This window comes from Phoenix dactylifera, unplaced genomic scaffold (assembly GCF_009389715.1).
Source record: "Phoenix dactylifera cultivar Barhee BC4 unplaced genomic scaffold, palm_55x_up_171113_PBpolish2nd_filt_p 000026F, whole genome shotgun sequence".
NCBI classification, from domain to species: domain Eukaryota; kingdom Viridiplantae; phylum Streptophyta; class Magnoliopsida; order Arecales; family Arecaceae; genus Phoenix; species Phoenix dactylifera.
In genome coordinates, this window is record NW_024067667.1 from 1,550,570 (window position 1) to 1,838,927 (window position 288,358).

Genomic DNA, 288,358 nt, shown 5'->3' on the forward strand with positions numbered 1-288,358 from the left:
AAAACACCGTACGGGATGCTGTCGAAGCAAAATAGGAACTCTAGATGTCCCGAGCTATTAAGGTCCCTTCAACTGGTATGATAAGACTGAGCTTCGTTGTCTGCACGCAGGCACTCTCCACCACAAGTCTCGGCGACATACTGCGTTTGTCAAACGTTTGAGCGTTCCTAGCCATCCAAATCTGGTAGGACATGCAGGTCACTCGAGCCGCCTCCTGACGAAGCAATGGGAACTCCGAGCATCGACCCAAGGTCTGTAAGAATAGGTCCCTCCTGCCCCAAATCTCCCATGGGATCCCAGCAAGTCGCCAAGTCGCCCTACCCCATATGCACTGAAATAAGACATGGTCCACAGTTTCGTCCACACTACAATCCCCACACACCGAGGAAATCCGCAGTCCTCGTCCACTCAGTGCCGCTCGCGTCGGAAGATGGTCCCAGACCACCTTCCAGAGAAACAAAGCTACCCTCAGGTGGAGTCCCAAGCGTCAGATCCAGGCGCAGTCTTGCCCAAGCTTGTACTGCCGCCAAAGGATGCGGGAAAGGTCGCCCACCCTGACATTGGACCTGGTAGAAGTGCTCCAAAGCCGCACATCAGGGCCTACACACCATAGTAACAGGAGGGATCAGACCCTCTCCGCCAGCTGCCCCCCAAAAAGCTGATCAAGCCTAGTCTCGCCCCATGCAGCCCCTCCGGGGATAAGAAGATCGCAGACATGCAGTCCCTTTGCAGCCTCGACACTAACTATAGTCGACCAGTGCCGCAAGGGGAGGGCATCTACCCATGCGTCCTCAGCCACATCATTACTGCGCTCATCACCTATTAGTCATCTAGTGTGTACCAGCGCGGTAGGTAGGTACCTCGCAATCTCTTGCCAAAAAAAGGAATATATCCGCCCTCCTCGGGCCAATGCCTCAGAGCCCACCCTTCCATAGCGGGCTGCCATGGTCCGGCTCCAGATCCCCTGCGGCTCTAAAAGAAACCGGATTGCATGCTGGGCAATGAGCACCTTCCGTCTCTCCAGGAGAGAGACTGAATGGGAGGCAAATGCTCTCTCCCATGCCACCAAATGCACCCCCCGACCATCTCTATGGGAGCCCCATAAGAAGCCTTGAAGTAGCCGTTCAATCTTCAGTAGCACTGTCATTATTAGCTACTTTTTAAAAACATTGAATATGCACCGCCTAGGATTCTCTATATTATATAATATTATTTTTCAATAATTACAAATAAGCTCTTATTAACATTACTTCAACTATGAATTTTTAAGCAAGACCCCTTTCTTGTCACATCAAGCCAATGGCTTATATCTTAAAAAAATAACAAAACAGATAATGCCTGCATATTATTTGGAACTCTCCATATTGCAAATTATCACCAATGCTACTTTTAGTACTAAAAATTAATTTCTCATATATAGTCAATATTTTTTGTTGTTGCTGGAAAATTATACAATTTTCAAAAATATCAATATATCCAACAATTGACCCCCACCCCCTAGAACTACCATTTTTATTATAATAAAAATAATTGCTATTATCCATATATTTCATCCTTAATTTTTTTCTATCCATGATGATAAACACAATGAAGAATAATAGTTGTCATAATATGAAAATTATCAAGGCGAGTCCATCAAACACTTGAGGAAATGCTTTTAAGCCAAAATTTAGAACCTTCTCCAAATGAAGGAGGCTACAACCAAGAGGCCACAAGCCAGTTTGCAATGATGGTTATTATTAGCTATCTTTTTTTGTAAACCTTGAATATGCAACCACCATGATTCAGCTATGTTATAATATAATTTTTGAATAATTATAAAAAAAGATCTTATTGGCCTTACATCAACTATGCATTTTCAAGCAAGATCCCTTCTTTTTCGCATCAAAGCAATGGCTTATATCTTATACAATGGAATAAAAAAGAGAATGATTACAAGTTGTTATTTGCAACTCTATTGCAAATTGTCACAAATATTGCTTTTTGTACTAAAAAATAATTTCTCAGATGTAGTCAAGATTTTTTTTCTTGTTGTTGTTGCTAGATAATCCATCAAGTTTCAACAATGTCAATATCCCTAAAGAATTGACCCCCTTTAGAACCCTCATTTTTTATTATACCAAAAATAATGTTATTATACGTGCTACTTATCCTTCACTTTAATTTTTCTGCCTCTGATTATTGTCACAAAGTCAAATATAATAGTTGACCTAATATAAAAAATATTAAGGTCAATCCATCAAAAATTAAGAAGAGAATGTTTGATACCGAAAATGAGATTGTGATCTTTTTTATCTTTTTTATTTTGGAAAGAAGTGTATTAAAGATTGAGGGAGTAAAGAAGGCGGGTGAGGGTGGGGAGGGGGGCCAATTTGGATTACATAGTAATTAAATGGCTGATAGACGATGGCTCAGGTGGGCTAAATACATAGAGAGATATGGAAATAAAAGAACTTTTTAATTTTGAAATTTCAAAGAGGGAAGTTACGACATTATTTATGTAGTTCTAAAAGATTAAGAATAAATAAGTTTATGAAAAGCACAATAGGTATTTAGAATAGAGTAGATGATTCTCCTTTTTCTTATTTGTTGGGTTAAAAGGAGCCAAATTTCTCTCCCTCCTCCCATATTCTCTTTCTCTCCTAGTTATACCATAGATGGTAAGAAGAAAAAAAAAAATCTAGGATAGCATAAAACAACGATAGTAAAATTGCTTTTTACTCTTAATTTGTTATTCAGTAGCATTAGTTAGTGAGAGCTAAATGGAGAGAAAACAACCCAAAATTTCCTTCCTCTAAAACAAAATAGAGATTTTCTAAATTATTATAAGATGCAACATAAATTTTTTACTTATGTTACTGTTTTCAAGAAATAAATTCTGGATTATATATGTTTACGCCATATTTTACATAATGATGGCATCCAAAAGGCATACACATATTCAACCATATGGACGAGCCATACCAAAATAATGATGGAGGGGTCTTGAGCCAAGCACCCTCAAATTGATAGGCTAAGATGGTAATCCAAAGGCCGAAGCCTTGGCACCCTATTTGACTCTTTTTGGAGAGCAAATCGAGTAAGCTTAGGAGTGCTTCATAGGACCTTTATAATGCCCCACAGACTGAATAAGGAGAACATCGTCAGGTACATGTTGGATAACCATTAAAGATAGACTGAATAAGGACTAGCTACGCCGAATTTAAGGCCAAGCAGATACAATAATATGTGTGGTTTCTCTATCAGCCTTGCAAAGGAATCGTGATATGGTACGAGATTTGATGGTTGTCAGAACATAAAGAGCGGAGGGTGGTTAGCATTAGGTACTATAATTATTGAAAAAGTGGAAGACCGAATGTGGATAGGTGTCAACACTTGAGATGGAAGGTTATCGGATGGGATGTAACTCGAAGAAAAAATCATTTTACTAATCAAGCACATGTAACTATCTTTATTTTTTCCTTGCATTTATCTTTAATTTATTTATCTTAGTTATCCTAGTTTATTTTTCAATCTTATAGTAGAATCATAGCCTTGGCTACAATCTATCTTTTTTTTCGAGCATGCAATATTATGGTAGCAAAAGTGTTTGACAGCCAAGGCCCATGCTACCAACTTTCATCTTCTCTTCTTTCTTATTATTGACATTGGTGATATGCCCGTGCACTTGCATGAACCTGTCAGGGATACATATGTTATTCTTCCCTCCCAATAAAGAATTCAATGGCCAACAAAGTGTTACTTTGGATATATTCTTTTGGTTTTTTGGTATATATATCCTTGTAACCTGGCTTATTGCATGTTTACCCTTTATCCCTCAAATAATTTTGTTTTTGCAACCCCCTCCCTTTACATTTTTTGCTAATGACACTAATGAATAACTATTTTAAGCATTAAATAAGTTGATTACATTTTGCATTAATACCCCTAGAATATATACAAAAAAACTCTTTTGTAGCATAAACTAAATATTAATTTTCTGCTAGGTGAGTTAATGTAATAATAATACTTTTATTTTATATTTAAAATATTTATTCATAATATCATCGATCAAAAACCTAATGAGAGGGTTATTGTTGTAAAAATAAGATAATTTGAGAGGTATATATACAAATAGTGATCTTTGGAAGGTGCATATGCATTAAGCCCTATTTGCAGGGATATATATGCAAAAGGATCTATTTTTAACTTACCAGAAATTAGCACTTCAGACCAAACAAAGATGGTAAAAAGAATGCCATTTGTATTTTCTAGTTTCTTTTTTATTTGTTAATTTGATGAATAAATAAAAGGCTTTATGTAATATTGGCACTATGAATAGGGCAGCCTTTCTCGAATACACCTAGAGATTTCCAACATTACCAAAAATAAGGCATACCTACTAAGACATATTATGAATGGGCCAATTAGTACTTATAATCAGCTGGTGCTTAAAAGATTAATTATATGAAGATTCATTGGAAGAAATAAATAAAGAGGAGAAAAGTTACCCTTCCTTTTTAAGGAGGTAAAAAAGGTGGGAATTTCTCTCTTTACGGACTGAATGATGTCATGTTCTAAGTAATCATTAGAAAATTATAAATGAATACACTTATAGAAAATATTTTATTAAAATGATAGTGGATATTCTTGCAAAAGCTTTGGAAGTTTTGATAGAGAAAGAAACTATTAAAGAAATCAATTAGCTAGGGGAAGAGGTGTTTCTATGAAGATTACTTCCGTTGCTAATATTTAAAAATATTTACTACAAAATAATAATATTTTTATTTCATATTTAAAATATTTATTCATAATATCATCGATCAAAAACCTAAGGGGAGGGTTAGTGTTGTAAAAATAAGATAATTTGAGAGGTATATGTACAAATAGTGATCTTTGGAAGGTACACATGCAATAAGCCCTATTTGTAGGAAAATATATGCAAAAAGATCTATTTTTAACTTATTAGAAATTGGCGCTTGGGACCAAACAAAGATGGTAAAAAGAATGCCAAGTGTATTTTCTATTTTTTCATTTGTTAATTTGAGAAATAAATAAAAGGCTTTACGTAATATTGGCACTATGAAGAAGGTGGCCTTTCTCGAATACCCCTACAACTCTCCAACATTACCAAAAATAGGGCATACCTACTAAGACATATTATGAATGGGCCAGTTGGTACCTATAGTCAGCTGGTACTTAAAAGATTAATTATATGAAGGTTGATTGGGACAAATAAATAAAGAGGAGAGAAGATACCCTTCTTTTTTAAGGAGGTAAAAAATGTGGGAATTTCTCACTTTGCCAACTCAATAATGTCATTTTCTAAGTAATCACTAAAAAATGAATACGCTTATGGAAAAGATTTTATTAAAATAATATTGGATATTCTTGCGAAAGATTTGGAAGTTTTGATAGAGAAAAAAGCTATGAAAGAAATCAAAGGGAAGAGGTGTTTGTATGAACATTTCTTCCATTGCTAACATTTAAAAGCACAGAAATTTGTCACTTGAGTAGTCCTTAATTGGATATTGAAATTTTTGTTTGCTAGCTATGCTATATCACATGTCATTGCTATCTTATCACCCAAATTAGCTGGCATATTTGTACTAGTTCTATTATGTAGCATGCGAGAATTAATATATGTGCTCGTCAGGGAAAATATCCAACTTGATGTTACACTTTGGCTATATTTAGGTATGAAAATTGGGCACAATCTGTCCCACATTTAACCTTTTTTCTAATTTTCCGAGGAAAAGATAGGTTGAATGCATCCCCATTTTGTTGGGTACCAAAAAAGAAAAAAAATATAAAGTACAATTCTAACGCATTACCGTTTCATTGAGATCATGAGTACAATACTAACAAGAAAACTAAAATATAGAGCTAAATAAAGTATAAATATTTGGATATATCAATGTTGGTCATGCAATTGGCATGCGGAATTGCTTCCTACCTTTCCTTTCCTGCAATGGATCAGCATAGCATCATGTCCAGAGCATGATTCTGTGGACCAAAATCATGTTCAGATGCTTGCGATGGAAAACCTGTGGGTGCTTGAATCCACCATTCACCCATGCTTCAAGATCATCACTTGCCACATCCTTAGAATTACACCCACATCCCAAATGGAGAGAGAGAGAGCGTATTTAGATGGTGGGCACGTACGTCAGACGCATGCATGCATGCAATAGCCATCCATCCAACATGGGAAACATCAAACACCGTGACATTGTAGCAAATGTCGCACCGCAGGTATGGGGGGTTTGTCCGGCATAAAATGCAAAAGGAAAAACAAAAGTTTCCATTTCTTCGGGGCCAACTGGTGGGACCAGAGGCAGGTGATCGCGATAACGGACAAAACGCCAGGCCAAAAAAAACCCCTTGAAAGGATCGCGCTGGAGCCTGGAAGTGGAAGAGACGGTTCCGCGCTTGCTGCCGCTCTCTCAGTCCCTCCACAGCCGGATCAACATTTCCTGGAAAAAAAATAAAAAAAATTGACGCCTACGAGAGCCCCCGCCTCACAAAAAAAAAAAAAAAAAAATCCAATCGCACTTCACAAGGGAAAAAAGCCAAAAAAAAGGGTAACAATTGCTAAACGAAGCCGAGGAGATTGCCTCCCCGAGGTATTTTTCCTTCTCTCTCTTTCTTTTTTTGTTTTAATCTCATTCGTTTGTTATTTCTGTACCATTGTGTTGTTGTAGAGCTTTGATTTCTGTTCATGGGGTTCTTTTTTGTCATGGTTCTTCCTGGAACCCATCTTTCTCTCTAGTTTTTATTGCTTTTTGGTTTTAAATGAGTTTGTTGAAATATGGAAATCTGGCTTCAAGAGAGTGAGAATTCATCGTTGTTCAAAAGATTTCGAACTGAATGTTCAAAGTAGTTCTTTTCTCCTTATTTTGGATATCTTGATATTTGAAATGTGGGTTGTGTGCAAGAAGCAAAAGGCATATGCAAGAAGGGTGACAACATCAGGGACTAGTTTGGAAATGTTTGGAGATGTAGAGGAGGAATACCTCCTTGGGAATTTAGTTGGACTGGGAAAAGGATGGCATGAGATCAGAAAGAGAGCTTTGGTTGTTTTTCTATCTTTGTGGTTAGGGAAAATGGATTTCTTAACGGCAATGATTGGCAGCCAAAATTTGTTTTTGACATGTAAGTTTGTGCTCGTTATGTGAGAAACTATCTCAAGCAAAATAATTTTATGCAGGGATAATATTGGTGATACGTACCTCTATCCATAATTGTTCAAGTATTTGATTAGAGTATCCACAAGATACTTGAAGAAGGAGTTTTCTAACCTATGCCTCCGTAAAAGCCATAAAACCGATAGATATCACATGCTTAAAAATAGGCTAGGTTAGGGACCCTTATCAGATAACCAAAACCTCGTCAATTTTCTTCCATAAAAAAAACTACCTTAGGCATAACTACATATAGTGGATAGTTACCTAGCACTAATGTACGTCGAACCGGTACCTGAATCCGTATCGGTCAGCGCCCGGTACCGATTCGGTACTCGGTACCGATACAGTACCATACCGAATCAGTAGGGCGTGCCGGTTCACGGACCGACACACCCAATTTTTTATGGAGTTCTCAAAAAAATTTAATTGGTAATCACTGTTTTCAAACTTTTTCAATAAATTTAAGTCTAATTTGATGTTTTTTTGATATTTTTTTGATTTTTTATATATTTTTTGATGTTTCTATGGTCTCGGTTTAACCTAAATAATGTATCTTATTGATTTAAAATGATAAAAATCATAAAATAAATAATATAAAATATTCTCAAATCAAGTAATGACGTGAAAATTAAAAAATAATACAATCAATTATATGCATTTAAAATCTAACATACATACCGATATCTAAAATCAGATCGAGTGGCAATGCCTCTCATAGATATCCGAAACATCAGCATAGTCAAAAGGCACATTAACCCACCCCACTAATCAAGCGGCGTTACAATCTTGTACGTTCATCCCATAAGGAACGTGCGCCGGATTATAAGCACTCTCAGATTTCTTGTTAAAGCTTTAGCTCTGAAAGATATCCTCTGGTTGATAATACGATTGTGGAGGGGCCCATTCGAATATGCTGGCTGCAAAATCCGACCCATAAGATACTCTGAAAATTATCCAAATTTTTTATTTATTTTTTAAAAATATTTTTTAAATCCAAAAATATATTTTTAATTTTTAAAAAATATATAATCTAAATATTAAAAATTTTTATGTCAGCGTGTACATCGTCCATAGATCTACAACATGCAAAAAAACAAGCCCAAATCAAAAATTTTGGTACGATCTCTCTTTATTTTACGATTTTTGAGTTATTTTTTCAAGCCTCCGCCCAAAAAAAGAGAGAAAAAGAGATAGGAGAGAGAAAGCACACCTTATTTAGCTTTGAATTTTTATTTTCATAGCCTGAATCGGTGTTGTTTATGGATTTTTTGGAAAGAGGAAGTGGCGAAACTACTTTTAAATTGCTTTCGAAAGGCCTTCTCGAGCCTTCCCAATGCCACCTGATGTCTATAAAAGGCATCAAGTGGTAGTGGCAATAATACCATACCCAACTCGGTTCTAAACTGGGTTGAATCGATGCGAACTGGCCGGTTTGCACTGAGTCGGCACCGAACAGACCGGTTCAGGCCGATTCCGATCAGTAAAGGATTGGTTTCGGCCGGTCAAATAGCGATTCTAGCTGAAATTGAATAGGATTGCCGAACCGACTCGGTTTTGCACCGGGTCGGCTTGGTACTGCCTGAACCGGGCGGTTCGGCCCGGTTCGGTAGACCCTGCCTACCACCCAAAGTTATCCAACAACTAAACCATGTGGGCCACATAGAAACGTGTTCAACACATTATACTTTACGATCAAACAACTAAGACTGACAGATTCTATTGAATAATTGAATGATGTGAGAGAGAGTGGTAATGGGTTGTGGGGTGATGTAGCATTTTCAAATTTCTTAGAATTAGGTGAGAATGTTCTTCTTGTTCTTTAAACTTCTGTTCAAACTTCAAAGTAAACTATCTTGTTGCTAGATGCAATTGTTCTACATGGTCTACTCCTTATGATAGCAACAAGATTTGAGAATATAACAACCCAATAGTCTATTTATCAAGTGCCCCCTAAAAGGAATTGAAGCATGGGCAATTATTAAGGTAGCGGAAAATGAGAAATCAGGATGATGACAATCATGGAGACCGAAGATGATGAATAGTTGAGTGGACAAGGCCATGATTGGAAAACCCAGCTAGAAAAATGATGCATATCCAATCGAAAAGTTAGATCTACAGGTTGCTTGACCTTTGATCAGGTTTTGAGGTGAAACCTCTATCCAGACCTTTTTAATTGTAGGACTCCCTTAAAGTTAAATTGCTTGTACTTGTCCACATTTGGGTGGACTGCTCCCTAATTTGTGTCAATATCCTGTTATATCCATTTAATTATCTTCTAAAGGTAAGGTTCGGTGCTTGTCCACATTTGACTGTTTTTATATGCTGTACCGTACCAGTGCCTGTCGGCACTGGTTCGGTACAGGTTGAACTGATTGGTTCCGGCCAGTTTAGCATACCTTGGTTTGACCAATCTTATTGTTCAATATTTGCTGTCTTAGTGCTTATCGTGCAAGGTTTTTAATCTAGAATCTCAGCCATCACAGTGAGTATCAATATGGATTGAGATCTCAGTTTATTTTGGCCAGTATATTAAGCCCATAAGCATGGAAAAAGACCTAGAATTCTGGAATCTTGACTGATATTATTGGATTCGAGATATTAAAATCTTAACCAATATAACAAGCTCAAAATTAACAAGTATTTTAAGTCATTAATTTGAATTTTCTAATAAAAAAAGTTAAGTTAAAATTGTAATGGAATGATTAGCCAAAATATTAATCTATATTTGAATATTTTATATCCAATATACAGGATTTATCATTTGTATTGGCCAAGAAAAATAAGGGCTCCGATATTAGTTATGCCATATGGGTGAATGGTGAGTGCCCAAACTAATACTGATACAAACTAATATCAGGATTTATCCTTTTTTAGCATTTATTTATGCTCCAACCACATTGTCATACCTCGAGACTCCAACTTATTCAAATTCCAAGCCCTAAGGTGTGACCATTTTAGTCAGTCAATCCTGGTGCCCAAGGTAAATTCAAGATTAGGATGCCCATAAACAAAATAACTAAATAGAGCCAAACTAAAATATATAAAACACAACCATACAAAACTTAGAAGATAATCTGTCATGCCTCGACCCAAAGACTTGCCAACAGACATGGTAACCCACCTCATAGGCATAGGGCTTGGCCCTTGAGCATGCAAGCAACAACCTATCAAATAACAAATGCAAACCAAGATAACAATAATTCAATAACACGGGCAGGATAAAATTTTCCAAAACTAACTAGGTTTCCAAAAATTGAATTGGCCACAAGCCAAACCCAAAAATGACAATTAGCAATATCATGACTAAAAATTAAAACAATTTATAAACAAACCAACAAAACAACTTAAATTCTCTAAGTTCCAACGAGTTCTAGAAAATCACAATATCGAAGAGATTTCCAATATTGAAACCATGGTGCTTAGGCAAATGAAGAAGAGTAGGACAAAAGGGGGTCGGCGGGGCTGGGGTTGCACACACAAGAAAAGAACAACTAGGGGTGCGCGGGGCGGGGCTGGGGGGAGGTCGCATGAAAAGGAAAAGAGAGGGCTTGGGAGGGTCCAGTTAGGTCTAAGCCCAAGCCAAGTTACGCTAGACGCCTATGGGTGGCCTGAGCTGTTATCTAATCTATTATCTGCATCATTTTACATTTTTTGAGATACAAAACAACATAATGTGAAACGTTTATATCACCCTTGTTGCCTCAACAATCACTAGAGACTAAAAGAAACTCCAGGACTTAGCTAAAGCCGAGTTAGGTTGGGCGCCTATGGGCCGTAGGTGGCCCAAAGTGTTACATAATCTGTTATGCACATTATTATATCTTTTCTAAGGTATAAAATAACATAATGTGAAACTTTTATATTATTCTGTCTCTTATTGCCTCGGTAATATCTAGACACAAAAAGTAACTCCAAAACCTTTTTCTAGAAGTTCCACTATGTTTGTGGTTAATCACTCATATGTTTTATAATTGGAGTGAGCTACACAAGTTAGTATGGAACTTTCTAACTTTGAGAAAAGAATTTTAAGTTTATACTTCAAATAAATGACATTTCAACATAAACTATAAATTCCTGTCACATATGAGATAAGATATTGCAACATCATTGAGAAACTTGCTTCTCGAGGCCTTACATATCCTTGTTTCTAATTTATATGGGGTCCCACATATCTTTCAGATGAGGTCCAAATATATCACTTGGCAAGAGTTCCACAAATATCTCCATGGCATGGTATTTCTTTTTGAAATTAACCATAAACTCACAATAAATGCCATTTAAAAGGACCTAGTTGGAACAAACACTCCGCTTCACTGTTGAAGCGTTGAAGACTCAAATAGGGAAATAATTTTAACTCAAAACACAGATACAGATCAAATATCAGCTTAAATCTCATATTGTTTCAAAGTTTCCAAATTGAAATTGAAAGATAACCTAAAACTAACATAGTTAAGAAGAATAAGTCCAGATCTTTTAAATGTTATATACAACATCAAAAAAAAAAATCCAGTGTTAGAGTTTGGTATTTCAAAAGAAAACCCTAAATTCTTAATCTGACTAAGGTTTTAGAATTTCAAAATGATACCTAGACTTGGAAATTGAAATAATATAATCGAGAATGAAGTTCATTTTTTTAATATGGGAATTTGATTTCCATATGCGATAGGCCTACTATTTCCTTCTTTTCTTCACCAGCTTACTATCAATATCCTTCACTTAAAGGCATTAAAGGTTGGTTAGCCCAGTTGGTTCTTGTAACAGGTCAGTCATGATGGTTGGTTTAGCATTCTGACCTACTAGACAGGCAATTTTTGACTAGGTCATATGAACAAGCCTTCTTTGCATATTTGTTTCCATTTATGAGATATTACTTATAAATATGGTCCTACACCCCGTTTGAAGATTATTGAAACCATGGTATGCTGTACCGGTCGGTACCGGGCGTACCGTACCCGTACCGATGGATACCGGTATCGACATGCTAATGTCGGTACGCCTGGCGTACTGCATACCATACCGTACCGACACTCGGTACGTCTATACTAGCGCGACACCGGTACGGGGTTCGGTACCGGTACGGCGAACCTTGATTGAAACCATGGTCTGCTATACCGGTCCGTACCGGTCCGGCCTGGAACCGGTACCGGATCAGCGTGGAATCCGGTACCGGTAGTTTATTGTTAGAGAACCGGTATGGGACCGGTTCGGCCCGGTTCGGACCAGTGCGGAATCGGTTCGGACCGGTACGGGACCGATTCATACCGGTCCGGGCCGCCACTGGTACGCCAACCTGTACCGGTACGCCGACCGGTACCAGTATGGCGGACCTTGATTGAAACACTAAAAAAATTCATCGAAACAAAAGATGAATTTTTTGGGTCAAGAACAAAAATCCAACTATTAGGGCTGGGTCGCATCACTGACTTTCAAATGCTAAGGTTTTTCTTGGATCTCAAAAACTCAAGTTTAACAATATTCAAACATTAATGGAATCTAATGTTTCCTGTAGGAAAAGCTTTTTATCTTAGTTTTCAAAATGTTTTCATTCAGACTAGTGCCAATCATCAAGCTATGACTTAACAGGAAGAGATTTATTTTAAGATTTTACACACGTATATATTTTAAATAGATGTTGGTTTTGATGCACATGGGGATTTTACACCACCGCACATGGGATTGCAGGTGCACATATCCTCTTTTACTTCCTGTGGTGCTAGTGGGAAGTCTTATAGCAACCTTTCTGCACAAAATGCTTGTCATAGCATTATGGCAGCTCCATTTTTAGCAGATTCTTTTACTTTAATTGTAGCCTCCATGTATGCTGATAAAACTTTAAATGTTTGGGATTTTAAATGGATAGCACCTTCCAGTCACAGGCTTCCCTAAATGAGAATGAAATCTAATGATTTTAATGACATAGATGCATCCAACTCTAATTTTCTGAGGATTATATGCATACACATACTTTCATTTTGTTGACAGTTGTCTTTTTGATGGATTGACTTTGAAAATAGATATCCCCTTTAAAGTAAAAAAGCTAAAAAACTTGTATCTTCTTACTTTTATTACTTTACAATGTTTACATTTTTAAAGTGTACCTAAATCAAGTTATATGACCTTTCAATATAGTTCTTACATAGTTGTAGTTAAGGATCTCCATCTTGGTACCAGACCTCATATCGGTACCATCTTATTACAGTGTTGGTATGTGGTACGGTACGAGATGGCGAGGCATACCGAGTGTATGTACGGTACCAAACAGTACGATGAACTTTAGTTGTAGTGGACAATTGGTGTCATTAACTCTTTACTGTTTCCTTCAACAAATGCTTATAATGTTTTTTTTCATTTCCTGCAGTTCTCTGTGCTGTATTCTTTGGATCCACACTTCACTAGCCAGTAAAATTGTGGAAGAGTTTTTAAGAAGATATGGCATCACTACAAGATATTGCTCTGTCGGCATTTATAAATATTCTATCTGCATTTGCATTTTTTGTGGCATTTGCTATATTACGGCTTCAGCCATTCAATGATAGAGTATATTTTCCTAAATGGCATCTCAAAGGGATAAGAAGCAGCCCAAGACTTTCAGGAAACTCTGTAACCAAGTTTATTAACTTGGATTGGAGAACATATTTAAGGTTTTTGAGTTGGATGCCAGCTGCACTGAGAATGCCAGAACCTGAATTAATTGATCATGCTGGACTTGATTCTGCTGCATATATCAGGATTTATCTTCTTGGGTGAGTCCAATGGTGCCATTGATCTTATTATTTATTTATTTATTTTTAAAAATAATTTTATTTCTCTATTTTGAAGTAGAATGCTAAAATGAACCTAACTAAAATGATAAACATATGCATCTTTTTTCGCAATTTTTTTGACTTTACCAACTCTACATGCACCCCACATTCACCTTTGGGGCTTGTATTTACTTCTCAATCTGATTTTGAGGAATTTTAGGGATCTTTCTACTGTTCATCTGTTTAACATCTCTATTGCTTTTCATGGAAGATCTACTTGAACTGCATCCGGAGAACCGCTGTCAGTTAGGTTCGAGGCAATTCAATCACTCTACTATTATACTATATGAACTAGATTTTTAGAGATATGCGTACAATCAATTAATTAGTATGCCTTTTGCTATCTTTATAGCAACTAGATCTCTCCTACTTTACATCTATATTACTTTGTATATTGACTCCTTTAGTGTTTATTCATGTTTCTTGATTAGATGGATTAACCTATCATACATTGTGCTTTTGCAGGTTAAAGATATTTGTGCCTTTAACCATTCTTGCTTTTGGTGTCCTGATTCCTGTTAATTGGACTGGTGATACTTTGGAGCATTTAGATGTAGAATTTAGTGACATTGACAAGTTCTCAATATCGAATATTGCAAAAGAATCAAAAAGGTATAACCTTTTGATTTATTTAAAATTTTATCAAGGCAGTGTTTGCTAGTCAAACCTAAGGAATAAGGGAGGATTTTGTGAAGATGGAGACGCTAAAGCATATACTTTTTCATTCATATATCGATTTCTATCAGTTACCAAAAATGGAAATTCATACATAGCAGTATAGCACCATATGACAATTTCTTGTGATGCCACAATATTTATGACTTTATGATGTAGAAATAACTTGCTTTTGATTTGATGGATAGAGACACTAAAACATATACTTGTTCAATTTCATATATCAATTTCTATCAGTTACCAAAAATTGGAATTAATACATAGCTGATAGCACCATATGACAATTTCTTGTGATGCCACATTTTTGTCTTTACGATATACTAATAGCATCCTTCTGATTTGATTACTTGTAGTTGCTCTATTCTTGTGGCCCTTAATATGGTCGTTTGCACCTGCATATATGTTTTGCTTGTTGCTCATCAGGAATATGTGGTTCTATTCATTAATGGTGTAACAAAAATGTTGGATCTATGATGATATGCATTATTTACAATTGTTAAAAGTTAAAATATGTAGTTTTATAAATATATTTTAGTAGAAATGTATGGAAGTTTCTGATCAAAGCTAATCAAAATGAAACTCTGCTGCATGAGTATGTCTTGGATCTTGGATACAGAGTTAGGTATATATATGAGATATGACACTTTTACTAGAACTAGAATTGGATGGATTAAGTCTAGCATGCAAATGAATTTTAAAAAGTGAAAATTTTTGTGAGAGCGATTATGCTGCTAAATGTTATATCTTATATGACTGATAACCTTCAATATGTAGAGGGTGCTGGCTCAAAAGATCATTGAGAGGAATGTTAAAATGCTGATATTTATGTATGGTAAATTGAGAAAGTATGATTTAGAATGAATTTACATGAAGAAGCTGACATGTTGGGCATGTGTGAACATGGTATTGGTAGAAGTGATACGGTTATTTGTTTCCAAGATGATCGAGGAGTGGGCTTATTTTACTTTACAAACTCAACGGAATATATGACAAACAACATGGAAATGTTCTGTTGATTGAATATAGAGCTCTCGATAAGAAAGAGTTGATGAATTGATAAAGCAGTCTCTGTGGTTATTTTGGCTTATTGATCACCTAATTTGAGGGCTTGTTTGGCATAATTATTTTTTTTGTGTTTTTGTTTAAGAGTAGTGACACATGAAGAATGATGTTTAAGATAGAAAACTTCTACTATCCCTTGCCTTTATTTTGACTATTTTTTGAAAACAATAAGTCTTTGCTTCAAAAAGCTATAAAGTTTATGCAAACAATTTGAAAGAACAAAAAGGTTGCATCGCCCATGTTGTTCAGTTTAGTTCATTTTTTCTTTTCAGGTTTTTGAAAACAAAAACATGATACAAGATACAAGAGCAACACTAAATGGGCCCAAGTTATTGATGGTTGTAAGTTTTTGATGTCTTTAGTCCAACAAATTTATGAATATTACCCTTGTCATGTTAATTTATTAATAGAGAAAGTCCACTATTGATTTCCCTCTCTTGTTTCACCAATGTTGTCAAGATTAGGACCAAGTCATGAATCGTGAATGGGGTCAGATTGAATGGGCTCATGGATCAAATAAAAGATTATAAGTGTTTTTTTAATTCCTTGTTAAAAAATAAAATGTAAGAAGTGAAAAGTTGGACTCATGAGATAGTTGTGAAAAACTAAAAAAACTTACATAAATGCAAGAAGTTTAGTTTCCATCACTGCATAGGGCACAAAGATTTGGACTACATACTATATATTAAATCCTTGGAAAACATAAAGATCCTAAAATCAATGTAGAGACAACCAAACCAAAGATCCACACTACTGATTATGCTTAAATTTGCAAATATACCTAAAAGCAAAAATAATTGTATGTTTTGGAGATCTCTATCCCTTGCATCATATGGATGCAAAAATGGATAGCTCCTATTGTGCTAGTGTGTCAAAATATATATTAGGACATTTAAATTGAGTATTCACTAATTGATGGTGATCTACATATGTTAAAATATATATAGATTGAAAATTGATAGATGTTGATATCTACATCATAGCAAAATATGGTCTCATATTATTGGAACCATGGTCTGCCGTACCGGCCGGTACATACCGGTACCGGACTCTACTGGTACGGTACAGTTACATATTTCGGTACCGAACCGTACCGGCCGGTACCGATGCGTACCGGCCTGTACCGACCGGTACCGATGCGTACCGACGCGTACCTATCCGGTACCAACGCGTACCGATCCGGTACCGATGCGTACCGACGCGTACCGATCCGGTACCAACGCGTACCGATCCGGTATCGACGCGTACTGGACCGAACCGATCCGTCCGTACCGACTCCAAATTTTTTTTGGCTTTTAGCTCCATCGGTATAGTACCGGTTCGGCTCGGTTTGGTTCGGTACCGTACCGGTACCGATGCCCACCGGTACGTCGGAATCGCGTACCTTGATTGGAACCTTTCATTTTTGCACTTGTTTGATGCTTCCAAAAAAGGCAATATTGTCTTGAACTACCATATTGAACCGTACGGAGGGTGGATCAGCATGGTTCCGCCCCTTGGTTTGAGAAATCCGGAGAGGGAGGGGGAGAGGGAGAAAGAGAGGAAGGAGACGAGAGAGAGAGGGAGGGAGGGAGGGAGGGAGAGGGAGGAGAGAGGAAGGGTAGGAGCAAGGTTTGTCGTCTCGGTATTGGACCTCGTACCGGTGCCACACTAGCACAGTGTTGGTAGACTTGGTACAGTATGATACAGATTTTTTTGGCGTACCGAGTGTCGGCACGCCATTCGTACAGAGTATCGGTATGATACGGTATGCCCTTGTCATTCCTAGAAAGGACTGGAAGCCCTTATCAGACGTGAAAATTTGGAATGGCTTTCCTATTCCTAGGAACTATTAGGAATGATTGATTTTGATTCCTCTATGTGGATAAACATAGATAATCTCAAAAGAATAAAGTATATTTGGTAGCATATAATATAATATGTTAAAATATTATTAACATTACTAATATTAATAATATCATTGTTCATAACAAAGATATTTCTATTGTTTGTCATAATCTAATATAATATTAATACCAGTGTCCGCCGAGCCAACCGAACCGGCGTACTAGTGAGCTCCGGTATTAGTTCGGTACGTGCTGAACTGGCCGGTACCGCTCAGTACGGGCCGGTTCAGCAAACCATGATTAATACCAACAGTATCGTGATAATGGCTACCAAAATAATATAATGAAATATATTATATATAAAATTATATGATTTATAACAATTTGATCTATATAATTAGAATGATGTAATCTACATTAATAATATTATTAACATTAGTGCTAATACAATAATATATTACAATACTAATATTTGCTTATATAAGAACCTAGCATGTATATTACCCTCTTTTTTCAGATCCAAGGTGTTGTCTTACTTATCAAGAAAAGGAACCAAGAGCAAACCAACAGATAGTTTTCTTGGGCACTGGCTGTGCTCCACAAACCTAATGCCTTGGCAAGATAATAATTCATTGTAAAAATCAAAAAGTCAAATGAAGCATAGAATATAGACTTTCTTCATGGTTTTTCAAATATGTGAATAATATGGTCAAGTTGGATCTTATGATTGAAGGGAATGGAGAATCTATATTATGAACCTAGAACTTATGGTACTAATTAATCTGGATGCAAGGACAAGATCAAGATTGTTTATGGTCATTTTGATTTGAACTATAAAATCTAGATCGTGGATTTTAAGATCTTCATAGTAGTGTATTTTAGAGATATTTTCAAAGTGCATTTTACTTTGTGCAAAAGGGAAGGAAGCCTCACCCAATATTATAGTTAATATAATAATCGTTATGGACAATAATCACATTTTATTTTTTTGATATTATAATCCATATATATTATTATTATAATATATCATTTATAATATATATTAGTATAATAATTAATTGATAGTTAATATGTTAACATTATATTATTGAGGGTCGAGGTCTAATGCTAGCCTAATGGGGTGGAAGATAGGAAGTTACTCCTAACAAGGTTGCGAGCGAAGGATGCTAAAATGCTCACAACCAGTTTGGCTGCAAGTGCTTTCCTAGCTAAAGCCCCAAAAGTTGACATTAGTTGCTTGCACCTAGAGTGACTTGCAGGAAGCCAAACAACTACAAGTCTTTCACAGCAATTGACTTGCAGGCTGCCCAATTGGAGGAAACCAAACAACCCCTTATCCAAATCTAGGAATAGGAATTAGTCACTACCCGATGATTCTTGGAAAAGGGGGAATAGGTATTCCATTTTTGATCTTTGTTTTGGATAATAAAACATGGCCTAAGAGTTTACGAGGGCTAGAGGAACCACGTCTTCATATAAGCAAGAATGCCAGGAAGATTAAATAGACATAGGACATGAGGTGGATAGTTGTAATGATAATTGCAATTAGTTATATGATAAACAACTGATTTTAATGTCCAAGAGGATGAAAATGCATTACAGATAGCAAGCCTAAGTAAAATCTGTATCAAGGTTTGCCGAACCGGTACTGGAGGGCTTACCGCCGGTGATCGGTTCGGCATTGTATGAGTCTGTACGGTGCCGTTGTTGGGAATTGTGTCCTAAATCCAATCAATTGTTGATTGTAAATGTATTTGAATCAATTATAAATAACATGGTATTTATTCATCACCAGAACATCTTCACAAACTCCGATGTGATGAAGTCTTTAGGACTGCTTTGTGTAATGAAATATGATTTTGTCACACAGGTCCTTAAATGTTCATGACCGTATGATATACTATTAATAGGACGATAGTATTATCGGGCATAGGTCATTGTGTATCATATTTGTTGGTTGTTTTCCAAACCAAAGAGTATAGAGATACTAGTATGGTATACAGGTGAATGGTAGTGTACGTTCACTGAACGTGACCAATTGACGGACTCTCTCTTGTCAAGAGTTGTTCCGAGTGGATATGGGTATATGTATCCTTTAGACCTGAGATTGCAACCGGTGGCTTGCAAGCAACTCACGGTACTTTGGTGTTGGACTACCTGAATTTATAATCCAGCGACGGAAGGTTTCTGGGTCCAGTCAAGTACTTGTGGTAGTCAGTTGCAGATCAAGATGGGATTGACCTTCCTTAGAAATAAGTGTGAATGCCTTGTGTTTTCAATTAAGTAGTACCCTGGCCAGAAAAAGTCAAATCACTATCACTTGACTTATTGAATTGAAACATATTTCCGGATGGATCGTTTTAGGGTAGACAGACTCTGAACCCACCCTAGGCATTTTCTAGTCAAGAGGATGAATTATGCGGTAACCATAGTCCATAGGTTCTAGAATGTTGCTCTGCATCTATTTCAGCTTATCTGGACGTCGGGTCCCATTGCTAGATGGTTACATCGATTGGTACAGAAAGTGTTCCTATGCTACCAGCTTAAGTTCGAACCTGTGAGGTCACACGCTTTGAGGCCTTTTCTGGATTGATCATTTCTGGCTGAGAATCATGAAAGGGTAAAATGATCAATGTGATTAACCGTTATACCCTGAGCAAATTGTTGCTCATATTGGAGAGACCAATTGGTGATTGGATCACCAATTAGACTCAATTAGATTGAGTGGAGGAAGTTAGGTCAAACCACAATTGACATTGAATGTGATTCGATGTTCAATTTCCTTGGGTTCGAGTCAAATCAGATTTGACTAGCTAAAAGGTTGATTAGAACCCTTTTTCTTTATATAGGGTTGGGACCATCTTCTTTTCCCCTTTTGCCCTTTTGCGTAGGTCCCACCTTATATCCTTGTGGGCCCCACATCTTGCTTGAGTGGGACCCACACCTCGTGATGCGTGTGAGGACTGCATACTGGATGCATCCTAGCCAGGGGCGGCTCAATACATTCCGGGGCCTAAGGCGAATCCAATGAACGAGGCCTTTTTTTAATAATTATTTTTTTTAATAAATATAAAATACTTAAAAAATATATGAAAATAGATAGCTATCAAGTACACTATTTCAACAAAGATACATGAATCTAACGAAGATAGACAAGAAGCCTTTTTAATTTAATATAATTCTTGAATGGAAGCACATAAAAGTAATTACTCTAAATGAAGGGCCATGAAACTGATTAAATAACTGAGATAATGCTTGGCAATACTGTTTACCATGTCAAGCAAGAGCCGAATAGGAAAAGGTCATCCCATGGCACTTCATGGTCAAGGTAAAGAAAAGAATTTATCCATAAAAGGAACCTCTCTATAAGAGAAAGTAGGGCCATTATGGGAAATTCACTCCATTTTAATTAATAAAAGTCCCGTCCCACCATCTCCCCTTCAAGTGAGTACCCAAGCAGCAACTGCAACATCATAGCACAGCAGCCATTCAACCCCCTCCCTCCTTTTCTCTCTCTACCACCCAAGAGGGGAGAAGAAACCGAGAGGAGAAAACTAAAAGAATCTCCACCCTCCAAGAAGTCCATCTCCAATCCCCCTATCTTTCTTCCGGATGGCCCAGCTGGATCAGGAGTAATGTGAGGGAAGGAAAACCAAGACCAAAACCAAAAAAGAGAAGGGATGAAAGATAAGAGTGGCTTCAGGCGTCTATCAAGCTAACCAAATCCCTCCTCTCTCTCTCTCTCTCTCTCTCTCTCCCCACCCAAAACAAAACTACCGTCCCCAACATCCCAAATTGCCCCTCTGCAGGCTAGGAAACTCTCCCCCTCCCTTCCATCAAGGGGAAAGACTCGTAGCCAACTCCTGATCCCGTTTTATAGGGGGCCTTTGCTTCCTTTTGGTCAACCTCCCGGGGCCTTTCATTGGCCCGGGGCCTTAGGCGACCGCCTCGGTCGCCTAGGGCTCGGGCCGGCCCTGATCCTAGCCCTGTGGTAGAGTTCAAATTAGATTTGTACTCTTTATAGGACACCTCACACCTTGGATTGGCTTTGAGCTTATCCATCCAGCCTGCGGGGCCCGCGTCCTGGACATGTGGCACAGTGCATGTGTGCCACCTCCACCCTACAGGACACCTCACACCTTGAATTGGCTTATCCATCCAGCTTGCAGGGCCCGCGTCCTGGACATGTGGCACAGTGCATGTGTGCCACCTCCACCCTATAGGACACCTCACACCTTGGATTGGCTTATCCATCCAGCCTGCGGGGCCCGTGTCCTGGACATGTGGCACAGTGCATGTGTGCCACCTCCACCCTCCAGGGCACCTCACCCCCTAGATTGAGATTTTTTCTCATAGCCATCCAATCACACTTCATGAGAGCTTTATAGGCCATCATGAGCACCAGGACACGTGGCATCATGCATGTTTGACATGTGGCAAGTGAGCCCCTTTGTTAGACTTCCTCTCCCTCTATAAATAGGGGAGATGGCTTCCATCTTTGTAGAGAAAAAAAAGATCTGGCTTAGAGTATTTGGTGTTTTGACACCGGTTGGGAAAGAGTGAAGTGAGCTTTGAGAGTTCATGTTGTAAGAAAAAGAAAGGAAAAAGAAAAGATTGAAGGAAAGGGTAGCTAGTCCTCTTCCTCCTAGTTCTCTCCCTCTCTCTCGGCCACCTGCTGCATCCCTGCGAGCTAGCACTCCCCGGGATGCCGGTTGATCCAGAGGCCTCGCGTGGATTACTTGTAGAGGCCGGACGCTTGTGCAGTTGCGGAGCAGCAAGCTAGAACCAACCTGCTGAAAGGTTAGTGTTCTGTTTTCAGTTTTTGGAGTTGAGATTTGATCTCAATTCAAGAACACATACGATGTGATCCATGCATGAATATTTCTATCACATATCCTGCGGATTCATCTGGGAATTTCGTAGGATTGGATCAGATCCAAAGTTTGCAATAGGTTGTTTTGAACAGCCCTATTTTATTCCGCTGAAAATTGTTTTCAAATTGCATACTTTCACCTTAATCGGTGAATCCTCGGCGCATACGATGCTCGAATTTCCTTCAGCCGTTGCAGGGTGTACGATCAAAGGGAGTGCTAGAAAGGGAGGGGGAGAGGGAGAAGGAGAGAGAGGAGGGAGGGGGAGGAAGAGGGAGGAAAGGGGGGAGGGAGGGAGAGGAAGAGGGAGGAAGGGAGGGAGTAAGGGAGGGAGAGGGAGGGAGAGGGAGGGGGGGAGAGAGACCGAGAGATAGCTTTTCGAGCTTGGAAACCCTAATTGAAATAGGGATCCATTGCTTTGTTTTGAAACAAGGGATCTCTTTTTATTTTTACCAATTTCGAAGTGAAGTTGGTAGATAGTTTGCTGACTTCACTTTGAAATCAGCAAAAATAAAAAGGGATTCCATGTTTCGAAATGAAACAGAGGATCCTTGACTCCCGGTTTTGATTAGTGCTTCCGAGCTCAGAGGGCTCTCTCTCGGCCTCTCTCTCTCTCCCTCCTTCTTCCTCCCTCCCTTCCTTCCTCCCCTGCTCCCTCCCTTCCTCTCTCTCCTTCTCCCTCACCCTTTGTTTCGAACCAAGGTAATGAACCATGCTGGTAACTGATTGATCCGGTTCAGTATGTCCTGTACCCCAGCTGGTTCGAGATGGGTCGGCAGACGATGATATGTATCATTGGAGTTAGTGAAGAGTTGAGAAATTTACTACATCTGCTTGCCTTAGAAAGTGTGATAGGTTGAATAATGTGGGGTTTGAAAAGGATCTTGAGAGCTGGGGGTGGTCATTGTAAGGTACAACTACAACAGCGGATGACCTTTGGTTGAGGTTCTGCTTCAGTCACTTTGAGCTGGCTTCTTTTAGGTTATCTTAGCGTTTGTGTTAGATTCATTATTAAGGACTAAAAGAATTGTGATAAATGTAGGAGACCGATCTCAATGAAGTTACTAGCCTTTAATTGGCTTGAATTCATGGCATAGGAGCATCAAGAATTGATAGATCACTGGTTGTCCTTACAACTTCATTTCTAATAGCTATCTGTCTTGATCATATCTTCTTTTATTTCTTAAAAGTTGTCCAACTAGATGAACATGAGGCTGTAAACATTGGGACTACCAGCTGATATTATTTCATCAAATTTACTACCTGCGGACTATAAACTGCATGCAGAGCCTGTAGATTTGTAGAAAATTTCAGTTAGCTGTTTGATATTTATCATCTGAAGATGCTACACTGGGTTCATCAAGTAAAATTGAATCCTTGAACCAATATGATATTTCATGTTAGATGATAAATCACAAAAGAAATAAAAAAATTCAATATGATGCAACTGAGGGGATCAGTTGAACAATCAAATGGCTATATAAGTCATGTCCTTTGAGATGTATGAATCATGAACACCTGCACAAGCTCGTTATATGCTGATAAGCTGAATACTAGTGGAGCGCAAGACACACTAGCATTGCATGAGCAGCAGAAAATGACAAAGCAATTTAGAGGAAAAAAGAGCTTAGGTGGATGCAAAAAAGGTTCTAAAACACAAAAGAAATGATTAATAATGAATTTACAGTCTAAGGGGATTGAGATCTTAATTCAATGGGGATATCAAGCCATGGGAACAGAAGAGGTATTTAAAAAGGAAAAACAAAGATCCATTTACAGGAATCCATAATTCATAACAGAAGAGTACCAAAAATCAAACAAAACACAACTAGATGAAATAGTGCAATGGTTTGAAAGCACTTGAAAAATGAAAGATATGAATAACAACAGTTGCCAAAGTAATTGAAACAGATAAAGTTTCTTGTGGATGATCATCAAAATTCAAGAAAAATTGAATGAAGTTCTATGGAACAACCTCATGAATATTGAAAAATATATCCAAGGTTTATGATGGAAAGGGACCAAATCAAGTATTGGAAAGAAATAAAGTAACTTGGATGAAATGCAATATATTTAGTGCTGAATCTCCATGAAAGACAATGGGTGTACGTTGAAGTGGGAGATTTCAAACCACTCTTTGGACTGGTCTAGGTCTTCATAGCCCACAGTGTGTGTCAAAAAGGTTAATATATGTCAAAATTTATTTACTAGGTGGAAATTCAAAAGCTTGATTTGTTGATTCTAGTGTTAATCGGATTATGTGACATAAGATCTAGAATCCATCCGAAAGATAAAGCTTTGGTCTATTGTGGATTTCTGGTAAGGGAGTTTCAAGTGTCAGATGAAGTGAGACAACAGATGACTTCAGCGCCATGTAGCATTACTTTTTCTTTTTCACTTTTTTGCTGAAAGTAGGCTAATATATCACTCTAGTATATAGTCATCCAATGGAATCAGAAAAAGCAGAGGTCATAGAGTGGGTAGGAAAATCTTCTGTCCATGTAGTCTTGGGTGTTCCAGTGAAGCAAATGTTAGTAAGATAATCTGAGGCCTGATTGGCTTGGCAAAGGAATGTCATACCCAAAAGGAGGAAAAGCTTTTGGAGATGGCCTATATATCCAGCAAGCAAGGTGGAAATCCTCCAAGCTGGCTGGTATTGGTTGATTCAAGATATTTGTTAAATACCTTTTAAGATATCATGTGCTTAAAGAATCTCAATGATACGATTCAGACATGTCCAGACTGCTTGCATCTTGGTAGGAGGACATAGCACTGTCTCATTGTAACTAATCAACTAGGGTCTTGTGAGTTTTGATGCATGTAACCATTAATAGCCGAGTGTTCTGGAAGTAGGCTATAAGGTGTATCTATATCTTTTGTTCTTTGTGTTGCAACCAAGGAATGTTGAATCGATCCGTACCAGCTGGTTTAGCTCGTACCGAATCAGTACCGGCGCCGACCGGTCCGGTTCGGTCACAACACAAAGAACCTGCACTGAGTCCGATCCGGCCAGGACTCGGTACGAACCTGCACTGAGTCCGGATCAATATGTGGCATTAAATGCCACGACTGTGGCATTGCTACGGCACGCTATGTCCTTTTTGGCCATAGCGCGCCGCGGGCGCCGCACGCTGTTTTTGGCTAGTTCAGACCAGTCTGAATTGATATCGGCGCCGACCGGTACGCCGATTGGTACCAGTTCAGCGATCCTTGGTTGCAGCCATTGATCATCATGTAAATTTCATTTTTGTTGTGGACGTCTCAAGAGACACTATCTTGATACACACATGCACATGTACATACATGCAAGCACATATGCATAAATACATGCATGCTTGCATATAGACATGCATGCATCCAGACATGCATGGTCGGCAGAACAAGAGAGAGAAAAACTAGAGAAGATGGAGAAGGAAAGAGAGAACAAGAGAAAGGGAGGGAGGGAGGGAGAGAAAGGGAGAGTGAAGTAGGCTCGGTAGATGTGTGGACAATCGGAGGAGAGGAGGGCTTTTGAGCCCCCTTACTCTCCCCCTCCCAGCATTTCTCTCTCTTCCCCTCCCTCCCAACATTTCTCTCTCCCCCCTCCTCCCTCTTTTTTCCTCTCTTTCCTTCTCTCTCTCCTTCATTGCCTATTTTTGTTTTGCTTGCTGGAACTATCCCAGTTTGCTGCCAGTATGGCTCAGCATGCTCATGCATGCAAGCATGCGTACATCCATGATGCATGCATGCATACATGAATATAAATTTTTAAAAACTTGGAGAATGGGATGGTACCACCGGTATAATATCGCTTCGATAGGATTTCGGCACTAGGATAGAGACTGGGTTGCTAAAACATTGCTAAAATGGGGCATTCCTCATCTTGGCTGAATCAGGTTGATACCATCCGATACCGAACCCGATATTACCAGTTCGAAGTTGTCCCAACCAGAACACCCTTGATTTTTTTTAAAAAAATTGAAAATGAGGTATAATGGGGCAGTCGGGTACTTTGATGCCTTTAGGCATCTCGTGAGGGACTCCCAAGGCCCCTTTTGATCCATAAGAGAGAGAAAGAGATGAAGAAGTGGAGAAGGAAAAGGGGTTTTTGATCTCACCAAGGAGGGGGTGCTAGTAGATTTGCAAGAGAGGGCACTCCATTTAGGTAGCCCTTGGATCTCTTATGTTTGGCCCAAAGTTGGAAAAATCAAATTGGAGAAATCTATATAGATTTTTGTATTTGAATTTTGGATATGTTGTAGGGTGGACAACACCATGGTGATTTTTATTTTTTCTTTGACAAATATTTTAATTTTTATGAATTTTTTATTTATATTAATACTTTAATAAAAATAAATATATGAAAATTTAATTTGAAAAAAATATAGCATGGTTGCATTTATAGTATGCACATGCTACAATTTTTATGGTACTTGGTACATTAGAAACCGAGTTGATGGAAAAGATTAGACAGGATAAAAGAAGATGAGGAATAGTATCGGGAGACTCGAGAGTTGTTACGTAGATTGGAGGGAGTTATCATAATAACAGATCTGCTAGCACATAGATAGCTATACTAGATAGTGGATCTAATCGTATGCTAGAGGTGGATCTCCTAATGCATCGGATAGCTGAAGGGGACATAATGCTCCATCTATGTACAATCCATTTGGTTTCTTCCACTGGTCATATCCTGTGAGATTTGACTTTGTATATTTATCCATCCTATGAATATGAGTATAGCCAGTGATCAAAGTATAGTGTTGCTTCCTACTACCTTGAACTGGGATGTCCAGGCTTCAACAAGTACCAGAGATATACACATCCATGGCATCTAGAACCATGGCCAGGTCATTATACGACATTTTATGACCAACAGGGATTGGGACAATATCCAGGCTGTGGTGATAGGTATCATGCATAAAATACGGGACCGGAACAAAGCCCTGTACCATGTGTCATACGGGTCGGCCTGGTAATATACTAGTCCAAACCAAAATTTGTACCAAGCTTGGCACCAGTTTTTAAAACCTTGCAAAATATATTCATGTATGTGTGCATGTATGCATATGTACATGTATATATGTATGTACTCATGTATATAGATGTCTGTATGGGGTTGCACGCTTGTGTGTTAATGCAATATTTATACATGTTTTCCTGAAATATCATCTTCCAGCATGTTGTCTATTTGATGTTTAAACTTTGAAATATCCCATCCAAGTAACAGAATAGAGCTTTCTGCATATATGAACTCTCAGCAGTTGACTATTTCCTCATATGGATGAACTGAGTTTTATTTTTCAAATATATAACTTGTGACTTACCTCTTGCTCTCAGCACATTTAATCATGAATTTTATTTTATTTGGATGTTTTATTTACCTATCATTCTTATATCTTATTGTTTAAGGATTCTCTTATATAAGTTTTTCCCCTGTCATGACTTCTTAAATATCATTACTAATTTATTTTGGAATGACCTCACCTTGATAATGTTGTGCACAAGTTCTTTATATTCATAGCATAATTTCTTTGCACATACAAATTTGAATCCTATGTTATTTATATTTTTCTAACATTTTTCTTTGCTCTTCAGGCTTTGGACACATCTGGTAATGGCATACGTCTTTACATTTTGGATTTACTATGCATTATACAAAGAATATAAGATCATAACAACAATGAGGTTGCATTTTCTTGCATCTGAAAATCGTCGAGCAGATCAATTTACGGTGAGTTCTCTAGTTTAATCATCTCTCATTCCTCAATCAAGATGCTAAATTCTTATTCTTTATTCATGTCAAGTAAATGTATCTGTGAGGGTGCTTGTATGCAGGGAACCACTATGTGTTGTGTCAATTTAGAAGCTTGCCATATCTATAGAGTTTTAAGCTTTCTGCTTCCCCTGTAATCATTCACTTTCTGCTCACTTTCTTCTTGTTTTCTTGTCATGAAATAATGATGAATTATCTTGATATCTATTATCGTGTGTTGATGAAATATAAGCTTATACACTGCGTTCTTTGTTGATGGAGATTGGATGGATATGTTTGTATGCAGGAGAGGTGTCAGCTTTTAGCGTACCCTATAACCTAAGCCACCCTGCAGAAGCTCAAACATGGGCATGTAGCCAACTTAGCTGAGGATGTGCTGTAGGTCCTGAACATGGGTAAAGCTGAACTTGCCATGCTAACCAAAAAAACTGTCACCTGGGTGCAACCTAAACAATTTAATAGAACATAGTTTAAAAGAGGTGGAATGATATATGCATCTAGATATTTACAAGACAAGCTAGCAATGACTCAAGTCCCAGTGGGATGTCCCGCAGGACACTAGGATGGGGTACCATCCCGAGTGTCGGGACACGACCATCCCACCATTGTCCTAGCATTCTAATTGGCACATCTTGGGACATCCCCTGTCCCAAGTGTTGGGACAGGGCGGGATAATAGCACATCCCATTCCATGAGAAAACTGGGACAGCAAAGGACACATCCTATATGTGGTTGACATTTACAGCAAATACTCTCCTAAAAATGAGCTTGGACTTTGTTATAAGGCCCAACTAGTTCACATATTTCATTTTCCTTTTTCTAAATTAGAGAAAAATTAATTTATTGACGATGCCATTTGCAAGAGGTAAAACTTCCAAATTCTAATATCTTCGGGGGAATAGTTAAGTGCTATTCATGATGTTTTCTATATTAATTTATGCGGCATTATTTATATTCCATGGTTAGTGAAAGTTGACTTTACGAAGTGTGTGGTAGAAGGAAAATAGCACTAGGAAGAGCACATCTGAGACGATGCTTGAAGACAATGACATTCAGGTGGCATGTAGTACAATCAGCGCATATGTAGTACAATCAGTGCATCTATAGCTCTTTTCTTTACGATTGAAGCCCCAAAACAACACTCATATCAATGCAAGCAAGAACTCCATATGCAAAATGGAAGGATGAGCTGCAAAGCACTTGCAAATTAAGACTAGCAACTAGAGATGTGAACCTGGTATAGACTACAATTTTTGTGAACAGCGTCAGACCAGCAACAGCATCTTAACCCAAAGCCAAAATTGATTGTGTCAGAGGTATTTGGGAGAGTGAGCTAAGGTTTGGAATTTAGTCAAAATGAATTGCTTTTAGCCAAGATTGTTAGGCCTACTTGATTTTCGGCTTTTCTCCTAAACTGAGTTTTGGCTAGGTTTTGGTAGTTTTAGTTATTTTTAGTTGAAACTAATAGATTTCAAGCAAAAGCTTATATTTTCATTTTTCATCCTTTTCTTTCATGAGTTAATTTTAGTCTTAAGAGTTTAGCCCCTAATTAACAATGAATTTCTAACTGACCTCAACATTACTAATGCAAGGTCCACCTACACCCTACTTCAACATAGTCATGACCCAAGTTGGAACTCACTCAAATCTCGAGTATAACTGTGAGAATCGGCCCAATTGGGCCCATCCTGGATTGAAGTCGGCAATGCCCACTGACTTCAATCGAAAAAATTCAAAAAAAAAAAAAATTGGGATCGAAATAGAGGAGGATGCGTTAGGATAAGGCCACCCCAGCCGTGGCTATTAAGAATTTGTCGGGCCGATGCAAACGGCCGATGTCTATTGGGGGCCATTGCAACCGGCGAACGACCGGCCCTATTCGAGCTTATCTCTCCCAAAAATTCACTATAAATACCCTGAGTCCGCTCTGTTCGATTCACCAAAAGCTTTCCTCCCTTTTTCTTTTTCTCCGGTGGCCACCGCACCACCTCAGCCGAGTGCCGCTACCAAACTCCCTTCTTCCTCTCTAGTGCTCCGACTGCCATGTTTTCCCTGCTTTCTCCTATTCCGAGCATCGTCGCCACAGATCCCATAGGACCCTACTGTCTTCGGCCGAGATCCACCATCTCCGCTGTGCAGGTGAGCTTTCCTTCCCTCCTCCTATATTCTTCCTTATGTTGAGTCATTTCCCTTGTTCTTGGGTCAAACCGAGACTTACTTCTCGGTCTTGGCACCTCCACCGGCTGCTACCGCAGTGCCGCTGGCTCCCTCGTGATCCACCGCCGGATCCCCAACACCCACCACCGGATCCTCGACACCCACCGCCGGACCTTCTCTCCTCTTCCCTCTCTCCTTTTCTCTCCTCTTCCCTCTCTTCCTTCCCGTTTCCTTCTTCCTCTTCTTATTTCTTCTTTTCTTCATCCCATCTTATTCTTATTTATTTATCTTAAAATAAATATATAAATAAATGATTTACTTTTCTAGCTATTATTTTTTCTTTGGCCTATGAATTAGATATGAGGATGACCTGTACCATTGATAACCAAGACCAGACCCCTAATTGAACCTAGACTGAGATTCTCTCTTCTCTCTCCTCTCTCTTTCTCTCTAAGCCAAACCTAGGCGGCATACTGACCAAGGTTCATCGAACCAGTATCGAAACCATACCATCGGTATGGTTCGGTACCGGTTCGAACCAATCCATGTCATTGCCACAGCCCCACAGGGGGGCCTCGGATTCGGTGCGAATTGACTAGTTCGCACCGAATCTGAGTCGAATTGGACGGTCCAGTTTCGGCCTCGGTTTCGGCCACATCCAATTAGGTTCCGGCCCCTAGGAGGCCGGAACCGTTTTTCATTGGAGAAATCGGGTCGGCTCGGTTCGGGCTGAACTGGCCTGTTCGGCTCAGTTTAGCAATTCTTGATACCGAACCAGTACCCTAGCCTAGGGGCCGAAACCGTTTTTCATTGGAGAAATCGGGTCGGCTTGGTTCGGGCTGAACCGGCATGTTCGGCTCAGTTTAGCAATTTTTGATACCGAACCAGTACCCTAGCCTTATCAGATACTCCTAAAATTTGGTTACTATTAATCTTTATTGAGCCACTTAAATTATAGCTCATCTTGATCATTTTAGTTCACCTTGTTCAGATCGATCTGGGCAGTTGGGCATCGCCACCTGACCAATCTGATTTGGGCATGAGGCCGTATTTTCAATAGTTTTTTAATTTTTGACTTTGCTTGGATTTTGAAATAATGATTAAATTAATGGTATTTTAATGATATTAAACTAGGTGAACCTGACCCGCCTACTGAAGTGGGATTTTGAAGCGAGAAGTGATAAGTGACCTAATGCTTCAAAGTGTGTTTTCCGATCTTTGGTAAAGTGATAATTAGTTTATTAAATTTGATCATGATATTTATTTTATACCCGATTAAATGGGTAAGGCATGTTATTATTATGATAATAATTGTTTTAAAATATATTATGTAATTTGAAAAATATGATTGTGTAAATTATAAAATTTATTTTATATATTTGTATTTTCAGCACAGCTATGATCTGGCACTGCCAATGGAGATGATTCATTGCCTTGTCGACTTGTAATATAAAAAATTAGTTTCGACATTGAGCCATCGGTGATTAGAATAGTGGTATCCATGGTATGTCTTACCAGCCCGAATCAAATAATATAAGGCGTACTGTACCGTACAGGTTCGGTATCGGTATCCGGTATGGGTGGCATACTGACACTCAGTATGTCACAAAAACTCCGTACAATACCGTATGGATACTATGCTAGTGTGGCATTGGTATGGGGTCTGATACCGAGACGATGAACCTTGGTGGTATCTGTTATCTAGCACTTTATGCATCTTTTATCTGCTATCTGACCCATGCCACTAGGTTACATGGCCATAGCCTGATGTTGGATCTCTAGTATTAGTTTATGAAAGTAATAATAATAAATTTTAAAAAGATGTATGTATTACAAAATTTGATTTATTTTTAGTCAGTATTGTGCTATTTATTTGGCATGCTTAGACCCCACTTTATTGTGTCATGTTGCTTACTGGGCTGGTATAGCTCATTATTTTATCTTTTTCTATTTTTCAGATTCTGACCAATGATTGCTTGGAACTTGGGGGGGTGCGCTAGATCTTCTGAAGATATTCGTAATTATTGGACCTCTGGTTTAGACTAGTTTAGTTGAACATTTTATTTGAAATGAATTATAATGATTAGTTAGCATAATTTGATTTATGGATAATGGATTATGAGAATTATTTATTTAGATCTTGATTTAAATTGATTAAGAGTTGAAGAATTACTATTATTGCTTTGAGATTATATGATTTGTAGCCTTACATGTTTGTATGGTCCACCATTTAGGTATGCAGCGTTTGTTGCCTCTTGGTTCGGGGCATGATAGATTAAGTGGTATCAGAGCTCAGCTTTAAGATCATTAGGGATTGTGATAGGTCACGACCGAAATAGTCATATCAAAGCTTAGCTTTTAGGATCCTTAGGGTTAATCGAAAAGTTTGAGAATTGGGTAGAAATTAGGTAATGAAACAAATATCTCTGTTTGCTTTTGTTATTGATAAATTTGTGTTATTTTATCTAAATCTTATTTGTGATGCTTATTTTATTTTCAATAAAATCATAATGCCAGCTGACTGTGCTTGTAGCCAAGGTGTGGATAAGATGGTTGGAAGTCCTCACGGTGGAGCAATTTGTATTTCAGATTATAATTAATTGAAATGTTGACAAAAATTAAGTGCAGAGATATTGGCTATGAAATATTATTGTGCATTGTAATTATTTGCTTATTTGTTATTTAAGTGAGTTTGGAAGCTTAATTTGATATGGGGTATTGTGATATTACTTCTAGCTTGAAGTTAATTATTTTGGTGGCAAGTTAGGGTTTATTCAAAAAAAGTTGTTTCAGGTTTGGGCTAGGAAAGATTTTATTATATTCATTGAAATATTCTTCGAGGTTGAAACTTGTATGTGGATCATGCATGAATCTGTTATGTGGAAGGAAAATGTATTTGGGGATGAGATTCAAGAGCTTTTCCTTAGTTTTTCCTGGAATTTAAAATTTTAGATATTTTCAGTTTACAATACAGATTGGTATTTTGATTGAAAGTCAACTAGTAAATTCTAAGAATGTTGGTGGTTTAAATCAGAGTGTGCAACATAAGTATGGTGGTTTGAATTATTTTTGGGCTGGTTAGAAATAGTATCTCTTTGATTTGGAAAAGTTTTGATGGTTTTCCTTGTTATGGAGAATTTTCTTGTCAAAAAAAAAGGATAGTGTTTCTGATTCTTGACTGAATTGGTTGTCATTATTCATTTTCATTAGTAGTTTCTCCTATCTGTTGTGTAAAGAAAATTTCTAGCATCTCGAGTCTAGGATTAGTGGAATGTTAATCTTGGATTTGAAATGTTTCAGCATGGATCTTTTTTCTCTTAGATTTGTAGCTGATGCTTTCAAAAGAATTCGAGATTAGTTATCAATCTTGCAGAATATTTTATGCTCAAATATTCTACTATGGATAAAATGCAGTAGCCTATGGTCTTGTGATAGATCAATTAAATTAACATCAGTTGATATTTTGACAAGAATCTTGGTACTCTTAACTTGAATTAAACTATTGAACTTTTTCGTTGCAATAAGACTTAATGATGAAATCACTTCGATAAGTAAGATGCTCGAGTATAGGACTATGTAATTATAAAATTTGAAAGCCTAGGTATGTTAAATTTCGAGGATGAAATTTTTTTAAGGAGGGGGAGAATGTGAGAATCGGATTAATTAGGCCCATCCCAGATTGAAGTCGGCAGTGCCCTCTGACTTCAATCGGAAAAATTCAAAAAAAAATTGGGATTGAAACAAAGGAGGATGCGTTCCTCCTTTGCCCGATCCTTGGCTTGTTGGGATAAGGCCACCCTAGCCATGGCCGCTGAGGATTCGTCGGACCAGTGTGAACGACCAGTGGCCGTTGGTGGCCGCTGCAACCGGCGAATGACCGACCCGATTCGAGCTTATCGTCTTTTCCAAAAATCCTCTATAAATACCCCGAGTCCCATTTGTTCAATTCACCAGAAGCTCTTCTCCCTTTTCCTCCTCCGATAGCCACCGCACCACATCAATCGAGCGCTGCCACCGAACTCCCTTTCTCCTCTCTCTAGTGTCCCGACTACCGTATTTTCCCTGCTTTTCCTTGTTTCGAGCGGCGCCACCACATATCCCACTTGACCTAACTGTCTTCGGCTGAGATCCACCATCTCTGTTGTGCACAGTGAGCTTCCCTTCCCTCCTCTATTCTTCCTTATGTTGAGCCATTTCCCTTGTTTTTGCGCCAAACCGGGACTTCTCAGTCTTGCCACCTCCACCGGCCGCTACTGCAGCCGCTGCTGGCTCCCTCGTGACCCATTGTCGAACTTTCTCTCCTCTTCCCTCTCTCCTTTTCTCTCCTCTTCTCTCTTTTCCTTCCCGTTTCCTTCTTCCTTTTCTTATTTCTTCTTTTCCTCTCATCATATTCTTATTTATTTATTTCAAAATAAATTATTAAATAAATGATTTACTTTTCTAGCTATTATTTCCTCTTTGGCCTGTGGATTAGATGCGAGGATGACTCGTGCCATTGACAACCAAGACCAGACTCCTGATTGAACCGAGACTGAGATTCTTTCTCTTCTCTCTCCTCTCTTTCTCTCTTTAACCAATCCCAGGGATCTTAGTTCAAAGCCATGACTCCCTTTTGCTCGGATCTAAGTTGACCTAGGGTAGAGGCCCTGCACCGCCTTGATATCCAGGCTGCATACCGATCCAGTACCCCAGCCATGTTAGGTACCCCTAGAATTTAAAGCAACGATTGCTAAATTGACTCGAACCAGATGGTTCGAAGTTCGAACTGTATCGAGCCGAATTGACACCAAGTTGGATGGTTCTGCAACTCGGGTCGGTTAGGTTATAAAACCCCTCCCCCCTCTTGGTTCGAAACATCGAACATCCAAGAGCTTTCGAGGGTTCTCTCGCTTGCACTCTCTCCACCGGATGTTCATTTGCTCGGAAAGCCTCTTCCTGTTCTCTCTCTCTCAGTCCCTCTCTCTATCTCTCTTTGGTAGATGCTTGTGCTTTCTCCCCTCCCTCTTTAATGCAGCGATGCCATTTGCTGGCCTCAAGGTAAGCCTCTCTCCCCCCACTCTCTCTGTCGAACGCTCACTCATTTGCTCTCCCCCCTCTCTTTGACATTGCGACACGTCACCCACTATTGAGGTAAGCCTCCCCCTCTCTCTCCCTCTTTCTCCCACTCTCTTCCTCCCTCTCCCTCCCTATAGTTTGGTAGGCTTGGCTCAATACAATACGTACTGATCTGGTCCCTGGCTAGTATGAGCCCTAGTACTGATTCGGCAAACCTTGCTTTAAAGAGCTATATAGTTTAGAGATTTTACAAAACATAAGGGCTGGAGAATGATTATAAGATTCAAATATAATAAAACTTCAATCTAGGACAAATGGGGAAGTTGCTTATATTGAATCTAGAAAATCCTTATCCAAAATTCCTTTCTTGTTTGTCTTCCTTGTCTTCTCTTGCTACTTCTCCCCTTAGACTCATGAACCTTTTGCCATTTCCCCCATGCTTCCTTTTGTTGCTTCTATTTATAGTTAAGGGAGGGTGGGTCATACATGTGGGGCCTACTAAGTTGGTTGAATGGGTTGGCCCCTTAAGTTGTTAAGTAGGTTGGCTATTAGTCTTTGTTGATTCAATTCTCAAGGCAACATGCTTTCTGTTATAAAGACAAATAGACAAACTTATTTACATAAATGTCCTCTTATTCCTTTATATTTTTATTTTCCATTTTTTTAAGATATTACATGTAAATCAGGAAGTACCTCCAATTTGAATTCAAGAGAAATACTAAAAATTCAACTTCCTTAAGAATAATAAGCTGATTTAACAAGTTTAGTTCAAATTTCAAATTATGGATCTTGTGTCAAAATTTCAACTTTTAATATCAACGAATTTCTCAAATAGTAAAATCTCATAATTTTATAATATCAAAATGTTACTAAAATCCAAAAATCTGGTTAGAAAAATCCTAAAAATTAATCAACATAGCTTGCCACATAAAATGATGCATAACAACACCTAGCTGCTTCCATAGGCTGGGCCATTTTTCAAACTTTGCAAACATACACTTCTATTTTTTTTCTTTTTCTTTTTTTTGTGCATCGATTGGGCACTATATAAAGAATATAAGTGTCAGTTGAAAACAAGTAGTTTTAAGTAACTATTTTATGAATATGATCTATAGAAATGTTCAAACAAGGTTTGCCATCTCGATACGGGACCCTATACCGGTACTATCTTATTATAGTGTCACTATGTGGTATGGTATGAGATGGTGAGATGAATCGAATGTTGGTATGGTTTGAGACTATGTATTGGTTCGGTACCGATATGGTACGCCCCGGTATGGTATGGTTTCGACCTGTATGGCAAACCTTGGTTCAAACAAAGATTCAACAAAACCATATTAAACAAAATATTGAGGCTAAAATATTCTGATCAAAGATTTTAGGTAATATAAAAAAAATCGAACACTTAAGACGAAGGTGTTATTGATTCATACAAATCACATTCTCTTATAAGAAAATCCATATTTTATTCCTTTTACTTCAAGGCTATATAAATCCTCCCTAGTCCTTACTAAGGTAGATGAGGGTATATAGAATCTTCACAAGTAAACCAGATGAGACCACAAAAATCCTTGAGGTCCACATATACAACTTGGCCAAGGATTCACACAATCCTGATCAAGCATTTGAATTAGACCACATACACCACTTAACTAGGGGTCATATGAAATCCTCATTGATAATTCACGTAAGACCACATATACCATTTTGGTAGAGGCCCACACAAGGTATGTTGTCTCAATACTTGGCTCCGTACTGGTGCCACCCTATTACTGTGTCGGTATGCCTAGTACGGGGCTGGTTCGGCCTACCGAGTGTTGGTACACTCCCCATACCATGTACTAGAATCGAATTGGTATGATACAGTATGCCCCGTACTGCCCGATTTGATATGGTATGACATACCATGGGCCCACATAATGTCTTTTGGGTATAATATTAATTATAGTTTCAAAGAAGATTTGAAAAATGTAATACAAAATATTTATTACAAAGCTCCTAATGTAAGCAATAGATCTATAAGGGATTCGCAGATAAACAAATTCTCAAGTAGATATGCACACATATATAAACATCACTAGGAAGATTCATTTGATTTTAGCATTTCTACACTAACAAAATCATAGTTGAAGTTAACCAAGTATCAATTTCTAAATAACAACAAGGTAGGATGTTCAAAATAAGTTATAAATTTTAAAATGCATAAGTATACTAAATCCAAAAACATTTATGAAAGCCTAAGTTTTTGAGAACTAACTCATTTTTTAGGTTTTCAAATTCATAGTTGATTTGGAAATATTCAAAACACAAATTTCATCAAATTTGTTGGCTAAAGTAAATATGAGTTCTAGAGTTTCAAAGGAGCTCTTAGAGTTTGCCAAGTTCAGGGTTTTAAAGGTATCTCTAGGCTTAAAAATTGAACACAAAATTCAGAAAGAATAAAACCTATTCAAATTTCAAGAGGTGTAGCTGGATTGGCATGTGGGATACACTAGAATTAGAAATTTGTGTCTAGATTGGAAAATCCTCCTAAACTTCAAAAGAACTTCAAAACTTTCAAAACAACACTTAAATTCAAATAAATAAGGAAAAATCATAGCTTAAACCTAATAGGACTCTTAAGCTCCTTGCCCACGTTCTTCTTTTCCTTCTTCCTCTTCTTCCCGTTCTTTTTCTTTCCTTTTCCCATGGTTGATCATCCTTGCTCCTTTTTATAAGCAAAGTAGGATGGCCAAGCAGGTAAGGCCCGCTAGGTGAATTCGCCTACTTAGGCTGGTTGCCTAAGTAGGATGATTCCTTAGGTAAAGTAAGTAGGTCAGTTGGGGTAAGTGGTCAAATAGTTTCATGGCTCAATATGTAGCCTAGCAACAGGGGCCTCAGAGAAAATGCTTATTTATATGAATATCATTCAAGTAAATATCATTCCATGTCAACAAAAATACTTGAAAAAAAATAGGAATAAAAAGTTGATTTTTCAGTTTTCAAGTTCCATTTTTTGGCATCAGGTGAAAATTTCAACTTTAAAATGCTATCTTTTAAATCTTAAAAAATCTACAGATTTTTTTATATCTAGATATTGCTAAATCCTACAAGTTTGGTTGCTTATAAATTAGTTTCCGAGGCATACCATCTATTTCACTTCTATTCAATGCTTATTGATTGATAGAAGCAAGAGTTTAAATCCTCGTCATGGTTTCCATACCGGCCCGACTCGGGCAGTATAGAGCTTACCGTACCGTACCGGTTCGGTACCAATACTCAGTATGGGTGGCTTACTGACACTTGGTATGTTGAAAAAATCTCATACCGTATCGTACCGGCAGTGCTAATATGGCACCAGTATGGTATCCGGTACCGAGACGGCGACCTTGATCCTCGTTACTGGGGCTGATCCCTATTCGAAGTTGGGTCAATACAATACTAGGATGCAAAGGAAGGAGTAGAATAATCATTAACAATAAGAAATTAAGAATGAAGAGAAAAATGTAAAATAAATTAAAAATTGGCATAGCGGAATGACATGCTGTTCAAAGTGTTGGGTTGCAACGGTCTTGGTCTGAAGAGATCCTACGTCTTGGATAATCCTAGGATCTGGTCTCTCTCCAGTCTGGTATGTACCACTAGGGCTGAAATCAAGATTCGTGGTACCGAGCGTACCGACATATCGGTCGGCTCCGGTAACGGTATGGTACCGGTGCCGAACCGATACCGTACCGATAGGCCACATTCGGCCTGGTTTCGACCCCATCGTTGTTTTTTTTTTGGAGTTTTTTCACTTTTGGATATTTTTTGATGTTTTTATGTTTAGGTTTAAGGTTAAAACTAGATGATGCAACTTATTACTTCCAAATGATTCAAATAATGAGATGAAGAACATAAAATATCTTCAAATTAAGATACAATCAATTACATATATTTAAAGCACTCTCGGATATCTAAAATCGGATCGAGTGGCGATGCTTCTCGTCAATATCTGGATCATCAGCATAATATGGAGGCAGATCAACCCATTCCTCTAACCAAGCGGCATTGTAGTCTTGTATGCTTAATCCTCAAGGAATGCGCATCGGATCATAAGAACTCTCAGATCTCTCGCTGAAGCTCTGGCTCTGAGAGCTGTCTTGATAAGGAGCCCATCCGAATATGCCGGCACCAAAATCCGACCCGTAAGACCCTCCGAGCTGCGCAGGGCAGTAGCCACCGGAAGATGACTCCGATGCACCATATCCATAGGCTTTCAAAGTGCCACAGCGCTGGCACTCAATTTTAGAGGGGTACCGGTGCGAACCGGCTCGGTTCGTACCGGTTCGAGCTCATACCGGTGCGAACCGCTCGGTTCTCACCGGTCCGAACATGTACCGGTGCGCACCGAGCCGGTCCGCACCGAGCCGGTCCGCACCGGTACGAGGCATAAACCGGCCGGTTGGGTCGGAACCGTTTTCTACCCTTGTACCGGACCTGTGCCAGTTGGCACCGGTCCGGTATGGGCTGAACTGACCGGTACAGATCGGTTCAGCAGACCATGGCTGAAATAGACTGGGTCCTTTGTCCTTAGAAGGTCTATATTTCAATCTTATACACATCCATACATATTTGTCTAAGTATATTATGGCTATTACAAACAAAGTGTTCTTTATATATTGAAGTTTTACATATTAGATGTATCTTTGAAACTTTCTTTTGCCAAGATGTTTGCTTGAATATTTGTTTTTATGTTTATCTGATCAGTAAATTTTAGTTATCTTTACTCTTTAGTATGCTCTACCTAAGGTACCAAATTACTATCTTTGCATCTTCAATAATGTTTTTTGTTTTCACTCCACCTTTACATGTTTCCCCTTTTTCCTATGATATTAGGTTCTTGTAAGAAATGTTCCACCAGATCCTGATGAATCTGTTAGCGAGCATGTTGAGCATTTCTTTTCTGTGAATCATCAGGATCATTATCTAACACATCAGGTTTGGATCTGTAAGATTTGAATGCTGCCACTGGGTCTATTATTATATATTGCAATTAATAAAGATGCTTTCTATTTTATTAAGAAAATGTAGTCTACATATTACATCAAATGAAGCTAATTTTCTATCATTTTTCCATGGTTGGAGATATGTATATATGTTTATCTCATTTTCAGTCAACTTGTATGAAATGGTTCAATAATGCATTATGTTTCTCTATAAAAATATCGATATTAATACTTAAACAATAGGAAATTTAGTACTTGTGTCTCCATGCCATTTATTTCAATTTTTTCAAGAATTTTCTTTCTAGTTTTTGAAATTCAAAAGTATGTAATCTGGAATATACTTGTATGTGAGGAAACTTTATTTGACTCTCATATTTATTGGTAATTTGAAGGTGAATTTTATAAATTATGAATAAAACCTACATTTTTGTGTTTTGGGATGTTAGAAAATGAAGTTTACAAGCAAATAAGATGAATATGATAGAAATGAGAATGTTGAGATTATTTATGGTAAAAAGTTAAGATGGTGAGTGTGAGGAAAAATTATTAGTAGAGAAGTGCAGAGTTGCATAAAATTGAAGATAAAGTGAGGAGGAATCAATCGTTTTGGTTAGGGCATGCGTGTTTAAGAATTAAGGAGGATCTAGATGGAAAGGTGCTCAAAATAGGTCTAAGCTCACATTAATGGAAGCCATGAGAAAGCACTTGGAAAAGCTTCAACAACACTGGAGGTATCCCCTAGCAATATTTTTGGTAAAAAAGTACCCACTGAGCCCAGCCCACGAAAAGTAGCGGAGAGTTCTATTGTGAATTCTATTGATTTTGTTGTAAAAGTTCTCTTATTTGTTATTTCTTTCTTCTAAACAAAAACATAGATGATTTTGTGAATTTTGTCCATGCATGTTAATTATGCAAATATCAAGAACAAATATTGATATTTGTAATCAAACTAAAAGCAAAATGTTGACCAATAAAATTTAAATTTCCCAAGTTTCGAGGTTACACATGAAAGAGTATGAAAGTATAATGGATCTATGCTGGATGATAAGTATTTAATAATTTGAATAGCACATTTAATAAGATCAGGGCAAATGGGATTCTGCAACTCTAGAGGACTTAGGCATCTTATGTTGGTTAGTGGCATTGGAGTTGAATATCTAGGTGGACATATATATTCATAGCCTCAAGGTGAAAGAAATAAATACTATATGGAGGATGCAGAATGTTAGTAGGAAGATGCATGAAATTTTCCTCAGACCGATTGATATGAAGCAAGGTTTGGGGTGCCATGTGTACTGTCCTGTACAGTTAGTAAACCGGCAAGGGGGCTCAATATACCTCAATTTTAGCGAATTGTCTCCAAACTGCACAAATTTCACCAGATTAGGGCAGGCTGCGCCTGCACCTAGGGTTAATTGCTATGTGCACTTTAAATTTCTTTTCTTTATCAACATTTCAAGTCAAATTCAGTTTGATAGTGGGAACTTTCATCCATCAATATTTGTTCCTTTGAAGCACATATTATCTCAAAATCAATGATAATCTGTGGTCTGTCCTAATTCCTAAAATTATATATATATATATATATATATATATATATATATATATATATTATATTGTCAACACACAGATATAGTTCAATATTTTTTTATGATGAGTTAGAAGAATTATGTATTACATAATCAAACATGTCAAATAGAAATGAGAAAGTATCAATATTCATAAAACAGGACAATTCAAGCATTTAAATCAATGAACTTTCTATATTTTTGTAAAAACTCGGCATTAAAACAATGGAAGCAAAAAAAAAAGAAGAGAGTGCCCAAAATAAGCTATTCCAATTTCCAAGAGTGTATCAGCTAGCCCAAGCCATGTTGATCGGTACAATGTTGGTAACTTGGTATAATATGCATTATAATATGTACTGTATTGACCAGGGATCAGTACAACCCTATGAAGGTTGTCATAGTTGGCGATCTAGGTGCCTGGGCAACCCCAGCTCCTAGGCTCCTGGTGCTTTCTAGCTGCCACAAGCATCGGATAGGGCTGTTATTCAAGAACCTATGTTGGTGCTAGGTAGGTGCCTGGCTGCTTTTTTTGTAAAGTAGGCACCTATTTATGATATTATTTATCACTTTAAGTTCCAGCTATGTTTCTTCACATATACTATAAAATTTATGTACTGCCTAATAGTTTGGTTTATATTTAATGAGTTTCAAGTGTACTTGTTAATGTATTTTGAAGATCATTTCACTTTTAGATCATGGTCATCCATATTGCTTACTCTCAAAGATAATGATTGTTGTTATATAATATTATGCATATCTTAAGTAGTTAATGACCTACAATTTATGAATGTGATGTTTTTTCATGTGTTTCCTATGATCCAACTATATGGATCTGCGATAACTTGATTATGCAAAGCTATAATATGAACTTTATTAGTTTTTGGAGATTTTTTTTGTAACTCTAGGTGCCCACCTGGCTGCTTAGGGTTTCCACTCAAGGAGCCACCACCTAGGACTACTTGGTGTTTTGACAACCTTGGACCCTAAACTCAAAATTTGAAACCTTTCTTAAGAAAAAAGGGGACTCTTCATGTTCATGTGAACCAGATAGCATCACCATAGGTGCAAATGCATCATCATTATTAACACCACAATATATAGTGAAACAATGAGTAAGTAAATAAGCTTTTTTATGAACAATCTTAGATTACAATGAAATGTTTTAGGGTCAAGACACCATTCAAGAAAAAATATCAACTTGTTTCATTAAGAGTTATGAGGAACATCAAATGACCTCTTTAATTAGTAAATTTGCTACTCAAATGGCTGCATTTGTATGTTGCTTTTCTTCTAGGGGCCCACATTGTGCATGTGGCTATCTTTTAGGAAAGGAAGATCTACCCACTCTGTTGGATTAGTAAGATAGGAGGAATAAGAAGCAATAAAGAATAACTCACGACTCAAAAAGAGATGGAGAAGAACCCAAAATTAAATTCAACTCAAGATGCACTTTACTTTGGACATGGATCCCTATATAGAGATATAGAAGCCCCATTCTACCCTTGAATGTATCTATATCATGGTTTCAAAAGCCCCCATAATAGGATGATATGACTGGTATTGTACCATTCCAGTACGAAATTAGCACCAATACAGGTGCCAGGATGCTGAAATAGCTGTACTAATATGTACCAACCACAAGGTTCGCCATCTAGGTATCGGATCCTATACTAGTGTCACGCTAGCACAATGTCGGTACGGTACGATACGAAATTTTTTTGGCATACCGAGTGTTGGTACACCGCCCGTACCGAGTACCGGTACCGAATCGGTATGGTATGGTACACTCTGTGTCGTCCGATTCGGGCCAGTACGGCATACCATGACCAACCATACTAGTTTTTATCGATCCGTACAAGTGTGTATCAAAGGTACCTTGTCAACTATATCAATCAATATTGATAAATTTTCAATTTATTGGAGGCTGTCAATTTCTGTGCTTAACATCTATATTGGTACCGTAGTGGTACCATACTGTTCCATTGAAACCTTCCTCTACATTCACTTCTAGCTAAATAGAAAGGAGATGTTTTTCAAATATAGAAATAAATTGTAGAAAAATATCTAAGATGTGTAAAGCAAAGGTAGAAATAATCTCTTCATGACAGCATCTCTATTCATTCTCGTATGCTTCTCACAAGGAATATTTTATTTTATCTTTTCATGATTTAATTCTGAAATCATGGTTATTAGCATCTCTAGTTCATTCTTATATGCCTATCACGAACAATATTTTATTTTCTCTAGTTAGATTGATTAATACCAGCTTTATTTCGTCTATTCTACAAGATTTATTTCTTTTGACATGCACCAAATGAAGCATGCATTTACTAGGTCCATGGCATGTGCATCACCAAGAATGTTCGAATTATTGCTGCATTAGGATTCTCTTCAAGTCTTCAACTTAGGTGTCATTTGGCATCACTTTTATTTTCTCTATTTGCAAAAATAGAAAAATAAAACTTCCATTTCTATATTTTAAATTTTTTAAAAATATACTTATTTAATTACATAAATATGGCAATGGTGGTGGAGGTGATGGCAGTTGCAATTGAGGCAGTAGAGGCATTGGTGATGTTGGTGGTATGGACGGTGATGTGGTAGCCAAGGTGGTGATGATAATGGTGGTGGTGGTAGCAGCAGGACCACCAGCAATATGGCAAAGGCTGCAATGATGGTGCTGGTGGTGTAGTGGAGGCGATGGCGAAAATAATGGTGGCAGGGTGTCAGCTATGTGGGGAAAATAGATGATGGTGATGGTGGTAGGGCGGCGGCAGAAACAATAGTGGTGGAGATGCTGGCAATATGGCGAAGTCGATGATGGTAGTGGAGGCGGTAATGGCGGCAGAAGTGGTGATGGTGACAGAGGCGATGATTGTGGTAATGGCGGAGGCAAAAATGGTGGTGGTGGTGGTGGTAAAAAATTATACGTTTTTTGTTATTGAAAATTTTGATAGTGAGGATTTCTTACGTTCATTTTATAGAAATAATAAAAATATTTTTTGAAAAATATAAAAAAACAACAAGGGCACCGAACATGCTTTTTGCCTTGATTTCTATAATTTTATTTTTAAAAATAGAATAAGAAATAAAAATGATGTCGAATATGCCCTTAGATTGATGTTAAAGGATTCTTGATCATTCCAGTTTGAATATATAATGCTTGTTTGGCCTTTGCATAACCAGAAAATCTTAGTTGTAGATCTATAATATTATCCTTGATCACTATGGGAGCTTTGATATGCCAAGAGACGGTTATCAGTGACTATGTTAATTTCTGATTCTATGCAGACTTTTGCTACTTAACTATATGCTTGTTTAATTGTTTGTCTTATATTATTTACAGAATGCAAATTCTGATGTTCATTCGTATGTTGTTCGATATAAATCGTATTTGTTGTCTTGTTTTGATTGGCAGGTTGTATATAATGCAAATAATCTTGCAAAATTGGTTGATCGAAGGAAAAGTTTGCAAAATTGGCTGGTCTACTATGAGAACAAGAAGACTAGAAATCCCGAAAAGAGGCCAATAACAAAGGTAATTGTACATTATGAGTTCATTTACCCATTAACTCTTTCAGTTTCAGTTTTTATGTTTTACATTTTTATCTTAAGAATATTAAATAACTTCCGTATTTGATGGAAATATTAACTTGTATGACCCCATAAATAGACAGGATTTTTAGGTCTATGGGGAAAAACTGTGGATGCTATAGACTATTACACTGCTGAGATTGAGAAGCTATCGAAAGAGGTACGAATTAATTATCCTTTAAATTATTAAATTGTGTAGTTTTGTTAACTTTCTATGCTATTTCCATTAAACTATTAAACCACTAACCTTTTTGAAGATACACAGAGAAACTACATCAAGGGCCTAAACAACCCTTTTATGGTTGGTATGCAGTATGCACCAAATGAAAAGTTTTCGAGGAACACACCAAATTAAAATGAACTAAATTAACCGATACATACTATATGCAAACTATCTTAGTTCTCTCTTTTATGATATTTCTTTTACATAGGCAGGTCGGTATTCTTAGTAAAATTGCAACTTTGTAAGAGGGATGACAGCTTGGTTGTAACATGGTCATTTTTCCATTCACAGATTTGCAGAATTTCAGATCTCATCAGTTGTATTGTTGTTGAATAAGTGCATCAAACCTGTGAAGCATTGTTATACATTCAATTGTTTACAGTTATTCTAATGTTGGTGCAGGAAGCTACAGAAAGAGAAAGATTAGTCAGTGATCCTAAAGCTATAATGCCAACAGCATTTGTCTCCTTCCGAACTCGATGGGGGGCAGCTGTTTGTGCTCAAACTCAGCAATCAAGTAATCCAACATTGTGGTTAACTGAGTGGGCTCCTGAGCCACGTGATGTTTATTGGTCCAATCTTGCAATCCCATTTGTTGAGCAGACAATGCGAAGGTTGATGATGGCTGTTGCATTTTTCCTCCTTACATTTTTCTTTATGATTCCAATTGCATTTGTGCAGTCCCTAGCAAACATTGAGGGCATTGAGAAAGTTGCGCCTTTCCTAAAACCTATAATAGAAAAGTGAGTATCTATTAGTTTGGCTTTTAAAATTTCTCAAAAATCTTGGTTCGCTTGTGATACATCCTTTCAGATAGTCAAAATTCATTGTAACCATAGTTCAACTGATATATAACAGGACCACATGAAAATTTTCAGAGTACATACTCTTACAGTCTTACTATTATACCAAGTTGATTCCATCGAAAAATACATATTATATGTATGGGAGTCTGGGAAATTTTTTTGGATAGAATATGCTTTCTGAAGTTTGAGAAGCAATTGCTAGAGTGAATATGATCTCAATGTCTCGTAGAAATAATTTTAAACTGTTAACATAGGACTCACACCTGACAAATGTCACCGCAAAAAGTTGCTCTGAAATAAGACTATGTGCAAAATCTCTTAACACTAATAGCCTGGTGCCTGCTTTCTAAATTCTCTGCTTTGATCTGTAATTTTATTGGTACATATATCATATTTCATTCTATAGCACATGTTCAAGTATTCAATTACCAATTATCAAGACCAACACTCATACAAGGAGATATTGTAGCCAGTCTGCAATGCTTAGCTAACCAACTAAGGGTTAAACAGCTTGCTTTATGTACTAATAGACATCCTTTTTTAATTATTCATGATGAAACATTATGCTTTTTCATCCAGATCTCAGTTGTATATGATTTTGCAGGGAAGTTGCAAGTTCATTTATAAAGGGCTTTCTATCAGGAATTGTATTAAAGATCTTCCTGATCTTTCTCCCAACGATACTTATGACTATGTCTAAGATAGAAGGTTATGGATCAGTATCGGCATTGGAGAGGAGATCAGCTGCAAAGTACTATCTTTTTATACTGGTTAATGTGTTTCTTGCGAATGTAATTGCTGGAGCAGCATTTGAACAGCTCGACACATTCGTGAATAAGGAAACACCTAACAAGTATGTTTGTTTCTTTATTTCTTTTCTAACATTGTACATCCTAAATATCTAATTCAGTACCTAAATGAATTATTAAATTAGAATATTGGGCTCAGATGTTGACAAAATAATTTCTGGATAAGTTAGAAACTTAGAATATTTACTCAAGAATGTTTTGACCTTTGTGTCTCGTGTAATGCCAATTCTTGTTATAAGGGAAAGATAAGGAGACAATCAACAATATCCCCACTCTTTTATTGAATAATCATAATAGATATACATTTTGTATTAATATTGATTTTAGCATGCTGGAAGCTATTTTACAGATTAATAACTTTTTTATGTGCATATATATTTGATTGGACTGAAATTTAAGATGATATTATAGGGAATTGAAATAGGAGGTGTTGTGCTAGAACAGTAGGCTTAGAGTTGAAAATTGCAACTTTATGAGAAGAAACAGTTTGGTTGCAGTTAATACTAAGCCATCATCTAGATTAACTATTCAGGTTGTCATATTGCTAAGTCCAGATACACCCATATCCAAATCCAGCCAATAAAGAATTAAATCACAAATACAAAATCAGAGCCTAACCTGATAAATTTATTATGCATATAAGCTGGAACCATGCTTCATTATCTCTTAATAATCAGATTGGGATGTATGTTCAAGTGTTTTGTTTATAACTACTGCAAACCCCTGAAATTCTTCTAGACTTGGTGACAGTCTAAACAAAGAGTGAAGATGAAAAAGGATTAATAAAACTATAAAAGGAACTATACTTGTTTTTAAGAAACATAATTTTCAGGTGATTTCTACAGTAGAAAAAATTAATGATATGTGACAACATGATTCTATTAATGCTTTATGGTTCAAATTTTAGTTGCCAGAGTTAGGAGTAGGCGCATGAGCGGGTGGTGTTGCAGGTGTAGGGAAGCACATACTTTAGAAACACTTTTAGTAAGGAAGCTCTTAGAAAGCAAGTGTTGGTTTGAGATTCTAGTAAGGTTCTGAAGTGGATGCATCATCCGAGGTACAAGATTCCAGCTACTAAGGTCCAAATATTGGTCAATAAAGAGGAGCTTTGTAAATATGATTAATACGACCAAGGTTAGTAATCTTGCACCATACTACCCAATATAGGGTGTACCAGATCGTATCAGTAGTGTACGAAGTGAGGTCCGCCGTACCGGTACCGGTCGGCGTATCGGTGGTGGCCCGGACCGGTACGAACCGGTCCCGTACCAGTCCGAATCAGTTCTCCAACAATAAACTACCGGTACCGGATTCCATGCTGATCCGATACCGGTCCCAGGCCGGACCGGTACGGCAGACCATGGTACCAAGATTTGGTGTGCTCCCTCCTAATATCATGTTAATATTGAGGTATCGTACCAACACTTGGTACAAGGCAGTGTCCGCCGAACTAGGCCGAACTACCCTCTTCGGCACATACGAAGCTGACCCGGCACGAGGCCGGGTTGGTTCGCTTGTGGGGTTCGAAACCGAACCTGAATCAGTCAGGATGGATTGCGAACTGGCCGGTTCCACGTGGAACCGGTGGATCAGTCCGAACTAGTTTTCCATCTTTTTCTCACTTTTTATATGATTGGAGAACTGTTGGGAAGGCTTGGCCTTCGTTCAATTCTTCTTCAACCACCCTGCCCCCCCCTCCGACAGCCAAAAATGTGATGATTAAAAGAGGATCCAACCCAAAATAAGGTATGCTTCTCCTTTTCTACCTCATTTCTTCCTTTTTTTCAAAGCCGAAAAATACCTCAAAAATTGCAAAATGAGGAAAGATCATGCCAAAATTTTTGATTTTGGCATGATTCTATGATATGTTATAGATCTATGGATGATCTACACAATCCCACAAAAAAATTTAATTTTTGGATTATATATAATTTTTAAAATTAAAAAATATATTTTTAGATTAAAAATAAAAAAATAAAATAAAATTCAAAAAAAGACTGTAAAATCAGAAGATTATTTAGGGGCATGCAAAATACTCCCCAGTTAAATTTAGTATTCATTTATTTAATATTTGATGCTATCATGTGCATAGTGGCCTAAACCTAAATTTGAAAAAAAATTAGAGAAATAAGTAGCCTTTGATGCATGCCCACAGGTCTAGAAAAATATATATAGCATGCATGGTAAGTTCTATATAAATCTGAGCTAAAATTAATTTTTTAAAATATTTATGTTTTAAAAAATATATATAATTAAAAAATATAAAAAATTAGTAGTGCGTATTACATATTTCATAAAAATTTTCTGAAGTAAAAAAATATTTTTCTGAATTTGTGATATTTAAACATATTTTTAAATTTAAAAATTATTAAAAATATATAAATAAATCAAAAACATAAAAATTTAGTAATATATATTAGATAAATCAGATGTATTTCTGAGTAAAAATATTTTTTTTATCGTAATAAAATTTTTTATTTTTAAATAATTGATAAATTGACATACTTAGTAAACCTGCAGGAATGAAATCATCAAGAAAAAAAATCCAGAGGATGACATTGATTGTAAATGCTTTCAGATTGACACCATTGGAAGAGCAACTGGTGCAACATAGAGTTCAAGAGAGGGGGCTAACCAGGTTGAAGTAGAACCTAGCTGGTGGTTATTCCGACGTATTTATGTGTCGGAAATGCCCATAGGTGATTCAGTAGCTGATGAAATACATTTTGTTATTTTAAAGTGATACAAAATATAAAATAATTAGTAAGATATTGCATACTACAAAAAACAACATGAAATATTCTAAAATCAATTAGTAAGATACAAAATATAAAATGATATAATCAATTATATATGTATAAAGTACAACATACATACCGATATCTAAAATCTCATCGAGTGGTGATGTCTCTTGTAGATATTCAGATCATTAGCATAATCAGGAGGCTCATCAACCTAATCGTCTAACCAAGCAGCTCTGTAGTTCTGTATGCTCATCCCATAAGGAACGCACTCTGGGTTATAACTACTCTTGGATTTCTCGTTAAAGCTCTAGCTCTGAGAGTATCCTCTGACTGATAATACAGCTGTGGAGGGCCCATCCACATATGTCGACAGCAAAATCCGACTCATAAGATGCTCCAAACTGCGTAGGATAGTAGCCACCGGAAGACGATACCTCAAACACATTCATATTCATATCCATATGGGTCATAGACTATCTGTGGCTATGAGTAATAGAATCCAGTATACAATTCGGAACCTAATATATCTATAGATCCTACTCCACGTGCAAGGTTATCTGTAGCTGCATCGTGTCCTCTTGAATAATCTCAAGGAGCCTGCCTCCTATGTGCAATTGTATCCTCGTGGGCTCTACCAAATCGTGCACTGTGGTCACTATCTTATGTAGCATACGTAAATTTAGACTCACCGGTGAATCGAAGATCACCTTGTAATTTATCTCATAAACGGTGGTCCATGTCCTCCACTCTCTTCCTGGCCAGCAGATCTATGACCACCAGTGCTATCATCGTTGCTGTTTCTGGTCTCTAAATTTAAGTGAACTGACTCCACACACTCTATCGGGGCTGCATCTGCCTTTTCTTTTTCTTTTTTATTGTGCTAAGCAGCTGTCTGCTTACCCTTCGTGCCTCTCTCTACCTAGCTAAGCTGGAAGGATGAATGTCGCCCTCCTGACTGAGTCGACCGGGTAGCATAGTGGCTTTGTTTAAGCAACTCTGGATCATATCTCTAGGAGTATGCCTCGAACAAGGAGTCATGTGATGATCGGCTCCTTAGTGACCCCTATGGTTGTGGCTGGTCAGCTGAAAAGATGCGTGAAATGTTGTGATCTGCCCATTGCCCTACATCGACTCTCAGCTTGCTGACTATGAAATTGGTTGGTCATTGAGGCGATCCTAGCTCATCAGGCTCTGGATCCTCTTGCTGATCGATAAGACATCCGATCATAGGATCATCCTCATCGTTAATGAGCTGTGTATTATAGCTCCACTTCCTCCTGAATGCACTTCAACCTCAACCTTAGATTGTAGTAAGGTCGTTGAGGCGCTTTTGTGTCAGATGGTTCCTCTGCTTGCTGTGGATGAAGGCGAAGGTGGACTAGTTGCACTCATAGCCACTCGAGAAAACTGTCTGGAAGAGAATTCAGATAGATAGCCGCTTAAGATTTTTCGTGGACAAATCAAAATGAATCCACCATTCAGTTGTAAAAATATTAAAGAAAATTACATATAAGATAGTATCATACTAGTAACCATCTAACTTTAGGTAATAGTTATCGTTGATATGTAATATACCTGGATTCGTACTTTTCTTACTTACAATAGCTATCGAGACTCCAAAGTTATCAGTGCCCTCTCTAAATATTTTCTTATGTAAAAAAGAACCGTATTGTAATATATTAATCGTTGAAGACACGAGTTAAGTTATGCATTTTACTTAAGTTAATTTACCTCTTCTAAACATAGGGTCGTGACTTCTAGATCAGGTTCCATCTTGTAAATCATATAATATAGAGCGGCTAGAAGTTTGTCATCTATATCGATTTCAGGTATGGTATACTAGAACCTCGGGTTCAGGTAGTAAGCTGCATATAGAGTTTGTAATTATTTTAGTAAAATTGTACTAGTACAAGAGCAATCTAATTTTCAATATTCTTGCTTTCTTACTAGATGCAAGTTTCTACCCATTTAGTAATCTCACCATCGCTCAATGATATTGATGTACTCTTAGGCATGCGTTGGATCTGCCTTCCTGATCTGATTCTTTGCCCTCTCAATCATATGATACAAGAAGCTCATCTGAGGGTACCTCTTGCTGTCCACAACCTGAAGCACGTTTACAATGGCTTGATAGCCTTCACTATTTTCTCGGCCCGCCGCCAGAATGTCTGCCTCGTCATCAAGTCCTCGACAGTGCTTCCTTCAGTGCCGACCCTGGCAAATCTGCTTTTCTGCCACTCAGGATTGACAAACATCTGACGTTGGGCGGCTTTTCTCTCAAGAAGGTTATAAAGTGCAATGTAGTTGGTAGTAAACCGGGTCACGCCTAGTCTTAAGATATCTCTTCTTACATACCTCCTCAATAGTGATAGGACCCATGTATGGTTATAAATAATCTGGTGATGGTTTGAGCTGTCTCCATTGTCTGTTATACGCTACGAATCTTTGCAATGTCCATCAACATGAAGTCGATACAATGTGTAGCACATGGGGTTCAAAAAAAATATATGGCTTCTGCTCTATCAAGATCTTTCTAGTGGCTTTATATTGTGGCCCATTATCAGTGATGACCTGCACAACATTCTTTTCTCCTACTTGATTAATCAGCTCCTCCATCAATGTGAGGATATACATGGCATCGTGCACCTGATTAGAAGCATCAACCGACTTATGGAAGAAAGTCTTCGTATCACAATATGTCAAAAAATTAATGATGCTCTACTCGGTAGGATCGGTCTAACCATCACATATCACTGTCAGTCCATATGTGGGCCACTTACAGAGTATAAGGCAATCCACTTGTTGTCAAGAAGCTCACCGTAGATGTCCTTCGGTCATGAAAGATCTACACCGAGACCAGCAACCTGTATGGAGAAAATGATAGATCTATAGTATGTATTGTCTGCCACATTCACTGGGATGGGGCTGAAGTAAAACCAAGATTTAATAGCTCACCATATATCTTTCTTCTTATCCTTCTTTAGCATTGTGTCAAGCCTCTGTTGCTTCAAATCCTTGCGGGGAAAGACATGTAGATATAAATCATAGATGGTCGCTTATGGTGGAATCTCTTTAGAGGACTTCTTTATGCTAGCAAAAGCCTCAACATAGATACAATACGGCTTGCCTCTACTGACGACCTCCCTAACTGAGAAAGTCCTTCTAAACTCTGGATCTTCCCTACCAGTCGCAGAACCAAAATTCGACTCGTAGTGTGAGAGTCCAAATCGAGCCCTATGTCTGGCCACCTCATCCTGTTGCCACCGATCATCCAGGCTTGCTTGAATGACAATTTGGGACAATTTGGATCTATGCCTTCTCGTTATCTGGAGCGGATGCCGCCTCTGACTCTCTGAAGTGATAGGATGGCTCTGCCGCTCGGCAGTCCACCACCTTCTTCTTTGCTGTCCTCTTTTTTGTTGCTCTAAAATCAGCAAAGTGCTTCTTCATCAGCTGTCGGAACTTCTGTGGGCATTTTTGGTAGATAGATACGTCGGGATAATCACTAGCTAAGTGCTACTTCAACCTAGTTAGCCCTCTTTTCTTGAACTCTATGTTGCACCAGTTGTACTTTCAGTAGTGCCGACCCGAGAGCAATTGCCCATGATCCTAACCAATATCATGCTATGGGTCTTTTTTTTTTTATGGTTCCATTCTTGCAGGTTTATCAAATATACCGATTTATCAATTATCTAAAAATAGTAAAATTTTATTATGATTAAAAAAATATTTTTTAATAATTTTAAAATTTAAAAATATGTTTAAATGCCATAAATTTTGAAAAATATATTTTTTACTTGAGAAATATATAATATGTACTACTAATTTGTTATAATTTTTGGTATTAATTTTATATTTTTAATCATTTTTTAAATTAAAAAATAATTTTTAAATATCAATATTTCAAAAAATTAATTTGAGCTCAGATATATGTAGAATTCTATATGAACGCTGCATATATTTTTCTAGACCTGTAGTCATACATCAAAGGCTATTTATTTCTTAATTTTTTTAAAATTTAAGCCTAGGTCACTATGCGCATGATTACATTAAAATTTAAATAAATGAATATCAAATTTAGCTGAAGAGTAGCTTGAAAGCCCCTAAATACACCTCTAATTTTTTTATTTTTTTATTTAATTTTATTTTTTAATCCAAAAATATATTTTTAATTTTAAAATTATATATAATTCGAACATTAAAAATTTTTGTAGGATTGTGTAGATCATCCATAGATCTACAACATAATGAAATTATGCCAAATGAAAATTTTGGCATGATTTTCCTTCATTTTGCAAATTTTGAGGCATTTTTCATCGTCGAAAAAAAGAGAGGAGGAAATGAGTTAGAGGCAAGGAAGCATAACTTATTTTAGGTTGGATTATTCTTGATCGTCTTAAATCTTCGCTTTTTTTTTTGGAGGGGTGAAGAAGTATGCTGGGAGGAGCTGAGAAGTTTCTCAAGCCTTTCCAACGATGGAATTTTAAAACGAAAAGGAGAGAGGGGGAGAACCAATTCGAAACCGATCCAAACTGGTGCGAACCGGCCAATTCGCACCGGTTCCATGAGGAATTGGTCGATTTGGACCGATTCTGTGCAGTTCAGGACTGATTCTGATCGGTTTGGAACCGGTTTGGTTCTGAACTGCACAGGTGAATCGACCTGGTCCTGTCGGGTCGGCTCGGTATGGCCGGAACAGGACAGTTCGGCCCAGTTCGAAAGTTCTTGATTTAGGTTATATTGGGATCATAGAAACATTAAAAAATATCAAAGTATATTTAAAATCATTGAAAAAGTTAAAAAAATTGATTATCAATAAATCAAACCTAAAGTGCATTGAAAAAAAATTGGCTTGTTGGTTCCAAACCGGCACGCCTCGACATCCCGTGTGTTGGTACGGTACCAGTTACCGTACCAAACCGTCCGCCGACTGGTACAGATCCCGATACTAGTTCGGCGGACCTTGGTACAAGGTGTATTGATTGTGCAACAGTACAAGATCTGATACTGAGATTACCTTGAATAAGATGGTTGTTTCTTAAAGCTAAAACTTGCAGAGTTAGAAATATCTAATCTAAGAAAGTTTAAAAATTGCACCAATAATTAGTCAAATTATGAATATTTATCTGATACTACTACCGTTTGCAATAACTGAATAAAGACTGAAGTAGGGCTCTAGTAGAGATTGTCTCTTAGAGTTGCGAGGAAGCATTAGAAAGAAAGAACTTTCTAAATAAAAACTTCAAGGAACAATTAATAAAGAATTAGATATGATGTGGGGTCGGAACCCCGACACCAGCCCGCACACCGGACGAGCAGGGAAAGCATCCGCGTCCTCCCCGAGGTATTGTCCGCTCTGGGATTGCCGCTTCGGGTCTGCGGGAGGTCGCCCAGGGCCGTGGCCCAATGACAGTCCCGAGCCCTGCCGGCGCGGGGGTCCGCGGAGGTACTACCCCTACCCTCACGGTTTTGTCCTACAAAAGGGCCCTCGGTGAGAAGAGGTGTTTGCACCCCCCATTTAAGGCACAGACCTTTCCGCTGATTATCCGATGTGGGACTAAACTGGGAACCCCATCCCACAACAAGATACAACAACATATTAGTATGTTGTTTTGTCAGGTGATCATGACTATGGGCATAGACTTTGTTTTATTATCATCAAAATGCCGAAAGGAGAAGAAATCAAATAACAAAAAGAGTTTGTACCAAGGTATGCCATACCGTACCGAACCAGACGGTATGAGGCGTATCATACCATACCGGTTCAGTACCGATATGCGATACGGGAGATATACCGACACTCGGTACGCCGAATGGTCCTTTGTACCATCATACCGACATAATAATAGGGTGGCACTGGTATGGGGCCTGATATTGAGATGGCGTACCTTGATTTCCACTAAAGTTTTGTACAATGGAGTTAAATACAAAAGCTTGATACTTTCACCCAGCCCTGACTAGAGAAAGTTCATTAGTAGATGGATACTCGTGAGATGTAAGTTTGGTTATAGTGAACTCTTATGCATTCCACACCACATTATAAGTAACTTCATGGTGTTTATTCAGATTAGCACTTTCCTTTTTAACTTGCCTCCCATATAAGTTCAAATCTTAATAAATTTGTTCTTGGATAAAAAATATCTTTCCAAGTCATTCTTGGACAAATCTTCACAGAAAAGTATTTGAATTCTCCACTCAAAACTAAAAGCCTAATACAGAGAGAGATAGGTTATGACTGGTGGCATTAGGGATTAGGGAGACAGAAACAGGAGACCAATTTTTCAAAATATGTTTGTCTACGGTTAGTTTAGGAAGAAAATGGGTTTTTGGATAATACTTCCTCGCTAGGAGTAAGGAGTTTATCTTGTTTGCAGGATTTGGAAATAATTTTCCAACCAAAATTTTCCAGTTCAGCATCTACTTAAAACTACCAAAGTTTACATAAATATTTTTTTGTCATCAGATAAACACCCTTATCAGCACATTATGCTTTTTATTTTCTTTGAAATTAGAAAAAAAGGAACTGCTTATGTACTACATATTAAAGCATTCTGTGCCTCATGAAGTTCTGATATCAGATTTTCGACTCTTATGCAGATATCCAGTTATTGTTGGGACGGCTATTCCAGCGAAAGCAACATTTTTCATTACTTATATAATGCTTGATGGCTGGGCTGGTGTTGCTTCAGAGATTGTTAGATTGAAACCGCTAATCATTTACCATTTGAAGAATGCATTTTTGGTTAAAACTGAGCAAGACCGGGAGCAGGCTATGGATCCTGGGAGCTTAGATTTTGCCTCCTCAGAACCTAGAATACAACTGTACTTTTTGCTTGGCCTTGTTTATTCTGTTGTCACACCGATTTTTCTTCCTTTCATAGTTGTCTTCTTCAGTTTGTCCTATGTTGTTTTTCGTCACCAGGTACGTTGCTTATTATGGATTTAACAAGTTTTTCTTACTCTGTCACCTTTCTTGAGCTTTTCAAAGATCACTTCTAGTTGATGCTTGTTGAAATTTGATTTCTTTTTGATGAAGAGATCTATGTAATATTGTAATGTGTTTTACCTTTATTAGCTATATTGCATTGATTTTGTGACATATATTGATTATTCTAAAGTGAAGAATTAGAAATCCAGGAAATTGCATTGCATCCCATGATACATGGATTTTCATGTAACTTAACAATTAACAAGTTTTCAAAGAGAGAGAAAGAGTTGGAGTACATACTTCATTAGGTAATGTTCACCTCAAAGTACTTAGAAATGTGATTTCTTACAAAAGGATTCCACATGTAAAACCGGGGCCCAGATCAGAGACAATATGCTAAATTAACCTGAAAGGCCAGAATTGGTCAAGTATCAGATATTAGACAAAATGGAAAGGAACATAAAGTTCAATCAAAGTTGTAAACAACAGAACCTGTGTCATATCTTGGCATCAGAAAATTTAAACTCTGAATAATTAAAAGAATATGAATCTAATTCACTCCCACGTAACTCAAAATGATATTTTATTGTTTAATAAAACATAGTAGTAAAGAAAAAACAGAACACTTTAAGTATGAGCTAACTTTTCTATTCATGCCCAAAATCGATTATTGAAAAGTTTCCACATGTATGAATGAGATGAATGTCCAAGAATACCAAACATGCCATTTTATGAACACTATTGAAATTTCAACATTTCCAGTAGGTGATATTTTCTCCATCTTGTAGCTAATTGCCATATCATCCTCCATTCAAGGCCATAAATATTAGATAGCTTTTGTTTGCAAGGAAGTTAACAATTCAACAGCCACCTAGTCAAGCAGAGTTGCAGGCTTTTCTCACCAGAAGTAGAAATAGAACAAGAATTATGTTTTTTAAAATATGACCATATAAATTCCATTCATTACTTGCTTTGAACCCAAGGATTCAAATCACGTGAGATGGGACTGTCCCGGGTTTTCCATAGAATAGGGTGTGCCGGGTCCCAACACTTGGGACAGGGGATTTCCTGTCCCATCTTGACACTTGGGATGGTGTAACACCCCGCTGTCCCATGGGGACTCAAAAGTCCTTGCTTTGAACCAAATCCATCAATTGAAAACTTCTCCATCTTCCTGCTAATTGCCACTCCATCTTGCAATGAAGGCCTCGATATGGGATGCTTTATATTCTCTGGGAAGCCAAATGATTGCATGCTCACTGAGCTAAGATGCATCCAAAGCTTTTCTGTCCACAAGCATGAATGAAAATTAGTTGCCTTCTATGTAAGATTTTAAAAATCAGACGCAGAACCCCCCCTCATGCTCACTGGCTTGCATGGTATTTAATGCAGCATATGCATTACTGAAACATGGTACCGACCAGTAATGAGACAAAAGGGTATGATGTTAAAGCCCCGAGGGGCCGGTTTGGGGTGGTTCAGGTCAGTTTGCCCATGATTCAGCCCCAAGGGGGTTCTGGGTACTGCTAAAATGGCTAGTAAAGTATGCACTATGTGGTACGACCAGTAGATTAATCATTTTAATGTTTATATGTTATAAATTGAGGATGTTATGAACTTTATGTATAGCAATCTTCCATCTACTACATAGTTTTATGTGGCAGTGAGTGCTGCCAGATTGGAAGGTGGGAAACTTTTTGCCTTGGTAAAAAAGGTGGGAAAGCTTAGGTGTAGTCAACACATCACTAAGCTGTTTAAATACTGAATCATAGAACACTGGTCCTGTAAAGAAAAGGAGTTAAAATCAATACTGCAAATTTTCTTTGTGGTTAGAAGGAAGAGATGCATTCTAATTGAAAACTGATTATTGTCTACTTTGATTCCAAAGGCATCTTTGCTCTGATTCTGAAAATTCTTTTCAATAATTATGAATTGTAGATATAGTTGTTGAATAACTCGTAAACTCTTTTAGCTTTTATATGGTTCTTTGGGATGCTTCTTTTGCTTCATTACAGTGCTTGACATTTGATTACAACTTACAAGAACATGGCTTATACTGATGATGATTATACTGGGTCTTACTTTTGTGTTCTTTCTCTTTTCCATTCTTGTTTGTTCACTTCTCATGTTTCTTGCTGCAAGATCATAAATGTATACGACCAAGAATATGAGAGCGGAGCAGCATTTTGGCCAGATGTACATAGACGGTTGATTATTGCAATGATAATATCACAGCTTACACTTATGGGCTTGATGTCTACAAAAGACCCTAAGCATGCTACACCAGTACTCATTGCTCTTCCTATATTGACCATATGGTTTCATAAATATTGCAAGAGTCGATTTGAGCCTGCTTTTGTGAAATTCCCACTACAGGTATATCCGAAGTCCATAATTTACAATAACTTTTTTGAAAAATCAAACATCCATTGTAGGAGGGAGATTTTATTAAAGCAAGAAAGAGGATGTCCCTGGGGATTGGTTTGGGGGGGGGGGGGGGGGTGTTATGCTTCTTGCCCATCAGAAAAATGAATGCAATAGTCCTAAAGTGTCCCGAATCAAGCATAATTGCAAGAGCCACTTATTAAAAGTGAAGCTCCAATACAAAATCATCTGAAATTATAAACACCTGATTTATCCAAGAAAACTACGATTTATCCAAGAAAACTACTATATCCTGTGGGGAAGATCTCTATCTTTAGAAGTTCCATTAGTTTGCCTATGAAAAGTTTGACATGTTATTTTTGTCAGAAATTATATTTGACATTCAATTGAGGAATAAAAGAACTTCATTCAGCTTCCCTTCATTTTACAATCTAATACTCCACAGAAAATCTTGCAGATGAATGATCATAAGATCTATGAGCCAAATTTGTTACATTACCAAAACATTAGTTTAATGACCTTCAAACATGGATATAACTAAAATTGTATCTATAGCAGATTGCTTTTTATTTAATCCATCATGTTTATGCTGGAGCTAGAATACGACCCAATAAGTGGTTTTTGAATTTATACGGTGAACTCATTTTGCAGGAAGCAGTGGTGAAGGACACGCTAGAGCGAGCTAAAGATCCAAACCTAAATTTGAGAAGTTACCTCCAAGATGCATATGTTCACCCAGTCTTTCATAGCAAAGATATCGAACGGCTAGTAGCCATTGATGAGGAAGAAAACAACCCACTTGTGCCCACCAAACGGAATTCTAATAGGAGTACGCCTGGAGGAAGCAAATATGGTTCTGAGGCTGGGTCCGAGATCGAATAGTAAGAATCAACTTGTCACACCTTATCTTGTAGTCATATTCTCTTCTAAGACCTGTCAGTTATGCTGACTCTATTAAATGATTCTGTAAAAGAACCAAAGCCCTTATGCAAGTACAACTAGAGAATGTAAACAAAATCCTGATATCAGCACCAAAATTGATTCTGGAATTGCTTGTCCTCAGTAATGCCTTTGAGCTAAAATCCTGTGAGATTCGGTTATGCTTATCTCAGTTTATGCAACTCTACTGCAACGGTCTTACAAATCATATTTTCAAGCTAATTCCTGCACTCTCGATTTATTAATATGCTTGTTGAGTTATGCATGGCTTGACCTAACCTGTTTTATTTGGTAATGATAACCAAAATAAATGGTTTGCTCTGTTGTATAATGGGAATTGAACGCATGTCGAAGCTTATCCGTAAAGAATGTTATAACTTGCCCCTTAAATAGGCTCAACAGTGCATTGTATGTTGCGAGACCTAACCAAAACAATAGTCAACACCAGATTTTGTTGATCTGTCATGTTCATGTAACAATCTTTGATAGGATTCTGACTCTATATAATCCTATCTCATCCTTCACTATATAACAATGGGGAGGGTTCTTTTCGTTCCCATTTGAAAAGGATATGGTCACCATTTTGAGAGAATTTAGTGCAAGGAAAGAGCTCCAATGAAATCTTTTGGCATGATTATCTTTCATTTTTTTTCATGAGTTTGATGTGAAACATCATCTGGTATAATCTGCACATATATGTGCGCGCGCGTGTATGTATATGAATATGTGTAATGTATATGAATATGTATGTATATTTATATATTATATATATTTATATGTCTATATATTTATGCGTATATATGTGTGTGCGTGGGACGAGCTAATATACGGTGCCCATACAACAACCTATAAAAGGTCGGTCCTAATCAGACTACCGAGGGCCCAGCATCGAAGATCCAAATCATTTGATGTGTTTTATTATCTCCAAACTGCTTATTATCCAAAAAATTAAATGATTTAGAATTCCCTAGTCTATCAATCACTAATGCATCCAATGGTCAAGAATGGATAAATTTAATAATATGAATAATATATATTTTTGATTTCTAGTACAAGATGCATGAATGAATGATTTCCAAATTATATGATTTTTTGACAATAAGTAGTTTAGAGATAGTAGATCATATCCAATAACTTAAATAATTAATACTAAGCTTCTAGGCATCCATTCAAAGCGAACCTTATTAGGTTGTGAGGGCACCAACATCTTGTTTAAATATAGAGAAGTCATATGACCACTAGATGCATAGGCTAAGAATCTCCAAATCAAATATTTTTTTGATATATAGTAGAGCTAATATATAGATGTCCACACAATTGCTCTAATAAGGTTGATTCTCACTGCATGATTAAGGGGTTGACTGTAACATCCAGCCCATCTAAAAAGGAATTGAGTCTGGCCCACTTGACCGGCTCAGATATAAGAGTTGGAGAAGAAGACAGAGAAAAAAAGGGGTTAGAGTCCTATTCGACTTGGAGTAAGAGATAAACTCCTCCTTCATCCAAATTTTCTATAGGAGCTAGGAAACCTAGCCCCCATCGACTATGTAAAAACCCCCACACCCTCTTCTCCTCACCGCTGATTAGTTTTGTCGATCATCATTGCTAGACCATCGTCTATTTCTTTCTTCTTCTCCTCTTAACTTCCAGCGGCCTTGGCTCATGGTGCTCACTAGAGATTTTAGTTGAGCGCTCGCCGGAGTTTTAAATTCTGAGAGGGATTCTGAAAATTAGTTGGATCTATGGTTTATTTCACTCGCAAGGTGGAAAATGTAATCCTTTTTCTAGATTTATCGGCAAATTATAAGATTATTATATTAATAAATTTGAATCGTACCAATTATGATGTATAAATTTGATGAATAATATTTTATTATTGAATATATTTTATTTTAAAATACGATGATGATGCATGGTCAGAAATATTGAACTTGTTTAATTAATTTCGATATCGCATGATTTTTTATATTTTTGTTGAATTGAGATATGAACTGCATGATTATTTTAAACTCTCAGCCTAACCATGTTAAGAATTCCGCCAATGGAGGCCAATACGTTGGCACTTGATTAGTCCTAAAAATTTGTCGCAAGAAGATGCATGATATACCGCAAGTAAATACACAGTCTTGAAGAACTTTGTTGCAAGATGATGCACGACACACTGCAAAAAGTTACGAGGTATAATCACCCTGCCATAAAAAAATTATAGTCATAGCTCATGGTTGACGAGATGAACTTGATGATTTGAAATAATTTGGTTTTGTGAACGAAATTTGATTTTGAGAAAGATTGAATTTGATATGCATAATATTTTGATAATGCTGCATATTGAGATTTTGTTTTGAACTAATGAATTCCATATGTATATTTATTATAAATAATTATTTAATTTATTGTCTGATTAGTTTGGTTAAAGTGTTCATTACTTACTAGTTTGTCTAGTTTATTATTCCATATCTTATTATTTTTACTGATTTTGAGACCTAAGATTGATGGGGTTATAATTGAGAGAGTGACTAGAGGTTGAATTTGATATATTTAATGTAGATCAGAATTTAACTTGAGTTTGATTTAAGATCTTTTTAATATTGTTGGTTTTGTGAGATATTAAAATTTTATGTTAGTTATTAAAATGAAAGTTTGAACATTAGTTATTTAAGTTTATTTCGTCGTTTCCTTTATGATATCGTGATGAGATGTCTTCCATGCTTGTAGAGAGAGTTTCTTATGAATAAGCGGCAGTTGCCGCAACCTCTGGCTCGCACACTCGGGTCGGAGGCATGACAATTAATATAGTATCAGAGTGGACTCGGCTTATGACCTATATGAATTGGAGGACACTGCAGCACATATATATTAAAGCTGATCACGAGCTGATGGTGGTGTTTGTGGTTAAATTTGAATGGATTTTGATTCTTAGTCTGGCGAATATGCTAGAGCTTTAATTCGGGAGGGGGGTTATGTGAGGATCTGTGCAGGCGTATGTTTTGTCCCACATCGATTATTTGTTGGATAGATTTGGGTACTTATACAGAGCTAAGAAACCAAAATAATAAATACCTTATGGCTAGTCTTTTTAGATGAAGTCTTAGGTTATGAAGCTGACACTAATGACCTAAGCATTAGTTGCGTACTATTTCTCAAGTGTATGATATCAATAAATCCTATGATTTGAAGATCTCTACCCTATACATTGTCTATGCATCTAGTGGTCAAAAATAGATAGTTTAAATAACATAAAATAATACATATTTTTTAATTATCGGATGCATAAGCTAAGCTAATTTGATAATTTAAGTAACATGTTTTTTTTGGCCATGACCCTATCCACCCATATAGATGCTCAAAAATGAAGTGAAATCAAAGATCTACTAGCTCGTAAGCAAGTAGACAGATTAAGCTAAAATAAGTAAAAGAACGAAAGAACAAGCCGATCTATCATCGAGGAGCAAGAATTTTTTGTTGATCAAACATATATTAAAATGTTAGCTTCAAGATTATCAAGCATGCTTCCCCATGGAGGAGATCCCTCGGAGAAGTTCCAAACTTGAACTCTTCATTACTTTAGGCTTTTTTGAATCTCAAATGAGTCTACTCTTTGGGTTGGGCGATCTAGGTCTAAGAGAAAATAGGAAGGAGAAGAGAGGAAGAGCGGGAGGAGCTAAAACTAACAGATTTTAAGCTATAGTTCCAAAAGTTGTGCGTGCAAAGTAGAGGCTCAATCCTCTCCTCCAAAGTCTACTAATAGAGGAGGAGGGAGGAATCAATCATAAAGTTTGATTTTTTAAAAAAAAAATAAAAAAACAAAGTTGAGATGATGCCAAGTAGCACCCATGAATCGATGAAAGGAGAGAGCCAAGGATCATGGAGCTGGTTCAGTGGTTTCGATGCTTTCTTGATGCAGGCCGAAAATCCTCAACCCCATGGTTATTCGATACTAGATTCTATTATAACAACTTCTAGATTGAAGTTATCAAAACCGAGAGGAAGTCATCAACTTCTAGCTTGAGGGCCAAGTCTGCCACCCTACCTCCTTAAAGCTTGATGTAGAAAATAAATGAGGTGGCACTCGGCACACAAGTGTTCAATGAATTTAATATTTGCATATACTCAATAATCAGTCAAGTTGCAGTCCAACACACAGACTTGACACTATGGATCAGGATATTATCTCATTGCGACGGAGATTGCAGGGCTCCAGCCCATGAAGCCGAGTTGTTCGCCTATATTATTCTGTAGGGCAATGAAATATAAGTTGAAGAACTTCTTTGCACGCAGTATCCAAAAAATTATTCTGTGGACACATGTACATTGCGAAGATTTTCAGGGATGAATGTTTCCTTGCCAGTTTGTTTGTTGTCGGCCCACGGCGACAAGAAACAGTAGTTCTATAGTAACAAAGTGGAATCAGATTCAAACTCTTAAGATTCATTTCGTAATAATGTTCAGCTTTTAGCTCCTAAAACTCACAGATAACATAACCATCACATCAACCCACGGGGCAGCAGCACAACACTCCCCGTATCCAATCCAAAATTCCAAATTCTAAACCGAGAGAACAGGGGCATCCCCTGTTCCTCCCAAGTCTTGACAAAAAAACGAACTAAAGGCCAACAATCACGGATTCGGCATACTGGACAAAGCTCAGGCTAGAATACAGTACAAAATAGTACGGTAAACATGGCAGGGAGCGTACAGGATACTCCTTTTATTTTGAAATCGGAAGGAGAGAAGCAGGGGATGGATCAAGTGAAACAGTGGACCAACCAAAAAAAAAAAAAAAAACACAACAGGCTACCTACTGTGCCTCTTCCCAAACAAACAACCAAACGCATCAACACCTAAACCTACCTCCCTCTCTCTCTCTCTCTCTCTCTCTCTCTCTCTCTCTCTCACACACACACACACACACGCACACATCTCTGTCTCTGTTTCAACATGCAACATGACCGTCGTCGTCGTCGTCGTCGTCATGATCTTCTTCTTCGTCGTCGTCGTCGTCGTCATGATCTTCGTCGTCGTCGTCGTCAGTGGAGGATAAATGGGCAAGCCAGCAGAAGCCATGGAGGTGGCCGTTGACGCAGACGAAGTACTCGAGGTCGCCCTCGTGGGAGCCGAGGCGGCGGGAAGCGCTGCGAGGGACGAGCCCGGCGGCGGTCATGCTCCAGACACGGGCGCCGCAGTAGGGGCAGCGCACCCGGGACTCCAGCTCCACCTGCCGGCCGATGAGACAGGCCCGGGTCCTCGAGCGCATGAACCCCCGGAAGACCCCGCGGTAAGCGCCGAGGTCGGCCTCGTCCGACGGGGAAGTGGCGGCGTGCTCGCAGGGGTCAGAGACGTAGAGGAGGTCGCCCCAGCAGCGGCGGGAAAGAAAGGAGCGGCCGGAGGTCTTGGAGAAGCGGGAGACGGGGGCGAAGTGGCCGGGGGTCGGGAGGCGGCTCTCCGGGAAGGGGAAGAAGCGGGTGGAGGCGGCGCAGCCGCAGCAGAAGAAGAGGAGCTTCGCGAGGGCGTGCCACCCGCCGCCGATACGGGTGGCGCCGCCGCCGGCAGTGAGGGCGGAGACCATGCGTGGGGCGCGGGAGATGCAGAGCTCTCGCCAGAGGACGCGGTTGGCGACGGCGCGGAGGCGGCGGGAGACGCAGGCGGCGATGCACACGAGGTGGGGGTCCCAGTTAAGAGACCGGAAAACCAGCATTAGCACCCGCTCGTCCTGGAGCCCCGTGTTCTCGTCGCCTCCGCCGCCTCGGGCGCCGCCTCCAGGGATCGCCACCCCTGCCGCATTGCCGCCGCCGCCGCCGCCGCTGCAGCTGGGGTCGTTGCACGTGGATTCGGGGTTTCGGATGTTGTCGATCATGGCCGGGAGTTGTGGATCGGGGTGGGTCTGCGGGCGGTTTGGTCAGGATATTTAAAGCGCTTGGCTCCGTGTCCGGCGCTCCGCGGACTCCGGTTTCTTTCTTGGATTTGATTCGTTTTGAAAAACTAAGGGGTCGGATCAGCGCGGTTCCCGGTCACCCAGTCACAAATGCTTCCTGCCCCTAAACCGGATCCAAGACCTTTCAATCCGCTTGGACTTTTATAGCTGGGACATACTCATACTTTTGAAATAAAACAGAAAAACAATAAATAAATAAATAAATAACGGGTACTAAATGATGAGAAATGGCATGGAAATCTAGAAAAGAATGTATGAATTATCTAGAAATGCTTTTCCATATAACACCCTTGTGTGTAATTTATTTTGGAGAGAACCCAGGAAACTCGGGTCCCATAGAATAGATATCTCTGCGTATAAGTTGGGAAATCTAAGCAACTCTCTACTGGTTATCTTGATAATATGGAGTCTATATGAATTGTGAAATGCCGTTTCCCAGCTATTTCTTTTGGGGATGCAAACTTTTGAACCGGTCCCGGTTGACCAAAGAAGACTAAAACCGAACCCGGTTGGAAGGAGGGGGAGGAAAAGGACAAAGCGAACGCGGAAGAGGGGGGGGGGGGAGAGGAGCTTTTGTCCAGATGCCAGAGAAACGGGACACGTGTCAGAGGCCCAGTCGGCAACAAGGTCCTCGGCTCAGATCTATCCAGCAGCTACCATGTGTCTGATTCCCCTCGATGAATGACGCGTGTCTCGATCACATTTCCTTGCTTTCTCCGGTGTTCCATCACCGGGACCAACCACGTCACGTCCTCCCCCAGATGCTCCACTCCCGACACGTGTAATCCAGAACCGGGATTCCAACGTCTCTTTCCCGGCCCCGAAATATCTACAGTCATACGTGTTCCCTTCTGGTTGGTGGTGTACACGTGCCATTCAATCGGAGCCTCAGGAGTCTGACGAGGTTAGTGTGATCAATCCTGCAACGTGGGTGCATCGCGGGCGTACACGTATGAGTGGAGGCTCCCCCCCCAACGTCTCCATAATTTAATGGATGATTTTTTGTTTTTTTAAGGCTTTAAAGTGATCCGTTTTTGCTTTTAAAAAATAAGGATTTTTACTGTTTGTGACGCGCTTTTAAGGATTTTATAGTTCTATGGGCACTGCGTGGTTCCCGCTTTTAAGGATTTCATTAAGGCAGGTTTATTTTTCTCATTGGATGGTATCGCTTATTCTTTCTCCCTTCTTGTTGTTGTCGTCGTCGTTATTATTTTTTTTTAAGACAGAAATATCAAACATAACGTATATGACTATAACTAAAAAAATCAAAAAACAATACATTCCGGAGAGCACTAGGCAACTTTGCCTCTCTCACCCATATATGGCCTCTCATGTTGTTCATCCACCTTGTTCAGCTCTTCGAATGGTTAATTGAGCCTTCTTTTTGGAGTTGGTCACATGCATGCAACCATGGATTGATATCACATGCATTAGTCGTAGTTTTGATGTGCAACACATGCCAAATGAAAGTTGATAGATAGGTTTGTCTTGAATGGTGGAGAGCACATTCGCATTGAAGGCAAAACTTGAAAAGCATGCATCCTTTTTGTCCTCTCGTTTGTTCTATATTAAGGTCTTCCTCTCCTCCACAGCATTCCACCACCAAGAGCTTTCCCTCTTTCTCTCTCTTTCTTCCCCTTTGTTCCTTCTACTTCGTCGATTTCTAGCACAGTGCTCATCGAAAACCAGAGCCGGAGACGTCGTCAGAACTTGAGGTGAGCCTCGATTCTTCTTCCTCTTTCTTTTTCTTTTTCTCTAAACTCTTTTCTCTTTTTTTTGGGCCACCTGCATCGCGGCCTCTTGATGCCAGAATCCTGGTCGACTCCTCTGGCCCCCATCGACCCGTCCCATAGGAGCCATGGCTACTGATGAGCGGCCAATGGCCAAAAAATAGGGAAAAGCTCTAGTTCTCCTATTTTTCAGGCTTTTTTCCTTCGATTCTCGCAGGCTGGTCCCCATCGCCAACTGTCTACCACCGACCATTAGTTGTCCCTTGTCGCAAGTCATATGACTGATGGCCACCAAGCTATGGCCTTCTCTCTCCTTCCTCTCCTTCTTCCTCCTCCTCCTCCTCCTCTTCTTCTTTCTCTTTTTTTCTTCTTCTTTTTCTCTTTTTTATTTTTCTTTATTTATTTCTCCCTCTTCTCTATCTTTCTCTCTTTAAGCAGGCCTAGGGATCCTGGTTTAAGATCCTATCTCCCCTTGCTCGGATCCAAGTCATCCCCAATGTGAAGGCCCTGAACCGTCCTGATACATGGACGGTAGGCCAACCCATTATCTCGATCCTTATCGGGTTTCTCAAAAATTCGGTCACTGTTGATCTTCATTGAGTCACTTAAATCATATCCGATCTTGACTAATTAAGTTCACTTTGTTCGGACCATCTCGAGCAGTCGGACACTACTGCCTGGCCGGCCTTATCCTTTCTTCACCCTAATTTGGGTATGAACCTATATACCCTAGCTACAGTGCCCCAAATTGGATCGCTTTGCCCAATTTTAACTCGTTCTTAGTTCTCTTGGGTTTGGAGGTTGTTGACGTTGGATTTTAATGAGTTTGAATAGGTGAAATAGAACTATCTAACTAAAGTAGGATTTTGAAGCAAGAAGAGATAAGTAACCTAATGCTTTAAAGTGTAATTTCTAATGGTCTTTAAAAAATTATAAGTAGTTTATTAAAATGTGATTATAAACTCTATTATATATTTGATTAAATAGATCAAGCATATTAGTATTACTGTTCTAATTATTCTAGAATATGCATTTTAATACTCTTATAATTTGGAAATTATGACTTGATAATTTATGAAATTTATTATATATATATATATTCTCAGCACAACTATGATCTGTCCTGCCAATAAGAATTGTTTATTGGCCCTGACGACCTGTAATCTGAGAAACTAGTTTAGCCTTGTATATGTGGTATGTGTTATCGGTGATTAGAATAGTAGTATATATTATCTAACACTTGGTGCACTTTATATCTGCTATCTGACCGATGCTACCAAGTTACATAGCCATAGTCTGATGTTGGGTCTAGTATTAGTTAATAAAAATAATAAATTTTAAAACAAAAATATATATTATTCAATATTTGATTTATTTTCGGTTAGTATTATGCTATTTGATTATTTATTTGTTTGACCTGCTTAGACCCCACTTGATGTGTTATGTTGCTTACTAGGCTGGTGTAGCTCATTATTCTTTTTTTCTATTTTTCAGATCCTGAATCATGATTGTTTGAGACTTGGAAAATTGCGCTAGTTCTTCTAAAGATATTCGTGATTATTTGGATTTTTAGTTTAGTTTAGATAGACTCGTTCAATTTAGTGTGAACGTTTTATTTGATCTGAATAATAATAATTAGTAAGCATATTTTGTTTTATATTACTTTAGGACAATAGATTATAAAAATAATTTATTTAGATTTTGATTAAATTAATTTTTGAAAATCGAAAAATTATTATTATTATTTTGGGATTATTATGATTTGATCTATAACCATACATGCTTGTATGGTCCGCTCTGCAGTTATGCAGTGCCTGCTATGCTTTAAGTTCGGGGCGTGACATAGTATCGCTCTGAATTTTATTTATTTTAAGAATATGTACAGAGACGATGGATTAATTGTCAGCTCAAATGATCTAGCAAAGTACCGTCCTTATTTGTAGATAAGACTAATGAGAGATGGTGAAGAAGATTGAATTATGGGGGAAAAGTGGCGTTCGACTGAACAGTTGCCAGCCTAGAGAGGCTAAACTCTTTCGAGGTTAGTTTTCTTTAACCAACAGGCCAGGTCCTAAGCAGGCCAAGTTGAACTCCCAAGTGCGTTCGGTACACCCAACGAGTTTAGGTACCTTGTGATGCTACAGCAAACATCACGGATCTCCTTCATTGCTGCGCCATGAAAAGACGATGTCCAGTCTAATAGGAAGGAAGCTTCCTTAAAAGTAATGCGGTTTTGGTGTGAAAGCTTCGAGTTGAAACACTGGTTTCTTTCTTTCCATCCACAGGCACTAGCTCACTGTAGAGAACAAGCAGTCCCACGCTATCTTCTTCCCTTTTTTTTTATTTTTGCTCTCCAAGCATACTAGCGCTCTCTTTGTGGAAGTAGATCATCAGGTGATTTTTCAAGAATTTTTTGCCATGCTGTGGTCGTGTAGGTACAGTTTATAGCAGCAGGTGATCGGTCGTTTTTTCCTCGTTCCTACATAAAAGACATGCCATAGATGCATTCCATTTTAAGTTCTCTGAGGTCAATATCTTGTTGCAAAAGCACAGCCAGTTGAAGCATTGTATTTTTTCCGGGATTGGAAGCTTCCAGTCGATGCCAGCGAACTCAGATGTAATGCCGCCACGACATAAGAATCTATAGCAGTTTTTAACAGTAAAGGAATTTGAGGAACTCCACTTTCATTTCACTTTGTCCTCTTCATGTGTTAGCAAAAACCTGTTCAGAATATTATGCAGCTGCATCCGTTCTCCTTTGGCTTGAGTTAAAAGTGATTGAGGTTGCTGAAAACCAATCTACTGACCCGTGAATGAGGTCGGCCACCGAAGTATCTTGGTTCTAAGAGATGAGGAATGAGATAGAGAATACCATCTTCAAAGGCTTGTCATGCATCCAAGAGTCGTGCCATTTTTTTTTTCTTATTTTCTCTTCCAAGAATCTCCAGTCAAATCTTCTAGGCTTTGTTGAAATGAAGAGGGAAACCTAGGTATTTGATGGGCGGTGAGAAGGTAGAGCAGCCAAGAATTTCGGCACAAAGCTGACTTCTTTTATCATCTATGTTCAGACAAATGAGTGAATTTTTATCAAAGCTTACCTTTAATCCAGATGCTTTCTCAAAAGAATAAATAGCAAACTTCAAACTCTTGATGAACTCCTTCGAGGCTTTGCAAAAAAACAAAGTGTCATCTGGATATTGGAGGCAGATGATACTTCTAGAGATCTGTGAGGAGCCCATTGATGAGCAGAGATAGTTCGGTGGAATGAAGCGACTTCTGCATCGAAGAATACCAAGTAGTGCTAAAACCTCCTGCTTTTACGAGGCTTAGGAGGAAATCCCAGTTGAGGTGGTCGAACGTCCACCTTGGTGGTTTGATTTCTTGCAGTGAGTGACAAGCTCAGCAGCTGTGTGATGAAGCAGTCTCCTATTTGTCTTCCTTTAATGTATGTCGAGTGAGAATGGGAGATCAAGATGTTGATGAAGTTAGCAAGCCTGGTGCATAGGATTTTGGAGAGAAATTTCAAAACACCATGAACCAGACTTACAGACCTGTAGTCGCTTACTGTTGTACAATCTTGCTTTTTAGAGATCAAAGTCAGATAGGTGTAGTTTAGTCGGTAAGGTCAGCAAATCCATTGTGAAGCTCTTCAGATAATTTGATAATATCTTCCTTAATTAAAGCTCAATATCATTGGTAAAGGATACTGGGAAACCATCAGGTCTCCGTGCCTTATCTCTGCCCAAACTGAAAGCTGCTCTTTTGATTACCTCCTCTAAGAAAGGCTTATAAGCTCAAACAGGTTCAATTAATCTCCTTCATAGAGAGCTGACCAATCTAGATCTAACTCTAGCTGAGGGGTGATCCTGAATGTTAAAATCATCACTTGTCCCAGTGAGCCCAACATGTGAAATTTTTAATAATAGAATTAAAGAGTGCAGAAACAGAGTTTGAAGTCAGGACCTCTGCTCTGATACCATATTAAAATCACCACTAGTCTCAAAAGCTTAAGCCAATAGAATAAGATAGATTTATTTATATATTTTATATTTTCTTACATTGAATAGATCTAAATAGAATCTAAATAGAAACGAACAAAAAGTCTCTTTCATCGAAAGTTCTACCTTGATAGCGAACACTGCTAATATTTTCTTTTCTTGCATGGGCATAAGCATGGAAGAATTCAGTATTACGGTCTCCATATTTCAGCCATGGAATTCTCGACCTTTGCCTCCACATCACTTCCTTTTCTTTCTGTTCCTTCCGTGGGAGTGAGGTGTTGGATTCTTCTTGTTCGTCCAGACCAGTGATATAAGAAAACATGCGTCCATTAAAGTGAGATATTTGTGGAATTCATATCTCCTTCGAAAGATGAATTGTTACCATCAATCAATTGGTCAAGCTAGATTGGGCCTCTGGCAAACTAGATATGTGTGTCATTCACTTATGGGTCAAGTTCTTTTGGTTTTATGTAAAGGTCATTTTAGGTGTGGGGTAAAGCCTAAGCTAGTATACATGTCTAGTTCTTAAGCTTTTGAAACATGAGTTCAAATTTGAGGTTTGTATTTAGTCCACGGTTGAGCATAAGGAAGCAGTTACATCAAATCATCTATAACAATCCACGACCTATCTCAAAAAAGATAGCAAAAAAATATTATTTTTTTAAGCCCCAACTCTCATCAGATTAATAATTTAAATTTAGCCATAAATATCACGATGGGCCTATGAGCCAAGTTCATTTTGATATCATTTATATCAAGTTAGAACTTAAAAAAAAAAAACTAACCGAAAAATATTAATTGAATTTTTTGATTTTTTATAAATACTCAAAATTTACCAAATAAATAATATAGAATAAAATTTGATTCATTCACGAGAATGTCGTAAATACCTCATTCTAAAAATAGAAAGTTCGTAATAATTGAAGCTCCTATGCATTCTCGCATTATCAAAGTATAAAAGTGTACAGTTTGAGGGCCCCACCATGAGGGGGTACGTGTCAGCTGATAATGGGCTGCCATGTGTAACGTGTTGCAAGCCATGTGGTCCATCCCGTCAGCTTTCAAGAGTTCAAATAATTAGTGGAGAAAAAAATTATTATAAAAGAAGAAATGGCAAAGCAGGGGCACCGACCATGCTTCTTTTATTTATTCCCTTATTGCACATGCAGTGCTCCCGAGGACCACAGTTTCAGAAAAAAATATCACCCTTGAATTGATGTCAGAAAAGAGTGCATCAAAACTTTATTGGACCAGAGCTTTAATGATCTACATTTTTGACAAATAACTCTCACCAACTTCCTCATTTGGAAGGCAATGGCATCACCAAATGAGGGGAATCACAATGCAATGATCCTTCTTTTTAATATAGAAAGCAGTGCAAAATTAGTGATACCATGAGTTTTGTCATCCTGCTCCTTGTAAAACATTTGAATGCATTGTTATCTTAAGACCAATGATGGTGAATTGTTATGGATAATTTGTGCCAACATATCAGAGGAATGCTTGATCTTCACTAGTCCCTCTAAATAAAGAATAAATGGAAAAGGAGAAGATCATCTCCATAGGTTTCCATATGGATGTCCACAATTTGCATTAAATCACCTCTAGATCTTGTGCTACATAATTTGATTTTTATTGATTTGGTTAGGACTCAATTAGGTTCGGTTTGCACCCACAAACTTGATGCTCGATCTAGACCTGTAGTTGCTAAAAAGTCTATATGCAAATACCTGTGTTAGAGGCCGAGATTATATTGCATGTCTAAGGTGTTTTTGTGATTACTGAAGCCTATGGATTCAAAGTTAGAATTTTTATTTTTTAAAAAAAAAATTAATTTGAGTGAGACCACTGAAACTGCAAAATATATCTACAGCAACATTGTTTTTCTGGAAAAAAACAGACTGTTCATGATGGTAAAGTTCTTCACACTGTAGTAGAAGATACTGCTTTTTTCGATGCATTGCTCCCATCCAAGCAAAGCACAGTATGGCATAAATTCACATCCAAACAGCGTAAAAGTTAGAAGTGTTGCATAAAAATTTCCGACATGATATGGCCAAGAATTTCATGATGGGGTCCCCATGCATATCATTTTGTGAAACTTTCATGTTTGGAAAGAAACATCATAAGCCAGTGGTCCCTGACTGTCAGAGCGCAATATATCTTGCCATGTAGGGGAAGAGCTTTGGGAAAGGTGTATTGGTTATTGGATCTGAGCATAGTGTTGCTCTTACAATTATGGATCGATTAATTGAGTTCACTTTGAAATTCTATCCTAAAAATCATAATTTGCAAGATAAAATTTCAAAAAAAGATTCCTTTATACACAAGAGCTGTTGAATCATTTGGAAAGGAGATAGCCATTAGATGTAGGTCATGTTAATTGTTGGCGATATGCCTTTGGATCATTTGATATAAATAGTCTATTAAGAATAATACATGTTTTAATCTTTGAATGATATATATAAGAAGGTATAACTTATTGCGTAAATAATATATGATGCTCGATTGGTGATGTTCTATAGCTTTGTTTTCTAACTGTTTTTTCATTTTTTATGAAGTTGATGTAAAGTATTAAGTTTTAGTAATGGCTAAGAAAACTGGTGATACGTTTTAATGGTTCACTTCAGATTCATAATATCTGCACGAGCACCCGTTATCATCTATTCACTATAAAACTCCTTGGTCGCTGCTTGCCCACCATCCGCTTTATAGTACATAGGCAAAAAACCATATATTTTTTTTGCACTGAAATATTTTTCGAATAAATAAAGGTTACGAAGATGAGAATAAATTTGGTTGAAAATCAAACCCCTTTGTTTTCGTAAAAATTGTTCTACTTAGAGTTAGGTTTTATGAATAGTTTTCTTTAATAAAACTTACAAATAACCAAGCCACCAATTAAATGCGGACAATCTCATAGGACAGGTTTCTTAAAGGAATCCACAACCTAGGATTAGAGAAATGTATGTGACCCGTATTAACTTGTGCAATCTAATTTTAAAACTGATATAGTGTATGAATTGAAATGTATAATCATCTTAGCCTCTCCCATACTAAAGGAATTCTTGATCTCTAGTTGCTAAGCAGAGAGGTAGGATGAGTAGTAGGACAAGTCCCATTCACCTTAAGTCTACGGGTAGCCATTATGGAATGCATGGAGTGATATCTTCGGTGGCGAGGGGGTAACTTATGGGCTGAGAAATAAGTTAAAATGGTTATAAATTATAGAGGTGTTTGTAGATTGGCAAGCTTTTTCTAAAGTAAATATGAGGTAGTAAATAGGCATCTCTTAAGTCGAAACAAGAAGCCAATTGAAGCAAAGGATCGCTGAGGAGTAGAGGCATTGTTGGGGGTTGTGGATGTAAGCATATCGCAAATGTGCCTGACTTTTAGTTAAAGCAATGAATTTTCATTAAGGATCTGTCAGTTTATGATTTAACGAGCCAAAAGACTATAAGAACAATGATCTTTTCTTCCCAATACATAGATGGAAATGGCCAAAAACAGGCACCAAGGTGCATCCAATGGCCTTTGCACATAATTTGTTGCTGAGATATGCCCAAACCTTTGTTGCACATAAGAACATAGTCTTGGATGGGCCTTGCAGAGACCAGCATATTGATGAAGCTATGAAGATACGTGAAGACACGCAGTCTTTGAAGTCAACCCAAACATTCTCTCCTTCGGTTTACCAATCAATGGATTGCTCAAAGCTTGTCAGATTGAAGCAGCCTAAAATCTCTAGTGCCATGCCTCACAAAGTTCTGAAGCCAAATCTTGTTATTTATACCATGATGGTGAAGGGCCTGGTGAAACAAGGATTGATTGATGAGGCCAATGATTTTCTCTTGCATACGGACAAAACTGGTTGTTGAGCAGATTCTATCATCTTCAATGCCATTGTTCATAGTTTATAGTGACAGATGAGATTAAAAAAAAAGGCAATAAGTATTATAAGAATGGAGGAGAAAAGATTCAGCTTCAAGGCGACAACAGCTTGTCTATATTTCCTTTGTTCCCAAAGAATGGGCAGCATCAAGAATTTATCTGAAATTGCTTCCTAATTTTTCTCAGCATTGTGCAAAGTGAAAATCAATACATCAACAATTACATACATCGAACCGACATTTCAGTAAGTTATCTAGTTTCTGTACAAGGTCTTGTTCTGTCGCATGTAGCAACAAACTAACCTCTAAAGGAAATCAGCCTCCCAAAAATCTGACCGGGCTCTTCATGAAGTAGAACAAGGGTTCTGGGAAGTGGGAAATCAGGTTTAGATTGGTGGGGATCAAAAGCCACCACAAGCTTCCACCTTACATTTGCCTTGAAGACATCATCATGGTCACCATCAAGAACAGGAAGCCTGACCTCGAAAGGGTGTCGGCACCTGCGGTGAGGCAGCAGTGGGCTCAAAGACAATGCCACACTTTAATTTCAAGCTTAAGATGAAATGCACAAGTTATCTAGGGAAAACTAATTGGAAGGGATCATGCTGATATTGACCCATGCGGTGCAACTTATAATCGAATCCGGCGTCACCACGTAAAGTTAAATGATGATCCAAATATATTGCAGTCAAGTTAGACTGGAATGTTTGGCATACAAAGGCATCAGACATTATAGCAAGGAAAAAGACAATTCCTTGGGCTTATTTCTTGTCTACCCTTAGAAATAGATTTCACCTTGTTAGCTTGGATTTTCTTTCAGAGGGTTTGGAAGAGGATAGAAAGACCTAAGGTAACAAGGATATAAGTTTTGAGAAAGGACTGGAAAGAGCTAGTAAGGATATGAGAAATATCCCTTCAAATATGTAAGGGATGATCAAGAATTCAAAACATCTGCACAGGATAGTCAGGCTAATAATTCAGATTCAGCTGGGAAGGCTGTTCAAATTGCTATTTTTCTCTTTGTACTTGTGATACCTTGGATCTTAGTCCCTGGTAGGATACTGGGGATTGGGGAATGACATCAATATCCGATACATCTCAAACATATCCAAGGATCATGTCCCATATGTCATCAAATATATACAGGACATCCAATTTGAAAGGTCTATGCTTCCAGTGTTGCTATACTTGGAAACTTAACAATTAAATATATTTTAGCTACAACTCAACCTGCACTAAAGCCATAGACCAAGTAGTAACAGCCAATCCAACCTTCTGTAACAACCCAAACTTCATTGTACTGTGTCTTCTGTAACTATGTGGCTATCATTTACTTAAGGATATGAAGTGCTGGGTGGTGCTTACCTCCCTTTTTATCTAAAGAAAAGCACCAACCTCACCCGAAAAAGAAAAAGAAAACACATCTTCTGCTGCTCATTCGCTCCCTGCCACCCCTCAAATACCATCAGTTGAATCTCCGTGCAACCAGACAAAATAAAAGTTGCTGGAGTTGCTGCAACTTCAATTACTGAGCAATTTTGGTCCCAGCCAACCTGATGCCCTGGACTGAATGCAAAGATAGTATTTAGAATAGCTGGACTTTGCACATTATTAACATAGATTTAACAAAAAAATGAAAAAAAAACCCACAGGGTCAAACAAAATATTTAAGGCATACTTCTTATGAGTGATAAGCAAACTCTAGTATCAAACATCACAAGCAAAATCAGAAACTATTAAAGCAGGAAACAAGGCAGATTTATCAAACTAGCCACTTTCATTAACGAGGTAACGTGAAAATAAGTTGAAGGAATTTGCCTTGAAGCGAAAAAAATTAGTGTTTTTGTTTCTCAGGTAGTAAGCAACAATTTTATAAACTATATGAGAAATATTAACAAAACCACAAAACTTTCTTTGCCAATACAAGATGGTCCTTTTGTAAATTAAAAAAAAAAAGAGGATTTTTTAGTGAAGAACAATATGTAAAAATCTTTCAGGTAATGACAATGTCTAAAGCCACACGATTCAATTGCTTTCCTCATATCTGTAAAATAGGTGAGACTAACATTGAACAGCTTTAAACCTGCATCTAGCAATTATGGGCTTTACAATGTTCAAAGAATGAGAATTGCTTGCCAAGAACTGCTCAGGCAAAAAAAAAATTCTGATGAGCAAATGTTCTTGAGGCTCATGCCCAATATCATCATCAAAAGTTGGCCTTACAGCGAATTAATTTCACAAAGAATTTGATTATATGATCTACCACTTCAGAAACACTAGTCCAAAAAAGAGCATCAGAACGATTCAGCACACATCACAGAGAACTATACAATTGATGGAAGAAGATGGCTAAATTACTCGAGTAATAAAATTTTCACCATGGAATATGTAATCAATTCAAGGAAATGTCTACATCAGGTATAAAAGTACTAATGTTAGCTTATTTCGTCGACATGAGACAGCGTGTGCAATTTCATGGACGATATGACTCTAGAAATATGCCACAGAGTAACCATTCAGACAAGAAAAATGATTATATAGCTGGTAGTTTTCCCAATCTTAAGCAAGACAACATTTTCTATGAAGCAAAACTTGAAATCTAAATTCTGCATCTAGAAAGAATTTGCTTCAAAAGAAAGGCAAATGATAGGACATTCAAGCTTCTTACCAAAGAACTGGCACTCAAGCTGAGTGAAGTTATACACTCTGAATTTAGGCCTCAAATATGCAGTATGGCACATCCGCCATTCCAACAACCAGGAAAAGCAAACCCAATGCACAATGATGTTGAGGCTCATGCCTGATGCCATCGTCAATGGCCAAAATTTATAACATAAGCAGCAGCAGAACATTTATCTTCAACTGCTAAAATCAACATGAAAAAACAACTTCAAACCAAGCACAACAGTGCAGTATTTGAGTCAAAAACAAAATACAGAGTTCCACATTTCAATAAAGAATTCAATAATTGTCATTAATTACTATAAAACAGCTCAGACAGATACCTTAAATTGAGTACAATCATGAGCTGATATATATGATATATCACTCCTGAGTAAAGATACCTGAAGAAAAAACTCAAATGTACTTTCAGTATTAAATAATGTCATTTTATATAAAAATAGTAGAGATTATGGGAAAAAAAATCAGAGACTAAAACTATATTTTTCATACACTTCCTCAATCTAAATTAAAATCTTATGACTGGCAATCCCAAAATGTTATGATCCATATCAAAATGGCGATAAAAACCTCAATTCATTCCTGGATTTGGATGCCTTATGATCACAAGATCTAGATCAAAGGATGGATTAGGATCATAGGGTCTAGATCGATAACATGGGCTACACAGTCCCTTGGATCACAAGAACCATCATCGATCATGCTATATACATATTAAATCATGTAGCAATACATGTTTATAATTTACTTGACTACATCTTATAGATTAATTATCACTAAATAAGCCTCGACTGCTAAAATAAGTATGCATGTGGTTGAAGTTCATGGAATTAAAAATCTATATTTGGAGGTAAATTTTCCTATTTTTACATTCACAAGCTAAGACCACATCGTCATATTTTCTAATCACTACCTAAAAGGACAATTGAATTGATAGGTAGTATACAAAAATCTTGAATAACCAGGAAAAATATTTATTTCGTTAGAAATGCTATATAAGCTTATGATGGTATAAACAAGACTTTTTATATGTGCAGCCTTTTGTTCCCCATTCATTTACTTTATAATCATATTTCAATTTCCAAATTATTTTATATTTAAAAAAATTGAGAGAAACAGAAGAAAATCTCATTACTTGCTCCACAATTCATGATGCAATCCAATCTAACCCAGCTATGAATAACTATTCAATCCTGATCACAGCAACATTGTGACTATAATAAGGTCATTGAGATTTCAGACCAAATCCAAACAGATATATTTGAAGATGGGGTTCCAAAACAAGGAGAAAAGCCATTGAATGGGATGTACTACCTTCGAAAAAAGCTACCTACAAACCAGAAGTAATTATGTTGGAGATACATTGCATTCGCATCAACCATTGAAAATGGATAATGTTTTTATTTGTTTTATAATTTATAGGTTAGGAACATCAAAAAATAGTTGAAATTTAGTTGGCGTATATCTAAAGATGTCTTGATCAATGTCAGTAGTTCGAGTTCCTAATTTCTGTGGCCTATGATGCATTTTAGGACACTAGTTCTATTTGTATCGTTCATCTTGAGATAACTTCTTGTGTAGGTAAGGAATCTCTAAAACATATAATTTTTGATTTTGAACAGTTAAAAGCAGTACATGGTAGATTACATTCAATAGCTTGGATCTTCATGCTGGAATCTCCATCTCCTAAATTCACCTGCTCGGTTGACTTACAATGTTCTACCTCCAACAATTATGACAATACCTTCTTCTTTTCTTTTTCTTCCCCAGAGTCCTTATGGAAATGTGTATTTTGAAAATATTTTTGGAAAAACATAAGATTCCAATTTATATGCTTAATTGGTATCTCCACTCAAAAAGCCAACCACAAATTAACATTGTGGCATGTCCATCTTTGCCAATAACAGAAACAAAAATAAATCTGATTTTAGCACTGATGGACTATTTCTTATCATTAACAGTAAGCATTATCAAGAACCCAGTAATATCAACGAAGGGTCACATTTAAGCTCAACCACAGAGTCAGCAATAGAAATCACAACTTCAGACAAATTAGGAAAGGCATAATTCTATAAAAGATAACAAAAGTTTCAGAACATTTCAAAGTGACCCTTAAATTGACATTTCTAGTAAATGGTAAGCTTTTTTTACCTTTTCTATTCTTTTCTTTTTATTTTTATTTTTTTGGGCTAGGATTAGCCAATAAACATTCACTTTGATTAACAGTTTGTCGAGAGATTGCATAAGTCCTCTGTAGCTAACTCTTGAAGTGTCAGGAAGATACCGAGGATCTATATAATGGATATTAAGTTGACATATATGACTGGTGAACTAACATAAGTAGATAGTTTGGCACACATGATTCTTGAATAGAAAAGAAGATAAATTTCCCTAGGTGATATCAATGAGACAATGTGTATATCCATAACCAAAACAACTAATAAGCCTTTTTAATGAAAAGTAATGTGTAAATCCAGACATTTCCAATAGTTCTCCAAAATATCTTCAAACATTGTCTCATTAATCGGGGGTTTTAAAAAATAGACCGTAAGAAAAGGGGGAAAGATAATGTTTACTACATCAAATAAGCTATTTAACAACATGCAAATTATTCTCCCTTTTTTCTCATTTTTCTTGAGGAGTTCAGAAAACAATAATCAGTACAAAGAATTTAATCAACCTAAAGCATCTCAAATATACAGATTAAGAGGTGAACACCTGAATTAGCATTATGGCACAATCATCCCTCCCAACAACAATCTGTAAACCTAGTGCACAAAAGTTGCTGCAGCTCATGCCTACGGCTATCATCAAAGGCAAGCATCACAGCCAACAGAAGTACACCAAAGGAACTTTTCTTAAATGTCAATTTTTTGATCAAACAAAATACCACTCAAGAAGAAACAGGATCTTAGCTTCTCCACTATCTGCAGAGATACTCAAAAACAATGTAATAAATTCACTATGTTATCCTGCATCCAGGATTTTCACATTTTGTTGCCTGCACCATTTCAGACATAAACTTGAACCCGCATTATATTCTACAAGAAATTTCTTATTTATTAACAGTTTAATACTTGCACCTCCTTGAAATCAATGATATAACCTGAAGAGTAGTTTTATTACTGGTCACATGAAATGTTCCTTCCAAAAAGGTTTGCTACTTATTCCAAGCAGCTTTCTCATCCACCACACAGATTTTCTAATTCTATGTAGCTCCACCATATGTGCAAAAAGATAATTTACTTAGCGGAAACAAATGGCCTTACACTTCCAATGCCTATCTAGTTGTTTGATTCAACAACTCAGCCAAGTCCTTGGGATCCATGTTTCCACAAAAAGGAGGATGGTTTTCCTTCTGTTTCTTCTTCCCTAAAACCATGAGTCAAACCTTTCTATTTCTTGCCTAGTGAGTGAAATAAAAGAAAAGTAGAACTTCAGAAATAGAATCAAACAATATGCATCCATCCATATACTCTTTCTTCTAGTAGGTCTGATTGCCAACATTTGTGGATTTGCACCTATTTTCAGAATGCCGAAATATTGATAAACTTGATCAAGGCAAAACACTAAAAATGGAAATTCAAAATTCAACTTGTTACAGAGGATTTTCAAAATACAATGGCACTTTTCCTTTTCATTTAAGGATGTAACGTTCCTAGATCAGGTCAAATAGCAGAATGGCATTGCCCTAGACTATCAAATTAAGCCAACTGTCATGGGATTTTGAAAATAGCAACTTCTTATCTTGGCCTGCAAGAATGTTATTTAGAGTCATTGTCTAATCCTTCAAGGCACGTAGGTTGTTTAAATGACCCCTCCAAAGTAAACAAATACATAAAATTCATTGAATCAAATGCAAGAAAATACTAAGATTTACCCCTAGAGGAAACATCATTTTTTACAAATATATTGTAACTTTATAATCCCCATTATCATCAAGCCCACTTTTCAGAGCCCTTAATGCTTAAAGTGGAGTTTTTTAAATTCAAGAATACTCTCTGATCAAGAGTTTCAAATTTCTTCATGTCGTTGCAAAGTATCCCATGATATTAAAACATGTTATCTTGTTTGTTGTTGTTAGATGCAGGAATCTGAAAAAAAAAGCAGGAGATATAACTCATATGCCGTATTTTGCAATATGACTATAAACAGGTTTGATAGGGTTGTAGTTAAAACCTAAGATAATTTTACAATGAACAAAGTATTCTGAACAATGATTAGCCTTATAATGTCATTGCTGCCATTTTTAGGCCTAGCAATGGCTGTTTTCCTTCCCATAAGGTTTAACTCTAACTGGAACACCTTTAGAGTTGTGAACAAGACTAGTGAACTCTTTGTTGAATATATAGAATTTCAATGACAGACTATTAGATAATGTTGGAATTCCGCTTACATGAATATGAGAATATGAAGAATACAGGGCATAGGCACCCAGTTTTATGTGTGGCACTTCATCTCTAAGGAATACTTGTTGTGACCCCTCACTGAAAATCCCCCCTTCCCCAACATGCACAACTTAATGTAGCAGTGACCTAAAACATTCAGATATAAGATTAGCCACCGCTTTTTCTACTTCGTGTATTCTTTGCAATGTTCAGGTATCAACTGCGCCAATGCCAGACACCAGTCATCATCCCTTAGTAAACTCCCAACATAAGAATAACCAACAAAAACTAATTTATTCTCTTCTTCCTCTTATCACTTTCCAATTTTATCATAACTAGTTTATTTTCAGTTCGCACTGAATGATGTCTCCAACCAAGTAGCTAGGTTGTAATACATATTCTCTCACTAAGAAATATTGGATGCAGTGTTACCAATATACTTGCTATCTTATGATTAATGGAAATTCAATAACAAAATCAGCCTCTTTGTCCTCTCAAGATCCTTATTTTGACATAACTAGTTTTCAACTCAAACTGAATCAAGTTGCCAACACAAACTGCCATGTTGTAAGACACATTCTCACCCAAAGAAATATGGGAATTTGGAATTCATTTTCGCTCAATGGAGACCCAAAATGCAAGAATAGGTTCCCATTCAATTAGAAAGGAAATATAACCCTGCTTGGTTGAAGAAGTGTGCTTTTTGAAGATGGTGTAACTAAATCAAAGTAATCACATGCAATAAGAATCTACAAAAAGAAAAATGATTAGAAGAAGGGTGGTAAGGTTTGCAATTTCATATATTTCATAAGGCAGGCTGAGTTATGACTCCCTTAGATAAACAACTTTGAACAGTAAGATGCAATAAGGCAGCCTCGTGCTGTCAGGCTACAAGAAGAAAACAAAATTAGCTGAAGAGGCATGTTCTTTTTCTTGTTTATTTTATAATTCATCTTATTTTGGGAGTGGAGGGAATGCAACCAAGACCTTCCCCATGCCAAGCAATTTCCTATGCTGGACTGGGTTGTGTGAATAAGAATGCTGGACTGTGTGTAACTTTTATTGAGCTAGATGAGAAGGGATCTCAAACAAGTGCAACTTCAGAGGTAGATTTTTATCTTTTCAATATGTTAGACAAAGTAAGCATTAGGAAAACCATGACTACTAAAATTTATAAACGGGATAAGGAGGGTATGAGTGCACTCTTTGCCCACTGTTTATCATTTGATAAATGTACATACACTAACTTCTAAAATTGTTTTGAATAGAGACTGTTTCAGTTTAAGGTTAGGCATCAGGTGCTTTGACACACAGTTTTCCTTACCCGGATAAGGACAATCGACTACTAATGTTATACTTATGAGGAGGCAGACCTCAGAGAACATGGATTTGAGCTTTTTGCCAAAGAGACATCGATTGATTATTCAAATCTCTTTGAAGTTGTAATCTGAAGGGCGGCACTATAAGTTCAAAAGAGAGCTGGAATATAGACTCATCTGCAATGGAAGGTCAGCCGAAATGAAAGGGGAAGAAAACCCTCTCTCTCTCTCTCTCTCTCTCTCTCTCTCTGTGTGTGTGTGCGCGCGCGCGCGCGCTTTTATACGTAGTTGGAGGGGAAAACTTGCAATGACACATTAACAAGCACATGAAATCCACTACCATAACCATGCACTTAAAATCATGGGTTAAGGTACCTAAGTATGCCGTGTTACAACCATTTTAGTAAGGTACAGGTACGTCATAAGGGTACATGCCAATCCATATTGGCCATGCTGGTCTGGCAAACACCAGCATAGATCATCAATATGGGCCGGCATGGACACATAGTGTTAACACTTGCATACCTATATGAGCCACATGGAAAAGCACTCACGAGAAAATATTCAGCTTGCAGAATAAGCAATTAAATTGCAGTAACTACAAGGCTTTTTTTGCATGTACCAATGGAAAAAATAAGGGTACCACTTGTTTCCAAACCTGGTTGAGTCTATGGCTGCTAACTTGTAAGAAATACATAGACTGCAGCTAGATGAATGATTAAAGTGAACAAAAGGTAAACCAAGACTGCAACTGCCTCATCGAGTATACATAATCTGGCATAACAGAGAAACGTTCAATCCTTTGCCTTTTTCCCCATTGGATTCTCCAAAGAATACATCCAAATGAAACATTGTTCGGCCCGCTGCATTCTGTAGCCAAAACAGACGATCCCATTAACTTTCGATCATACTTCCATAGCAAAGCTCGGATCTTGTCGATGCCAATGAAGATAATTGCCATTTTCAGCTCCTCTTGAAATTTCTCATTGAAACATCTAACAACTTCCCAAAAAACTCTAAGCTTTGGGCCTTCTGAATTCAAACCAAATCTCGTAGTGGTTAAACAGCAAGCTATCATGCGTGTGCTTCCCAACATACTCCAACCCCAACTTTGTCAGCCTTCTTGTACACTCATCGCCACCGAGCCGCGAGCAGAACTTGATGTTGTGGGACACAAAGATCCGACCTTTCTGAGGTTTTAAACTCTCCACCAGTCTCTCCAGCCCTACCCAGACGAGAGCATCGGGCATGTGCAGGAACACAGCACTGGCATAGATGAGATCATAGGAAATGCCATCGCCAAAGCGGCTGAACTCCATGTCGTCCCCCCGAAGAATGAGGGGCCGCTTGTAGAGGAGGCCCTGGGAGGGGAGCTCGTAGCGGAGAGCGGCCATGAGGGAGAGCTCGTCGCGCTCGAGGCAGTGAAAGCGAGAGGGGTCGAGGTAGCGGATGAAATGGAGACCGACGCGGAGAGTGCCGCAGCCGATCTCGAGGACGAGGTCGGAGGGCGCGAGGGCGACGGCATTGGCGAGGAACTCGAAGACGTCGCGGCCGCCGGCCCACGGCTCGCCGTAGTTGCTGTGGTGCTCCTCCACTAGGAGCTCACCGTTCAGGGGAGGGCGGTATGGTTGCCGGCGTCGTCTCCCTCGTAGTGGGAGATGCCTTTGAATCTATAACCAAATAACGAGAAAAACATAGTTTTTTTTTGAAGGTTTTGCACCAAAGAGAGGGAGCGGAGAGACGGGATTACCGACGGAGGTCTTCGAGCTGTTCGGTGCGGGCACGAGGGTTGATTCCCTTGCGGAGGGAGTGCCAGACTTCGGGGGACAGGGGCTCTTGGATGGAGTTGAAGCCGAGCTGGGATTTGAGCCAGGCGACGTCCTCCGGGCTCGGGGAGATCTGGTCTCGGAATCTGGGGTCGGTGATGGAGGAGGTAGTACCGCAGCGGGCGGTGGTAGAGGTGGTGGGGATGGCGGGGCAAGAGGAGGAGAAGGAGGGGGAGAAGGAAGGAAGGAGGAGGAAGAGAAGGAGGACGGTGGTGCACGTGGCGAAGAGGAGGAGAACGGGGACGGTGACGACCTTGGAGGGGGGAGAAGCCATGGGAAGGTTAGAGATCTGAGGGCGAGGACGGCCGAGGCGCAGGTGGTGGTCGTCGTGTGGCGCTGAGGTGTTCGAGGGCGGGCCTGAGAGAGGCGGGCCCGCTACTGGGGGCGCAGCAATGAGCGCGCCTCGAGGCTGCACGAGACGGGCAACGCCTACGCCGACAAAAATGGGCTTTGATGAAGCGTACTGGTAGCGTATCCATAATCCATAATCCGAGGCAGTCTAAGCTAATTACGGGATCTAGAACGCCGAAGTTAGGTCTCAACAAAGCAAGCTCGAATCTCGTAATTAGCTCAAATAATTTTTATCTATTTTGGAGGGCAGATGATCTGAACTATTTTAGAAGGCAAATGACTATGCGAGCAGTATACATTTACTAATATAAGTAAAATAATATATATATATATATATATATATATATATATATATTGTGTATAAGGCAAAGGATTAGATTCCATCTTGGTAACCATCAATATTCAGGAGTTCATGAGTAGATTTTTGACTTTATTTTTAGTTTGTTTTTTTTGAATATGGAATAAGATCGCATGCTTGATAACAAACAGAAACTTCCTCTCGAACCTTTTAGTCCTTTATCGTATCATGATTATATTTCCATATTAGGAAATACAAAAATAGTCAGATCTCTTATTTAAGGAAGAGTTTTGGTGGATGGTCAAAATTTTATTAGGGGGAAGGCATTCTGCATGGAGTGCACAAATTTGCAGAAGAATAATTTAAAACTCAAACCTCTTACATTCAATATAGCCTAGGTATGGAGGTATGGACCCATAAATTTCTCTTTGAGCCTTGATTTCATAAGAGTGATATATGTGGTTCCTACATCTTTTGTTGCCCCAACAATTCTTACACCCTTTAGGGGCTACAAGAATTTTGAGTGACCTTGGAACTCTTCAAAACTAATTATGCAAAAGGCACAAAGTGACACTTGATGCACAAGTGTGCAATGTGCCAAAAATTTATAGATAAAGATCAAATAACATATAAGTCATGGTCTCAACCACTACCATTATGCCTAACATTGAGCAAGCTTTTTAACAAGTCTTTAATCATATCAATTGAAGTGCAGATGAAGAAAATATGGTCAAAAAAATGAACCTATTTTCTGAACTGATGGTAGAGCAATTAAACTAACCATGCGAATTTGTGTTGCTATAGATTTTGTCCAAATTTGACCAAAATTGTCTCGGTTATAACTACACTATAATAATTAGCATCGGAAAGTATATCTTTGATAGGATTTTTGTTTTTTTTAAAATGCCAAAAACACCAAGAAAACATAGTCTAGGTGTTTTAGAAGTTGTTTTACTAGGTCCTCCGAAACATTGAGCACTAAGAGTACCCATCCTTCTTTATTATTGCAAAGAATTCTAGAGCCTGTAAATACTCCTTAACTACTTAGTCTTGATCATCAAATATTGAATTCTAAAGCCTGTAAATACCCCTTAAATACCCATACATCTTATAATTTATTAATAATATATTTTATTACAGTTTTTATATTGTGTAATAATATTACATCTTATATTTATATTACCTAAAATAATTGTTCCGGATTTAATTTATAATATAAAATGTATTATAACAGGCCAAGGACACTTGTGCCATTTCGGGTAAAAGAGTACTCCATTCCCTTTTGCAATGAATGCATGGAAGACCGAACAAAGTGCCTTTCAGCCTCTTACCGCCCAGGATTACTTTCCTCATTCGCATTTTTCCTGTTCTCATACTAAATGCAGTCAAAGAAGTTGGAGGGGTGGAGTCACAATAACAGGATGGTAATGAATTAGTCCAAAGATAAGTTGCAATCAATGGCCACAGGTATACTCGTGACTAGGTTTTTCATCACAAGCGACTTTGTAACAAAATAATCGAAAGTTAAAAACTGAAGAAACTTGCTGGGAGCAAGTTAGTTGCAACAGGACTTGCAGCATGCTTAATTACAAGCAAATAGAAAGCCCTACGGTTAAATCATTATGGAATTGGCCCTTAATTATACAATGGAAGCACAAGGTTCCCCCTTGCTACGTGTGTCCCATCACACTTTAAAAAAACATAAATAAAGCTATCTTTCTTAAAATCCTGATACTACATAAAAAAATATAAAAATATTTCCTAATTTTGTACAATTTCATTTAAAAATATGCCCAAACATACCTATGTTCTTAGAAGTGATATTTTTTATTAAAAAAAAAAAAACATTTTCATTCCATCATAACAATGAGAACATCTAAACCCGCTGCAAGCTTGAGTCTTAGGGCCTGGTCTCACCATTAGATATGAAACAACTTATTACATGTTCCATCATCAAAATCTATGTAAATTATGAGCTTGAACTCTCCATGAATCCTTTTAGTGCAAACCTTACTATTAATTTTTTTTTATGGAAAATAAAAAAATGCTTAAATCAAACATTAACTCTTGATGCTATACCAAAGAATGGAAGTAAAAGTGAATTCGATAATATCCATCCGAATCTGTTTTCGTATTCAAACCTATTAAAATATGGATAGAAATTTGAGCATCCGACTAATATATATATCTATATTCGTCAAAAAAATATTGATATGGATATAAATAGACAACTATCCGATCCATATCAAAATATCCTATTCTATTATAATCCTATTTAATTTTATATAATACTCATAATTTTTTTAAAAATAAATACCTATATTAATATTTTATTAACTTAATTTACTATTCATTTAGTAATATTTTTGATTCTATAATCATAAAATTTAATTATCCAATATATACATACAGATAGTATCCAATTTGTATCCATATTCATTTAAAATAAATATAAATATAAATTTTTTCATTCGACTAACATCCATATCCATCAAAAAATAAATATAAATATAGATATACTAATATTTGATCGAGTTTAGCCCTACCACAAAACAAAACAGTATCACAAAAAATTAATTTTATAACTTTTAACAGATGACACACTACAGTGACAAGAAGCACCAAGTTATTCTGCTCTTTCCTTTGCACCGGCTTTTGCCCGTGCACTTTTTACCAATTAACTTGCATGCGCAGAAATTAGTTTTCTGTAGTACCACGTACATACCTATTGTGTGCGTCAGCACCCAGAAGCGGTTCAAATTATTGACATCCGGAGTAGCCAACTTCAAACAAGATCATTTAAAAACCAAAAAGTAGAATTTCAAAATTTCATAAAAAAAATTGCATGTAAGCGAAATATGTTTTTTCAAGGAAGATATGTAAATGAAATAAGGTATACTATAAAATGCTATAGTAACAAAGGAGGAAAAATCAGCTTTCGTTAGAAAGTATTATTATCATATGCTGAGATGTCACAGTTTGACTCCATCATCAATGATAGAAACTTCTGCACAAGAATTCGGATAGTTTCCACCAGTAATGGTTTAAGAAGGTTGAAAGCACCTGAATTATACAGGCTGCAACCAAGAACAACATCAGGTACAAGATAGCCACATATTTCATTACCAAACTGAAGGAAAGATTTTGTAATCAAAGGACATGAAACCATAAATAAAACAGGCTGCAGTATACCCTTGGAAGAAGTGAAGCAACACAGCGCACTCAACAGATTCATAGAGCAGGCAAAGCCATCTAAAAGCTTGAACCAGAAATTTATATCAAATTAGATTTTTTATATCAGCGCCCTTACAGTTAAGAGGGGCAATGTAAAAATAACAAATTTTAGGTGAAAATAAAGGGGCCTATGAATGGACTAAATAATTTGATCTTTTCCAAAAGAAATAGCACTAGGACTAGCACTGTTCTACCTATAAATAGACGATTAATACCTCACAGCCTAAAGCTATGATACACAGCTCTTCCCACAATGACTGTCTTCCCGCTCTGCTTTTGCAGAATAACGCCAAAATACATATGTACAATGAAGCAGGTTGCAGTTCTTATATTCAAACAGGATTCTCTCCTCGCAGAACCTCGGAATCGCATGGAGAGGCTTGTCATAGAAAGTTCCTCTCATTACAAAAAAAGAGAGATTTCCTCGACTGTCTGAGCAAGCTGCCATTGAACCCAGATCAATGTACTTCACCTACATAAATGTGATGTCAAAGATGCACATGGAACTGCATTGACAAAAGAAAGCTGAAAGACTTAATATTATGCTGTACCATTAACCGTTGACAAGATGCTTATCTTGGTCTCCAGTAACCAGTTGCTGCAAAAGCAGAAAAGAGAATTTATTTAAGCAAAATTCATCAAAACCATGTTAACTGAACCAATCTGATTGACAAATGTATTTAAACCATGATATGCAGCAATCGTATAGATCTTACAATATCTTAGTATGAATTATAAAACAAATATGGCCAAATCAAACAATACAAAGGTTATATTTTTACTTCTTGCACCTCCAGTAACTCGAGAAACTGGACTCTCTATTGGTCTTGACGCAGGTACAGGGTAACTGGACATCCTGGGACGAGGAGGCCACCCAGGGCATGGGATTGGTGGGGGTTCTGACGGCGGACCATAGTGGGACAGAGAGGCAGGAGACGCCTCCACCTTGCCAGAAACTGAGGGACCTACATAGAAAGACAATAATTTCGGATCAGTGATGACATTTACTACAGACCTCCTCCCTAGTTAAAAGACTTGTCCACGTTTCCGGATGAACATAAAGCATCCTACCTGAATGAAAAGCAGGAGAAAACCTGCCCCTCTCAACAATCTCTTGTTGGACCGGTCCCCTTGCACTTGCACCTCTACCACCATAGAAGTTTCCTCCATGGATATCTGCACACTGGAATCTCTCGGTAATTGCAGAACAATTCCCCCAAGGTGGAGCTCTTTGTTGTGTTTCAGCCTTTACGTAGGAGAACTGATTTGAAACTGTAGGAGAGGGTGGCTGTAAGCGATAAGCCTTATTGGTCATAGGTGCACTGACCATAGGCTGAAAGTCATTCCCAGAATGGACAGGTGGATGAGAAACAGGGCGCATGCCATAAGAACTGGAATTTAGAGATGAGATTGCTGGTGGCATCTGTTTTGGAGGACCTCCATATCCAGGAGTATAATACTGAACCAACTCTGAGGGCATCAAGTTGGTATTCAGATTACTTGGTTGCTGACCAATAGGCTGTGGTTGTTGATTTTGCATATTCTACATAAAATCAAAAAAAAAAAACCTTAACTTAGAAACAATGGAACTTCATCACCATCTAATTTTCTTTAGAAAGTTGAGGTTACTCACATGGGTAATGCTAGAAAGATGCAGGTCAGCAGTATCAGCAGCAGCATGAGATCCTGATTGACGTTGTGAAACAGCAGAGAATGCTGCAGAACAAGGGGGAGGCAAAGGCGGAGGAGATGATGGCAAAGGGGGTGGAGATGGTGGCCTGTCCTCAGGTAGTGGTGGAGCAAAGGGCAATGAATGATGCTGATCAGGTTGATTATGGTTATTGCATATGGTATCGGCAACTGAATCACGACAGGAGGAGCTCGCTTCAACTTCACAAGGAGGAGCTACATCCTCCATCTCAAGCTCACCATCAACATCTTCCAAGATATGCCGGTGCTTTTCAGTTGAAATCTGAGCGATTCCCTTTCCATGATCAGCTGCAGCATGCCTTTCTGGAGTAACAGCCTCAAAACTTTTTTCATCGGAAGCGCTTGCTTCCTCATCTTCAAGCACGGTAGTACGAAGTAAACATGGAAGTTGGAAACTGGTATTGCTGAAGCCAAAAAAAGAAGTGAGCAGAATGCTTGCAGCAAGAGAATAAACTATACTGGTATTGAAGTCCTCAACAAATTCAAGGATTGTAAGAACTTTTTCCAACTTATATAGTCCCCTGAACTTTATTTTGCCAAAAAGACAAAACTAACAAATATACACCCAAGTATCCAACTATTAAATACACCATGGACACCTCCATGATATATGCCAAACCTCAGGTTGCGTTGGAAATTTCAATATTTGTGTTTGAATCATGTAAATGGATGATGTTCTAATCCACATCTTTTCTCAGCTTCCTTTCAAACCCAAACGGAATTGCAAAGTCTTGCCTCTCAGAAAACAACCTGATCACGATAGTAGTAATAGTAGTGCGGCACAAAGAGTGAACTCGCGTTTAACGTTTGGTTGAATAATAGATCATGCATAAAAGCCAACAAATCTTTCGAGGTGATGAAAGGAGCAAAAACATGAGATCAAATTTGTGTTAGTGAAGTTCTAAGCATATAGATTTGAGACCTAAATGGAAGCCTATCGTATCAGCGACCGGCGCAAAACCTCCAATCTAACAGTGGGGTGCAAAGCCCCCCGGTGGAGCAGCAATTAGCCATGCTCATGCATTTGTAGCAAGTTCGAGCTGTACGATAAGGCTGGACAAGAGAAGTGAGAAAGGCGGCAAGTAAAACAAGGTCTGGTAGACCAAAGCCCAAAGAGAGGGACCTAATACTGGAACAAAACACTGTCACTGTTATCAGGTCAATCAGTGAATGGAGCCAAACCGTGAAATTTTCAGTTTTACTACAACTTCTACTCTTCTCACAGTGCTTTGTTGTTTTCTGTTTTAGGAAAATGAGGACTTAATAGTTTCATCATCCTACTGTTTTTTTCTCTCGTGTTATGCTCTATTTCCATATTTTTTATATTGTACTAACATACTAGTGTTATTACTATCATCACATAGCAAGTTGTAACATATTAATGTTACTACTATGATCATTTGGTAGTAAGTGGCAACATACATGTGTTACTACTATAATAATAGTAGCAACATCATGTATAATTGTGATGATTTTTACATGTTGTTAGTATTCCCTTTACCATTATTTTTCCCTTTTACCATTGTAACATATCTTTGGATGATGTGATATTGATAATTTATTGAAAACGAAAGTTTTAATCAATAATTGAAATGTATAAAGGTACAAATTATCTTGTAAGGTTTGTACAAATTCTGTCGCTCGGGTCTTCGCCTAGTCGCCTAGGTTATTTGACAACGGACATAGCTGGACTCAAAATTACAGTCCCTATGTTTTCCTTTGTTAAATGGCCTACACAAGATTCCAGTAAAAGCAAGTTGAATGCCCAACTCCTTTCCCATCAATTTGTGTTCCTACTTTTCTAGCAAGTTTCAAATGAGATCCTAGGTTTCTCTATGAGACCAATTGGAGCAGCTGACTCTTATGTAGTTCATTAGCACGTCCGCACCATTATGGATCCTAGTACCACATCTACAAAGACCAAATTATTGCAGTTGTATAGTTTTCTATATTTTTAATGAATACACAATAAATAAAAAAAACTGCAATTTCATACTTAAATTAACAGTAGTCACAAAAACATTCATAATGAAATCAGCAGAAAACCAATTATAGATAATAGCAGAAAAGTATACCGGATAAAAGGGCATTACTAAAACAATAGCTCCATCAACACAAATCAATATCATCCAATGTGAAAGCCTTAGTGTCTTGTTACTACAACTCCAGTTTAACAAATGCATCGTATGTTCCTTCAACAAGTTCTAGTAAAGTAGTACACAAAGGGCAGCACAAAAAGGTAACTCCACAGTCTTTAGAAGATTCCATGTGGAATTCTGGGTTTCTCTCTTATATGTTCTTCAACAATGAAGAATACAAAAGAATTCTACAAGTATCAATACCAACAACTATTGCATACATGCCAAACATATTCAGGTAGCATATGTCAGGTTGTGTATGGAGTGTATCAAAAAGGGATGGATGTAGCTAGGAATCCATATTTTATTATATTCTCTACTTTCTCCTAATAATTGCAGTTACTTTGACATGCACACATAATTAAATACTAAAAGAAAAAATTAGTCAGTGTGAGTAAGAGAGAGAGAGAGAGAGAGACACCTTCCATACTCATCAACAAGCATTCCCTCCATCTCCCTTACAGGATCATTGAGAGCCCTCTCTGTTCTTAATGGACGTCGAGAAAAAGTACTTGTAAACGATGCTTCATTTACAGAATCAAGTTCTCGTATGTGCTGGCGTATAATGGATTCCGGAAGGGTTTTCCTCTCAAGCCACAATCTCAAAACCTTTATACAAAACACAATCAGTAAGCACTAGATTATAGACAACATGCTCCCCCCACCCCCAGGGCGTGCACAGGCCAAAAAACAAAAAAACAAAAAAAAGGAAAGAAATGCTGAAGTGCTTGCCTTGAGGCACTGCCTGCGGTTTTCACATGCTGCATTTCCAGGAGGTGCCGCCACCGACAACAAACGTGGAAGCACTGATTGGACAAGAGAGGGGTACACATCTCCAGCTCCACCTAGAGAGGTTCAGTAATATTTCTTAAATGATTACATTCACTGAAAGTCACCATGGAAAAATAGCTCACAAGTTACAAAAACTGCAATACATATACCTTTCTGACTTCGAGAGCACTGAGTAATTGAATCTACAAGGAAGAACAGATCTACCCTTCTGTACAAGCTCGATTCTCTCTCCAGGTTCTGAAGAAGAATATCAACTACCTAAAGTGAACAAATAACACAGCGGCAGAAAACAAATGAAGTTAATATTGACTGAAAACATTGCATTGCAGTCAATTATTAAAATAACAGGCAGCTATATATGCACCCAATGGGGTATGTTCCTCTTTTGACAAATTTAACAACAATTTTCACAGACCCTACAAAAAGGTGAAATCTTTTTAGAAACAGAAACATACTTCAATAACAATGCTGGGTATCACCAAGACATCATGCTACAAAAAGAAAGTATCCGACATGTCTAAAGCTAGACATACATGTTGACATACCCATGTAGGGAGAGTGGGGAAAGCTTATAACATCACTTCCGATATTACTGAAAATCAAAAGAGAAGATCATAAGCCTTATTATGAGCTTATCATGACTAGTTGTTGGTGTCTCAACCACTACCACAAAACACAAGAAAAGAAACACTTTTGCTGGATCCAATGCACAAATAAGTTCTCAGAGGCCTATATGGGTGAAAAGAAACACGAGGAGAAAGGATGAAGATGTTACAGCCCACAAATCAGAGGATACAGATCATAGAAGATGAGAAAGGTTAGTCATTCACCTTAAAAATGAAGTCAATTCACAGACCAGCAAAAAAGAGAAAGTATATACTAGAAATTACAGAGAAACCCTTTGAAGCAAGGCTGGCCAAACTGACTCGAACCAGGCAGTTCAGGCCGTACCAAACCAAGCCGGTTAAGAACCGAAACTATTCGCCCAGTTAAATCAGTTCAGCACGTTTAACTCCCAGGCATCCCCGACCCCCCCCCCCCCCTCACCCATTAATTGGAGCTTCGAAGCTCCGTAACTCATGTCGCTTGCCCGTCCCGCTTGCAGATCGTTTCTTGCTAGCCCGACCGATCATCCTCCTCTGTTTGCTACCTGCCTCGTTCACCCCTACCCTTTCAAAGCCCTAATCTCCTCTGTCGCCATCCCTTGCCAGCCAGTAAGTCGCCATTTCCCTCCCTCTCCTGCCCCCCCCCCCCAAAACGATGAGGAGGTTTGTTCGAGCCCTCTCTCTCTCTCTCTCTCTTAGACTCTCCTTCCCTTCTACTCCTCTCCCTCCCTCCTACTCCCTCTCCGGATCTCCCTATTTTGGTACACTTTGGAAGGGCACAATGCGGACCCATACCGTGCCAAATTGGTCACCGGCCGGTACACGCCAATATTGGTTCAACAAACCTTGTTTTCATTAATTTGCTGCTAATTTGGTAATTATTTTTGGAAAATTGGACCCATTGCATCTGGAAGGATTTAAAAGTAAGAAAAACAGGGGAAAGATAAGCATCTACAACAACTTAAGATTAAAAAAAAAGAGAGAAAAACTAAAATATTGAATAAACTAGTATTCTAGTAAAAGACAAATGCATTTGCCACAAACAAATTCAGGAGAGCAACATTAAAAAAAAAAATAGCCAATGACTAGGTATAAATGTGAAGACTCAAGCAAGTCATGTTTAGATTTACTATCTGCAAATAAACCAAACCTTCAGATTTGGACTAAACTGGATTGCAAACATTCAGAACAGGACTTGCATGGAATTTCGCAAAATTGAGTAAGACATAAACAACAGCAGGACAATCACCTCACATGAGTAATGAGTTGTTGGATTCTTAAAAGTGAATTGGATAACTTGTTCAAACAGTATAAGAAAAGGGAAAGATGCAATATGGAATCTGTGGAACAAAGTATTTTACTTAACCAAGCAACTTGATGCTTATGAGTTATTTTCCCTAGGAAAAAAAAGTTGAGAACTTTTCTTTTCGAAATTTCAACCTAAAAACTCTCTATAAGCAAGCAGGGGTGCAGTTTTGTACGTGCAGTGCAAGAACATATATACCTATAATACATACATAAATGCATATACTATAACCGCACATCTATCTATGCATGTACTATGTTTACAGATATATAGTCTATGCATGTATCTACATGCACATATGGATATGCACGCATGCACACGAACAGACAAACATATGCACATGAATTTTCACATGCTGATGCACACTGTCATTCATACATGAGACCTTATTGATTCATATTTTTACGAGGACAGTTGATATTTCATACTTTCTGCCTTATGAAATCAGTCACTATTGCTTATAGTAATTCAAACAATTTTCCATGTTTGGCAAATTTTACATGAAATGGAACAGTGACAGCTGACTATATATACTAAGGTGTGAATCATGTCATCTTACAAACAGAACTCGTACCTTCACATCATTTATGCATTAGCTTGTCAGGAAAACAAAAGTTGTCGAATGGATTTTCTTCAACTTGTATTATTTTTAAACTTATATGATTTACTTCATATATTTTAATATTAACTTTATGAATTTTACTAAAAATTTACCATAAAATCATGTATAGTTTTTTAAACAAGCATTTTAAAATTTGAGCAGTTATAATTTCTCATTTCAGTCTGTTTCATAAAACATCATTATATTATACAGAAATTATAGTTCAATTAATTTTAAGTACCGAATATCACATCTAAAAAATTTCTAGAAGGTGTTCTTGGACCTGAAGCATAAAATGAATCCTGAAGGATGAACAATTGTTTCAAAAAGTGGTCTCTAGCCACATGGGTGCATGCCACCCCTGGCTGCCCAGCATAGGAGAGCCTACACAGCCCAAATATGCAACTAAGCCACACATCAATCGCCTAAGCACCTGCATAGTCAAAAGTTGCCTATATGTACAACTGATGTAGTATATAGGTCACATAGGACCTAATTTGGTTTGGACCAATTGGATCAAGACTTTATAAGCCATTTCACTTGCACCATTTCCTAGTCCAACCATCAACAAGTGATGGAGACAAGGATCTAGGAGGAAAAAGGATAGGCGAGAAAGACAGCGAATGACAATGAATAGAAAAATATTGAAACTTGACCAGATGGCAGATAGTTGAACACCAGTAGTATTTGTTCACCCCCACCAAAATAAAAATCTCCTCCACCTCCAACCTCCATCTACTAACCCATTCTCCTTTACCTCTGCCCTTTTCCTCCTCTTGCAGCTCCACCTCCCACTCCTCTCCTTCTCCCCTCCGCCTTCTCTTCCTCCTCCATGGCCTCTTTCTTCCTGTACTCCTAGTTTCGGCCAAAACTGATCTAAAACAAGCAGAAATTTTCTGTTTCGATCAACTTCAATCAATTTCAATCGGTTACAGCTGGTTTTGGTTGGATTCGGTAGTTTTGGCTGAAGCCAACTGAAATATTTTCTATTTACCTCTTTGTTTAACGAGTTGGTTAAATTAATACGGCTAATGTTTTCCAAAATTGACTAATACTATTGAATTAAACATTTATCTAAGGCTTTAGTTATCGAAATTGTGTTACTTTTGTTAAAGCTTTGTTTTCATGATGGTAAGCTACATCTTGAAACAATAAAATAAAACATGTTCTTGTTCATATGCGTTTCAATCATACTTAGATGGATTATTTTTTTGGTTGACCACTTAGATGGATTATTCAAGTGCAAAAGAATGAAGCATGCTTATTTTTTCACTAATATGGAATAGCATGAAATATTCTAGATGGTGTTTTCTTGCTTAAATTGGTTATTAAGTGAGTAAAATGAAATAATGGTTAGATGGATTTTGCTTGCTCAAATAATATATTGAAAATGAAAATGGAATGAAATATAATTAAGCAGGTTTCCCTTATTTAGATGAATTATCAAAATGAATAAAACGACATATGTATACGGAAAGGTTTAGAATAATACAAAAACAGAAGTTAATATAGGGAATTTATTAAAAAAAGAAAAGTGTAGGTAATTGGAAAAAGCTAGGGAGAAGTGTAGGGGAAAGCACAATACATCTTATAATGAGTAGAAAGTATATATAGCGATCAAGCCTCAACAGTCTATTTTCAGCCTAAAACTACTCAAACTACCCAAAAACTAATCCTAAATAACTCAAAGTATAACAAAAATAATAAGAAATAATTTAACTTGATATAGAATTTTTTTTGCATATATACCCTTGCAAATAAAGCTTATTGCATATTTGCCCTTTGAAAATCACTTTTTACATATAGACCCTTCAAGTCATCCTGTTTTTCCAGGGATACCCCTCCCGTTAGATTTTTTGCAGACAGTGCTAATGAATAGCTCTTTTCAATACAAAATGAATGTTAAATTTTTAAGGGATATTAAAGGAAAAGGGAAATAGTGTCAAATGATATTCAACAGTTATTTCTTAATGCTGCCAGCCAAAATCTAACAAAGGGTATCCCTGCAAAAATAGGATGATTTAAGTGTGCATATAGCAGATAGTGATTTTTGGGAGGGTAAATATGCAATGATCGATATTTGTAATGGTATATACACAACCCTTTTTCCTATTTTTCTCTAATTTTTCAACCGAGACTCCAAAATTTGGAGCAAAACTGTCGAGACAAACTCTACAGAGACCAAATCAGAACCCGAACCAAGTTTTGAAACTTGCTCCATCTCTTGACTGATTCTCCTTTACCTCTACCCTCTTCTTCCTCCTATTATGGCTCTAACTTCCACACCTCTCCTCCTCCCCTCCTCCGCCTTCTCTTCTTCCTCTATGACCTCTTTCTTCTTCTACTCCCCCCTCGTTTGCCCCATCCTGATCTCATCATGATGCCTTTCTTGTGCTTTCACCATGATTTGGGGTTTAAAGTGCTCATCTTCGAGGCCCTTGTCAGGATTTTCCGCTTCGATTTGAGAGGTAAACACTAGATAATATGATGTCTCTTGCATTTTTTGGTGATATAATCAATGATTTCTGAGTTTTGGTTTGTCTTGAGTGGGATGTTGGGGAATTTGTGCACTTTTTGGACGAAATCATGGTAGATCTATGAGTGGGGGGCTGCTGGGAGTATTTTGATGAACAAAGGCTGTGTGTGCTCTGTTTCTTGCTCTCAGGGTCCCTGTGGACAACACTTCCAGCAAGAAAGCCACCTTGCTGAAGGTCAGTTGTGTAGTTTTGGCCTTTGTTTTGGGGGGTGGGGTGGTGTTTGGGGTTATGTCTTATTAGGCTTTGGAATTGAGAGGTTCGTCTCTGTTTCAATGCAGTGGACAGTGCTAACAGGCATGGGAGTTTGCTAGAAGTTGTGCAAGCCTTAACTGATCTCAACCTCACCATTAGAAGAGCATATATTTCCTCTGTCTGATGGCGAGTGGTTTATGGATGGTAGGCCTCTCAATTCCCTTCTTTTGTTTTTAATCTTCTTAGTTTTTTTCCTCTGTTATCTTAAAAAAAATTTCTTTGCTACTGCCATTTGTAGTGTTCCATGTTGTCGACCAAGATGGGAATAAGCTACATGGTAGCGAAGTCATCGATCAAATTCAACAAGTAAGACTGTGAATCCCTGGAAAAAAAGTTTCCATGATCTAGGCCTGCCATATGTTATTATTCTGAGTTAAAAGAAAATGCCTGATGTATGCAATGCTGCTTTTATTTTTATTCAATAATAGTCTAACTCTTCTTGCTGTAAGTTTTCTTTTGTTGTGGATCCTTCATCATTGATACAATAACTAACTGGTTTGGGTAAATTGTTTTAGGACCCAAATTTTTTTGAATTCCTTGAAAGTAGAAGATCTGAGCTGGACCAAACCAGAAGTGAAGAGATTGTAAGTTTTTCAGACATTACATTAAAGCTTTGCAGATATTTATATGTATTTCTTCACATTTTGATCGTGGATCTGTTCTATGTAAAGTATTCAGATGATGAAGGAAATACAAGTTATCTGGATGGAATTGCAACTAGAGAGAGCCAAATCTCACATGATGACACAGTCCTTACAGGGCATACTATAGATGTTTGGTGTTGGTTGGTTATGGAACAGCCTGATGGTCCTGCATTTGCTAACCTACTTAATGGATTCCATGCTGCATCTCAATATGGGATCAACTCTGATGATAATTCAACGCAAAAAATTCCAAATAGAGAAGTTTTCTCTAAAATATTGACATTTGTTCTATGTGAAGCAGATGGTATTTTCGGGCTATTCCATATGTAAATTTGGATGATTTGGCTTGTATTCCTTATGTCTTTGTAAAGGTTAAATGCTTTTTGAATATTGCTAGTATTAGATGAATGAACAAATAATTTGTATTCCTTATGTTCAAGTTTTTGTAAAGATTGAATGCTTTTTTAATGTCAATGATGTTGGGACAAGATTTTTGTAATGTTTTCTACATTTACCTTTTTTTTCTTTTGCTACTTAATGTATAAAATAGGTTGGGTCGGGCTGGGTTGGGCTAAGGCCTAAAAGGTTACCTATTTATTAAACAGGTTAAATAGGTTGGGTTGGGCAGGTTAAACAGGTCAGGTCAAGATGGGTTGGGCTAAACAGGTTAAACAGGTCGGGTCAGGATGGGTTGGGCTAAACAGGTTAAATAGGTCGGCTCGGGTTGGAAAAACAGGTTACCTGTTTATTAAACAGGTTAAACGGGTCGGGTCGGATTACCTGTTCATTAAACAGGTTAAACGGATCGGGTCGGATTACCTGTTCATTAAACATGACAAGTTCAGATTGTAATTTCTGATATATTTATTAAACAGGTCGGGTTTAGGTTTATGATTTTTTAACCCGACCTGCATCGGACCCGACCCATTTATGTCCGACCCACCCCGATTGCCACCCCTACCAAGAACTTGGTATCAAGATGCAACCTGAAAGCAACCTTTGACCGGTCCAGTTCAGTATAGCCACTATGGATCTCAAGAGCAACCTTCTTTTACAGTGTTCCCAAGTATACTATTTTTTTTAGTGCTTATATTTTACTTAGGTTAACCAGATGAAAGTGGGGGCACAAGTGCTAAAAATGTAAAGCTGAAGAATAAAATATATATCTTCACAATTTAAGTGGCAAATCGTGCAAACAAGTGTTTAACAAAACTATACTACAGTATGGGACATGAATGTGTCTTTCAAAAAGAAAAAAGTTCAACTTTTCAACTGAATATTACACCTTAACAGTCTATATCAATAAAACATATACTACACACAAACAGTCATGCTACAATAAAAATATAACTTAAAATTTGAAGTAAACTCTTTTAGTAGCAGCAAGGATTAGTAAAAAGTAGTCATCAAACTGAGTAATGGCAACTGAAAATGTGTTCAGGAAAGCACATAATCATGTCTACTTAACATGCCCAAGAAGCAATAATTTCATGGTAAGTTAGAAGATAAGATAAATAGAGAAGAGTAAAAGCACATGGTCTAACCTCCCCAGCAATCCCAAATTTAGCACACTCAATAGCAAGGCGTGTTGCTCGTCCTATACTCTCTTTTGTTCTTGTTAATGTACAAAGTAAAGCTTCAAAAGATTTCCTTGCAGCATATGCTTCTGCATAGTCAGTTAATTTGCTTAAGCTTTTCTGTCTCGGACCACCAAAAGGACTTCTGCAACTATTCCTTGGATTTTGAAGTCTATCATCTATAGCAGATGCATAATTGATCATGGGATTAGAAGGTGAACCTTGTCCAAAAGAATCTTCCTTGCTGGCTAAAGATGGACTCATTACAGCCTCAACCTTATAATCTACAAAGTTATCAGAAAATGAAGTAGATCGAGACAAAAGTCGCTTAGCCTGGGCAGCAGCAATCAAATCTTTCATGGGTGCCAAATCGGGAGAAGTACACCTATCCCTTGGAGTTACTTTGAATTTGACTTCCCTTGCAACATCCTCCCTATAATGCGAAGACAGAAAACTCCATTAATGGATAGGAATGAGAATTATTGACACAAATCAGTTTATTGGGAGGAAAAGAACACATCATAAGGTGCAAACATAAGTATCAATTACAAGGCTAAAACATATGTATGTATGTGCATTTCCCAACAATTGTGTCACACTCTTTCCAGTGCATCATACCCCCTTACATACTTTTAGTATCTTGCTTAATACAATCCCACGGATGAGAAGATAATCTCTACGAACTATCACAAAAACATGGCCCCATCATTGTAACCCCAGTTTTGCCCACACTTCCAACGAAACTTTTTCCTTCCATCTGCATGTTCCTCAAATTCCTTCTTTTTCCGTTTCATCTCCCATAAGATAGCCTTTGACATGCAAGTAGTTGGTGAACCAAGAAGATGATCTAACATGTCGCGTTTCCTGTTTATCTTGATGGGAAGATTCCAACCATGAATCTATTAAGTTATCAGGAGGGATACACAACAGTAGTTCCAGACAAGGATTTAAGTATGTATCAGTCTATACCGACCATACCAAATTGTACCAATAGTATATCAGTACCACTACTGTACGAACACATGGTTTTTACCTCTATATTTTGCTGCCTGGCACCAAGAGACATGCACTACCGAAATGACATCTTATTGTATAAGTAAAGATATCGATACATATACCAACAAGGTATGTCGTCTTAGTACCGTGCCCCATACCAATGTCACCCTATCACTAGGTTGGTATGCCCAGTACGGGGGCCAGTTCGGCAGGCCGACTGTCAGTATGCCTCCATATTATATACCAGTACCAAACCGGTATGGTATGGTATGCTCTATACCATCCGATTCGATACGGTATGGCATACCATGAATACCAGTATTGGTACAATAAACCTTTCTTCTAGCAAAGAACTAAATTTAATTTACAAGATCTTCAAGAACAATGGGCCCCATGCCAAATGTCCATCATGAAAAGATCAAGAAAACAAAGGTCAAATGAACAAAATCCAACTCAAGGACAATTTTAGATGAACTGTTGTAAACTCGCATGAATGATGATTGACGACATATATAACTTGACAAATAACACCCATCCAATTTTCCTATATGGGAAGCTTGCTAAGTGGAACATTGTCTCTGGTCTAGCCATATAATACATGCACCCCAACATGTTAGCCACTAATTTGCTAATTGAAAAGTAAGCATTAACATAGCAATATTAGTAAAAGGATGTTACAGCTTGTACACTAATCAAAGCATTTGCAAGTTTGAGCTTGCATGATCAGACCTAGCTTGTAAGTATAAATATATTTGAAAAGTAGAATCTTACATGTCATGGGTTTGAGTGTCTTCATCACATTGAATGCTAGAAGACTTTGTAGCCCCAAATGTCCCACTTCTCGTAGAACTGCCATTTGTAGCTGATATGGTCACAAAAGCTCCATCAGGATAGAAAGTATCATTGCAACCTTTAGTATTCAGAACAGAGTCTGGCTTCTGTATGGTTGGTTCCATTGTTTGATCTCTACTTATATTATCCACAGGAGAATGTGGGCATTCCTCTTCTGGTTGCAGAATTTCATTCTCATTTACTTTTCCTGAAGGTGAGGATGAGTGATCAGGCCTACCTTCACAATTAGTCAAATTAACTGGCTCAGTTAACCTGAAAAAAAAAGGTTGCATACTCTTGTCATGTATATCAACATCAACTGCTTTAGACACAGATGACCCATCATAGTTTTTAACATCCACAAGGTTTTCATTGCAGTATCTATCAGGAGGACCCCTTAAATTTTCACTGTTGACGTCATTAGTTTTCACTTCTGAAAAAGCTAATGTTGGTACATCCAAATTTTGTGAGGACAATCCAGATCCACTGGTGCTAAATACATTACATTCAGTAGACTGTATGTCATGCAATCTTGTAGGGCTCTCAATCTTTCCATCAGTAAGGAGAGAACTTGTCTTGGGAGATACTATGCAGCTGTTAGGCATCATTTCCATTGGCCTTGGAGCCCCAGGACAATCATCTGTAGCTTCAGCAGCATTGGCAGACATAGCTTCCAAAGCACGATGTAGGCGTTTTGATGGAGGCAAAGCTGCTTCGACATCTAATGTAAAACTCTTAAGTTGATACTTTTTAGCCTTCCACAGCATTAGATCGCTTCCTGAAGGACAAAAGCAATCATTTATGGGGGATGAATTTGAGGCTTCTTTGACCCCTAGAGATGTCCCATTGGCAAGACAATTATTTCTAGGACTGGTGGATGTAGAATGTTTATCACAATTATTTATCATCACTGTCACTTTTGATTTGTCATTAGTGTCATGAAGCCCATCAAACTGTTTCTCCCCTACAGGTGGTTCACCCATTCGAACTCTTGCTCTTTTCACCAAAGGAAGATGCTCATCTCCATCTGCTTTATGATCTGTTTCATTTATTTCACCATGAGAATTTGGAGACTCTGAAAGGCTTCGACTTGGCTCAAACTGCAATTCTGTAACCTTGTCCAATCTAGCACATTCTGTACTATTAGATGCCCGCTTCCGGTTCCGTTTCCTTTTCTTCTTAAAGATCACTGTCTTAATAGGGAGGTCAAGTTGGCCATTCTGCCTAACTTCACTCTCCAAGCACCCATTTGCCAAGACTTCAAATTTACAACTAGGATTGAGTACAACCCCTTCATTCAGATTTGCTTCATATTTTGTTGCAGCTATTTCACATGCAGGATCCCCACTGGTACCATTTTTAAGGAAGCCAGCAGTAACTGGTACAGCAACATCATGAAAATCTGAGGCATGAGGCATGTTTTCAGCACTCCTATTTATCATAGACTTTTCCTGCACTTCATCAGTATTCACATTATCACTAACTGAGTCAGTATCATTTCGTAGCATATCTGATTTCTCAACTTTCAGGGGATCACCACTAGAAGAATTTCTAGACCTTCGAACAGATGTTTTTTTTTTCTGAGCAATAAAACTCTCTGCCAGAGCATCTCTTAATCTCTTGTTCCTTGAAGTTGTACTAGCAGCCAAACAGTCCTGCCTTAGTTGATCAAGGATTAAGACCTTCTCAGCAGGCTCATCAGTTGCTGAATTCATGTTGTGAGGATCACCTTCTGCTGAACTTGCAGAAATTTCTTCAGAACTGATTACATTATGGCTTTCTATTGCACATAGGGCACCTGACCTCTGGTCATCCGCAATATGAAAACTACGCTCTGGGCTCTTTCTAAAAGAATTACTTCTATTAATTTCCAAACTTCCATCATCCCTCGAAATAAACTGATCAGATTGCTTCTTCAAAGCTTCATAAACATCAATTATTTCATCAATTGCACGGACAAAATCAGCCCCTTTACCCTGGCGCTTAATTAAAAGAGATTTTTTTTTCTCCTCCGTGAAAGCTTCAATATCAGCATAGTTGCAGAATGCTCTGCATAACCAAATTTCGCACCAACAAGATTATAATAAAGAAGACTGGAAAGGCCTTAGCGTTGACATTCAAATAAAAAAAAAATAATGAGTGAATTATTGACTGAGTTATGACAAACATGTACTGAAACAAGATGTCTTTTTTCCCCAAAAAAATGTATGTTGCACCATTAGAAACCAAACTAATTCATGGCCGAAAAAGTTCTTTTATGACAACAAACTCTTGTAGTTAGTAATTCAAGGATTCAAAGTTTAACAATGTTGCAATGCTAAACCCAGTGTTAAACAGAGGCAGAAATAATCATGTGCTCACCTCTCAACTCTCGACCTTCACCCCCATGCCTTCAAATACCCCTCATCCCTCTACCTGCCTTTGCCAACACCATGCTCCACAACCATCCTCAATTTTTACTTACATGTTTAGTAGGGTTATCTAGTGTTAGAACTCCTAGATTGCCCAACGCTTCAAGGTACAGTGAACTTAACAACAAAAGTTCCAAATAATACACAAAATTAAATCAATAAACAAGAAAAAATATATGTGACCATTTTAACAAACTTGACTAATGAATGATGCTTTGAATAGAAAAAATTGTTTCTTGTCGTATATATTTGAAAATAAAAACAAAAGCAAGGACAATGTTGTGACTTAACAAGAAGCATGCAATCAACTATGCTGACAACATGCTCAACACTAGGGACAACTTAGAGCTGAAAAGTTGGTTCTTGCAACACAATTATTAAAAAGGCACTTGAAAATTCTAGGCTAAGTCCAGCATTCTAGGTTAACATAAGTTGGAGATAACATGTCAAAATAGCAGATAGTCTGATAATCTCTGTTTAAAAGTTTTAGCACCCAGAAGACGAACACCTGAAATTGAAGCATCCAGTTAGCAAAATCCACCACAACAAAATTACCCAATTTGACTCCAGCCCCAAACCCCAAGAAAAGCTCCTAATTCTTTTTTAGATCCTTGGCCAAACCAGAATTTGTTTAAGGGATGAAATCAGATCTGGGTCCTGTTCCATTGGAACAGTATCCCATTCACATGGCTATAAGGATTTAAATAGAACAATCATGAGTCAGTGGGACTCTAGCAACTCTTTCTATGCTAATGGAAACCAAGAAGCAAAATAGACAACTATTGGAGATCAAATGAAACTAGATTATAAAGATTTTGATTTAGAATGATCCAATCAACCCCAAAAGTATGAGTTTGCAATTTCACATGGTCCAACAAAAGCTATGCCTCCACAGCCCCCCCCCCCCCAAAAAAAAAAAGACCCATGATCTCTAATTGCTTATATATCATAGCAGAATAGAGAGAAAAAGAGAGAACTATTCTAAAGTCAAATAGTTATTACATCATCCACCACAATCCTTGGGTCTAATAAAATATTTTCAGACACTTCTTCCTTGCATCATTAATGCCAAAAAGTTATATGGAGTGAAAAATTAAGGGGTGCAAAGAGTTGTTTCAAGTCTTCCTAAATATGCATCTCATCATATTCCCTGATTGTTGCTAAGCAAAGCAGCCAACAATATATGACTAATTCAATATTTTCAGATACTCTTCTTCCTTGCATCATCTGTGCCAAGAAATCATATGGAGCAAAACATCCACAAGTGCAAAGAAGTGTTTCAAGTTTTCCTAAGTATTGCATTTCATTACATTCCATGATTGCTAAGGAAAGCATCCACCAATATATACATATACGTCATGTAACAGCCTTCCATCTGCTTCTACAAGAATCTAGCTTCTGGGTGACTATGACCACCATTCCTCAGGTAATCAAGAGTAAACAATAGTAAACACTCCATCCATAAGCTGCAAGAAAACTTATTACCACAGAAACATGAACAGCAAACCTTACCCCTTCAATTTAGGTTCAGTTATATGGACTCAACTTCAGTATCAGCTCACGTCCAAGGCTAATTCCAGCAAAGTGAAGAGTTTATTCATAACTCGCCCTTGCAAGGCACACTCGATCTACCCTCCTTTTTTCCAACCTTCAATTTGTATTTGGGATCATCTCCTGACTAACTGTACTACTGACCTACAATGCACTAACCCAAATTATTTAAATAATACCTTTTCTTCAGCACTACTGGTGACAAACCAATCCTTTCCTTGATGTTCTTATTTCAAAACTCAACTTTCTTAGTTTTACCAATCATCAACCTCAGCAAAGTTTCTCAGAAGCAGAAAGAAAAGCATTAAACTCAACGAAAAAAAAATAAATGTATCACAAAAACAATCCTGCTCGTCAATTAGATGATACATATAGCAGAACATGACAAAATAAGTTAAAGAAGAAGGGGGAAAAGCTCAAGAATAATTACTCTAAGAAAAGGGTGAGGCGGAGATGAGAGAGGAGTGGACACTGATTAATTCTTACAACGTAGAAATTGAGAGCCAAACATGCTATTTCAGTGATGCCAGCCATGTTTCTTCCTTTCTCTATTCTTCACACAAAAGCCATGCTATCAAACTAATCTTCAAAACACCTACAGATGATATAGGAAGCTTGTTATAGTCATGAATGCTGGACCAAACTGACCATCTGAAACAATGAAAAATGGTCGCTTGTACAGTATTCTAATTGCATTCCTCCTATGAGATTCCCAGTAGTGAAACCTTTCCCATCAACATCCAAACAAGCAATCCAATGATGTGGAGACCACCAAATAACGATATCTTGTTTCAAAAGATCCCTCAAAGAACTCACGAAACATCTAAAGATGCATTTCCCTAGCCAAACCCACACCGAGTTTAATATCAAAACCATTTAAAATCAACATCATAAGATCTACGAAACTAATCAAGTACTAGTAGGACTCCTCAATGCCTAATATCTAATTCATATGATATGCCGGTAATAAAGGGTCTTTTAATGCCATAGCAGTGTTTGATCATCATTCACGCAATTGGCACGTCTTCGCATACCCTACTTCATCCTCTAAAATACAACCTTTTATATCTCCAATTCAAACCATTGTATAAAACCTAGGGGTGTGCAAGAAAACCGACTAAATCACAAAACCAATCCGAACCGGTTATTTTGGTTCGGTTTGGGTTGGATTTTTCACATTTGGTCTAGTTTTAGTTTGGAAATTTCAAGAACCGGATAAATTGGTTTAGTTTCAGTTTAAGTAAAGACCGACTTAAACCAAACTGACCCGAGCATATATGTACACTTAAGGATTCTAGTTCATAGCTAGTTCAATGCTACTACCCAGTTCAAGTGCTCAGCACTCAGAGGCCCTACCCACCGGCCCCAATCTTTTCATGCTTCCTCTCCTACCTACTCTCCTAGACAAAGCCACCCACTCTCCCTCGCCTCTCTCCTTCTCCAACCCCTCGCGGTCTTGCTCAATATATCAGGTAGCAGGTAATCTCTTCTCTGCTCCTCTTCTCTTCTCTTCTCCTCAAGAGCATGCTCTCCAAGCTCAATGCTCTGCCTCCCCCGCTCCCCTCCACCCCAATTCCCAACCCCTAGAGCAACCTGTTTGAGCTACCACCGCCTCCCACCACCACTGTCCTAGCCTCAATGTTTAATCTAGCCGAGTCCTACAATATCACCATCATCGATTTTCCCACCTCCTACCACCCATCGATTTCCCCATCCCCCGCCACCAATCGAAGCATGACCTCAAGCCCGTCCCCTCTACCCTTGGTCATGTCATGTACGGATTGGAGCTACCGGTGGAGGTGAATGCAAGGGATTAGAAGTGGATGAGGACTTTCCTCCTCTCCCTCATCTTCGGGTCGAGAAGGAAGGGTTGGAGTTGATGTAGGCGGGATGGGATCAACGATGCCAACAGCCACGAAAGCATCGTCGATGGCAATGGGGACTACAATAGGAGCATTGCCAGTGGATTCCAACGTGGTTTCCTCTCCCCTCCTTTTTGTTCTACGATTCCTTCACAAACCCTAACCCTCATCTTAGAAGAAAGAGAGGAAAAAAGTGAAGCAAGGCATAAAGGTAAAGAGATAAAGGGGTTGCCAACTAGTTTGGTCGATGATGATGGTGGAAAAGGAAGATCTAGGGCTCAGCCTTAGCCTGAGCTTGGGAGACTCGGTTCCTCCTCTAGCTCAATCTCATGCCTCTTGCTCTTTCTTCCTCCTCCCCTTCTCCACCGCCATTGTTCCTGAAGTCCCAATGAAGCTATCTCCATGCCTCTTCAGTTGGGTAGCTTTTCCATCTAGATCTACACTTCTCTTTCCAGATGCAAGGATCTTGATGAGTACGATTCACAGATCTGAGTTTTCTACATGGAATCTGAAGATTCGATGTGTTTTGAGTTACAAAGAGGAGAACGAAAGGACTGCAACTAAGGGGGGTCGGTGGGAACCAGGCGCCACCAGCTGAGCTAAAGAGTGAGGACAAGGCAGAGGCATCATCATCCAACAGCGTTGTTTCAAACGCCAGGTGTCGGCAGGAAGCACGATGCTAAGGAGACCGGGTTCAGGCTAGTGCACATGCTAACGGCCTATGTCTGAAGTGATGCAGCATGAGAATCTCAAGGTAGGCGAGCGAAGAGCTCACTCTGGCAGATCTCCATCACATGTCCTACATGCACTACCTCAATCACACAACCCAATAACCTAAATTGAACTGAACCGAATTTTTGGGGTTGGTTTGAATCGGCTTTTACATATGATCGGTTTGGTTTCGGTTTTGGTTTTAGGAAACCGATTTAAGTTGGTTCGGTTTCAAAAATAACCCTAAATCGATTTGACCTGAACTGTGCACACTCCTAAAAACCAAGGTAGTTAAAATAACATCTGCAAGGCCTCGTAACTTGTCCTCAATCCAAACTACATATATACACATGCAGAGAATAGAAGAATGAGGCAGTTAATTTCTAGTCATTTTGACCAACATAATTTCAGTATCTTTCACTAAAATCTATGATGATATGAATTCCAAACAATCAGGATATAAATAACGCTTCCATCAATTATAAGCTCATTTTCAAGGTAAAGCACAATCTATGTGCCATACTAGGAACCTTTACAAGGCATCAATTTAACTGATCAATGATTGTTTGTTATATTATTTCATTTTAAAGAGTAAAATAAATATCAGAACTTAACTGAACTAGACAGGAGACCTGTTAAGCTCTCATCGCATAACATTGGGATATGTCAATTGTATACAATTATGGCCTTTCTTTCATTAGCTTATCTTATGATAGCTACAAATAAGAAATGAATGAGAAAAAGCGGAGTACCTGATAAAACTGCTGTACCAATTTGATCTTTTTTTTAAGATAGCTGTATAAAAGAAGCTATCAGTGATATCTGAAGCCCCCTATAAATGCAGACATATTTTCATACATAAAACAACAAAACAACCTCCCGAGATCAATTATTTCCATTAATAAAAGACTTGGAAAAACAAAAAATAGGTTCTTTTGCCCCAAAAGTATCCAAACAAAGGCCAAGATGGGAGAAACAGTAGTATAAAAAACATTCTTTTAAGAAACTGAGTTACATGTTGCAGTAGACATTCATCAAACAATTGCTGCATAGAAATTTATGATCAAGCACTCAAGTACTCACATCTGTTTAGTTCCATAGAAGTAGACAAGCAGCTTCTTGGGAACAGATGACAAGCCCCACTTCTCCGGTTCACTAATCTGCCAAAAACCAATCAAAATCAAAAGGCAGAAGTTGTTAGCACTATATGCAGCATACATGAAAACCCAGACGAAGGAGGGAAAGGAAAGTGAAGAAAGGAGAAGCAGCAGCATGTTCCTCAGGCATATGCTTCACAATCACCGCAAAAAAAGCGGAATCAACAGAGAAATTTACTCAGCCAAGTATACAAAAGCACCTTGGTGGAGAGCATCTCCGCAAAAATAGAAGTGCAAACGGGAAAAAAACATTTTTTCATCCAATTTTCTTAGTTCGGATCAAAAGCAGCCTACAAGATCACCATCAACTCGTAGCCTCTGATAAGCAAGGAAAACAGATAGTACACAAACCCTAACAAAGAAAAAAAGGGCTTGGGACAAGAAACCCTAAAAAATCAAGAATACCAACTTAGGGCAAGAAGAGAAGACTCAGATAATAAGGGAAAAGGGAGCATGAGAATACCATCGCCGGCCATGCCGGGAAGCCCTTCATCTTGGCGAGGACGAGATCGCCGACCTTCCACTGCTGCTGGGCAGCGGCGGCGGCGGCGGCTCTTGCGGATCCTTTCCTCCGACTGGGCGCCATCGAGAGAAAAAGCGCCCCGACTCCGATCGCTCGGGCTTGGGCTAGGTCATGCGATTGCAGGATCCGGAGAAGGGGGCGAGAAATCTTGGCAAGCCTCCCTCCCCCACTTCCCAGAGCCAACGAGAGCTTCGATCGGCGATGGGCTTATCAGTCGGGCGGCGGCGGCGGCGGAGGGGTTCACAGGCATTGCATCGGCGGTGGCGAGGGGTAGAGATGGAGTTTTTCGGGTGCGCCTGTTGACGCACGCTTTATTTCTGAGCAGGGAGGAGAGAGGTCCTTTGATGGTGGTTTCACATCACACGCTCTGTCATAAAACCCGTAGACGAGGTATGTACATGTACATATGCATACATGCATGCATGCATGCATATGGGTGTATGTCTACGTAAGTGGGGCCCGAGCATGATACCCCACTGGGTCTCCTCACCCAGTTGCCAGGCCCAGATTAGGTTGGTCTATACGTGCTCTCGGGCTCCGCGGGGGTAAGCGTACACCGGGCTCAAACAGCATGGCCCATATTTAACCTAATTTCTATGAATCAGAGCCCAACCCAGGATCAACGATCGCTGGTTAAATCAGGCTAGTCCAAGTTACCTTCATAAGTCTCTCGAGCTTACTATTACGCCCATCCAAACTTTCTTTATAAAATTCATAAATTGTAGCAAGAAATTCAGTGCTTGCTTAGCATGCTTTTATTTCTTGATTTTACTTTTAAAAGTGAAAAGATGAAAATCTAAACAGAAAAACATGCCGATCGTATTATTTATCTTTCTATTTTTTTTAAAACAAATGGAAATTATTGCTTTCAATATTTTTAAGATCTTGCCTTTTAAGTCAAATAGGTTAAAATTTGTTTAGGAGCGCTCATATGAAGCGTAACCTATAAAAACAATTTTCATGTATGCATCCTACTCAACGATCTGTTCTTATTAGGTATGCATGACAAACTATCACCACCTCTTCTTCCTTCATTCATTTTTCTTCGTTTGATAAAATTGTGCACATGCTTGGTAAAAATCGTTACCATGTTCCGAAGCTAGTAAAAAATATATAAATGCACTAGAAAAACAACACGTGATCTCTTGAATACCTACACACATGCATGTAATCTATGTGCTCATGTGTATTAGTATCGACAAAAAAAAAAAAAAAAAAAAATCTAAGACCAAAATATCTCAATGTTTGATCAATAGATTCTTTGCAGCACAAACTATAGAAGTTTCGTAAAACCTGACTTCTAGAAAAATTGAACCACAAATATACAAGAGTGTTTAATTAAGAGGACTAATTCATTTTATAGGCACTGATTCATGAATATGGCTTGCTTTTTATAGCATCAATTGGCATAATAGGATATGTTAAATATCATTGACAATGTATTCCTTCCTTCATCATAAATTAAAGGAAAACTTAAGTAATTCTATCCACTAGGTCGGTGGTATATTGTTATGGTTTAAAAACTTATTTATTTTTTTTAGTAAATCGTAACTTGTCTCAACATTCTCATGCTTTTCTTAGCTCAATTGGAGGTTTTGTGTTTGTTTGCTTCTCCTAAAGAACAATATTGTATCCTATCAAAGAAGGTACTCTCGTACTCCCTAAGCCATATTTTGGGCTCATTATGTTTTAGAATCATTAACTACTACATCACCTACATATAAGGAGAGGATTATGATCTTAGGACATTGATTATACACCTTGATTCTAGACCAAACAATCTAACTTTTCTTTCATTTCTTTTATTTGTTTATTTACTGATATGTAGCAATTAAAAATGCAAATCTAAATACTTTATGAATCTATCTTTGTAAAGAAAAAATTACTTATTTACCTCCTCATTTTAGGGTTAGTTTTACTCAGTAATCTTCCACCTAAAAAAGTTTCAAAGTGGTCTATCAAGTTGGTTAAGTGGTTCATAGTAGTCCTAAGCCTCATTTGGCACCCAACTCCATGAAGACTCAATCAACTTGGAAAATTTGCCCTTACAATTACTAAGTATTTTTGTTTTTAACGGCATTTCAAAAAAAGGCCCTATTCCTAAAAGGCATTCTACTGCACTCCATTCCTAGATCTCATCCTTGATATCTCTTGACCTTCCTCTCCTATGCTTCCATTCAAGGTGTTATCCTCGCAATATTCTCCATCCTCTATGCCTTCCCACCCTCTGTGCCTCCTCTTTCTCGTCTATGTTTCACCTTTATCCTCGCAGCACTCGCATCCCCATCCTCCCACATAGATTGTCCTGCCTTGTTCTTTTGGCATCCCAAGCTCAGCAGAAGGTTAAATTCAACTCTTCTGAAGAAAATCTATTTTTCTATATTTTTTTATTTCAAAATACATTATTACTGTTGTTTAAGGTCATTGTTCTAGGCAAAATAATAAGCTTCTAGTAGTGGTGAATTAAGATCCGATTGATAAGAAAAGAACTTCTTAGGAGATATCCAAGTGAAAATTTATTTGTGAAACAATAAGATTCTTCAACATAAACACACATTATCTACCTAATTCTGGGCTTCAAGGACTATTGCAATGCTGTCTCTAGCAAGCATACATTGTTGTCCCTATGCTGCATGTCATGCCTTAGATTTTTATGTTGCATTTCATGTCCTATATATTATTGTCCCCGTGTTGTGGTGCTTTTAAAAAACTAGGTTGCATGTTTTTAGCATAATGTGTTTAATATGTATTCGTGCTAGATTCCGATTCCTCACTAATTGCAAGTAGAATGTCACTTTAATTGACAGATGTAAGAAGCTTAGTCAATGCTAGGTTCTTCAAGCAGATGTTGTTTAATTAAGTGTATATTATTTTCTTAGGTGTTTGTTTACTTATTGAGAATGATGTTGTGCTCCCCCTCAAATATTGTGGTCCCTTTGTATGAAATCTGCATGGATCATGAGATGCATTGTGTTGGATCTTGTATATTAGAAGTTTACTTTACCACTATATACATGAAGAAATCTATTTACAATAGAGTTGCACCATGGTCGTTCTGTAAAGTTCCAAAATCTAAAGATCAAGAATGCACTTGTTCCAGATTGATCAAGTCAATTAGTGATGATGCAGATAATCAGGCTAAATAGGTTTGATGCCATAGTAAAAGGACTTTAAAATTTACTAATGAATGCGATTGAATGGCAAAATCTTTTTAGTGAAGTCGTACTACCGATTTTTGAATCATGGAGGAGATTATTTTGTGCAATCGCTCCAGCCTCACAGACGACATCAGCCCGAGAGGATCAAAATTTTCAAGTAGTTGGCAACAAAAAAAAGAACTAAACAGTTTTTAACAAGAAAGGATGGTGTGCCCTATTCAACTATCCTTTGTGCAAAAACTATTTAGAGGAGATTGAGCATCTATTATTATTGCCCTTGTGCTTCCAGAATCATAAGAATAAATGCTACAGTAGGGGTCCATTAGCATCACAACTTTACATCAAGCTCCCTTTGGACTGGTTGTATTAAAATGTCATAGCTTAAGAACTTTGTCTATACCACCAAGTGTTTGCTTGGATGATGGTACCACCTCTTGCCACTTGGATGATGGTAGTTAAACTCTAACTACGATACAATATGATGCTTTCTCCCTCCTTCAGCTTGTGATTTCTCTCACTGCAAGCTCCTGAACAGCTTATTTAATTGTAGTTTCTTTTTTTTTTACTCCCTCTAATATTTCTTTAGAGGACTTCTGTAATGATGTGTTCTTAGTGAAGGCTGGTGGAGCTTTAGCTCCTCTTTCTCACAAAAAAAAAAGGCAAGAAGAAGAAGAAGAAAGAAAAGAAAAGAATCCTTGATAATGGGATGGACAAATGCAATTGGATGATTAAAAAAAAATGAATGAGCTATTTATTATAACAAATAGTTTTGTAGAACTTCTTCAATCTATTAAACATGCAACACATGAAAGTGTGATCAGTTCAGTAGTATTAAATTTGTCTTAAATTTCAAAGAGAATGATAATCTTAATAATCTGGCCATCTGCAAATGCTACTGTTTGATCAAATTGCTCTGTGATTTTGTATGGAACCACTAGATGTATGCATTTATGAATTCAGTTTTGCTTTATTTCAATTATCAAAAGTCATTTTAACCTCATCACTTTATGCATTAAATCTTAGTTGCGAAGGTTGCCATTGCAATGGAAAAACATTTGATGGTAGAGAATTATAAGAGTCAAAACAGAATGCGTCTGTTTGCATTGCATACTTTAGAAAGTTAAGATCGTTTCATTGAAGGACTGGAGGTTCCTTGTAAAAGCTAATTCTCAATTCAACAAAGCTTGGATCAACTAAAATTCCTCGAACCCTACCTTACTAAGTGGGTCATGAATAATTCCAACTTTGAGGCAAAAAAGCGTCAGAGGGGAGATTTATGGGTTCTCCACAAAATACACACGCACGCACACAGAGAGAGAGAAAGAGAGAGAGAGAGAGAGTAGTGGCTGGTGGTCCTTTTTCATATTCCAGATTCATTGTCAAGTTTGAATTCTCTTAAGCTTAAACTGCATTGATGCTGGAATATCACCGTTAACATTGCTAATATTCTGCAAGTAAAAGGAAAGGAAAAATTATTAATCAATTACGTGCGTGTTTGTGCAAAGTTAAGGTTTCACTTTTATCAATCTGAAAAAATAGATTTATGATACATTGCATAAAAATAAAATTAATATAAAAGAGTAGATTATATTCCCTTAAAAAAAGAGAAGGGAATAGATTGTGATAAAACTAGAAAAAGAGTATCAATTATTTGTTTCTAATGCATAACATTGTAGTTAGAAGCTTGGATAAGTTAGTTTGTAGGCTTATATTTCAACTTTTTGGCTAAGGGAAAAGAAATTTGGATCATTTGAAAATTATCTTGTAACAGCCTAGAATCTTACCCAAAAAGGCTAGCCAAAAGGTATATTTTTTTTCCTCAGTCTTGTATAAGTTAGCCGATGTGAGACTAAACATACGCCCGCACGGGTTCTCATAGACTCCTCCGTTCAAACCCTGACATTCTCGTCATGCTAAGGGTTTAAATCCATTCAAATTCAATCACAAGCATTACAATCGACTCATGGTCAGTTTCTATAAAATAATGTCCCCTAATCTGCATAGGTTATGGGCTGAGTTCGCTCTGATACCACTTGTAACAACTCAGGACCTCACTCAAAAAGGCTAGCCTAAGGTATATTTTGGGCTCCTTAGTTCTGTATAAGTACCCAAGATCTTCTCAATAAATAATCGATGTGGAACTAAACACACATCCGTATGGATCCTCACACATCCAGTTGTTAAAGATGGACTAAAAGCTAATGGAACAGAACATAGAAAATAAAAACTGAGCTTCCAAATTTTGCCTGAGAAATTACAGCCACTGGTGCTTGCATCTTCAAGTCAGAATCGACTTCCTTAAGGGTTGCAGATTCCAAATCCTATATATAATAAAGGGAGGGCGCCGCTCCTCCCGTAACCTGGCAGTAATGCCTGGCTTTAAGCCAAGCCTTACATGCCATTTTGCCCAAAGGCAAAATGGCCCAAATAACAACCATTGATGGCCGGATTAAAACCAGCCATTAGTTATGGTTTTGGGGGCCTATATAAGGCCCCCCCTCCTCCCTAGTCTGAAGTACACACTACACACACACACAAAAAGCTCTTTTCTTGCTTTTTGCTATGTTCTCTCTTTGTTGAGGCATTCGGACGGTGGAAATAGTGGACGTTGCTCTCGTAGTACGTTTTTTTTACTGAGTAGAAACTCTGGTGGCTCAAACTTTGGAGGTTCAAACTTTGGGACATGTGAAACAGTCCCTGAAGGATCAAATTTCTGCGATTGTGAGGTATATAAATTTCTGCAGTTTGTTCCTTCCTGATCTGATATTGTTTTCTTTTAGTAGATCAGAGATCGAGGGAGCTACTAAGTAGCATTTCACCCACCACATGGATCATGGCTTGGGCCTACACATCAAAGTTCTAATAAATTTTTGAGACCAGATCCTTCCACTGTGTGCTATCTGGGCCTTCTATGATAGTTATTTTCCTAGAAAGAACGAACTTAGAGTAGAGTTGGGCACTGGGCCGGGCCGCCCATGGCCCGGCACGGCCCGGCATGAAGCGGGCCGTGCCAGGCACGGCCCATTCAAGGGGGCCGTGCTGGGTCACGGTTTTCTGGCCCGCGGGCCGAGCCCGGCACGGCCCATTAGGGCCTGGGCTGGCACGGCCCGCTTCTTGGCCCGCGGGCTAAGCCCGGCACGGCCCGCGGGCCAGCCCGGCACGGCCCATAAGGGCCTGGGCCGGGCACGGCCCGCGAGCCAGGCCCGGCCCGTCTCCATTGAAATACCCAAAATACCCCTCAATTTAGCCCAAAATACCCCTCAATTTAGCTGTTTTTGGACTGTTGAGAGGGGCATTTTTGGAAAAATCCCAAAATAGCCGTTGGAAACGACTATTTTCTCCCCTCCCCTCTCCAGACGGGCCGTGCCAGGCACGGCCCGTCTCGTGCCGTGCCGGGCCCGGCCCGCCAATCGACGGGCCTGGGGCCGGGCCGGGCTTCGATTTTCTGCTGAGCGGGCCGTGCCCGGCACGGCCCGCTAACGAAGCGGGCCGGGCCAGGCACGGCCCGTTTAGACCCCTGGCCCGGTGTAAGAGACCAGAAGGTATGAGTCTCCCATCTTTTCCTTCAGGACTTTGTTAGCTGTAACAATCTGATGCTCAAAGCTAGATGAACAAATTTACATTTACTATCTTGATGCATTAACCGAATGAGATCAGTGTTTTATTTAGAAAAAAAAAGCAGGAATAAGATCAGTGGTAAAACAGACAGCCAACGCCAGAATAAACAGCAAAAGCACCAATAATTTCCTTGTTTGCATGCTTTTGGACATTTGGAGCCGGGCATTGATGTTCCAGCTCTTGAGACAGAGCCTAAGCTACCTTCCATGCTACATCTCCTTCGACAAGTCCCTCTGCCCCGAAGTACTTGGTGACCCAAACGAGTACATTGTTGTACAGCTTCTACAGCGGCAACGAGACACCTTTTGTGGAGTCAGGCTGCTAAAAATTAAAATGCTTGCACAAGCACTCCATGGTTTATGTTATATGGTCTCATCATTAACAATTTCTCAGGATGCCATTGCAAAATGTAACATTTCACCTTTCCAATTAAAATTTTTCTTTCTTTCCGATCCTGCCTATTTGCGATTTTACAAATAGATTGGCGCAAATTGTTATCGCATTTCTGCGACACTTAGCTTCTATTGTTGATGAAAGAAAAAGCCAATAATCTATTTTGGACCAAGCTTACACCCGAGATTTTTTTGTAAATCCGAGCTTGAGACCGGCCTGAGCTCAAGCCGGGATCGGCCTAAAGCCGATCCGGATCCAACTTGAGGAAGCTCGTTTGGACCCAGTCTGATTGGCCAAAAATTCTTGGCTTGATCGGCAAATATGCTCATGCCTGACCTAAAAGACTCGCGGCAAGACTCTAATGACACATTTGTGCTTGGATTAGACCGGGTTTTGGGCTCAGGCTTTGGGTCAGGGTCAGGTCATATACCCAAGCACAACTAAAAATAATTTCAGTCTTAGTCTCCCCCTACACTTCAATTCATAACGAATTCTGATGAGTGGCCTTTATCAACGACAAATCCGCCTTTTGTTCTTTCTTATATCACGGCTTTGGCGCTAATAAAAAATTAAAAACGTTAAATCATACAAAATTCCACAAAGTCCAACATGCTATTGAACTCAAAAGGTTTCTCATAGGACACGGGATTATAAATTTTGTTCATGGTACAAACAGGGTAAAGTTGAGCCAACCAAAACCAAGAGTATATTGTCTATTAAATTATTCAAGTTAAAAGAAAAGTTTACCTATATAGGAATCGAAGCCAACAAGCTTCCACAAATGTGGACCCCATGGGCCGGTATGCCCCATACTAGTGGACCGTCAGACTTGAGCTTCAGCCACAACTAATTTCTTGACCCCCATCATCGTGACAGCCAAACATAACCACTAAGCCCAAACCAAACTGATCACCGACCCAATCTACAGCATCCCAACCCACGTGCATTCAGTGCTTCCCGTACCCACTTCCGAAGAAAGATGCTATTCCATGGGCCCACATATCTCCTTTTATGTCCTTTTTTAAATCTTCGCTCCTGCGCGGCGGCAAGCAACGAGGGTGCCGGCACGCGCTCCCTTCTGTCCTCTGCCGCCGCTTCTGCTGCTTTTTTCGGAACCAGATCCTCCACTTTAGACCCTTCTTCCCCTCGAAAACCTCGGTGACCGCACCGCAACCATCTGGATCCCGTCACCTCCCATTCTTCTTAGAAGAGCGGGGCATTTGGAGGAGGAAGAACCGAGAGAGTAGGGGATGGGGTGCGCGCAGTCGCGGGTGGACAACGAGGAGGCGGTCTTCCGATGCCGGGAGCGGAAGCAGTGGATGAAGGAGGCGGTGACCGCACGCAACGCCTTCGCTGCAGCCCACTCCGCCTATGCAGTCGCCCTTAAGAACACTGGCGCCGCCCTCAGCGAGTTCGGCCAGGGCGAAGTCGCCCCCGCCCCCGCCTCCGTCTCCTCCTCCGCCACCGCCGTCCAACCCCCGACCGCCGTCTCCACCGCCTCCGCCGTTCAGCCCCCTATGGACACCCTCCTTCCTCCTCCCCCTCCGCTGCCAGACTTCTCCCCGTCTCCTCTCCAGCGCTCCATCAGCATGCCCGACCTACCCCCCTCCCAGAGGTTCCCCTCTAAGTCGCACCCGGACGCTTCCATCCGCGAGGAGGAGGAGGAGGAGTCAGCGGCGACGGGGGAGGACGGCGATGGCGGAGACCTGGACGGCCACCGCCGCCACCGGCGCCCCACCGCCGCGAGCCCCTCCCCTTCCCCCGCACCGCCGCCGCCGCCAGTGCCGGCTGAGTCGACCTGGGACTACTTCTTCGCCATGGACGAGAACGTGCGCGGCCCGTCCCTGGGCCACCCCGAGGAGATCCAGCCGGAAAGAGGGGAGGCGCCGGAGGAAAGCTTCAAAAGATCTGCCCCACCACCCCCACCCCCCGCCGTGGATCACGATGTGGTCGGTGCGGATGATGATCCTCCGGTGATGCCCGACAAGGTGGTCTTGGAACCGCCATTGCCGCTGAAGACGGGGAAAAAGCAAAAGCAGGATGACACGGTGCACCACCACCATGCTGTCTCGGCGCCGCCCATAGATGCCAAGAGGGGAAAAATGGTGGCGGCTGCAGCCCCCAGCATCGATCTACTGCAGGTCCTGACCGACATTGATGACCATTTTCTCAAGGCGTCGGAGAGTGCTCACGAAGTGTCGAAGATGCTTGAGGCCACCCGCTTGCATTATCACTCTAATTTCGCTGATAATAGAGGTGCTCGTCTCTTCCCCCCCCCCCCCTCAATGCTGCTTTCTTTCTGAGATTAGTGCATTTTATGTAGCCCATGAAGTTTGAACTTCCATGCCCCTCCATCGTTTTACCTTAAAAAATTGAACTTTATTTCGGATGTTGCTTCCTTAATCATTCTTCAAAGTTTTCAGCCCTAAGTCTAAGTTTGTCTGCCAATTGGCTAATGCTATTTAGTGCCAGAGAGAAATCATTACTTCAAAAAGCCTATAGAGTGTATTATTGGGTGCAGTTTCTTTGGATCAAGAGGGGATAAGAAATCAAAATGTATGATGGTGAGGTTGTGCCAAGTGTCTTGGATGTGTCATCGCATTATAACAATGTGATGCCCAATTCTTGAAAAAGAGAGAAAAAGGGAAAAGAGGCTGTATTGTACATGTGAGAGGTTTTCATCTGGTTTCCAAAGTTTCATAGGGGAGAAACACAAACAAGAAGAATTTTTTGAAAGGAGGACGTTCATGGAAGCAGCAAGTGGAAAGTCTATGGTCAAACTTTTGAGGAGACAATTATAAATGTAGGAAAATCTTGTTCAATAACATGGTTTTTAAGTAATGAACTTGAGGGCCCTAGGAGATTTCCTGAAATGGATATAGTATGAAGAATCTAAGTACAATCCTAGATAAGGAATCTATGGTTTTGCAGGATATGAGTTCTGTTGAGGCATCTTAATACTTTTCAGATAAGTGATGCTTGTCAGAGATTAGTTTATAGGGTTAAGCATTTAATGGAACTATTTAGATAGTCTTTCACAATGGTTTGTGGATATGTTGCTAAGTTGAAAAGGTCAACTTCCTTGATCAACTATCAAATTGCAATGACACTTTTATTTCTCTTGGAGTCTCACTAGGACTTTTATATGTTATAGAACTGGAGGAGAGATTTGTTGATGAAGGCACATACTACTAAAACTGGATGCTAAATGATGAACATTTTGTTGAAAAGCTGATTTTCTACTATACATAACGTGAAAGCATTTGAGTGAAGCAACATGATGCCTAATTCTGGAGCCTTCAAATAGCAGTCTTCTAAGATTAATCTGATTCTTCTTTTGGCTTATAGAGTCGACAAAAGGCTTTGACAAGTAAGTTTAGGTTTAGGTTGGGCCATGAATAACCATCAAGTTTTAAATATTGGCCTGGGCTTGGCCTCATCCATCCTTGAGCAAAGGCTCTGCTTGGGGATGCTGTAGCTTTTGGCTTAAAAGCTGTTTTTGGCAAAAGCTGCATTTTGAGGTTAAAAGCTGCTTTTCGGCAAAACATATTCCAACAAAAAAGAAGGTTGTACTAACATATCCCAATAGCTATTTATTATATTAACTTATTACATATATTGTCATGCACTTGAGCCATAAAGCTATCATCTTGTGCTACAATTTTTGATGGAGGCTCTTGTATGATGCCCTCATGGCCAATGTCCCCCACAACAAATGGTATATAATTATCATCATTATCAACCTTATCAAACTCCTCTTATGCTTTGAATGCTTCCTAATGGAGTTGTGAGTTGCCATGCTAGCAACAATGATTCTCATTTGGTCATCCAGCTTATATGCATGCAGTTGATTAAGTATAGCCATCACCGAACTCCAAATGTATTGGAGTGATGCATGGGCTTGGTTGAATACCTCATTTTGGACCCCATTTTTGATTGCTACGCGAAATTAAGGAACATAAGATCTTTCTTCTTTGTGTGGTTCCACATACCCTTTCATGTTTGCATATCCTGCATTAACAACATATTATTTATCTATTCCAATGTACAAATATTGTCATGTCAAATAGAAGTATCATTCGTATACTCATGGTCCGATACCATATAGGTTGACGGCCGGTTCAGTACTATACCAACACACAGTATGCAATGGTGTGCCAGTTTGGCCTTTTTTTTCTCAATATTTTTTAAGTTTGAATTAATGGTAATCAATGCTGCCGAACCGGTACCTGTAGGTATACCGATGGCATATCAGATCGGTTTGGGCTGTACCGAACCGGTACCACTAGTTCGTCTGGGTTTCGGCTATCGTGCGGCTACATCATCCGGCGCCATGGTCTGGCATCCCGATCGGTACGGGTCGATACGTACCGGTATCGAACGGAACCGGTACGGTACAACTATATTTTTCGGTTTCCACTATTCGCAATTCGTACCGGTCGGTTCCCACTATTCGCAATCCATACCAGTCGGTACGGGCCGGTACCGATACCGGCCCGTACCGACCCTGTACCGCCCCGTACCGATCTGTACCGACTGGCTCGTACCGACCTCAAAGTTTTTTTGGCTTTTGGCCCAAACCAGCCGAACCGGTACCGTACCGATTCGGTTCGGTATGGTACCGGTACCGTACCAGTACCGGTGCCTACCGGTACGTCGGTATGGTCGGTATAGCGGACCTTACCTGGCGCTATGGCAAACTGAAAGTGTATTGGTACGAACCGGTCCAGTTCACACTGGTACAAGACGGTACCGAGCTTGTATTAGTGCGAACTGCTTCGTGCAGGATCGGTCAGGGACATCCTCCGTACAAGACCAGTCAGGGACCGAACCGGTCTGGTACGTGCTGAACCGGCTGGTGTAGGCCGGTTCAGCATACCATGGTGGTAATTAATTTTTTTTAAAATTTTCAATGATTTTAAGTATATTCTGATATTTTTAATATTTTTTGATGTTTTTATGATCGTGATACGTCCTAAATGATGCCTCTTAATGTTTTAGAGTGATGCAAAATATAAAGTGATTAGTGAGATGTTGCATGCTAGAAGAAGCAACATGAAATAATATAAAATTAATTAGTTAGATACATAATATAAAATGATACAATCAATTACATATATTTAAAGTACAACATACATACGGATATCTAAAATCTTGTAGAGTGGCACTGTTTCTCGTAAATATCTATATCATTAGCATAATCAGGAGGCATATTAACTCACCTCTCTAACCAAGCGGCGTTGTAGTCATCTATGCTTATTTTATTAGGAACGCGCTTTGGAATATAACTAGTTTCAGATCTCTCATTGAAGCTCTAGCTTTGAGAGGTATCTTCTGGCTAATAATATGGTTGTAGAGGGGTCCATTCGAGCATGCCAGCAGCAAAATTCGATCCACAAGATGCTCCGGATTGTGTAGGATGGTAGTCACTGGAAGACAATGCCTCTGACGCACCGTATTTATATCCGTATCCATATAAGTTGCTTATGGCTGCGGATAATAGAATTTAGTATACGACTTGGAATCTGATACGTTTATGGATCCTACTCCACATGCAGGTCATCTGCTGCTGCATCGTATCCTCCTGAACAACCTTGCAGAAAATTCATCTTCTATAGCAATCGTATTTTCGCGGGTTCTATCAAATTGTGCCTTGTGGTCCTTATCCTGTATAGCATGTATAAACTGAGACTTACCGGTGACTCAAAGATCACCCTGCGATTATCTCATAAACGGTGGTCTCATGTCCACTCTTTCTCTGGCCACCAAATTCATGACTACCAAAATTGTTACTGCTGCTCTTTTTGATCTTTGAATATGAGGGAATTGATTCTCCACACTCTCTATCGAGGCTGCAATTGTCTTTTTTTTTCTTTTTTGCTGCACCGAGCAACTGCCTGCTTTCTCTTTGTGCCTCTCTTTGCTTGGCTATGCTGGGAGGATGGCTGTCACCCTCCTAATTGAGTTGATCGGGTAGTGCGATAGCCTCGTCTAAGCAACTTTTGATTATATCTCTCGAGAATGTCTTAAACAAGGAGTCATATGATGATCGACTCCTTAGTAACTCTTGTGGTTGTGGCTGATCAGCTGGAAAGATGTGCATAATGTTGCAATCTGCTTATTGCCCTGCATCCACCATTGCCTTGCTGGCTACGAAACTGGCTGGTTGTGGAGGCGATTTGAGCTTATCAAACTCCAGCTCCTGCTACTGGCCTACAAGTCATCCGATCATAGGATCATCCTTATTATCAACAAAAGCATTGTGGATCGGATCCGTGTACTTCAGCTCTAATTTTTTCTGAATGCACTTCAGTCTCAATCTTAGATTGTAGCGAACATATACAAGGTCGTTGAGGTGCTTCTGTGTTAAACGATTTCTCTGCTTGTTGTAGATGAGGGCGAAGGTTGGCTAGTCACACTCGCCACTCAAGGAGAAAGTCTGGGAGAGAATTCGGATAGGTAGCTGCTTAAGATTTTTTGCAGACAAACCAAAATAAATCTATCATTAAGCTGCAAAAATATTGAAGAAAATCATATATAAAATAGTATCATATTAGTAACCATCTAATATCAAGTAATAGTTATTATTGATATGCAATATACTTGGATTAATATTTTTCTTATTTACGACAGCTGCCTAGACTTCAAAGCTGTCAGTGCTTTTCTTAAATATTTTTGCCTGTGAAAAAGAATCATGTTATAATATGTTAATCATTGAAGACACGAGTTAACTTATGCATGCCACTTAAGTTAACATACCTTTTCTAAACATAGGACGACGATTTCTGGATCAGGCTTTATCTTGTAAATCACATTACATAGAGCGGCCAGAAGTTCGTCATCCATATCGATTTCAGGTATGATATACTGGAATTTTGGGTTCACGTAGTAAGCTGCAGATAGAATTTGTAATTATTTTTGTAAAATTGTACAAGTACAGAAGCAATCTAATTTTTAATGTTTTTGCTTATCTATTAGATGCAAGTTTCTATCCATCTGATAGTTTCACTGTTGCTCAGTGATGTCGATGTACTTCAGGGAATGTGTTGAATCTGCCTTCATGATCTGATTCTTTGTCCTCTCCATAATATGATATAAGAATCTCATCTGAGGATATCTCTCGCTGTTCACGGCCCGAAGCACTTCGTACAATAGCTTGATAGCTTTCACTATCTTTTCGGCTTGCTGCCAGAATATTTGCCTTGTAATCAAGTTCTCTGTAATAGCTTGGTAGCCTTCACTGTTTTTAATTATTTTTTAAATTAAAAAATAATTTTTAAATATAAATATTTTAAAAAATTAACTTGAGCTCAGATCTATGTAGAACCCTACTATGGATGCTACATCTATTTTTCTAAGCTTGCGGATATGCATCAAAAGCTATTTATTTTTTTAAAAATTTAGGCCTAGGCTACTTTGCTCATGATCGCATCAAAACTGAAATATATGGACACCAAATAGTTGGAGATTAGCTTATATGCCTCTAAATAAGCTTCTAATTTTGCAGTTATTTTTTAGATTTTATTTTTTATTTTTTAATTTAAAAATATATTTTTAAATTTAGAAAATTATATATAATCCAAAAATTAAAGATTTTAGTGGAATTGCATAGATCATCTATAAATCTATAACATATCATGAAATCATGCTAAATTAAAAAATTTGGCATGACCTTCTCTTATTTTGAAAATTTCTCTGTATTTTTCAGCATTGAAAAAAGGAGAAAATGAGGTAGGGGATGGAAAATATACCTTGTTTTGGGTTGGATCATCCTTGAATCGTCGAAGTTAGCGCGGTTTTTGGCTTGGGGGGTTTAAAAAACAAGGGGGGAACCGGTGTGAATTGGTGCGAACCGTCCGGTTCACCTTGGTTCCGGTCCGAATTGAGCCCAGTTCGCGTCAGTTCCGCTTCGAACCGAGCCCGGTTCAGACCGGTTTGGGACGGATTTTGAACACCATAGCCGAAAGACTTGGTCCCGCGTTGATTTGGCCCAAATCGGGCGGTTTGGGCTGGTTCAGCAGATCCTAGTTCTACTCATAAAGTTTGAAATAAAAGTTACTTGTTACACTCACTATCTTTGGGATAAGAAAAATTTAATTCTGGTCTCCACAAAGCCTCAACAAAAATATGTTTACCATGGGCAGTCCTTCACATCCAATCGATACAAATGCAAAACACATTGCAAACCCACGTACTACCATTATGTTATGTGTGCTATAATATCTCCTCCCTATTTATGGAATTTGTTTATCCACAGGAACCATGTCCCATCGGTAGCGGCACTACAATCATGTGCACTATATAATAAGTAGAGAAACTAATAAATGTAGAGAAATGTACAATTCAAGTATAAAAAAACCACGTCAAGTCTTTAATTTGAAATATGAGTGAAATTGCTGTTTTTGTTTAATGTATTTAGGGATGGTATCATTATAATCTGATGGTTGCCTAATCATGTCAAATACATATAGCTTGGATGCTTGAAGAGCTCTATGTACCATAATGTTGAGACTTGAGACTGTTCTTGAATAAATTTATTTCCAACTCCATGGTCAAAGGTCAGCAAGAAAATGGCTATTATATTTTATACATGCATATATGGCAAAAATTGGAATCATTTAGATCAAAGATTGCTGAACTATGCCGACCTGATCAATTTGTGGTGTACCACTGGTCGGTTACCAGCATGGCACAGGGCATCCTTTTGAAGCCATAAATCCCTCCTGTGGATGGTGCAGACAACTCTCGAAGCAGAGTCTCTTCGAAACCCTTGATGGAGAGTCCCTTCAAAATCTTCACCTCTCTCCCTCCTCTGCCCCCCTTCTCTCTCCCCCTCCCTCTCCCCCTATGCAGACCCTTCAAAACCCTCGCTTCCCATCATGGACCCTTTGAAACCCTCGGCTCTCTCTTGCCTCCTCCTCTGGCCCCTCTCTCTCCTTCCTTCGCCCTTTAGTCTCCTACCATTCTCTTCCCCAATCCTCTCAATTTGAGCTTGGGGTTGGACGATGGCCCCGATCTCCTCCTTGGACCATTCTACAATGGGGAGGCCGCGATGGATAATGATGGTGGTGATGCCGACTATAGATCTGGCCTCTCTCCCTCATTGTGAAGTGCTTGAAGCCTGGTCAAGTGAGTCCCCTCTCTCTCCCCCCTTCTCTCCCTCTCACCCTTCCTCTCCTTCTTGCTCTCCTGCCCTCTCCTCCTTCCTCTCCGGTCTTCTCCCTTTCCCTCCCTGTGGTTTCGGTACCCTGTGGTTCGGTACGGTATGAACAGGTGCCGTACCATATTGGTCATCGGTAGGCACATTTGTTGGTACCGGTTCTGCGATTCTTGATTTAGATAGTCTTTCACAATGGTATATGGACATATTGCTTAAGTTGAAAAAAAGTCAACTTCTTTGACTGGATAGTTTTTGTGAAAAGCTGTTTTTCTACTATATGTATAGTGCGAAAACTTTAGAATGAAGCCACATGCTGCTGGATTCTGAAGTCTTCACATAGCAATCTTCTACGATTAATCTGATGCTTCTTTTGGCTTATAGAGTAGACATAGGCATCGACAAGGCAAGTTTAGCTCTAGGTTGGGCCATGACTAATCATCAAGTTTTAAATGTTGGTTCGCGCTTGGCCTGATCCATCCTTGGTCCAAGTCTCACTAGTCCGAGCATGACCCAATTGTAATATTTTAGGCATAGGAGTTGCTCGGCCAAACTTGAGAAAACCTAGCTCGATCCATTTCATTCATAGCCATGATACAAAGAAAGAAAGAGAGGTAGAGATAGCAATTGGTGGCAGAGGCAAAGGTTCTTACAGTGTGTGATGAGGTATTTGGAGATGGTTGGGCAAGGAAGGTGTCAATGGCAGTGCGTCCAAGAAAGAGAGGATAGAGGGGGCTTGGAAGAGGTCGTAGGTGTAGGAGAGGTACTTTGAAATTGAAGGCGCTTAGGCCTGTAACTAGAGAGGCCGGTGCTCTGATGTTTAACCAAAGCAAGTGGTGCCCCAGTATCTAGTGATGGCGAAGGGATCTAGAGATGGGGGAAGGCGAAGGGAAGAGACGGAGAGGAGAATAGGGGGATGCTTGGCAGTGCTCTGGTGTTTAGTGTGAATAGGAAGGTTATTAACACTTAAGAGAAGATGGGAAGTAGGAAAGAGGAGGGAGGGAAAGAGGTGGAATCAAGGATGTGAGCTTTAGCGACATTATTTAGTTAAATATGATAAAATGTATAGGTAAATTTAATTATAGTTTAGGTCTCTAGTTCAAGCCTACGTAGACTTTTGTTAGTTTGAAATTGGCCCACAAATTATTGGGCTTTAAATTCTTTGCTTGGTTTGGCTTGTGAGGCTGGAATTCTTTGGTGAAGCCTAACCAAAATTGAGCTGCGCATGCCATATATCCCTTTTATATAGGCTGAGCAACTGAATAGTTTCCATCTTTTGTGTGTTCATTTTATTTACTTGACTATATTCTTGTGAATGTTCTCAAATAGAGATTGTGTTAATTGTTATTTGTGTTTTAATAATAGTTATATGTATCCTTGTTCACAGGACACATTGACCATTCTGCAAGAGTCATGCAAGTCATCACATGGAACAGGTCATTCAAAGGCATACCTCGTGCTGATGATGGAAGGGATGATTTTGATAATGATGAATGGGAAACCATTGCCACAATGTTGGATAAGATGTTGGCATGGGAGAAAAAACTATATGATGAAGTGAAGGTATATGATAAATTTTCCTTTAGCTTCATTTATGATTTAATCTCTAGTTGCCTTTTCATCCTCATTCATTTTTTAGTTTAAGTGGTTAGATTTGTAGTAGGGAAGAAAAAAGATTATAATTATTTTTTCCCTTCCTTTATCTAAAACATCTTGACCTATAAAAATATTAATAAGGCTGCTTATTGTATACAATGTTTACCCGTTACCTATTAGCTTAAACTTTTGGGGTCAATTGGTTAGTTAGCATGGCATCAAAATTTTGGTTTGTTGGAGGTCACAAGTTCAAATCCCGACTGTTGCCCAGAGATGGTCACCCAAGAGGGGGGTGAATTGGGTGTTTTAAAACTCTTCGGCTAATTAAAATTAAAACACACAAATATATGAAATAAGGTAATGATAGTGGGATGAGAAGACAATCACAAACACACGGTTTTATAGTGGTTCGGAGCTTCCACCGCTCCTACATCCACTCCCCAAAGCGCCTTTGGGTATTTCCACTATAATCCAAGATTACAGTACGGTAGTTTTGCGAGTTTACTACCCAACTCGTTGTTTTACACCGGGCTCACAACAAACCCTAAACCCCCAATTTCTCTTAGGCTTGGGACGCCTTTTCCTTGTTCCAAGTCCCTTGACTTGAACAAGCACTACAATCAAAGAGTTTACAAAAGAGAATAAAAGCTCTAAAAAGCAAATATATCAATTATGAACAATTTAACCCGGAAGAATCTTTTTGCCGTTGGAAGCGTGGGAGATGTTGATTCTTCCGATGTGGAGTGCGTAGGATCGAGTGTGAGCTTTGAATCCCGAGCGCACGAGAGCGGTTGAGCTTGAAATCACAAGAGAACCTTGAATGCACTTGATTTCTACACTTTAATGCTCTCACTCTCTTGAACTTTTCTCTCTTGAATAATTTTGCTTTTGGGTTGGTGAAGAGTTGTTGAGAACCACTTAAGAGGTCCCTTTTATAGCCCAAAAAGCAAATATAGCCGTTAGAAACAAAAAGAGAAGGATTTGAAATTCAAACCAAACCTGAAAAGCTGTCAGTCGCGTCCCAGGCGCTCCGGGGACGTCTCTGCTACAGCGAGAGACGTCTCGCCTACAGGATTTTTACTTTTTACTTTATCTGGGGTCGACTCGGCACTTTACGGGGACGTCTCGGCTTGTCTGCACTTTTTGAGTGGGGACGACTCCGCTTGTTTGGGGACGACTCCGCTTCTTTATCTTTGAAAAATATGTCCTCTGGAATTCCCTGAGAGAGTCGACTCCGCTCTTTCAGGGGACGTCTCGGCTTGTCTGCACTTTTATGCATGGGGACGTCTCCGCTATCTCAGGGTCGACTCCGCTTCCTTATCACCGCAGAAACCATTCTCTGGAAAACCCTGAGAGAGCCGTCTCCGCCATCTTGGGGACGACTCGGGAAGTCTCCTTTTTGCTTGCGGGGACGACTCCGCGTACAGCGGGGACGTCTCGCGCATATCCCTTGAAAAACGTCTTTCTGCCGCCACTGAGAGAGTCGACTCCGCTACTGAGAGAGTCGACTCCGCTAACGCGGGGACGACTCGGCAGGTGTCGGGGACGTCTCCAAGTGTGCCAGTTCTTCCTGTTTGTGCCAGAGACATCTCTGAAACTATCAGGAGACGTCTCGGCTGTCTCTGAACTTTTTCTTTAGCTCAAAATATTCTTCAATAAATTCATAAAAATTATGGAAACTTGCCTAGACATTTCTTAACAATATTCTAAGTAAAACACATGAATTTCTCAATTGAATTGTTAAGATATAATGGAATTTTACTCTAGTGTTTTGTATTCATCAAAATCCATTAGGGGGTCAACAATCTCCCCCTTTTTGATGATGACAAAACACTGAGTATATGCAAAATTTGAAATTTAAACATATACACAGTATTGATCAGATATACAAGTATAATGTTTTGATTTGAACTAGATACAATGTGCATCACTCAAATTTCCTTGTGCATAGAATTGTTCTTAAATGATTTTATCATATGAACTGAATTTGAATCAAGTTAGAATGAAATATTGATGCTGAAGATAATTGAAAGCTAGATTCTTTTTGACTCCCCCTTTCTTTTCCAGAAGGGCAATTATCTTAAAAATCAATATTCTTCAATAACCATATCCCTTACAATATTGATACCACCACTCCCCCTTTTTGTCATCAACAATGAAGGGGACAAATTATCCTTAGGTGCTTAAGACTCAATTTATAGTAGAATTCAGCATTCATTTTACTCCCCCTTTGATATTCAGGTTGTGCTCCCCCTGTTTCATATGCTTTGATAAGTTGTGCCAAATTTAAATACTTAATGTATGTTTTGAGATTCTTATGACACATCAAGAGGCACATTCATATTCACAGAAACACATCCACAGAAATGGCAATGTACACACATTTTTCAAAAAGGGATTGTATTCATGTATCATTGTGAGATTTTGAAGTCATTACATAGTCAAAAAGAAGAAATCATTACAAGTATTGATTTCTAATACAAAAGTGTTTCAAAATGGCCTAGGATTTACAAAAAGAAGATCCTACTGGATATCCATCATCGGCGTCGTTCCTCATGGTGCCTACCAGTTGTACTTTGTGCATAAGCCTTACAGGCTGCATCTATGAAACCATTGATAGAATCCATGAGGGTCTTAAAGTGATCTCCCTGTGACTTGTGGAAACCTGCCACAAGTGCTTCAAACTCTAAGGTTGCCATCTCAATTCTGCCTCTAAGTTGGGCAACTAAGGTGCCCACATTGCCATCTGGCTTTGTCAATTCTTTGAGGCTCTTGGAAATGGCCTTCAAGCTGTCCTTGAGCTCTAATGATCTGCAGGTTTCGGTGGCACCCACCCCAATTATTTGTTGCTCTTGGGCTTCAATTTGAGCTTTAATATCTTTCAGCTCTTGTCTGATAGGGGCCAGCTCCGCAGTCATCATGGATCTCATCTCCTCCCTCATCTGCTGACAAATGACAGATGCTAAGGTGTGCATCTGCTCCTCTGATAGGAAGGAGGTCCCACTGACTGGAGGAGGTGGTGGCATGGATGTGGAAGGTCCAGCTGAGCTGGAGGGAATATCAGGGATGTCCATGTGGCTAGGTGGAGGAGAGTGATGGTCAGACTCATGATGTGGGATTTCAGGCTCTATGGTTTGTGCTTTTCTTTTTGGAACCTTGACCCACGACCCATCTATCTTGTGAAATTCCATTCTTCTCATTGAGCCCTCATTGTAATAGTCGGTGTTTCTTAGGGCCTTTGCAGGTTCATTTGGTGGTATGGGAACCTTGAAGTGTTTAAATATTAAGGTAAAGATCATGCCATAGGGTATACTAAACCTAGAATACCTATGACATTGGGCAATGTAATTTAGCATGAGTCTAGGGAGGTTTAGGGGGATCCCTTGTAGGATATGGTGCATTATAACTAAATTTCGCTCCGAGACAAAATCGAAGCGACCGGTTTTAGGGAATAGGACCCGATTGACAATGCTTAAAAGAAGTCTCATTTCTGCATTTAGGTCCTGGGAGTAGACAACATCAAGAGGGCCGCAGTCCTCTCTTCCTAGAATCAAGTTTAGGGCTATTTTCCTTTGGGGATGTGAGGTCGGTGCCTCACCGTCCTTAGGAATTTGTAGGACAGTGGATAGGACATCCTCATTAATTTCTACCAATGTCCCTCGGACATATGCAGTGTACCCTAAGTCCCCTAAGGCCATATCACTAAACATTTCTCTAACAAGGCCGGGGTAGGTCGAGGTTTTGAGGGTGCAAAGGTGCTCCCACCCTTGGGCTCGGAGTCTCTCTCCAATAGAGAACCCCTCATGATCTAGAAAGGAAAAATCGATGTACCTACCAGTCGTGACTGTGCGATTTGCACAGGAAATCGTCGTGGTTGGCGGAGCAACCGGAGGAGAAGGCGCGGAGGGTTCTTCCCGCCGTTCCTCACCGTCGCCCGCTACTCTAGGTCGCCTCCCACGGATTGTCCTAGCTTTCTTTGGTGCCATGGATGCTAGGGTTTGCGATTTAGGGCAAATGGAAGCTAGGTTTTGAGGTTGAGAGCAAATGGAGGCTAGGGCTTTCCGTTTTGGTCGGGAATGAGGGAGAAAGCTCGAGTCGGCTCGAGCGATTTCGACCTATTTAAAAAGTCCTCATTCGGTCCTCGAGACGTCTCGGCGACTAAGGCGAGACGTCTCCCCGTGGGGGGACGTCTCGGCGACTTGCCAGAGACGTCTCCGGCACAAAAAAAAAAAAAAATTTCAGACTGCATTTCCAAAATTTTTGTTTAATCACCCTAATCAATCATGATTTCTTTTGATAAACACAGAGTGAATTTGTTTGTGATCCTCCCCCTTAATATTACATCTTATAATGATTTGATAATGATTTTTAACTTATTAATGTTGAAATGAGGAATGTTTGACCAAATTTCGAATACCCATGATATAGGCTCTGAAAATATCTCTATGAAGAGTCCAAGGGAGGGTAACCATCCTCCGGAAAGTCAAACAGTTCGTCATTTAGCTTAGATGAATTTATGTTTTCACTTATGTTTGCCTTGAGGTGGATTACTAGTTCGAGTAGCAAGGCAATGCAATACAAGTTCAATTCATTTGCTAGGATCATACAAGCTCAAAGCATTCCTTAAGAAATTGAATCTATCTTTACAAAGGGGCTTTGTAAAGATATCAGCTAATTGATTTTCAGTACATACATATTCAATCACCACATCATTTTTCAGCACATGATCCCTAATAAAATGATGCCTAATCTCTATATGCTTTGACTTAGAGTGTTGGACAGGATTTTTTGTTAAGTTAATTGCACTTGTATTATCACACTTAATTGGTATATTGTCCATTTTAATACCGAAGTCTTCAAGTTGTTGCTTAATCCAAAGAACTTGGGCACAACAGCTTCCGGCTGCAATGTACTCAGCTTCAGCTGTGGACAAGGCAACTGAATTTTGTTTCTTGCTAAACCAAGAAACCAAGTTGGCACCCAAGAATTGACATGTGCCACTTGTGCTTTTTCTGTCGAGTTTGCACCCGGCAAAATCAGCATCGGAATATGCAATTAAGTTTATATCAGATTATTTAGAGTACCATAAGCTTACATTAGATGTCCCTACTAGATGTCTAAAAATTCTTTTAACAGCTTGCAAGTGTGATTCCTTAGGACATGCTTGGTATCTAGCACACATACAAACACTGAATAATATATCTGGTCTACTAGCAGTAAGGTAAAGTAAAGAGCCTATCATACCTCTGTACAATTTGCAGTCTATACTTTTACCTTTTTCATCTTTGTCAAGCTTGCAACTTGAGCCCATGGGTGTGCTGATTTCTTTTGCATCCTTTATCTTGAGCCTATCATTTCTTTGATATACTTGGACTGACTGATGAAGATGCCTTCCTCTGATTGTTTTATTTGCAGCCCAAGGAAGAAGTTGAGCTCACCCATCATGCTCATTTCAAATTCTCCCTGCATAAGCTTGGCAAATTCTTGACAAAGACTATCATTAGTAGCACCAAAAATTATATCATCCACATAAATTTGTACAAGCAATAAGTCATTTCCTTTTCTTTTAATAAAGAGGGTTTTGTCCACATTTCCTCTCTTAAATTTGTTCTCAATTAGAAAATTACTTAATCTTTCATACCATGCCCTAGGAGCTTGCTTAAGTCCATACAATGCTTTATGCAATTTATACACATAATCTGGATGTAAGTGATTTTCAAAACCTGGAGGTTGTCCTACATAAACTTCCTCCATTATATAGCCATTTAAGAATGCACTTTTTACATCCATTTGATAGAGTTTAAAATCCATGAAGCATGCATATGCTAAAAGCAGTCTAATAGCCTCTAATCTAGCAACAGGAGCAAAAGTTTCATCAAAATCTATTCCTTCCTCCTGATTATATCCTTTGGCCACTAGCCTAGCTTTGTTTCTTAATACTATTCCATCTTCATCTAGTTTATTTCTATACACCCACTTGGTGCCTATAATTGAAACATTAGGGGGTCTTTTTATTAGAGTCCAAACTTCATTTCTTTCAAATTGGTTTAATTCCTCTTGCATAGCATTCATCCAATTATCATCTTTTTCAGCTTCTTCTAGTGATTTAGGCTCTATTTGTGAAACGAAAGCAAGATAATTACTAGTGTTTCTTAAAGAGGATCTAGTTCTTATACCTTGTGAAGGAACACCAAGGATTAGATCCTTTGGATGACCATGTGCATACCTCCATTCTTTAGGAAGATCTTGATTTTTTGATGGAGGTTGACCTTCTTCATCTTGCTGATTTGTATCTTCCTTGACCTCATCCTCATGTTGTTTGTCTTGTATGGAGAATTCCTTCATTCGGTCTTCAAGTATACCTGCATCACCATCTTCTTCTTTTCTAGAAGAATCTCCATTAGTTTCATCAAAAACAACGTGAATAGATTCTTCAACAACGAGAGTTCTCTTGTTGAAGACCCTGTATGCTCTACTAGATGAGGAATAACCTAAGAAGATCCCCTCATCTGATTTAGCACTAAATTTACTGAGATTGTCCTTTCCATTGTTTAAAATAAAGCATCGACAACCGAAAACATGAAAATAACTTATATTTGGTTTCTTACTTTTTATCAACTCATAAGGTGTTTTCTTTAAGATGGATCTAACTAAAGCACGATTTAAAATATAACATGAGGTATTTATTGCTTCAGCCCAAAAATACTTTGGTAGATCCGATTCGCACAACATGGTACGAGCCATATCTGCTAGTGTGCGATTCTTCCTTTCTACCACCCCGTTTTGTTGAGGTGTCCTAGGTGCCGAGAAGTTGTGATTGATACCATTTTCTTCACAAAATTTTTCAAAATACTGATTTTCAAACTCGGCACCATGATCACTCCTAATTGCTTTTAGTTTAAGATTGAGTTCATTCGAAACTCTATTATGAAACTTAATAAAAGCGGGAAAGGACTCATCTTTATGTGCAAGAAATGAAACCCATGTAAAACGTGAAAAATCATCAACAATTACAAGACCAAATTTCTTACCCCCTAGACTAGCAGTTCTAGTGGGTCCAAACAAATCCATGTGAATTAGTTCTAAGGGTTTTGATGTTGAAACTATGTTCTTAGACTTAAAGGAACTTCTTGTTTGTTTTCCTAATTGACATGCAGCACAAATTTTATTCTTTTCAAAGTCTATTTTTGGTAGCCCTTTGACTAGATCCTTTGTAATTAATTTAGAGATTAAATCCATGCTAGCATGCCCTAACCTACGATGCCATAACCAACTAGTCTCATTGACTTTGGGATTCATGGCTACAAGACATTGGCCATCCTTCATGGTGAGATCATCAAGATCTACCATGTAAACATTTCCATGCCTATGTCCTGTGAGTATGATCTCATTATCAATTGGACTACTAATTATGCATAGTGACGATTCAAATGACACTTTAAAGCCCTTGTCACAAAATTGACTTATACTTAATAAATTATGTTTTAGTCCATTAACTAACAATACATTATCAATAAATGAGGAGGGTGATATGGAGATTTTACCAACACCAATAATTCGTCCTTTAGCATTGTCTCCAAATGTGACTAATCCTCCTTCTTTTGATTCCAAGGTGACGAGGAGACTCTTGTCACCGGTCATATGCCTTGAGCAACCGCTATCAAGATACCACATTCTCTTTTTATTTCCGGCTGCAAGGCATACCTGCAAAATGATCATGTGAAGCTCTTAGGTACCCAAGTTTTCTTGGGTCCTTCGTGGTTAGTGTGGTTGGTTCCCTTAGGCACCCATACTTTAGTTATGTTTTTGGCTTTCACAAATGTACTCTTGTTAGTTTGGATTTTTCTTTGAATACAAGAGTAGGCTTTATGTCCATTCTTTCCACAATGAAAACATGTAGGTTTTTCAGTTTTTACATCTTTTGCTTTTACAAAGAAATTCTTTAGATACTTTTGTTGTTTATTAGTTTTATATCCTAATCCGGCTTTATTGAAAACAGCTCTTTGATTTGAAAGAATGAGATTTAATTTTTCAGAGCTTTGTGTGAATTTTTCAACAATTGGTTTGTACTTATGTACCTCATTCTTGAGATTCAAATTTTCTTTAACTAGTTCTTCCTTATCTTTTTTAAGAGATTCAACATTTTGTGCAAGTGAGGTATTATTATCGAATAGGGATTTTACTTGTAGATTTAATTCCTTAATTAGTGTATTTGCCTTTTCATTTTCAATGTTAAGTTTTGAGTTTTTGATTTCTAGGTCAATAGTGTTAATATTTTTAATGCTCTCCTTTTTATTTAATAGATTTTCAATATCTTCCTTTAGTTTTTGATTAGAGGCTTTTAATTCTTTATTCTTTGCTCCTAACATACCACAATCACCCATAAGTTCTTGAAAAGCCTCATATAATTCTTCTAAAGTAAAATTTATAGTTGGGTTTTGACATACCTCATCGTCTTCAAACGCCATGAAGCACAAATTGGCGGTCTCTTCCTTTTCTTCCTCGGAGGATGATGTGTCACTATCATCCCATGTTGCCTTTAATGCCTTCTTCTTCTCCTTTCCAAAATACTTCTTTTGTTGAGGGCATTTGGAACGAACGTGTCCCGGTCTCTTGCAATCATAGCATATGATTGGGTCTCCTTCTTTTTCCTTTTCTTTTTCCCAATCATTTCTCCCTCCAAATTTCTTTCTTGGGAAAGGTTTCTTTCTTCTCATGAATTTCTTAAATTTTCTTACTATCAAGCCCAAGTCCTCATCTTGGCTTTCTTCTTCACTCTCACTACTCTCTTCTTCACACACACTTGAAGTAGCTTTGAGTGCGATTGTCCTTTTCTTCGGCAACTCTTCTTCATGTTGCTTCATTGTGAGCTCATGCGTCATCAATGAGCCCAGTAGTTGTTCTAATCCCAAAGTGTTGAGGTCTTTGGCTTCTACGATTGCCGTGACCTTTGCTTCCCATGCTTTCGGCAAAGACCTGAGAATTTTACTCACAAGTTCCGGGTTAGTATAAGATTTACCCAAACTCTTTAGACCATTAATTATATCGGTAAAGCGAGTAAACATGCATGTGATGGTTTCATTAGGTTCCATCTTAAACAATTCATATTTGTGAACTAGAATGTTCACTTTGGACTCTTTGACTTGATTTGTACCCTCATGGGTAACTTCAAGCCTATCCCATATTTCCTTGGCGGAACTACATGTAGAGACTCTATTGAACTCATTTACATCTAAAGAACAAAATAGTGAGTTCATGGCTCTAGAATTGAGTTGAGCCATCCTATCATCATTCTCATCCCAATCCTCCTCAGGTTTGGGAACTCGAATGCCATTAACCACATGTGATGGTTCTTGTGGTCCCTTGACTATAACCCTCCACAAGGCATAGTCTTGTGCTTGAATGAAGATTTTCATTCTAGTCTTCCAATAGGTATAATTTGTCCCATTGAAGAGTGGAGGTCTATTGGTTGCTTGCCCCTCGGCAGGAACATTGTTAAAGGGTGTTCCCATCTAGATCTTTGGCTAAGACGGTTAGGTCTTTCAAGAAATACACAGAGCACCTGCTCTGATACCACTTGTTGCCCAGAGATGGTCACCCAAGAGGGGGGTGAATTGGGTGTTTTAAAACTCTTCGGCTAATTAAAATTAAAACACACAAATATATGAAATAAGGTAATGATAGTGGGATGAGAAGACAATCACAAACACACGGTTTTATAGTGGTTCGGAGCTTCCACCGCTCCTACATCCACTCCCCAAAGCGCCTTTGGGTATTTCCACTATAATCCAAGATTACAGTACGGTAGTTTTGCGAGTTTACTACCCAACTCGTTGTTTTACACCGGGCTCACAACAAACCCTAAACCCCCAATTTCTCTTAGGCTTGGGACGCCTTTTCCTTGTTCCAAGTCCCTTGACTTGAACAAGCACTACAATCAAAGAGTTTACAAAAGAGAATAAAAGCTCTAAAAAGCAAATATATCAATTATGAACAATTTAACCCGGAAGAATCTTTTTGCCGTTGGAAGCGTGGGAGATGTTGATTCTTCCGATGTGGAGTGCGTAGGATCGAGTGTGAGCTTTGAATCCCGAGCGCACGAGAGCGGTTGAGCTTGAAATCACAAGAGAACCTTGAATGCACTTGATTTCTACACTTTAATGCTCTCACTCTCTTGAACTTTTCTCTCTTGAATAATTTTGCTTTTGGGTTGGTGAAGAGTTGTTGAGAACCACTTAAGAGGTCCCTTTTATAGCCCAAAAAGCAAATATAGCCGTTAGAAACAAAAAGAGAAGGATTTGAAATTCAAACCAAACCTGAAAAGCTGTCAGTCGCGTCCCAGGCGCTCCGGGGACGTCTCTGCTACAGCGAGAGACGTCTCGCCTACAGGATTTTTACTTTTTACTTTATCTGGGGTCGACTCGGCACTTTACGGGGACGTCTCGGCTTGTCTGCACTTTTTGAGTGGGGACGACTCCGCTTGTTTGGGGACGACTCCGCTTCTTTATCTTTGAAAAATATGTCCTCTGGAATTCCCTGAGAGAGTCGACTCCGCTCTTTCAGGGGACGTCTCGGCTTGTCTGCACTTTTATGCATGGGGACGTCTCCGCTATCTCAGGGTCGACTCCGCTTCCTTATCACCGCAGAAACCATTCTCTGGAAAACCCTGAGAGAGCCGTCTCCGCCATCTTGGGGACGACTCGGGAAGTCTCCTTTTTGCTTGCGGGGACGACTCCGCGTACAGCGGGGACGTCTCGCGCATATCCCTTGAAAAACGTCTTTCTGCCGCCACTGAGAGAGTCGACTCCGCTACTGAGAGAGTCGACTCCGCTAACGCGGGGACGACTCGGCAGGTGTCGGGGACGTCTCCAAGTGTGCCAGTTCTTCCTGTTTGTGCCAGAGACGTCTCTGAAACTATCAGGAGACGTCTCGGCTGTCCCTGAACTTTTTCTTTAGCTCAAAATATTCTTCAATAAATTCATAAAAATTATGGGAACTTGCCTAGACATTTCTTAACAATATTCTAAGTAAAACACATGAATTTCTCAATTGAATTGTTAAGATATAATGGAATTTTACTCTAGTGTTTTGTATTCATCAAAATCCATTAGGGGGTCAACACCGACCATGCAAATTATCCATTCAATTATCCATTTTAGTCCTTGTGTTTTTTTCTTGACTCATTTTAGTTGTTGTGGTCCCTCCACATGTGTGGTTCTGGCTGCACATGATGGGGGTGTTAAGCCTAATATACATTGTTGACCCTTTCCAAATTATCTTAAGCTTTTGGCTCGGTTAGTTAATAGTCAGATCTAAGGCACATGTCGAATTCTCTTTTAAAATTCTAATGAGTCTTAGAATACTTCTTAGATATGCTCGAGATACTTCTCCCATACCTCTAGAAATGAGAGAGAGCTTTATGTTTTTATGGATGAATGTTGACCTTTTCCCAATGATGAATGATAATTTTTGGAGTTTGTGATGTTGATACTATTCTATGAATGATGACTAAATGGAGTTTGTGAATGTAAATGCTATTCTTTGAAGTATAGACTATGTTATTTGATAAACCATTGTGCTTTTTTGATGCTTTCCTACATATGTTTACGTTTAGATAAATTTTAATTTGTTCATTGCCATATTCTAGCTCTAACATATCATACTTTTTTCAAGATTTTCCATATTGGTGTATCTGTAACCCTTATCTGTGTCCATGCTTCATCGATGCCTAGAGCTCCTTGTCTCTCTCTTTTCTGTACCCTGTAACATTTAGAGGCCTTCCGACTGCCTATCCCCTTCAACACGACACCCAATTGAAGACTTTAGAAAAAGGAAAAAAGAAAAGAAGGAAAGAAAGCATAGTAAGGGAAAACAAGCAATATACACTTAAGAATAATGAAGCGATGGAAAAAGAAGAGAGGCAGAGGGACAGGACAAGAGGTACGAGGAGCATTGACCAAATAAAAAGAATGTTACTGAAGAGTTAATAATGGCTGTTATCAGTGTTATGCATGAGCAGAGTAGTAACCTCATTGGAAGAGGGTGAGCAAGCTCTGCCTCAGCAACTTTGGTGGATGGTCCATTAGCTTCGGTAACAGGGGGTTATAAACATGAAGCATTTAAGAACAAAAGTAAATGATGTCGCTGACTAATCATGTGTTCTGTATTCTGATACTCCTTAAACAATAGTCCATGTTTTATACCCTTGACTAGTAGGTCAATAAGTACCTGAGTGGCGCGAGTGACAAAAGGATATGGTGAAGAGAAGCTTGAACTGGGTTGACTTCTAAGCAGTACTTGGTGTTTTCAGTAAACTTATTTTGACTAGAAGATTATGTCTTTTCTCAAAAAAATACTGGAAGAAAGTATCCTTTGATGATTCATAATTTGTAGGTCTGAAAATGGTGCATGTCTGCTGCTGAATTGCACTATTGATGATGCACTGTGCTGATTAGACTTGCAGGTCCAAGCAAATCGTAATTCAACATCATTATCTCTAGTTTCAGCATTGGGAGCATCCTATGGTTTGACACCTGGAATTATTACTTTACTTTTTCTATAATTTTCATGTGATACCATTTGCTTGATAAATTGTATGTAACCTGCATTTTCATGAACAGTCAAATGACACTGAGTTAGATATTACTAACAAAATTATTAGCTTGGAAAAATCTATTTCATTTGTTTTATTTCAGTCTTCGCTTTTCTTTCATCCGTATCTTTGTCAAAAATTAAGTTTCCGACATTCAGTTTATAAAACTACTAGTTATGCTGATAAGGCCTCACATTTCTCTTTGTTTTAAGTCCATGGCAGACATTTTTTTATTTGTTCTCAGTTTGAGGAGAGATTATTGGCAGTAAATGTAGTACAAAGCATGTAAACTGTACATGAGCATATATTTTTATTTACATTTGGGATTTAACCCACTTGTATCCATCAACAGCCATTTACATTAGATAGTTATCTCTATATTGCGGCTGCTCTTGCAGGATTCATGGTAGTACCCTCAACTAGTTGAGGTTATCTTGGCTAAGAATTGAAGGCTGTTTTTTGAAGGTTTCATTGAAGTTGATATTGAGTCAAGGAATCAGTTGTAAACATTCTCACTTTGGTGAAGTATACTTTCATCCACAAAGTTTATCCCATTTATATGGAATGCTTGTTGATCAAGAAGGATCTGAATGTTTGTTTGCTCATGCATGCCCATGTGCATTTGGGCGATGCACATGTGATGTGAAAGACATTCCCAAGGTTATCGAGAAATGATGGAGTTGAAGGAAACCAGGCTGGACTTGATAACAGAAAGCCAAAGAAAACTAAATTTAGTTTTGAAAGGTCTGAAATTATGAAAAAACCACCAGCATCTGAGGATGCCTCTAAGGCAATTTAGTTTCTTTTTTGATTTGGATTATGTTTGTTATTTTCGTAATATCAAGTGAAGAATGTATAGGCTGTCTTAATTTGTGTTGGACAAGAAAGTCCTCTAGTCTAAGTAAAAAGGATAAAAAGATGCGATAGAGCCTTTTCCTTATAATATGACTTGGAATTGAATTTGGGAGCAGATTATGGAAGGGTCCCAATGCTGTACACCAATGGTCATCTATCTGAATCAATAAAATATTTGTATCTTTTGTTTTGTCTCTTGTGAGTTTGATTCAACCAGAAGGAATTTTTTCAACCCATTTAACTCAAATCTCTAGAGAATTGGTGAAAGTAGGGTCTAGGTCCCTTTTTTTTTCATTCAACATCTCTAAATTTGAGTTACAAGGCCTCTATTTATACTTGATCCGCACTTACACCATCTGGGTTTGATTCTTTTCCTAGTTGGAAGAGGTTACAACTTTTCTAAAATAGCCACTGCTTGTGGAAATAATGATGAAAAGCTAAAATCCTCATGGAGCTAGTTCTCTACTCTTGCATTAAGTTTGTCTTGAGCCGCTTCACCCAATTTTTTCTGGATTGAGAGACAGGCTCAATCAAGATGTTTCCTGAGAAGGTAATTTTTGCTACGACCATCCTGTTTCGAGACCCAAAAATCGTCTTAGGTTCCTGATCAGTGCGAGCATCAAATCCATTGGGCTCAACACATCATCCAATACCTCGTCAAGAGCTTCATTTTGGTGCCTGGCATGCCGAAACTAGATGCTAGATGTGAAAGTTATGGCCTCTGGAAGTTCAGATTTGTGATTGAGTCTTGGATATTGTGATTCTTGCTCTCGGATCTTGTCCAATGTCCAAACCTAAGGCTAGAGTTATCTACAACATGTCTGCTATCCTCCCAAATTAGAGTCAAGAGATAGAAAAAGCTGTTGGTTTGAGAGCTTTGAGAAAACCAGATTATCTCTTCGTATCTCTTTAAAGAGGATGGTGATTGTCCTCAATTCTTCCCACACCGTGCCACATAAGTATGTGTGTATGTGTGCATGCACTTTTGTCATGATTGCTAGAAATCCAAGACTAAGTATAATTGTGCATTCGGCTTATGAGACCTATTTCATTTTTTGTTTTATTATATCAATGTTAGTTCATCAATAAGGAAAATGATCTTTGATTTCATTTCACACTTTTTTTTTTTTTTTTGTTTGCAAGTTTGCAAAGGCACATGCTTTATGCATTATTTTACATTTTTTTATGCATTCACGTCAGGCTTTGATTATGGCCATAACCAATGGAAGTGAGGACAATGGATCTTTTAAACTATCATTGAATATTGAGTGTGGACATGGGTTAGACAGATTTGCTATGTTGTCATGCACTTCAATCTTGTCCCAAATATCAAAACATGATGATGTTGAACTAAAGCAAGTTCTTTTTTCATGTAGAGATCCTTAAAAACATTTGCATGAAAATCAAATCCTAGAACAGAAATAATTATATCATTTGTCTTGCTTATTTCCACATTTTTTTTAATTTTTTACCATTTTATATATTTAAGAAAACTACATGAGGTTTGGTCTTTCTTGTTGAAGGATTGCAACTTGAACCAGTGAGAGTCTCATCACCTTGCCTTGTGCCCCACCTTTTTAATTATTTTCCCCCTATTTGACAATTAAGAAGAGATGTTGGTATTGTTAACAGTTTATTCTAGGGAACTCTAATAGTTATACTTTTAATATCTATTTTTTGAAAGGCAAGTAAATTTCCTCGTAATGCTTCTACTGAAGTGTTCAATACCTCTAACATCCCAAATTTTTGTTTCTCCATAGTCCATACGATGCAATATGGCTAAACAATTATTGCATCGTCTTTCAATTTTGGCATTTGAGTTTATGGAAGGTTTCTTGCCGGTCATCACCTTTAGTAAGGCTAACATTGATTTCAGCGTACTGTGTCGATATGGTACGGTACATAGTCTTGTCAGCGTACGGAATGTCGGTATGCCACCTATACCGGATATCGGTTCCAAAATGGTATGGTATGGTACGTCCTATATTGTTCGGTTTGGGTCGGTATGAGGAACCATGCCGAAAACTATACCATTATGTTACCGGTTCGGTATAACATAGGATCCAAAGTTTTAAGTCTCGACGGGATGGGGGGCATCCTAGCCATCTTGTCTCATTCTTGTGAGAAAACGGGACCGGGATGGGGTTGGGATTCCAAAACCCATCCATGTGGGAAGAGAAAAAGAAAGAGGAAAGAGGAAAGAAAGAAAGGAAAGAATAATGAAGAAATGGAAAAGTGAAATGATAGAAGATGAAGAAAAAGTAAAGAAAGAAAGGAAGGGAGAAGAAAAGCAAAGAAAGGAAAGAATTCGAAAGGAAAGAGAAAGAAGAAGAAAAAGAAATAAAAGAAGGGATAAGAAAAGAGAAAAAGGAAAGGAAAGAAAGCAAGGTAGAAGGAAAAAAAGAAAGGAAGGAAGGAAAGAAAGAAGAAAAAGAAAGAAAGAAAAGAAATAAGAAGGAGAGAGAGACAGGAGATATCCATCGCCGGGATTGGTTGGGACAACAAGGCTTTTTGTTCCTTGAAGAAACCGGGACACCTCCATTCCACGAAATTTAAAACCTTGACATGATCCACCTCATAGCAACATAGGCTTCAAACACTTTTTTCACTCTCAATCATGGTGCATTCTGAAACTGGGCAGTATGTGGTGATTCCGCTCGGTTCAGACCGGTTTGGCTCATATTATCAAACTAACCCTTGATTCAGAGCCGATACCTTACCATCACGGTACTATAATGGTTGGTATGTGGGTGGTTCGGTTCTGTATGGAAGACTTTGATCATGCATCAAGGTCCATTGTTGTTGCACTGGCAAATGGTATTTTACAGGTCTGACTAGTGTGTTGCTTATTAGTTGAACACTTGAACTGTTGAAGTATGGTACTTCTGGAAAGTTGGATTATCTCATAATCCTGCCATTTCACCAGGTATGTAATATTAAATTTGTGAACCAGTACAGAAATACGGTATGCTGTATAACAATTTATATGACTCCTGGGTCTTTTGAGTCATACACTTGAATGGTGGATCTCTATTTAGTATTTTCATCTGCATTTGTAGATGATCCACCTTTTCTGATATATAATGTTTGAAGGTCAAAAAAGATCAATTTTGGCCTGAAATGATCCAAAACCAACCAAAACCGAAAAATTTGGCTGACGCAAAAAATTGAAATGAGCTTTGTTGATTGCTGGGGTGATTAGGGGAATTTTTCTTGTTCTTGAAAATCCTGGAGACAATGTGGAACTATTGGTATCACCTCATATCCCTTTTTGTTTCCTTCTGAAAACTGGCTAGTTCCCAATCCGAGCAAGTTACTCGATAGTTGACACCCGTTTCTTGTGATGCCTCTCCCTGTTGACGATCTAAAGAGGGGATTAGGCAAAATTTCACCGAATGACGTGGCGTAATACTCAAAATCAAGATGTGAAGAGTTAAAACTCTTTACTTCTTTTGTTTAGAAAAACATTCTAAATAAGTAAATTTGGTAAAAACAGGCATGATCTATGGGATTTTTGTTGCGTTTCGCTTTTAATTGGTCCAAGGTCCGCCGTATCGGGTCCGGTAGGCGTATCGGTTGCCTACCGGACCGGTACGGGCCGGTTCGTACCGTGCTCCGGGCGGTACGAACCGGGAAGCTCTTTCCTGCCGGAATCGGGGAAGAAGAGAATCAGAGAGAGTGCGGGGAAGAGAGAGAGGGAGCCCACCTTCGGCCGCCATCGGAGAGCCGCGGAGGGGCGTCGGAGGCCGGCGGGGGACGGGGGAACCCGCGGGGGCTCTGCGGAGGCCGCGGCCGCGGCCGCGTTTTTAAATTTGGGGATTTTAAGTGAAGTCGGCAAATCGGTTGCCGACTTCACTTAAAAAATCCGGCCACGGCCTCGGCCTCCGCAGCGCCCCCGCGGGTTCCCCCGTCCCCCGCCGGGCTCCGCCGCCCCCCACCGGCCTCCGACGTCCCTTCGCGGCTCTCCGATGGCGGCCGAAGGTGGGCTCCCTCCCTCTCTTCCCCGCGCTCTCTCTTTTTCTCCTCGTCTTCTTCGTCTCCGGCAAGGAACCGGCCTGTACCGGTTTCCATGGCTCCGGCGTACCGGTAGCTGAAATTTTTAAATTTTCAGATCTATTATGCCTCAATCTTTTAATCCTAATCTTAATCTACGAAACCTGGCTCTGATACCACTGTTGGGTATCCCTCGCACACCGCAGAAAATTCCAGAAAAATTCTGCGCGCAGCGGAAGACATGCGCGAGATCCCGTTCATCACATGAACGTATTTTAAAACCGTCGTTCGTAGATAGATTAGGATTAAATACTTTTTATATGATTAGGAAGATTATATCTTCACCTTGTGCGGGTAGATGGTCACCGCAAATATGATGATCGTGGATTTGTTGAAAGGTTCGCTTGAAGCCGCACACGCGTCCGGCCTCTACGGGTATCCACACGAGGCAGAGGACCGTTTGAAGCCTTTGAATCTCCCCGGGGTGCTAGCTCCCTTGTAGAGAAGACTTTGGATGGATGAATCTCTTTTTTCTTGCAGCAAACAACTCCTTGATTGCTCTCCCTTGAACAAGAAGGATTGGAGAAAGAAGAATAAAAAGGGAGCAACAAGTTGCAGCCTTTTTATTTTGGTGGAAGAAGGAAGGGAGAAAGGAGAGCCAACGCCTCCTTCTTTTTTTTTTTGTTGGCGGCTGAAACCCCAAGAAAGGAGGGTGCTGTTCACGGCTCAAAGGGAGAGGATAAACATGAGCTCCTAAAAGTTAGGAGCTCACGCTTAGAGATTTCAAAAGGAGGGCATGCGGGCCCCTTGAACCACCCCTCCTTTGGGTTCGGCATATGCGGAATTGGTCCTTTAGTTTCTTTACTAGATAGGAAACATGATTCTAACTATTTTGGTGCATTCCTGTAATATATTTAATACATATATCATCAATAATGTTTCATTTCTAACTGCATAAGTTATGATCTTTTTTCTCTTAATATTTCTTTTTCTTTTCGGTTTTAGTCAACCTTTTCAACTGAAATTCTAAAATTTGGATCAAAATTGCTAAAACCAAAGCTTTACCCAGGGTGACATCTATCATCCTGTGACAGTGCAAATATTTTCATCAACTGGCTGACCAAAAAATCTTATTTATGGCTCTTGTGCCAGTTGTAAAGCTAACCATAATTGTTGATGCTAAAGACTTGGAGTTCTACTAGACTTTAGAATTTCTTTTAGCTTATAATTGTTCCTTGTTTTTGCAGAGAGCCTTCTTTTTTCTCCCTTTTTCGCCTATTATTATGGCTATCAAAATCTGAATCTAATGGTAACTTAATTCATGTAAGGCAGGCAGGTGAGCTTATGAAAATTGAGTATCAGAGGAAGGTTGCTTTGCTGAATAGGCAAAAAAAACGTGGTGCTAGTGCTGAAGCACTAGAAAGAACTAAAGCAGCTGTAAGTCATTTGCATACGAGATATATAGTTGATATGCAGTCAATGGATTCAACAGTCTCGGAAGTTGAATGTCTGAGAGATAATCAGCTGTACCCAAAATTACTGGACCTTGTCGATGGGTAAGTCATGTTGAAGATTGAGGTCCATACTTTGCTCTTTTTTTTTTTTTGCTTTTTTTAGGTAGTGTTCCCTTGAAATTATGTTTTTCAGTTTCTTTCTTTGATCGACTTTTTCTTTTGCCTTTTTAGTTATACTTATATTCTCATTTTGCTTTGTACAATATAGCTAATCTTCTACATTTGTTTTCTCCAATTGTACCTGACAATCTCTGGAAACCTTCCTTTTTTTCCATAGCTACTTCTTCCCTAAATTTCTTCCCAGCTTGAGCCTTATGATTCAAATCCCAAATTAGCTCTTTTGACCTTTGATTTTTATCATCTTATTTAGTTTTGTGAACGCTAACTTATAATCTGTTTGCATTTTAAATGTACTCCAAATACTTAGAAAAATTTCTTTTTGTCAAACTAATATTATCTTTCACTTGATTCACTCTTAGAACTCAAATTATTCCACTATGAGTAATTAAGTCAATGCACAATCAATAGCTCTTTATTTTTGCAATGTTCTCTTGTAATTTCATTTCTATTGAACTGCAGAATACATTTCTTCTTATTGCGCAGCACACTGTTAAGTCCACCGCAATTGCACAGAAGTGTGTTTCTGTAATTATATCTCCATGCTTGTTTCCTTACAATATTTTTCAGAGAAAAAGTGCAGTTCCCTACAAATCTTTTGCATTCATTTGAATTTCATGATCCTGTGGGAAGCTAGAAAAGTCAGTATACTTTAGATTAAATACATCAACAGGTTATCATAGAAGCCAGGTCAAGTGAGCCAATTGAAATTTGCAGCAAAAAATGCACCAGCATGTATGAATAGGAATACCAAACACCATAGGAATACCAAACACCAATCTGCTAGCGGATGTGGCTACATCTACAAAATGACGAGTTGATTGCCAATGGTGACCTCATCCGAACCCCATTGAACCTCGCACATTATGCCTACTATGAAAAAGGAACTCATCTTCAGATAAGACATTTGTTCCTCAAGCTTGAGAATTTGACACATTTGGGCCATCTTTAATATACCAACAACATGCATCCTGTCTTATGCTGTCCAGAGGCCAGCAAGGCACGCTTTCCTTGTTGTACCTTAACAAGGCATAAACTTGCATGAAAAAATATGTGTCAAAAGATTCACAATTGGCAAGTTGGATATTCCACTTTATGAAATAGGCTTTTTCCACTTGGATAATGTTAGTGTGAAATCATGTCCTGAAGAGATGGATATAGTTTTATTAATCTATGGGCGTGTTTCGATGCAGGAAGTCGATTGAAGTGGGAAGTTGGCACTTTTTGAAAGTGGCACTTTCAAATAGTCTGCTTCAGGGAAGTATGCATTTCTACTGCTTGGTTAGCTGCCAAAGAGAAGGCTGCCATGTTTCCCTTAACGTGAGAAGCCCTTAGTTAAATGTGCTGCTAACCCACTTTCAAGTGACTTCGGTTCCCATCAGTCTGAAGTTGGGAATATTAGTTTGGTTTTTCACTCTTGCCACCCAAACAACTAAGTGGACTGAAGCCGACTTCAAGAAAGTGACTTTTCTCCACTTTCCTGCAATAAAAGATGCCTTTCTCCACTCCTAGCCATGGTATCGTCCGAAACTGGGTGGTATAGGTAGGTACCAAGCAGTATAGGGCAGTTCCACTTGGTATGGACATCAATTCGGCTCATATACTAAAGCGAACCTTGGTATGAAACTGGTACGTTACTGATACAATACGGTATGGTTGGTACGCGAGATCTTGGGTGTAGTGGATGCCATACAATTAACATCAAGAATGGATGAGGTCTGTTATGACTTACGAAGGATATATTGGGTTTGTCTTGTGAACAGGATTTGGTGTAAGGAGGAGAGTATCCGAGGATAATGTTGGAGGGGGATATATGGCAAGAGGAGGCAGATGAGCTAGCAAGTTAGTTTGAAGAATATTGAGATGGCAAGATGAGGGGTGACATTTGCAAGTGGTCTCTTAAAGGGAGAGATGGTTGGAGGTTAAACATGGAATGATTTTATCAAGGTGCATCCCTATGTATGTAGGAAGATTCCAAATTGGGACATACCTATAATAGGAGGGAAGTTTATGGGGTGAGAATATAAGGGATAGCTCATGGTATCCAATCTTTTCTCAGCCTAATTTTACGTTGGCCCATGGTAGGCTTAGTTTCAAGTGCATTTGTAGAATCCTATGTTAGTGTTTCGATGGTGTTTGGCCCTCAGGGTTGGGCTAAGTAGGTCAATGTAAGGGTTAAGGATTAGGAGTAGGTGGCTTAGATCGGATGGTTTATGCTAGCAATTAAAGAAGTTACTCGCCCTTGCTATAGCTGGGGGTGTCTACACCTAATAATGGCTTAGTACAAAGGGGACAGCCATGGTTGAGATTGGCTTTGCATATTTGCTTAGCATTTACTGGTGATAGAGGTTCAAGAGTGTGTATGAGCCACTATCTTACAACCATCATCCACAATTGGCAGCCTTTAGAATGAAGTCTCTTAACCTCATCTATAGCTGTGAGATAAAATTTTTGGAAAAATTAAATTTTCTATCTGTTTGGATATTGAGAAAACAAAACAAATATGCATAAGTTTTCCAAATTCAGCTAAATTTACCCTTTTCTTCGGAAATCCTTTTACTGCTCCTTTTTATCTTCTCCTTAGTTTTCCAAACAACCAAAAATATGTTTAATGAATAAAGAAATGGAGTCTTACTTCTAGCTTGATTGGCCAAATTAATTGACTAAGTCTCCTAAAATATTCCTATGGGTCTTTGATCTATTTCCATTTTGACATCTCATGATAACATAAGGATACCTTAATATGCATGGATAAAATAAAAAGAATTTATGAATGCATCTAAAAATATATCTCATACAAAAATCATGTCTTTTTCTTCGGGCACCACTTCTAGAGGATCATCATTGATGGATCATATCCCTATCAATGTTCTTTGGAGATTGGCCTTTTCTTTTACCATAAACCCACTCATCAATGGAAAAAGAAACATTTAGGTTGTTCTTGGCAATATTGTAAGTTCTTTTATTTTCTAAAAGCTGAAAACTAAAATACAATTTTGTTTTTTCTCCTAAATTTTAGAGATAGGAACATGTTTGGCAGCCATTGTTTCTTTTCCATAAAAAATAGATAAATGTGTTTAGAAGGTTCAGGAAGGTTAAGGGTAGAAAGGGAGATTGGAGTACATTTGCCTTGATCACACGAAAATCAGAAATCGTCTAACCTCACAAAGATTGAGAGATCTGGTTTTTGTCCACTGCAATATGAGGTTGAGCTCAAGTATGTGAATGAGGGGAAAGATCCTAAGCAAGATGACCCATTCGAGGAGGACTGTCCATGATGAGAAGGATCCTATGCTGGGCTGCAGATCAGGAAGCACGGGATCCATCAGTGTTGGATGAGCCAAGAGATCCTCCCTAACCATGCAAAATAATACAACAGAAAGTAGGGGTACGAGATGTGGACTGGTGGGCGGCTTCTCATTTATCCTCCGTTCAGAGTGGAATGCAAGATACTGGAGGAGATAATGGTGGATCTAGTAGTAGGCAATATGAGGATTCTGATCAATGATTTGGTTGTGGAATGTTTAGTTCAAGACTCACACATGGGTCTCCAAGGATAGCCAAGGCATTGAGATCAGTAGTGGAGGTAGGGTAAGTCAACAAGTAAAGGTTAGTTAGAGCTCGAGAGGGGGCCAGAGAGCTGCAGTCGAGGAGAGGTGTGGGAAGTCCAAATCAAAGGGGACGGTGGCAATTGATCCAGTAGAGGCAATTGATGATGTGCAGGTTCGAGATGATCATAGCAAGACACCCGAGCCCTCAAATCCAAGATTGCCTAGATCATCTCGTGATATTAGTAATGATAATGATAACATGTGTGATGATGGATCTGATGATTATGATGGTCAGGGTGAAGAAGGTGGTAAAGCATGAGATCAATCCTTTTACTGGAGAGGCAGAGTTCACCCATGCCACGCAGGACCAAGACCATGGAGCGAGACCCAGATCTAGATATTAGGACGAGGAGAAGGAAGGGGAGATGAATTGTTGCGGACGTGGCACACAGGCTGCATATATTTTGGATCGTTTTCACAAAGAGTTGAGAAAAACTGAGGAACGATGATGTTGAGCATACCCGAAGTTTATGGCATGGATGGAAAAAGATGCTTCGAGAAGCAGGTTGGAGTTTGAGCAAGATAGGTCATCATCATCATCAACTAGAGTAGGATCCGTTGGAGCATCAGATAGTCAAAGTGCATATTATGGTCCTTCTTCTATGTATGATTCAAATGTATACTCAAGGGTCATATCCTAAGGAGTATCTCATATGTAGTATCCACCTTTATATGGGTACGTTCTAGGGCCACAGTATGTTACTGCTTCTCATTATCCTAAGCAATGATGGCCAATCTCTTACCTGATGTACTATCAGGAGGGTTATCCCGGACAATATCAAATACAACATGAGCAACAGGGATGGGTTCAGTATCAAGATTGGCATCATATTCAATAATCTGATTATGAACATGACCTAGATGTTTACGAGCGCCATAGGCATTCCATCTGGGATTAGTGGTAAAGTTGATATGTTTATCTTAAATTGATGAATCCATTTTGTGTAATATTGAATATGATTTATTCCATAGTATTATTATAGTTATATTTTCATTTTCAAGTGATAAGCTCAATGTAGTAAAAATTGGATTTTTTTCATCAAGTTTCATCATTTTTACTTTATCAAGAACTTGTGCAGCATCCATTATAAGAGATTGTTGCTTGGTAATTAAGAAAGGATCTCCAAAAACTAGAAAAACCATAATGCGTGATAGTGTTAGTTTTAAATTGGGACAATTTATCGTAAATATATTAAATTTGAAGTTTAAATATGTTTAAACAACAAATAGAGCAGTAAAACTTCGAGATAAACTTTAAAAAATAAAAAAATATAAACAAGGGCATCCCAGGCATGCATTGGAATGCTCAATCGGGGCGGCCATGGGGATGGGGCGGGACACGGGGTGTTCCGTTTTGTGGGAAAACCGAGATGCCCCCCGTCCCACGGGATTAAAACCTTGCTTTCAACTCTGATGATTAGAAACAATGTTATTGGGAAAGTTTTGCACGGTTTAGAAGGAGAAAGCATATTATAAGCTTTGTATTGTTGTTGTCACCTGAACTTCTGGCCATGTGATTCTTTCCCAGATGGACATTAAATCCTGATTCCTTGTCCTTTAATATAGAGAGTTTGGAAGGAACAATATTGGCACCAGAGCATCATAATATACGTGCACCAATGCCCAACTATGTTTGCATGTTTAAGGTTCTCTGTTCCTTTTTCATAACTATGGTTTTAGCTTTGGTCATTGTTATAGGCAATTTTTGTTTTCTGGGCATTGTTTTCTGGGCATTTTAACCTCTTTATCTCTTCTACATTTTTTTGGTTGAAAACAAATGCAAATGAGTGAACCATTATCTTCTTTTTGAACACCATATCTTTAAAGCAAGTCATGATCCAACTGCAGAAAGCATTTGCCCCTCATATGTTTTGTTGATTTGCATTTGCTTTAGATAGGATACTTCCATTTATCTCGCAACTGTATATAGGTATACTGTATTTGTTCATTATCTTTCTTTAAACCAGGATGGCCAAAATGTGGGAAGCCATGTATGTGCATCATGACAATCAGCTGAAGATTGTGTTAAACCTAAAAATCCTTGACATCTCAAATGCTCCAATGGAAACAAGCGAACATCATAATAGACACACGATTCAGCTGTTTGACATTGTGAAAGAGTGGCATTTACAGTTTGATAAACTTGTGAGCCATCAGAAAGATTACATCCAAGCTCTTAGTAGTTGGCTGAAATTAAACATTATCCCCATTGAAAGCAGCTTGAAGGAGAAAGTGTCATCTCCACCAAGGCCACGTCAACCCCCTATTCAGGCCCTCTTGCATGCATGGCATGACCATCTTGACAAACTTCCAGATGAGCTGGCCAAGAGTGCTATTCTTAGCTTTTCAGCAGTCATTAACACGATAGTGACACTTCAACAGGAGGAGTTGAAACAGAGAGAAAAATGCGATGAGACCCGTAAGGAGTATCTGAAGAAGATACGGGCATTTGAGGATTGGTACAGCAAGTATTCACATAGAAGAGCAGCACTATCCGAGGAGGCTGGGCAAGAGGGTAGTGAGGGAGCTAATCAGAATGATCCTGTTGCAGAAAGGAAGGTTGCAGTAGAGTCTGCGAAGAGCCGGCTTGACGAAGAGGAGGAAAACCACGAGAAGTTGTGCAAACAGGTGAGGGAGAAATCATTTGGAACTCTCAAGACACATTTGCCTGAACTCATCCGTGCTATGTCTGACTTTTCTCATGCTTGCTCTGAGATGTATAAGAAGTTGAAGTCCATCTCTCAGTCGCAGAATGTAGTTGCAAACTAGCTGAAAAAACTTGCATGTATAGAGGTCTAATGTGCACTTTGATCCTTCCTTTTAGTTTGAATTTATCTGTTTCTGTTGTTTTAGTTTTTACGTGCACTTAGGCAAGAAGTGCTAGCTTTTAAAATATCTTTTCTAATGTAAGATATTTATTTTCCGTATCTATCGAGTTCCTTGGGAATATGACACCAAATCACCACTTTTTTTTCTCAGCCATTTGCATGAGAAACCTCCAGAAACCGTGATGTTTGTTAAATGAGGAAGCCTCAGCATTTGTTTTTAATTGTTGAATGCAACGGATGGAAACTTTTTGACAGCGAAGTTACTTGGAAGAATGATGATAGACCGATGTTAGCAGGTTTCATGATTGCTTGTTTAGGTCCATATTTGTTCACAGACTAATATCAATGCAAAGTTGTGGGCGATTCGAAATTTTATATTTTGCAGGGAAAATCAAGTAACCGCAATCTTTTTTCATGCCAGTGATATTTTTTTCCTTGCGGATATCTAAATTAGAGACCTTTTCAATTTGCTTATAGAAGTTCTTAGTTAATCTATTTGTTTCAGCTAAAGAAACAAGCATTTTAAATTACTCAACAAAAATATGGCTGGGGAAATGTGAAAATAACCTTGTTGATTAAGCGTTGAACTTGAAGACTCCTAATGAAAAGAATGTGTTTATTATTTTTTTTTGAGAGGGGTGGGGGGGTAGGGGTAGAATGGCATGATTACATGGCCTCGTGTAGATGCAACCACTAGAGTAGAGTACAACAAATTATACAACTAGAGGGCTACAGCCAGGGGAGACTATCAAATCAAGCGGGTGTAGTTAGCCACAGGAGAAGCTACTTAATCTATAGTACTATTCATCTTCCTGTGGATATGGGTTGCCTTAAAACATCTCAGAGATCAAACGCCTCAAATCATCCATGATATGGTGGGTGTCATCATGCATGATCGCCAATTAATAATGTTTGGAGCTTTGAGGATTGAAGTATGCTCCTACATCAAGCCTTCCCTTGCTCCCCTGAGCTTTGCCAATGGTTCTCGACAATCATAAAAATGACAATCTCTCATTACTACAAGTTGTAATCACTGATCGTGGATGACAAATCCAGCACCACCATACATACCCTCATCAGAATTGATTTTGTAGACACTAAAAGCTAGAAACTCTCAGATAAAGTGGATCACCTTAGAAGGCGCAACAAGTGCTGTAGAGGAGGTCTAATTTTCTCTAGCCATTAAAGACCACCGAGCAACATTAGTTTGGATGAATTCATTGGCATGAGATCGAGCTTTCACGATGATGGTGAGAGGATCCTGATCTACAGATTTAAATATTATTTAGTTGAAATATGGTGGAAAACTCTCAGATAAAATGGATCACCTTAGAAGGTGCAACAAGTATTGTAGAAGAGGCCTAGTTTTCTCTAGCCATTAAAGATCACTGACCAGCATTAGTTTGGATGAATTCATTGGCATGAGATCAAGCTTTCGAGATGATAGTGAGAGGATCCTGATCTACAAAATTAAATATTATTTAGCTGAAATATGATGGAAAACTCTCCAATAAAGTGGATCACCTTAGAAGGCGCAAAAGGTAATGTAGCCCTTAAAGACCACTGAGCAACATTAGCTTTATATGGTCCAGCAAAAGCTCATATTCTATAAAACCTGGATTATATAGGTCCGGTTGCAAAGTATAACTAATTATACCAGGATGTAGCATGCAAATATAAATACAATTTGAATCCTATGATGGATGGGATTCGTAAGAAAGAACGAGAGAGAGAGCGCGCACGCACTTATTTAGACCCCTTTTTCTTACACCTACAAAATCCAAAAAATATTCTCCAACAAGTTTATGATTGGACAGAAGAAGAGGTTATGGCCGTTGCTATTAGAAAAATTCAGCACGAACAAAATTATCTAGCGATTAGCAGATATACCTTTATTTCCTATACTATTGGTCTGTGCGTTATCATGATTGATCTTGGCATTGTAATTTTAATTTACATGTGGTATGAGAGCAAGGATGAATTCATGGTGGCATATGGGCATAAAGAAAAGCTAAATCTCACCAAAAGATCAAGGATGAAAAATGAAAATTTTCTAGTTTAAACATTAAAATAAATATCTAAATTCTAAGACAACCCAAGTCTTCTTTCCTTCCAACATGGACCTTATTTTTTGCATTGGATTTTAGAATTTGATTTATTTTTCATGTTTAATTGAATCAATAATGCTTTCACACCATACGTATATAAGTACAACGATTCAAATCAAAGACAAGAAGTAGGGAATATCCGTCGGTTCATCCAAAAAAAACCCTCTAAGTGTATAGGAGGCCACCCAGTCAGCAACTGTGTTAGTCTCTCGATAAACATGAGTATCTTTGAAGGAGCCACACTCTCCTACCATCCGCCATATGACAAAGAGCAAGGATTGCCCATCCGATTCGGAAAGTCATCCAGAGACCCATTCAGAGCCACACTCCCCTGCCATCTGCCGCATGTCAAGGAGTAAGGACTATCCGTTCGATTCAGAAAGTCGTTCGCAGACCCCGCAATTCTAGATTATTCAACCTACACAATATGTTTTAATTATGCCGTCCTTGGATTAAATAAAATCATATTTTTCGTTGGCCAACAGACCTCATACTCCTTGCTGCGAGAGTCCGCCAGCTTATGTTATTTTAATGACAAAATCGGAAAGAAATGGATATGGATGTGCGATCGGGTTCCTGGCCGAGAAAACAAACGAGGGAGGGAAAAGAGTTAAAGGAGATCCCATGCAGTTCAAAATTTCTTACGATGTCCAATATCTGGACGCACATTGAGTAATTGAGTAGAATATATCGAGACAAAACTTTCTATGAATTAAAAAAAGATGGTGGTTTGGTCGTGGTTTGCCTGATGGGCGTGGAGGGTATGGCGCGCATCAGCCTGTGATCCTTCCACCGTTCAGGGCGAGAGGTGGTCGCTGTTCTGTGAAACCAGCCTAACGCGGTGCCCTCCACTTTAAGAAGCCATTTGACTCAGGCTTTCGCCCAAGCCACATAACTCACCACCGAACTTGGAACGGACAGGCCAGTATAAGCGCAACCGATACCCAGCCCATCAAACAGAACCCACCATTCCGCCATCCACATGCCCCCGCACGGGTTACAAGCCAGCGCGACTTAGCTCGGCGATCGAGGTAACCATGTAGGCTTTTAATAAATTAGGTAGATCTTCCGATGTTATCCGATGTGGGACTAAACCGAAATGGCACTGGAGACCCGGAAACGGTAACTCAAGATTGTCATGGTGGACATACATGGCATGATGACATCTCAAACGCTCCAAAGGAAACAAGCGAACATCATGATATAGGCACGATTCAGCCGTTGGACATTGTAAATTAACAGCGGCATTTACAGTTTGATAAACTTGTGAGCCATCAGAGAGACTGCATCCAAGCTCTTAGTAGTTGGCTGAAATTGAACATTATCCCCATTGAAAGCAGCTTGAAGGAGAGAGTGTCATCTCCACCAAGGCCACGTCAACCCCCCATATATTCAGGCCTTCCTGCATGCATGGCATGACCATCTCGAGAGACTTCAGATGAGCCGGCCAAGAGTGCTATTCTTAGCTTTTCAGCAGTCATTAGCACACAAGTGACACTTCAACAGGAGGAGTTGAAGCAGAAAGAGAAATGGGACGAGACCCGTAAGGAGTATCTGAAGAAGATACCGACATTCGAGGATTGGTACGGCAAGTATTCACATAGAAGAACAGCACCATCTGAGGAGGCTGGGCGAGAGGGTAGCGAGGGAGCTAATCAGAATGACCCTGTTGCAAAAAGAAGGGTTGCAGTACAGCCTGCGCCCTTAGGTGGTTAAGCGAGAGTGCCCGACATCCTGGTCGATCCGATCAAAATAAAATTCATCACATCATGCTCAAATTAGAGCATAAATGATTCAACAAAGATGGAGACGATTAAATTTAATAGTATTTGGCAGGGACCAGGATAAGGGTTGACATGCCGCCTGGCGACCCTATATGAGAACTTTTTACTAGGATCAATTCAAAATCACTATGAAGAGTCTCTACTGGATCAAACTACCTTAGAGAAAGTGGAGAGAGAAAATCCAGTAGAGAGAGAAAAATAATAGAGAAAGCATGAGGAAGAGAGAGAAAAAAAGAACAAAGCTTCTCTCTCTAACCAAAAAAGAAAAAGGAAGAGGGTGGCTGTCGATGGTGTGCGGAGTTAGGAATCCACGGCCGGCCAATAGGCGGCCGATGGTGATTGGCAGCCAAACACGCCAAACCAAAAAAACAAGGGAACCGGAGCTTACGCAGGAAGAAGAGCTGGCTTGTAAAATATCATTTCTGATGCAAGATATTTATTTTCCATATCTATCAAGTTCGTTGGGAATATGATATCAAATCACCACTTTTTTCTCTCCGCCATTTGCATAAGAAACCTCCAGAAAGCGTGATGCCTGTTAAATGAGGATGCCTCATCATTTGTTTTTAATCGTGGAATGCAACAGATGGAAACTTTGTGACAGTGAAGTTACTTGGAAGAATGATGATAGACTAATACCATATTTGTTCACAGACTGATACCAATGCAAAGCTGTGGGCGATTGGAAATGTTATATTTTGCAGGGAGAACCAAGCAGCCGCAATCCAGAAGCTGAACTGTAGTACGGCCCACATACATGAACTCCTGAGAGAAAGCTCGGCGAGCAAGATCCCTAGAAGGGAAAGCAATGAGGAACAAGTTGCCAAGCAACATCCTGATCCACAATATTCTCTATTAAGATAGGGATCCCCATTCATTCCTACCTCCAGCAGATTCCTTATCGAAAGAACTGGTGGGAACAACCTCAGCACTCCGACATGAACATGAACAAGAGTTCTCTAAAAAAATATATTACAATAGTGGTCGATCCCTCAGGAGTGACATTCATCACTTTAGATGTTGTTCACGCGGTGATCTTCTAGAAGCAAGACGAGGAGCGGAGCTGTCGTAGAAGTGGTAGCTTCCCCCGACCTACTACAATACAATAGTCGCGACCATGAAAAAAAAAAGGCCTTTTTCCGAGCCTATTAGTTTAAGACAAGTGGCCTATTCCAAACATGCCACGTGCACGGTCAAGGACAGTGTCTAGGAAGTCAATCCGGTTGAATTTGTTTTTTCATGCCAGTGATTTTTTTTCCCTTGCGGAGATCTAACTTAGAGACCTCTTCAATTTGCTTATAGATGTTCTTAGTTAATATATTTGTTTCAGCTAAAGAAACAAGCATTTTAAGTTACTCAATAAAAAATATGGTTGAGGAAATGTAAAAATAACCTTGTTGACTAAGTGTTGAATCTGAATTTGATTAAGTGCTTAAAAGAAGATTAAGCTCCTACTTGCCCTCATAACTGTGTGATCTGGAGAGATCGTATGTGAGGACTCAAAAGGAAATTGAAAGATATAAAAGAAGATTCAGGTAATTTTGAATTTTCTTCTCGCACATGCCCTCATAACTGTGAATATGATGCGAGTAATTCTAAGATTAAACTCTCTATGGAATGAGAAAAGGTGACTATATAATCTTGGTGTCTCTAAGCCTCAATCCAAATTGGCATTGTGAACTGATTTGGTTTGAGTTCGACTGGAACTGGTGCTCTTTTGGTGGTGAGCTTGTGCTTTGTAGTGGATGTGATAACTTTGTTCATACGAGAGGGTTTGGTGGGGCCTCTCCTGGATTGAGCTTGGCCCATTCCTATTTCATATTAAATGAAGTGAGACATGGTTTGGATTTTATATGGTCCAACAAAAGCTCATATATATTCTATAAAACCTAGATTATATAGGTTCCGGTTGCAAGGTATAACAAATTATACCAAGATGTAGCATGCACGTATAAATACAATTTGAATCCTACAATGGATGGGATTCGTAAGAAGGAAAGCACACATGCTTTATTTAGATCCCTTCTTCTTGCACCTACAAAATTCTAAAAATATTCTCTATCAAGAAGAAGAAAAGAGCAAGACCGTCGCTATTAGAAAAATTCAGCAAGAACAAAATTATCTAGTGGTCGACAAATGTACCTTTATTTTCTATACTATTGTTCTATGCATTATCATGATTGCTCTTGGCATTGTAATTTTAGCTTACATGTGGTATCAAAGCAAGGATGAATTCATGGTGGCATAGGGGCATAGAGAAAGCCTTAATCTCACCGAAACATCAAGAATGAAAAATATTTTTTTTTAGTTTTAAACATTAAATAAATATCTAAATTCTCGGACAACTTAGTCTTCTTTTCTTTCAATATGGAACTTATTTTTTGCATCGAATTTTAGAATTTGATTTATTTTTCATGTTTAACTGAATAAATAAATCTTATTTACAAATTATTCAACCTATACAACATGTTTTAATTAAATAAAATTATATTTTTTGTTGGCTCACCGGTGCCCTCCTTGCCGCCACGCGCGGCCTGCTTATGTTATTTTATAACAAATCGGAAATGGATGTGTGATCGAGTTCCTGGCCGGGTTTCGAAAAAAAAGTGGGACATGGAGGGGGAAAATAATTAAAAGAGATCCCATGTAGTTCAAAATTTCCTAATTGTCCTTTTCGATGTCAAATAAAAAAGAGGGTGGTTTGGTCATGGTTTGCATGTTGGGCTATTGCAAGGGTATGGCTCGCACCAGCCTGCTATATAAAAATTACACAAAATATCCCTTTATAATTCTAAAAATCTACAGAAGAGTGAAAAATTAATTTATACTAATAATTATAATATTTTATATCTTTATTATTGTATTAGACTATAAATATAATATTATATTACATTATATCATAATACATTAATATATTATGTTAAATAATTTAATATTATGTTATATTATGAAAAATTAATTTACGCTAATAATAATAATATTTTATACCTTTGTTATTGTATTATACTATAAATATAATATTATATTACATTATATCATAATCCATTGATATATTATGTTAAATAATTTAATATTATATTATATTATAGTAATATTATACTATATTATATATTTATGTATTAATATATATTATATTTTATTATGCTCTATTATATAATACTATACAATATTCTTTATGATCATTTTGTGATACCAAAAGTACTTTCTTAGTTTGTTTACCAAATACTATGCAATATGTTACTAATATCTTGGACAAAACCTTCGGGATAAATTATATACCAACATCTTAACCTCTATTGGGAGAGTCTTCAATATAGCCAGGTCGAAATTTAAATAGTTTTAGGTTTTATATTCCAGTTCTAAAATCATGAGTTGTCAAAATAAATTAATCATATCCATAATAAGACCATATATCGTCATAATATTCTAAAATAATATATTACATAGTAATATACTATCCATCAAAAAGCATGGAGATTCCGGCGATGGCTCTGATTGATGAACCTGGCTCTCCGATGAGATTAAAGAGAGGATTGGAGGGATCTAAATACGGTCGAGGAAGACTGGAATTTGGTCGTTGGTCAGATTCCTTTCGATGAGGTCGAGAGGAAGTCTTCTTCTCTTGTCGCACGTGCCGAACACGTGCGGCCCTTTTTTTGGGCGGAAGCTCTAGGCTGGTCAAATAGACATGACTCAATTCATAATGAGGCTCTAAAAGGGCCTAGGTATTACATTTTCTCTTTCTAAAAAAAATTCAGACCCCTACATTTTCGTAGCGCACTCTGATTCAAACCACCAAAATTCTTTAGATATACTACTAATTTTTGATCAAAATACTACTTTGTATTATAAACTAAATAGATCTAAAATTTAATTTTCAGAAAAAGCTCAAAAAGGAACCTTTGATTCTCATCCCCTAATTTACTCCATCTAGACCGACCCTCGAGTCAATTGTTACATTCAAAACTATCATATAGGCTAGTTATTATGATTCAAAATGAATTGAATCTTATTTTCCTTATCAACTCAACAAGACGATTCCAAGTCAAACTTCTACAAGTAAAAAAAATCAGAAGAATTTTCTCAATGCTCCACTAAGTTAGAAGACCTTAAATCAATAGATATGAGTAAAATTGCCTCAATCATCTCTCCTAAAGTTTTCTTCATCGAGATCTTTAACATTTATCAAAAATCTTCTATGATAATTATGTAAGCCCCAAAAACTCAATTTTTTTATGCAAAACTAGATTCTATGAGCAACCGCAAAGTTGGCAAAAGATCCCTAAATCAACCTATATGCCCAAATTTTAAATTAAAGTTTAATACACACCACATAGTCTCCGATAGACATAAATAAGATCTTTTATTTGGATCTAAAGACGGTGATAACAATTATTAATGATTCCACCAAAATGAATACTTTAGATGTCAACATAAAATGAATTCTTTAATGAGAAAATAAACCCTTTTGTAGTATCACTAAGCATATTTTTCTTCTACATGCTAGTTTTATTCATAATTCACATATAGATTCAAATCTAGAAGAATATTCTAATCAAGTACCATAAAAATCTTTTATAGTCCAAATCTTAAACAACTTTGTATAAATAGTTCTTAATTTGCCTTTAAAAATTATCTTCAAAATTAAGCAATATCATAATATACCTCCATATCAATTTTTGAGTTTCCAAATTCACTTAAATAACAGATAATCACAATGCATAATAATATTCAATGGTCAATCCTCTCGCACTTAATTTAGATCCAAATATTACTAATTATAACTTGATTCAAAGATTGCCCAACCTTCCGTCATGCATCAAACTTTATAAATAAATTTTATCACAATTCCTTTAGTTTTAATTTATTTGTTTATGTTGTTTTAGTTTTTACGTATACTTAGGTAAGAGGAAGAGCTGGCTTGTAAAATAACTTTTCTAATGCAAGATATTTATTTTCCCTATCCATCAAGTTCGTTGGGAATATGACTACATATAGCTGAGAAAAAAGAAGAAGAAGAAGAAGAAGAAGGAAGGAAAGAAAGAGTGGAGACATGGAGAGGGAAAAGAATTAAAAGAGATCTCATGTAGTTTAAAATTTCCTAATTCTCCTTTTTTCTGGCCTTTTCGATGTCAAATAAAAAAGATGGTGGTTTGGTCGTGGTTTGCGTGCTGGGTATTGCAAGGGTATGGGGGGCACCAGCCTGCTATCCTTCCACCGTTTAGAGCGAGAGGTGGTCGCTGCTCTGTGAAACCAGCCTGACGCGGTGCCCTCAAACTTTGGAAGCCATTTGACTCGGGCCTTCGCCTGAAACATATGGCTCAACTGCTAAACTTGGAACGGACAGGCCGGATTAGGCACACCACATATCCAGCCCAACTAACAGAACCCACCATTCCACCATCAACAATCCCCCGCTCGGGTCACAAGCCAGCGCGACTTGGCTCGGCGATCGAGGAGATCATGTAGGCGTCTAATAAACTAAGTAGATCTTTCTGTGTTATGCGATGTGGGACTAAACTGAGATGGTACATCGCTCACAAAAGAGAACAAATATGTGATGCTGATATGGCACTGGGGACCCCGCCGAGAAAACAAACGAGAGGTCATGGGGGAACGGATCAGGGTTTCAAAAGAGTGATTTAAATTTTCTGCACCCCCATGCCTTCTCGTCATCCAATTTCTTGACCGACATTTGTTGACATGCCACTGTAAAATATATCGCAAACAATCTTAAGACAAAACTATCTATGGAGTCATTTTACTTTCTTTGTAGATCACTCTGGTGAGATGCTACGAATTAGTGTAGAAAATTCTATATATCTAGATATCATTCGAACAATTCAAATAACTAAAAAAAACAATTATAGAAGGAGTTGGACATGATTTCTCGGCCCATCATGCGTATTTATACTGTGGACCTGCGAGATTCTACATATCTTTCACGTCACACTATCACCCTGCTACGCAATGAAAAAGAGTATGCATCAAGCTTTTAAGACAAAAAAAAATTATTAGGTGGACCAGATCAACGGGGATTTCAGATGAAATCACTCTAATTTTCTTTTATTTCTTTTTTAAATTTCAACTGAAGCCTAGGGTGGGTTCAATAATTTCTCTCTTGAGACAACACTTCACACCTGCGCCAAAGCAAACGAACATCTTTTCCTTTATACTCCCTGTAGGCATGGTCCTTTTCTTTCCTCATCTTAGATTTGCAGCAGAATAATTTTGTCTAGAACAAACCGGCCCAGTGTCCTTCCTCCTCTTGTTATATCAATGGCCTCTTAATCTTCCTCTTGGAGACAAGGCCACGAGGCACTGTAATGGTAGACACGTGGCTAGGGACCCCCACGCTTACAATCATACAGCCTGGGGTGGGGCCCAAGTTGACACGAGTCGCACAAGTAGCAAATGAACTGGACGGGGCCTCCGTGCTAAGAAGCTACCCGAGTGCCACATCTCCTCGCACGTGTGCATGGGATCACTAGCCTAGGCTCCCATGCAGTTGGTATATATGTAGTCAAGTCGCAGTGCGAAGGGATGGGGGGTAGGTGGCACGTTAAGATGGTGACACCCACGCGGCTTCAGGTTGTTTCTTTCCGGCTAAAGAAGATTGATCGGGTTTAGCAAAAAAAAAAAGAAGATTGATCGGAGGCGGCCATCGGATCGTATTCACTATTCAGTATAGATCTTAAAGCATTCCAATACTTTTTGATTTATCCACTGCATAGATCTCAACATGATCGATCGTTGCATAATCTCATAATAGATCCGTGCGAAGGAAGAAAAATTCTCTTTCGTGAAAGAAAGATACAACCCCAATCTTTTCTTGCCCGAGCTCTGGTTGCCGCACCTGACGCAGAAGAATGCGTGTCGGTGATTGGCATAATGCACGAGAAGTTATTGGCTGGGTGAGATCACGAGCTCAACGACGAACCAATTCAACCACAAACGCATGCGGTGCAGGATATGACACAGAGAGAGAGAGAGACTACAATGGAAGGAAGGAATCTTATTTTTGCTCCTACCAGAAAGGAACTCAGGTAATGTAAAGGAGTGGAAGGCTTGAACTCTCTCTATCTCTCTCTCGCTCGCTCTCTCTCTATATATCTCTATCTCCATCTCTCTATAAATATGTCATTCTCTCTATGGTTGTCTAGCTATCTCCACAGAATTCAGTGGGGTGGAGACTGGAGAGAGTTTTTTGGTGGAAGAACAAGAGCAGGATTGTTGGATCTGATGGGGCAGAAGCTGGAGAGGTGGAGGAGGATGGTGAGGCAACAGAAGGGGAAGCTGTATATCATGAGGGCCTGCATCTCCATGCTCGTGTGCTGGCGTAACAACAATGCCTAGCTACCTCCATTTCCACTTCCACCAAACCAACAACTTAAGTCAGTTAAGCCAAGGTTAAATGGAAGCAAAGCTTTCTACTTACTGTGATCAGCCATTGGTATATATAGCTAAGCACATTTTTTGGGAAGGGAAGCCTTGTGTGGAGAGTTCAACCTACAGACTGAAAAATTCTGTGGATTTCTAAGGTTTGTAGATGAGAACTGGGATTAAATTGGTGGTGGAAAGGTTCTGATTTTATGTACCATACCTAACAGATTCTGATGAGGGGAAAAGGTCAGTTTGTAGCTTTATTTAGGGTTTTGGGGGGTGGGGGATGTAACCATAGAAATGGGAGAGATCCCTCATCTGTCTCAGTGCAACTCTGAAAGCATGATATCCCAAAGGGGTATCCCATCATAAATTGAACAAAAAATAGCTTGTTGTCCGATTCATATTGCATTCCGAGAGCTAGAAATCTGAGGGCCTTCGTTTATTTCTCATGATCATTTGGTTACTTCAACGTATATGAATGGTCGATTAATGCTCCGATGGTTTTCCTTGAAGAAAAAAATAGTGCTCTAATGGTTGAAACATGGACGAAGCTCTATTCCGTCGAGCATCCTAAAACATAAATAGGCATGGATATGAAGGCCTTCATGACTATATATATGGCATGAAGCATTGATATGATCGGGGAGAAGAAAAAACTCCTTCAACCCATTCAACAGGACCTGTTAGTAGGATAATGAAATTCAAATGTCACATTCTAAATTCTCTTTTCTTTCATCAATTCTATGAGATAATTGATTACGATACCTCTATTTATACTAGTGATCTCCGTCCTTAGAAAATTCGGATTCCATGCTGCTAAGGTTACAACTTCTCGAAAAAGGATAGTCTAGTTTTATTATCTATGGGACGAGTTGAGATGGCACGGCACAACAAATAACGTTGATAGGAAACAATACAACAAAATTCTTCTCGTAAGTTACTGCTCCTCCCTAAACTTCCGACTGTTCTTGGGCTTTGTCCACAAATGACATAATGAGGCATCCAAACAGGTCCTTAGAAAATCTTTGATTTTGTGCATATCACCCCAACTTGAGTTGCTTGGCTCGAGCTGAAAAAATTTGGGAGGACATGTTCCTTAGTCATGTCATATACTCTTCTGGTCTTTGTTTTCCAAAATTTGAAAATAATTGCAGGAAATTATACACCAAAATATCAAGCATAAAAGCTGAATGCGACCTTTCAGTTGTTTCCAAAAAAAAAAGTCAATTTATTTTTGTGATTTTACCATGTGCTCCATGCCGATAATGCTGACCCTAGCCCCTAGTATGTGTCTGTAAACGTGTTCAAGAAATGGAACAATCATTTTTTTTCTACTTGAGTCTTCTTGTTTTCCTAATAAAATAAATGAAACACTGGAGAAATATTTTTGATGTGGAAGTGTCGCTGATGCTCATGTTTTACCCAACCAGACTCATCCAACCTACCCTATCTAACCGTATCCGCCCCACCCCATTCCAAGATAGGTATTGTGAGGATCCGTGCGGACGTGTGTTTAGTCCCACATCGGTTATTCGTTGGGTAGATCTTGGGTATTTATACATGATCAAGGAACCCAAATAGTAACTTCTGGCTAGCCATTTTGGGTGAGGTCCTAGGTTGTTACAGGTATAGAGTTGGTATGGGCACATAATTCACAATTGAGGGGTCCTAACTCCTTGCCATCCCGACTCCGGAGCCGAGGAGTTCCATGGTGTAGGAGAAAAGGCTATCTCAGGACTCATGAAGATTGGATGAGGATGTCCATTATCTCATGTTTCAGCCTTTGTTGAGCTTTGCTTTGGGCTATCAGCCATTGCTCGGTTGATGTGGGCCTTCGGCCTCTTGTTATGTACAATTGTGACCCATGTTGGGTGAGCACTTGTTGATCGGTAATCACTAGTATTTCCAGCTTCATGCAAGCGAGTTGCAGCCCGTTATGCGAATTGAGAATGAGTTGTGGGAGTTAGCTCACTCTTGCAGGATCTTGGACTCTCTGTCATTGGGCTAGGCTACACGCGTGGTATAATGGTAATGACAATTGGAAGCAACGCTATAAGAAAAAGTGAATATGAAAATATTGCCTCAATTCAATTTGAATTGTTCTTTGCAACTCAAGTGAAATTGCTAGAAATGGCAGATCAACATGCTGTGGTGAATGTGTACCCATGCCCTATATACACCACCTATCACCTTAAAATCCCAATGCCAATGCTAAAAAGCCAAAGTGCATCAAGCATTGCCATTGAGCCAGTTATAGTCATTTCTCTTTGGCCAAGAATAGCTAATTAGGGGCAGCTTGATTTGCATTAAATAGCTTTGCAACTTGATTGGAGCAAATAGTTTGGCAGCTTACTCTTTGGAAGACTTACTACACCATACCTTAAAAATAATATCCTGCAACTCTTGCCCACGAATAAAAGCCAAACTAACATCAGAGCAATGACTCCTAAATTTTGCTCTATTTTGAATTTTCATCTATAATAGATTTTTTAATTCAAAGTAATTCTTAAGTAGGGTAAGAATTCAAAATGAAAACAAGCATAGCATATGTCATAGGGAAAAACAAGGAAAAAGAGAGAGCCATATACTAGACATGACCGCTTACAAGTCAATTTTTATACGTCAAACTTATTTACCATATAACATTTAAGGAAGGTTAGCCGAATCCGCCGGCTCGAGGTAAGCCAAATCCGCCGGTTACCAACATAGTTCAAACTATCGCTCAATTTTGAAACTCTAATCCCCATTTCCATTGAGTCAACAACATTAGACCACAGGTCCACAACAATGCTATAACACAATGACAAGACCTCCAACTAGGTCTCTCTCTCTCTCTCTCTCTCTCTCTCTCTCTCTCCCCCCTATCACCATATTCTGAACTCTTGAAACTCTCCTAAGATAGCCCCGACCTCTCTCTCTATTCTGACCTTTCTCTCTCCCTCTCTCTCATGGTCCCATTGCCAAATCCAAAGCTCCTCCACGATGGCTCGAGCCACTCTCTCTCCCTCCCTCAATCTCTCCTTCTCCCTCTCCGGCTCAACCTATTTCTCCACATGTTGGAATAACACGATACAAACTTGTACTAAACTGATTACCGGCTAGTATAAGCACCAATACTAAGACCCTGTTTGGGGGAGCTTTTGGAGGGCCAAAAAGCACTTTCTGACCCTCCAAAAGTACTTTTAAGTAAAAATTGATGTTTGGTAAAATTTTGGAAAAGCTATTTCAACTTTTGTGGAAAGCTGAAAACAGCTTTTGGGAAGAAGCTTCATTTTGGAACTTTCCGAAAACGCTGTTTTCAGCTTTGTCAAAAAGCTGTATTTTTGACCAAAATACTTCCATTTAAAAGTTCCATTTTCCTCCCAAAAATCTCAATCCCACCGCCTCTTCCTCTCTCAACATCCCCTCTCTTTCTCTCTCCCTCTCTCCTTCTTCTCCTCAATGCTGCCGGCCCTCCTTGTTTTTTTTCTTTGTTTTGGGAGGCAGCCCGTGACTGCCCACGATGGCAGCCACCACGCCGGCCACCCGTGGCCGCGCTCCCCAGCCGCCGCTGCGGCCTGTCGCCGCGGCCCACCACAGCAAAAAAAAGAGGAAGGGGAGGAAGGGGCAGCCATGGCCGCCGCCTCCCCGGCAGGCGCTGCGGCCCACCGTCTCGGCCCCCTCCCGAGGCCGCCCCTCCCCAGCGGTCGCCGCGGCCCGCCGTCCGACCCCCTCCCGAGTCCCCCCTCCCCCCGCAGTCGCCGAGGCCTACCGTCCTAGTCCCCTCTCGGGCCTCCTCCCGCAGCCGCCGCAGCCCAGCGCCCTTCCAGCGTCGTCAGTCCTGCAGGAGAAGAAGAAAGAAAAAGAAGGAAACAAAGCAAAGGAGGAGGAGAAGAGAAGAAAAAAAGAAAAAAAAAGAAAAGGAAAGAAAAAGAAGAAAAGGAAAAAAAAAGAAAAAAAGAAAAGGAAAGAAAAAATAAATAAATAAATAAATATATATATATAAATGAATAAATAAATAAATAAATAAATAAAATAATAAAATAATAAATAAATATATTTTAATAAAATAAAATAATAAATAAATAAATAAAAATAAATATTAGTAATTATTTAACCAATTTTTTCACCTAACTAGAAAATTTGTTAGAAAGATAAATGGTCATAAAAAGAGTGAAAAATTAATTTATACTAATAATTATAATATTTTATACATTTATTATTATATTATACTATAAATATAATATTATATTAAATTATTATCCTATAGCATACAATGTTATAGTACTATATTATAATAATATTATATTACATTACATTAATATTATACTATATCATATATCATATATTTATGTATTAATATATATTATATTTTATTATGCACTATTGTATAATACTAGTAATGTCCTTTATGGTCATTTTGTTATACAAAAGTAGTTTTTCAGTTTGTTTACCAAACAAATGTTAAAACACCACAGCACTTTAAAAATGTAGTTACCAAACAGCAAACAGCTTTTTATAAAAGCTCTACTTCTAACAGCTCTACTGCCAATAGCTCCCCAAACAGGGCCTAATTCGGTAGACCTTACATTTAACTCCTGCTCTGCATTAACTTCAATTTAACTAGTAATCAGATTTGAAATAAAGATAGAAATCTATATGCGACAATATATTTACAATCAATTATTTATATAAAATACTCTGAGCTGATGTTCCAACACTTCATTTTCCAGAGAAACCGAGTAAATGCCATGAAAACTGGAGGAAAACTTCATCAAGTCTTAGCTGTCTCTGGCATCCTTGCTAAGGGTTCAGCTGTACGTCTAACCCTCAAATTCGAAAAATGCCCAATCATCATCTGCAGGCACAGAGATCTTGCGACCAACACAGATCTCCGCATCATTATTATTGCTACTTTCTTGCTGCTGCCCCTTTGAGGAATCTTGGTCATCTAATTCCACATGACTGAGGACCCTATCTGATGAATGTACACTCTCATGGCATGACGAACTGGATGACGATGCCAAGCTGGAAGTTGGTGATCTTTGTGATTTACTAGGAGGTATGCGGCCATCAACTCTTGCTTTGAGCAACATCACATCCTCACAGATAACAGCTATTTCACCTCTTAAGAAGACAGAAAAACAGCACATGTAAGCTTAATTATAACTTCACTAGAAACACGTCATATCCACAAAATTAGGACAAAAAAATCCATAAAACTGCAGATTATCACCATATTGTGATAGCTCCATAGGTTGCTAGGGATTATAAATTTTTAGATAAAAACAACTCAATATGAAGACGAGAAACTGATCTTCAACATAAATAATTTAAAAATTGGGGTAGTCAAACAGAATTAAACTTTAAAAATATTAAACAACTAAAGAGATATAAAAACACAAAAGCTTACTGCAATGCATCAACAATGTGACCACGGTCCATCAAGAACTCCCTCAACTGCATAACAGTAATAAGAGCACGAAGAATGGCTGATTAGTTGCATTAGTTGCCAATAGATGTACATCATTTTACTAGGATATTCAGTGGGCACAAAGCATAATATGAGACCTTGGAGTTCTCCTCTGCCTCTTGTTGCAGTTTTTTTGACTCTTCTGCTATTGTATCCCTGATGAGTTCTTGTTCATGAAGAGCCTTTCGAGCCAATTCTTCTTTTTCAAGCTTTTCCTGCTCAGCTGCTGCCATTTTTTCCTCTGCAGCAGATCTTCGTGCTTCAAGAGCTTGGCGGATCTAGTATGAGGTAGACAGCCTTCAATATCGCTAAGTTAATGAAAAAAAACATGTTTGGACATAAAAACAATATGCAAACAGTCAAGAGACTCAAAACAAGGAAGTTTGGATTTTTACATTAACCCTTAGTAGTCAGATTGGCATAACATCGAAATAAAAAATATAACAAAATAATCATTATAAACTCAATACTTCAAACAAAGATTTAAAACCATCTCAGAGAATGGAGATAAGCACCCTCTTCAAGATATTGGCTAATAAAAGCTCAACATATTATATGAAACCAAAGATCATCTTCACATTATGAGAACTAGACAAGTTCAGCTAAAAAAGAAGATATTTGAAAAAAAAACAAGAAGAAGAATAAACAACATTAGATAAATTTTACAACATATGATGTTACTTCAGACTTGGATTTTCAAGTTTCTCAAATCCATCATCATATTAACATCAAAGGCTTGGCAACTTCTGTACCGAAAAAAAGGAAGGTAGGTATGTAGGTAGGTAGGTACTAATATATGTATGTATGTACGTATCCACCATGTTCACAAAAGATATACAGCATGGAGACTTCTATGGAAGCTGCCACGTCTAGGATACTAATATTCCCCAAAAAACTCCTAGTGGAACTCTGACAAGGAAATCTCCTGGGAGGAAAGACACTTAACCAGACCAGTTATGTTTAGCGAACAGAATGAAAGGATAATCAAGATTGCTATTTCAACATGAGGTTCTAGGGAAGTTCGTGTAGAGGCATATAGGTCTTATCCACCACTCACTTCGTCCTCCTGGGACCTCCAAATCACTGAATCAGCTCCTGGTGTGGTTACGAACACCTTGACGTGCCTGGAGTTTACAGAACTCTCATGTTGTTAAAGAGTAGTTGCAGGAAAGTCATAAGGTAAGTGTGGTATGAGGATTAGCATTTAGATTTCAACTTAATGGCTGGTAGAGGTTGGAACAGAAATACCGCACACTGTGCCAAATGGATAGAAAAGGAGAATGGATGGTTAAAAAAAATTCTGGATGTTCATTAGATCCCAATACAAAAGTGCTACAAGGAGTTTCATCATAAGGAATCAATGCACTCAAACTGTAAAAGCTATCACAATTTTTTTTCTTCTTTTTTTTGGTGGGGGAGGAGGGGAGTGGGATCCTATCAAGTTATTAATGAGACAATTGTAGTAGAAAATAACTAATATATATACAACAGGAGTAGCCTGTCAATGTATTTGTTTCCCATATATGCCATTGTCATCCAAAATGGCAATCTCAAAACTTTCCCATGGTATATATGCAGGAAAACCAAGCAAACAGCAAATTTGTCAGCACGGAGAGTTAAGGAGGCTTAAGGAGGCAATGAAGACTGCTGGTTACAAATGGAAGGACAGCAAAAGATGATACCCATAAGATTCTACAAGCAGATACACGAACTGACATGTTCCCATGGAAGTAGCTGTTGTATTGCTCTCAACCACTCTGGTGCACGTCACTGGATGCACGCATGTGAGAAAAGAGGAAAGAAAGGTGGGATCATTATAATATCGATGGCAGCCTAAATGAACAACACTAGACTGTTCAGAAATGACGCAGCAAAGTTAAAGTGCACAAATTGTAATGAGATAGATCTCGCTACAAAAAAGGAGGATTTTCCGACTGTGATCCGCCGACGCTATGGAGAAGCGTTGCTAATTTAGTCATCGCGCCAAATTTTGCCGACGCTAATAAGTAGCGTTGGTATATTACGGCGCTTTTTTAAGTGGCGAAAGTGGGAAGAGAGCTACGACGACACTTATAAGCGTTGTCGGAAGCCTTAGTACGCTAAGCAATGCTTTAGAAAGCGTCAGAGGCCTAATCGTCCCCAAAAACAATGCTTTAAAAAGCATCGACGAAGGCCTAATCGCCCCCCTCCACAAGACTACGCTTTAGAAAGTGTAGTCGGAGGCCAATCGCCCCCCCCCCCCTCCGGCCCCCGCCTCCACAACAAAATCTCTAACCCCTTCTAACCCAGCCGCTATCATCCCAACCCCCCTTTCCTTCCTAATCCCAACCTCCTTTCCATCATCCCAACCCCCCTTTCTGGTACTACCTCCATCAGCCGGAACAAGTACAAGGTAGCGGTGGATGCGGAGGAGGGCCGCTGTCGGAGGGAGGACATGGTTGAGATCCGGAAGAGCCGTTGGGAGGAGAGCCTCCAAAAGAAGCGCCGCGAGGCCATGCAGGCCCAGCCCTTCCCCCCTCCTCGATCCACACCACCCTCGAGAAGAAGGTGATCTACTTTGCCCGTTTGATTTGTCGTTCTAGGATCCTGGATCGCTATATTGGCCCGATCGATGGGTTTGCTAGGGTTTTCCTAGTTGTAGGTCTAGGGATTGGGATTTGGAGCTCACGATCCTTTCTTGTTTTTCTATGAATTCGCAGCTGGAGAGCCTTCCGGCTATGGTGGTAGGGGTTTATTCGGACGACAGCAGGCTTCAGTTGGAGGCAACCACACAGTTCCGAAAACTTATTTCTATAGGTATTTGATTGATCAAAGATTTCTCTTTTTTCTCATTTTTAATGGTTTCGTGGTACCTCTTCTTCAATAATATATTCTCATTTGTGTTTTCCCCAACTTCAGGTCACAACTTATTCTATCGAAAAAATTTGATTTGCTCATACTTGTTTGTGCTGTTGTTTGATTTATTTATTTTGATCCTTGTACTTACTGGGTGTAATTTGAGCATTTTGAAGCAGCTTGCACGCTCACCGCCATCGCCTCAGGGACCTCAGAGAACACCAAGGTTGTGATAGATCATGGGGTTGTCCCGATTTTTGTTAAGCTTCTCAATTCCTCAAGTAATGATGCCCATGAGCAGGTACACAAGGATCTGTATATTTAGAATTTGGATTTTTTTAACAAATAAATATACTTGTTGATAACTCTCAACAGGTTTATTTTTTGGGAAACCTTGAGCAGTTTTTGATCCTAACCCCCCCATTGGGGGCCACTACCTCCTCAAATCCACTAGAAACCGTTAAGAAAACCTTCCGTTGATGGATATGTGCAGAATGTATACATAGTTTTAAAATCTTTTTAAATATTTTTTTTAAAAAATAATTATAATGATGCTTTAAAGCGTTATAAAAAATATTAGTGGTTAAAAGACGACGCTTTTAAGCGTCGGCCTTTAGCAATGCTTTAGCGACGCTAAAAGTCGGCAGTTAGCGACGCTTTAAAAAGCGTCGGCAGTTTTTTTTTTCCACTCTCACATTGCCGATGCTTTTGCGACACTTTATAAAGCTTCGGTAATAAAATTAACGACGCTTATAAGCATCGGTATAGGCAATAAAAAGCATCAGCAATGCCTGATTTTTTTGTAGTGTCTGTACACTGAAGAAAACTAGGTATATATTTTGGGAGAAGGGGTATCATGTCATCAAGGGCCTACTATACAATAGTAGAAATAAGGAGGGTTAAATGGAATAAAGAAAAAATCCAAAAATTGTAATTTATACATAATTATTTATTTTTTCTTTCCAAAACTAATTTGGTTGCATCTGGTTGCAGAATAAAGGAGGGTTAAATAGAATAAAAGCCCCTTTACTCCACTAATTACTTCAACTAGCCACATGCTAGAAAAGTAAACAATGTATTCTACAGGTTAATAGGGCATTCAAAGAGTTGCTAGTGCTACCTTTCCCTCGTACCTGAAGTAAGCTATTCCACCATGTAGCATGGAGTAGTTTATTCCAGCATAAAGAGGGTTAGGAGTAAAGTCCTATATATCATATAGGGCCTTTAGGTGCCAATAGCAAATATATTCAAAGAAGATGTCTGATATGGTATATGGATGATTCAATTAGATGGCACGAATTGGTCCCAGGTCTCTTGTTTTCTCAGATTTAATTCTTCCAATTTATAAGTTCTGAACTTTAAAGCTAATTAGATCTTAAAGTATGAAAAGACAAGGGTAGAATTTAAGCAAACATCATATTAAATTATGGTCATATCAAAGCAACTGTTTTTGCATTTGACAATAAAGAAAAATAATTAACAGCATTAAGATACTTTGTAGAAAGATCACAAGAAATTAAATCTCACGATTTGGATGTATCAAATGGTGTCCATGGACATGTTTGATCTTTACTAAGGTGGTAAGAAAAAACAGCAGATATTGCCTAGCAAAGCATAAGTGTAAAAGGCCAAGCAACTTCCAGGCTCTGACTGCCTACAAAGTATGTTATTCAATCCATAAAAGATGGTGAATTATATGACTAATTAAATTAACATATTAGATCATGAAAGCAAGCTGCAGGTTTAGGAACCCATAACAGCTTCTGAAAACAAAAACGCAATACTTGTTGGTTCCAAAAATCCCATGATAGCAAGGTGGGCAGTAGTATAAACATCCACATATACATGTAGGTGTGTAAGCATTAGGTTTTAAATACCCTGGTATAGGACACCCCATGTACCATCACTCGGGGTGGTGGGGGGATGGTGGATGTCCCACCTCCCGCCCGACAAATCCCATCCCTACACCTGGGACAGAGCCCCATTCCAACACTCGGGACAGTAGGATGCCCTGCTGTCCCACCAGTATAAACCTTGCGCATATATATAATGTATATGTATACATTTACCTACATACAACACGCATGCACAAGTATAGCTTCGCAAGAAGGGAAAGAAAAGAAGTATGACAGTTACATCGCTTTGATATGTTTACAGCAGGTCAACAAGTTATCATCTAGAGTGTGCTTATACTACATTGTTAACTTGATATATGCCCAACTGAAGGCAAAGGATCAAAAATTGAATGATGTCATGATGTATGGATATAATTAATAGCACCTGAGCAAAGAAACTCTCGTGGTCAAATATTTATGTTATTGCTCTTGGAGCTCAAGACAGACACCTATGTTTCTGGGAATGGATTGAGCTTATTTGAATAAAAGCCTGGAAGACAACAAAGATTGCCAGTTTGGCAACTCAGAAGGCTATGATCTATGAAGTATTTAAGCTTGTAAGTCTGACAAAAGCTTAGTTAAATGGGTTTTAGGTTGTGTTACCTGGACCAGCAAGCAGGTTGGCTAAATGGGCTAACCAGCTGGAGTTTTTTAACTTAAGAGGATTGTTTCTTAGCATCTTAACTCCGCAATAAGTGTTTCAAGTGATTAAGGCTTGTTAGGTCAGCACACAACTCACAAAGAATTAATAACGTTGTTTTATAGTATCTTAACTTTGATAAAAGAGTTGGAGAGTCCTCGACTTACAAAAGATTCATCATACGCATAACAAGTATGGTGATACATCCAATGCTTTCACCAGCTACTCACAAGCCACGCAATCATCTTGAATGAAAATAATCAATATTACTAAACATTACATTCAACAATACTAGAAATGAAATATATTTGACTGATGCATCTTGGTGAGCCATAGTGGTAGCCACCTAAGGAGGCAGGTCCAGACTTTTGATCTGTTGCCTACACATTTCGCCTGAGACATTTACAACCCCATGTGGCAGAAGATGATGAGACTACACCAATGGACTCTAGAAGCCTCCATACTTGGAGGCATCTCATTATCAATTTCAACTTTCTCTACCCATACTGGTAAACAAGAAAAAATCTACATTAAAATAAAAAAACTGCAACATCTTTCAAGCAGTGAAGCAATATAGAAACAGAAAAGCAACAGACAATTACCAGAAAATATAATGTCAAAGCAAATTCAATCTTTTAAGATTAAAAGATAACTAGACTAAATTAAAACGTATAATTTTTTTGGAAAGTTCAAATACACTGTTAAGATTCTCAAAGCCGCACCTTGTCTACCTTCTCAAAAGGCCTTCTATGAGGAATACATTCAAAACATTTAGTCCACTGTTTTCCACATAATATAACACAACATTTGACATCATCAATGAGATGTCAGGATTGGAGAATCCATCTAATGCATTCAAAAATTCAATAAATTGAACAGAATAGCAAAGACGGATAACCAAGAAGAAAACCAAAAAAATCAGGAAGTGCGAATGTTCAGATCAAAGAGTAGACATAAGCATTTCTTAGTATGTCTGTAGGAACATAAGCAAATGTCAGAACTCAGAAGTGCACCTCCTCAATGACTGAAAGAGATTTATTCCGTTCATCTGACAAATTGAGAAGTCGAGATTGAAGCTCCCGAGCTTCAGTTGCTAAAATAGCCTTTTCACCATAAACCTCTCCTGTGTGCTGCAAAATACAAGTAAATGGCTTCAGTTCTCCCTTTCAAGCAATCAACAAAGCAAAAACAACAATAACAAAGACAACCAACCATGTCATTTGCTTCCTTTGCATGCTTCAACATCTGCTTGAGTTCATCCACCTGGAGAAGAATATCTTGACCAGCAGTCAAGGCCTCCTCCTTGGTCTGTTTGGCCCTCTCCTCAAGTTGCTCTACCTCTTTCATCAAATTAGTCACCAATTCCTTGGCAGACAACAAGTTTTTCTGCACCATTTTCTTAAAGATGTTAAAGCTCCCTTGCAGCAACATTTTTGCTGCTAGATAAAACAGAAAATATTGCCAGCAAAAACTATAATTCTTACAGTTTATTTATACTTTTGTATGAATGCGACATGGAAAATGTTAGATTTTAATACAAACAAAAATTGCAGCAAGGAAAAAATAACTAAGGAATCATATGCAGCCTCCTAACTGCCCTGCATGGGGTGTAGGACACCTTTGCATGTAGACAGGCTACACAGTGGGCACAACAGTGGCCACCATGAGCCCAAGCCCCAGATATGCAGCCCTCCTCCTCTATAATTATTCTTGTATTTTTAAAATTTTATTCAACTATTTATAAATTTAATGTCCAATCATCTATTATTATGGACTTTGTTTATATATATATATATATATTGTAAATTTTATTATGCAAGTGATCCTCACTATTTGTTTGTTGTGATGTATTTCAATTCACATATACAATAACATAATGACAAATGACAATAATAGCAAGAATGTAAAATCACAAGTTATACCACTATAAGGCTCCATAAAAGTAAGTTTAAGGTTAAGGACTCACAGGACAATTACTGAAAGATCTTGTTTATTAAAGAGGGCCATAATGATTATCAACCTAAAAAATTTTAAAACCAAGAGTAGTTTCTCTCTTGCATAGCTTTTTTTTTTTCAATTAATACTATCTTGCCAAGGACAATTTCATAATCATTTTCTTCATCCAAGACTTTCCCATCAATATTGGGTCAGCAATAGTGCAGAACTCTAATCCAAGAAAACTCCAAGGAAGGATTTTCCCCTTAACAATTTATTACACAGGGAAATTGAGTTATAGATGATTTAACTAAAAATCTCCTACACAATGATAGATTTTTTGGTATAATTTTCTTGCTCTGAAAAACTGCTGTAATTGCACATTGACCACCCAAATGGCAGACGTGGTACCTTATTGTTTTTGGCATCAGTAATAAATTCTTCCAGAAACTCAATGCTAATAAGATGGCCTGACCGAGTAGCTAATGTGAATGGTACATCAACAGAAGGCAGCTCACTCTCGATAGATAACAAATCAGTACCACCCTTGGATAAACACTTCGACTGCTGTTCTTCATCTTCGCTACTAGTACCATCAATATCCTTCTGTATTCCAGCACCAGTGTCCATAAAATCAGAGCTTTTCTCACAAACCATCTGCAAGGTATCTTCACCAGAGATAAAAGTAGATGCAGCAGTATCATTAGCTACTAACCCATATAAAGCCTGACTCGTAGCAGGTTCAACTGAAAATTGGGATTGTTGCACTTCAGATTCACTTGCATAATGGTTAATATCAACTTCTAAAGCAGCTCCATACTCCAATTGATCTGGATTCTTTTCAACATTTGCTGATGAAGGATTCTTAACATCGGAAATAACAGCTTCAATGGATTTTTTAGCATTCAACTCGTACAAATCTTCACCAAGATGCAGAGCATCATTCGCATTTTCTGCTACTTTCATGCAAGACTGAAGGTGTTCACCCAAAGAATCCTGTTCAAGTTTGGCATTGGAGGTTAATTTGTCGGAGTTATTTTCACTATGGGCATCAGAAAGGTCAGCATCAACCATTGTTTTACACTGGAAGCCGTCAAGATGAGGAGCATCATTCTTCACATCAGAAGTGAAACCAGTTCTATTATCCACTAAATTTGGTAACAGATGGGGACTTGGATAAATGTTTGCTTCAAAGCATTCAGCACAAGGCATGAAAAAACTCGGTTCCTTTGGATCACCTGCATATCCAACTTGTGAAGCTTCATCAACTGCTTCCACCATACCAGATGAATTGACAACAGCAGAATCTGTATCATGATCAGAAGCTCTTCCACGTCTTGCTAAATCTCCTTCTGTAAGCAGAGTCATATTGACTTCATCAACTTCTTCATGTCCCACTGGAACAGCCTGCTTGCCCAGCCCAACTACACTTGCAAATCATAACCCACCATTAGGCATGATATTTGAAAAAACATGTAACAACACACTTGCAAATCATAACCTACCATTAGAGTCGTCCATGCACCTATTGCACATAAGGACACGCACGCATAAATTATCTCAAAAAAAAATAAAAAACACCATAGCCAATAACCCTAATCCCAACTATAGTTTCAAAATCAACATAGAAAATAATCTCATAGTTCTTTAAAGGACAAGCTGGTGCAATGCAAAAAAAAAACTAGAATATAGATTCAGAAGAAGCAGGCATCATGCTGTTTTCGTGCATCTGGATATGAAAAATAATCAAACATAGATCATCAGTCTTACCTTCAGCACGTAAACCTTCCATTTCATTTGGTAAAACATCTGAAAGAATAAATTCAACTGCAGCATCAACATCCTCAGGATGTTCTATGGCAACAGCCTTTAATATACGAAGATCAACCTGAAGAAAGAAAAAACAAGGTCTGTCACTCCAAGGCATAAACCGAAACTGAATAAGTTTTCAGAAGTACAAAACCCTGTGATACAGAGAACGGAGGGGGCAAAAAAGACAAAAAAGTAATTATTTATTAAATAAATCAGCAGTATATAAAATGAATATAATAAAGAATAAACTATAATAAAAATGAACAGAATATTCCTAGAATCTAATTGAATGAATAAGAAATAAATAAATAAATTATTCCATGATGCAAAGAAAGAAGGTACCTAGCAACAAATGCAATGCAAAAGATAAATCATTTAGTACAAAAATATATTATTGCTAATATGTCAAATATTTTTATGCAAATTTCAAATATATTTCAGTACAACACAAAGCTCGACCTAAGACATGACCTAACTGATTCAATCCAAGTTATGTTCGAGCTAGAAATTATTAAGTTGGATCGACTTTGTTTTGGGTTGGTCAAATCACACTAATAGCCACCTGACTCTCAGCATTCCTAGCGTTACATATTGACCCTTAGATGATTCTATCATTTCGCACGTCCTTCCCATCTTCCTCCATGTTCCCTACATATGGGTACGTATATGTGTGTGTGCATGCATGTGTGTATCCTTCACTGGATCAAGATAAGAGATTGAGTGAGATCGAATGAGTTCTTTTTTCTTTCTTTTCTTGTTTTATTCTTTTTTTTGGGTGTTCACAGGATCTGCTCAAAACATAGTAAGTTCTTTTGGCAGTGAAGATACATAGAAAGTCTTTTGGCCATGGACACATAAGGCATGCTGGATAGTAAATGTTTTAATGGGGAATTTGGAGTGGCCTGATTGAAAAGAGATGATTGAATACAGGAGTTAACATTGTAGTTGTGGTTTGTTGAGAGGATTTTATTTCTCTTGGTTGCACATCCAAGGATACCTGATGAAGCTACAAAAATTACATGCTTGAGTCATACACATGTCATGGACTTGGATGATATGTACTTGAACCAATGTATGCCGAAGGGTGATATAAGGAATGATGGGGTTCGACATTGGGTTTGTGCCTAAGTCATCTAGAAGGTTGCTACAAATTGATAAATAATCGTGGAGATCTAACTGAATAAGGCCGGTATCGATAAAATACAGGCAGATGTGGAAGGACCAGATATCAAGATGAGTGCATATTATAGGAAATATTGACATCAAGATAAGTCAAAGATCTTATCCAATCAAGAGGCATATTGTAGGGAATATTTCTTTTTTCCTTATTTATAAAATTCTTTTACCTTTTAAGCAGAAAACAAATGCACACATTTTTGAGTAATTCAAAGGAACTTACAACTAGAAATAGAGATGCCTAGCCATTATAAAGAGCATCTTGAAACCAATGAAATTTCTTGTTCTATTCTCTATTTTTCTATGAGAGTTCTTTATTATTGCTTCTTCCTCCTATATTGCTACTCCATTGTTGAGTGGATCTTCTTCAAAGAGAAAGATTATTGTGCGCACTATTTTATTATCAAAGCATGTTTGTTTTGTCTATGGTGTTCTACATGGAGCTTGAAGCCATGGTTCATCAAAGATCGATCCAGTAGTTGCAAGAGATAGCTTAACTATAGGTGGAGCATCATTGTGCATTTGGTCATGGTTGCCGCCTCAAAGGATTGGACTGGGATCATGATACAGCATCAATGCATCTTCTGAGGCATGCTCTAAATCAAGAGCTTGTTCATCTTCCCCTGCTTAATGATAGAGTCTCACAAGATCATCAAAGGCTCTTTGGCATCAAAGCCATGATTCCTGAGTTTCATGAGAAACTCGATCCAAAGAAACATCCTTGATTGGGTCACCACCATCAAGAGGTTCTTTGAAGCTATGGATGTTCCCAAAGATTGTGACCTTAAAATTACAAGGCCATGCGTCAATGTGGTGGGAGAAAATCCAATGCTCTTGACTAAGCATTGGAAAAATAATCACCAATTGGCCAAAGATGAAGCAGCATCTAAACCGACTCCAAGGAGTTTTCAAACTCTTTGCTATGAAAGCCCACATGCAGATGAAAAAACCCACGTAACTCATTATCTTAATACAAGTTTAGATATATGATGAGATCGCTAATGAAACCATGCAGCATGTCATGCCTATCACAAGATGCTGCATGCAAAGAAGCTGCAACAAGGCCAAATAGCAACAAGGGAATCAAACAATGCACGTGCCACAATGCGTGCTACCACTTCCTTCTTACAGGATCCTAAAACTATCCAGTCTAGCACTACAAGAAGACCACTAACCATCATGTCGAGCGAGGCATCATCACAAACTATGCCACATGACACATACTTTGTCATTTTTCTCTAATCATGGAGATCAAGGATGCTATGCTCTCGAGTGTCCATGCAATATTCAGTATAATCGTCCCGAACAGCTCGGTTTGGGGGTACCAAGCCATATGACAATGGACCGGGATGATTCCAGCAACCAAAACGAAAAACCGAGACGGAAGGAAAGAGAAGAAAAGAGAGAGCAGGGGAGGGAGGGAGAGGGAGAGGAAGGAGGAGAGAGGGACGGTGATGGTCGACCAACAGAGGGTCGCGAAAATTGCCGACTTCACTTAATTTTTTTGAAATAAAAAGAAACCCCCTCCAGGACCCTATTTTGAATGAAACAGGAGAATTGAAAGCGAAACCCAGGGGAACCGGAGGCAAAACCCCTCCTCCGCCCCTCCGCACGGCTCCCTGGCCCTCCGCCGGCCTCTGCCAGATGTCTGCCACCCTCCTCTCTCTCTCTCTCCCTCCCTCTCTCTTCTCTCTCTCTCTTTCTCTCTTCGATTCTTCCTCTCTCCCACCTCTTCTACTGTGTCGGTACGGACCCGTCACAGGACGACATAGGGGCATACCGACCCATGCCGCTAGAAAACCGGTTCGACCACCAGTTCCCGCACAACTTTGGTCCACACCAATGCCCCACTACTGTAATCTACCTTGTTGATGCATATGATGATGGCGAGTATGAAGAGCACATCATCGATCACTAAGAGTTGGCGAACCCGTCCATGATGACAAACTAGGAGATGAACCCACCATCGAGCTTGAAGTAAATCAAGACCAAAGCAACATCTTGCGGAGAATGACAATATGCACATAAAATCGAAGAGATTGACTTTGAACCAACATTTTTTGCAATCTGCATAACTACTGGACATGTTTGCAACATCAATATTGATAGCAGGTCAGTGCAAAAATATTATATCTCTAGACGTCATTACAAGTTCAATCTAAAGAACAGAGAAGCATCTTGGCCATACACATTTGCCTGATTCAAAAAAAGGCAGTGAGGTAATAGTCTCCAAACACTGCCTGGTTAATTTCTTTATTGGTGACACTTAAGTTGATAGCATATGTTATGACGTAACACTGATGGATGCTTGCCATATGTTACTTCACCCTTAGTAATTTGATCAAGGGTGATCCATGATGGAAGATAAGACACATCTTTTGCAAAGCTAGAGTAAAGATCATGCTCTAACCTATGAAGGAGGAAACCCACCAAAGAAGGAAATTCCAAGTCTCCTTACTATCAAAAGCTTCCTTAGTGAAGTAAGGGCTCGGGTGGTCTCTATATGATCAACCACTAGGAAGAGGCTAGTGTAAATCCAGCACCCAATAAGGAGCTTGACAATTGCTGCCTGATGCGCTCCCTAGAGGTCTACCCCCTATGCGTGAATCCAACATATGATAGACCTCGTATTTGGTGCCAACTTGCTGAATCTCCTTCATTACCGCATGGTGCCAAAGGAGTATGAGGAGGTATAAAGGCAAAGTCAATGAGCTTTTATGCAAAGACTCAATTTGCAAGAGTTTGAGTCCCCATGCCCACCCTGCTCACTCCAAAGAAAGATGGAACCTGGAAATGTGCATGGGTAGCAATGCCAATAGAAAGATCACATTGAAGTAGTGATGTCATCTCTCGATTGGGTGATATGTCAGACCAGCTTGCAAGACCTTGCATTTCCTCCAAGATCAACCTTCTCTCAAGCTACCAACAAATTTGAATCCGCTCAAGCAATAAGTGGAATGGTGTTTAAAATGCATGATAGGCTTTAAAAGTGGCTTGTCATGCCATTCAATCTCTAATACTCAAGCACGTTCATGTGAGCCATGAATCAAATACTTCAACCACTTATTGAAAAATTTGCAGTTGTGTATTTTGATGGCATACTTGTGTACATCTGCAATTCTTGCGAGCATATTAAGCACTTAAGAGAGGTGCTTGGAACCTAGCGCCAAAAGAAGCTGCAGGTGAACTCCAAGAAATGCTCGTGAGTGGTACCCAAATTGATCTTCCTGAGATATGTCATATTCGAAAATGGCATCCGAGTTGATGGGGAGAAGGTTAGAGCCATCAAAGAATAACCAATTCGTCGAAACATCCACGATGTTCAAGCTTCCATGGCCTCGCAACATTTCATCGGTGCTTTATCAAGAGCTTCTCCATCGTGGCCCTTATCACAAACCACATGAAGGAAAGATCATCTAGATGCTCAAAGCTGGTATAACTTTCACAAATTGAAAGTTTGTTAATGATGCAAGCACCCGTCTTGGCACTACCTAACATCGACAAAGTTGCTAGGTAGACCTATAAAGGCACAATCAACAAGCTTCTACACAGACTCAATCTATGAGAGTTTAAGTCCCTGTACTGTGCCCAACCCTGCTCACTCCAAAGAAAAATGGAACCTGGAAAATAAGCATGGTTAGCAACGCCATCAAAAAAATCACGATGAAGTAGTTATGTCCCATCTCTCAATTGGATGATAATGTCATACCAACTTGCAAGAGCCCTCATTTTCTCCAAGATTGACCTTTGCTCAAGCTACCAACAAATTTGAATATGCTTGGGCAATAAGTGGAACCTTGTTTAAAATGTATGATGGGCTTTACAAGTGGCTTGTCATGCCATTCAATCTCTAATACCCGAGCACATTCATGTGAGCCACGAATCAAGTACTTCAGCCATTTATTGAAAAATTTGTAGTTGTGTATTTTGATAAAATACTTATGTACATCTGCAATTCTTGCAAACATACTGAGCACTTATCAGAAGTGCTTGGAACCTAATGCCCAAAGAAGTTGTATGTTAACTCCAAGAAATGCTCATGGTTGGTGCCCAAATTGATCTTCCTGGGATATGTTGTATTCAAAAATGGCATCCAAGTTGCCAAGGAGAAAGTAAGAGCCAACAGAGAATCGCCAACTTGTCGAAACATCCACAATGTTCCTAGCTTCCATGGCCTTCCAACATTTCATCAGCGCTTTATCAAGAGCTTCTCCATCACAGCCCTTATCACCAACTTGCATGAAGCAAGGAAAGATCATATGGATGCTTAATGCTGAAAATAACTTCTACAAATTGAAAGTTTGTTAATGATGCAAGCAACCATCTTAGCGCTAATATGATTTTGATAAAGTTGCTAGGTAGCAAGATATGACATACCGTACCGAACCGGACGGCACGGAAATGTCTTACTATACTGGTCCGGTATCGATACACGGTACGGATGGTGTACCGGCACTCGAAAAGTTGAACCGGCTTCGTACCGGGCTTACCAACATAGTAATATGGTGGCACCAGTATGGAGCCAGGTACCGAGACGGCATACATTGCTAGGCAGAGTGTGATGCATCAAAGGTCAACATTAGCATAGTTCTTTATCAAGAAGTTGAACAATGCCTATTTCAACAAAAAGCTAAACAAAACCTACCTCAACTACTTTATCTACAATGCAAAATTTTCTGCTATTGTGTAGGCCTTGCAACATTGGAAGCTGTACCTCCAACAATATGACTTTGCTCTTTGCTCTGAGCATAAGGCATTATCCTTGGTTAATGGCAAACACCGTCTTAATCACCAATATAGAAGATAGGTTGCATTTCTCCAATAGTTCAACTTTATGATCAAGCACAAGTCCAGCACGATGAACTGAGTAGCAAATGCACTTAGCTGCCAACATATTCTACTTGGTACACTCCCTGCAAAGGTAGTGTGTTTCAACCTACTAAAAGACCTGTACAAAAAAAATACATATTTTGGAGCTATCTAATCTTCCTTCGAGCATGGAGAAACCCCTAGATTCTCTCTTACCTATGGTTTTCTCTTCTTTGTAACTCGACTTTGCATCTCAAAAATCATCCAAGAACTATACTTTGGAAAACTAGGAGCGACAGCACAAACCATAACCTTGGTAGAAGAAGAGTATTATTAGCCCCAATTGCAGCATGGCATGATGCAATTTGTGATGAGATGTCAAATCTTCCAAATAGCTAAAGGTCGTGCAGAACATGTCTTTATACACCTTTGCCTGTCTCTGCAGTTCCATGGATCAAAATTCTCATGGACTTCATCCTTGGATTGCCTCAAAATACCATGCGGATTTGTCTCCATGTTCTAGTGATGAATAGGTTGAGCAAGATGGTTCACTTCATCCCCTATCGAAAGATGACGAATGCTTCACATGCGGTAGATTTATACTTTGGAGAGATGGTTCGGCTGCAAGAAAATTCCAAGACTATGACTTCAGATCATGATATCAAATTTATGAGTCACTTATGCAGGATACTGTGGAGAATATTGGGGACAACATTGCAATTGAAAAGTGCCTACCACTCTTAAATGGATGGCCAAACCAAGATTGTCAATAGAAACCTTACAAATTTACTCAGATGCCTCATACAAGACAAATTTATGGTTTGAGACTTGGCTCTTCCTCAAGCCAAGTTCATTTATAATAGCTCGTGCGATCGTTCTACTAGCCAAAGTCAATTTGAGATCGTGTATGAGAGAACACCAAACAGTGTGTCCAGTCTGATGTCACTACAAAAAACCCAGCTCATCAACTATGATACAGAAGAGTTGGTGGATCATATCAAAAATATCCATGACTATATTAGGAAGCAACTAGAGGAGCATGACATCAAATGCAAAGAAGCTGCTATACACACGGTCAGCACAGTCAGCCCATTTTCTCGAGAGATTTCCTATCAAAACCTACAACAATTTAAAACAATGAAATATGGCCCTAGCAAAATTATCGACGATAAATACTATCACATGGAGCTTCCTGATGGGTATGATATCTCTCTTATTTCTTAAGTTGTAGATCTTTTTGTCTCCTCTTGATGTAAGGATCAATTTCCGGCTCTAGCTTAACTGCCAACAACTACACCCAACGATCCAGTCAAGTAGATTTCTCAATGAATGATGCATCACCACTCGAACCACATCCTATGTATATGTTCAATACTTGCTTAGATAGAAAAACAAGCTAGCCATAGAAGATTCTTGGATGTCAGATGTCGAATTGATGAACCTCTCCCCTGCTATGTCGGAGAAATACAAAGCTTATAACCAAGGATCATTGTGCCAGTACCAAGGCCCGTATCGTTTGCCCGAGGGCATGGTTTGATACGTCATTCCATGTCGAGCCCGTACCGACACAAAGAGAGAGCGAGAGAGACGCATGAGAGGAAGAGAGGGAGGAGAGCGAGAGGGAGAGAGAGGGAGAGAGATAGATGGCCGAAGGAGGTTGGCGGAGGGTGCAAAGGGGCGGAGGAAGGGTTCCACTCTCCAGTTCTACTGGTTCATTTGAAACATAGGTCCTAAAGGGAACCTTTTTTATTTTGAAAAAATTAACTGAGGTTGGTACCCTCCCTCCCTCTCTCTCTTTTTCTCTCTCCCATTCTCCATCTCCTCTGCCCTCCCCAGTATCTCAAATGGAGGGTCGGAACCGTGCCAGTCCACCCTCGGTCGGTACAACACGCCTTGAACTAGATGGTTCATGGTAGCATAGTGAACTTTTCTTATAACTCCCGAACAAGATCTCTCCAATCTGTGGGGAATGATGGCATTTCACGAACTTGGCTGATATGTACTTGAACCAATACATGTCAAAGGTTGACCCAAAAAATAAGAAGGTTCAATATCAGGTTCAAGCACATAGTTCACAGTACCGATGCATAACGCCCTATATCGAATATACTATATCATACAAGTACCAAACCGAAACTCGACATGGGGTCGTACTAAGATTCGATACATCGACTTGATCCTGTATTGAGCATATTGACATTGCTCCAGCATGATACAGGTACGAGATCCAATACCAAGATGGCGAACCTTGTTCAAGCCTAAGTTAGTTCTAGAAGGCTATCACAGATTGGAAAATAATCTTGAAAATGTAATTGCATAAAACCAATATCAATAAAATATAGGAAAAATTGGAAAAAAGAAACCTGACATAAAGATGAGTCAAGGATCTGATGCAATCAAGAGGCTTGTTATAAGACATGTTGACATCAAGATGAGTCCGAAATTTTATCCCATCAAGAGACATATTATAGGAAATATTTTTCTTTTATTTATGAAACTACTTTACTTTTTTAGGAAAGGTATGTGGACACATTTGTGGATAGGTTCAAAGACTCCTACAATTATAAATAAGGGTGCCTAACCATTGTAAAGAGCATCTTGAATTAAAATTCTAGTTCTATTCTCAATTTTTCTATGAGAGCTCTTTATTGTTGCTTTTTGCACGTATCTTACTCCATAGTGGGTAGATATTCTCCTTCAAGGAGAAAGATTACCAAGTATGCACTATAGAGGATTGGCAAAGACTACAAGCAGATAAGTGCTTATGTGCATACATAATCTCAAACGACATTGGAGATGTCTGGTCAAGGAGTAGGAAGATTGCATGTTGGTGGAATTCTTATAACTTTGGTTTCATGAAGGAGCTATTTTTTTCTTTCTTTTGCACATTGGAGAGCATGAGATGGGAAATCTACCGTCAAATAGCACCAACACATAGAGAAAGGAATCCAAGCAAACAAGCTATCAATTCTTCACTGTTTATTCTGTATAGTTATAATACTTTTAGATGGAATAGAGAAGCATGAATGCACAAACACATATACAAATCCAATTATCATAAAAGCTGATGAATAAAAAGTCAAAATCTTGATAAGCTGACCATCAACCTCAACAGAAGTAATTAAATCCAGTATAGGATTCATATTATTATCTGCAAGAACTTGATTAAATTATCAAACCAGCTATTCGAGGCAAGGAATCTGCAATCCCTGTAATTTTTCTTATGCATATAGGATTTTTTTCCTATTTGCTTTTTGACAATCCATTACAAACCAGTTGCTTTAAAATGATAAGTACCAATTGAACCAGTGGCAAAAAGAAACCAAAAACCAAATCCATACTATAAAACAATTAATTTGTCTCATGAAGAACCCCTATGTCAAATAAGCGATCAAGGGAAAACTAAAAAAACTTAACAACATAAAGTGAAAGCCAAACTTTAAGAAATATCTTTTTTTTTTGGAGTTCATCATGAAACCGATCATGCTTACGTTTATGAGACTCTAGAATTTTGCAAAAAAAAAAAAAGAATAAGCAAACAGATTGTAAAGGAGAAAAGGCACGTCTAGGGTCTCGCGACCCTTGAATCGATGTACGAGTGCAACGCCCCTTGAAGATATTAAGCATGAATTTCTTTCCTTTTTTTTCGATTGCTTAAACTCTGTCGAACAGTAATATCAAAACTGGCAGCAATTAAATTCCAAAAAATGGCAAAATGCACCGATCCCATGACGAAAAGAACAGTGACTTACTTGCGGGAAAACCTCTCGCAGGGATCGGAAAACCGACTGGACAGTCATCTTCTAATGGTTATTGGCCTGCCAAAAGAAAAGAAATCAGAAGGAAGATCAAAAAACCCTAGATAAAAAAGAGGATCGATCGAGACGAAAAAAACCCTTACCGAAATAGGGAGAAGGGAACTACAAGGCAGGGGAGGGGAAAGGAATGGCGAGACCACCGTACCGGGACTCTATACTTTCCGTATATTTATTTAAAACCAGTCGAGATTCCTCGGGCGTTTCCTTCGCCTCCAAGTACCCTATCAAAGCGGCGGATATTGCCCCGTCGGGTCCTCCATCCACCAGTTCGTTTATACGTTGAGATTCGTGAGGCAATTAATTTTAATAGCATTATAATATTGTTATAATATTATATAATAGTATATTAATATTATACTTGATAATATGATTTATTATGAAGTATTTAATTAAAATAAATTAGATGAATAATTATAACTGGCAACAAATTACAAGCGATATTATACAAATGGTATACACAAGAGAATAACTATAATAGGTTTAAGCATAGAACAATTGATAATATTTAAGCATAATATCGTAATGCTTAGAAGTATATTAATTATAATTACTCTATCTCAGCTAACGAAATTATAAGTTAGTATAATAAATTAATTAGCATAGGTGCTACCTAATTGTATCTAAAATGTGATACTTTATAATATTTACATTTTCATAAAAAAATTATAGAAAAAAATGAATAATGATTGTCACATCCTAATTGCCAAGTTCGTGCAACATGATTTAATTTCTAGGAGTACTATTACATGTAGTCCTTGACTATCTATAGCTAAAGGTGGACTTCGAAGATACTTGCACATTTTATGAAGCAAAATAAGTGGTTAGAAAATCTTATTTGCTACCTAGGAACTAATGGGTTTTGGTGTACCATGTCTTGTAGGGGTTAGACCATATTTTGGCCTAGGATATCTTATGGTCTTACATGAAGCATATGTAATTGTGCATGCATTGTTAGGATTGCTAATTTACTCTACCCCATCGGGTAACCAACTCAACCGAATTCAAATAAGATGGGTTTTACTTGACCTGCGGCGGATCCAGATGGGTACGAATAATGGTAAAACTTGCAGTGAATCTGACTCAACTCGACCCGATTTAGAAAAACCAATAAACCTGAATTTAGCTTATAATGGGGGTTGAGTTGGGTTAGGTTAGGGAATCATTGCAAGCATTGCAAAAGGTGATTCAGCACTCAACAACAAATGGTTGAACTTCTCAACTATGCAGACCCCATTTTCACACACTATGTATTTTGCTCCAATCAATGAAGCCAATTGAAGTTAGCCTTGGGACCACATTTTGCTTTCAGGTGCAACTAGTCTCAACTTAGAAAGAAATACTAGACACACATTAAGCAAACCTTATATTTGTGTTATATCTACAAGAAACTGGGAGGATTTAGCAAGCAAAGTCAACATTTAAAGGATGAGCAATTGGGCAGGCTTATTCCCTCTCTTTCAATAAAAAATAAAGATTGAGTGATTTCAAACATTAGGCCAAAGGAGGTAATTTTGAGTTGGATGTACTCTACAATCTACATATTGAAGGAACATTATACAAGCTATAATCTGAAAACAAAGGGAATGATTTAAAAAAATAATGAGTCGTAATTGAGACATAGAACAGGATTGAGTGTGCTGCTGAACTTTCCACAAGGTTTAGTAGAGAGTGCTAAAATGAAGGAGCTGAAACGAGCCAAACATAGCCAAACCTAGCTCTAGCTTGGCTCATTTAATAATCAAGCCGAGTTTAAATTGTTCATGAATAACTTGTTTAAGAGAACTAGTGAGAGTCTAGAATCATTTGAGACTTTCATTTATATAGTCTAAGTAATAATATTTTAGTTTTATGGTTAAAATATATTCTATTCTACATAACTTATATTTATCTATAATAAATAATTATAAAGAATATTCGTATACATAACAATAATTAAACTAATATGTAGCATATATTTATAAATTATTATTTCAAGCTTAACCAAGCTCTAGCTTGTCTCATATGTTAACTGAGTCAAACTTAAGCCAAATTTTGAGCAGAACTAGAGCTAGCTCATGCATAGCTTGTTTGTTTGCTGGTCCCATTAGAAGATGCTAGTAACCGACTTGGATTAGATTTAGAGTAAAAAGTTTAGGATTGAAAGTAGGGCTGCAGGTAGAGGGGATCGATCCACTTCCAATTTGGAGCCGATTCAAAATAATTCGGATGAACCCAAATGAAGATATTTGGATTTGGCCTGGATCAAAAATCTGACCCATTTTTGAAACGGATTAGATTTGGGTCTACAAATTCTCAATCTGAATCTAATTTGACTCGAATGATTTCAAAACTACTATACTATATATTTCTAAACTTTGCTTAAATATAAGGTAAGTTTAGAAAAATCTAAGCATTGGATATAAAACAATAATATGTCTTCTCATGAAATTGTTCCAACATTTTGTTTGCTAGAAGATGTTTAATTTTCTACAATATATTTTAAACAAAATAGGATTTGATTTAATATAAGTTTAAAACTTCATATTGATATAATCGAGAAGCTTAGCAAGCCTAGCATATATTGTTGATCCATTCCTATCAGCTTAAGCTTTTAAGATCAATTGATTAATTAAAATGGTAGCAGAGTTCAAGCTCTCTCTCGGGCACGTGTGCATGTGCATCAGTGCATGTGCGCCATTCATGCATGCCCTCGTGCAACTTTGCATGTGCGTCATTCATGCAACATGTGCATTGATTAAAAACAGTACCAATAGTGATGGTGATAATATATAGTCTCATGCATGTAATTCGTTCTTCATCAATGTATTTGAGCAGGATGAGTTGCTGCAGCCTGCTTCATGGCTATACGTGTCTATAAATGGCTATAAATCTATGACCGCTGGACTGTACCGGTAGGAGCTAGTATTGGTACAGGTTTGGGCTAAACTAGCCAGTACGAGTCGGTTCAGCAGATTTTACTATAAATAAAATTATCACTTGAAATATAGAACTAGAGAAGCCATCACTGCTAGTGTGCTTTTCTTATCCCATAAAATGTGCCTCCATAGAATATTAGGATCTTCCAATAATCACATGAATTAGCGGATGCAATTATTTTCCTATTGCTCTTTGTACAATCATTTGTCGAGCTTAGGTATATAATAAAATAAAGTTGACAAAGCTTGTGCATGTAGTTTAAGTTAACAAAACACAGTCTGGAACAATAATCATTCCACAAAGTATATAATATCTGATTTGTCTCATACCATTAGTATCTGATTAACAAATACTGGTTCAAATTCTAACATTTGACTTGCATCCATATTTAAGTCAAAAAGTGAAATATCCAGGCTTTTTTAAAGCCTGATACCGAGCTGGACCAGGTTCATTGGACCACCCAGAAGCATGCTTCGGCCCAAAACAAAAACAAAAAAAAAATAAGGGGCTGCACGTGCTCAGCACAATGGGAGTCTCCTTCCTTCTGATTTTACCAGAGGAATCCAATGCTGAGGTAGATTCCGGCCTCCTCCACCTTTATTTAGAGCTCCTTTAAGCTTCTCTTCAATCCCACCGGAGAATCTAGCCCCTGATCGAAGCCCATCGCTGGATTGCTTCAAATCCCTCTCCGATTGCTGATAGTCATTCGTACCCTTATCGTGGCCAGTCACTGCCGAAAACCGGATAAGGACCCAGTCTCCTTCAAGCCATACTCTCTCTCTCTTTCTTTCGGATCCTGTGGAAGGTCGGCCAGCTGGTGATTGCTGGAATTTGGCCGAGAAGAACGGGTGCTCCATTTTTTCCTATTTTCTTTGGACTTTTTCGATTCCGTTCCTTCTTTTTGGTCGGTAACGCCGTCGGATCTTGTTGCCAAAGTCTCCACCCAGTTCCTCATGACCGTTTGCAGCCGTAGTCGGGCTCTTATTATCGGGATGTCTTAGTTTCATGGGTTAAGGGGGCCGAACCCTTGTTTTAAGAGGGTGTTTCCTAGCTGCTTGCCGCCGGTTGCCATTGGCTGCCATCCACAGTGGGCAAACATGGATCCCTGATTCCAGGCACCACCTTCAGCCACCCCCTTCCCTTTCTCTTTCTTGGTTAGAGAGAGAACAAGGTTCTCTCTTCTCTCTTCTCCATCTTTTTTCTCTCTTGATTCTATATCTACTGGACTTCCTCTCTACTCTCTCTCTAGAGATGTTAGGTCTAGCATGGCATCTCTCTTCGTGATTCTAGATCCAGCCGAGTGAAGGACCCTGATCCATGTTCGACAAGTGGCACGACAGCTCCCATCTTGGCCCTTCCCAGACACTATTAGATTTGGTCACCTCCAATCTCTATTGAACCATCTATTACCTAGTTCGAATATGATCAAATAAGTTGTCTTGATTAGACCAACCAACCGGAGTGTCGGACACTCCCGCTTGGTCAGCCTCATGAGAGTATTGAAATTAGAATTTCTATTTTTGAAATCATCATGATAAATTCTGATGAAAATATAATTTTTAAATACCAAGATCTTAAAATGATTTTTAAAAATTGGTTGGATTGATACTTTGGATTCGCTCGCAAAGTAAGTAATGTTTCACTTTTTCAATATTTATCAAGACTTATAAAATTGTTATATTTATGACTTTTAAGTGATATTAGTCATGATAAATAAATTTGATGGAAAGTATATTATCACGAAATATATTATTTTGAAATATTAAGATGTTATATGATGTTATTATGGATATGATTAATTAATTTTGATACTGCATAATTTTAGAATTGAAATATGAAATCTAGAACTATTTAAATTTCGACCCGACTATATTGAAAACCCCGCTAACGGAAGCTAATACGTTGATACATAATTTGTCCTAAAGGTTTATGTCCAAGATGATGAGCGACATACCACAAACAGATACGCGATTCTCAAAAACTTTGCTGCAATATGATGCGCAGCTCACCGTAAGAAGATTAGTCGGTGTTATAACCTTACCATAGAGAAGATGTGGCAATAGCCCATAATTGATAAGATGAATTAAATATTTGAAGAAATTTAAATCTATAAACAAAAATTTAATATTTTTTTTAAAAAATTCATTCGTATATTAGCACCACATATATACTTATTTTCTACAAATTATTATCTATTTGATTGTCTGATTTGTTTAGCTAAAATAATCACTGCTTACCAGGTTGTCTAACTCATTATCCGATTCTTTTTTTTAAAGATTCAGAAAATTAGACTAATCAGAGTTTTCAATATGAAAGAGACTAGCAAAACTTTTTTTTTTTTTGGTAAATATAAGGGGTAGGGGGGAGGAAGGGACAAGCCCACCCCCGCGTAGCAGCCCCTACTGGGCCCCCACCTCACCAGGAGAATGTTCGATGCGGGCAGAAATGGCCGTGTGTTGGACACCCGACCGGTTTTACTCATACCCTCCCCACCCGTGGGCCCGACTCAGCTACTCCTCTGAGCTCTGGCTCGAGTCCCACGTGTGAGTACGTCACACCCGGCACCACCCCGACTACTAGCGGTTCAAGAGCGGTCCTACACCACAAGTCCAAGTAGTGGCCAAAGTAGTGAGCTCCGGTCCACAATTTAATCGTCGCCGCAGCGATTCGAACTTGAGACCTTGTGGTTAGAATTACTGCCCAATACCACTAGGCTACCACCTTGGTGGCGAGACTAGCAAAACTTTGACACATATTTTCGTAGACTAGAGTTTATTTAAATTAATGTACTATCCTATAATATTGTTAGAATCGTAAAACATTTAAATATTGCGCTAATTATTGAAATAAAATTTGTTATTATTATTTAAATTATTCTGCCATATTTATGATACCATATTGAAATATTTTGCATGCTTGTGGATAAGGTTCTCTATGAGTATGTAGCGAATCCTCACCTCATGAGCTCGGGTCAAGGGCATGACAAAAAGAAAACATAACATCAATATGGATGCACTAATTTACCACCACATCCGATCTGTTTTCAACCCCGGAACATTCAATAACTAATGACCCATCAGGGCACAAATTCATCACCGAAGTATCTCTGTGAACAGTTAAACTGGCAGGCCCAGCAACCAGATGCAGGTTTTTGCCTTACCTCTCTCTCTTTCTCTTCCACTGCTTGTTTTCTTTGTTACCCTAACTCTCAACCATTAAAATGATGATGAAGCTATCACTCTTTCATGAACTTTTGAAGGAAAATAAGACAGATGAAAATGTAAAATGACAATTTTATCGCAACCAGGCAACAGGAATTACAGTACGTCGGCTGAATTATTGAAACATCTAAAAAAAATATTCATTTTCCAATGAACTGCTAGCATGTACCTAAATACGACAAGCCCCCGCAAGTAATCTGCTAAGCTTCTGGCATCACTTTCACTGCAAGGTAAAATCCCCATCAACCACTGCACATTCTTACAAATGATTAATGATACTCCCAAGCATAAATAATCTCATGCATGTTACTCCCCTTAAGTTGGGATAAATCCTGCAAGGAGATTTTGTTATACTTGCCTTATCTCTTGTTTCCTAAGAGAGGTTCCACAAGATTCACTTGATGTCTAGGTGTATTAGATTCCCCTTCAGTAGGCTTCTTTAAGATTCCACTTGGCTGTTGTCCTTGCCGATTTTGAGCTCCCTGGAAGAAAGGCAAAGAAAACTTTCCATAATTTAGATCAACACTGTTCTTTCTGCAAGAGAGGTGCAGGGGCAAAGCCTCTCCTCAAGGTACCTTAGAGACATCAAAGTCACTTATTAGGCACATATAATAGCAGAGCCCAGAAAAGGTTTCTGCTTAACTCTTCATTATAAATGCCATAGAACTCAATTTCCTTGAACTCAAGGATAACTAAACAGTGAAAAATCAACAACGGATGGTTCTAAATGACAACTACAATCTAATTTTGAGATGCTTCTACTGATAATAAGTATTAATACTACTCAAGATTGATGTTAAAGGCGACCTTGTTAAAAGAAACTATAAATCTAAAGGAGTCACTTACTGCCATCTTTTGTCCAGTTAACCTCCTAAGCGATGGAGCCCGAGCCACTGATGATGCAGCAGCTGCAGCAGCAACACGAATCCTGCAACAACAGTATCACAATATCATATGCTTTCTGATAATGCAAACAAGATTATGAGTTATATATATATATATATATATATATATATATATATATATATATATATATATGAGAAAGAGAGAGAAGGGGGGAGAGAGAGCACTTGAGATCTTCACTCAAATTTGGTCAAGCCTAGATTAGAGGATAGGGGTTCCGCAGACGATCCGAGCCTTTGAAAGTGATCTACTATCTTTAAACTACTTACACACTAAAAACCATATGATTTGAGGACCCCGAACCTATGCATCAAGTGGTCAAAAAATTAGACAGTTTAAATAACACTTTTTTTTGACCAATTTTTTAACCACTTAATGTACAAGGCTAAAGGTTTTCAAATCACATGATTTTTGGGATATAAGCAACTTAGAGGTAGTAGATCACATATAATGGCTTAGATCATCGATGTAGAACCCCCATTGTCCAATCTAGACCTGACTGGATTTGAATGAAGATCCACTTGAGTGTAGCCAAGTCAAGCTCTCTACATATGAAGTAATAATTTAATTAGTAATGCATACCTTTTGTGCACATCAACATATTCATCTGTCTCATCCACTATCTCCTCCTGCATGAAGAAAATCTCAGATATGGTTATCTTTATATTTGTAAAGAACCTTCATGTCAAGGATGTAAGGGTCCAGGGAAAATACAATGGCTCTTATGGGCAATATTTCAGCAGTTTTAGCTGCTTCCTTCATAATCTGATTATACGTTGTATAGAATCACACAAATTTGCCTAGCGAGTACTTTTTGCTCTCATACTTCTATAAAATACTATCACATAATAATCTACACGGACTCATCATTGATTTATGAATGCATAGTAGTATTTCATCAGAATAAGAAAAGGTTGTTTTTTTTTGTCTGAGATAGTTTTGCATGATCTTAAGATTTCAACATATGAAAACAAGAGAAGCCATCAACTAAATCTAGCATGTTGAGGAATCAAAGTTCTATAACTTACCTGCAAGAGTTCTTCAAAAACATCCTCGAGGGTGATGATACCAATTACTTCCCCATCTTCAATATCCTCAGATAAACGACCCACTGCATTGGTTGCTGCATCATTCAGTTGCAAAGGGAATGCTTTATCTCTATTGACGTGCTTATTTTGCAACTTCTCAATGTCAACAACAACAATATCTGACTTCTCTACTTCAGATAAAAGGGGGCTTGTCAGATTGGAGTCTCCACTCGCTTCTTTATTTTCTTCGGCCTTCTCTGCATAAGGATGTGGGAGATTTTTTGTTTTCCCTTTGGACTTAACAACAGCAGCCATATGACTGCTTCCTTTTTGAAATTCATTCAGTATCTCATACAGCGGCATATCTGCTGGAACCCTGAGGAAATTTCAAGGGTAAGCATACTGTTCGTAAATAAGCACAGAGGGAAAAAATGCTCTGCAGCCTGACCTCGGAATTCTTCTAATGGAAACAGCACTAACAGGAGTTTCTGTCTCAGCACGAACTGTGAGAATACTTTTCACCTGGTTCCAACATGCAACATCTCAAATAAGTAAAGGCAAAACAAATTCTAATCTACCACATGCAGGAAACATCCTCTGCAGCACCATGCAGTATTATTTTGAGATAATATTAGATAAATGTCACCCACCAGCAGAAGGCCAATAATGTTTTTGGGATCCCCTGAATAAACAGGGACACGACTGTGTCCCCGAGCAAGAATCTTGCCCATCGCTTCCCTGAGTATAAGAACAAAACAAAGTGATTGACAACATCATTTTACACACTTGTAATTTTAAAAAGGAAGGTAATGCTAGAAAAGTATTCTGGGTCATGATCACTGTTTAGACAGGCCTATCCGAGGGCTCAGCACCCTTATGCCACAAACCAAGTCTCCTTAAAGTTGCTTTGAGGTTCAAGGATAAAGTTACATCATAGAGAGACTCATGTAACATACTTATCCTCATATCCATCCTTTTTACCAGAAGCATACATATTACTCTTTTAATCTTATTTATCTAATTAAGGAAAAAAAGTTGTTCACGTAGTGAAAAAACTCACCAGTCTAATTTTGAATTAACATCTAATGAGAATGTTGATTCAATAGGTGTCATAGCTTCCTCAGCAGTCTGTACATGAGTAGGAATTTTAGAATTCTAGATCCATCCTTTAAATATGTCAATCTAGGAAGGACCAGCATGCAAATAAGAAAATACATTAGCTCTAATGAGCACCAGTCCTTAACCCTTGTAATAATATAACTAACTGAAGAAATATAGTAGTTCCTTTTATTTTACCACTTTTAGCGTAGCCTGTTTCCTATAAAACAATGCATCCATTACTTAAGATTTGCTGTAAGAAAATGAAAATTCTAAAACAACCAACTAAAAGTAACATTTTATGCTGCATGCTGGAGTCTGCATGTGAGAATGTCAATATGTGATGAAAATAGCTCTTTCATACATGTTATACCTAAAACCTGCATTATGCACTTAAAAGTTTCAAAATATATGTGTCACTTGGTAGTTGACAATTATTTGCTTTGAGATATCACTGTGAGGCTGTCAAATTCATGAAACAGCTATTTCATACTGTTTTTCAGAACATCAATTAAACTGAGTACACTGTACAGAAGAATCATTTGGGAAGTAGTACAGCAAAATGTTCCCAAGTACCTTAGGACAAAAAGCTCGAGAAGCTCTCATGCAAGAAATTTCTGAATAAAAAACTAAAAACTTTTTTTTTTTTTGTTATGATGTACCAAACAACTATATTTGTGTACAGATAATAGGAAACTCCGTGATTTGGTTGAAAAAACTAAAATTTACTTGATTATTAGAGTAATTTGCTAGACTTATTTGCCACTTGCCAAGATCTGTTCTAACAAGAAAAAATTTAGAAAAATCAGATATCTATTTATCTAGTCTCAATATGATCAAAGAATTTCCTAACCAGTTTCATTTAAGAGATTCTAATTGATACCATATTTTATTGAATTCTGTAATTTGGTCGAAAAAACTAATACTTGATTATTAAAGTAATTTGGTAGAATTATTTGCTACTTGCTATGGTCTGTTGTAATGAGAAGAAAATTTAGAAAAATGGGAGATCTGTTTATCTAGTTTCAGTTAATGGAATATGGTCCAGAAATTTCATAAACAGTTTCATTTAAGAGCTTTGAATTGATACCATATTTCACTACAGCAGCCAGACTCCATGTAGAATACAAGGATGAAATCATGGGAAAGGTAAAGGTCTATGTTTTAGGTGCTATAATTACATTGCAAAGATTAACAAGGGCAAACCATCAAAGTTGCAAGGTCCACATCTTGCCTAATTACCTCAATGATTGTCATGCCATCAAATGGGTCTTTCAATTTTGCTAATTTAAGAGTCTATAAAAGCTTCCATTCAGAGAAATATTCAAGATATCCAAAATGACAAATATGCAAGTCAATGACAGTCCTACTTAGATATCAATACTGCAAATAAAATTGTCAACCCAGTAGCATGTATTTTTGGGCCAAGACAAAGCTAACAAGCTTGTTGCTAATTAAGTTGTTCATAATGATCTTTTTCCATAAATAATAAGGTACTAAAAGATGAGACCATGGTTACAACTTGATAAGCAACAAATGCTATTTCGAGCAGAGAAAATAGAGCAGCATCTATTAAGTTGTCTACGATGATTTTTCCCCCTAAAATAATAAGTTACTAAAAGATGAAATCATGATTACAAATTGTAAGTAACAAATGCTACTTTGAGCAGAGGGAGAACAGTCAAACCTAGCTCATCAAAAAATCTTCATGATTGCCAGACCATCCATACGCATAGCGTAAAAAAAAACGACATGCCTCGATCTTCACTAATTTATACAAATATTATCTAACAAAATAGATCTATTAATAAATGGACTCATACAAAATTTTCTATGGTAGGTACTCACTATAAAATACTTAACCGCAATGGAAATATCAAGTTTGGCATTGAAAGAATCCGAGTTGAAGTTTCAAAAAGTCTAAGAGATCAATGGAAATGGAAACTTGTACTACTATTTCGAGTCACCTAATAGGCAAATAAAGAAAATCAAGACATTAAATTACCTTTCGCAACCTACAAGTCTCTAGAAGAAATTTAAAGCAACCAAGATCTTTCTATTTGAACCCTACTAGTACTACTGTTACAATTATCCTATGTTGATTTATTATTCTATGTTATTATTATTATTATTACTATCATTTTTATCCTTTTTTTTTGGGTTGGGCACGGCCGCTAGGGGGGGTGCTGTGTGTTGGGCGGATACCAGAAAATGTTAAATTTTGTTGCCCTACTACTAAAATGGAATCCAACTTGTGATCTTTCCAAAACATCTATATTGATGTTTACAACTTTTATATCATCTGTCAATGCATGTCAAGCAAGCGTATGATCCTTTCATAATAAAAAGGTGGCCATGTGCAGCAGATTAAGATGGTTTGAACTTCAATATTTATAAATTTAGAGTCTCATGATTGAAGAGAACAAGCACAAAAAGCCATCAGTTTAGAGCAATATACCTTTTCAGTTAAATCTAATGCTCCACTAATTATTGTTGTCTCATCATGGGTGAGCTCACCACCTTTGCCAGCCTAACATGATCAAAGCAGTGCAAGTATCACACAACAACCATAAAAAAATTGCTTAAAAAAATGCCCATCTTACTGGACATATGCCCTAGTGAGATCTGAGGAACAATACTTGCATTAAAAGGTAGATTTACCTCTTTGCCATGGATAGAAACAAGAGCTTTTAACTGAGCACGTCTAAAAAGTGCAGATTCACCATGTCCAAGTGCACAATCTAGAAGCTGGGAACATAAACAGTATAGAAACATCTAAATCAGTGCTGTCAGTTAAAGTGACCATAAAATAGAATATTTAGCAATCTTTCGAGAGATGGACCTGGTAAAGAAAAAAGCAACATATAAAGCAATTGTACATAAACAATAAAAGATAATGCAACAGTGGCATTATATGTTATCATATTCTTAATTTGATAACTATAACCAGTGATAATAGTGGAAAGCTTGAAAAGTTCCAGTCTATAAGACAAAATGGAAAACATCCTTAATCAAAATCAAGTAACAAAGTTCAACTTGGGGGCCTAGCCACCAGCCAAACCTGAAATCATTAGCATAATACTAGTGATGGCCCTTAATTTTGTAAAAAGACACTAAAATAAGCTAGCACAATGGTAGAAGCATGCATATGGAGAGATAAAAACCATTAATTAAATGATAAAATCATTGAATGCACTGAGTGATAAACAGCAAATTCTTTTTCTTATAACAGTTTTACATGTTGTGTTTCAGCTCATAAGAACCAGAAATCAGACCAAAAACATACAAGGAGCTGGATAAATTTTGGGTGGGATTCAGCCCTCCCCTTCCATCAAAAGGAAAAAAAAAAAAGAGTAACAAAGAGAAGAAAATAAAGTACTGGTAAGAAATATATTATCACATAAAAGAACCATTAATTTATTAACAGTCGGAGAAACTGGTACAAAAAGACGGGCTAGAAATACCATGCTCTTATAATAAGTGATTTATTATTTATATTAATGTACACTCAACGAACACTTCAAAGATTTATCACCTAAGTTACTCAAAAGCAATACCAGAGATGTCCATCTTGAAAGATAGAAAAGAACAGAACAAGAAAATTATCAAGTATTAAAAGAGAAAAGTAGTGCTTCATATAGGGAGCTCATAGTCAGAAGCAAATTATAACATGACCATGTGATTCCTTTATTTGTACAAATTACCTTCCCAATAGGATATGCTACTGGATAACAGATGAGCATCACAATGCGCACAAGCCATACAAAATTAGCACCCACAGCCAATCCATATCTCGTGCATATGGCTTGTGGAATAACCTGAAGCACAAAATAAAATTTGATATTATCCTCTTAATCTCAATGACTTGGCACTGACAAACACTGAAGTGAAGCATAATTAAAGCATAATTGACTTGGAAGAACATACCTCTCCAAAAGCTAGAACAAGTGTAACAGACAAGACAACAGCCAAGAAAGGATGAAATATCTTGTCAAGGAATATAGGAAGAGCCTGCACGATGGCATGATTAATGTAAATAGATAGAAGAAAATAAAAGAAGCAAAATTGATAAAATAGTCGCTAAAATAAATTTCTAATCTGAATAAGATTTTAGAACACAAGAAACGACAACATTTTCAGAATATGAATTGCTTGAAAACTAACCAAGTTCTGGTTTCTCTTTTGCTAAACTCCATTCAATCTTGATTAAGTTTAATGTGAATTGCTGGTAATGTAAATCTATCAACTATCTAGCAAAAGGTAGTTACCATCACATATCATGACCATCATCCTACAAAATGTGTATTATGGTAACCAAAGTCTGCAATCTCAGTACCAGGTATCAGTTTGGTACGGTATGGTATGGTACATCTCTTTGCCGAGATAACTCTCTTATTTATTTTCTCAATTTTCATCTCAGTACACCTCAGTACGCCTTAGTACGGGCAGTATGAGGATTGTACCGATTTGAATGCGTGTTTTATACTAGTTCTCTTCCGGTAGGGTACGGTATGCCCCATACCAGACGGTATGGAGCAGTACGACAGACCTTGATGATAACTATATACACCCCTGCTAAATGATACTTTATGAATGTATAAAGAAAATTATGGAAATACTACATTCTAGTTTCATGTGTTTGGAATACAGTGTTAATTGTACTAGAATTCAGAATTTGCTCCATTAAAAAACTATTATATTATAAATCCCATTCATCATAAAAAATAATAGAATCCTTCTAATATTAAGTATAACTAAATACTTTGTGGATTGGTGGAAGTCTTCTGATTGAGGGAAAACTAAAGAAGGGAAAAAGTAGCAAATATATGTCACTATTGGAGTCCAGATATAAATGGCATCTGGGTCACAAAGAAAAGTCCTGTCACAAAAGCTTTTGTCATTATAATAGTAGAGAACTCATCGTGCATGACTAAATGTTGATATCAATAGATAAATTTATGTATATGTAGAGTCTGTACATATGCACCCTCTTTATGGCATCTTACGCACTTAGTCTAGTGCATCCTTATGGCTCGCATATGTTAGGCATGTGCCCTAATGGAATAAGAAATTCACTTCCATGTTGCAATTCAATCCATGCATGAGTCATGGATCTGGCGTGAGACCAATCCCTAGAGTGAGTCTGGTATCATCTTCCATCTACTCATCAAGTCTTTTCATCATAATCTGTGTTTTTTTTAGTTCTTTATTTCTTTAAGTCTATTTCAGTTTTTTCCATGTCCTCGATCCCCATTTGTTGTTCTTGATATCTAAAGAGCACATCATCCCACCATAAATCTTACTGCATAGAGCGGTTGTTTAACAGCCCTTTTCAAACTTTTTATTTCTTTATTTCCATCTTTGCTCAACATTTAAAACCTAGATTCAAATCCAGACTGGATCCTATTCAATCCATCCCATAGAAAACCTACATTTCTAGTGGCTGTCCTGTTTTCTTTGATAAAACCCTGACCCTAAGCCACAAGAAACTCTTAAGTCCCTGCTGCTATTCTCTTGGCCTGAAAGGCACTCGATACGGATATGTCGAATCGGCCCCCATACCGGGCGTACCGACACAGTAACAGGGTGGCACCAGTATGGAACCCGGTATTGAGACGGCATACCTTGCATAGTAGAAAAAACATTCATACATTTAAATAGGCTGCTTTGGGCTCATAGCATCTACTATAGCGCTTGTTATTCGTTATTCGCTATGAAACCCCCTAGCCACTACGTGCCCACTATCTATTTTTTTAATACATTGCATTTAACTAAACTTTTTATAAGAATATCACATTTTGTATTATTTTAATAACTAATCTAAGAAAGAAAGAAAGAAAACATTTAAGCATATTTCATTAAGATCCACTTTAGTAATCTATTTAAGCAAGAAAAAATCCATCCAAATAAAAATCTATTTTCTCTCGCAATTCCATTTTAATGTACCAATTTATTCTAAAAGAAGATAAAAGAAAACTCATTTAAACAGAAAAAGAATCATTGGAACATACAACATTTTCTAGTTAGTCAACACGCTCAACAAGATTGCATCTTGCCTAGTATAATAGCAAAACTTAGCCAAAAATAATTTAAATTGGATCGTTAGAGCTTTCGTTAAACATGATACTGAATAATTTAACAATTTCAATCAACTCTGGTCAAAACTAGCGAACACTGGTCCATACCAAAATTTTGGTAGATCTGTGACCAGTCTTGGCTGAAATGGATCAGTTTCAAGAGAAACTTCAAACCTTCTTCCGCACTAGGGAAGGTTCTAGCTGAAATACTGCTTCAAGAGGAACAAAGAATATTGATGCTCCACTTGACTTATGCCAGTCCAACTTCATGATACGGCTTTACTGCAACATACTAGTCTCAGAACTCAGAAAAAAATTTCCCAGACAAAACCATTCTCCACTTGTTCTTCATCACCTCTCTGCAATATAAGGGTTCACTGCAGTGGGGCGTTGATATCCTAAACAAACCAAAAGATAGACAAGGAGAGGAAAGTAGTAAGGCACTACTTAAATTTGTGAGAGGAAGAGGACTTGGGCCGCTACTTCAAAAGCAAGACACTGGCTTAGCGGGGCATCTTAAATATCTAGAGACCTATTTTGAGTTGTGTTATTTCTTTTTCAGAATGAATTTGATTTGTCATACAAAGATTATCCACTTTTGCAATGTTAGCCACCATCATGTAATAGTATAGAACCAATTATTATGGTGTAGAAGCTTCCAGGTGCACTCTCTGTTTGTGACCATTCAAATAATTAAACTGTGCAAATGCTGCAATGGATATTTGCTGTTTGATATCACATTGATGCAGACTCAATTGATAAATTAGATTATATTCACTAAAGGAAATAGAATTTGAACTCTGTAGGAACGTATTCCCAAATGTCAACATAGATTTCAGATATAAAGATTTTTGCAAAGAGAATGACTAAACAACCAATTTGGGTGCTCCTAGGCCCACAAATGGAGAAAACTTTAATATATGAGAAAGTCTTGAAAAAGAAGGTATATAGTTAACTTCTAACATTATAGCAGCAACAAACCCCAGTAAAAAAGGCCTACAACTGGTCCCCACTTTCCTTGTCCTTTTGACTGACCACCAATTTCCCCACAAAGTTTACCTATTAAAAGAAATTAGAAAGTATGGACTCTCATTGTCTGAACAGGAAAAAGAACAAACAGGACTTAAAGGAAGTTTCAGCCACTCCAAATCCAGCCTCCTTTCCCTAAAGTTCCTTTTTCTTTTCTTATTAAAAAGGCCAGTTCTTTTGAACTAATGCCTGTGCAACCTCCATTAAGAAACTTGCAAACTGTGAAACTTCTAAAAACATGACATTTGTCCTATCATTTTGGATGAAATCCCCAATTCTTAGCATCACAAACCGAGGGGCAAGCTTCTGCACAAGCAAGTAAGGCCCTGGCAAGAATTGGGATCAACTTCTTTCCCTATTTAACGAAATAAAGGAGAAAGGGGAAGAGAGCGCCTTTTTCAAGGCGACCGTGAAAGTTATCCAAGAAGTAGAACGGTGGGGAGGGGGAAAAGGGGGGTCTATAATAGAAGCCCCCCCGGACGTAGCCTCTTCGGCGAACCGGGTTAACAAATAACGATCATTCTTAGGTTGAACCCTGATTCTTTTCGAATCTGGCAGTGCTGGTTCGAGTCCAGCTCGTTATAAGGCAGAAGAAATAGTTGTAAAGTGCCATAACATAGGCTATGAACTAAAATAAGTCTTCATTATCCAAAAAAACTAGTGTTGCCCAAGAAGACAACCTAAGAGGGGGGAGGGTGAATTGGGTTTTAATTAATTATTGACCAATTAAATAAAAGGTGAGTGATTAACTAAATCTATTGCAAGTAGATTAGTTATATCACTAGATGCAATGACCGAAGAGAGAGAAAGAGACAAAGACCAATACAAACACAGAGAGGTTTATAGTGGTTCGGAGCCAACACTTGCTCCTACGTCTACTTTCCAAGCCTCACTTGGGAGTTCACTATAATCCCTAAGATTACAGCCGGTTGTTTTCCAAGCTCACAACTAAACTTGTTGTTTTCACGAGATCACAATGAACTCGGTCGGTTTTGACAGGCTCACCGACTAGAACCAAACGATTGTTTTTCCGGGGTTACAATCAAACCCAGTTGGTTTTTCCCAGTTCACCAACCACAACCTTACACCGTTGGTTTTATCTTTGGCTTACCAATAAACCTTACAACCCTTGATTCAATCCCCTGATTGAGTCAAGTACAAAAAGCAAGAGTTTAAAGTTCACAAGTAGAGCTTCTGAAAAGCAAATATGAACAATATAAACAAGATTGAGTTAGAAGCCCTCAAACATATTTGAGATGAGGAAGAGGGGCTTCTCGATTTCTAAGTCTCCTCTTGAATGAACCAGAGGATGGGGAACAGTGGTAGAGCTTTTAATGCGAAGGAAGCCTTTTTGATTTTAGTTGAATGCACTTCTCCCTTCTTTTGCTTGGACTCGCTCTTGAGATGCTTTTGGTGGTTGAAAAACTTTAATGCTCAAGTGGAATAACTCTCTTGTTTTCTACTACTGTTCACTCTGGCTATTTAAGTGATCCCCTTTGAAAAATAGCCGTTAGAGACTGATTTGGAGCCGTTCTGACCCATCTGCACAATCTGATAATGTATCCGTTGGGATCGAAGTCGACTCGCGCGATCTGGAGTCGACTTGGCTATTACTGGAGTCGACTCGCGCTATACTGGAGACGACTTGGCCACTGTTTCAAATTTGAATTAAAGTGCATGCCTTATCCTGGAGTCGACTCGGACCAAACTGGAGTCGACTCGCCAACATCTGGAGACGACTAGGGTACTTAGGGGTCGGCTCATTCTCAAAAATCTAGAAAACCCATTTTCTGTTTTTTTTCCTCGAGTCGACTCGGGTTAACTTGGAGTCGACTCGACTGACTTGAGAGGCGACTCGAGATCTTCTGAAGACGTCTCGCTCTCAGAGACTAAAAATTGATTCTCTGTCTTTTTGAACATATCTGCCTCGGAGTCGACTCGGGCCTTGTTGGAGTCGACTCGGCTAATTTGGGAGCCGACTCTGGATCCATTGGAGACGACTCGATATCAGGTCTTCAAAAATCAATTCTCTACCGTTTTCACTGTGTTCTTCTGGGAGTCAACTCGAGACCATTTGGAGTCAACTCTCCAAGCATCGGAGTCGACTCGCAATCTTTTTGAGTCGACTCACTCTTAGGGTCGAAAATCCAACGTTCTGTCTTTCTGTCTGTTCTCAGTGGAATCGACTCGGGACTATCTGGAGTCGACTCGCCAAGCACCGGAGTCGACTTGCAAGCTTTTGGAGTAGACTCGCTCTCAGGGTCGAAAATCCATCGTTCTGTCTTTCTGTCTGTTCTCAGTCGGAGTCGACTCGCAGAGTCCCGGAGTCGACTCGCAGAGTTCCGGAGTCGACTCGAGCTTGTGCCAGAAACTTCAAGTATCCCGGAGTCGACTCGCAGAGTCCAGGAGTCGACTCGTGATGCAGACTTTGGTTCAGACCGAGTTCAATACTTAACCAAAAGACTCTGAACTAAAGCTTAAGGCACTTAGACAGAATTTAATAAAGATTTCCGTGAAACACTAGATTGAATTCATTAGAACAACATAAAACATACTCAAGTGCTTTGAACTCATCAAAATCAACTAGGGAAATATTCAATCACTCCACAACTAGCATTTAACCCATGCGATACCCGGGTTACCATTTTTTCTCCTTTTTTCCAACTATTCTTGAAATGTAATATAGCAATGTAAGTTATGTAACAAATTAATATAAATAGGTCTCAAGAACTAAATTTTTGTCATACATTAAGCAATAAACTTTAATGATTGCTGAACAGAAACTCTAATAATTAATATCAACGCTTATTAATACTAGCTTCCATATGGCGAATAGAGAACTTTATACAAGCCGAGCATCCATGCAAAAACTCCCATCATTAATATTAATGTCGTTATCATCAACCCCGCGTGATATGCAAGATAAGGTTTTCTTCTCCTTTTCAACTACTTTTGAAATGCGATAGAAATGTAATAAATTATAATAAATAGAAGGCTTTGATAGCCAAATTTTTGTTGCATATAAGCAATTAACTTTAATGATAGTTGAACAGAAACTCCTATCATTAATATTGATATCACTAATACCGGCATCTTCATAGCGAATAGAGAACTCCGCACAAGCTGAGCTTTTGTGGAAAAATTCTCATCATTAATAACGACATCACTAATACCAACCCGTCCGATGCACAGGGTAAAGTTTTCTTATTTTTCTGACTGTTCTTAAAATGCTATGTAAAAATATAGCAAATATAAACTACAAGGCTACAATAAACAAATTTCTGTCACACATTAAGTAGTGAACTTTAATGATGGCGAGCAGAAACACCTATCTAAGGCTACAAATGGGTCGAATTGACTCGTGACCCGACCCTACCCACTTAGACCTGATACCACCCGATTTAAAAGACCCATGGGGCCGAGTTGGGTTCTAAAATTGGACCCATTCTATTTTTAGCTCGGATCTAAGTTTGCTAAATTCTGATCCGATCCGATTCGACCCGATCTGTTTGATTTTTGGGGCAATTTTAGGTTTCCTACCCTACGACCCGAACCTGATACACTGTTAGGATCCGCAAGGGTGCATAAGGGTCTCTAACTCTCTTTCCTCTAATCTCTTCTTGTGTTTGAGGATGAGAGAAATGGAAGAGACTGCCTTTTGTGTACTGTTGAATGGCATGAATTTTACATTCAGGCTTAGATTGATTACATTAAATGGAAACACTATTCCCCCATGAAGGAAGTTCAAACTAATGAAGGCAAAATAGAGTATAATTTTGCCATGTGGAAAAAGATGGATTCATGATGAGTCCTTTATAGCTATTGAACTTTGTCATGTATTATTATCAAAACTATATTCCTCATCTTGGCCCATGCATGCTTTGTAAGTAATATGTTTAGAAAAAATAATAGCAGATGCATTCTAACAAATTCAGAAGATACCATTGTTGAATAAAAAGGATTAACATAGATGTAATTTTCTACTCAAAAAAAAGTATTGCATATATGAACAATTTTTATTTTTTGTGGAGCTAATAAGGTTGAGCCTATCATTATTAGGTTAGTTTGTAATGGCATCAATCCTTAATGCTTAGGCACTTTCACTTGTATGGTCCTACATAATCTGCTTTCTGTAGTTTTCACACATTGCAAAAGAAACAAAGTACAGAGAATGACAAGTACAGGGATTGAACCCGGACCGGATCTGGAACAAATTTTTTTGGGTTGGGGATGGGTTATATAGGGACCCAACCCGAATGACCCATTGGGTCAAAAATTAGCCATGGACTTGATCTGACCCAACCCGATCTTCTATTGGGTTAGAATGAATGGGGATCCCTATCAATATCAAAATGAAGATTCTTATATAAGAAATCCTTTCTTTCCATAGATGTATCTGGTCTGAGACGGTACGACCATGAAAAAAAAAAGGCCCAACGCTTCTAGAGTTCGCTGCTTTTCCCAGGCCGGAGAAGGGCAACTACTGATTGATCGCCTTTGTTTGATATGTGTTCAATTCAGTACAATACAAACTACAACTACACCAAAGCGGAAGGGTCTAAGTCCAACATTAAGATCCAACCAAGGAACCGGGTTGGGTCGAGGCCACTCATGACTCGGTCCAACCTGAACCATTTGCACTCCTACTCCTATCAAATATCTAAATTGATATCATAATATTAGTTTAGATAATTATAATACTTATATATTTTAGTTACATAGTACTCTCAAGTATAAATTATATCAATGCTATAAGTATCATCGATGCTTAATATTAGTAATAGTAAGATACTCCATTATCTATCACCTATACTCATTTATCATTAACGGGACAGATAACATAATACTCACTTACAACAAATATCTAATACTCACTTATAACAAATATCTGTTAGTAAGTAATCATTGAAGGCCTATCTTTCTTTTCTATCAGTTATAAGAGCCCTACTTATTATCCAAAATAAGGAACCATATGGTATTTTTAATATGGCGACCATATGGCAAATGGATAGCTCAGCTTGATAAATTTTCATTTCACATTACGAAATATGAGTAAATCACATTCACATTTTTTTTCTTTTCTTAGTATGTTTCCCTCATATAGACACAACTATGACAATTTATTTACTAATGTATAAATCTCTAAATCCTCTTTCAATAGATCACCAAAGATTATTAATCTTCATATCGATATGGGTTGTTTCAATTCAAGTGCTTGTTTCATAGCAGAGTCATACCTTGGAAATCGGCTATTTAACCTAATATGTGTCCAATGTCAAAAGACGTATAAGCCAAAAGACAACAAAACATAGAGCTGTTCAATTAACGTACTAAAGCATATCAAAATACCGGCCTCATGCAATACATGAGGTACGATTTTTATCTCCTTTTTAGAAGTATTCTTGAAATGCAATATAGTAATATAACAAAATATAATAAATATAAGGCTTTTCTGCTGCACATTAAGCTAGGAACTTTAATGATAGCCAAGCAGAAACTTTCATCAAATATCTAAACCAATAATGGTAATATTAGTTTAGAATTTAGATAAGTATAATAGTTATCGATTTTAGTTAGATAATATTTTCAAGTACCAATTATACACATATTAATTATATAAGTATAACATACTTATATAATTGATACTTAATATTGATAATAGTAAGATACTCTATTATCCGCCACCAAGGTTTGTCGTACCGATTAGCACCATATCGTACCAAATACCATACCAAGCATACCATACCATTACCAAACCAGTATGTGGTACCATACCATTCGACACTTGGTATGTCGAATCTTACTGTACCATACCACGTACCAATACTAAAATAGGATGGTACTGGTATAAGGTCCGGTACCAAGACGGTGAATCTTATTTGTCACTTATACTCACTTATCATTAAGGGTACAAATAATATAATATTGATATATAATAGATATCTATTAATAAGTGATCACTAAAGGCCTATGTTTCTCTGGTATCAGCTATAAGAGCAAATAACAATTGTTATGTGCCGCAAAATATATTATTTTATTAATTAGGTACTTAAGTTGTACTTATGATGACTACTACAATAGTAATAGATACTTATAAAAAAAATAGTGATAGTACTTTTTAATCACCTTTCACTTAAAAAATATTATTTCTCAAATTATACAATCTTCTTTAGAAGAAAATTGATGCAAAGAAATTGAACTTTGAATAAATATTTAATTAATAAATGATGCAAATGAATATAATGGTTGTTATTGACATTAGAACCAACTATTATACAATAAAAATGTGTTATAAGAGATTCATTCATTATAAATAAGATTTTTATTTAACAAGAGGGAAGATATTAAGATTTTTTAAACTTATTAAGAGAAAAAATTGATGAATATAATCAGTTCTCACCAAAAGTAGAGAGTTTGATGAATGACTATAGTCATTATATATATATAACAGACTATGCAAAATAAAGAACTATAATAAATAAGAGCCTTGATTATTATCCAAAATAACAAACCATATTAATGATATTCAAGGTTCGCCATCTCAGTACCGGACCCTGTACTGGTGCCACACTAGCACAGTGTCACAATAGTACGAAATTTTTTCAGCATACTGAGGTCGGTACGCCACCCATAGCGGTACCGGTACCGAACTAGTACGGTATGATGCGGTACACTCTGTACTGCTTGGTATTAATAACATTATAAATGTCCACATGGTGGATGGAGAGCTTAGCACAAGCTAAGCCTCTATTTTAGTTATATAATAGATAATAGATTGCAAAAGATTGAAAACTAGTAATCTCACTCCTATTCCTCTCACAAATAAAACCTAAACAATGCAAAATGAAATTCTAACCCTCCTAAGCACTTAAAAAGTTTTAAACATAAAGCCTTACCCTCATAAGCACTATAGTTATCAGCTAAAACCATCCTAGCAGTTGAATATAAAGCCTTTTTTTAATCTTCAAGCTCCTACTCTCTTGCGCATGGTTCGTTGTATCGCCCGTTTGGGACGTATTGAACTATGCTAAGGGAGAACCGGGACGGTTTCCCCTTTCGATTCAAAACAGGGCACGATCCGCTCTAAATCAGATGGTTCGGAGCAATCCCAAGGCAAACCAGGCGGTGCACCTTGATTTGGCCCAATTCGCCTAACCCCCCAAGGTCTACCCACCATAGAGCTTGGCAAGCATGGACATATTAAACAACCTTCTGTGAAATGCCATATCTCTTGTTTGATGTATCTATTGAAAGGTGTCAATGAATTGGTGATACTTTGATCGGTCCTAAACAATGTTATAATTAGAAATCATGATATATAAATTTGTATATTTGCTAATTTTCATTATATGTAAATGTGTTAGCATCAAAAATGGTGGAAAAGACACTATTATTGTAGGATGCATGTTGTCTTTTATACACTACAAAAAATCTGAAAGGTTGGTATTACAAATTTCGCCAATGGTAGTTTTATTGAAATATTTAAAATCATGAGTGATGTCTGAATTAATTGTTCACAAGTAATTAACACTTGCACTTTGTGAATTTTATGTAGATGATGAACCATCTAAATACATATTACTTTTAATAAATTTCTATTATATAATTAAGACATGTATTTATTCAAAGTTATTTTTTAACATGTCCATGCATTGCTGTACCTATTATCAAATAGAAAATTAGAAACTCATATACATGCTCCAATCTGACTCTTATATTCTTTTCCAAGCCACACTAATAGAATCACCTATGACCTGTTTATCAAGTTTGCATCTAGCACTACAACCATGGTACTTTTAGTGCTATAGGTAAAACTTTGCCCTTTAATCAATAGCCAATGCATATTATTGTTTAGTTACCATCTTCCAGCTAAATATCCTATTTAGAGCTCCTTGCTCTGTTAGCTACATAACTATCCATCTGAATTTCTATTTACAGCTTTGCTACAACTAGTGGCTTATGCAGATCATCACCTCAAGTTTCTACTGCAAAAAAAAACACATCTGGATTCATCATCAAATAGTGAATCATGATCCCATGTGTTGATTCACTTATCTGTTCCGAACCTAGGATAAAGGCATCATGCTTTCTTTTATTTTCTCTCCTGCTAATAGCATGTTACCTGCATTATACACAATATGAAACCAATGATGGCATGGCATTCACCATCAAGTTAACGTACATAAAAGGAACAGACATGGACAATAACTAGCCCTAACTATAAAGCCTATCCCAACTAAAAGAAAAAGATATAAGAAAAAGAGAAACAAACTAAAACATTTGGTGTTTGGGCTACTTGCTTTTTAAGTTGAAAATAGAGATCTTTTGGAAAACTAAACATGATTTTGACTCTTCCATGTAGTGTCATTTCAAAATAAAAAAGGCACTAAGTTGTTGCTAAGACATAAACTAAAAACAAATATATTGGACTTCACAAAGAAATCTAACTAATCTAGCACAATATAGAATTCAGCACAAGATGAAACAAACATAGAGAGCTACAATTTTAAGGCTAGACAACTTACTTTTTATTCACTAAATATCATTTTAAAATATTATTACTGCCCAATTTTTTTTAGTTTTTACTTAGAAGCATAATGCACCTAAAGCATGTCCAGATAATCAACAGTATAAGGGGCTTTGGGGGTGGGGGGGGGGCAGTGGCACTTGTGACAAAAACCCAAGTTGACCAATACTGTAGTGTATTACTAGGGTCCAAAAACCCTTGTGACAGAAAAATTATCAGATGCCAAACTATGATAAGGAGTGGCACTTTTTAGTCATCTTATCAATTAAAGACTGCTACCTAAAGATTCACACTAAATTTAACAAGCATCAAGCAAACAAAATCTCAGTCTATAATCCATCAAGAGCAGTAAAAGTGTATTAGTAGAAGTAGATGTACATGATATTGCATTTACTTACACTATAATTTCATTATAATTGTGTGATTATTTTTAAAAGGAATATTTTATATAGTATTGCTGGCTTTGAAAGTGGGATTCTCCACTCGCCCCAAAGCTTCAATATGTACTATACATCCATGGGTTAAAATAATTTGCAAAGATAAATTCAGTTAAATGACAAACCTCCATGGCTGCAGCATTACATAAAAGCAAAGTCACGAGAAGTTGGTGCTGCTTTTGAACAACAGGAAGGATGGTAGCTGTGAGAAGGGACAAACAGAGTGACAGCAGTAAGAAGAGACAGAAATCTGATTAACAAAAAAGGACCCAACCAATAAAGTGAAACTATGCAGCACAGCATTCACTAGCAGCATTCGTTATCATGTAGCTTGCCAACAGTCTTATCATAGCAAGATATCCGATGTAATGACTGACGAGCTAAAAATGCAATCAAAGAACAAATCAAATCATACTTTGTGAATATGAGAGACTACAAGACATCACAGATCAAATTGCAAATGTCTAACCAAAAGAGCATTCATCGCAATCGGATCGATTCAAATGAAAACATATTTAATCTAATATAAAACCACATATTCAACCACAGAACTCAAATTCTCAACTATTCCATACTTCCAAATCCGTTTACACTTATCGAGATTCTAAAAACAGAAATAAATAAATGAAAAATTAGCTTTTACCGTAATGGACACAGACTTAGCCATGAAATGAAAATCAAGAAAGAGCATATAATTCCTCCAAAAATCTTCAAAATTAAATAGAAATGGAGAAGAACAGGAGCAGAACTCGCTGATCCAAGAACCAATCAAGATCCTGATCGTTAAAAAAAAAAATCAAAATCAAAATATCCTCCTTCGCGAGAGCTTCTTTACCAAGATTTTAACAACTGAGCCGAATCGCTCCACATAATTATCATCATCAAAATGATCAAAACAGAGCTCGAGATATCTCCAATCCAGACCAGCTAAAGCTAGAAGAATAAAACAGAGCAAAGAAAAGCTCAAGATTTCCACAATCCAAATCAGCTGAGAGCCAAAAAGGAGGAGGAGGAGGCATCACCGCTACATCGAAGAATCAAGAATCAAGAATCATAACCAGACCTGCCTGCTTCTTCTCGGTGGGGGTGCCGCTGCGCTGGAGGATCTCGAGCTCGACGAGGCCGAGCGACATGAGCCCCAGTGTGAGCCCGGACATGATCCCGGCGAAGAGAACCAGGAGGCACGAGATCCCCGCGTAGGCGTACCAATTCAGCGACCCGAACGGGATGTCCTCCCTCTCCAGCACCACCACCGTCCCCCCTCCGCCGCCTCCACCGGCAGCGGGGGCTCCCATCCCCGCCGATATCACCATCCTCGCCACCGCGAGGGCGCTCACCGCATGCATCGCTCCGATCAACCCAACCCAATCCCCACAACCAAATCTCCGAATCCTAATCCTTGATTTAGATTTGAAGAAAATATATATATTTATTTATGATTATATAAAATTGTTTCTGAGGGTACTCGCGGCTTAGGTTTAAACTTAAACGGTAAGCAAAATGCCACCTAGGAATTTAAAATACTACACGTCCCCCAAAAACTCGCCGTCTAGGGGCTCGAACACTGGCATGACGCCAAGTTAAGGCAGCGTTAGAAGTTACAGGCGATGTTATGGGGTGAATGTAAGAGAAGGAATCGGGGATTAGGATTGTGATCCCCACGGCTGGAGGCAACCGCAGACTTTGAACACTAAGTCGTCTCTTCGCGTACGGACGGTTGTGATCGGTTTGAGGAGAAGGATCACCGGTCATCAACATTTTATAGTTTTTTGTTGTGAAATTGGTTTTTTTTATTCTCCTGCAAAGGAAAATGCTTCGTCTCCCCCGTCGGATATCTTTCCAAAATTCGTTCTACTCATCGTGTACACAAACTATCAAGGATAAAATTGACAATTCCATTTTTAATTAACCAGCTACCATCAAAGTTTTTTTTTTTTTTTTTTTTTTTTTTTTGCATCAACATGAAATGAATATGAAATAGAGCTGATGATGGGCTGGATTTAGGCGTAAAAAAAAAAGAAAACAAATTTTAAATAAGTCCGGCCCGAAGCCTGACTAAAAATAGAAAGTTCAGGCTCAAGGCACGACTCATAATCATCTCTTGTCTAATAGAATAAGTTGGTGTAAGCACTTCCTAAAACACGAGTCTGAAATGAGTCCGCACTAAATTCAACAGTAGAAATAGGCACATAACTGAAGTATACTAGGTGAGTTGCAAGGTGTTCGAAATTTTATTTTTTTTGAAAAAATTTAAATTTAAAAGAGAGTTCGAGTCCTTTCTCGTTGTTTCAAAAACTTTAAATTTTTCTCTCTTTTTAGTCCCATATTAGATATATAAAAATAAGTTCACTTGCCTGAATGGATACTCGTTTCCTTAAAGCCCAAGTTGGGCTTTTTCTAAGGACAATAAGCTGGTGGCCGCATGTGTGCGTGGCTCAACTCCCCTGGAAGAGACATCGAGCAACCGAAGGGGTTGATTAGGTTTAGCCTCCTAATTGGTTGTGCTTTTCAAAAGAAGATCAAGCTAAGCTAGATTGTTGTATCTTAAGGATGTAATCGCCACAAACACACACGAGAGATTTTTAGGTCAATGTTCTTCATATATCTCACTCCAGACGAGCTTTCTATCAATTTGATTTTTAAAATTTTCTAACTTTTAAATTAAATAAAAATTATTTTTTTTATAATATAGCAATTTTTACGTGCCACACCGCCAACAAGCTAAGATCATGATCTGTAATCAACCTAAAAATTGCTACTAGTTGCTTATTTAAGTAGCTTATTACATTTGCTTTGATTGCATGACATTAGAAAGATTTATCTCTATTGTAAAAAGATCGAATTCTTTACAAAAATCAGTCTCTAAAAATTATATTGCTTTTAAAAATGTGCAAAACAGAATTATATTTGCAGCTTTAAAATCCATGGAAAAACTATTAAAAAAATCCTTTTCTGTTGCTTTAAAACCCATGCCAAAACTTTCTAAAATAGCAAACTAACACTAAATAATTCTTTCTTTCTGCTTGATAACCATCCATAAATTTAAATTTATTTTATTTATCACATTTCCCAGTGCAAATTATTTAATTTCTTTGTTATTATTGTTCTTTATTTTAGTGCATTTATTACAAAACCTAGTATTATATTATTGGAAGCCATTAATTAATTACTGAAACATGTAAGATTAAACCTCCCTAAAACTTGTTCTTGTAGAAGCAATCAATAAACCAAAAACTTCATAATATGGCTTGTTTTGATGATCATAGAGACATCAGATCCAAAAAATTTAATAGCTCTTTCTTTAGAATACGGCAAAGCCAGGTAAAATATTGACTCACTATATTAGGCTTGACTGCTGCCATAAAGTTTTGTGATCCCAAATCATTTTTTAGATCAACTTCTCAATCTTTCTCTTCTTCTCATCCTCAAAAAGTCGGATCCTCTAGTTTTCACTGAAAACTAGATAGATGGATCAATTGGAATAATGGCTTGGAAGTGACTAGAGGTGCAAATGGATCGGGTCGGATCCTGAGTGACCCAATCCAACTTAGTTTTTTGTTTGGGTCTTAATTTTAGATGTATATCCGATTCGGTTAAAGATCGGATCGGGTCGGGTCGGATTCGGGTCCAAATCGAATTCCCTTTTTTTTTTTTTTTGCTTTTTGGAAAAGAATTTGGGTAAATCTAATTTGGTCATTTCATAATTATGAGGTGCTAGATGACCCATGACTTGAAAGACTTGCAATTGACCTTCAGTCGGTCTACAAGCCAAATTTCATATCGCACTATTTTTTATCTATATGACTGATTGGATGGAACTTGGTGTCTCCCAGCTCCCCTCTCACGAGGACAAAAAAAATCCCAGACCTTCTTCCAAAATCCAATTCCAACGCAGAAAACTGGCACATGACCCATATTCAGTTCAGTGTTCCCTCACTTTCTCCCTTCAAAAGTTAAAAGAAACGAAAACCAAAAAACAGGAGGAAAAAAAAAAAAGCCAGCTACCGAGACACCAGAGGTATCAACAGTGTAATAGATCAGGAGAGAATCCTGACGGGCCGAGGTTCCTTTGGATTCTGTGAACCTATGCTTGTTGCTATCCTTCCACGCGGGTCCATTCGAGTCGGGTCAGATCGGATCCGTCCAGTAAATCTAGATTCGATCCAGAAAATAATTCGGATCCAATTTTAGGGCCCGACTCGAACCCGCGAGTCCTAAAATTCGGGTCGGATTGGATCTACGTGGGTCGGGTCATGTTGGGTCGATTCAACCCATTTGCAACTTTAGTTTTCAGTTCAAAACCCTTGAAGAGATTGATTCCCACTATCAACATAGCATTTTTAGTGCCCATTCTCATTTCTTGTATGATGTGTATCTTTCTACCACATTGGCTAAGCAACTTTGGGATGCCCTTGACACAAAGCATGGAATGGATGATGTTAGTCTCAATTGGTTCACCCTATCCAAGTTCTATAAGTATGCTATGGTGGAATTCTAACTTATTAGTGTCCAGATCCATAAATTTCAAAATCTTTTTAGAAAGGCTGAGCTGACTGATTGTAAACTTTTTTAAAGTTATAATGTTCAATCCTTAGCTGATTCTCTTGCTTCATTTGATTCTCGTAAATTAAGGAGCATCTAAACTTCAAGCGAAAATGGTCGAAGATCGTTGGACCTTCCATCAGGAATCAAGTAGAGTAGAGGAGGTGTAATGCTTGAAAATAATTCCGCAGCACAAGTATTAAGAAGAGGTCAAATAGACTTCAAAATGACTTTACTGGAAATCCCAATCCTTTATGAAGTGCTATATGTCCCCATTGTTAAAAGTAACCTGATTAATGAATCTTTTCTTGTATTTAAAGGCTATATAAATAGTATTAGAATCACATAAGCTTGTAATCGCTCATAAGAATGAGTTTGTTGGAAAAATGCTTTGCATCGGAAGGCCTATTCAAATTAAATATAATTCTCAAAAATTCTAATAAATATTCTTCAATTATTCTCATTCTGAAATCTTCTAACATTTGGCATGGTAGGTTTGGTCACATGAACTTTGATCGAATCAATTACATGACTAACTTAAACCTGATTTCTAAAATCTATATATATATAAAAAATCAAGTATGAAATCTGTGCTCAAGCCAAAAGTACATTTAAACCCCTCAGATTAGTTCAAAAAAGTTCAAAACTTCTTGATCTTATTCATAGTGATATGTATGGTTTTACCAAACTACTAACTCAAGAAGGCAATTATTACTTTGTAATATTCATTACTGTTACACGTATCTGATTAAATCTAAAGATAAAATCTTAGATAAGTTTAAAATATTTAAGGCCGAAGCTGAAATCCAAATTGATTTTTTTTTTTTTAAAGACTTAGGTTTGATTAATTCCTAATGATAATCCAGGTTGGCGGATGATGCTCCGCTTGTGCTCTTTGCTTTCCAAGTCTAGAACATAGATCCCACCTCTCTCTCTTCAATTTTTTTTCAGAGGAAAAAGAAATTAAAAAGATGGAATGTGTCATCTTATTGTACATGCGGCATTCAAGCTTGGTGTCTGCATTCATTGCGGACGAGTTAATTTCCTATGCCTCCGTGTTAGGGACACGTGGCACAGAATGCTACGGTTCCTTTTTTAAGAAAAATGCTTCCCCCAATCTAAAATTTCTGGGTTGTTAAAGAACGAGAACCTTTTTTTTTTTTGCCTTTTTTTAAAATGAAGCACAACAGTGCATTCCCATAATTTCGTGCGGGCATCCGCATAGAAATTCTATGCTGGCATTATAATTTTTAAAAAGAAGCTGCTCAGATTTTTTTTTTTTTTACAAAAAACCAAAAAAAAAACTTGCCTATGCCCCAATGTTTTGGACTGTAAATTCTTTCTTTCTCATCCTTTCTTTATTTCCATTGCTTTAATTTATTTTCTTATTTTAAAAAAATAGTTTACTTAGCTCTTCACTTATGCTATAAATTTGGGATTTTTCATGAATTATTTTCAAAAAGAATAAAGCTGACTTTTATCTTTTGTATGCAGGTAAGATCTTTGAATTGTATCTGCACATGCAGTAGCCTAGTTCTTCCCTAAAGATATCCTCTTAAAAACTATTTACCATAAAGAAGAAGCAATTTAGAGATGGTCATAAAAAAGCACTAATTCCTTTGTTTTGTATCTTAAATTTTGATTCATTAAAAAACATTTATTCCTTTGTATTTTTTACTAAATATTTATTGTTTTTATTAATACAATTGTAGATATGAAAATAGTTCAAATTTCATCGTTAGTTATTTTAGAAGAAATTATAGAAAAATTATCCCTTTCAAAACCAATCTATGACATTGAAGTGCATGATGGTCAATATATGAAGTCTTTTGTTGATATAGTACTAGATTAGAAAGAAATGTGGTCGAGGTCGTTAGGGTTTGGGGTCGAACAGGAAGAGAGCAGAACGAATCCGAGGAAGATGCTACGGCCTTTCAAATAAATAAAAAAGGTTAAAGAACAAGTTTAATTTTTAAATTATAGATTTCAATTTCAAAAATAAGGAGTAATATAAAATCTTCGGGCAGAGCACAATCAATTAAATTGGTAGTTGATGCTCGTATCCGAACTAAAAGCCCAGAACATGGACTTGGCTGCCACTTGGCAATTCCAAATTAAAACATTCATGATGAAGAGCCACCTTCCCGCTTCTCTGAATCCTCTTTGCTAACCCCAGAGCTCCTTTGTTCTAGCTGCCCCACCGTGTAGGTTTTCTCGAAGATGTTTCCACCGCTAGGATATTGCCGCTGTGACCGGCCCTTTTGGCTAACTTTAAGACCAAGGCCCTATTTGGGGGAGCTTTTGGAGGACCAAAAAGCACTTTCTAGCCCTCCAAAAGTACTTTTAGCTAAAAAAAGAGTGTTTGGTAAATTTTTCGAAAAGCTATTTCAGCTTTTGCGGGAAGCTGAAACAGCTTTTGGAGCGAAGCTCCAATTTGGAGCTTTTCAAAAATGCTATTTTCAGCTTTTTCGAAAAGCTGTATTTTTGACCAAAATACCTCCATTAAAAAAAAAATTCCTCCCAAAAACCTCTCTCTCACTGTCTCTTCCTCTTCCACCCAACCCCACTCCCTCTCCTCCGCCGCCGCACCCTCTCCTTCTGCCCCGCCGTCGCACCCCCTCCCTCTCCCCTGCCCCCATGGTGGGGAGGTGCCGAAGAAGAGGAAGACAGGTCGTCTTGCCCTTCCCGCGGCCGCCACCGGCGACGACCCGTCACGGAAAGGGGCAATGCCGAAGAACAGGAAGAAGAAGAGGCCGAAGAAGGAGGTCCCACGGTGGGAGGGGCCGAAGAATAGGAAGAAGAAGGGGGTTCCTGCGGCCGCCGGCGGTCACGACCCGCCCCCCTCCCGCATCCGCCACAGCCCGCCCGACGCTGACGACCTCACGGGAGGAGGGCACTTCCCTCAGGGCCAGCCGCGGTTGCCGAGACTGCCGCGGGCGCCGCCGGCCGTGGCCTGGCCCCCTCCCGCGGCCGCCGCCGGCCCCAACCTGGCCCCCTCCTGCGGCCGCGGCGGCCGGCCGCCTTCTGGTGCCGCCGGCCACGCGGGAGGAGAAGAAAGAAGAACGGGGGAGAGGAAGGAAGGAGAAGAAGAGAAGAAAAAAAGAAAAGAAAAAGAAAAGGAAAAAAAGAAGAAAAAGAAAAAAAAAAGAGAAGAAAAGAAAATTTAAAAAAGGAAAAAAATAAAAAATAAATAAATAAATATTTATATAAATGAATGAATGAATGAATAAATGAATAAATAAGATAATAAATAAATATATTTCAACATTATTAATTATTTACACTAATAATTATAATATTTTATATCTTTATTATTATATTATACTATAAATATTATATTATATTACATTACATTATAATATATTAATATGTTATTTTAAATAATTTAATATTATGTTAGATTATGAAAAATTAATTTATACTAATAATTATAATATTTTATACCTTTATTATTGTATTATACTATAAATATAATATATATTACATTATATCATAATACATTAATATGTTATGTTAAATAATTTAATATTATGTTATATTACCAAATATTAATTTACTCTAATAATTATATTACTATTATGCTATATTATAATAATATTATTTTATATTACAATAATATTATACTATATCGTATATTTATATACTAATATATGTTATGTTTTATTATGTTCTGTTGTATAATACTATGCAATGTCCTTTATGGTAATTTTGTCATACAAAAGTACTTTCTCAGTTTGTTTACCAAACACAAACAGCACTTTTTATAACAGCTCTACTTCCAACAGCTCTCCCAAACAGGTCCCAAGTCCTCCATCTCCCGCCAATCACAACCGCTCGTTCCTATAAGCCCCATTCATCAAGCACTCATCACGGTGCACCACTATAGAAATGTGCGGCTGTGATTATCAGCATGCATGACCACATTCTTGTTCTTGGTAACACAGTCTGGGCCTCCTTAATTCGGTAGGTGAAATATACCTTTCTCTTTTTGTCAATGTTAATAGGTAAGATTTATTTTAAGGTCCATTTGGTTTTGTATAAATGGGTTGAAAGGGAGTCCACTTTGAATTGTTCATTTCTTCCTAAATTAGTTCATCTCAGAAACTCACTTTACCTCGAACCTAGTAGACACCTAAAATAATCTCTTTCTAGGCTGAACTAAGTTTGGAGTGCAGTTAGTGAAAACCAAACTAGGCTTTAGCAGAGCATGATACATGGATTTGAAGGGCTTGGGTATTCAATAATAGGAGCGAGGGATTTTGTAGAAAAAAATACCATCTAATTAATTTTCTATAGAAAACTATTTTTTCTTATTATTTAACAAAACAGATTGTTATATTCCAATTGTCAACCTCAAATGAGTGTGTAAATTTAGTACAAACTATTTTAGTCAATGCACAAGTACCACTACGGGAAAAAGGGTAAAAGCCGACTCTTGATTGCCGACGCTATGGAAAAGCGTCGGCAAATTTGGCCGCCTATAGAACTTTTCCCGACACTTATTAGAAGCGTTGGCAAATTAAAGGAATCCACGATGCTTAAAAGCGTCGTCAAAGTCCTCAATTCCAAATGACGCTCGGTAGCGTGGGAACTGGTTATAGGGCGACGCTATTATGCGTCATTGTTCTTCCAGACCTACAACAACGGTTAAATGCGTCGGGATAATACGACGCTTATAAGCGTCGATATTAGACGACGCATATAAGCGTCGTCGAAGGCGAGCACACCACCCTAACCCAGCGACCGACCCCGATTGCCCTAAACCGAGCCCACGCCCACCTGCCCGACGTCTTACCCACGCTTTGGGGGGCGTGGGCTGGAAATCTACCGACGCTTAAAAGCATCGGTAAAGACCAAGAAAAGCGCCGGAAGATATCCTTTCTTTTGTAGTGTACTAACGGTGAATACACAAGTAATATAAGTCAATGCATATACGAGAATGTCCTCCTAATAGCCATGAGGGCATAGATAAAATTGTCCGATAAAAGACTAGTTTGAGAAAAAAATAATCTAACTCAGTTTTGCAAAATAGGAATGTAGCGACATTTTCTTGAAACATTTGACTAATCTTTTAATATTGTACTATAGTGTCACTCAAACTCTAATTTTAAACTATTACGGTAGACTCTATGGACATCAATTGTTTGAATTGCAATGTTCAAGTGTATTTGCCATATGACTATTATTCACAAGAAATATAATTGAAAAGGAAAAAGAGTTAAAGACAAGAATTAAGGACCAAGGTTATCAAGCTACCTGTGAGAGGGATATCTGGTGAGAACTCAACTAGTGACCATAAAAACATGCGCACTTCCCCAAGAATTATTTCTTAGAAGCCCATCCGAGTCAAATACATATCTAGCACCACAGGTATATTTCAAGAGAAAAAATATACTCCTTTCTAATCCCCAAAAAATTTATACTCTCACCTTCAATAAATATATCTTGGTTAATTGTTTCTCTTACATTTAAGATAGAAATAAGAGAACACACCATCCAAACCTAAAAGTGTGTCTATCAAAATTATAGAAATAATAAAGTAATTTTTTTTACTAAATGAGAATGATAATCACTTATGCTTAGATATGGATGTTCAACTGACTATAATATTCATCTAATCCTACCTTTCTTAGGGCATTTATAGTATGCTTCTTTGCTAAGTGCATTCACCAATTTAACTTTCTAAGAGCATCATAGCCATCTATGCTTCCTCTCACAGGCATTTCATCTACTAAGAGCCTTTGTTTGTTGGTAGGAGATGATATGCTTGCAAGGTTGTATTCTATTCGAAGTTCTAAGATGTAGAGTCTTTGATCTCTGCATCTAGGACCTCCGCATCTTAATAAATTTTTAGTGGATCCACAAACTACCTCTAGATGAGTTAAAGAACTCTCATTGCAGGTACTACCGCGTCAGTCTCTTCTTTTGATGGAGGGTGGATGTATATCTAGTATTTCAACTTTGGTACAGACAATGGAGGGTTGTTATATATCACTACAAAAAAAACCATCTTTCCCGACTTTTGTCTGCCGACGCTAAGTAGAAGCGTCGGTAATTTTTTTGGAAGTCTGGCTTCCGCCGACGCTTATAAGCGTTGTCGAACCCCGTGGCTTAAGCCGACGCTTAAAAGCGTCGGCGAAAGTAAAAATCCTTTTTTTAATTTTTTATCCCAGGGAGTCTGGCTTCCGCCGACGCTTATCGCATCCCGTGGCTTTTGCCGACGCTTTTAAGTGTCGGCGGAAGCAAAAAAATCCTTTTTTTTTAATTTTTTCCTCCCAACGACGCTTTAGAAAGCGTCGTCGGAGGCCATTATCCCCCCCCCCCCCCCCCCCCCCCCCCCTCCTCCCTGCAAATTCCTCCCGATCCCCTCCCCTTCTCTCTCCGCCGCTCGCCCCCTCCCCCCTCCTCTCTACAAATCCCCTCCCCTCTCCCGATCCCTCAAACCCCCTCCCGATTCTTGATTAGGTTCCTTCCAAGAAGCGAGAGAGAGAGAGAGAGAGCGGCCACCCAGGCCCCCGATCCCTCTTCTCCGGTTGCCATCCCTCGAGCTCCAAATTAGAGGTTTGGCTTCCTTCCTCGCAATTCTTTTTTCCTCTGCTTTGGTGCCGCACAATCAAGGACGTCAGGTGCGCTTTCCTCTCTTCTCCCTTCGCCATAAACGTCCCCTATCTCTTCTTCACCCCACAAGGTAAGCCTCTGCTAATTTCTTTTCCCTGGAATCGATTTCTTTCATGTCATTGAAATTGTGGTAACGTGGATCAGGAAAGGAGAAAAATCCCAAGTTCGTGGAGCAGGTCTCGTTGGTTTGCGACAAGGATGATCACATAGTTGTGGTAGCTCATCTTCAATTTTTCCTCTCTTTTATTTCCCTTTTCTCCTTTCATGCGGAAATAATTTTTTTTCCTTCTTCCTGAATAGGGATGTCTAAGCGGAGTGCGGTCCCTCCAAGCTGCTGTGGATCTTCTCGACGTTGTGAGTGGTTTCTTCCCTTCTTCTTACAGATTTCGGTGATGAAGGAGCGAAAGGAAGAATGGCCGCGGCGGATCGGGCGCAGCAGAGGAGGCGACGGCCCTCGAGCACTCCGCGCACTCGAGCGCGCCGACCTTCCCGCCCTTGATCTTCTTCACCGCCGCGTACTCCATGGTCGAGAACGACTCCAGCACCTCCGGGTCGAGCCCCCGTCCTGCTGCTCTTCCGACGGCGCCTCCATCCACGGCGGCGGAGACGGCGGAGATGTCGTCGTCGCAGGTGTTGAGCAAGACGGCGAAGATGCCCACGAGGAAGAAGGCACAGATGAAGACGACGATGACGATCGCCAGAGAAGAGTTGATGTTGGTGTTGTGGGTGCCAAACGAGCCGTCGTCGGTGGACGCTAATTGTTGGGCGTCGGCGTAGCGGGGGGTGACCAGAAGCACTAGCACGACGACTAATGGCATCGGGAGGAGGATGGATGGTGGCCTGGTGGGGCACTGATCGTCATAATTTTTTTTTCTGTAAAAAAAATTATGACGACGCTTTAAAGCGTCGCTACTTGAAGAAATTTTAGCGACGCTTAAAAGCGTCGCTACAAATAACTTTAGCGACGCTTAAAAGCGTCGCTAAAAATAACTTTAGCGACGCTTTCCAAATGCGTCAGAAATTTTTTTTCCACTCCGACATAGCCGACGCTTTGGTGACGCTTTGAAAAGCGTCGGGAAGAAAATTACCGACGCTTATAAGCGTCGGTAAAAGCCTCAAAAAGCGTCGCCAAAGCTCCTTTTTCTTGTAGTGTATGTAGTACTTCAACATGCATATATATGGAGGGTGGCTGTATATCTAGTATTTCACTCCTAGTAATAGAAGGAATAACTTCCTTGCACAATGGAAATATACCCTAATTTTTTTCAAATCGAAACCCCTTACCCTTGTTCTAGCTCATATAGCCCAATTTAGTCCCAAGTTAGCCCAACCTAGTCAAACCCCATATGCTCCAACTCAATCCAAATAACTTGATCAAACATGATTACATCCAAGCGTGCATAATCATATCCGACTATACCTGATCCAACCCAATCCCAATCTTAGCCAACCAAATCAACCCTAACCTACCAACCCTTTTGATTACATCGGATTACATGCAAAGCTTTGGAGAAGTGCAAGGGGAAATTTCATGAGAACTTGGGAGGTTTTTTCTTTTATTTTTTTAGTTAGATAGCAAGGGCTCATAGGAAATAAGCTATAAAATAAGGGTAACCCTCCATAAATATCCTTAACTTCTCAAACCTTAATGATGAGGCACATTTGGTATTAATTGCCAAAGATTTTACCAGCTTGGTAAGCTAGCACTTTCAAGAACTTAGGAGGTTTTAATTACTGTCAATTATCAAATTTGGATAGGACTATTGTATGCTATGATCTCCCATCTAGCTACACTTTATTCTCATATTTAAGTAACACGATAAATAATTTCAATTTTTTAGCTCGTGCACTTGTTCTCTTTCTATTTTTCAAAAGAGTGGAATTGAATGCAAAAGAATGCATGCAATAAATTGGAAGAATGTTTATAATTTGATGGAGAAGAGAATTTAGCGAAGATAAGAGAGGGACATGAACCGTATTTATTTCTAGAGAATAGAGTAAGGCCATAGCTAGCTGTCATTTGGTAGAGAGAGCCCAATGGAGTTAGAACATGGATAGTTGGGTCTGGTTTGTTCTAAAACAAGAACCTATTTGTTTATTGAGAAAAGCGGACATCTTTTGCATTGCTCTGGAAAAAAAAAGGACCAAGATGTAAAAGTTCTGTTATTTTTTTTTTTCAGAAAAAGATTAGGGAAGAGATGATTATGTCATTCCAACCTCCTTGCATGATAATTCAGGATTTTCTTTTTTAGTAGAAGAAAGCAAACATTCAGTACGTAACAACAATAATCCCTTCAACTGGAGTGTAATAACTCTTCTGGACAGCACCATTTTAGTTGAAGTTCCATAATTCTATATATAACCACTAACTGGCCACTAAATCCCTCCACAGTTGTACTCATGTTTACAAGTCTTACCGACCTTTATGATATAAGTGTGCTTGGCTTTGACGAGGAATGGAGGCATGCGGAGCAAAGCTTCACACACACATGCTTCGTCCACCTCAGCCAGCCACCGACAACAATTCTTGTTTACTTGCGGCTCTTCTCCATGTCCATGCCCATGTCCATGCCCATGCCTGTGTTCATGCCCATGCCCATGCCCATGCTCGTTCTCATCCCCAAGGCCATGGCCATGCTCGTGCTCGTGCTCATGCCCATGCTTGTGCTCATTCCCATGGCCGTGCTCGTGCCCATGATGATCATCTTCCTCACGCAGTTTCACATGGTTCGGACCCCCCGAGCCCTCCACCACTGGCAAAGCAATGCAAGCTCGATTAGCTAGTGCAAATTGAGAGAGGCATGGGGGCCCCAACTTTGCAAGCGATGGGTTAGGCATGAACAATAGAACCAGGAGGCTAGAAAGTGGGAGCAAATGCAGTGCTGCTCTTGCCATCTCTTAGGTTCTCTAGGAGAAGGAAGGATACGGTTCTTGAGGTGCCATTGGATTTATCTTCTTTAGTATTTATGGAGGCAAAGGGACGGGTAGGAGTTGTTTGGATATTTCATACTCTTTGTGCCAGAAAGAAGAGGAGAGATAAGACGGAGATTATGAATTGCATATGTTAGGTTGAAATGCCTCATGCTTAAGGCATGAAGAGGAGAGCATGCTTTAACAGATGAACTACTATTTTATCTCTGCTTTGTAGTGGTTGGTGAGGGTTTAGTAAGCATAAGAGAACACTTCTTTTCTCCTTTCCAAATATTTAGAAGGATTCAGCAATAGTAAGATGCTGGAAAGAATTGGATAGGTATGGAAAATAGATTGATAAAAATGAACAGTTTACGACAAGTTAATTCACATTTCTATTGATGCAATATATATATTTATATATATAGAAGACTTTTGAAGGGAAAATAATACCAAGAATATGTAGCTCCGTAAGTAGTAATCTAGTAAAGCTTCTCTTTCTTCTGTTTTGACACCAGGGTGTATAACCTGGTTGGATGTTATGTTTTATGATGATAGATGAAGTGTAGCTCTCTGTTCTTAGTCGTTTTTTCTTTCTTTTCTTTTTTCCTTCGGGGGGGGGGGGGGGTGGGGGGTGGGGGAGGGGGGGTTGCTGCATGGAAAAGCAACGTGTGAATGTTCACACACTTTCTGCGAGCATTTAAGATGGGAAACGGAAACAAGTCTCCTTTTGGTTAGATCATTGATTAGGATCGGCTCTTCTGCTCAATTTAAATCTTAAAAAAAATAGAAAAAATAAGAAAAATTGTGAAAGTAGAACTTAAATCTTCTTTTCTTTTATTTATGATAAAAAAAATCGAGGTACATAATCTCTATTTATAAAAATAAGATCTGCTCTTGTAAAATTTGGGTTGGATTATTCCTGTTTTTAATTCTAATATGACTCTCTTTTTTAAAATAGATATCACTAGTAAAAATATTTTAGAAAAAGCTAAAATTCTCAAGAAGGTAGATCCCAATTTCTGTATCAACTTTGACTTCTATTGCTTTCCCTCATTCTTCTTAGATAGAGAGCTACGTCTGATTAAAATTTTATTCGAAAAGAAAACTTTCTGTTTGACCAACTCATTTTAGGCCCCAAAAGATGGAATTTGGACTTGACGCTATGAGCCAAAGTGGCTGATCTTGCTCTTGAATCCTGTTCAGCAGTCATGCATGCATCTAATGACCGACAAAAGTCACATGCAGTGCCGGCTCGAGCCTTAGGCGACTGAGGCGGTCGCCTAAGGCCCCCGATTGAAAGAAGGCCTCGTTTTGGCGCTTGCACTACTGCACAGCTACAGGCCTATAGCTTTCACATCCGCCTGCAACGCCGCCGCTACAGTGGGTTCCCGTCGACGGACACTCGAACAGCGAGACAGGCTATGGCTATAGCCTATAGGTGAGTCGGTGACTGAGGTGGATCGTGAGCTACAAGCCTACGACAAAGACAACCAACAGACATTTCCTCCCCCACTTTCTCTTCTCTGAGTTCTCTTCCCCCTCCTCTTCTCAGTTCTCTCCTAGTGTTTTTTTTGTTTTCTGAACCTTTTGGGCAGTGACTCAGTCCTCTCCGACTCTCCCCCCACCACCAAACTCCAATTCTTCTCCAGTTTCTTGATAACTCGACCATCGACGGGCGCTTCTTCGGTTCTTGGGTCGCCGGCCGCCCCTGCTCCGGAGTCCGGAGATCGGAGTCCGGACCTCCTCTCTACTCTCCTCGGCTCCTCGCCTCCTCGCCGCCGCCCGCCAGCCGCCCCTGTTCCGGAGTCCGGACACTAGAGTCTGGACAACTGGACCTCCTCTCCAGAGTCTAGAGTCCAGACTCCAGCAGTCCAGCTCTCCTTGGCTCCTCCGGCCTCCGCTCCTCGCCGTTCCCGGCTCCTTGTTGTCCTCCGCAGCTCCGCTCCTCGCCGTCCTCGTTAGCGGCGAGCGGTCCACCGTCCACCAACCACCGTCCTCCGGCTAATAGGCAAGAACTTAAGGTTCGTTTGCCGAAGTCCACCGTCCACGGGGCCTCACTTTTTAACTAGCTTTGGGGAGACATGAGACATCAGTCATCACTCATCACTCATCTAATTTTTTTAATGCTTTCTTTCTCTGTCTTCTCTCAAATATATTAGATTTGGAGGAATGAGATACCTGAGGGCAGGGGCCTCTGAAGGAGAGAATAGTTTCATTTGAGGTCAGTAAGAGCATTTAGTTCTCATACCTTGTTTTTGACATTCAGGGTTATCTTTTTGTTCTTCTTTTTGGCGTTCATATGATAAAGATTGAATCTTTTTTTCTGTGTCTGATTTTTTCTGGAGAGTTTTGGGGTTCTTCACGCTTTTGATCATGCTTTGGATTGAGTTGAGGCTGGCTCTTTTTTTTTAAATCATTCTCTCCCCAGAAGTCCAAACTCTTAGACATCCTTTCAAAGTTTAGAATGGTTGTCATCTGAGAGAGTTAGGGCCAGGCAAATTTGTCTCGCACAGGTCTCTACATCTCAGAGAAATAATTGACCAATGCCCTCACCTCCCTATCGTGTTGAAGGCCACCTAGCTGGCTAAACCTTTTCTGCATCATGATGACTTCGAGCCTCTTCACTATGAAGTCTATCAACAGGCGGACAAGAGTCATAGTTGCTGGATGTAGCCACACCATATTGGGCACTTCCAAGTTCCAACAAGCAATTTTTGCTTGCAATTTTTGTTGCTTACTCCTGATGAGTTTCTTCAAAGATTTAATTTTTTTGATCACAGATTGAGGTCTTTGGGTTTCATTGCACTTATTAAAAAATTTTCATAATTAAAAAAAAGGCCCCTCTTACTGAGTTCGCCTTAGGCCCCAAACGCATTGGGCCGCCCCTGGTCACATGCACCCAAAAGAAATAAAGAAATGGCTGACAAAGTCGACATCTCTTAAAAACCACAACAGGCTTGCTAAATCTTCATTAATTTGTTCGCCAAGATCGCCGTGAGATTCATGCAAGCAACAACATTTATCGGTATGCATATTTTTCTGATGCAATAATCTTTTTTCACCATCCATATAATGAATTTAATAAATTATTTCATTTCGAAAGTTGTACTTCTCTCATTTCTCCTGCATTCGACACTTCAAAACTTCATTATAGATTTAATGAGCCATCTACAAAGAGAAATCCAGTCACTTATGACTGTGATTTAAATGGAAAGGAGCAATCTTCATAAGATGCATTATTATACTGAGGTAGAAACCTAGTCCATGACGGTTAAAACCTCACTAACCGTTGGCTTTTATCAGGCCGTTCAAACAACACCGTTGGTTTTTATTCCATTGGCAACGGCCTTACTCTCACCCTTCACATACTTTGCCTGGTTCCGGGGCACTGCTCCACTTGCACCATTGCTCTGTTTCACCCCATCTTTAACCTCGATGGCGCCGCTCAGAAATCTTTGCACAATCTCCTTGCTAGGACCCTCCACCACCTTCTCCCATGCCTCGGCCTCGCCTTCCTGGCCTCGCTTCAGGAAGAACTCGGTGGCGTCGATGCGATGCACATCCCAACCAGGGAGGGTGCAGAAGCGGTGGATCTTCTTCAGCTGATTGCAGGTCAGCGTGCATGTGTTGAACTTGATCTCAGTGACCGCGGCCTCCAGCATCCTTGCCCGCGTCGCTTCACCGATCGATGCCTCCATGCGGAAGTAGCTGTCCATCTCCGGCACCCCGATCGACCTTCGGATGCCCTTCGAGTAGTCGCCATCTTGGCGGAACGCGCTCCTCGCCTCCTCCACCAGCCCCTGCTCCACCATCTTGTCCACTCGTATCGACACGAAGAAGTGCAGGAGGGGCAGATCGACGTCGATCCACACGAAGCAACTCTCGTACCGGGATCGGAACTCGCTGCCCTCGCCATCAACCAATGCCTCGATGTACGAGTTGGAGCCGCCGGCAACGATGGGGACGCGACCACGCCGGAGGATGGAGTCGATGGCATGCATGGCCGCACGGCAAAAATCGGAAGCGGTGAAGTCGGCGTCCGGGTGCACGCCACCGATCAGGTGGTGGGGAATGCCGGCGGACTCCTCCTCCGTCACCTTGTTGCTGATGACGTCAAGGCCATCATACACTTGCATCTTGTCCGAGTTGACGACTTCACCGTTAAATTGGGTGGCGAGGGTGATGGCCAACTTGGATTTTCCGGAACCGGTCGGGCCCAGGACAAACACGACCTTGCCTTGGCGACGAGGGAGGCTGGCTGTCTCCATTGAGAAGGGTCCGAAAGCAGGCAAGCTGGAAGGGGGGCTGAAGCTGCCGGAGTCTTTGGAGAGCAAGCCTGCCGTACGTGATGGTATAGAAGGAATGCCATGAGCAAAAAGATACAAGAATGGCGTACGTGTGTTGGAGATTTATGAGAGAGCCTTCAGATCCTTGGTGGCCTATCTAGCTGTGTAGATTGTGTACGTGAAACAAACTTATGGAGGTAACACGAGCCATACAAACAGTTTCGTATGCAGATTATCTCTAGTTTACTGATTTCAAATGGGAATTTAGGGACTTATCTATAATCATGTCATGTAAACTACGTTTCTAAGGAGGTTTTGCACCTCTTTTCTCTATCAAAAAAGAAAAAAGATGACAGAAAAACAACAACGCCGACAAAAGTAGCGCTAGTAATACATGATTCCTTTATTGTTGGCACAAGACTTTTTGTACAAATCAACATTGCGTGCATATAATATGCATTAAATGCAGCATTTTTTCTCGAATAATAATAAAAAAATTTGATAAACACTAACATCAAACATTAATTTTGCCTTGGTTTCTATGATTTTATTTTTAAAAATAAAAGTTAAAAAATAAAAGCGATGCCACTCCGGCTCTTAGTTTCTTTGAATTTAAGGTAATAATTTTCATTTAAAGAAAAAAGAATAAGAAACAAAAGAAGTGCCCCACCAAAATAAAAGAAAAATAGAGCAGAAACAAAAAAAGATGGGATCACAATCTTTTTCTCATAGGCATGCATCTTTTTGTATCCACTATAACTTGCTAATATCTTGATAAAGATTGGTTGAAACTATTAAAAATACTATTATAACTAAAAAAAAAAATCAAAAAGTGTAGTAAGAAAGCAAGGAAAAATACCTTAAAAATGTTTATTTCTATGACAGTCTTCTTTACTCGACTTGGTCTTGTAATTTGAAGATGGGAGGAGGAGAAGAGAAGAATCCTCAGAATATTTTTTTTTTTAAAAAAATCTAATTAAGATTGTTCTTGAGTTTGGAACTTTGGTACCATCGAGTCTAGAGTTCACTTTTATAGTCACCAATCAAACAGATTTACCCTTCAAAGCCATTCCTATCATATGAGGTTTGGAAAGAGTTCAATGAATCAGACAAAATAGGAAAGAATATCCTGTTTGAATCTTATCCAATATTTACGGCTTTGCAAAATATCTTGTTTTACAAAAATCAAGAAATAATTATAGTTTTTAAATAAAAGTTTTGCGATATTATCTATTACAGAAACCAAGATTCACCGAACTAGGTCGAGCCGCCCGGTTCGGCCGTTCCGAGCCACTTGGTTCGGCCGTTCCAAGCCGACCTGGTGGGGACCCGGTTGGCTCGCATGTTCTTTTCAAACCCAACTCTGAACCGGCTAGAACTGGTCTTAAACGGGCTGGAACCAATCCCGAACTAGCTGAAACTAGTTCCGAACAGATAGAAACTGGCTGGAACCAGTCAAAATTGGTCTGAACAGGCCGGTCTCATGCGGAACTAGGGTGAATTCTAAACCGGCCCCCTCACCTTTTTTTTCTTTTGTTTTAAAGAGTGGTTGGGAAGGCCCTAGAAGTTTATCAAGCCTTCTCAACCTATCCGAATAACTCCCTCCTTTCTCACAGTAAAAAATATACTGATTCGGCATGATTGAAGAAGGATCCAGCCCTAAATCAGGTATGCTTCCTCTCTCCTACTTTATTTTTGCTTTTTTTATTGACGCCAAATTTTTTTTAAAAAATTTGCAAAATAAGGAAAAATCATGCCAAAATTTTTGATTTTGGCTTTATTTTATGATATATTGTATATTTACAAATGATCTACATGGTGACGTAAAATTTTTTAATTTTTTGTTTACATATAACTTTAAAAAATTAAAAATATATTTTTGGATTTAGAAAATAAGAAAATAAAAATTATAAAATTATAAAATTAGAAGTGTATTTAGAGGCATGTAAGATACTCTTCAACTAAATTTGGTGTCCATTTTGATGCTATTATATGTATTGTGGCCTAGGCCTAAATTTAAAAAAAATTAAGAAATAAGTAGCTTTTGATACATTTCTACAACCTTAGAAAAATATATGTAGCATCCATTATAAGGTTCTACATAGATCTAAGCTCAGATTAATTTTTTAAAATATTTATATTTAATTTTTTTTTAATTTAAAAAATTATTAAAAAATTTATAATTAATACTAAAAATTAGGAAAAATTAGTAGTATGTAATATATATATTTGAGGTATTTTTTAAAGTAAAAAAATATATTTTTCTAAATTTATGTTATTTAAACATATTTTTTTAATTTAAAATTTTTTAAAATAAATAAATAAATAAATATTAAAAAATAATCTTATGTACTAGATAAATTAAATATATATATTTTGAAGTAAAAAATATTATCTTCATCATAATAAAATTTTGCTACTTTTAGATAATTGATAAACTGATGTACTTAATAAACCTGCATGAATGAAACCATTAAGAAAAAAAAATTAAAAGCATGATATTGGTTGGATCATGAGCAAATGCTCTCAATTCGACACCATTAAAAGTAAAACTAGTGCGACATAGAGTTCAAGAGAGAAGAAATAATCAGGTTGAAGCGGTACTTAGCTGGTGGTTTTTCTGACGTATCTATGTATTGAAAATGCCCATAGGAGGTTTGGCAGCCCTTAAAGAAATAGTTCACTAATTTCAAAGCAACGAAGAAAAAATTTTTTAAAAAGAAGGCAGAGATGGACCGCCGAATGAGAGAGTCATCTTCTCATCACTCCAAGGAGTCAAAGAAGGTATCCACTCTAGATGACAAGGAGGCACAGATCCAGGCTACAATGCAGGCGAGCCTGGATGATCATTAGTAGGATGATGAGGTGGTCAGGCATAGGGCTCGTTTGGACCCTGATACTACCAATCGGGTTTTGATTCTACGAGCAGCAAGGCAGATCCAGAGTTCAGTAGGACCTCCTTAGTTAGGGAGGCCATCAGCAGAGGCAGTAGTCATATTGCATCTATGTTCACGACTTTAGGTAAAAGAAAGAGGTCCACCAAAAAGATTCCACAAAGAGCCACCCATAAATGATTTAGATCTACATGCCTTTTCAGCAAGAATTCGAAGCAGTAGAGCGTTGATACAATGCTAAAGAAGGATAAGATAAAGGATATATGGTGAGCCATTAGATCCTGGTTCCACTTTAGTATCATTCCAGCAAAAGCAGCGGACAAATATATAGTGTAGTGTATCGTTTTCTCCACACATGCTTCCAGTTCCAATGTAGATCTACGAAGACCAAAAGAGGGACTGGCAGCTGCTCAGCACACCAAAAAAGAGAAAAAAAAGGTACTTACAACCCCTATGGAGAGTGTGGAGAAGACGCCAGTTCACTCAGATTCAGAGACTAGGGCAGCAGCGATGACAATTTCGGTGGTCATGATTTACTGGCTAGGGAGGGTGTTGAGGACATGAGATTACCATTTATGAGACACAGCTGCAAGGTGGTTTTCTATTTATCAGTAAGGCCTAGATTACACATGCTACACAGGATAGAAACGACGGTGCATGATATAGCAAAGCTCATGAGGATATGATTGCATATAGAAGATGGACTCCTTGAGGTCATTCCGTAGGTTATGATGCAGCTGCAGATGACCTCGCACGTAGAGTAGTATCCATAAACATATTAGGTTTTGAGTCGTATACTGCATTATATTATCTACAACCACAGATAACCTATAACTTATTCGGATACGGATATGGATATTGTGCATCTGATGCATCATTTTTCAGTAGCTACTATCCCACGTAGCCCGGAGCATCTTATGGATCAAATTTTATTGCCGACATATTTGGATAGGCCCCTCTATAGTCGTATTATCCACCAAAGGACATCTTTAAGAGCTAGAGCTTCAATGAGAGGTCTAGAAGTGCTTATGTCACGCCCTGAACTTGAAGCGCAATAGATGCCGCACATCTGTATGGCGAACCATACAAGCACGCAAGGCTACATATCATATCAAAGCAATAATAAATTCTAAAATTTTATTTAATCAATAATTTATTCAAAGCAATTTTACAAAGCTCCAATGTAACATATATCAACATGTGCTAACTAATAACATCAATCAAATTAAACACTCTAACTAATCTAACTAAAATACCCATAACTGAAAATATCTTCAAAATTTATTTCTAAATATATGCAAATACCAAATGAAACGAATCACAGATCCTTCAAAGTAGCAACATTGACACTCTCTCTCTCTCTTAATGATATCCATATCAGTCAAAATAAAAAATACTTTTCTTTTTTTTGACAACAAAATTCTTCTTAATAAGAAAAATCATCAAAAAATATTTTCCAATCATAGAGCTAATATTATTGACCAGTTACAAAATAATTCAAACTACCATGCTTTCTTGAATTTATAAAATAACTTTCGAACAAAATACCCATCTGCATTGTAATTTGAAAAGATCTAAAATTTCAAATTCTAGGTAAAGCCAAAAAAAATTCTAGAGTCTAATTCCAAATATATATTTTTTTTATAAGAGTTTCATGCATGATCCAGATACAGATTTCAATCCTCGAAGAATATTTCAATGAATATCATGAAATATTTTCTAGCCCAAACCTTAAATAACTTTTTATAAATGAATCTTAACTTGCTACCAAAATAATTAACTTCAAGCTAAAAGTAGCATCACAGTACCCTATATTGAGTTGAACTTCTTAAATAATTATATTGGACAATAATATTCTATAACTAATACTCCTTCATGCCCCAAACTTGGAGCAAAACAAATGCTGCACACCTATATGACGGGCATACACGCATGCAAGACTAACAATCATATTAAAGCAATAATAAATTCTAAAATTTTATTTAATAAATAATTTATTCAAAGCAATCTTACAAAGTTCTAATGTAACATATGTCAACAAGTGCTAACTAGTAACATAAATCAAATGAAATACTCTAACTAATCTAACAAAAATGTCAATAATTGAAATATCATCAAAAAATCTAGGGCACTCTTCAAGTCTCAAGCGATCATGCGTCTATGCATCTGGATTTAAAAAAATAAAAAAAATAGAAAAAATATGATAATGAAATATACTAGCCCAGTAAGCAACATAATACCTTAGAATGGGGTCAAAGCATGCCAAATACAACCCGATATATACTTATATTTTAGGCCCCAAATGATGGAATTTGGGCACCATGCTATGGGCCAAAGTGGCTGATGTCGCTCTTAGATCCTGTTCAACTCTGTTCGTAGTAATTAAAGTAGTCCATATCGAGTATGAGGATCCCCTTGGATCATATTTTGTTGCAAACTGGTTTCTAAAGGCTCATCTGAAGTTGTATTTAGCTTCTGAGATTACTGTACTTATTAAAACTTATGATGATATTGAGTATTTAATGATGGATTCAAGGATATATTTTTATTATTCTCCCAAATTTAATAGTGAGAAAGAAAGCCCGGTACTATCATATCCAGCTTAGTTTTTATTCAAAAAAAAAGCATCGAAACTAGATAGATGCAAGTAGGTAGCAGACTGTAGCAAGTCAACTAAACCTGCTGATTCTTTTTGCAATACATACTAATTATATCTTTTAGATTATTCATATTCTTAATGCTGTCGGTCACTCGTATGACCAATGATTTAGTAGAATCATCAGAGGCTATACCATATTATTATACTCTACTTGGAATATCAATCTAAAATCTATATATAGTTTATAGAATTGTATTTATCAATTATTATGCTTACATGGGCGACTTCGACCGGGAACTGGAGACAAGGCCCTATACTGGGGAAGCATGTGTATGTCCGTATCTTGCTCACCTTGAATCAATATTATTGTCTGCCATTTGATTTTGCTCTTTGAACATTTCTTTTCATTGTGTTCTTTCCTCCTTTATCGTGTTGATAATTATCTCATGGTCTCACGTGTTGAATCAAAGAAAAGATTTGACTTTGCATTGTTTTTTTTTATTTCTTTGGGGAAATTATATGATCCTTACTATGATGGGAAGTTCTTGGTGCTCTTTGTTTTTTTTCCTTATATTTTGGGCCCTTTTGTATAATAGTTTAGGATTACTTTGAAGAAGAATGCAATTGTCACGCGCCCAACCCGAGATTGTGGGTCGGGTGTTGTGGCAACCGCTACATACTTATAGGGAGCTCTCTCCACGAGCATGTAAGGCATCTCAACGTGATATCATCAATATGCAGTAAAATAATTTAAAATAATAATATGCAATCTTTATTTTATTAACTAACTCAACTTACAATGTCTCACAATTCTAACATTAGTCAAAGGTAATACATCAATATTTAATAAACTCTAATCTAATATAACTTGTGCCACAATTCTTTTAGTCGCTCTCTATATTAAAAAATCTCGGACCGGGCTAATTCTTTGAATTTGTTAAAATAGTAAGAAATCATATAATGAGCTAGACCACTCATAAGTAATGAATATCTTAACTAGACAATTCATATAATAAAATATCAATGCAAATTATAATGAATCAATATAAAGACATAATAAATTCTGTTTCAAACATAAATTCATTAAAAATCTATATCCTTTAAATATCCGTATACGTAATCATAAATATGATTCGAAATAAATCACATTCAACTCAACAACCTTTAATTATAGCTACACTTATATCCTGTGGCTAGGCCAGAAATAGAACAACACTTATATCCTACGAAGTGGGCCAGAATACCAGACTTATATTCCTATAGGGTGGGCCAGAATACCACATTTATACCCTATGGTAGGGTCAGAATTAATAATAGTTAGAGTGCCAATGCATAACCCAAAGAGGAGGTGAATTGGGTTTATAAAATTTTGTAAAAATAAAATTAAATCTCCTCAAGTTTTTAAATCTAATAAAATAAACTAGATGCAACAAGTATAGCAAGTAATAATCATAAATATGCAACTAAGTATGAAAAAATAAAGAGTGAAGAAAAAAAATAATGCACGACGATTTATAGTGGTTCGGTCTCTTTATGAGCCTCTTATAACTATTGGAAGACTAGAATGAGAATATATATCCAAGCTGTAGATTATGAATTATGGAAGGTCATTGTAAATGGGCCTAAATTACCAACTAAGGTTGTAGAGAAAAAAAAGTCATTACCAAGTCCGAAAATGAATGGGATGATGTAAAATATATTCAAATGAATGCTAAAGCCATGAACTTATTGTATTGTGCATTAGATCCTAATGAGTTTAATAGAATTTCTACATGTAAAACGGCTAAAGAAATATTGGATAGATTAGAAGTAACTCATGAAGGTACTAATCAAATTAAAGAGTCAAAAATTAGCATGCTTGTGCATAATTATGAACTCTTTAAGATAAATATCGAGGAATCTATTTCCGACATGTTTACTAGGTTTACCAATATTACTAATGCTTTGAAATATCTTGGTAAATCTTATACTAATGTTGAAATGGTGAGAAAACTTTTTCGGTCTTTGCCAAAAAATTGGAAGCCAAAAATCACCGCAATACAAGAGGCAAAAGATTTTACAAAGCTTAGCTTGGATGAGCTTTTGGATTCTCTCATGACCCATGAGCTATCCATAAAGCCGAAGGAGGATGATAGCAAAAGAAAGAAAGGCTTAGCTCTTCAATCATCCATCACCGATGAATCAAGTGAAGAAGATGAGGATCTTGCTTTGCTTACAAAAAAATTTAAAAGATTTCTAAGGAAAAAAAAGCAAGGGGCAAAAAGATTTCAAAAGAGAGATGCGGCCAAAGATGAAATCATATGTTACCAATATAAGAAGCCGGGCCATATCAAATATGATTGTCCTCAATTAAAGAAGTCAATTAAGAAGGACAAGAAAAAAGTCATGGTAGCGGCATGGGGCGAAAGTGATTCAAGTAGCTCCGATAATGAAAATAATAATGAGCTTGCTAATCTTTGCTTCATAGCAAAAGAAGATAATGAGGTATGTGATTTTATTGATGGCAATTTCTTATATGATGAATTGACAAATGCTTTTGAAGAATTGGTCGACGAATTTAAAAAACTTGGTATGAAAAATGTTTCTCTTAAAAAGATCATTGCTTCTCTTTCTAATGAAAAAGAAGTTTTGAAAAATGAAAATTAGGTTTTGAAAAAATAAGTCAAAGAACTATCTTCAAAGTTAAAAACTTCATCTTCAAATAATCTAAAGCATGAAAATGAATCTTTGAAAATAAAAGTTCAAGATTTAACCTCCACACTTTCTAAATTTGTGCAAGAAAAAGAAAACTTGAATACTTTACTTGGAAAACAATGATGTACTTTTAATAAGATCGAAATTGGATATGATATTCTCAAAAGCAAAAGTTTTATAAAAACTTATTTGTTAAGGCAGCTTCTTCAAGTTATTATTGTATAAAGAATGGTCATATATCTTATTCATGCCCAATTAGAAGTAATACTTATATTGGAACTAAAAGGATTTGGGTTACTAAGAACCTTATAAATGTTGGAACCAAAAATGTTTGGGTTCCAATGAAACTTGTATAATTTTTAGGGCTAACATTTTTAGACCAAAGAGAGTTTGGGTAACAAATTCCAATGAGTATTTTTAATTTTTGTAGATATGTTTGAAATCTCAAAACAAGAAGCTATGGATGGTTCTTAGATAGTGCTTGCTCAAGGCATATGACCGGGGATAAATTCGGTAAAGTAATTAGAAGTAAAGCTAGATTAGTAGCCCAAAGTTTTAACCAAGAAGAAGGTATTGATTTTGATAAAAATTTTGCACCGGTAGCTGGACTTGAAACAATTAGAATGTTACTTGCATTTGCATGTTTTAAAAATTTCAAGTTATATCAAATGGATGCTAAAAATGCTTTTCTAAATGGCTATATTTCGGAGGAAGTTTACGTAGAACAACCTCTCGGTTTTCAAGATTATGAATTTCTAAATCATATGTTTAAACTTTCAAAAGCTTTGTATGGTTTAAAACAAGCACCTACAGCATGGTATTGAAAGATTAAGTAAATTTCTTATTGATAATGATTTAACAAGAGGAAAACTAGATACTACTCTTTTTATAAAATTAAAAGATCATGGCATGCTCATTGTTCAAGTTTATGTTGATGACATTTTATTTAATGCTACTAATGAAAGCTTGTGCAAAGATTTTGCTAAGTGTATGATGGGATGAGGTACTAAAAGAGAATAAACACTCAATCTAGATTGGTACATCCCAAAATGAAGCAGTGAACACCTAATTTTGATGAATAGAAGGTTTGACAATGTTTGAAGATCGTTATTCTACCTCGAAATAAAGTTAGTTCAACTATGCACACAGTTTATCCTTCTCTGCATATAGTTTATTTGTTTGGGAACACAGTTATTTTGTCTGCAAACACAATTAATAGAACTGTGCACACAATTAAGTGTTACTCTAAAATTATTGTAATGGTTTGAGATGAGGTACTAAAAGGGAATAAACAGTCAATGGAGATTGGCACATACCAAATTGAAGCAGTGAACACGTAATTTTTATGAATAGAAGGTTTGGTAATGTTTGAATTGTTGTTATTCTACCCTGAAACACAGTTAGTTCAACTGTGCAAATAGTTTAACTACTTTGCACATAGTTTATTTTTTTGGAAATATAGTTAAATTAACTACGAACATAGTTAATTAACCTGTGCACACAGTTAAGTGTTATTCTAAAATTGTTGTAAGTGGTTTGAGATGAGGTACTAAAATAGAATAAACACTCAATGCAGATTGGCACATAGAAAATTGAAGGAGTGAACACCTAATTTTCATGAATAGAAGGTTTCGTAAAGTTTGAAGACTATTATTCTAACTCGGAACACAGTTACATCAACTGTGCACATAGTAAGTTCTACTCTGTACACAGTTTATTTGTTTCCACACATAGGTAAGTTAACTGCAAACACAATTAATTAAACTGTGCACCCAGTTAAGTGATATTCAGAAAATGTTGCATAAGATGGCACGCTGAATTTTATGAAACTCCGATATGCTTTTAAGCATAGAAAGAATGGTATCTGCAACACTGAATTCCAGATTTAAGCATATGTTATTGCTTCCTAAGTTAATTCCCAAAATGGACCAAAAATGGCACACAAGGGATTATGAAACTCCGGTACATTTTTAAGGAAAATGGCACGCTACAATTTCTAAAATCCTAAAAGTATAATTACTGATTTTCAAAATGATAATGGGACCTAACTGAATTCCCAAAATGGCACGCTTCTGAAACTCCGATACAAGATTTAAGCATAAAAAAATGTTTCCTAATTGAAATGTGGAGATGGAGCAAAAAGGCACGCTGAATTTTCTAAAACTCCGATACGCTTTAGTTGCCAGATATGTTGGTACTCTTGATCATCAGTTTAGTGCCTGTTCATAATGAAAATTTCCGTACCTACTTTGGATTACCAACCATTTGGAGATTGCATTTGATTTTAAACAAATTTCCAAACTGAATTACCAAATTGGAGGAACACAGATTCAATTGGCACACTAATTTTCTGAAACTGAGGCAGACATTTAAGCATGTGCTGTTCACTAAATCTGTTTATGGCCTCACAACCACATTTAAACTGTGCCGGCACACTGTTGAAAGTGTGTGCCGGCACAGTTTATGAAACTCTTTCAGAACCTATAATAAGTTACCATTATAGACATTTCAGCAACGAGCATGACAAGAAGCAGAAAAGAAAGCTAATCATCTGAACATAATCAACATAATCATCTTTTCTGTTAAGATGTTATATTACACAAAAAATGAAAATGCACTCATCTTGCAATCATCTTTTACAATACATAGTCTAACCTCTCTTCCTACTTGACCTCTGTCCGTACATTGACCAAAACTTATCGATTGCAATGCAGTGAAAATTTAAAAAAATAGTCCCTACAAGCCAACTCCTGTATAAAGAAGGATCCTTGAATTCTTCCTGCAATGGTCTCGAGGTGCCTCGTATCAGTGCCACTGCAAATATAAGCATGTATGCCCCGCAGTCGACACTATCGGGCTTTTGTTATGCACATTCTCGAATTTCACGATAGGCTAATTTAGGGATATGGTATCCGACGCAGTTGTTTAGCCACGATAGCACAAAAGATGCCCGCAATAATGTCAATAATAGATTATTTTTAGGGGAACCTATGATTACAAAAAAAAAAATCAGTGTAACATATTGTATAAGTGATACCAACATATCTAACAACGTCGTCCCCAATGTTGAAACTCTATAATGAGTTGTAACAATCGAAATGCTGCTCCTTCAAGTCAAGAGAAAGTAGATACCAATGTCATCCCGTATTTATTGGAATGAATAGATATCTACACTTTTCGAGATCAGCAACACTAAATTCCCGTTACCATATTTGAAGACTAGGCTACCATGAATCTACAATTGTTTTCGTAACATCAGTGGTTATCCCTGAATCCAACGGTAGATGCTGAACCACAGCAACCTACACAATATATGAATTTTTTCAACAAAGTAAACAAAATTCATGATGAGCCATAAGTGAAAATCTGGATCTCGCAGCGCAAAAATAAACACGGATTGTCAATGATCTCAGTATACACTCGATGAAAAAGCTCCAATATGCGAAAGTAGACATTCATTATGTGTACGTAATAAAACAACATAGCAATGAATACCAAATTATATGCTGTTAAGTGAGGTAGAAGCATACGTCACTACGTAGTGGCTTGTCATGTAGGAGCTGCACTAAGGCGTCACCGGTGCATGATGGTTTGGTAGTATCTTCGTCCTCCCAAATTATGCCCTCACACAATTCAAATGTTTAAGCTAGAATAGAAGGTGATAAATGTGAGGTACTAAAAGTTAATATAATTTACTTACTCGAACTGATTTTCTTCAAGGAAGAAATTAATAGCTTTTTCGTAGTACATAGGGAGTATACCTTCTCTCTTTCCGTGATAGGTACATTTTGGTGCCACTCTTGGCCTATCTGGCAACACCGCTCTCTCAACATCTACAACTTTAGTGAATAGTACTAAATGCTAAGTTGAATAAATGGTGAAGACAACAATTTTAGTTAGCAAAGTTAACTTTATAAACTTAGCAAATTGCATATGGATACAAAATCACGTAAGGACGAGACGACATTTCTATACCGCTCTCGAAGGGGATGTTTCCTCCCTTGCTGGAGCTGACTTGTGGAGCTCCATTAATGCAGTAGTGATAGGCTCCAATAAGTTAGTTGACCGAGCAGGCGAATCATCCTTTTGAATGGTAATTGCCATATTTCCTTCATCTATTTTGGTGACTTTCAATTTTTTTTTAGCCCTTTTATAAGTCTTTGGAAGCTCTGATATGGCCTTAGCTTTTTCATATATCCAGTAGATCCTTCGCTGGTGATGTTTCTTGTCCTCACACTGTCAGCTAGACTAGATATCTGCTGGCAAGAAAAAAAGAGAAAACGGCAAAACTCCAACTATATGAACCTAAGCGGTCTAAATCATCAACATATGAACATAATGCCTTAGGAACATAGTAGTGTACGGTTGGAAAGAGAATAGTCCCAAAGAGATATAGGACCCATAATTTTGTGAAATTCTCCACATCTTGTCGTTCAGTCTTACCAACAAGGTATTGTAATCTATTTTTAATTGCATCTCTATCGGCCTTTTTGTGGTCACCCTCAAATAATCGGATGATGAGGTCAGACATAACCCTCCCCTTCCTATGCAGTTCGACCTCATCACCTGTGGCACTCAAACCAAGGATTAGTGCCAAATCAATTCCTACAAAAAGTACTAGAATCCTACCAAACCGAAAATCCTCCTCAACATTATCGCAAAAGAAGAGCAATATGTCCAACACAGGCCTACCCTATTTTATATATGGTAGACCTAGCATATGCCCAAAAGGAGTGCAACACACTCACCCTTTTCTTCTGTTCACGAGACATACGCAGCATTAGGGTGACCATAAAACTTATATAGTGGCTGAAGTTACACCTTTCGTTGACCATATTAGTAGGTCCAACAGCAGGTGGTTTGCCTACAATCTGCTTTGGGGCCATCTAAGATGTCTGCATCACAAATATAATAAAAAAATTGAATAATATTTACTCAAAATGAATCATCTTAAAAACTATAATGGAGAACACAATTTGCACAGAATAGTCATAATTCTTTCATAACAAATATTTCAAATGTGCTACCACAACATCTCTGTCCATTAATTAGGCAAATCCTAACCATTCCCACAATTTAAAAAGTAATGCCCTACAATACTACATAACATGTTGGTGCTCAAAAAAATGGCTGACAAAGTCGACATCTTTTAAAAACCACAACAGGCTTGCTAAATCTTCGTTAATTTGTTCGCCAAGATCGCCGTGAGATTCATGCAAGCAACAACATTTATCAGTATGCATATTTTTCTGATGCAATAATCTTTTTTCACCATCCATATAATGAATTTAATAAATTATTTCATTTCGAAAGTTGTACTTCTCTCATTTCTCCTGCATTCGACACTTCAAAACTTCATTATAGATTTAATGAGCCATCTACAAAGAGAAATCCAGTCACTTATGACTGTGATTTAAATGGAAAGGAGCATCTTCATAAGATGCATTATTATACTGAGGTAGAAACCTAGTCCATGACGGTTAAAACCTCACTCACCGTTGGCTTTTATCAGGCCGTTCAAACAACACCGTTGGTTTTTATTCCATTGGCAACGGCCTTACTCTCACCCTTCACATACTTTGCCTGGTTCCGGGGCACTGCTCCACTTGCACCATTGCTCTGTTTCACCCCATCTTTAACCTCGATGGCGCCGCTCAGAAATCTTTGCACAATCTCCTTGCTAGGACCCTCCACCACCTTCTCCCATGCCTCGGCCTCGCCTTCCTGGCCTCGCTTCAGGAAGAACTCGGTGGCGTCGATGCGATGCACATCCCAACCAGGGAGGGTGCAGAAGCGGTGGATCTTCTTCAGCTGATTGCAGGTCAGCGTGCATGTGTTGAACTTGATCTCAGTGACCGCGGCCTCCAGCATCCTTGCCCGCGTCGCTTCACCGACCGATGCCTCCATGCGGAAGTAGCTGTCCATCTCCGGCACCCCGATCGACCTTCGGATGCCCTTCGAGTAGTCGCCATCTTGGCGGAACGCACTCCTCGCCTCCTCCACCAGCCCCTGCTCCACCATCTTGTCCACTCGTATCGACACGAAGAAGTGCAGGAGGGGCAGATCGACGTCGATCCACACGAAGCAACTCTCGTACCGGGATCGGAACTCGCTGCCCTCGCCATCAACCAATGCCTCGATGTACGAGTTGGAGCCGCCGGCAACGATGGGGACGCGACCACGCCGGAGGATGGAGTCGATGGCATGCATGGCCGCACGGCAAAAATCGGAAGCGGTGAAGTCGGCGTCCGGGTGCACGCCACCGATCAGGTGGTGGGGAATGCCGGCGGACTCCTCCTCCGTCACCTTGTTGCTGATGACGTCAAGGCCATCATACACTTGCATCTTGTCCGAGTTGACGACTTCACCGTTAAATTGGGTGGCGAGGGTGATGGCCAACTTGGATTTTCCGGAACCGGTCGGGCCCAGGACAAACACGACCTTGCCTTGGCGACGAGGGAGGCTGGCTGTCTCCATTGAGAAGGGTCCGAAAGCAGGCAAGCTGGAAGGGGGGCTGAAGCTGCCGGAGTCTTTGGAGAGCAAGCCTGCCGTACGTGATGGTATAGAAGGAATGCCATGAGCAAAAAGATCCAAGAATGGCGTACGTGTGTTGGAGATTTATGAGAGAGCCTTCAGATCCTTGGTGGCCTATCTAGCTGTGTAGATTGTGTACGTGAAACAAACTTATGGAGGTAACACGAGCCATACAAACAGTTTCGTATACAGATTATCTCTAGTTTACTGATTTCAAATGGGAATTTAGGGACTTATCTATAATGATGTCATGTAAACTACGTTTCTAAGGAGGTTTTCCACCTCTTTTCTCTATCAAAAAAGAAAAAAGATGACAGAAAAACAACAACGCCGACAAAAGTAGTGCTAGTAATACATGATTCCTTTGTTGTTCGCACAAGACTTTTTGCATATAATATGCATTAAGTGCAGCATCTTTTCGCGAATAATAAAATAATTTTTGATAAACACTAACATCAAACATTAATTTTGCCTTGGTTTCTATGATTTTATTTTTAAAAATAAAAGTTAAAAAATAAAAGCGATGCCACTCGGGCTCTTAGTTTCTTTGAATTTAAGGTAATAATTTTCATTTAAACAAAAAAGAATAAGAAACAAAAGAAGTGCCCTACCAAAATAAAAGAAAAATAGAGCAGAAACAAAAAAAAGATGGGATCACAATCTTTTTCTCATAGGCATGCATCTTTTTGTATCCACTATAACATGCTAATATCTTGATAAAGATTGGTTGAAACTATTAAAAATACTATTATAACTAAAAAAAAAAATCAAAAAGTGTAGCAAGAAAGCGAGGAAAAATACCTTAAAAATGTTTATTTCTGTGACAGTCTTCTTTACTCGACTTGGTCTTGTAATTTGAAGATGGGAGGAGGAGAAGAGAAGAATCCTCAGAATATTTTTTTTTTTAAAAAAAATCTAATTAAGATTGTTCTTGAGTTTGGGTACCATCGAGTCTAGGGTTCACTTTTATAGTCACCAATCAAACAGATTTACCCTTCAAAGCCATTCCTATCATATGAGGTTTGGAAAGAGTTCAATGAATCGGACAAAATAGGAAAGAATATCCTGTTTGAATCTTATCCAATATTTAGGGCTTTGCAAAATATCTTGTTTTACAAAAATCAAGAAATAATTATAGTTTTTAAATAAAAGTTTTGCGCTATTATCTATTACAGAAACCAAGATTCACCGAACTAGGCCGAGCCGCCCGGTTCGGCCGTTCCGAGCCACTTGGTTCGGCCGTTCCAAGCCGACCTGGTGGGGATCCGGTTGGCTCGCATGTTCTTTTCAAACCCAACTCTGAACCGGCTAGAACTGGTCTTAAACGGGCTGGAACCAATCCCGAACTAGCTGAAACTAGTTCCGAACAGATAGAAACTGGCTGGAACCCGTCAAAATTGGTCTGAACAGGCCGGTCTCATGCGGAACTGGGGTGAATTCTAAACCGGCCCCCTCACCCTTGTTTTTCTTTTGTTTTAAAGAGTGGTTGGGAAGGCCCTAGAAGTTTATCAAGCCTTCTCAACCTATCCGAATAACTCCCTCCTTTCTCACAGTAAAAAATATACTGATTCGGCATGATTGAAGAAGGATCCAGCCCTAAATCAGGTATGCTTCCTCTCTCCTACTTTATTTTTGCTTTTTTTATTGACGCCAAATTTTTTTTTAAAAAATTTGCAAAATAAGGAAAAATCATGCCAAAATTTTTGATTTTGGCTTTATTTTATGATATATTGTATATTTACAAATGATCTACATGGTGACGTAAAGAATGGTCATATATCTTATTCATGCCCAATTAGAAGTAATACTTATATTGGAACTAAAAGGATTTGGGTTACTAAGAACCTTATAAATGTTGGAACCAAAAATGTTTGGGTTCCAATGAAACTTGTATAATTTTTAGGGCTAACATTTTTGGACCAAAGAGAGTTTGGGTAACAAATTCCAATGAGTATTTTTAATTTTTGTAGATATGTTTGAAACCTCAAAACAAGAAGCTATGGATGGTTCTTAGATAGTGCTTGCTCAAGGCATATGACCGGGGATAAATTCGGTAAAGTAATTAGAAGTAAAGCTAGATTAGTAGCCCAAAGTTTTAACCAAGAAGAAGGTATTGATTTTGATAAAATTTTTGCACCGGTAGCTGGACTTGAAACAATTAGAATGTTACTTGCATTTGCATGTTTTAAAAATTTCAAGTTATATCAAATGGATGCTAAAAATGCTTTTCTAAATGGCTATATTTCGGAGGAAGTTTACGTAGAACAACCTCTCGGTTTTCAAGATTATGAATTTCTAAATCATATGTTTAAACTTTCAAAAGCTTTGTATGGTTTAAAACAAGCACCTACAGCATGGTATTGAAAGATTAAGTAAATTTCTTATTGATAATGATTTAACAAGAGGAAAACTAGATACTACTCTTTTTATAAAATTAAAAGATCATGGCATGCTCATTGTTCAAGTTTATGTTGATGACATTTTATTTAGTGCTACTAATGAAAGCTTGTGCAAAGATTTTGCTAAGTGTATGATGGGATGAGGTACTAAAAGAGAATAAACACTCAATCTAGATTGGTACATCCCAAAATGAAGCAGTGAACACCTAATTTTGATGAATAGAAGGTTTGACAATGTTTGAAGATCGTTATTCTACCTCGAAATAAAGTTAGTTCAACTATGCACACAGTTTATCCTTCTCTGCATATAGTTTATTTGTTTGGGAACACAGTTATTTTGTCTGCAAACACAGTTAATAGAACTGTGCACACAATTAAGTGTTACTCTAAAATTATTGTAATGGTTTGAGATGAGGTACTAAAAGGGAATAAACAGTCAATGGAGATTGGCACATACCAAATTGAAGCAGTGAACACCTAATTTTTATGAATAGAAGGTTTGGTAATGTTTGAATTGCTGTTATTCTACCCTGGAACACAGTTAGTTCAACTGTGCAAATAGTTTAACTACTTTGCACATAGTTTATTTTTTTGGAAATATAGTTAAATTAACTACGAATATAGTTAATTAACCTGTGCACACAGTTAAGTGTTATTCTAAAATTGTTGTAAGTGGTTTGAGATGAGGTACTAAAATAGAATAAACACTCAATGCAGATTGGCACATAGAAAATTGAAGGAGTGAACACCTAATTTTCATGAATAGAAGGTTTCGTAAAGTTTGAAAACTGTTATTCTAACTCGGAACACAGTTACATCAACTGTGCACATAGTAAGTTCTACTCTGTACACAGTTTATTTGTTTCCACACATAGGTAAGTTAACTGCAAACACAATTAATTAAACTGTGCACCCAGTTAAGTGATATTCAGAAAATGTTGCATAAGATGGCACGCTGAATTTTATGAAACTCCGATATGCTTTTAAGCATAGAAAGAATGGTATCTGCAACACTGAATTCCAGATTTAAGCATATGTTATTGCTTCCTAAGTTAATTCCCAAAATGGACCAAAAATGGCACACAAGGGATTATGAAACTCCGATACATTTTTAAGGAAAATGGCACGCTACAATTTCTAAAATCCTAAAAGTATAATTACTGATTTTCAAAATGATAATGGGACCTAACTGAATTCCCAAAATGGCACGCTTCTGAAACTCCGATACAAGATTTAAGCATAAGAAAATGTTTCCTAATTGAAATGTGGAGATGGAGCAAAAAGGCACGCTGAATTTTCTAAAACTCCGATACGCTTTAGTTGCTAGATATGTTGGTACTCTTGATCATCAGTTTAGTGCCTGTTCATAATGAAAATTTCCGTACCTACTTTGGATTACCAACCATTTGGAGATTGCATTTGATTTTAAACAAATTTCTAAACTGAATTACCAAATTGGAGGAACACAGATTCAATTGGCACACTAATTTTCTGAAACTGAGGCAGACATTTAAGCATGTGCTGTTCACTAAATCTGTTTATGGCCTCACAACCACATTTAAACTGTGCCGGCACACTGTTGAAAGTGTGTGCCGGCACAGTTTATGAAACTCTTTCAGAACCTATAATAAGTTACCATTATAGACATTTCAGCAACGAGCATGACAAGAAGCAGAAAAGAAAGCTAATCATCTGAACATAATCAACATAATCATCTTTTCTGTTTAGATGTTATATTACACAAAAAATGAAAATGCACTCATCTTGCAATCATCTTTTACAATACATAGTCTAACCTCTCTTCCTACTTGACCTCTGTCCATACATTGACCAAAACTTATCGATTGCAATGCAGTGAAAATTTAAAAAAATAGTCCCTACAAGCCAACTCCTGTATAAAGAAGGATCCTTGAATTCTTCCTGCAATGGTCTCGAGGTGCCTCGTATCAGTGCCACTGCAAATATAAGCATGTATGCCCCGCAGTCGACACTATCGGGCTTTTGTTATGCACATTCTCGAATTTCACGATAGGCTAATTTAGGGATATGGTATCCGACGCAGTTGTTTAGCCACGATAGCACAAAAGATGCCCGCAATAATGTCAATAATAGATTATTTTTAGGGGAACCTATGATTACAAAAAAAAAAATCAGTGTAACATATTGTATAAGTGATACCAACATATCTAACAACGTCGTCCCCAATGTTGAAACTCTATAATGAGTTGTAACAATCGAAATGCTGCTCCTTCAAGTCAAGAGAAAGTAGATACCAATGTCATCCCGTATTTATTGGAATGAATAGATATCTACACTTTTCGAGATCAGCAACACTAAATTCCCGTTACCATATTTGAAGACTAGGCTACCATGAATCTGCAATTGTTTTCGTAACATCAGTGGTTATCCCTGAATCCAACGGTAGATGCTGAACCACAGCAACCTACACAATATATGAATTTTTTCAACAAAGTAAACAAAATTCATGATGAGCCATAAGTGAAAATCTGGATCTCGCAGCGCAAAAATAAACACGGATTGTCAATGATCTCAGTATACACTCGTTGAAAAAGCTCCAATATGCGAAAGTAGACATTCATTATGTGTACGTAATAAAACAACATAGCAGTGAATACCAAATTATATGCTGTTAAGTGAGGTAGAAGCATACGTCACTACGTAGTGGCTTGTCATGTAGGAGCTGCACTAAGGCGTCACCGGTGCATGATGGTTTGGTAGTATCTTCGTCCTCCCAAATTATGCCCTCACACAATTCAAATGTTTAAGCTAGAATAGAAGGTGATAAATGTGAGGTACTAAAAGTTAATATAATTTACTTACTCGAACTGATTTTCTTCAAGGAAGAAATTAATAGCTTTTTCGTAGTACATAGGGAGTATACCTTCTCTCTTCCCATGATAGGTACATTTTGGTGCCACTCTTGGCCTATCTGGCAATACCGCTCTCTCAACATCTACCACTTTAGTGGATAGTACTAAATGCTAAGTTGAATAAATGGTGAAGACAACAATTTTAGTTAGCAAAGTTAACTTTATAGACTTAGCAAATTGCATATGGATACAAAATCACGTAAGGACGAGACGACATTTCTATACCGCTCCCAAAGGGGATGTTTCCTCCCTTGCTGGAACTAACTTGTGGAGCTCTATTAATGCAGTAGTGATAGGCTCCAATAAGTTAGTTGACCAAGCAGACGAATCCTTCTTTTGAATGGTAATTGCCGTACTACCTTCACCTATTTTGGTGACTTTCATTTTTTTTTAGCCCTTTTATAAGTCTTTGGAAGCTCTAATATGGCCTTAGCTTTTTCTGTTGGCTTCCGCTCGCATGCTCCCAACTTGACGCGCTTACATAAGGAGGAAACATATTTGGTCGGAGCTCCACATTCCTTCTTAGTCTCAGCATCAGTGGACCAAATAACCTGATAGAAAAATGCATTTCATGATGATTTATACTACCATTCTAAAAACATATACAGTACGAACCAAATAATTACATACCTTTACCGAATCTGCACTATGCTGCATATCATCATTCTCAACAGCAGCTTGGTCCATAGCTTCACCAGTTGCAGTATGCTCCTTCACCTAATAATTTGTCATATTTAATTCATACATTACTACATACTTGAGCTGATAGTTCATTTAATAATTCATAGAAAATTGCTTACCTCAGCGGAAACTGCAGCATGCTTACTAGGTTCGTCATCCACCAGAAGACCCTTATCTCGTAGGACCTTCTCCATTCTCGACACCCTCTTATCGACCAGTTCTATGCAAGTAGCGTCCTCCCCTTCGACATCCCCAATAGTTTGAGGCTCTGATAAACTAAAGCCATGTTCTACCAAACACCTCTCAAGCACTGTGATATGTGTCTGCATGCCCCGCAGTGGATGTCGATCACTAAGGCTGGATGATGGAATCTAAAACAACACAATTATCCAATTTAGTGTATGCATTTAACTAAGTGTAAGCATACTTAACTATGTGCAGATAAGAACTAAATGTGTGTGCTAGCAAGAAGTCCATTAGTGTGGATACATGATACATATGCGCCAAGTGGATGTGAATGTGTGCTGCCAAGAAATCAAAGTTATCTTTGAAGCATTCTTTATTGTGTCAAATGTGTGCATAGAAGCCTGAAATGTGTGCATTGGATTTATATTGTCTTCGAAGCATACTTAATTATGTGCAGATAAGAACTAAATGTGTGCCACACTATAACAAGTTTGTTCAAAGCATACTTTAGTGTGTATAGTCTACAACTAAATGTGTGCCATACTTTAAGAAGTGTATTCGAAGCATACTCTATTGTGTGAAATGTGTGCATTGGATTTATCAAGTATCTTAGTGAACATACTTAACTATGTGCAGAAATGTTCCAAACTATAATAAATGTCTTCTGAGCATACTTTACTGTGTGCAAATAATAACTGAAAGTGTGCTAGACTTTAAGAAGTATGTTCCAAGCACAGCTTATTGTGTGAAAATAAGTCTGAAATGTGTGACAAGATAATACCTAAATGTATGCCATGATTTAATAACTATGTTCTTGATAGGTGCGTGGCAAATGGGAATAAATGTGTGCCAATTGCTTTTTAATGTGTTCTACCATGACCTGATGAAGTGTACAGACTAGATAGGAATGTGCCATATGGAGTTAACTATGTGTCGGCGAGTGAAAGTTGCATGCCAAATCAAAAGTGGTTATAAGTTTTGGAAATGCTAAGTCATAGTATAAAGATACCTGAGTTCCAACATGCACCAATTGATGCAGTTCTTCATCCCTTCGCATCTCTATCAGCCGAACTACTTGTGGCCTTCCTTGTGAGAGAAAATGCAACTCTTACTCTCTAGGTTGTAGCTTCTCGATCACCTAAAGCCAACGAACACTTAAGTTTTGCAACAAGTTAAAATATTTGCAATGTAAGAAATCAACATTCAAACCTCAAATTGTTTTAAGTTCTTCATAACATCGGCGATCACGTCCACCTAGCGAGGGAATGGGGTGTTGTTCCAACATAGGAGATGTGGATACATGAACGGTGGCCAGTGGCTTCCAACAATGTTGTTCACATGCTCAACAGCCCATACCTGGCAAAAACTATTGTAAACATCAGATTACAAGTAAATATATATATCGTAACAATAAAATTTTAAAAAAATATTAAGATGCTTACCACCAGAGCGATCGTGCAGCCATCCATATATCCAGTAGATCCTTCGCTGGTGATGTTTCTTGTCCTCACACTGTCAGCTAGACTAGATATCTGCTGGCAAAAAAAAAGAGAAAGCGGCAAAACCCCAACTATATGAACCTAAGCGATCTAAATCATCAACATATGAACATAATGCCTTAGGAACATAGTAGTGTATGGTTGGAAAGAGAATAGTCCCAAAGAGATATAGGACCCATAATTTTGTGAAATCCTCCACATCTTGTCGTTCAGTCTTACCAACAAGGTATTGTAATCTATTTTTAATTGCATCTCTATCGGCCTTTTTGTGGTTACCCTCAAATAATCGGATGATGAGGTCAGACATAACCCTCCCCTTCCTATGCAGTTCGACCTCATCACCTGTGGCACTCAAACCAAGGATTAGTGCCAAATCAATTCCTACAAAAGGTACTAGAATCCTACCAAACCGAAAATCCTCCTCAACATTATCGCAAAAGAAGAGCAATATGTCCAACACAGGCCTACCCTATTTTATATATGGTAGACCTAGCATATGCCCAAAAGGAGTGCCACACACTCACCCTTTTCTTCTGTTCACGAGACATACGCAGCATTAGGGTGACCATAAAACTTATATAGTGGCTGAAGTTACACCTTTCGTTGACCATATTAGTAGGTCCAACAGCAGGTGGTTTGCCTACAATCTGCTTTGGGGCCATCTAAGATGTCTGCATCACAAATATAATAAAAAAATTGAATAATATTTACTCAAAATGAATCATCTTAAAAACTATAATGGAGAACACAATTTGCACAGAATAGTCATAATTCTTTCATAACAAATATTTCAAATGTGCTACCACAACATCTCTGTCCATTAATTAGGCAAATCCTAACCATTCCCACAATTTAAAAAGTAATGCCCTACAATACTACATAACATGTTGGTGCTCAAAAAAATGGCTGACAAAGTCGACATCTTTTAAAAACCACAACAGGCTTGCTAAATCTTCGTTAATTTGTTCGCCAAGATCGCCGTGAGATTCATGCAAGCAACAACATTTATCAGTATGCATATTTTTCTGATGCAATAATCTTTTTTCACCATCCATATAATGAATTTAATAAATTATTTCATTTCGAAAGTTGTACTTCTCTCATTTCTCCTGCATTCGACACTTCAAAACTTCATTATAGATTTAATGAGCCATCTACAAAGAGAAATCCAGTCACTTATGACTGTGATTTAAATGGAAAGGAGCATCTTCATAAGATGCATTATTATACTGAGGTAGAAACCTAGTCCATGACGGTTAAAACCTCACTCACCGTTGGCTTTTATCAGGCCGTTCAAACAACACCGTTGGTTTTTATTCCATTGGCAACGGCCTTACTCTCACCCTTCACATACTTTGCCTGGTTCCGGGGCACTGCTCCACTTGCACCATTGCTCTGTTTCACCCCATCTTTAACCTCGATGGCGCCGCTCAGAAATCTTTGCACAATCTCCTTGCTAGGACCCTCCACCACCTTCTCCCATGCCTCGGCCTCGCCTTCCTGGCCTCGCTTCAGGAAGAACTCGGTGGCGTCGATGCGATGCACATCCCAACCAGGGAGGGTGCAGAAGCGGTGGATCTTCTTCAGCTGATTGCAGGTCAGCGTGCATGTGTTGAACTTGATCTCAGTGACCGCGGCCTCCAGCATCCTTGCCCGCGTCGCTTCACCGACCGATGCCTCCATGCGGAAGTAGCTGTCCATCTCCGGCACCCCGATCGACCTTCGGATGCCCTTCGAGTAGTCGCCATCTTGGCGGAACGCACTCCTCGCCTCCTCCACCAGCCCCTGCTCCACCATCTTGTCCACTCGTATCGACACGAAGAAGTGCAGGAGGGGCAGATCGACGTCGATCCACACGAAGCAACTCTCGTACCGGGATCGGAACTCGCTGCCCTCGCCATCAACCAATGCCTCGATGTACGAGTTGGAGCCGCCGGCAACGATGGGGACGCGACCACGCCGGAGGATGGAGTCGATGGCATGCATGGCCGCACGGCAAAAATCGGAAGCGGTGAAGTCGGCGTCCGGGTGCACGCCACCGATCAGGTGGTGGGGAATGCCGGCGGACTCCTCCTCCGTCACCTTGTTGCTGATGACGTCAAGGCCATCATACACTTGCATCTTGTCCGAGTTGACGACTTCACCGTTAAATTGGGTGGCGAGGGTGATGGCCAACTTGGATTTTCCGGAACCGGTCGGGCCCAGGACAAACACGACCTTGCCTTGGCGACGAGGGAGGCTGGCTGTCTCCATTGAGAAGGGTCCGAAAGCAGGCAAGCTGGAAGGGGGGCTGAAGCTGCCGGAGTCTTTGGAGAGCAAGCCTGCCGTACGTGATGGTATAGAAGGAATGCCATGAGCAAAAAGATACAAGAATGGCGTACGTGTGTTGGAGATTTATGAGAGAGCCTTCAGATCCTTGGTGGCCTATCTAGCTGTGTAGATTGTGTACGTGAAACAAACTTATGGAGGTAACACGAGCCATACAAACAGTTTCGTATACAGATTATCTCTAGTTTACTGATTTCAAATGGGAATTTAGGGACTTATCTATAATGATGTCATGTAAACTACGTTTCTAAGGAGGTTTTCCACCTCTTTTCTCTATCAAAAAAGAAAAAAGATGACAGAAAAACAACAACGCCGACAAAAGTAGTGCTAGTAATACATGATTCCTTTGTTGTTCGCACAAGACTTTTTGCATATAATATGCATTAAGTGCAGCATCTTTTCGCGAATAATAAAATAATTTTTGATAAACACTAACATCAAACATTAATTTTGCCTTGGTTTCTATGATTTTATTTTTAAAAATAACAGTTAAAAAATAAAAGCGATGCCACTCGGGCTCTTAGTTTCTTTGAATTTAAGGTAATAATTTTCATTTAAACAAAAAAGAATAAGAAACAAAAGAAGTGCCCCACCAAAATAAAAGAAAAATAGAGCAGAAACAAAAAAAGATGGGATCACAATCTTTTTCTCATAGGCATGCATCTTTTTGTATCCACTATAACTTGCTAATATCTTGATAAAGATTGGTTGAAACTATTAAAAATACTATTATAACTAAAAAAAAAAATCAAAAAGTGTAGTAAGAAAGCGAGGAAAAATACCTTAAAAATGTTTATTTCTGTGACAGTCTTCTTTACTCGACTTGGTCTCGTAATTTGAAGATGGGAGGAGGAGAAGAGAAGAATCCTCAGAATATTTTTTTTTTAAAAAAAATCTAATTAAGATTGTTCTTTAGTTTGGAACTTTGGTACCATCGAGTCTGGGGTTCACTTTTATAGTCACCAATCAAACAGATTTACCCTTCAAAGCCATTCTTATCATATGAGGTTTGGAAAGAGTTCAATGAATCGGACAAAATAGGAAAGAATATCCTGTTTGAATCTTATCCAATATTTGCGGCTTTGCAAAATATCCTGTTTTACAAAAGTCGAGAAATAATTATAGTTTTTAAATAAAAGTTTTGCGATATTATCTATTACAGAAACCAAGAATATTCACCGAACTAGGTCGAGCCGCCCGGTTCGGCCGTTCCGAGCCACTTGGTTCGGCCGTTCCAAGCCGACCTGGTGGGGATCCGGTTGGCTCGCATGTTCTTTTCAAACCCAACTCTGAACCGGCTAGAACTGGTCTTAAACGGGCTGGAACCAATCCCAAACTAGCTAAAACTAGTTCCGAACATATAGAAACTGGCTGGAACCAGTCAAAATTGGTCTGAACAGGCCGGTCTCATGCGGAACTGGGGTGAATTCTAAACCGGCCCCCTCACCCTTTTTTTCTTTTGTTTTAAAGAGTGGTTGGGAAGGCCCTAGAAGTTTATCAAGCCTTCTCAACCTATCCGAATAACTCCCTCCTTTCTCACAGTAAAAAATATACTATTTCGGCATGATTGAAGAAGGATCCAGCCCTAAATCAGGTATGCTTCCTCTCTCCTACTTTATTTTTGCTTTTTTTATTGACGCCAAAAAAATTCTTTAAAATTTGCAAAATAAGGAAAAATCATGCCAAAATTTTTGATTTTGGCTTTATTTTATGATATATTGTATATTTACAAATGATCTACATGTTGACGTAAATTTTTTTAATTTTTTGTTTACATATAACTTTAAAAAATTAAAAATATATTTTTGGATTTAGAAAATAAGAAAATAAAAATTATAAAATTATAAAATCAGAAGTGTATTTAGAGGCATGTAAGATACTCTTCAACTAAATTTGGTGTCCATTTTGATGCTATCATATGTATTGTGGCCTAGGTCTAAATTTAAAAAAAATTAAGAAATAAGTAGCCTTTGATACATTTCTACGATCCTAGAAAAATATATGTAGCATCCATTATAAGATTCTACATAGATCTAAGCTCAGATTAATTTTTTAAAATATTTATATTTAAATTTTTTAATTTTAAAAATTATTAAAAATTTATAATTAATACTAAAAATTAGGAAAAATTAGTAGTATGTAATATATATATTTGAGGTATTTTTTGAAGTAAAAAATATATTTTTCTAAATTTATGCTATTTAAACATATTTTTTTAATTTAAAAATTTTAAAAATAAATAAATAAATAAATATTAAAAAATAATCTTATGTATTAGATAAATTAAATATATATATTGAAGTAAAAAATATTATCTTCATCATAATAAAATTTTGCTACTTTTAGATAATTGATAAACTGATGTACTTAATAAACCTGCATGAATGAAACCATTAAGAAAAAAGAATTAAAAGCGTGATATTGGTTGGATCATGAGCAAATGCTCTCAATTCGACACCATTAAAGGTAAAACTAGTGCGACATAGAGTTCAAGAGAGAAAAAATAATCAGGTTGAAGCGGTACTTAGCTGGTGGTTTTTCTGACATATCTATGTACTAAAAATGCCCATAGGAGGTTTGGCAGCCCTTGAAGAAATACTTCACTAATTTCAAAGCAACGAAGAAATTTTTTTTTAAAAAGAAGGCGGAGATGGACCGCCGAATGAGAGAGCCATCTTCTCATCACTCCAAGGAGTCAAAGAAGGTATCCGCTCTAGATGACAAGAAGGCACAAATCCAGGCTACAATGCTGGCGAGCCTGGATGATCATTAGTAAGATGATGAGGTGGTCAGGCATAGGGCTCATTTGGACCCTGATACTACCAGTCGGGCTTTGATTCTACGAGCAGCAAGGCAGATCCAGAGTTCAGTAGGACCTCCTTAGTTAGGGAGGCCGTCAGCAGAGGCAGTAGTCATATTGCATCTATGTTCACGACTTTAGGTAAAAGAAAAAGGTCCACCAAAAAGATTCCACAAAGAGCCACCCATGAATGATTTAGATTTACATGCCTTTTCAGCAATAATTCAAAGCAGTAGAGCGTTGATACAATGCTAAAGAAGGATAAGATAAAGGATATATGGTGAGCCATTAGATCCTGGTTCCACTTTAGTAACATTCCAGCGAAAGCAGCGGACAAATACATAGTGTAGTCTATCGTTTCCTCCACACATGCTGCCAGTTCCAGTGTAGATCTATGAAGACCAAAAAAGGGACTGGCAGCTGCTCAGCACACCAAAAAAGAGAAAAAAAAAGGTACTTACAGCCCCTATGGAGAGTGTGGAGAAGACGCCAGTTCACTCAAATTCAGAGACCAGGGCAGTAGCGATGACAATTTCGGTGGTCATGATTTACTGGCTAGGGAGGGTGTTGAGGACATGAGACTACCATTTATGAGACACAGCTGCAAGGTGGTTTTCTATTTATCAGTAAGGCCTAGATTACACATGCTATACAGGATAGAAATGACGGTGCATGATATAGCAAAGCTCATGAGGATATGATTGCATATAGAAGATGGACTCCTTGAGGTCATTCCGTAGGTTATGATGCAGCTGCAGATGACCTCGCACGTAGAGTAGTATCCATAAATATATTAGGTTTTGAGTCGTATACTGCATTATATTATCTACAACCACAGATAACCTATAACTTATACGGATACGAATATGGATATTGTGCATTTGATGCATCATTTTTCAGTAGCTACTACCCCACGTAGCACGGAGCATCTTATGGATCAAATTTTATTATCGACATATTCGGATAGGCCCCTCCATAGTCGTATTATCCACCAGAGGACATCTTTAAGAGCTAGAATTTCAACGAGAGGTCTAGAAGTACTTATGTCACGCCCTGAACTTGAAGCGCAATAGATGCCGCACATCTGTATGGCGAACCATACAAGCATGCAAGGCTACATATCATATCAAAGCAATAATAAATTCTAAAATTTTATTTAATCAATAATTTATTCAAAGCAATTTTACAAAGCTCCAATGTAACATATATCAACATGTGTGTTGCCCAAGGTGACAACCCAAGAGGGGGGGGGGGGGGTGAATTGGGTTTTCTAAAAATTATGTTCCCTAATTTTTACTTTGAATAGAATGCAGCGGAATAATAAGATGTTATTTACTTAAGCTCTAGGCAATTACAAGTAAAGCAGTGGAAGATTAAGCTAGAGCAATTATACTATGGCTTTAGGGTGCAATTGATCTAACATTAACTTATAGTTGTATGATCAATTTTAATCTATGTGTATGGTAAGAATGGAGTGGAAGCTAAGCAAATCACTTATAACTCTATAGAAACAAATCTAGAGATATTACACAATCAAGCATGAATGGAAGGCATGAAATACAAGAGATAAAGCATCACAAACACAAAGATGTATAGTGGTTCGGTGCACCCCAGCACCTACATCCACTCCCCAAGACCTCTTGGGAATTTCACTATAATCCCTTAGATTACAGGGTTGTTTTACAAGCTCACAACCCAACTTGTTGTTTTGCGAGATCACAACGAACTCGGTCGGTTTTCACAGGCTCACCGACTAGAACCAACCGATTGTTTTCACGGGATCACAATCAAACCCTTACACGTTGGTTTTACCCTCGGCTCACCAACAAACCATACACCGTTGGTTTTCCCTTTGGCTCACCAACAAACCTTTAACCCCTTGATTCAATTCCTTGATTGAATCAAGTTACAAGATATTAAAACAAAGAATAAAAACAAATTAAAGTTTCTTAAACAAGCAAATATAGCAAATGTAAATAAGTAAAGAAAAGAGAAGAAGCCCTCAAACTAATTTGTAGATGGAGGAACTCGGCTTCTTCTTCACTTGCTCCCTCTTCTGATTTTGCACGAAGTAGAGGATCTCCGAGGCAGCACACGGATGGAGAGAAAACTTTGGGATTCACTTGGATGCTCTTCTTCTCTCTATTTTACTTTGAATGGCCCTTTTGTGCTTATGGAAGATTTTTCTTGTAATCTCTTTCAAATCTCTTCCCTAAATGTTTTCTCCCACTTCCATACCTTCTCCCCTAGCTCTTCTCTTGATTTTATAGCTTTAGAGGGAGTCCCAACAAAAATCTAGCCGTTAGAGACAAAAATAGAGCCGTTGGAATCAAGAAAAAACTAGCCGTTATGCCTCCCAGCGTGCTCGAGTCGACTCGGCTGAAGTAGGAGTCGACTCGGCTGAAACAGGTTCGATCTGTGAATAATAGTCTGCCGGCACTGTAGCTGGGAGTCGACTCCTGAAAGTTGGAGTCGACTCGAGATCACTGTAGCGCTGAAAATCAACTTTCTGTTTTTTTGTTTGTTCTCAGTCGGAGTCGACTCGTAGAGTATTGGAGTCGACTCGAGCACTGTTTCTTGAAACTCTAGAGTGCCAGAGTCGACTCTAAACTTCCAGGAGTCGACTCGAGGACTATTCTTTTGAATTTTTCTTTGAATTTGCTCCTTCAACTTGAATTCTTTGAACTTGAAACTTGGGCCAATGAATTGTAGCTTTCTTCCAACTTTTCTTGAGAACTTTGGAGGCCTTCTTGTATTCTTCCAACTTGCTATGTTCCTTGCAAAATAAATATCTTTCTCCTTGCAACACAAACATTAGTATTTATACTTCAAGGTTTTGTGATCATCAAAATCAATCTTTGAATCAATCTTTGGGTCATCAGTCTCCCCCTTTTTGATGATGACAAAATTTGGAGTATATGCAATATAATATTGTTATGGGGGAATTGAGCCGCCATGCCCCACGTGATCGGCACGCGTATCCAGGAAAGCTACAGCTGCCCTATGATCCAGCACTCCGACCCCGAGTCGGACCTCCTCGGCTCCGCAGCCCGACCCCGGGTCGGCTGCCCTATGATCCAGCACTCCGACCCCGAGTCGGACCTCCTCGGCTCCGCAGCCCGACCCCGGGTCGGCTGCCCTATGATCCAGCACTCCGACCCCGAGTCGGACCTCCTCGGCTTCGCAGCCCGACCCCGGGTCGGCTGCCCTATGATCCAGCATTCCGACCCCGAGTCGGAGATCTTTTGATAACGACAGGCTATTCTCCAGAGGCACGCCGCGGCCTCCTGCTCCACTACTCCCTGCAACGGCTGTACCCGATGCTGCCCACGATCTCCTGTATCAACCGTACAAAGCGGAGCTCCACTACGCCCTGCCATGACCGTACCCAGCGCTGCTCCACGACGCCCCGTAACGGCCATGTCAGTGGCCATTCTATCGTGCCCCACGACGACAAACCCCCCTGAGAGACCTCCCAGCCAGGTATATATGCGGCTGGGGGGAGAAGGGGGGGTAAGCAATACCTCCCAGAGCACTCTCTCCCACTCGTGATTATCATCTCTCCTCCTCCAATCTCCTCTGACTTGACCGTCGGAGGGCCATCACCACCCTGGTGGTGGTGCAAGGCTTGTTTGCAGGTTCCTTGGCGGAAGGTGGAGCGCAACCAGCACCAACCAAGACAACTCAGGCGGAACTCCGTTCACACCGTCGTGTCAATCGTTCTCGGTTTGGACCACCAGCAACAGTTGGCGCTAGAAGGAGGGCCGAATCTCAGAACGATCGTAATGGCACGGCGAGGTGGTCGCGGAGCTTCCAATGCTTCCGGTCGCGGAGCCCCTCGCGCCTCTGGCCGGGAGGCTGCTGCGTCCCCAACACACTCTCAGCAGCATTCCACCGCTTCTCCTCCCATTCAGACGGTCGAACCTGCTCAGTTCGACCAGCTAGCCCAGCAGGTTCGCACCCTCGCGGAGGCAGTGCAGAATCTGCAGGGTGTGATCTCTCGGGTGCCGCAGCGGGCTCAGGAGCCGCTGCTCCCCGAGCACTCGCCTCTTCCTCACAACCCGCGCTCCTTCCTCTCCCATGGAGAGGAGCGTCGGCGCGGGGAGGATTCTCGAGTGCGGTCCATTCTGCCAGGACCTTCTCATCGGAGCTGCGCGGGGTACGAGAGGCGGACCCGGGCGCGTTCTCAGACACCCCAGTCCTCGAGGGGCCCGCACTCCAGTCGGTCCCCCTCGCGCCGCTCCTTGTCTCCCACCCACCGGTCGCGCTCCCTGAACCGGCGGGTGGACGATCTCCACAGACAGCTCCAGGTCCTGAAGGGCCACTCCAAAGATCCCTTCGCCGACTTGGAAATCTCCTCCCAGCCGGCGCTTGCCTCAAGGATCCTGCGAACCCTAAACCCGCCGGGGTTCAAAATGCCGGCGATCGAACCCTACGACGGGGCGGCGGACCCACGGGACCACGTGGAGAGTTTCAGGACTCTTATGCTCCTTCATGGAGCATCGGATCCTCTCCTCTGCAAGGCCTTCCCGGCGACCCTCCGCGGCCCGGCAAGGGCGTGGTTCGCCGGCCTGGAGGCTAATTCCATCCAGTCCTTCCACCAGTTCACCCGTCTCTTCATCAGCCATTTCGCCGTCAGTAGCCGGCGAAGACTGGTCTCCGACTCCCTCTTCGATGTCCGGCAGAACGAGGGAGAGAGCCTGCGGGATTATCTCACCCGCTTCAACAAGGCAACACTGGAGGTCCGGAATTTGAGCCAGGAGGTGGCTCTCTCAGCCCTGAAGCGAGGCTTCCGGAAGGGCAGACTCACCTTCTCCCTGGACAAACGCCTGCCGCGGAGCTTCCCGGAGCTGTTGTCTCGGGCAAACCAGTATGCAGACGCCGAGGAGGCAGCCTCCCACCGGAACAAGGAGGCCGCCGAGGCCCCTCTAAAGCCCGGGAAGAAAAGGCGAAAAGAGGCACCCCAGAGGACGAGCCCGACGCCTCAACGCCGGCGCAGAAGCCCGTCACCAGCAAGGAACCACGGCGCCACACGCCCTCGTTCTCCGCACCGACGCTTCAACCGGTACACCCCACTCCTGGCCCCCCGGGCCCAGATCCTCATGGAGGTCAAGGGGCGGGAGGACCTCCCGGTCCCGAGGCAGATGAAGAAGATCCCTGGGAGGAAGCCTTCTCGGGCGTACTGTGAGTACCACCGAGACCACGGCCACGATACCGAAGACTGCTTCCAGCTTCGGGACGAGATCGAGGCTCTCATTCGCCGAGGGCGTCTCGGTCGATATGTAAACGACCGACGTCCCCCCGCAGACCCGCGTCCAGCCGACCCGGCCCCTCAGGAGCCTCGGGAGCAGAATCGACCCGTTGCGGGAGTGATCCACACCATCACTGGGGGCTGCTCTCGGCCCGTGAGGAACGCAGGGGGCTCGGCGGAAGTATCAGGAGTGGCCGTCGCGAAGAGGCAGCGGGTCGGAAATGTAATCACTTTTTGTGATGAAGATGTAAAGGGGGTTCAGACTCCCCACGATGACGCCATGGTGATCTCTCTCACTATGGCGGACTATGATGTAAGGCGTGTTCTTGTGGATAGTGGAAGCTCAGCTGATATTTTGTATTACGAGGCCTTCCAAAAGATGGGCTTTTCCCGACAATTGTTGCACAAAACATCCACCCCCCTCATAGGATTCACTGGAGACGCTATCTCGGCCGAAGGTGTCATCGAGCTGCCTGTGACTGCGGGCATTGCACCCGCAGAAGCCACGGTGCGGCTCGGGTTCTTGGTCGTCCGTGTCCCCTCGGCCTACAACGCTATCCTCGGACGACCCGGACTGAACGCCCTTCGCGCGGTGGTTTCTACCTACCATTTGCTCATGCGGTTCCCCACAGCGGCCGGGATTGGAGAGGTCCGAGGTGACCAGCCGACCGCACGGCAGTGTTTCCTAGCAACTCTCAAAGGGAAGAAGCCCATGGAGGCCCTAAGCGTCGAGTCACTTGACGCCAGAGACGAAGTGGCCTTGCGGCACGGGGAGCCGGCCGAGGGCGTAACCGAAGTTCCCCTCGAAGAAGGCCGCCCGGACCGCACGGTCCGGGTCGGTGCCAACCTCGACTTGGAAGCTCGGCTCCGGTTAGTGGAATTCCTCCGAGCCAATGCAGATGTGTTTGCCTAGTCGGCGGCCGATGTACCTGGGATCGACCCGGAGGTCGTTTCTCACGCCCTCAACGTCGACCCGACCCACCGACCAGTAAAGCAAAAGAAGAGACACTGTGCCCCGGATCGGATCCGGGTGGTCGACCAGGAGGTAGACAAACTCTTGGAGGCAGGTTTCATAAGAGAGGTGAGCTACCCCGAGTGGCTGGCAAACGTCGTACTTGTCCGGAAGGCGAGCGGGAAGTGGAGGATGTGCGTCGACTACACCGACCTGAACAAGGCGTGCCCCAAGGATAGCTTTCCGCTTCCACGGATAGACCAACTGGTCGACGCGACTTCCGGATATCAGCTACTGTCTTTTATGGACGCCTTCTCCGGCTACAACCAAATAATGATGGCTCCACAGGACGAGGAGAAAACTGCCTTCATAACAGACCGGGGGCTGTACTGTTACAAGGTAATGCCCTTCGGTCTGAAGAACGCTGGCGCCACTTACCAGCGCCTCGTCAATAAAATCTTCAAGGAGCAGATCGGCCGGAATATGGAGGTGTACGTGGACGATATGCTGGTAAAAAGCCGCCATGCAGACCAGCACATTGCAGATCTGGAGGAGACTTTCACCACCTTGCGAAAGTTTCGCATGAAGCTAAACCCAGCGAAGTGCGCTTTTGGTGCTTCGGCCGGGAGGTTCCTCGGTTTCATTGTCAACCAACGGGGGATCGAGGCCAACCCGGACAAGATCAAAGCCATCCAAGATATGTCCCCTCCGACCAAAGTGAAGGAGGTTCAGGAGCTCGCTGGAAGGGTCGCCGCGCTCGGACGATTTGTGGCAAAGTCGGCCGAACGCTGCCAACCATTCTTCAAGGTGTTGAAGCGCCCAAAAGACTTCCTCTGGACGGCCGAATGTCATGCGGCGTTCGACCAGCTCAAGGAGTACATGGCGTCTCCTCCCCTGCTGTCCAAGCCGCAAGAGGGGGAGATGCTCTACCTTTACCTGGCGGTCTCCCCAACCGCAGTCAGCGCAGTACTGGTTCGGGAAGAGGCAAGACTTCAGAAGCCTGTGTACTACATCAGCCGAGTCCTCCGGGATGCCGAGACGCGGTACACGAAGTCTGAGAAGATCGCCTTCGCGCTGCTGACTGCGACCAGGAGGCTTCGCCCCTATTTCCAGGCTCATTCTGTCACCCTTTTGACCGATCAACCACTGCGGCAGATTCTCAGCAATCCAGAGAATGCGGGACGGCTGGTGAAGTGGGCAGTAGAACTTGGTGAGTTCGACATCCGCTACCAGCCCCGACCAGCCATCAAGGCCCAGGTGCTCGCGGACTTTCTCGCTGAGTGCACTGTGCAGGAGGCGGAACCTAAGCCGCCGGAGACACCCAGCCTCGATCTCCCGATCTGGACGCTCCACATTGACGGGTCGTCGAACCCTGAAGGTGGAGGGGCTGGGCTGGTCCTCACCAATCCCGATGGAGTGATAGCCGAGTATGCCTTGAGGTTCGGGTTTCCAGTGACCAACAATGAGGCGGAGTACGAGGCCCTAGTCGCGGGACTCAAACTCGCCAAGGAGCTCGGCATCCGGCGTCTGAAAGTCTTCACCGACTCCCAGCTGGTGGTCGGGCAGGTTCGAGGGGAGTTCGAGGCGCGGAGCCCGACCATGCAGAGCTACGTCCGGAAGGTGCAAACACTCATTCCCGACCTCGGCGGTGTTGACATTCAGCAGGTCCCGAGGAGCGAAAATGCCAGGGCCGACAGGTTGTCCCGCCTAGTGGACGCAGACGCGCACAACTTGTCGAGGGCAATCTACCTGGAGACCCTGGATGCCCCGAGCATTGACGGGGCTGGAGCGGTGATGGCAATTGATCCGGAGCCGTCTTGGATGGACCCGCTCGTCGCCTACCTCGCCGAAGGAATCCTCCCTGAAGACGAAGATCAGGCCCGGCGGCTTGTAAAGAAGTCCGCCCACTACGTACTTTATGAAGGGAGGCTGTATCGGACCTCGTTTACCGTCCCCCTCTTAAGGTGCCTCCGCCCTGCGGAAGCGGCCTACGCCCTCGGCGAAGTCCACGAAGGCATCTGCGGATCGCACTTGGGGGCTAGGTCCTTGGCGCATAAGATCATGAGGCAAGGCTACTATTGGCCGACCTTGTTGGAGGACTCGAAGGACCACGTGCGGAAATGCGACGCCTGCCAGCGCCACGCCAACGTCCAGAGAGTCCCCTCTGTCCCCTTGGCGCCAATCACCGCGCCCTGGCCCTTCGCACAGTGGGGAATGGATATCCTCGGACCATTCTCCGTCGCTTCGGCCCAGCGGAAATTTTTGATTGTCGCCATCGACTACTTCACCAAGTGGGTGGAGGCAGAGCCACTGGCCACCATCACGGAGGCACAAGTCCGGAAGTTCGTGAAGAAGAACATCATTGTCCGATTTGGAGTACCTCGGGTCCTCATCTCGGATAACGGTCGACAGTTTGATAACAAGCACTTCCGGGACTTCTGCGAGGAATTCGGGATCGAGCATCGGTTCACATCCGTGTCGCATCCCCAAACCAACGGCGAGGCCGAGGTCACAAATCGGACAATCCTCCAAGGTATCAAAGCGCGGATCGGCCGGACGGGGCAAGCTTGGGTCGAGGAACTCGAGAATGTCCTTTGGGCGTATCGGACCACACAACGGACTCCTACTGGAGAGACGCCTTTCAGCCTAACCTATGGCACGGAAGCCGTTGCCCCCGTGGAGCTCGGACTCCCCTCGCCTCGGGTGGCCGCGCACCGACCCGAGGCCAATTCAGAGCAACTCCGAGGGAACTTGGATCTCTTGGAAGAGGCAAGGGAAATGGCTCAGGTTCGGATGGCAATGTATCAGCAGAGGGTGGCCCGATATTACAACTCCAAAGTCCGACCGAAGCTTTTCAGAATTGGAGATCTGGTGCTGAGGCGAGCTAAGGCATCTCAACCTACGGAAGGTGGGAAGCTAGCGCCAAATTGGGAAGGCCCGTATAAAGTTCGTTGGGTAAACCGACCTGGCTCCTACCAGTTGGAAGCCCTAGATGGCCGAGAAATTCCAAGGGGCTGGAATTCCGCTAACCTGCGGATGTATTACCAGTAGAACAACAAGGCCAGAAAGACAATTTAAAAAGGTGCAATACTTTTCATTTCAATAATTTCTGGTTACAATGGCGTGCTCGTGTGATTACAAGGAATTCCCAGAGGAGAATTAGGGAGTAAAGAAAGTAAAGAAGAGGTGGGGACCCAAACCCTCAACCCAGGGCGGCTGCAGTCCCACCAGAAGTGGGTGCTTCTAACCGGAGGCGCCATCCAGCACCTCACCAAAAAGAGGAGGAGCCGCCGCAGAAGAAGCTCCCGCTGCCCCCAGGGGAACGCCGCCTCCAAAGGATATCCCCATCTTCCCCAGTGGTAGGGAAGAGAAGGCATTCGAGGGGGAAGAGTATATGGAGGCGCGGTCCCGGATTGAGCGTCCGGCGCAGAGCTCAACCGGGAGGCTGAACTTCAAGGAGGGAAGATGTGATCCCGGATGAAACGCCTAGAGCGGAGTTCCGCCGGGGAGACCCTCCTTGTTGATCCCAGATGAAACGGCTAGTTGGCTGAAGTTGTAAGGGGAGCGCCTCCCCTTTCCTTCGACAGGAGTCTCTCAGTCATATGCCAAGGAGGAGGTCCGCGATCCATGGCAACCTGCAGCTCCGGCTTGGCAAATTCCATCGTACCTGCACCTGTATTTATAGCCAAGCTGCGGCCCCCTGGTAGTTCCGATACGGGTGGCACCAATAAATGCAGGCGCACTGAATCCGGAGCCGTTCCGGCTCCCGAGGCGTATCTCCCCGCGATTTCCTAAGCGTCATTCTCCTTAAATCGCATTCTTTGTGCAGGACGATCCGGGTGACGTATACCCCTAGGTCCACGTGTCTCCGCTCGCGCCCAGGCCGCATCCTCCTCGAAGAACCCGCGTATCGCGGCCGCTCAACTAACACTCCTCACCAGCAGCAACTGGCGATCTGATTTCCCAGGTAACGCGTTAATTAGCGTTTAATACCCTTCTCGTGTTCCCCCCAGGCAACGCTTGGAGGAGAGGAGAAACACGGTCGCGGCTGGGCACGGAGAAACCCCGATGGGCGGCGAGCGACAAGTGGCCGACCAACGAGCGGAATTTCCCTGAGGCTTGACAACCCTCAGATGCCTGGCTAACCCGATGATCATCCCGGGAGCAGACTAGCCGGAAGCCCCGACCGGTCGCCTCGGCTTGCGCCAGCCTTGGCCGACCAACGAGCGGAATCTCCCGAGGCTCGGCCCTCGGATGCCTGGCTAACCCGATGATCATCCCGGGAGCAGACTAGCCGGAAGCCCCGACCGGTCGCCTCGGCTTGCGCCAGCCTAGGCCGACCAACGAGTGGAATCTCCCGAGGCTCGGCCCTCGGATGCCTGGCTAACCCGATGATCATCCCGGGAGCAGACTAGCCGGAAGCCCCGACCGGTCGCCTCGGCTTGCGCCAGCCTTGGCCGACCAACGAGCGGAATTTCCCCGAGGCTTGACAACCCTCAGATGCCTGGCTAACCCGATGATCATCCCGGGAGCAGACTAGCCGGAAGCCCCGACCGGTCGCCTCGGCTTGCGCCAGCCTTGGCCGACCAACGAGCGGAATTTCCCTGAGGCTTGACAACCCTCAGATGCCTGGCTAACCCGATGATCATCCCGGGAGCAGACTAGCCGGAAGCCCCGACCGGTCGCCTCGGCTTGCGCCAGCCTAGGCCGACCAACGAGTGGAATCTCCCGAGGCTCGGCCCTCGGATGCCTGGCTAACCCGATGATCATCCCGGGAGCAGACTAGCCGGAAGCCCCGACCGGTCGCCTCGGCTTGCGCCAGCCTTGGCCGACCAACGAGCGGAATTTCCCTGAGGCTTGACAACCCTCAGATGCCTGGCTAACCCGATGATCATCCCGGGAGCAGACTAGCCGGAAGCCCCGACCGGTCGCCTCGGCTTGCGCCAGCCTTGGCCGACCAACGAGCGGAATTTCCCTGAGGCTTGACAACCCTCAGATGCCTGGCTAACCCGATGATCATCCCGGGAGCAGACTAGCCGGAAGCCCCGACCGGTCGCTTCGGCTTGCGCCAGCCTTGGCCGACCAGCGAGCGGAAGAATTTCCTGAGGCCTAACCCTCGGATGCCTGGCTTAGCGCCGGAAGAATTTCCTGAGGCCTAACCCTCGGATGCCTGGCTTAGCGCCGGAAGAATTTCCTGAGGCCTAACCCTCGGATGCCTGGCTTAGCGCCGGAAGAGTTTCCTGAGGCCTAACCCTCGGATGCCTGGCTTAGCGCCGGAAGAGTTTCCTGAGGCCTAACCCTCGGATGCCTGGCTTAGCGCCGGAAGAGTTTCCTGAGGCCTAACCCTCGGATGCCTGGCCTAGCGCCGGAAGAGTTTCCTGAGGCCTAACCCTCGGATGCCTGGCTTAGCGCCGGAAGAATTTCCTGAGGCCTAACCCTCGGATGCCTGGCTTAGCGCCGGAAGAGTTTCCTGAGGCCTAACCCTCGGATGCCTGGCTTAGCGCCGGAAGAGTTTCCTGAGGCCTAACCCTCGGATGCCTGGCTTAGCGCCGGAAGAATTTCCTGAGGCCTAACCCTCGGATGCCTGGCTTAGCGCCGGAAGAGTTTCCTGAGGCCTAACCCTCGGATGCCTGGCTCAGCGCCGGAAGAATTTCCTGAGGCCTAACCCTCGGATGCCTGGCTTAGCGCCGGAAGAATTTCCTGAGGCCTAACCCTCGGATGCCTGGCTTAGCGCCGGAAGAATTTCCTGAGGCCTAACCCTCGGATGCCTGGCTTAGCGCCGGAAGAGTTTCCTGAGGTTTAACCCTCGGATGCCTGGCCTAGCGCCGGAAGAACTTCGGGAATCAAAAGTCAGCAAGAAGCAACCAAGAGCCAAAAAAAAAAAAAAAAAAAAAAAAGGAGGACGAGGGCGAGATGAAGAGATATTCAACGTGCATTAATTTTCAGGGCCGAGGCCCATACAATTGGGCAAAACGCCGACATACAAAAATAAAAAAGACAATGAAAGGTACAAGAGGTCAGCTTGGAGGAACTCCCGGGTCGGGAACGCCGGGCTCGTCCGCGGGAGGTAGGGAAGCAGCAGGAGAACCAGCAGGCGATGGCGCCGGAGAGGAGTCCAGGAGGGAGATCTCGCTCAGGTCAACTTCGGGATACTTAGCCGACACCCTTGCCAGGCCCTCCTCGAAGCCCAAGGTGAAGGCCTCGGCCCCCGCGTCCGACGCGTCATGGACAAACTCGTCAGACTGGCGATAGGTCCGCACTGCCTCCGACATATCATGGGCGAACTCGGCGGACTGGCGATAAGCCTCTACCGCCTGACGCCCGATTTCCGCCCTCTTCTCGGCCAGCTCCGCCTCAGCTCGCTCCATAATCTGAGCCTTGGCCTCCAAGACCTTCGCCACAATCCGGCCTTCGGCCTCAGAGGAGACCCTCAGCAGATCAGCCTGAGCCTCTTTATGCTTCGCCTCGGTAGCAACCCGAGCGGCCTCGGCTTCCTTCAGGCGCGAACGGAGCTCTTGGACGTCCGTGCATGACTTCTCCAGGGCCGACTCCAGTTCGCCTAGTTTGGCTTCAAAAGAGCGGATTCGGTCGCAGGCGTTGTCGGCAGACCGCTGGGCCTTCTCCCACCGCTCTCGATAGTCCGCGATCTTCCGGGACTGCTTTTCAGCCCGTTCCTCCGCCTTCTTGACCCTGCTTTCGAGGCCCGAGGCGGCTTTGAGTTGCTCCCGAGCCTCTGACAGTTGCTCCTCCAGGGCGGCGAAGCCGAGTGCCCGCTCTTCGGCCTCCCGGAGCCTCGCCTCGAGGTCCCCGGTCGTCCTGCCTGCCGCAGCCCGGCCTCCCTCTTCCATTGCTTTCAGCCGGTCCTCGGCCTTCGCCAAAAGCCCCGCCTGTTCCTTGTAGCACTCCTCCAGACGGATCATGTACTGGGCGAGCTAAGAAATAGGAAAAATAAGGGAGTCAGGCGGAGAACAACAGAGCCAATAAATGGTGAAAGACGGCCAGAAGAACACTCACCGACATGAGACAGACGCAGCTGGCGGCCCCAACGTCAGAGACATCCAACTCCCGGACCCGCCGACGGTCCTTCTCCAGCAACACTGTTTCGATGAGATTTCGGGCGCCATCGGTAGTGAAGGCAGACCCCGATTTCTCCCCGGAGCCGGATGGTGGTTCTGCAGCCTTACCCTTATCCATCGCCTGGGGAAGAGTCCGGCTGATCGCGCTCGGGGCGGGGGTCGCCCCAGGAATTGATAGGGTCCCGCTCGGCCGGGGCCTCGGCGCGTCCCTCCTCGAGTCATCAGGAGCCGACCGAGTCGAAGGCCGGGTCGGGGACTGATCACGTCCGACCCGTCCGTCTTGAGCAGGCTCAGGTGGCACCTCCGGAGTAGCGGCAACCTTACCACCGGAGGGCTGATACAGCGTCAGCTGCCGGTCGGTGCCCACGACATCTCCCTGACCGGTGGGCCCGGACTCGTCGGTCGGCATCGGAGGTATCTCCTTACGGGACTTCTTCGCCGGTGGGGCCCCGCTCGGAAGAGCTCGTTTCCTCCTCCGGACTGCTTCCAGCAGGGACGCCCTACCAACAGCCTTCGACTTCACCGACCGCATGACGTCGTCGACCTCTGCAAGAAGGACGGGATAGTCAGGGACTGAGAAACCGAAAGGAAGAAGGAACGAAAGAGAAGAAAAGAGCTAAAGAAACGATGGCGGACTCACGGTCGGTGGGGACCGAGCTCAAACCGATGTTCACCAAGGTATTCTCAGAAATAAGGCGGCCCACCGGGGGAAGCTGGCCCTCGGCGACCAACCCCTTCAAGGCGGCGACGCCCTCGGATTCCTCCCTCGACAACTTCGACAGGCCAATTGGGGACTTCACCGGCGTCCCCCAGATTGCCCTGATTTCCCAGGAGGGGTCTGCATCAACGAAAAAGAAGCGCTCCTTCCAGTGGTGAATGGAGGTAGGACCCTCCTTGACAAGGCCGCACCCTCGCCGCGCTGCGAAGCACCACCACCCTTTGTCCTGGGGGTGGCCGCTCAGGCCGTAGAGCTCCCAGAAAACGTTCAAGGTGGCGGGAATCGCATGCAAGCGACAGAGAACCTGGAAGACCGTCAGAGCACGCCACGAGTTCGGCACCAGTTGCGTCGGTGCCATTCCTAAACCCCGGAGCACCTGTAAGACTAGGTCTGAAGGGGGAAAGCGGAACCCGGCCTGGAGGATGCCCTCATTGATGGCGATCTTCCCTTGAGGAGGATGAGACATCCTCTCCTCAGGCCCTGGGAGCGTGACATTGCAGGCCTCGGGAAGGTGGTACCGAGCCACAAATCCGTCTAAGTCCTCGGCGACCAGTTTTGACTTGATGCTATCTGCTCCCACTTCGCCCATCCCTAATGGCCAATCTACGGTCAGGACGGGGTCAAGAAGGAGGGAAAGGCCGGAACGACTGGGGTGCACTAGTACAAAAAGAAAAAGTATGAAGAGCTCAAAGTAGAAGAGTGGGAAACTCACTTGAAGAGGAAGAAGAACGGCTCCGAGAGCGTCAAAGGAAAAGCAAGCGAACGTTTCGGCGGCAACAATGGTAGCGCAAAGGAGAAACTCGAAAATGTCCGTAAAGAAGAAGACGGACGGGGGAGAGCCCCCGATTAAATAGGCGAAAGGGCAAGTGACACCTCGATGACGCCAGAAGACGCCTGGCCGCCAAAGGGTCGCTCGCACCCCAAAGGCGAATCGACACCATTAAGGAAGGATGTCCGCCGAAATCCTCAGGTTGCCAGGTCAGCAGCAACCGCCATACGCCATAAAGAAGGCGGGAAGCTTGAAGCGCGCGCGCCTCTCCGAAGGATGGCGGCAATCTCGAAACATCACTCCCTTCACCTGTTCCCCTTCTGGTTCCAGGCTCGGAAGTGGGGGGCTACTGTTATGGGGGAATTGAGCCGCCATGCCCCACGTGATCGGCACGCGTATCCAGGAAAGCTACAGCTGCCCTATGATCCAGCACTCCGACCCCGAGTCGGACCTCCTCGGCTCCGCAGCCCGACCCCGGGTCGGCTGCCCTATGATCCAGCACTCCGACCCCGAGTCGGACCTCCTCGGCTCCGCAGCCCGACCCCGGGTCGGCTGCCCTATGATCCAGCACTCCGACCCCGAGTCGGACCTCCTCGGCTTCGCAGCCCGACCCCGGGTCGGCTGCCCTATGATCCAGCATTCCGACCCCGAGTCGGAGATCTTTTGATAACGACAGGCTATTCTCCAGAGGCACGCCGCGGCCTCCTGCTCCACTACTCCCTGCAACGGCTGTACCCGATGCTGCCCACGATCTCCTGTATCAACCGTACAAAGCAGAGCTCCACTACGCCCTGCCATGACCGTACCCAGCGCTGCTCCACGACGCCCCGTAACGGCCATGTCAGTGGCCATTCTATCGTGCCCCACGACGACAAACCCCCCTGAGAGACCTCCCAGCCAGGTATATATGCGGCTGGGGGGAGAAGGGGGGGTAAGCAATACCTCCCAGAGCACTCTCTCCCACTCGTGATTATCATCTCTCCTCCTCCAATCTCCTCTGACTTGACCGTCGGAGGGCCATCACCACCCTGGTGGTGGTGCAAGGCTTGTTTGCAGGTTCCTTGGCGGAAGGTGGAGCGCAACCAGCACCAACCAAGACAACTCAGGCGGAACCCCGTTCACACCGTCGTGTCAATCGTTCTCGGTTTGGACCACCAGCAACAAATATGTATTGTGTTCTAGGACTAATGCATAGCTAAGTTGCATGAAGTAGAAAACATATATATTTAAAACATACTTCATGATAATGCTTTAGATTTAATCAGCTTAACACAATCAACATATTTCAATTTAAGCTGATTTGTATTCAATTCAAAACATAAAGCATTATGAGCATATACTAGGATATTTCTCCCCCTTTTTGACAACATCAAAAAGATAGTGAAATATTAAGCACAAAGATAAGAATACTCAAATATTTCTTTTTCTTATTGTACTCTGATTTGCATGTCAAATTATTGCAAGAATATGAGTCATATAACTCAAGGCAATAATATTGGAAAAAGATTAATGAGCATAGATCAGAGCCAATTAAGAACACATCGAATGTGATTTCAAGAAGTTTTCTAATTTGATACCACAGATAGTTTTCTAAATAAGTGTAGGTGGAATCTTTCTTAGGTTAATTCAAGAAGTACCACAAATGATATTCAAGGAAAGCACGAATGGAAATCTAACATCTCTTCAATAATAAGTATGAAAGCTTGTTCATTTAAGATCTTTTGCCCAATATATTAAGTATTTTATCAACATGAGAGCAATTTAATTAATTTTCAGAGTATAAGATCAAAACTTATATACTCGAAAAACATATCATCAAGTTGGATCATTAACTCTTAATGACTTCAAAGTTCTTTTATGATAATAAGAGCATTGGGGCACAAATACCAATATATGGATTCATACAATTTTGATATATCTTAGAGAATACATAAAGTTCAAAGCTTTGAAGGTTCTTTTAAAGCTCTTTTACAAACTTTCTTTTATTCTTTTAGAAAATAAGCACAATTTGATTCATATATAGAGATATGAATTGGCACAAGATTGAAGTTCTAAAGAGCAAGCCAATTAGGACTCATTAGTGAATTCCAAAATAGATTTTCTATGAGATACTCAAGAAAATTCAACACATTATTCTCCCCCTTTTTCATTAAGTTAGAGGCTCTTAAGATCAACTATTTGAATTGTAATTTGGTTCATGATTGATGCATAGGATATACTAACCAAATAACAAGCCTCAAGGTGTATCGTAAAAATTTTCAGATTTAAATTTCAGATGATAAATATTGGAGAGCATTAGGATCACTTTTCATTTAGTATTCTTCCTCTCTCCTCTAGTTATAGATTTATGCGATTAAGTTCTGTTGCTGGTGGTCCAAACCGAGAACGATTGGCACTGCGGTGTGAACGGGGTTCCGTCTGAGTTGTCTTGGTTGGTGTTGGTTGTGCTCCACCTTCCGCCAAGAAACCTGCAAACAAGCCTTGCACCACCACCAGGGTGGTGATGGCCCTCCGACGGTCAAGTCAGAGGAGATTGGAGGAGGAGGAGAGGTGATAATCGCAAGTAAGAGAGTGCTCTGGGAGATATTGCTCACCTCCCCCCTTTCTCCCCCCAGCCGCATATATACCTGGCTGGGGGGTCTCTCAGGGGGGTTCGTTATCGTGGGGCACGATGGTGTGGCCACTGACATGGCCGTTACAGGGCGTCGTGGAGCAGCACCGGGTACGGCCACGTCAGGGCATAGTGGGGCTCCGCTTTGTACGGCTGATGCAGGAGATCGTGGAGCAGCATCGGATACAGCCGTTGCAGGGAGTAGTGGAGCAGGAGGCCGCGGCGTGCCTCTGGGGAATAGCCTGTCGTTATCAAGAGATCTCCGACTCGGGGTCGGAGCGCTGGATCAAAGGGCAGCCGACTCGGGGTCGGGCTGCGGAGCCGAGGATATCCGACTCGGGGTCGGATTGCTGGATCAAAGGACAGCCGACTCGGGGTCGGGCTGCGGAGCCGAGGGCGTCCGACTCGGGGTCGGATTGCTGGATCAAAGGGCAGCCGACTCGGGGTCGGGCTGCGGAGCCGAGGACGTCCGACTCGGGGTCGGAGCGCTGGATCAAAGGGCAGCCGACTCGGGGTCGGGCTGCGGAGCCGAGGATATCCGACTCGGGGTCGGATTGCTGGATCAAAGGACAGCCGACTCGGGGTCGGGCTGCGGAGCCGAGGGCGTCCGACTCGGGGTCGGATTGCTGGATCAAAGGGCAGCCGACTCGGGGTCGGGCTGCGGAGCCGAGGACGTCCGACTCGGGGTCGGAGCGCTGGATCAAAGGGCAGCCGTAGTCTTCCTGGGCGCGCGTGCCGGTCACGTGGGGCATGGCGGTTTAGTTCCCCCGTAACAGTAGCCCCCCACTTCCGAGCCTGGAACCAGAAGGGGAACAGGTGAAGGGAGTGATGTTTCGGGATTGCCGCCGTTCCTCGGAGAGGCGCGCGCGCTTCGAGCTCCCCGCCCTTTTTATGGCGTATGGCGGTTATTGCTGACCTGGCAGTCTGAGGATTTCGGCGGACATCCTTCCCTAATGGTGTCGATTCGCCTTTGGGGCGCGAGCGACCCTTTGGCAGCCAGGCGTCCTCTGGCGTCATTGAGGCGTCACTTGCCTTTCCGCCTATTTAATCGGGGGCCTTTCCCCGTCCGTCTTCTTCTTTACAGATATTTTCAAGTTTCCCCTTTGCGCTGCTGTTGCTGCCGTCGGACTGTTCACTCGTTTCTCCTTTGGCGCTCTCGGAGCCGTTCTTACCTCTTTTCCGGTGAGTTTTCCCCATTCTTCTGCTTAGGGCTCTCCATACTTTCCCCTCTTATACTAGTGTACTCCAGTCGCTCCGGTCTTTCCCCCCTTCCGGTCCCCGTCCTAACCGTAGGTTTATTGGCCATTAGGAATGGGCGAAGTGAGAGCAGACCAAATTAAGTCGGAGCTGGTCGCCACAGATTTAGACAGACTCGTGGCTCGGTACCACCTTCCCGAGGCCTGCAACGCCACGCTCCCGGGGCCTGAGGAGAGGATGTCCCATCCTCCTCCAGGGAAGATCGCCATCAATGAGGGCATTCTCCAGGCCGGGTTCCGCTTTCCCCCTTCGGACTTGGTCATGCAGGTGCTACGGGGTTTAAGAGTGGCACCAACGCAACTGGTGCCGAACTCGTGGCGGGCCCTGACGGTCTTCCAGGTTCTCTGCCGTATGCACGAGATCCCCGCCACCCTGAATGTTTTTTGGGAGTTCTACAGCCTGAGCGGCCACCCCCAGGACAAAGGGTGGTGGTGCTTCGCAGCGCGGCGAGGATGCGGCCTTGTCAAGGAGGCTCCTACCTCCATTCACAAATGGAAGGAGCGCTTCTTTTTTGTTGATGCAGATCCCTCTTGGGAAATCAGGGCGACCTGGGAGACCCCGATGAAGTCTCCGATCGGCCTATCGAGACTGTCAAGGGAGGAGTCCGATGGCTTGGCCGCCTTGAAGGGGTTGGTTGCCGAGGGCCAGCTCCCCCCGGTGGCCCGCCTTATTTCCGAGGATACTTTGGTGAATGTCGGTCTGAGCTCGGTCCCCACCGACCGTGAGTCCGCCACCGATTCTTTCTTGACTTTTTTCCCTTCTTTCGTCCCGTTCTTTCCTTTGGTTTCTCCGTCTCCGACTATCCCGTCCTTTTTGCAGAGATCGACGACGTCATGCGGTCGGTGAAGACAAAGGCTGTTGGTAGGGCGTCCCTGCTGGAAGCAGCCCAGAGGAGGAAACGAGCTCTTCCGAGCGGGGCCCCACCGGCGAAGAAGTCCCGTAAGGAGGTGCCTCCGACGCCGACCGACGAGTCCGGGCCCACCGATCAGGGAGACGTCGTGGGCACGGACCGGCAGCTGACGCTGTATCAGCCCTCCGGTGGTAAGATTGCCGCTACTCCGGAGGTATCATCCGAGCCTGCCCGAGACGGACGGGTCGGACGTGATCAGTCCCCGACCCGGCCTTCGACTCGGTCGGCTCCTGATGACTCGAGGAGGGACGCGCCGAGGCCCCGACCGAGCGGGACCCTATCAATTCCTGGGGTGACCCCCGCCCCGAGCGCGATCGGCCGGACTCTTCCCCAGGCGATGGATAGGGGTAAGGCTGCAGAACCACCGTCCGGCTCTGGGGAGAAATCGGGGTCTGCCTTCACTACCGATGGCGCCCGAAATCTCATCGAAACAGTGCTGCTGGAGAAGGACCGTCGGCGGGTCCGGGAGTTGGCGGTCTCTGACGTTGGGGCTGCCAGCTGTGTCTGTCTCATGTCGGTGAGTATTCTTCTGGCCGCTTTTCACCATTTATTGGCTCTGTTGTTCTCCGCCTGACTCCCTTATTTTTCCTATTTCTTAGCTCGCCCAGTACATGATCCGTCTGGAGGAGTGCTACAAGGAACAGGCGGGGCTTCTGGCGAAGGCCGAGGACCGGCTGAAAGCAGTGGAAAAGGGAGGCCAGGCTGTGGCAGGCAGAACAACCGGGGACTTCGAGGCGAGGCTCCGGGAGGCCGAAGAGCGGGCACTCGGCTTTGCTGCCCTCGAGAAGCAACTGTTGGAGGCTCAGGAGCTTGCCTCGGGTCTCGAGGGCGAGGTCAAGAAGGCGGATGAGCGGGCCGAGAAGCAGTCCCGGAAGGCTGCCGACTACCGGGAGAGGTGGGAGAAGGCCCAGCGGTCAGCCGACAACGCCCGCAACCGAATCCGGTCCCTTGAAGCTAAGCTGGGCGAATTGGAGTCGGCCTTGGAGAAGTCCCGTGCGAGCGATCAGGAGCTTCATTCGCGCCTGACGGAGGCTGAGGCTGCTCGCATTGCTGCCGAAGCGAAGCACAAGGAGGCTCGGGCTGAGCTGCTAAGGGTCTCCACCGAGGCGGAAGGCCGGATTGTGGCGAAGGTCTTGGAGGCGAAAGCCCAGATTATGGAGCGGGCAGAGGCGGCGCTGGCCGAGAGGAGTGCGGAAATCGGGCGTCAGGCGGTAGAGGCTTATCGCCAGTCCGCCGAGTTCGCTCATGATATGTCGGAGGCAGTACAGACCTATCGTCAGTCCGACGAGTTTGTCCGTGACGCGTCGGACGCGGGGGCCGAAGCCTTTATCTTAGGCTTCGAGGAGGGCCTGGCAAGGGTGTCGGCTAAGTACCCCGAAGTTGACCTGAGCGAGATTTCCCTTCTCGACTCCTCTCCGGCGCCATTGCCTGCTGGTTCTCCTGCTGCTTCCCTACTTCCTGCGGACGAGCCCGACGTTCCCGACCCGGGAGTTCCTCCAAGCTGACCTCTTGTATCTTTCGTTGTCTTCTCTTTTTTTTTTGTATACCGAGGTTTTGCCAAATTGTATGGGCCTCGGCCCTGAAACAATGAAAATTGATGCAAGTTGAATGTTTCTTCATCTCGCCTTCGTCCTTCTTTTTCTTTTAACTCTCGGTAGCGTCTTGCTGACTCCTGGCTTCCGAAATTCTTCCGGCGCTAAGCCAGGCATCCGAGGGTTAGGCCTCGGAAAATTCTTCCGGCGCTAAGCCAGGCATCCGAGGGTTAGGCCTCAGGAAATTCTTCCGGCGCTAAGCCAGGCATCTGAGGGTTAGGCCCCAGGAAATTCTTCCGGCGCTAAGCCAGGCATCCGAGGGTCAGGCCCCAGAAAACTCTTCCGGCGCTAAGCCAGGCATCCGAGGGTTAGGCCTCAGGAAATTCTTCCGGCGCTAAGCCAGGCATCCGAGGGTTAGGCCTCAGGAAACTCTTCCGGCGCTAAGCCAGGCATCCGAGGGTTGGGCCTCAGGAAATTCTTCCGGCGCTAAGCCGGGCATCCGAGGGTTAGGCCTCAGGAAATTCTTCCGGCGCTAAGCCAGGCATCCGAGGGTTAGGCCCCAGGAAACTCTTCCGGCGCTAAGCCAGGCATCCGAGGGTTGGGCCTCAGGAAATTCTTCCGGCGCTAAGCCAGGCATCCGAGGGTTAGGCCTCGGAAAATTCTTCCGGCGCTAAGCCAGGCGTCCGAGGGCCGTCAAGCCTCAGGGAATTCCGCTCGTTGGTCGGCCAAGGCTGGCGCAAGCCGAGGCGACCGGTCGGGGCTTCAGGCTAGTCTGCTCCCAGGGTGATCGTCGGGTTAGCCTGGCATCCGAGGGCCGAGCCTCGGGAAATTCCGCTCGTTGGTCGGCCAAGGCTGGCGCAAGCCGAGGCGACCGGTCGGGGCTTCAGGCTAGTCTGCTCCCGGGATGATCTCGGGTTAGCCTGGCATCCGAGGGCCGAGCCTCTGGAAATTCCGCTCGTTGGTCGGCCAAGGCTGGCGCAAGCCGAGGCGACCGGTCGGGGCTTCAGGCTAGTCTGCTCCCGGGATGATCGTCGGGTTAGCCTGGCATCCGAGGGCCGAGCCTCGGGAAATTCCGCTCGTTGGTCGGCCAAGGCTGGCGCAAGCCGAGGCGACCGGTCGGGGCTTCAGGCTAGTCTGCTCCCGGGATGATCGTCGGGTTAGCCTGGCATCCGAGGGTTGTCAAGCCTCAGGAAATTCCGCTCGTTGGTCGGCCAAGGCTGGCGCAAGCCGAGGCGACCGGTCGGGGCTTCAGGCTAGTCTGCTCCCGGGATGATCGTCGGGTTAGCCTGGCATCCGAGGGCCGAGCCTCGGGACATTCCACTCGTTGGTCGGCCAAGGCTGGCGCAAGCCGAGGCGACCGGTCGGGGCTTCCGGCTAGTCTGCTCCCGGGATGATCATCGGGCTAGCCAGGCATCCGAGGGCCGAGCCTCGGGAAATTCCGCTCGCTGGTCGTGCGCTTGTCGCTCGCTGCCCGACGGGGTTTCTCCGTGGCCAGCCGCGATCATGTTTCTCCTTTTCTCTAAGCGTTGCCTGGGGGAACACGAGAAGGGCATTAAACGCTAATTAATGCGTTACCTGGGAAATCGGATCGCCAGCTGCTGCTTGCGAGGAGTGTTAGCTGAGCGGCCGCGATACGCGGGTTCTTCGTGGAGGATACGGCCTGGGCGCGAGCGGAGATATGTGGACCTAGGGGTACATGACACCCGGATTGTCCTGCACAAAGAATGCGGTTTAAGGAGAATGACGCTTAGGAAATCGCGGGAAGATACGCCTCGGGAGCCGGAACGGCTCCGGTTTCAATGCGCCTGCATTTATTGGAGCCACCCGCATCGGGACGACCAGGGGGCCGCAGTTTGGCTATAAATACAGGTGCAGGTACGATGGAGTTTGCCAAGCTGGAGCTGTTCAGGTTGCCATGGATCGCGGACCTCCTCCTTGGCATATGACTGAGAGACTCCTGTTGAAGGAAAGGGGAGACGCTCCCCTTGCGACTTCAGCCAACTAGCCGTTTCATCTGGGATCAACAAGGAGGGTCTTCCCGGCGGAGCTCCGCTCTAGGCGTTTCATCCGGGATCACATCTCCCCTCCTTGAAGTTCAGCCTCCCGATCGAGCTCTGCACCAGACGCTCAGTCCGGGGCCGCGCCTCCATATGCTCTTCCCCCTCGAATTCCTTCTCTCCCCTATCACTGGGGAGGATGGGAATATCCTTTGGAGGCGGCGTTCCCCTGGGGGCAGCGGGAGCTTCTTCTGCGGCGGCTCCTCGTCTTTTTGGTGAGGTGCTGGATGGCGCCTCCGGTTAGAAGCACCCACTTCCGGTGGGATTGCAGCTGCTTTGGATTGAGGGTTTGGGATCCTCGGTCCTCAGCTCCACGGATTCTCCACCTCTTCTTTGCTTTCTTTACTCCCTAATTCTCCTCTGGGAATTCTTTGTAATCACACGAGCACGCCATTGTAACCAGAAATTATTGAAATGAAAAGTGTTGCACCTTTCCAAATTGTCTTTCTGGCCTTGTTGTTCTACTGGTAATACATCCGCAGGTTAGCGGAATTCCAGCCCCTTGGAATTTCTCGGCCATCTAGGGCTTCCAACTGGTAGGAGCCAGGTCGGTTTACCCAACGAACTTTATACGGGCCTTCCCAATTCGGCGCTAGCTTCCCACCTTCCGTAGGTTGAGATGCCTTAGCTCGCCTCAGCACCAGATCTCCAATTCTGAAAAGCTTCGGTCGGACTTTGGAGTTGTAATATCGAGCCACCCTCCGCTGATACATTGCCATCCGAACCTGCGCCATTTTCCTTGCTTCTTCCAAGAGATCCAGGTTCCCTCGGAGTTGCTCCGAGTTGGCCTCGGGTCGGTGTGCGGCTACCCGAGGTGAGGGAAGTCCGAGCTCTACGGGGACAACGGCTTCCGTGCCATAGGTTAGGCTGAAAGGCGTCTCCCCGGTAGGAGTCCGATGCGTGGTCCGATACGCCCAAAGGACATTCTCGAGTTCCTCGACCCAAGCTTGCCCCGTCCGTCCGATCCGCGCTTTGATACCTTGGAGGATTGTCCGATTTGTGACCTCGGCCTCGCCGTTGGTTTGGGGGTGCGACACGGACGTGAACCGATGTTCGATCCCGAACTCCTCGCAGAAGTCTCGGAAATGCTTGTTATCAAACTGTCGACCGTTATCCGAGATGAGGACCCGAGGTACCCCAAATCGGACAATGATGTTCCTCTTTACGAACTTCCGGACTTGCGCCTCCGTGATGGTGGCCAGTGGCTCTGCCTCCACCCACTTGGTGAAGTAGTCGATGGCGACAATCAAAAATTTCCGCTGGGCCGAAGCGATGGGGAATGGTCCGAGGATATCCATTCCCCACTGTGCAAAGGGCCAGGGGGCGGTGATTGGCGCCAAGGGAACAGAGGGGACTCTCTGGATGTTGGCGTGGCGCTGGCAGGCGTCGCATTTCCGTACGTGATCCTTTGAGTCTTCCAATAAGGTCGGCCAATAGTAGCCTTGCCTCATGATCTTATGTGCCAGGGACCTAGCCCCCAGGTGCGATCCGCAGATGCCTTCGTGGACTTCGCTGAGGGCGTAAGCCGCTTCCGAAGGGCGGAGGCACCTTAAGAGGGGGGCGGTGAACGAGGTCCGATACAGCCTCCCTTCGTAGAGTACGTAGTGGGCGGACTTCATAACAAGTCGCCGAGCTTGATCTTCATCTTCGGGGAGGATCCCTTCGGCGAGGTAAGCTACAAGCGGGTCCATCCAAGATGGTTCCGGATTAATTGCCATTACCGCTTCAGCCTCGCCGATGCTCGGGGCATTTAGGGTCTCCAGGTATATCGCCCTTGACAAGTTGTGCGCCTCAGCGCCCACCAAGCGGGACAACCTGTCGGCCCTAGCATTTTCGCTCCTTGGGACCTGCTGAATGTCAATACTGCCGAGGTCGGGAATGAGTGCTTGCACCTTCCGGACGTAGCTCTGCATGGTCGGGCTCCGTGCCTCGAACTCCCCTCGAACCTGCCCGACCACCAGCTGGGAGTCGGTGAAGACCTTCAGACGCCGGATGCCGAGCTCCTTGGCGAGTTTGAGTCCCGTGACTAGGGCCTCGTACTCCGCCTCATTGTTGGTCACTGGAAATCCGAACCTCAAGGCATACTCGGCTATCACTCCATCGGGATTGGTAAGGACCAGCCCAGCCCCTCCACCTTCAGGGTTCGACGACCCGTCAATGTGGAGCGTCCAGATCGGGAGATCGAGGCTGGGTGTTTCCGGCGGCCTAGGTTCCGCCTCCTGCACAGTGCACTCAGCGAGAAAGTCCGCGAGCACCTGGGCCTTGATGGCGGGCCGGGGCTGGTAGCGGATGTCGAACTCACCAAGTTCTACTGCCCACTTCACCAGCCGTCCCGCATTCTCAGGATTGCTGAGGATCTGCCGCAGTGGTTGATCGGTCAAAAGGGTGACAGAATGAGCCTGGAAATAGGGGCGAAGCCTCCTGGCCGCAGTCAGCAGCGCGAAGGCGATCTTTTCAGCCTTCGTGTACCGCGTCTCGGCATCCCGGAGGACTCGGCTGGTGTAGTACACGGGCTTCTGAAGTTTTGCCTCTTCCCGAACCAGTACTGCGCTGACTGCGGTTGGGGAGACCGCCAGGTAAAGGTAGAGCATCTCCCCCTCTTGCGGCTTGGACAGCAGGGGAGGAGACGCCATGTACTCCTTGAGCTGGTCGAACGCCACTTGACATTCAGCCGTCCAGAGGAAGTCTTTCGGGCGCTTCAACACCTTGAAGAACGGTTGGCAGCGTTCGGCCGATTTTGCCACAAATCGTCCGAGCGCGGCGACCCTTCCAGCGAGCTCCTGAACCTCCTTCACTTTGGTCGGAGGGGACATATCTTGGATGGCCTTGATTTTGTCCGGGTTGGCCTCGATCCC

At 39.9% G+C, this 288,358-nt stretch overlaps 10 protein-coding genes and 1 pseudogene across 14 annotated transcripts; 2 read left to right on the forward strand and 9 right to left on the reverse strand.

Moving 5' to 3' along the window:
* The first annotated feature begins 13,531 nt into the window (after window positions 1-13,531).
* LOC103720361 (CSC1-like protein At4g02900) lies at window positions 13,532-60,456 on the forward strand. The gene is made up of 11 exons (XM_008810023.3): window positions 13,532-13,909; window positions 14,435-14,581; window positions 27,981-28,116; window positions 40,228-40,329; window positions 45,324-45,443; window positions 45,579-45,659; window positions 46,125-46,465; window positions 47,133-47,381; window positions 56,679-57,003; window positions 59,152-59,385; window positions 60,046-60,456. Exons 1-11 carry the CDS (start codon window positions 13,596-13,598, stop codon window positions 60,274-60,276), a joined length of 2,280 nt encoding a protein of 759 aa, XP_008808245.2. The 5' UTR covers window positions 13,532-13,595; the 3' UTR covers window positions 60,277-60,456.
* A 4,401-nt stretch (window positions 60,457-64,857) lies between these two features.
* Window positions 64,858-66,359, reverse strand: LOC103720368 (EID1-like F-box protein 3). Its single transcript, XM_039115882.1, has one exon. It carries the CDS (start codon window positions 66,185-66,187, stop codon window positions 65,267-65,269), a length of 921 nt encoding a protein of 306 aa, XP_038971810.1. The 5' UTR covers window positions 66,188-66,359; the 3' UTR covers window positions 64,858-65,266.
* A 10,614-nt stretch (window positions 66,360-76,973) lies between these two features.
* LOC103720360 lies at window positions 76,974-86,711 on the reverse strand (annotated as a pseudogene).
* Window positions 86,712-90,003: 3,292 nt separating this feature from the next.
* On the reverse strand, window positions 90,004-112,528 carry LOC103720366 (protein HUA2-LIKE 2-like). 4 transcript variants are annotated; one of them, XM_039115884.1, is made up of 13 exons: window positions 112,129-112,528; window positions 111,592-111,668; window positions 103,914-106,022; window positions 102,368-102,579; window positions 102,114-102,235; window positions 94,774-94,882; window positions 94,565-94,677; window positions 94,254-94,441; window positions 91,618-92,098; window positions 91,056-91,527; window positions 90,767-90,949; window positions 90,536-90,582; window positions 90,004-90,456 (listed from the first exon to the last, which is right to left on the reverse strand). In XM_039115884.1, exons 1-12 carry the CDS (start codon window positions 112,249-112,251, stop codon window positions 90,557-90,559), a joined length of 4,215 nt encoding a protein of 1,404 aa, XP_038971812.1. In that variant the 5' UTR covers window positions 112,252-112,528; the 3' UTR covers window positions 90,004-90,456; window positions 90,536-90,556. The 4 variants fall into 4 exon arrangements, with proteins under 4 accessions (XP_038971812.1, XP_038971813.1, XP_038971811.1 ...); XM_039115885.1 differs by adding an exon at window positions 111,261-111,303 and having other exon boundaries at window positions 102,114-102,579; XM_039115883.1 differs by having other exon boundaries at window positions 90,776-90,949; window positions 102,114-102,579.
* Window positions 112,529-120,410: 7,882 nt separating this feature from the next.
* LOC103720359 (nitrate regulatory gene2 protein-like) lies at window positions 120,411-155,751 on the forward strand. Its single transcript, XM_008810022.4, has 4 exons — window positions 120,411-121,613; window positions 129,902-130,077; window positions 148,883-149,106; window positions 154,760-155,751. The coding sequence occupies exons 1-4, from the start codon at window positions 120,608-120,610 to the stop codon at window positions 155,559-155,561; spliced, it is 2,208 nt and encodes a 735-aa protein (XP_008808244.2). The 5' UTR covers window positions 120,411-120,607; the 3' UTR covers window positions 155,562-155,751.
* A 15,692-nt stretch (window positions 155,752-171,443) lies between these two features.
* LOC103696548 lies at window positions 171,444-191,503 on the reverse strand. The gene is made up of 9 exons (XM_008778219.4): window positions 191,354-191,503; window positions 191,205-191,270; window positions 181,426-181,543; window positions 180,067-181,079; window positions 178,933-179,106; window positions 178,734-178,850; window positions 172,449-172,628; window positions 172,291-172,337; window positions 171,444-172,004 (listed from the first exon to the last, which is right to left on the reverse strand). The coding sequence occupies exons 2-9, from the start codon at window positions 191,250-191,252 to the stop codon at window positions 171,701-171,703; spliced, it is 2,001 nt and encodes a 666-aa protein (XP_008776441.1). The 5' UTR covers window positions 191,253-191,270; window positions 191,354-191,503; the 3' UTR covers window positions 171,444-171,700.
* Window positions 191,504-197,224: 5,721 nt separating this feature from the next.
* On the reverse strand, window positions 197,225-217,913 carry LOC103696547 (DUF21 domain-containing protein At4g14240-like). Of its 2 annotated transcripts, none has more exons than XM_008778215.3 (14): window positions 217,570-217,913; window positions 216,632-216,708; window positions 204,364-204,447; window positions 204,141-204,254; window positions 203,098-203,184; window positions 202,895-202,966; window positions 200,399-200,466; window positions 199,989-200,076; window positions 199,787-199,860; window positions 199,339-199,714; window positions 198,893-198,939; window positions 198,254-198,335; window positions 197,766-197,889; window positions 197,225-197,630 (listed from the first exon to the last, which is right to left on the reverse strand). In XM_008778215.3, exons 1-13 carry the CDS (start codon window positions 217,850-217,852, stop codon window positions 197,767-197,769), a joined length of 1,575 nt encoding a protein of 524 aa, XP_008776437.1. In that variant the 5' UTR covers window positions 217,853-217,913; the 3' UTR covers window positions 197,225-197,630; window position 197,766. The 2 variants fall into 2 exon arrangements, with proteins under 2 accessions (XP_008776437.1, XP_008776436.1); XM_008778214.3 differs by having other exon boundaries at window positions 197,225-197,656.
* Window positions 217,914-230,042: 12,129 nt separating this feature from the next.
* LOC103696549 (zinc transporter SLC39A7-like) lies at window positions 230,043-230,561 on the reverse strand. The gene has a single exon (XM_008778221.2). It carries the CDS (start codon window positions 230,559-230,561, stop codon window positions 230,043-230,045), a length of 519 nt encoding a protein of 172 aa, XP_008776443.2.
* Window positions 230,562-233,795: 3,234 nt separating this feature from the next.
* Window positions 233,796-234,847, reverse strand: LOC120104574 (adenylate isopentenyltransferase 5, chloroplastic-like). The gene has a single exon (XM_039115913.1). The coding sequence runs from the start codon at window positions 234,845-234,847 to the stop codon at window positions 233,888-233,890; it is 960 nt and encodes a 319-aa protein (XP_038971841.1). The 3' UTR covers window positions 233,796-233,887.
* Window positions 234,848-248,397: 13,550 nt separating this feature from the next.
* Window positions 248,398-249,660, reverse strand: LOC120104567 (adenylate isopentenyltransferase 5, chloroplastic-like). Its single transcript, XM_039115906.1, has one exon. The coding sequence runs from the start codon at window positions 249,527-249,529 to the stop codon at window positions 248,570-248,572; it is 960 nt and encodes a 319-aa protein (XP_038971834.1). The 5' UTR covers window positions 249,530-249,660; the 3' UTR covers window positions 248,398-248,569.
* Window positions 249,661-258,363: 8,703 nt separating this feature from the next.
* Window positions 258,364-259,509, reverse strand: LOC120104568 (adenylate isopentenyltransferase 5, chloroplastic-like). Its single transcript, XM_039115907.1, has one exon. The coding sequence runs from the start codon at window positions 259,493-259,495 to the stop codon at window positions 258,536-258,538; it is 960 nt and encodes a 319-aa protein (XP_038971835.1). The 5' UTR covers window positions 259,496-259,509; the 3' UTR covers window positions 258,364-258,535.
* Between the last annotated feature and the right edge of the window lie 28,849 nt (window positions 259,510-288,358).

What these genes read in the sequence shown, in the direction of transcription:
- LOC103720368 (XM_039115882.1), bottom strand. Translation starts at nt 66,187, where the DNA reads ATGATCGACAACATCCGAAACCCCGAATCCACGTGCAACGACCCCAGC.
- LOC120104568 (XM_039115907.1), bottom strand. Translation starts at nt 259,495, where the DNA reads ATGGAGACAGCCAGCCTCCCTCGTCGCCAAGGCAAGGTCGTGTTTGTC.
- LOC103720359 (XM_008810022.4), top strand. Translation starts at nt 120,608, where the DNA reads ATGGGGTGCGCGCAGTCGCGGGTGGACAACGAGGAGGCGGTCTTCCGA. An exon ending in TAATTTCGCTGATAATAGAG is followed by an intron (nt 121,614 to 129,901) that starts GTGCTCGTCTCT and finishes CCTTGTTCACAG; the next exon opens with GACACATTGACCATTCTGCA. An exon ending in AACTATATGATGAAGTGAAG is followed by an intron (nt 130,078 to 148,882) that starts GTATATGATAAA and finishes CATGTAAGGCAG; the next exon opens with GCAGGTGAGCTTATGAAAAT.
- LOC103696549 (XM_008778221.2), bottom strand. Translation starts at nt 230,561, where the DNA reads ATGGCAAGAGCAGCACTGCATTTGCTCCCACTTTCTAGCCTCCTGGTT.
- LOC120104567 (XM_039115906.1), bottom strand. Translation starts at nt 249,529, where the DNA reads ATGGAGACAGCCAGCCTCCCTCGTCGCCAAGGCAAGGTCGTGTTTGTC.
- LOC103696548 (XM_008778219.4), bottom strand. Translation starts at nt 191,252, where the DNA reads ATGACTGTCCAGTCGGTTTTCCGATCCCTGCGAGAGGTTTTCCCGCAA. An exon ending in TGCGAGAGGTTTTCCCGCAA is followed by an intron (nt 181,544 to 191,204) that starts GTAAGTCACTGT and finishes TTCTTTCTTCAG; the next exon opens with GTTGATCTTCGTATATTAAA. An exon ending in GGAAGGTTTACGTGCTGAAG is followed by an intron (nt 181,080 to 181,425) that starts GTAAGACTGATG and finishes TTGCAAGTGTAG; the next exon opens with TTGGGCTGGGCAAGCAGGCT.
- LOC103720361 (XM_008810023.3), top strand. Translation starts at nt 13,596, where the DNA reads ATGGCATCACTACAAGATATTGCTCTGTCGGCATTTATAAATATTCTA. An exon ending in TTGAGAAGCTATCGAAAGAG is followed by an intron (nt 45,660 to 46,124) that starts GTACGAATTAAT and finishes ATGTTGGTGCAG; the next exon opens with GAAGCTACAGAAAGAGAAAG. An exon ending in ATGTTGTTTTTCGTCACCAG is followed by an intron (nt 57,004 to 59,151) that starts GTACGTTGCTTA and finishes TCTTGCTGCAAG; the next exon opens with ATCATAAATGTATACGACCA.
- LOC103720366 (XM_026809715.2), bottom strand. Translation starts at nt 112,251, where the DNA reads ATGGCGCCCAGTCGGAGGAAAGGATCCGCAAGAGCCGCCGCCGCCGCC. An exon ending in ATCTTTCTAGCATTACCCAT is followed by an intron (nt 91,528 to 91,617) that starts GTGAGTAACCTC and finishes GATTTTATGTAG; the next exon opens with AATATGCAAAATCAACAACC. An exon ending in AGTTACTGGAGGTGCAAGAA is followed by an intron (nt 90,583 to 90,766) that starts GTAAAAATATAA and finishes CTGCTTTTGCAG; the next exon opens with CAACTGGTTACTGGAGACCA.
- LOC120104574 (XM_039115913.1), bottom strand. Translation starts at nt 234,847, where the DNA reads ATGGAGACAGCCAGCCTCCCTCGTCGCCAAGGCAAGGTCGTGTTTGTC.
- LOC103696547 (XM_008778215.3), bottom strand. Translation starts at nt 217,852, where the DNA reads ATGCATGCGGTGAGCGCCCTCGCGGTGGCGAGGATGGTGATATCGGCG. An exon ending in TAGCATATCCTATTGGGAAG is followed by an intron (nt 203,185 to 204,140) that starts GTAATTTGTACA and finishes TTATGTTCCCAG; the next exon opens with CTTCTAGATTGTGCACTTGG. An exon ending in TAACTGGACAAAAGATGGCA is followed by an intron (nt 197,890 to 198,253) that starts GTAAGTGACTCC and finishes CCTTTCTTCCAG; the next exon opens with GGAGCTCAAAATCGGCAAGG.